This window comes from Sander lucioperca, chromosome 1 (genome assembly GCF_008315115.2).
Source record: "Sander lucioperca isolate FBNREF2018 chromosome 1, SLUC_FBN_1.2, whole genome shotgun sequence".
Classification (NCBI taxonomy): Eukaryota; Metazoa; Chordata; class Actinopteri; order Perciformes; family Percidae; genus Sander; species Sander lucioperca.
This window is the reverse complement of record NC_050173.1, coordinates 11,293,849-11,509,655: the sequence shown is the minus strand read 5'-3', so window position 1 is coordinate 11,509,655 and position 215,807 is coordinate 11,293,849. Positions and strand designations below refer to the sequence as shown.

General features: G+C 39.4%; 14 protein-coding genes and 3 long non-coding RNA genes across 29 annotated transcripts; 6 read left to right on the top strand and 11 right to left on the bottom strand.

The window, feature by feature from the left end:
* Window positions 1-207: 207 nt before the first annotated feature.
* On the bottom strand, window positions 208-15,133 carry si:ch211-282j22.3 (ER degradation-enhancing alpha-mannosidase-like protein 3). 2 transcript variants are annotated; one of them, XR_004896264.1, is made up of 21 exons: window positions 14,242-15,133; window positions 14,045-14,090; window positions 12,940-13,040; window positions 12,235-12,274; window positions 11,965-12,077; window positions 11,561-11,714; window positions 11,155-11,289; window positions 10,803-10,908; window positions 10,558-10,655; window positions 10,241-10,366; window positions 10,053-10,136; window positions 9,329-9,412; window positions 8,458-8,582; window positions 8,118-8,283; window positions 5,545-5,702; window positions 5,340-5,457; window positions 4,071-4,244; window positions 3,597-3,762; window positions 3,252-3,443; window positions 1,893-2,266; window positions 208-1,832 (listed from the first exon to the last, which is right to left on the bottom strand). XR_004896264.1 is itself a non-coding variant. In XM_031277818.2 (21 exons), exons 2-21 carry the CDS (start codon window positions 14,382-14,384, stop codon window positions 1,992-1,994), a joined length of 2,604 nt encoding a protein of 867 aa, XP_031133678.1. In that variant the 5' UTR covers window positions 14,385-14,667; window positions 14,771-15,133; the 3' UTR covers window positions 208-1,991. The 2 variants fall into 2 exon arrangements, 1 of the variants encoding a protein (XP_031133678.1); XM_031277818.2 differs by having other exon boundaries at window positions 208-2,266; window positions 14,242-14,667; window positions 14,771-15,133.
* On the top strand, window positions 12,003-32,095 carry LOC116034985. The gene is made up of 2 exons (XR_004896323.1): window positions 12,003-12,112; window positions 31,909-32,095. It is a non-coding gene; the product is annotated as an uncharacterized LOC116034985 (long non-coding RNA).
* Window positions 16,381-18,504, top strand: LOC116034984. Its single transcript, XR_004101249.1, has 2 exons — window positions 16,381-16,521; window positions 18,324-18,504. It is a non-coding gene; the product is annotated as an uncharacterized LOC116034984 (long non-coding RNA).
* Window positions 19,946-23,603, top strand: LOC116034978 (tubulin beta-1 chain-like). The gene is made up of 4 exons (XM_031277819.2): window positions 19,946-20,206; window positions 21,708-21,816; window positions 21,892-22,002; window positions 22,089-23,603. Exons 1-4 carry the CDS (start codon window positions 20,150-20,152, stop codon window positions 23,147-23,149), a joined length of 1,338 nt encoding a protein of 445 aa, XP_031133679.1. The 5' UTR covers window positions 19,946-20,149; the 3' UTR covers window positions 23,150-23,603.
* Window positions 25,746-30,984, top strand: anxa3b (annexin A3b). The gene is made up of 14 exons (XM_031277825.2): window positions 25,746-25,927; window positions 26,340-26,379; window positions 26,470-26,517; window positions 26,784-26,871; window positions 27,078-27,172; window positions 27,261-27,374; window positions 27,646-27,736; window positions 27,876-27,955; window positions 28,313-28,369; window positions 28,785-28,878; window positions 29,624-29,719; window positions 29,882-29,940; window positions 30,300-30,422; window positions 30,638-30,984. Exons 2-14 carry the CDS (start codon window positions 26,368-26,370, stop codon window positions 30,695-30,697), a joined length of 1,017 nt encoding a protein of 338 aa, XP_031133685.1. The 5' UTR covers window positions 25,746-25,927; window positions 26,340-26,367; the 3' UTR covers window positions 30,698-30,984.
* rcl1 (RNA terminal phosphate cyclase-like 1) lies at window positions 31,143-40,810 on the bottom strand. The gene is made up of 9 exons (XM_031277820.2): window positions 40,538-40,810; window positions 40,005-40,076; window positions 39,493-39,668; window positions 38,685-38,759; window positions 38,427-38,551; window positions 37,433-37,558; window positions 37,065-37,221; window positions 32,375-32,478; window positions 31,143-31,319 (listed from the first exon to the last, which is right to left on the bottom strand). Exons 1-9 carry the CDS (start codon window positions 40,665-40,667, stop codon window positions 31,166-31,168), a joined length of 1,119 nt encoding a protein of 372 aa, XP_031133680.2. The 5' UTR covers window positions 40,668-40,810; the 3' UTR covers window positions 31,143-31,165.
* A 390-nt stretch (window positions 40,811-41,200) lies between these two features.
* ak3 (adenylate kinase 3) lies at window positions 41,201-48,839 on the top strand. Its single transcript, XM_031277826.2, has 5 exons — window positions 41,201-41,776; window positions 43,657-43,776; window positions 43,982-44,154; window positions 46,982-47,100; window positions 47,863-48,839. Exons 1-5 carry the CDS (start codon window positions 41,629-41,631, stop codon window positions 47,972-47,974), a joined length of 672 nt encoding a protein of 223 aa, XP_031133686.1. The 5' UTR covers window positions 41,201-41,628; the 3' UTR covers window positions 47,975-48,839.
* Window positions 48,840-50,818: 1,979 nt separating this feature from the next.
* cdc37l1 (cell division cycle 37-like 1) lies at window positions 50,819-63,578 on the bottom strand. 4 transcript variants are annotated; one of them, XR_004896288.1, is made up of 8 exons: window positions 63,210-63,577; window positions 61,689-61,991; window positions 61,332-61,425; window positions 59,050-59,165; window positions 57,830-57,952; window positions 57,432-57,605; window positions 51,702-54,309; window positions 50,819-51,397 (listed from the first exon to the last, which is right to left on the bottom strand). XR_004896288.1 is itself a non-coding variant. In XM_031277822.2 (8 exons), exons 1-7 carry the CDS (start codon window positions 63,312-63,314, stop codon window positions 55,312-55,314), a joined length of 954 nt encoding a protein of 317 aa, XP_031133682.1. In that variant the 5' UTR covers window positions 63,315-63,578; the 3' UTR covers window positions 54,191-54,309; window positions 55,292-55,311. The 4 variants fall into 4 exon arrangements, 3 of the variants coding, with proteins under 3 accessions (XP_031133681.1, XP_031133684.1, XP_031133682.1); XM_031277822.2 differs by lacking the exon at window positions 50,819-51,397 and adding an exon at window positions 55,292-55,350 and having other exon boundaries at window positions 54,191-54,309; window positions 63,210-63,578; XM_031277821.2 differs by having other exon boundaries at window positions 50,819-54,309.
* A 12,235-nt stretch (window positions 63,579-75,813) lies between these two features.
* Window positions 75,814-80,575, bottom strand: nrarpa (NOTCH regulated ankyrin repeat protein a). Its single transcript, XM_031278009.2, has 2 exons — window positions 80,098-80,575; window positions 75,814-79,917 (listed from the first exon to the last, which is right to left on the bottom strand). Exon 2 carries the CDS (start codon window positions 79,422-79,424, stop codon window positions 79,086-79,088), a length of 339 nt encoding a protein of 112 aa, XP_031133869.1. The 5' UTR covers window positions 79,425-79,917; window positions 80,098-80,575; the 3' UTR covers window positions 75,814-79,085.
* A 6,264-nt stretch (window positions 80,576-86,839) lies between these two features.
* exd3 (exonuclease 3'-5' domain containing 3) lies at window positions 86,840-129,444 on the bottom strand. Of its 3 annotated transcripts, XM_035996895.1 has the most exons (22): window positions 129,114-129,444; window positions 127,850-127,898; window positions 124,817-124,881; window positions 123,762-123,923; window positions 122,791-122,976; window positions 122,640-122,693; window positions 122,331-122,470; window positions 122,128-122,234; window positions 121,969-122,042; window positions 120,813-120,851; window positions 120,518-120,684; window positions 120,131-120,284; window positions 119,414-119,612; window positions 119,209-119,318; window positions 118,061-118,244; window positions 117,656-117,828; window positions 116,672-116,890; window positions 116,451-116,504; window positions 116,127-116,258; window positions 88,203-88,269; window positions 87,619-87,995; window positions 86,840-87,534 (listed from the first exon to the last, which is right to left on the bottom strand). In XM_035996895.1, exons 1-21 carry the CDS (start codon window positions 129,114-129,116, stop codon window positions 87,646-87,648), a joined length of 2,688 nt encoding a protein of 895 aa, XP_035852788.1. In that variant the 5' UTR covers window positions 129,117-129,444; the 3' UTR covers window positions 86,840-87,534; window positions 87,619-87,645. The 3 variants fall into 3 exon arrangements, with proteins under 3 accessions (XP_035852788.1, XP_031133903.1, XP_035852823.1); XM_031278043.2 differs by having other exon boundaries at window positions 86,840-87,995; XM_035996930.1 differs by having other exon boundaries at window positions 86,840-87,995; window positions 129,174-129,444.
* Window positions 129,445-130,737: 1,293 nt separating this feature from the next.
* LOC116035098 (papilin-like) lies at window positions 130,738-159,110 on the bottom strand. Its single transcript, XM_035996972.1, is given in 18 exon segments — window positions 130,738-130,965; window positions 131,489-131,662; window positions 132,115-132,282; window positions 132,664-132,831; window positions 137,810-137,983; window positions 138,436-138,603; window positions 138,985-139,152; window positions 144,753-144,920; window positions 145,137-145,220; window positions 145,302-145,469; window positions 151,068-151,235; window positions 151,452-151,535; window positions 151,617-151,784; window positions 156,762-156,935; window positions 157,388-157,555; window positions 157,937-158,104; window positions 158,311-158,383; window positions 158,938-159,110. Coding segments are annotated over 18 exon segments (2,529 nt in total). The 5' UTR covers window positions 159,022-159,110; the 3' UTR covers window positions 130,738-130,963.
* A 7,416-nt stretch (window positions 159,111-166,526) lies between these two features.
* On the bottom strand, window positions 166,527-172,427 carry LOC116035099 (protein AMBP-like). Its single transcript, XM_031278042.2, has 10 exons — window positions 172,159-172,427; window positions 170,992-171,134; window positions 170,271-170,347; window positions 170,060-170,176; window positions 169,638-169,739; window positions 169,318-169,364; window positions 167,671-167,755; window positions 167,323-167,490; window positions 166,803-166,976; window positions 166,527-166,714 (listed from the first exon to the last, which is right to left on the bottom strand). The coding sequence occupies exons 1-10, from the start codon at window positions 172,276-172,278 to the stop codon at window positions 166,689-166,691; spliced, it is 1,059 nt and encodes a 352-aa protein (XP_031133902.1). The 5' UTR covers window positions 172,279-172,427; the 3' UTR covers window positions 166,527-166,688.
* A 1,259-nt stretch (window positions 172,428-173,686) lies between these two features.
* LOC116035164 (protein AMBP-like) lies at window positions 173,687-176,149 on the bottom strand. 7 transcript variants are annotated; one of them, XM_031278139.2, is made up of 8 exons: window positions 175,898-176,149; window positions 175,608-175,753; window positions 175,433-175,509; window positions 175,168-175,287; window positions 174,901-175,053; window positions 174,753-174,805; window positions 174,559-174,643; window positions 173,687-173,988 (listed from the first exon to the last, which is right to left on the bottom strand). In XM_031278139.2, the coding sequence occupies exons 1-7, from the start codon at window positions 176,009-176,011 to the stop codon at window positions 174,563-174,565; spliced, it is 744 nt and encodes a 247-aa protein (XP_031133999.1). In that variant the 5' UTR covers window positions 176,012-176,149; the 3' UTR covers window positions 173,687-173,988; window positions 174,559-174,562. The 7 variants fall into 7 exon arrangements, with proteins under 7 accessions (XP_031133999.1, XP_031134001.1, XP_031134000.1 ...); XM_031278141.2 differs by having other exon boundaries at window positions 174,559-174,628; XM_031278140.2 differs by having other exon boundaries at window positions 174,753-174,850; window positions 174,952-175,053.
* A 1,458-nt stretch (window positions 176,150-177,607) lies between these two features.
* On the bottom strand, window positions 177,608-180,254 carry ptgdsa (prostaglandin D2 synthase a). The gene is made up of 7 exons (XM_031277859.2): window positions 179,986-180,254; window positions 179,701-179,840; window positions 179,464-179,540; window positions 178,402-178,512; window positions 178,183-178,284; window positions 178,031-178,056; window positions 177,608-177,817 (listed from the first exon to the last, which is right to left on the bottom strand). The coding sequence occupies exons 1-6, from the start codon at window positions 180,079-180,081 to the stop codon at window positions 178,031-178,033; spliced, it is 552 nt and encodes a 183-aa protein (XP_031133719.1). The 5' UTR covers window positions 180,082-180,254; the 3' UTR covers window positions 177,608-177,817.
* A 5,380-nt stretch (window positions 180,255-185,634) lies between these two features.
* On the bottom strand, window positions 185,635-205,462 carry slc27a4 (solute carrier family 27 member 4). The gene is made up of 14 exons (XM_031277858.2): window positions 205,035-205,462; window positions 203,457-203,618; window positions 199,509-199,719; window positions 199,082-199,265; window positions 197,022-197,180; window positions 195,121-195,190; window positions 194,854-194,945; window positions 194,413-194,522; window positions 193,937-194,146; window positions 193,446-193,572; window positions 191,637-191,774; window positions 189,473-189,637; window positions 188,607-188,753; window positions 185,635-187,174 (listed from the first exon to the last, which is right to left on the bottom strand). Exons 2-14 carry the CDS (start codon window positions 203,615-203,617, stop codon window positions 187,017-187,019), a joined length of 1,932 nt encoding a protein of 643 aa, XP_031133718.1. The 5' UTR covers window position 203,618; window positions 205,035-205,462; the 3' UTR covers window positions 185,635-187,016.
* Window positions 192,998-199,967, top strand: LOC118494123. Its single transcript, XR_004896200.1, has 3 exons — window positions 192,998-193,128; window positions 195,803-195,804; window positions 199,956-199,967. It is a non-coding gene; the product is annotated as an uncharacterized LOC118494123 (long non-coding RNA).
* A 1,327-nt stretch (window positions 205,463-206,789) lies between the features above and the next one.
* swi5 (SWI5 homologous recombination repair protein) lies at window positions 206,790-212,767 on the bottom strand. Its single transcript, XM_031278115.2, has 5 exons — window positions 212,499-212,767; window positions 211,649-211,697; window positions 211,355-211,458; window positions 210,868-210,962; window positions 206,790-207,710 (listed from the first exon to the last, which is right to left on the bottom strand). The coding sequence occupies exons 1-5, from the start codon at window positions 212,594-212,596 to the stop codon at window positions 207,646-207,648; spliced, it is 411 nt and encodes a 136-aa protein (XP_031133975.1). The 5' UTR covers window positions 212,597-212,767; the 3' UTR covers window positions 206,790-207,645.
* Window positions 212,768-215,807: the final 3,040 nt, after the last annotated feature.

The window sequence follows — 215,807 nt, the reverse complement described above, 5'->3', positions numbered from 1 at the left end:
GGTCGGGCTCATCTCCTCCTGACAAAAAAAACAAAGAGGTCTTCAGACAACACATTCAGCATATTTACCAATACATAACTTGCTAGTTTAAGGACAGAGGCATTATGGACACAATTAATCCTCAGGATTCCTCTTTGAATACTTGACAGGAAAGACATGGTGTTGCTGCATTAAATATAATTTTTAGAGAAGAAATACGTAAACAAATTATGGTGTTATTGCTCCATCTTTTATATGTAAAGCTCAAACTACAAAGACTACCTTTCTTACTGAACATACAGTGAAATAGAACATTCTACAGTCAAATTCCACTCAAGCACGGAATAAAAAAATATTCCTGAGCAGATATATTCCACAGCTGCTGAAAATGCAGTGACGCAATTCTAGAATGCAGGAAAAAAAGCTAAAAGGTTTGATAATTGCGATTTCAAATTTATTTACGAGACTGCCTCAGCTCACAGTCTGAAACTAAAAACAGAGAAGATGTGAAACAGAAACAGGAGCCATTTTATGCATATCTTTTGGCACTTGACTTTCAGCCACTGATCAACAGAAACCTTAGAAAACAGCTGAAAAAAATTAAATTGCATGAAAAATGATTAAAAAAAAGAATCCCCTACTTCTTGTCCACAGTCCTTTTCTAGGTGTGAACTGTTACAGTCCTGAGGTATACGGGTTGGCAAAGCCTCATTCAGGCTAAACAAAAAACTAAAAAATGTCATGTTGGATTAAGACTGTAACTCAGCAGCATCAGGAACAGGTCCATTGTAAAAACATAAAATAAAACATACTCTGGCATTAAAAGTGTTTTCCCCCGCGCAAACATAAACTCACATTTAATGTACCACAAAACACAAAAATTATGCAACAAATAAGTACTGAGTAATAAAGTGAATATGAAGAAACTGATCGAAGAGTTATGCATCTCCCGAATTGATCCATAAAGTGATTACACATAAGAATGCCCAGAACATGGTTTAGTTTGTGTAGAAAGTATGACAAAAGATAACTGTATCTATCATATTTTGGAAACAATGTAAAGAATTCAATTGGCCTTTCCAGTTTGACTGTTGCAGTTTTAGATGATTTTCTGTTTTTAAACGAAACCCCATAGAGTCTTCCTTATTTAAGGTGGCTATAACACTGCATCATTGTACAATGTAAATGGGACGATAAATAACTGCAATTACTTTTTGCAACACACACAAACAAATGAATCTGCCATGGACGATCATACCCGTGTTTCAAAGTGCATAGCAGTCTGGGACTGCAGGCCAGCCTGTGATGCTCAAATGGGTCATCCTAGCAAACTGCATTCACTCTTGAAATTCCCTGAAGTTGCTTACCAGTACAAAATAAAATAAACTTCCCAAATTGGCCCCAGCTCATCTCCTTCATCTACTAAGATTGTATTACTAACACCACCTACTGGCCAAGTAATATTCCATTCACCATCACTGAATATTTAACAGTAGTTGTTCAAGTGAAAAGGTGCACTCTATATTAAACAAACTGCATTGCATAAAAAACCTAGCTGAGTACATTTTTGCCTTATCTATGTTTTCCTCTAGGGTGAGGTAATTTAAAATTCTAGTAAATGATCTAAATCCTTATCATCACAATCATCTTGTGTGAGCCTACAATAGCAACACTACAGGCTAGGTGTGGGCAGCACCAGCCCAGCCATCTTAACCTACAGCTTTTGGCCTTTAACTACCTAGTTTAGTCTCAGGATATTCCTCATTTCAGAGACACCTGCCCCGTACAGAATAAAAGCCCCACTTCGACTCGAAGAAATGTAGAACCATTTTTAGGTTTCAAAATCAAGACAGGAATGCCAATGTGTCACACTGTTTTGCTCTCCTCCGTTGGTTGTAAACATGCAGGCTGGGTCAGTTAGGGCTCTATGTCAGGCAGTGAGGGGCTCTGAGGCACACGCCATTCAGAAACTGACGAGAGGTCATAGTTGGCTGCTTTGGGATCAGCAGTGGTTAGGGGTTTGCGTCTGGTCCACTGTTAGAGTTTGCGTTTTGAGAGGAATCTGCTGAACACGGTTCAGTCCTGTCATTCTCTGCTGCCTCTGAGCAGAACTGCTGCTGCGTTTGTTGTTGTCCTCTGAGCTCTTCTTCCTCCTCTTCCTTCAGAAGCATCTCCTGTTTCTCCAAGACAAACTCCAAGGTGGGCCTTCTGGATGATCCTTCCTCCAGCTCCCCCTCCTCTGCCAGGCGGAGTTTGATGTTAATGCCAACAGGTTTTTCTGTCTTATCTGGTCAATGAGGAGGAAAGCCAATGGTATATGGAATTAGAACAAGAACAGAGAGAGTAACTAAGACTTGACATTTGATGTAATTTTTGTTAGCTGTGATTGCAATTCCCCCACCCTGATTAATCAACGCAAGTTGTAAGTTAAAGTTAGAAGTAATGAAAAACAGCCCAAAGCACTGTTAGTTTTGGTCCATGGTTTATGGGATTTGTTGACAATAACAAAAATATAGAATATCGCCAGCCTTATCCTTTAAAGGAACACGTCGACTTATTGGGACTTTAGCTTATTCACCGTAACCCCCAGAGTTAGATAAGTCCATACATACCCTTCTCATCTCCGTGCGTGTTGTAACTCTGTCCGACAGCTCCACCGGTAGCTTAGCCTAGCACGGATCCTGAAGGTAATCGGTTCCAACTAGCCTACTGCTCCCAATAAATGACAAAATAACGCCAACATGTTCCTGTTTACATGTTATGACTTGTATAGTCACAGCGTGTACAAATAACAAGGTCACATGAGACACAGCCATCTTCTAACCGTATATAAACTGGGAACTATATTCTCAGAAAGGCGAAGCACTGCTCCTCGCCACGGGGCTTCTCAGGTGCTGTAAGCATATCACTCCGCCCAAGTAGCAGTGCTTCGCCTTTCTGAGAATATAGTTCCCAGTTTATATACGGTTAGAAGATGGCTGTGTCTCATGTGACCTTGTTATTTGTACACGCTGTGACTATACAAGTCATAACATGTAAATAGGAACATGTTGGCGTTATTTTGTCGATCGGAGCAGTAGGCTAGTTGGAACCGATTACCTTCAGGATCCGTGCTAGGCTAAGCTACCGGTGGAGCCGTCAGACAGAGTTACAACACGCACGGAGATGAGAAGGGTATGTATGGACTTATCTAACTCTGGGGGTTACGGTGAATAAGCTAAAGTCCCAATACGTCGGCATGTTCCTTTAATCTTCCTCCTTCTGCTCCTCACCATGTCCCAGCTGCCTCTCCTTGGGCAGCAGCAGCACATCCACATTGTGATGTTCCTCCAGAGCTGTTATGAGCATGGCACCCTCTTGGCTGAACAGGAAGACCAAAGGCAGGGTGATGTCTTCAGTGGAGTCGCCATCTCCAACCATCTGGAACAGGGGAGTTTCCTTGCTATTACTTCCCTCACGGTGGTCTGGGAAAGAGAATAAGGGAGTAATGATTGGAATGATTTAATTTCTTTGAGTTCCAGCCTTCAGTATTTGATAGTCAGTCTAATCTTTGAGCTTTGAGGTAGACTGTAAGAAGAAAAAAAAGTGGTATCAGCTTCTCTGGTAATCATCCTCACCTATAAAGATGACTCCAATGGCTCCTGCTTCCTGCAGCCAACGAGCCTTTACAGCAAACATGCAGTCCCCACGCAGTGCCAGAGCGATGTGCCCTTTAAGCTCCACTGCATTATCTATTGGTCCACATGCAGTGTAGGGAGAGGCTTTCACTACGCTGCCCTTCACCTGCGGCACAAGCATTTAAGTGTGTTATTGTGTTGAGATAAAGAAAGAAGTGCAGGCAAAACTAAACTGGTAACTTTTTTTGGGGTCAGGGAAGATCTGTAATGTAATTGTAAGAGTAAATGTTTTGGCCTTGGTTTGTTAAGGTCCATCTTTATTAATCAATTTGCTTAAAGGTTAGTGATTTCATAACTTTTTAAATGTTTGGTCATGTTATTATCTTTAAACACGTATTTCTTATAAAAGCGACACGACTTGTTGGGAGCTTTGATGTCAATACTGTAAACCGTATTATCACATTGGAAGCTCACCCCGTGTTCCTGCTTGGTGAGGTCCATCCCAAACTTGGCAGGTCCCGCTGTGAGGACTGTCCTACCCAGAAATGGGGGTGATATGAGCTGAACAACATGGGGCACTACCTCCTCCTCCTCAGGTGTATGGCTCACCTCTGCCACAAGTTTTACCCGGTACACTCCTTTATGCTCCTAAAGGGATTTTATATTCAGAAAACCGTGTCATTTAAATTCATTGTTTTTTTCCATAATGTCAAATGTCATGTTTAAGTTAAGAAAGGGACGTTCAGTGACAATGTTGTGCTATCACCAGTTCAAACTGCCCCATGGTTTATCAGGGAATCTGTGGACATTGTGATACTGTATATCATAGTAACCTTAGCTTAGCCTATAGATAATGAAGAAATCTGTTTAAAAAAAAGCCCTGTCATTTGATTAAAGCAGCTTATCATTTTCTAACTCCATGCTGCTCAACACCCTGATATTTGCACAATTTGAAAGATATAATTGGTTCAACAGCAGGTTATATACTTAACCTGTTTTGACAGGTCCATTGAAGCATGCTCAAAGCATAAACATGCATGGTTCAACAGGTCGTTTAAGTGCATCATTGGAGCCAAATGGACAAAATCAGGACTTAAAACAGGAACTGAAAATGTGTTTAGCATGTTTTCAACTCAAAGAAAGCTGCAAACTGTGCCTTTAAAACCTACTAAAGTAGATTCTGGTGATCCTTGATTTTCTCTTGTTCTACCAGCTAGGATTCCCCTTCCAGTAACTTTGGAAAGCACATTAGCTTATTGCCACTACTGCCAAACAAAGAAAATCACAAAAATGTTGAAAACAATATTGGTGATATTTTTGACCCATTTTACCCACCCCTGTAGGGAGTTTAGCTAACAAAAAAGAGCCTTCAAAACAAGTATATATATTGGGCCACAATACTGTTTCTGAATTATTTGGCCATCTGCCTGCAACCTCGTGAAATAAAAGCCATTTTCTTTAATAATGCTATTCTTAAATATCTGCAACTACAGGAGACATTGAGAGCTACTTTATGCTTTTTTAAGAGAAACATCCTGCATTGCATAATGCTACACAATAATGTTAATGCTCAAAGTAAAATGAATAACGTAGCTCCTATAACTGTAAATATTGCGGTTTTAAAAGGGAATCAAAGGGACTCAATTTTCATAAGGACAATGTTGGGAACCTTTAACTTGCCTAAGGTTTTGGAGGTCTAGACAGACAGAACTTCATGTCATGAGTACAAATTCACTAAAATACCTTCCGACTTCTGGTGTCTCCTGCCATGACCTCATTCAGTGGAGTGAGAGAAATGCCCATGCTTTTCAAGAACTCTACTGGCTCCATCCCATTATCATGGAGCGGTAGTTCAATTTCCCTGTAAAGTTCAAACACAACAAGTTAAAACTCAAAGTAATCATAGCAAACCGGTTTCATCAGTGATTTCACTCTAAAATCAACACACCTGACAGGTAAAGGGTGGAAGGCTCGTCCCACCCCAGTGAGGTACTTGTAGCTGTCCCGGATGGTTTTGGCAAACGACGGGTTGTTGGGGAACAATGTCTCTATGCTGGGGCAGGAGTGTGTGAACAGATCTTCTTCTTGAGAAACAGGAACAGTCTCCTGAAGCACAGGACCACACTTTTTAGTTTCTACGCTCATATGTCAATTCACATATTAAAAGGTCCCATATTGTGAAAAGTGAGATTTCCATGTTTTTTTTATTATTATAAAGCAGGTCAAAGTGCTACATAAATACTGTGAAAGTATCAAAACGCTCAATCCAGAGAAATGCATACAGCCTGTATTCAGAAACTGTGCCTTTAAACGAGCCGTCAAGACTTCCGTACAGTTGTGATGTCACAACTACACTTTATATAGGTAGAAAGGTACATTCATTTAGGTACAGTAAGACAGACAGAATGACAAATTCACTGTGTTTTCTTGAACATTAAAGCATGTAAACGTGTTGTAGTAGAAACCCAAAAGACACGTATGAATCTGAAAATGAGCATAATATGGGACCTTTCAAGAACCAGCAAGAACCAGTTAGCATTTTAAGTAAGTCATAAACGGCTCCAAAATATAATAACACAGAATGCCAATATGTCCCATTCTTACACAACAATATATACACTATAAATGATGGCAATAAATAAGAATTACCATTACATTAAGTAAAAACACTAGTGTCAATATTCATGTTACACTCAATATCAGCTTGTATCAATCAGGGATTTAAAATGATTAATGGCATTATAATGTGTGAATATGTGTTTGAGTGAGTGAGAGTATGGAGCTAAATCAGGGCCAAATGTTTTGTTAATTTGAAAAAAATATATATAGTTGAAAAACTAAAGCTAGAAATTGAAAATTTAAGTTTTGGTCTAAAACTTGAAAAATTAAACCATGTATTCAAACTAAAAATAAGTGTACCAATTTTTCTTTCAGTTTGAATAAAAGTTAGATTAAATTCTGGAATTATTTTGAATAAATGATTCATTTTCATTTTTCACTTTTATATTTGTTTTCAGTTCCACATTTCATGTTTTCAGATTCAAAAAACTTATTTTTTTTACGGCTTCAAATCTTTTTTTCAGTTTCAGATCAGTTTTTTTCAGTTTCAGACTTTTGGCCCTGATTTTGCATAGGGGGCGTGGTTTCAACTCAGAGGGGCGTGGAATTATGAGTCACAGCCTAACAAAGAAGGCAGAAAACTCTCCTCAGTCATGTTGCCTTCAGGAAATTGTGTTACTGCGAGAACTATGACTGAATGCTTTCTATACACTATATACATGTGGTTTTTACTAAACAAACTGATGCCAGTGACAAAGAAAAAACTGTTTTGGACAACGCGTGGTACCAATTACACTATAAGAGCAATAAACTGTGCCAGATTGTGCAGTTCAGCAGGAACAATGACTTCTCCCACTTCCACGTACGACTTTGAATGTATGCACCACAGTATTCACTCGGCAGTCAGCATGGCGTCCGCTCCGCCAAGGCAACCCTGGCGCCAGCGCACAGGTAAGACATGTGAAAGATATTAGCATTTTTGAATAGATACTTTGGGACATTATCCCCACAGTGGCATTTTTTTTGTCATTAACACATAAAGGGAAAATAGGTGGACAGCTGGACAAAGCTGGAAATTAAGCATCGCTAGCACTAAAGTTAGCATTAACTAATGTTAGCTTCACACTAGCTGGTGTTTTTACACTAATTTCAGTGTCTAGCTCAAGTTTTTTTACTTTAACGTGTAGTGTCTTTGTTAACCTCTGTTTGTCAGAATGACCATAACTCTACAGTGGCTGCAATGCTTCATTTCCAGCTTTGTCCAGCTGTCCACCTATTTTCCCTTTATGTGTTAAGTCATTGTTCCTGCTGAACTGCACAATCTGGCAAAGTTTATTGCTCTTATAGTGTAATTGATACCACGCGTTGTCCAAAACAGTTTTTTCTTTGTCACTGGCATCCGTTTGTTTAGTAAAAATCACATGTATATAGTGGATAGAAAGCATTCAGTCATAGTTCTCACAGTAACACAATTTCCTGAAGGCAACATGACTGAGGAGAGTTTTCTGCCTTCTTTGTTAGGCTGTGACTCATAATTCCACGCCCCTCTGAGTTGAAGCCACGCCCCCTATGCAAAATCGGGGCCAAAAGTCTGAAACTGAAAAAAACTGATCTGAAACTGAAAAACAGATCTCAAACTGAAAAAAAAGATTTGAAGCCGTAAAAAAAATAAGTTTTGAATCTGAAAACATGAAATGTGGAACTGAAAACAAATATAAAAGTGAAAAATGAAAATTAATAATTTATTCAAAATAGAAATAATTCCAGAATTTAATCTAAATTTTATTCAAAGTGAAAGAAAAATTGGTATACTTTTTTTTAGTTTGAATACATGGCTTTATTTTTCAAGTTTTAGACCAAAACTTAAATTTTTAATTTCAAGCTTTAGTTTTTCAACTATATATATTTTTTCAAATTAACAAAACATTTGGCCCTGATTTAGCTCCATATGAGAACTCTTACCGTGTTGTTGCCTTGACAGGGCGGCTGGGTGGTGGAGAGAGATACAGGAAGGAGGTGAGCCTCCGTGGTGAAGATGTAGTCGTCAATATCGATGGGCAGCTGGCTCTTCTCGGAAAACAGCAGGTACAGGTATTTAAACATCTCAGCCAGAAAGAATGAGTCCATCCTGCACGCACATAAACATACATACGCAGAAACAAAAGATGTTGTCACACATTCATACGAGATATGTTGAGCTTCCATTACAACAGTTATTTCATCAACAGAACCATACCTTCTACAGTTCAATATGAGAAATCTAAAGAGAACCGGGCAAACGTGTGTAATGGCATTTGTATACCTGTCTTCATGCGTCCCAGTGCGGACATCTTGCACAGCAGCAAACCCGCAAGGCACCCTGGCGTAGGCATTGAGCTTTTCCACAATGGACTGTCCCACTCTGAGGTAGTAGGGGTCGGCAGTGGCCTGCAGAGATCAAAAAAGAATCTCAACTACACATCCAACACGGAACATTCAGTTTCTATAAATAAATAAAAATACTTTGTGTATATAGTACAAAAGTGGAGTAGTTTCATTAATTAGCTTACTTACAACAGACCTGAAGTAGAGGTGCAACGATGAATCAATTAATCGATTAGTTGTCAACTATTAAATTAATCGCCAACTATTTTTTTTTTTTTTGGGCTTTTCCACCTTTATTGACAGGACAGCTAGGTGAGAAAGGGGAGAGAGAGGGGGAAGACATGCAGGAAATTGTCACAGGTCGGATTCGAACCCTGGACCTCAGCGTCAAGGCATAAGCCTCTCAGTATACGTGTGCCTGCTCTACCCACTGAGCCAACTCGGCCACACAATCGCCAACTATTTTGATAATCGATTAATCGTTTGAGTCTCTGATTCCAGCTTGTTAAATGTGAATATTTTCTAGTTTCTTCTCTCCTTTGTGACAGTAAACTGAATATCTTTGAGTTTTGGACAAAACAAGACATTTGAGGACGTCATCTTAGGCTTTGGGAAACACTGATCCACATTTTTCACCATGTTTTGACATTTTTATAGATCAAACAACTAATCGATTAATCGAGAAAATAATCGACAGATTAATCGACTATGAAAATAATCGTTAGTTGCAGCCCTAACCTGAAGTTTCCAATTTTTAGAGAAAGGTTAATTATAATTTGTCTATAACACTGTCCTGCCAGGCTTTTCACCTTATAGAGGTAGTAGGTGCTTTCTGCAAACTCTGGTCTCAGTAGGTGTTGGCCCCAATGAACTCTAAACTCTGTAGTGAAAGCCTGCATGGAGAAAAAACCAAAGCGAAAGACATTATTGACACTGGCTTCTTCTTCTTTTACATTAATGAACAGATTTCATTAGGAATGTGACAAAAAAGTAGCCTGGCAACCAGACAAATCTGCTCAGGTTTTATTTGCTCTGGCAGATAATATATTCATTTTGTATTTGTGATTTGGTCTGGCAATGTCAGTCTAACAAAGAAGATTAGCCACGAGAAATTTTCAATTCCCACTATAATATATATCACAGCATCATATATCTCAAACCGTGATGGTTTGCTACAGCAGCTGCACACATCTTTTTTAATACATTACACATTAGCTTCAGTAGGAATATGTCATACTGTAAGTTGGCAATATTGGATTTTCACATCATTATAATGAAGTACTTTTATTTGTCATATTTAACGGATTGGCCAATAGTAGACATTTTCATCTGATTACTGAGTTCTCATTTGAATTTCCAGAAATGTTACAATATCACAATATAAGCCCTATTTATACTGTGATGTGAAATGTTATTTATATATATATATATATATAACCCACCTCTACTGAGTGCTATAAATACTTTATATTGCCTATCTATATTTGCCTACTATATTTCATAAAATAAACAAAAAGAGCAGAGATCCTTTACCTCTGGAAGGAATTTGTGTTGTTTGGTGACTTGGTAAAGCATTTCATGAGTCTCAATAGCTGGTTTCAGATCTCCTCTCAAAACCTGCGTGAAAAATAAACGTCACTCCAGAGACACGTGTGCAACAATTTCTACACCTTCTACTGTGTTTTAATGGTATTAAACGTGATTAGCAGATGATCCCTGACCTGTAAGCCAGGGAAGAATGCCAGGAGAGAATCCATCCAGCTGCGCACACTCACAGTGGGGTTGTGCATGTGTACGTTGAGCAGCAGGGGAGGCTGACTGATGTACTTCATAATGGCACTGTAGTGCTGTTACAGACAAACATCATGAAACATATACTGTATTAGCAAACACTTAAAAATGTCTTCAACCCAAAATCACAATAACAACAAAATGGCCAGCAGTGAGCCGATTATGTTGCCACAGGGAGTACAATACAGCAGGTGCCAAATGCTTGAATACAGATTTCCATGTAGGCGTACAGTGATGGAAGACTTACAATGTTGAACCTCTCCAGAAAAACATTGTCTCCGAGAAGAATGTAGGCCTTCATCAGATATTCATAGTATGAGTCAATACCAGCACCAACTCCACTGTCTGCAAACACACAAGTGACAAGATTACTATAATATGGTTCATGTATAGAGTTGTGGAATATGTATGGACGTACGTGTATTTCTGAATTCTCAATGTTCTGTGTGGTTCCATTTTCCATCTCTTGTCTATAGCAAAGTTCTCCCTCACCCCTCCGGACCCATTCTTCATTATGGATATTGATGACAGTCCCCACCAAGTCACTTCCCCTCTGTCTCCTCTGCCAGAGGACATCAAGAGCCTTCCTTGCATGTTCCTGTAAAACAATAATAAGTATTATATCCTTAAAATGTTTCTGGTAAAAAAAAAAAAAAAAAACAGTTACATCAATGATATATGATTTAATCTTTCAACAGCTAGCATCAGTTGCAGCCAGCTATAATTTCTAAGAAAATCACTGTACTCTTCTCTTATAGCTCAGTGATTTCACAATAAGGGCGCATTACAAAACAAAACAAAAGTAAAAAAGTCTGATCTCTACAGAGGCAGAGGGAGGCAATACCTCAAACACAGCCTCTCCTGACAGTCTGCTGAGAGCAGCAAACTCCAGGATCATTGTTCCAGCACATGCTGTGCAGGTGTCAGATTCAGTGCCTGTTCGTGAAAGTGGGTTTAGGACTCCATAACGCAGATTCACCTGGAAAACCAAGAAATGAAACATTTTTTCTATATTAGATTCTAGAAATAAACCCAACTCAAAACACTTCTAGTGACTTAACAAAATAAGTAATGTGTTGTTCCTTAGTTACTCTGTGGTGCACTGACTGCGAGGAGCTAATCTTTATCAGTGCATTGAGTCGAATTTCAGGGCGATCAATGATAAGATTTGACAGTAGGCTGTCTGCTCCATCTGCATATTATACATCTAAAATAAGACCTGTGTTATTTAACAATAAAGTAAAGAATACCTTAGGGTAGGGAAGGCCACTTGTGGTGTTAAAGGCAGGTAGTAATCGATGGCCCAGCTCTTTAGCCATGTGTAGGAGCTCATCGCGATACCACTGCATCCTCTCCCCACGCTGCCGTAGCAGATCGGCCATCACGTGGGCTCCCAAAAGCCCTCTGGAGAGAATTAAATGAAGGAAGAAAAGAAAGACTTTCTTTTAAAATAACAAAATTAAACAGAAAGGTTGGGTTAGAAAGGCTGAGATACTTAGTACGAATAATTGCGAAATGCTGTGCTGATAATAATTTGTAATTCAGAAGAATGCTTTATTATTATTAAAATGATTAAAGACTTATCTAATTTATTAAAAAGAGCAAAGTATATATACACACAGCACAAAAGTAAATAAATCAGACTTCTTCATACCCTAAAACTCTGATGTTAGTCTCAAACACAGACACCACCACATCGTTGTCCAGACGTACATCTGTCACGGCTTTTCTCACTGCGTCTTCAAACTCATCAAGCTTGTTTAACACCTGCTCACACACACACACACACACACACACACACAGTAGATCTACTGTCAGTAAAAAGGGGGAAAAGCCTGAAAACAAAAGCATGGTGAGGGAAAAAGACTCAGAAACAAAAGCTGATCAAACTACTTGTATGCTTGTAAACAGAGGCAATGCTCACCACCAGGGTATCAAGGGTGTCAATCAGTGTGAGAGAAAACCTACAGAAAAGGTGGAGGACATGTTATGATGAGAGCCTCTGGCACAGCACAGTGGAGCTGGTGTCCCACTTCGCCACTGATCCAGTTTTATTTTAATGAACCACAGACTGTGAAATGTCAAATCTGTTGAATTTGCTGTGAAATTACATTATGCAACATGTATGGTGCATACATGGATGTATTGTACTGCAAGTCCTTGACTTATTGCATTCTTGTAAATTTAATTGACTTAAATGAGCATCTAGTTCATGTATTCCTGAAAAACTGGGGCATCTACTCCATGTGGAATTAAATTCTGTTTGGAACAGCATAGTGTTATAAAAAGAAATGTACAGTCGCATTTTTCTTCTTTGACTCTATTGCTATCATTAACATTGTCAGTAAAGAGTGAATTTTAAAAAGCAGGCAAAGGATAGTGTAGGGACAGATATAACAAACTGGAATGAAACAAATCGATTTTGATAATGTGTAATTACATTTTTACAATCAGCAACTTATGAGCTTAAAAAGCAACTGAGGCACAGCTCTATGAAGGAATGCTATAAAGAGACATATAACTCCAAGCCAGTTACTGAACATATTAACAGTGTGTATATAGCTTTGGTCTAAAACGATAAATTAAAAATAAATGGTTTATTTGTTTGAGGAAACTTAACTGAACTTACTTCCCCAAGGAGTCATCTATGTCCCCTCTATTGGGCTCCTGGCCACGGACTCTCCCCCTGCAGCTAAGAGGCATCAGCTCATCTGCTGGATAGGCATATTTCTGCACACAAACAACAGTAAGTGTCTTCAAGCTTTATTTAGCAGAAAGTGGGTCATGAAGAAAAAATGGATGGAGGGTTGAAACTTCTGTAGCATGAAATGAGAGCCATGAGATCATTATCAAAATGTTTGTTTTGTTATGTGTTTGTTAAAAAAAAAATTAAATATTGGCCCATATAGTGTTTTACAGATTTGTAAACTCATTAATGCCACTCTCCTCAATTTAAAACGTATAGTTGTTACCAGTGCTACAATCTGCCCCATCCCTTTTCCAAAAATCATCACAGCTCCACATAATAATTGTCTATGCAACCTACACTTTCATATCTTTTATATATATATATATATATATATATATATATATATATATATATATATATATATATATATAAAAATATATAAGATATGTATATATATATATATATATATATATATATATATATATATATATATATATATAAATAAATATATAAGAGAGATATATATATATATATATATATATATATATATATAAGAGATATATATATAAATAAATATATAAGAGAGATATATACATATACATATATATATATATATATATATATATATATATATATATATATATATATATATATAATATCCTGGAAGACATCTCTGTCATCACTGACAAAACCTGAATCAATACTATCAAGCAACCACAATAAATCATAAAATGTTCAGCTGGCCCCTGTTGCATCTGGCTGACACTGCAGTTGCATCAAAATCCTGCATGCTTGCTTTCTGCACACCCCCACCTAAATCAACTCCAACTGCACTGAGGACTCTTTCCAGCCACTGATTCAAGCTTGACTCAACTAGATGACCCTGATGAAGGCCAAATGCCAAAAAAAAAAACACGTTATTCTCACAATAAAGTAGATTTTTGCTACCACAAGTGTTGCTGGAGTTTTAACCCCTTCAGCTTTTCATAACTTGCCTCTCAGAATTATAAAAATGAAAATGATTACATCAAAGTGAGCACCTTACCATGTAACTGCCATAAGCATGATCAAACATCTCAATTATCTGGTCCCTGCAAAAAATAATAATATTGGTAGGTAAAATATACATGAATCAGAAATGGCACAAACACTTTTTAGTTTCACAATTTTGCATATACTTCCACAGGGATTCATTCACAAACACATCTACAGTAAACAGAATTAAGCCTAGGCATTCTTTACCTGATAACAATCTTCTCCTCTGGTGTCATGCTCTGGCTCTCTTGACATTTCGCCCAGCCAAGAACACTGGTGATCAGTAGGGTCTTCAGCAACATTCCAGTGCCAGAAGTGTGGACCAGTTTCCAGCACCGTTTATTTCCCATTCTCCTTGTGAAGTATTGCTTCAGGTTAAGCAACAACTCCTGTCCTGTGTCCAACGCCCACACAACGTCAAACAGTCCAACAGGGACAGCTGTTCTCCTTCAAAGCCCCATCTCCATATGTCCACTGTGGTTGTTCTGTAGCTGATCCAGTATTGTTACGCGTACGACCACCACATGCCCACAGTGCACTTCAGCCTAGCGTATCCATGTAAACAATAGAGGCAGCTACAGCTGAGCCTCGATAAACAATGCCTGTTGACGTTATCCTGTAAAGAAAACTAGACTGACCACGAAATACTGGCGGATTAGAGAAAAGGGCTAACAGCACACTTGATGTTTAATCAAGACATGTAAAAAAAAAAAGATAAAATAGTTAAGATAGTTACCAAATTGAGAATGAGACAGTGTGGCTATAGCTTGCTGGCTATTACAGTGCTGGGAGGATCCATGTTGCTAACGTTAGCTAGCTGGCTAACGTTAACAAGTTGCTAACGTTAGTTCGCTGTCAATGCTAGTTAGTTAGCTTACAAGCGTATTAGCTAAAGAAAGAAAGAAAGCTAAACATCATCTTGGTCTAAAACAAATGGTTCACTGGTATTTTAAACTAATTGTCATACAGTCAAATGGTCGACGACACGTCGCCAAGTATAACCACGGCCATACGGTACCCTGACGTCAAGTACCGAGCTGTCAAAGGATGGGCAGGCTGTTCAGCTACCCGGCTGCGAGTGCCGTATACAATAGCTGCTGTGCTGCATTTATGCCCTGAGTTTAACATCTCAGGCAAGCTTTTCACCCACGTAGGCCTACGCAAAGTCTCCCCTTCAGCAAATGTCACTCTTAATGGTTACATACATTTATGGAAGGTTTTCATAGGTTTATGCTTAGGCTTGCAGTCACAATGTAAAGGACGTTGGATTGTTTTCCAGGCAGGGAGGGAGATCCCCTGGCAGGCTTAATTTAGGGCTTCATCTTCAAAACCTTTTTTTTTTATTTTTTTTTTTTAAATTCAATTTACAAACATTCAGATATCTCAGTTCGTAAATATAAAACTGTATGGAAGTAATATATCTTCAACACTTTACGGGGCAGAGACCAGAGACACTCGTCACAAGCATAGACTAATAATCTAGTTTTTATAGGCTACTCACAAGCATAGACTAATAATCTAGTTTTTATACAGTGTGATAATAATACAAGCAGAGCGCCGTTTAATGCATATATATAAAGGTCTGGACTCACACAAAAATAGTTTTGGTCAATATATATAATAAGGTTAAAGAAGTTTAATTTAAAATCATTCATCGATATTACCAGGTTAGGTCCTTTTTGTCAAATTAAAAATATATATGTTTATTTGAGCTGTGCCTTATTTGATTCCTATATTAAAACTATTGTCCATCGGTTCTAGAAAAGTAAAACCTCACTTTAATGTTTTCTAGAAAGAAATGGTGCCATATTACAATTACAATAACTCCTGCAAAAACAAAGCTATAAAATATGTAAGATAGTTCTCCATATTTAATGTAATGTAATATTTAATTAACTTGTATTCTTTGCTGACCCCTGGCATGTTTTGTGTCACTTTATGTTGTTTCATTTATTGATTTAAAATAAAGAGAAAAAAGAAAAAGGTATATATATATATATATATATATATATATATATACACACACACACACACACACACACACACACACACACACACACACACACACACACACATATACATGTGCGTTTAATGAGAGTTGCGTCATCTCTGTTCACTCCAATGTGTCGATGCTAGATCGGATCCGCTAGACAGGACGTGCCTCACCCTGTTATTCTAACCAATCCCCACTCCTCTAGAGAGGATCTTTGACCTAACTACGTCGAGCAGATCTGATATAGCATTTACCCAATCAATGGGCCGTTTTTTCAGCAATGGCGTAGGCACATAGACTGTATACAGAACATGGATGTATTAAGAAAGCATAGGCCTCTCTCAATAGTTCCCGGAAGTGAGCAGCAAGTAGCTAGCTAGCTCAGTCATATGTATTATAGCTTTGGTTATATTGAGCGCAGTAATAGCGTGGATGTATGCGCAGTAACGTCAGAGTAGCAGCAGAATGGACCGTTTGCGATCCACTTTTAAAGGGTAAGACGTTTAAAGGGTCAGATTGCAGGCAATATTATGAGCTACAATCACCTCTATCAAATTGACGTGCATTAAAGCATGTTAGTGAATCGCCCCATACTAAATTAATAAATTTAGGGTAGCCTTTGTTAAATAGGCTATTAGTAAAATATAACATGGGACGTGTGATTGTAAGATATGAGATGAGGATATCCAGCTAGTTAAATATTATACTAGTATAACTAGTAGGCTATAAAATTAAAGTAACACATAGCCTAATCACTTATATATCAGAGTGCATACTTCTAAATAGTAGAACAAAAAGTTACTTATGAGCTGTTTTTAGGCTCTTTCACATCAGCCATTTTTACATATTATTGCAGGGCAAACACAGATAACATTAAAATGCTCATATTATGCTTTTTGGCTTTTTCCCTTTCCTGTATTGTGTTATATATCTTTTTTGTGCATGTTATAGGTTTACAAAGTGAAAAAGCCCAAAGTCCACCCCAAAGGGACTTACCATCTCCAACAGAAAACACTGTTCACCAACTGCTCCAAACAGCTCTATTGTAGTACGTCACTTTGTAACAGACGTTATAATGCTTGCCTAGTTGCTAGCGTGGCACGCCCTCATACTCTGCTTCTGACTGGCTAGTAGTCCTTATCTAGCTGCTGCGCATGTGACTCCCAACAAAGATGGAACAGAAGTAAGACGCCTCACTCAGTAGCTAAAACAGAGAGCTCAACACACAGGGTGAAAAGAGGAGCTGCAGCAATGTGCAGTACAACAAAAATATGGTGTTTTTTAAAAATTAAACCATGTAAACCTATTCTGATATAACCTCTATATACAAGTATGAACCTGAAAATGAGCATAATATGAGCACTTTAATTATGGCCCTGTTCCAGTTAGTTGGGCCAGGCCCCTGGTATGAGCATGCACTGGAATGGCTGTGAGACACAGAATAGAACGGGACCAACATTAATTGGATCAATAATTTCTCCTGTGTTGGCCCTGCAATGACATGTCAAAATGGCTGCTGTGAAAAGGGCCTACTGTATATTCTGTGGACAGTATTATGTTGCAGCGCAGCTGGTTTTGCATTGATTGCAAAGGGAGATGGAAGCTGGAGGACATAAGTGTCATGATTCTCTGAAGCAGGCTGGCCTAATGCAGCTCTTGGGAATGTGATGATTCAATCACTAAGTTAGATTGAAAACACAAGTTAAGTTTAAAAGGCCTGCAATTTTGAAAAATGAATCACACTAAGCTAAATGGGGAATCATACTAAGTATTATACTACTGTGTTATACAAGTAACCACAATTTTATTATATACTAGTAAACCAATGCTGCTTTATGGAGCATGATACTGCAGGTCAGGAGTGCTGAGTGGACAATGGTCAGTATGAAAACATAACGAGGTATGTTTCAAATAAGCCAACACTAAAGGGATTAAACTAAATGTGTATTATACTGCTAAATATATAAGGAATCATACTTATTTTTTTTATTAAAAAAAATTATATACAGTCAAGTAGTCATACATGTAATATATGTACTCAATTTAAGGAACATGAAACAACTTTATACAAATTCATATAACAACAGTAACTGATGTCACTTGTCATACTTTGTTAGCAGTAGATAGCTGTTGATGATCACAACTAGTGAAGTTCCATAATTTGGGGAACAAAGGCCACACCTCATCTCCCAACGCATTTTCCCATCCAAGCCTATATAGGTGTGTCTAACTTTTTAACTTGTGCATGCTCGTAGTACAAAGCTTTATCCTCTGTCTATTTATCCCTCTCTTTCAGCACAAGAACCACAGGGTGATTCAATGGAGCCTGAATACTTCCTGCAATGAGACAGCACCCTCACCCTGCACCTGCAATGAGACAGCACCCTCACTCTGCACCCTCAACTCTCAACCAACTGGGTTTTGCGAGCCTTTCCCTGTTCCTTATTTTTAATAAACCAAAACATTAAGCTTTTCAAGGTGTGGTCTGTTTGTGAAAAAGTGCAAATGCAGTGTTTGAATATGATAACCTCACATATATTTTGTTGTTGTAATCTTTAGTGATAGTAAGATTGCTCCTGCTAACGGAGAATAATAAACAAAATAAAAGGGTATATACAAGAGAGAAGTAAAACAAAAAAATAACTATATACGAGCAATTAAAGACAATGTTACGAGGTAAGTGACAAGGTAAAGTGAGTAGTTTCAAGGTAAAGTGACAAGGTAGATCAATAGCAGCAAGTCTAAAATATGTAAACAGTGTACACCAGAATAATATATACTGTGATGTAGGACTGGACAATATATTGATATTATAATCGATATTGATATATGAAACTATGTTGCCTTAGATTTTGGATATCTTAATATTGCACTATGGCATAAGTGTTGTCTTTTCCTGGTTTCAAAGGCTGCATTACAGTGAAATGATTTTCTGAATTTACCAGACTTACTACCTGTTCTATTATTTGCCTTTACCCACTTAGTCATTATATCCACATTATTGATGATTATTTATGTAAATCTCATTGTGAAAATATTTTGTAAAAGCACCAATTGTCAACCCTACAATATCGTCACAATGACAATGATGTACTAGGTCAAGTATATCGTGATATTTGATTTTCTCCATATGGCCCAGCCCTACTGTGATGATACATAGTGTTGTATGTATTAAAATAGCAAAAAAGAAATAAAATATATGAAAAAAGTATCACATTAACAGTACGCCTATAGTAAGAGGTATACAATATATAAGGTGCAATGCAATAACAGTATAACATAATATATATGGTAGGCCTAACAGCAGTATAGCAAAATAACAAAAGGAGTAGGCTATATTGTTATACATACAGTATATTATCAATCAATGTACCGGTATATATCAATAAGTGCAGGGGTGCATGCGAATTGTAAACTGATTAATTTCATTCTACTTATTTGCAATGGATTTCCGAAAACAACACATCATCATGCTCTACTGCAAGCCCATGTGCTAACACAGTCTATGGCTAACAGTTGGCAATCATGATAGTAACCTGTCATCGCCTTCTGTCCTATCTGAGAGTCATAAATATGGCATAAGTCATTAAATCATTAAGATTACTTAGGCACTCGGTTACGATGGATTACTGAGAGCACCATGAATTAAGGAAATAACGTTAGTGGAAAATTATCTGAAAAAACATCTGAATTTTGAAATATATACCCCTCTAGGTATATCAATAAACATTAATATATTAATTACTGTAGTGAACTAAGTTACATACACATGTTGTGTGCTATGTAAATATTCTAAATCAAGGAATTTATTGACTGTCGCAGTCCTGTCTCTCTATATACGCACATTCGTTTCATTCAAACGCCCCGCTAAGAACTTCCGGGATCTTTTCAACCGGGAACCTTCTGGGACATGACTGCGGATAAGCATTTTGAACAGTTGATTGGTTCAAATTTGTGTCTGTAGATGATGCTTTCAAAAATCAGCCAATGCACATTCGAGCTGATGCGTACAGGGCGGGTCTAGCTGTAGTATAAAAAGAGGTTTGAGCCAGCCATTGTGCACGCAGATAAAGAAAGGCAAAGTCATTCCACGAAAGGTCTACCATTCTTCCAGACAGAAAAATGAGGGAAATTGTGCATCTTCAAGCCGGACAGTGCGGAAACCAGATTGGCTCTAAGGTTAGTAAAATTATTTGCCTTTTGAGTTGTAAATTGAGTAATTTTATTCAAAAAAAAAAGGCCGTGTAATCTGCTCTCAGAGAAATTGCCGTTTTCTCTTTTAATATAAACGAATTATGTTTTGGGACGTCTTTAGGGCCGGAATTTGTCGAAGTATAGACCAATAAAAACAATTAAAACGAATTCCAGCCAGTGCTACTTCCTGTTTAACACCACAGAATCTCAATCTTAACAAGGCCGAACACTCACCAAAACGAGGCACCAAACTGCGTGTTATGAGGCGCGCCAAACTGCGTTGACGCCCATACTCCGACCTCGTTTAGATTTTGCAACGTCAAATGAAGATACAGCGACCAAAGCTGTTTTGTCTGCAGCCTCATTGCCTGTCTGGAGGGAGCTACTGTAATCGTGTGATCAACATCAAAATTATATTCATTTAACGTTACATTCAGGCGGATTAACTGCGCATTTCGCAAGCGATCCGGCGATTGCTACAGGTTTGTACGTCGGTACATGGGAGTGTCCCTTCAAATGGCCCATTGTATGACGTTGTGCTCTTTATATTTCACAAATATTGTTTTTTTCAGATCGCTCATAGATGTCGACATTTCCGAGCATACTTGAAGGCAGCTTAATTTCACGGAGGACGAGACAATGGACTGTGCTTTGTGCTCGAGTTTGTTGCAGGAAACAACCAGCTACGCTAACGTTAAACAAACTCCTGGGCAGTTGAGTGCGTGTTTTTTATTTTTTTTATTTAAAACGTTCTTGTGGCAGAGAAAGAATCAGGAAGACTGTTACATCGACTGTCGCGGTAGCATGATTGGCCACCGAATGATGACGTAGGGTTGCGTTTTTCCTAAAGTTAAATCGGTCCACTTTTCTCTGCAGGCCGCTGCGGGTTTTTTCGGCACACCCATGGGGTCCCCCCACCCCACCCCCATTAAAAATAAAAAGACTCTAGTCTTAAACGGACCGCCTGATGAGCGCCTGATGCTGTATGAACGCAGATAACTATTGCTCTCGCTGCACGCCCGCCCATCTCCTCTCTCCTCCATGGATTTATTAGAAGTGATACAGCTGTCGAGGCGGTGCCCCGTTCATTCCTATGAGAGTTGATCAGTGGCGCACTTATCCGTGGTGGCGCATGGAGCCCAAACCATGTAAATTACCCCGATGATCGCCACTGCTTCCACACTGTACCAAGGAAACAAGAAAGAACAGATATTACTCATCGCATAGCTACGTCACTGGCGTCTAAGTCTGTAGCTAGCTGTCCACATGTATTTGATAAAGGAGCATGTTTTTATCAACAACTAATCAAACTGTTTAATAATATTCATGTGGGCGGGGCCGCGTTTGTAAGCGTAGTGCGCTTCATGTGGATAATATATTTGCATAACGGATTTATATTTTTTTCCCCACAGTTTTACATTAAAACAGACTAGCATGACGAGTGTTTCTTTTTTTTGAGCTAAATAAGTTTGTATTTGTCTTATAGTTTTGGGAGGTGATCAGTGATGAGCACGGTATTGACCCAACTGGTTCCTACCATGGTGACAGTGACCTGCAGCTTGACAGGATCAATGTCTACTACAATGAAGCCTCAGGTATGTTTTTAAAGCAGCCCTGGGTTTTTTTTTTTTTTTTTTAAATTTTCCCTCACCTCTGACCTGCTTTTGTAGGTGGTAAATATGTGCCCCGGGCTGTGTTGGTCGATCTGGAGCCAGGCACCATGGACTCTGTGAGGTCTGGACCTTTCGGCCAGATCTTCCGACCAGACAACTTTGTGTTTGGTAAATTATAATTTTGCTCACTTGTCCAGAAAATGTCAGCTGCTACTCATTATGCACAAAGCTTAATCTTGATTCTTGTTTTACAGGCCAAAGTGGTGCTGGCAACAACTGGGCTAAGGGTCACTACACAGAGGGTGCAGAGCTGGTGGACTCCGTCATGGATGTGGTGAGGAAGGAGGCAGAGAGCTGTGACTGCCTTCAGGGCTTCCAGCTCACACACTCCCTGGGTGGTGGTACAGGCTCTGGTATGGGCACCCTGCTCATCAGCAAGATTAGGGAAGAGTACCCTGACCGCATCATGAACACCTTCAGCGTGGTGCCTTCCCCAAAAGTATCAGACACAGTTGTTGAGCCCTACAATGCCACACTATCAGTCCACCAGCTTGTAGAAAACACAGATGAGACCTTCTGCATCGACAATGAGGCCCTGTATGACATCTGTTTCCGCACCCTCAAACTCACAACCCCCACATACGGTGACCTCAACCACTTGGTCTCTGTTACCATGAGCGGTGTCACCACCTGCCTCAGGTTCCCTGGACAGCTCAATGCTGACCTGCGTAAGCTTGCTGTAAACATGGTGCCATTCCCCCGTCTGCACTTCTTCATGCCAGGCTTTGCTCCCCTCACAGCCAGAGGCAGTCAGCAGTACAGTTCACTCACTGTCCCAGAGCTCACGCAGCAGATGTTCGACGCAAAGAACATGATGGCTGCCTGCGACCCGCGTCACGGTCGCTACCTGACAGTGGCTGCCATCTTCCGTGGCCGCATGTCTATGAAGGAGGTGGATGAGCAGATGCTGAACGTGCAGAACAAGAACAGCAGCTACTTTGTTGAATGGATCCCCAACAACGTCAAGACCGCGGTTTGCGACATTCCTCCCCGTGGCCTCAAGATGTGCGCCACCTTCATTGGCAACAGCACGGCCATCCAGGAGCTGTTCAAGCGCATCTCTGAGCAGTTCACAGCTATGTTCAGGCGCAAAGCTTTCCTCCACTGGTACACCGGCGAGGGTATGGATGAGATGGAGTTCACAGAGGCAGAGAGCAACATGAATGACCTGGTGTCTGAGTACCAGCAGTACCAGGATGCCACTGCTGAAGAGGAGGGAGAGTTTGAGGAAGAGGGTGAGGAGGAGCTGGCCTAAATAAGGGTGAGAAGAAGCTGACCTAAATGTATCACTTTAGAAAGCGAAGTGAAATGTAATGTTCCAGTCCTTTCCAGTTTTCAGTGGTCTGTCTGCGGTTCCATTGTTGCATGTTAATAAATTCTTCTGCATATTTGAAGTCTACCATCCTGGTTTTAATGACTTAGTTTTTTTTTTTTTTGAGCAGATGCTCTACACTGTACATAAAGTGTAGCTGCATAACTGGTATTTTGCCAGAAGTGAGATTTGAGTACTACAAATGCAGGTTAGTAAATAGAAATTGCTTAAGTTATAACTTGCTAAGCTTGTCTTGTGCAATGTCTCTGAAATTAGTTTTTAAATTAACACTATTACTGTTGATTATTGTACTGAATGGTCTGAAAAGATCAACTGGCTAAATGAAAGTAATGCGGTTAATGACTCAAAGTGTCTAATAAAAGCATAAACCAAAAACACAGTACATGCTGTTCTGCTCTGTAATCCTGACTACATATACTTAGTCCACAGCAGACATGGAGCACAGAGCAGATTAGTTTATAATACTGATCAAAGTTCATCTACTGCTGCACAAACAAGATGTTAGCTCACAATTTTTGCTAATGTGCCTTGGAATGGCTTAAATGTTCCTTACATTGCAGGCTAACAAGTTTGTTATCAGAACACTAAGCAATGCAGTAGTTACTGCAGAATTAATAGGTACACTGTAAAATACCTCATTTTCATATAGTAGGTAGCTTACTCTGAATTTCGGGTTGTGGTCACTAGGTGGCAGTGTTGGCTACTCCATTCTTTTCAGAAAGGTGAGGATGCTTATGGACAAAGTGTCACTTTATGTAGCCTTCCAAGTCCTGCTTCTCTCCAAATTGTGACAAAATCACTGTCACTTTCAAATGAAATCGTGCATTATTTGGGGAGCGTATTCCTTACTCAATACAGTAAAAGACCATTCACATATTTAGGATTTAAAGAAGCGGGTAGTCCAAGAATGTGAGTTGGTTTGGTTTGAATTGTTAGTTTTAAGTTCAAATTCAGAATGTGGAAACCAATTAAGTATATTTGTTATGCAGAAATTAACACATTTTTTGTGGCCATTTGTACAATTGAAATGTGTTTAATAAGCATCCTTAAAGCACAATGAAAGAGATGACAGGAGCCTTAATTCAGCTATTTTTAAAGTTGTAACTATATCTTGAAGTCTCTTTAGTTTTATCAACTTTATTGTTGTGCTTAAATGATGCATTTTCCTTAATAAATGTATATTTTAGTCCAATTACCACTAACTCCCAGACAGAAAACAGAGGTAAGATAGTACCCCCAAATTCTGGGCAAATATAATGAAGCTGCAATGTGTAGTCTGCAGTGTGCAACAGAGTGCAAACTACGCAGTAAATCGAAGGCACTGGGGTCAACCTTAATCCAGCTCTGGCGACTTTACAAGGGAAAATACCCAAGTCCAAACTCCAACTGTGAGGGGATCTGACCAGAACAATTTCTGTGTGCAATCCTGAGCTTCGCTTTGTCAAATTCAAGTTACTATTTAAGAAGCACTACAGAGCCTGTGAAAACAGTAGTATCATGTGCTTTGAGACTTTGAGAAAATTACTAAAGCGACTGACATTACTTGAGTATTCTCTGCTTAGGCATGCAGACAACAAATAACCGATAGTCTGTGTTTAAACTTGGGCCATGGAGTTTAAAAGAAGTAAGCTTTAACCAGGCTCTGATGAAAGATGCTACCAAGTTGCATTATGGGATTATGTGTTTTTGGAGCTTGACCCATACTAGGGACTAAAAGGATATCTCCATCTTTGCCACTTCACTTTAAACCATTCTTTTTTTTTTTTTTTTTTTTTTTTAAATCTGTCTCACATGTCCCATATATTTATGGAAGTGCAATACTAAACCACTGCAGTGCCCCCTTAAGATAACTGGGGTTTCACTGTTTGACATGATGGAGGGTTGCAGGGGTTTGAGATAGCTATTTAAAAACATCTATAACATATAAAAGCATTATAGTTGCATATGTTTAAAGTAGGTGGATGCTTTATAAAGTTAAGGGAATCAGCTTGTTTTATTGTACCCTCTCCACATAACCCCCCCCACACTCCTACAGCTGTGGCAGGACCAATACCATGCCCCTCTCATAACCATATTGACTACACTTCTAGTTTTGCCTCAGGATGTTAAGTAGGGCTATCTATGAATTTTGCTGAATTCTAAACACTAAACAAGCTCTAATAGGTAACCTAATTATTGTGTATGATTAAAAAATAGCCACTAATTTGCTATTATTTACATCTAGAATAGATTTAGGATTTAAGGGCTAAATGAACTAGACTGACAGAGGGCAGGCCTATATCTAGATAAAAAATTGGGATCTCAACATGGAGTTACTGTAGGGATGATAAGAAATAAGGCCGCTTTCCTTCCTCCTCTCTGACTCATGTCCTCGCCCCTTCCCTGAAAGCAAATATGACTTTGGACCCACTGTCGGTCATTCCTGAAGTCTAATGGCATCTACGGTTTGAAAAATGGTGTTACAACAGCTTCTGTTACTTTTAGTGAAGTGTTAGTTCTGTGTCTGTATAACAAAGATGACAGGGCTGAACTGTGACTGCGTACAAGTGAGGAGGAGTTTATGAACAACCTCTCCATGACTCAACTTCCTCCGGCCAATAATGGGCGTTGCCTTCTCAACTTCTCTCTAAGGTGTGGCGATTTTGGTAAACTGTGAAATTCCTCCTCTGATATCAATCCTGTCCTCTCACTAAACCTAAGGTAAGAACACAAATCCAGTTGAATGACTTTTGATCACAGTATCCCAGATATGTACACGTCTTTATTCTCTGTTTGTGCTTTATTTTGCTCATCGGGAAAATTGTATTTTCCTCAGCTGTCGACATGACGATGTTAAGGTTTTCATTTTATGCAGCTCTAGTCGCGTACACGTGTTCTTGGCTTGGTCAACTGTCAAATGCGAGCACTTATAACGGATTCACACGAAGACATTAAGAATAATAATCCAGTGGATTTGTTAATGTCACCCGAAGTCCAGGCCGGACGTCCGCTCAGGCACTAAAAGTCAGAGGATGAAAACTGCAGAGCAAAACTAATCAGAGACTAGAGCTAAAGGAATAAACCATACGCTGATATCAATATGCTAATACTGTATGCTTTTTCTTTTTCCTAGTTTAAGACTTTTCTTTATAGCCACAACAATGTCTGCTTGGGTAAGTAGTTGTTTTAAAATGAGATTGTCGGCTTAAAATATGAGAAAATATAGTTGATCATTAAAGCATATTTCTTGACATGTATTGTAGGATGACTTGGAGCTGCTCTTAGACTCCCCCTCCTCACTGACCGTGACAGTAAGTTAAGCATACTCTCACCTTTTTAGTGCCCAGGCTGACGACGATGATGATGATGATGAATATTATATCTGGGTTGCTATTGCTTGAATGGATAGAGACAAATCCTGTATGAAAGCTTAGACTATAAAATATTAAACCGAAAACACTATACACTGTATAAACTAGTACATGTGTCTTTGTTTATTACATGTACAACGTGGTTACTTGTTGATCATTTTGTATTGTTATGTATGAGCCTGTGAGTGTGTTTCTGTGTTTATCAGTCCAGTGCAAGAGGAACTGTGAAGGACAAGGCAAACTTCAAAGTGGAAGAAGATGTGTCTGCACTGAGGAAGGCCATAGAGGGCATCGGTAAGTCGATCAGTCACCATTATTTAATACTTATCAGTATTCTTTTATATCAGACCAAGCTGTAAAGCACTTTGATCTTGTTTTACTAAATATTGCAAATCTGCCCGCTAGTAGAACACGTTCTATATCTGTTGCATACCCATGAACTCTCCAAGTGCAGTGTAAGTAAGTGGTGAGCCTGTTTTGTGTTCTCCTCTTCTCTATAGGTACGACAGAAAAGACACTAGTTGAGGTGTTGACCCAAAGAAGTAATGCTCAGCGCCAGCTTATCGCTAAAGCCTATGAGAAAGCCACAGGAAGGGTACATCAATTGACTTTTAAATAATAATTCAGAGTGTTATGACAAAGACAATGGACCAAAATGTGTGATACCAACGTTCCTCCATCAGAAATTAGTAGCTGACCTGGAGGGCGACACCCACGGAGACTTTGAGGACTTGTTAGTAGCCTTGGTAACACCCCCTGCTGTCTACGACTGCCACGAAGTCATCAGAGCCATCAAGGTGAGATTGTGTCAGATTAACTTCAAGATGCTTCAAAACAGAGTCTGCATTGGCCTGCTAATGCATCAGTGTTCAAAGAAACAAACAAAAATGAATTTAAAGGGAGCAGAGACACACAGTCTACATGTTTCATTTATTTAAACAGACTTAATTTACTTAAGATTAGTTTGGATTCATGACATTTTACTATACTTGCATTGTGTTGTAAGAACAGCTGAAACGCTGTCATCATTTACTGGTGCTTATCACATTTTGTGTGTATCGCATACAGGGAGCAGGGACCACTGAGAGTACGTTGACAGAAATCTTTGCCTCGAGATCCAACAGACAGATGCAGGCCTTGTCTGACGCGTACCTTGCAGGTTAGTATCTTCAACACTCAGTATTTCTAATTTCACCGATTAGATAGTAACTCGGATTATTGTGAAACAGTTGGCAAATGTTCATGATGTAATGTGTCTCGATTGTTATAATGCACCGTAATGTTCCGTTTCATTTAAGAAACTGGAAGATCGATGATTCATGATCTGCAGTCGGAGGTATCTGGAGATTACGGCAAAGCTCTGCTCATCTTGGCTGAGGTACTGTACGTTAAATGAATGATGTGCTCGCATTCCCAACAAACCGTCAGACCTAAAGCATTCAATTTATTGTGGTCTGAACATTTCCATCCTATCCCAAAAAAATGTGATGGAAGAAAAGAAAATAAATTCAACCTACACCTTGTTTCATATTTCTGTCTTCAGTTAGAGGCCTAAATTGTAGAGAAAAATAAAATGTGTTTTCTACAAGATCTGTAAATCTTGGGGAGTTTGTCATCTCTATCAAATTGTGACATAGTATATTAAAAATGGCATTCAAAAAGGCTCATCACTTAAATGAGCAAATGCCAAATATATTTTTCTATATTTACTATATTCTTCTGTTCATCCTCACAGGGAAAGAGAGACGAGAGCACCAATGTGGACACTGCCAAAGCTAAAGCCGATGCTAAGGTATATTCACTGCCATTTTTACTGCCGGTTTCTTAAATGCATTTAGAATACTTCTGTGTTTATCATTGACACAGTACAGCCACCAAGCTGGCGTGGCTACAGGTAGTTTGTAAACAATGTTTTGTAAAGAATAAAGGCAGTGGCGTTAAAAAAAAAAAAAAATACTACAAAGCAGTTTACTTTGTGTCAGATAGATTGGTTAAGTGTGGTGTTGGCACACTTCAATTGTTATTTTTACATTACTATCTTCACCGTACACATTTATGAGGCTTGAAAGCAGCACACACCTCAGTTACCACAGCTCTCTTGAAACACTCATTTGCTTAATATGTCAAATGAAAATCAGGAAGGACTAAAAACTAGAGCTGTGTGTATTTTCACACTCACTCTCATTTCACCTTTTCATTCCACCCAGGCCCTGTATGAAGCTGGGGAGAAGAAGTGGGGAACTGATGAGGGGAAGTTTATCGACATCTTGTGCCACAGGAGTATTCCCCAGCTTCGACAGAGTGGGTTCACCCTTACATATTTTTTTTTCTGTACATGCCTATGTAATACAAATACAAGATCATGAGTCTGCAGCCATGCTAGTGGCTTTTTGAGGTTGTACAAAAATTGGTTTGAGCTCAATGCTTACATCAGCATGTCAAAATGCTCAAAATGGCAATGCTAACAAGCTGGTTTTTAATTAGCAGTTATGTTGACCATGTTCACCATTTTAGCTGCACTCTGTGTTTAGGGCTCCTTAGCAAATGAAGCTGAGGCTGATGTCAATAGTATTGCAGGTATTTGGTCATAAACAGAAGTATTACAAATGAATAAGTTGGACTTGATGAAAAGTAAAGTGATCAGCAAAGTTATTAGGATTCATCCTCTGGGCAACATGAATGACTGTACCAAATGTAATGGCAATCCATCTAATAGTTCTCAAGCTAAAAAACTAAAAATGTCTACCTCATGGTGGTGCTACAGGTAAAAAGGAGGCCGGGTAATATATCAATATAATATCGATATCGTGATACGAGACTAGATATCATCTTGGGTATCATAATATAATATGGTGTTGGTAAAGTGTTGTCTGTTCTTGGTTTTACAGGCTGCATTACAGTAACGCAATGTCATTTTCTTAACTTACCAGACTGTTCCATTATTTGCCTTAGCCCACCGACCAACAGATCGACATTACCATCCTTAGCATCCACTAGCATGGCTAAAAAAAACAAATCTGTTTATTCCTCTGTTATGTTTTGGCAGCTCTGGTAGAGTACAAGGCTATTAGTAAGAAGACTCTGCAGGAGAGCATTGAGAGTGAGATGTCTGGTAACCTGGAGAAGCTACTTGTGGCTGTTGGTGAGAATGTTGTGTCATATTGTTTGCCTATTTTTGCCCCTTACATTGGCTAATTTTTTTATGTATTGCATCTTCATTTTCATGTTGGATAAATTAAATCACTGCACATTTGAGACGCAAGTTATTACAAAAAACTTTTCATTAATTAAATTCCTTGTCTAGTTAAGTGTGTGAAGACCACTCCTGCATACCTAGCTGAGAGGCTTTTCAAGAGCATGAAGGTAAGCTGCACAATATGTCCATCTGTATCACAAGGGTCTTTTTAACCCCCAAAGCCTGTGGCTCCCAATACAAAATCCACATATTGTGTGGTTCACTCTGTCCTTTTTAGCCACAGCAGATTGTATTTGTCCCCAGTGGTGTGGAAAGGAATGTTAAGCCACTGTTCTATTGCTGCTGCTTTGACTAAATGTGCACCACTGGTTGGAATGTGTCAACAGGCAGACCATAAACAAACACGTGAAACCACAGACATAAAAGCAGCCATTACTACGGGGTAATAAATGTAAACAAATGAGTATTTGATTTACCCAGGTCCAATTTGTGCCTTTGCCTCTTTCCCAACTTTTCCTTTGACCAGGGGGCGGGGACCACAGAGTCCACTCTGACCAGGATACTAGTCAGTCGCTCAGAGGTGGACCTGCTGGACATCAGAGCAGAGTATAAGAAGCTGTTTGGATGTTCCCTCTACTCCCAGTTAGAGGTCAGTGCACATGGCCAGAGAAATGTAATATGCTCATTACACCTCAACATAAATGTTCAATAAAATGTACACGTCTTGGTATCTTGTTTTAAGACGCTGGGCAATAATTTTGTTGGGTTAACGTCAGAAGATACCCCAATAGTTTTAGATGATGTGTTCATGTGACGATGTGAACACAATTTCCTGTTTTTCCCTCTATTCATGTTTGTGTGTAGTCTGAAGTGTCTGGTGATTATGGCGACGCCCTCAAACATCTATGTGGCCAAGATGACTAACTCCTCCAACTCCTGTGATGAGAAACATGTGGTGTGAAGCGCAGATGGGAAGAACCGCAGCTAATGGGAAGGAAAACCAGTCCTGACCTTTCCAATAACATCATACTGATACATTTGTTTGAACTTTGCTGGAACTAACCATCTGGAAATGCTTGAATGTGGAATTCCAGTAATGTTCAACCAGCCAGGGCTGTGCAGACTGAATGATTAACACACAGACTTAAGAAGTATGTACATGAAGATGCTATTGAATGTATTTTGAATTTATAAAATTGTATTCCATGTGACTGATGGCTGTCAATGCATGCATTTTTTTTTATCTTCTTGCATATTGTAACACAAATAGCCTTAAAGTTGGCACACAAATAACTGATTGAAATTTCACATTTAATAAAAATACTATATTCTACTACGTGATGTTAGTGAGCAAAGAGATACAAGATGCTGTTATATAAAAAAATACTTGTTTTATTTAATGGTTTTGTTTATGTTGCTGTAACCGACTCCTACACAGGTCATCAGGACCTTGTCCCCTCCTTTCCTTTCGTCTTCCGAAGGCTTCTGAACCTCGATCTTAAACATGAGTTGGAAGAAATCTCTAATGTGTCTGAGGAACTCGATCCTGGAGAGACAGTGAGGGAGGGGGAAGAAAGTTCAAAAAATGGGAGATGAAATTTCAGTTTCATTATTTTGAGAGGTGTAGACCCTACGTTGGATGAGAAATAGTCCAACTGTCAAAAAAATAATACACAGTGGGAGTTTCAAAACAGTGTCCCCGGTCTACTCCATGCTGTCTGCTTCAAATCAAGGTCTCATGCACATTACATAAAATTCTTAAAGCTGGGATAACTAAAATGTATAATGTAAAGCCAATTTATAGAAGAAAAACAAATACAGGTACAAACGTTTAAAACTTAATTTCATTGATCTTTTGGAAAAAAAACAAAAAACAGCATTACCTGAGTAAGGAGAGGAGTGCATTGTGATGGCACTGCCAATCTTCAGTTATCATAGTACTGTACTTGAGAGGGACACAGCACCGGTACCATGATAACTGAAAATGGACAGTTCATAGTTCACTCCTCATTCATGGTGATGATGTCCGAAATCATCTTTGCGTTCAATTGCTTTTTTATCAGCTCACAAGGAGTTATTCAAGTTAAAATGCATCTTAAACTGCAAATATATTAATTAATCACACATTCACCAAGCGCACACACACACTATGAACTGACACTGACCAAGTGAATACACAGCTGGCCAAGTCCCATGATAATGAATGCGTTCAAAAGCATGTGAAAAATTTGTGATTCAATGTCCATTGAATTTAACCAAAACTTGTTATTTTCTGCCTTTTGCATTTAAAAAAACAAATTCTCTTTTTTTTTTTTACTAACAAATATTCTGGTGCAAACATTTTCTCCCCATTCATTAGTAAAAAATAATTATAAACAAATAAGGCTTATGTACAACGCTAACAAGTGTAGTTATTGCCTCTATTGTTTATTTGTCCAGCATTTCGTGCTGATGTCAAGTGACGTTGGGTCGAGGATTTTGAAATACTGTCACTTTCCAAGATTGGACAAGTAGAATAACAAAGTGCATCTGTATAGTAACTTATAAATAAGCTAAGGCGGGAGCTTTGTGCATGTCTGTTATTGAGTGACATTGGCTTACGTGTATGGGGAGAGAGGTCCGAGCAGAACCTTCGACACGTCCTGTTGGCCAAGGGTCATCAAGAGCAGTGCCAGGCTTTGATTGGATGAATCCACGCAGCCACCCTAAAACAGAGAAAGAGGAGGGGCGATGGGTTTTAGCAACAAAAACAACACAGAAATACGTAATGGAGGTGGAGATGTTTAAAAGGACTCGGCAACCCCTGGACAGGGAAATGATTATCTCAGGTCCAAAACTGATAGCCATCTACACTCAAAACATAGCGAGCATCCAAGAGAGGTGTTCGTAGGCCAGATGCTTTTCAGCTCTGGGAACAAATTTAGGTTGATGTCTTTAAAAAAGTAAAAACATTTTGAAGCACATTTATTTACAGTTTTGTTGCGACAGGCTGGACAAGGCAGATTTGAATACCGTTTTCAAAATTGGCACGTGCATTCTGAAGTACTGTTAGTTATTTTTTTTATACTGTTATTTTTTTTATACTTTTCCTCAATGACAGTGAACACAGCAGACATGTCATCTCTCTACAACATATCTCTTCTTTTTCTTTAATAATGCTGTGTTTCCCTGCCCCCTCTGACCTACTTGCCCTGTGTCCTATTGCTCACTGTTTTCTTCGAAATACCAGATATTTAGAGGACAGAGGATCCACTCTCTCCATCCAAGTGATCACATGCTATCGGGATTACTCGACAACAACAGCTATGTGCTATTCCCCAGGCTGTATAAAGAGACCTATGCCAGACTGGACACACCCAGAGGCATTTTATAAACCAAATGAACATTACATGTTGTCCATTCCATCAGTTTATAGTAAGCTACACAAAATCAGTTTCTTGTACTGTGCATTCATTCTAATGCAGCATGCATGTGGCACAGTCACGCAGTATTATGGCATCCCGACAGCTTGTCAGCAGAAATACTATTCAATTACATAATCATATCACTGAAGCCACGGCGGAACTATAGTGACATTGTTTTTTTTATTATCAATGAGGCAGATTCCTTCTACAAGTGGATAATTGATCAAAACTAGGTTATGCTGTAAATATGAATTCAAACAAATACTTCATGACTATGCAACCTTATGAAGACCTGCACCTCGATCGCAACTGCATCGCAAATTATTTCCACCATTTTACTCCATTAACAAGCCTTAAGAGTAGCAGTATGAAGGATTGATGGAGATTCCATAGTCTGACATGGTTGGACCATAATTCACAAAACACTTCCATCTAAATGGTTATTACTTTTTATTACAAAAGTTTATTTTTTTAGTTTTCTGTGTACTTTCTACTGCATACATGAGGGATTTTTTTTTTTTTTACATTTTTAATTCCAAGACATTTTACCAATCACACTTTATTTGTCTCAACAGTGTTCATTAAGCGTAAGAAACTATCAATTTTAAAGTGAGGCTTTATCAAACCACATTTCACTAACATATTCCACAAAGTTGAGAGCACATTATGTTGACTACTGAAAAAAAGTGTTGTGCCTGAGCACCTTACCTTTGTGTGCTGCTGTTCTGGGCTTTAAAAGTTTAAACTTACAAACTTACATTTTCAGGTTCCCACGTTTTGTTTGGCATATCCTTTTCAACAAGCAGCCCCACTTCAGTAAAAAATAAGAAATATATAACGCAATAACACCATTTCTGACAGCTAGTATCAGGCCTTGCCTTCCAGAGAAAAAAAAACAAACCGCTGAGATCTCCCAAGAGGCCAGCAGCCACCAACCAGCCACGAGGCCATATGGAAAAGTCCCGTGAATCCTTCGAGTAAACGACAACCCCATTTCAACCAATCAAAGTGAAACAAGACATGGGTGCAGACAAACTCAAGCATTTGATGGAATAAAATGGAGGGGGGGGGGGGGGATGGGGGGGTGGGGGGGGGGTATTAAGGATAAATCCTTGTTTTGTATTTGATTTTAACCTAATTCGACACCATTCTTACTAAAGTAGAAAAACAAAGACATTACATGTTCTGAATTTAGTGAGAACACTAAAACAGAAATACTTAAAATTTAAAAGATTTTTTTAAAGATTTAAAAAAGGTAACATTTCATACCTGGGTAAACAGTAACTTTTTTCATAGGACCCTTGCCTCAAATTCTGAATGGCTTCAGGCTCATTGTGTAACCACTACTATGACCTTTCTTTTTACGTGTAGCTGGCACTGGCACAGTAACATTCTAACAAAACTCTTCACACAAGCATACACAGCCAAGTTAGTGACCTCTTTAAGAAAAATGTAAGATTGTTTAACATCAAAAACTCAACAAAACATGAACTACTTACATGAGCTCCTGTCCAGTGTTGATGTTGCTTCTAAAACCAAAATGTCCATCGTGTAGCTTTGGTTTACTACAAGAAGACTGTACTGATTAACCATTAAACAAACAAACGCACACGATACAGAGCGCCTATGCCCTTTAATGCGAATCCAGCCAATTTCTTTTCCTCAGTTTTCAAACAGGTAACTATTTCAGCACAAGTCACACATCCATTTTACTCTGGTGTCATCTTTTCTCTTCTGAGCTGTTGCAATCGCCCTGTTCTCCTGCTACAGTTAGGTATTAAAATCAGCAGTTATTCAAATGCTGTTCAGTTTCTGAACTGGTGAATCTACCCGTTCTACCAGCTGCCGTTTATGAAAAAAGAAGAAGGAACACTTTCTTTTTTTTTTTAGTCCACCACTCTCTGAGGCTGCTATAGAGAAAGGTTAGCTACCCACTCTGTTGCTCGGAGTTAAGAGGATGCATCCAACAATATTCCTGTTTCAGAGTTAATCAGCGCTACCCTGAACAGCTAACTGGACTCACATGGCTCCTATGAGTGAGGGCTGAGAGGCAGAACCATGTGGAGGCAAACTAAAGTCACACAATCACTGGATCTAATTGTACATATTCTGATGAAGTGGGCTCTTTTTTCTAACTATGTGAAATTATTTGTGCCTGTATGGTTTTAGTAACAGCCAATTTAGTTTGTGTTAAAACTACTACTGTAAGTCACACCTGGGAACATACTACATGGGTAGAAATATATGGAGAGATAAAAATGTGACTGTGAATTTTTTTCCTGAGGCCTCAAACATAACTAAATCGCCACCCAAGAAATCCTCACATTCATCAAGCCTGTTGTTTGAACAAACACTCTTCAGCTGACACGTCACCTTACCAACTAAAACAGGCAGTGACCTTTGACCTCAGCACAGACATATCTGCATGTTGGAAGTAGATAATATGTATTCAGAGTCCCAAGGTCTTCATTTTTATTTCATCATAGACATTTTTTGGTTTAAAAATGCATTTAATTCATAATGGCATTTTCCTCAAGGACATTATTTCATGTCACTTTTGATTTCATAATGAAATGTTGTGGGTTGTCGCCAACTGTGAGCTAGCCTCTGTTGGCTCAGCAAAACATCTTTACAAACGTCAACAAATGTGACATTAAACAAAAGTGTCACTGTGAAAAATAAATCAGACTTTTACTAAAACACACACACACACACACACACACACACACACACGAGAGGAGAAGGATCACAGCGCGTAGAAATACGCATCTGGTGTGAAAGGCCAGGCGCACAATCAGGCTCGTATCTACGCTACGCGACACTTACGTCTGCGGTGTGTTCCCAGTGTAAGACTCTAATGTGTCCTGACTGTCTATGTCAGGTATTCCCCAAGAATTTTCATTTGTCCAGCGAGCGGCCAAAAACCGATTCTCCAGCTGCTGTGTGCAGGGCAATTAACACATGATAGCAACCTCCAGTGATAAAGTAAGATTTTCTGACAAAAGGTTTAACTTAGCATAGTATCATAATAATACTACATTTTTTTACGGTGGAAAAGCCAAACAGTACAAGAGGTAAATAACCTTTCACTGTCAAATTTGTTTTCAACATAAAAGTGACGACTCTGCACACAAATCTTACAAAAATATATCCCTCCAAAAATATCCAATACTAAATTAGAGTTGGATGTATTCTCTAAACCATTATCAGACTTGTTGGAGATGAGTATGGACAGGTAACCATCATGCCTGCTTGAATTATGCAAATTAAACAGGACAGGCTCGGTATTATGAATGGCAGTTGCTTTGTAGATCAGTTAGGAGGTGGCTTGGCTCTCAGTTGGCTTAAGTATTAAAGCAACTGAAACACAAACGCCATGCACAATAATGTAGCAAAGCCTTGTGTTTGCCAATTCTTACTTGACTTTGTCTACAGCCTCTCTAAAACCAAAACAACACAGAGCACATTTTCACGGCAGGCTTAAAAATCAAATATAAATCAATATTGTGCCTTTCCTTGTCTAATTACAGATGCTGCTGTTGGATGTTTATGGGCACAAGGCCTGTTTGCGCAAAGGCTGAAAACAGAGGCCAGCTTCCTGAGTGTCTACTCCTGTTCACAATGAAACAAATCTTGTATACCCTCTTCCCAGCAGCCCAAGCCTGTTTAGGGAGTGCAGAAAAAGAAGGACAAAATGACAGATGGCGTGAACACTCAATGAACATTCAAAATTCATGTTAAAGACCAAAATAAATCTGATCCCAGGCAGAGACAACTGAAATCTGGATATTTTCTTTAACGAACGCCAAAAACCACAACACTGACATGAGTGTGTGTGTGTGTGGAATGAGTATGTACTGTATGTGAGTTTTTTTTGCAGTACTTACCCGATGTACCTCCTCCAAAAGTAGTTTAGCACAGTCCCTGCCAAGGTCTTCTGGTAGCTTGGGGTCTCCCTGACCCTGCGGCATGGACGACATCTCAGCACTGAGGAAGGAACCATTCAGCGTCTCTGCCACCAGGGTCAGACCAAAACCTGGAGACCTGCGGTTAACCAACAAGAATTACTTGGTGTCTTTCTCTGAATAATCTGGGATAATTGACACTGTTAGTAAATGCACGAATATTATACAGCATGAAGGTCTGAGGACTGAAATGTTGTGAATAAAGTGAGCACAAGTGATAAACAGTGAGCAGGATTTTTTTTAACCATCAAGTGATGGCCCTTTTATTACATTAATGTTGAGATACTCACTTGCCAGAGTTGGCTCCTTTCATGTGGTCGGTGTAGATGTAGATGTCTGGAATGAACTGGTTGAGGACGCCCCTGGCTGACTCCACTATCCTGTTAGCCATCTGAGGAGAAACTCGAACCGAATATCTGGGTTTAGACGGTCAAGGACCTGTGATGACTCATACGGCAGTGAGTTTAACTTAAAGCTGAAAGGTGCACAAACTTGAGAAATTGACAAAGTTTAGTTTCTGCCATTCATTATTGCCAAAAAAAAAACTTTTTCAAGCTTCTCCAATGTGAGGATTTGCTGCTTTTATCTGCTTCATAACATTGTAAACTGAATATCTTTGGCTTTTTGACGGTTGGTCAGATAAAACAAGACATCTGTAGCTGTCACATTGGGCTTTGGGAGATTATAAGCGTGACAAACTGTGATTATTTACTATTTTCTGACATTTTATAAACAAAAGGATTACTCAAGAAAAATGGTCATTAGATTAGACCAGGGGTCTTCAATGTTTTTTTTAGGCCAAAGACCCCTTAGCTAAAAGAGAGACAGAATAGGGACCCCCTACTACATGTACTGTATAAAATTAAGTTGCATTAAACTGGGCCGGATGGATGAAAATGAATGGCGGTGACTCCTTAAGCTACTGTATGGCTACCATAGTGGCTACCTTACCTACAGTAAGCTTATCTTCAATGTGTACATTACATGTTTGTTTGTTTTTCACAAATAGGCTAATTTATCTTTAATGTATCTTTTCAGACTTATCTTAATTTTTGAAAAAGAAACTTTCAAAACTTTTTTTTTTTAAACATAATTTGGAGGCCCCCCTGCACTAACTCTGAGGACCCCCTAGGGGTCACGGATCCCCTGTTGAATATCTCTGGATTAGACAACAAAATACAATAGGACTGAACTGTGAAAGAGGCTTTTAAATAACAATTTGTATCACATCAATTTTGTTTATAGATTAAAAAAAGGCCATGGCTGTGAGCCTGAGAAGGATACGCCACTCCTCTGATCCTCTTGATCTTTGCTGGGTCAGTCAGCTGCACTGGCCTGATGGTCCTGCGGACAGGACATGTGAAAACTACCTCTCCTCCCCCACCAGGGGCCATACCCCTCTTCACCACCTGAGGGAGCAGCAACAGAGAGAGAGAGAGAGAGTGAGAGAGAGAAGGATAGAACCGACTTGTTTTCGAGCAGCAGCACTACAACGTATAACATTACACCATGCTTATCAACAGACCACCATTGTGTCCTCACCTTGAGATCAAAGCCCTCTCCATCAATGCCAAATTTCTTCATCAGAGGGAGAGCTGTGGACTTCAGCATGTCAACCTACAGGAGACAGAGTGTTTACATCCTTAAAACATGCTTCTGTGTCTTCACAGGGTTGAAAATGTCTATGATGGACCATTTCTCATCACAGCAACACACTGTTTCCATGACAACACCTCTCTCCAGTGTCTCCAATGCTTTTGCTTTCTTGTCTGTGGTTTATACAAACATTTTTACATTTTATTTGAAACAATGCAGCTCAAAGCAAAAAAAAGGATGACTGAGACTGACCTGCTGTAACAACACGTCAAACATGCAAATAATCTCAGAGGCAAAATGGGTGTCACAACGAGAACAGACTGCATTTGCAAATTTATAATGTGAACCACAAACTGTGAACATTTTCACACTTTCTCAAGTCAATATACAAACTTCTGATTTGATGTAAAAACCTGACTAGGCCTCGGACCTATTATGTTAGTTTCAAAAACTCTCCACCTCAGATATCAAATATGCAGTTTGTAAAGACACCTACAGTGTTAATCTGAGCTGACATATAATTGCATGAAATGATGTGTGCACTAGAAGGCAGTGAACATTTGGATTTGGGAGGTGTGCCTTTTACCTAGAAATTCAATATAAGTGTTGACATGTTTTGCAGAAGAATGCTTACGCTCCACCCACCCAGTGTGATCATGAGCTACATAAGTCACAATTAAATCCAAAGGAACACAATTAATAAAGAAAAAGTAATAGTTAGAAGGTGATCAGATGCATGCATGCGTGTCCTCACCGTCGGGTCACTAGGGTCGTTGGTGACTCCCCTCAGTGTGGCCTTAAGAGAGGTCTTCATGAATGGAGCAAGCATGAGCAGGGCCTCCAGATAGTAGCCAACCGAGCGCTGCAAGTTACAGTCATGTTCTACAGAGCCACCATACAACAAGCCAGGCTGGTAGAATAACACAGTACCTTGTGAAGACAGACACATAGGGACAGTGAGTGAGTCCATAACGTAGTGGGTGGTGGTTTACGTCTTGTTATAACGGAGACACTGAATATCACTACAGTTGAACTTAACATCAACACCACACGCAAAAAGAGCAAAAACGAGATGTAAACAGAATGATAAGCGATCGAGAATACTGACAATAACTAAAATCATATAATTATATCTGGGTCCATCTACTGGTGTTGAACAACACTGAAATTACTCTGCTATCCTCTGACAGTAAACAGTAATTAGATAAACCACAAAGATTGTGACAAAGGTAAACACTATAGTCATATCCTAATTATACCACTCACCTGTTTGGTTAATCTCTATTATGGAGCCATTGGTCACTTTGTCTAGCAGTCTGATGAGGCTGGCCTCAAAATCTGGAGATGGCAAGCAGAAAAAATATTCAGTTAGTCCAACCAAACATCTTCCAACAGCAGAATCTATATCTATATAGAGCTATCTCAACAAGTATGTTGGGCAAACGAATGCCTTCTTTTTATATTTTGCACACAACACCAAAACATACGGAGTCAAAAAAGTGGCTTAAAGTATGCTAGCATCTACTGTGGGAACTTCTGAAGATCCTCACTCATGCCAAGATAGGTCCCTCTAATACTGTCAGAAAGAGCTCTGCAAAAACTGATTCAATGCTCTTGACCAGTACAACACCGACATAACTTTATACAGTGAGGTAACAATGTATTTATCTCACATTTACACTACTGTCCCATCGTTTCCACACTTCTGACGACCAGTGATAAAACACACTCCCAACTGCGTAACAGCTAGCACGTTAGCTACTGAGCTAACTGCGACGCCACATGCAGCTGCAACTCACCGCGGAGTCCCGGGTTGTCATCTTTAGACCGTATGTTTTTTATTTTAACACGCTTCCCGCTGAGTGTGGATAACACTAGCCGCTGTCTGAAGAAATTGCAGCCGTCGTAAGCGAGCCCGTGGCTTGCCATGTTATTGTTGTTTCTGCCTGGCGTCAGTGACAATCCACGTGTGTTTGTCCTGGAAAACGTTGATGGGAGGTGAAGATACGGCAAAACAGGAAGGCCAAAAAAGGTTTGTTTTTTTTAAGGGCACGTCGCCGCACTAAGCCACTAGGTGGCGTCAGATAGCCATTTATTACAAGCACAGTGGGCGTGGCTTAATAATATCTTTGCGTCTTAAAGGCACAAAACGTAATAAAAATGTAAACAAATAGGTTACCACTAGCTTATCTGTAAGGACTGTCTTTTATCTTTCTTCAATATAGTGTTCGCATACAATGAAGTGAATTTAAACCATATTTAAATACACAATGATTAAATCTAACCCCACAGACGTTTTCTGAATGTGCTATTTAATCAGTAATGTCTTCAAACAGTATTTCATTCCTTTAAAAAAACTCTTGTTTTAGAAGCTGAAAAGAGAGTGCAGATTGGTTGTTGTTCAACCCAGCCTGCCTGCCAATCTGCAGCTCTGTCCGCTGAGAGAATCTAGGCTGGGAAGGGATTAATCACCGAAACCTTGCCAACAAGCTTTTTCACTTCGTAGATCAATTACATAACCGTGTTATACAATGTATACAGTACATCTCCAGTAAACCGTAAACGGTGATATGGACGAGGAAGTTCGTCAACACGCCAGAGAAAAGCTAATTTCGCTAGTGCATTATCAGGGAGGTGTATTCTCCTTTTGGCCCCGCTGCCACTGTGCTGGCTGCTCATCTTCTTCTTCCTCCTCCTCCTCCTCGTTGTGTTTCTGCAGGGAAATACAAGGCAAGGTCCAGTGAGAGTCTCGACTGGCTGCATAAAGACGCGCCTACTCCTGGTCGCGCACTTCTTAAGAAAGTATACGTGTCCGAGTCTCGTCTGAGCATCCAGAGAGGGTTTCATGTGAAGGATTAAAATCTCAGTTTGAACAAATAATCGTCCAGAGATGGTTCTTCAGAGGATTTTTCGGGCTGTCATTATGGGACCTCCGGGGTCGGGGAAAGGAACAGTGTCTGCGCGCATAACTAAAACTTTTGGACTGAAACACATTTCTAGTGGGGACATTTTGAGAGCCAACATCAACGCCAAAACCGGTAAGATAGTGACGTCCTATAGCTCACACACATACCAAGGCAGATGTGATCTTAACTGAAATCTATGTCGACATGTTTTTAGAAGCCAAGAGCCTGCAACAAGATTATTTCAGGTGTGGTCTGTTTAACAAAAAGAGACCTTAGACATTTTTGTTTTCTGGACGTTATCACTGTTAGAAAAACAACTACACATTTTATTATCGTGCTGAAAACATAAGCAGATTATTATTACACACAAACAAGAACACTACAGGAAGTTATACTGTCGTGTAAAAAATACTCTCATTGAAGTTTGTTTTCTGGACTGCTGTGATAAGAGCACCACTCCTATACCAGTTTGATTTCTTATCTGGCTGACATACCACCGAGGTTGAATGGAATAATCGGTGTTCTTTTTAGCCAAAGTCAGTTGGTTTTCAGGGTTATGGAGCGTGCTGTTTTATGTTTATACTGGAAACACTTGAACTCAACATTACCTACTTCTCAATATCACCTTGGATATAATAAGGAGAGGTGTAAAGATAAGGAAGGCTGCACCTTTGTTCCTTTAGAGGAGGGCCTACAGATGAAGAGTGTTTGACTGCTGTTTGACAGAGGGTCGAAGTAATGCAAGGTTAAAGTGGATAGTTAGGTCTCCCGCAATGACTGTTGTGCATTACAATCAAACTTAAACCTTAAATTATGCACACATGCTCCCCCCTCTGTTATACTTACATAGGCCTACTGTACACATGTAGACATTTTCAAGCTCCACAGTTGAACCAAATGCTTGTATTGTCGACAGCTGAGCAGTCAAAGCAGTTCTTTTTGACTTCCCCAGCTCGAATATGCCCAAACAGTCCATGGATCTGAACCAGTGACCTTAAGATTCCTGAGACCGCCTCTCAAACCTTCTCACAAGACATACTGAACATTAACAATGTCTGTTTGGATGTATAACGCATTACATTGACACTTATCAGTAGCAAAATCCTCCTTAAGTTGCAATTACTAACTTTGCTAAACTGGTAACCATGCAACAACTTTGCTTTCTAGAGAACTTGTTCTGGGTTCAGGGTGCAGGTCCAAAGCATACTGGTGTGCCATCTTCATGTATTACATTTGTTATATCAGAGAAAACAGCAACTCATTTAGTCACATCAACATACTGTAGAATAGCGGTTGTTACTGTAATAATTTATCACATATTGTCATATGTATTTTACTGTCAATTTTACCCTTTTCTTTTTTTCTTATGGTAACATCACAGCAGTATTCAGCACATTCAGGTCATTTCTGCAAGGCTTGTCAGCAAATTCCTTTCTTCAGCTTCCTGCTTTCTTCTTAAAGTGGAAGTGATAGAAAAAAAGAAATTCTCATGCGGATTATCATGTAAAAATTTCCATTAGGTAGCTTTATAGCAGAACAATGTTGTTAAGTTATATATTAAGTTGTATTCAGACCCACAATGCCAAAACTGCACTGATGTATCAAATGGAAACTGGTAAGATTTTTTTGTGCAGTTCTCTGTAATTCAGCATGACATATTATATGTTTGGTTATTTTCCCCCGACAACAGTTCTGTGGTGTTATATAATTATTGGCTACAGGATGTATTTACAATGATGGACCCTTTGCAAAAACTGTCAGGGTGGAAGCGTTGAAGGTGGAAATGGCTGCAAACATACAAACGCTTAGGCTATTTATTTTTTACTGGAGAAAATTGATGTCATTGATGTGTTTGGTAAGCAGGTATAATTCATATTTTATGCTGTGGTTCAAGTAGCCTTTATAAAGTCAAGAGAGTGTTATAGACATTGTTATAAACAGCATCCCCCGTCTCTTTTTCTCTGTGTGTGTGTGTGTGTGTGTGTGTGTGTGTGTGTGTGTGTGTGTGTCAGAACTCGGTCTGTTGATGAAGTCCTGTATTGATCAGGGTCAGCTGGTACCTGATGACGTCATGTGTCGTCTCATCCTGAGTGACCTGAGAGCAATGGGCCAGAACAGCTGGCTGCTTGATGGTAGGGCCACTAACTTCTCCTGGGAAACGATTGTTAGCCAAAAAGTATTATCAGCATTGTTTGTTAAAGATCTTAATACAATTGTAAGATAATTCATGATCTTTTAAATGTATTTCTTATGCTATTAAGTTCAAATCGTGGTATAGTTATTTTAAACATCCTTCCTTCTTTCCTGTACCTTCGTCTGTCCATCCGTCTCTACCAGGTTTCCCTCGTACAGCATTCCAGGCTGAGGCTCTGGATGACGCCTACAGTGTGGATACAGTCATCAACCTCAATGTACCTTTCCACACGATCAAACAGAGACTCACCTCACGCTGGACTCACCTTTCCAGCGGCAGAGTCTACAACATAGATTTCAACCCTCCTAAAGTTCTCGTAAATACATCTCCTCTCACCTATTACTCCTTTCTTGTTTACGTTTCTGTTTTTCAGACATTATCAGTTAGAGCTGGGCAATATATCGATATTATATCGATATCGTGATATGATACTAGATATCGTCTTAGATTTTGGATATCGTAATATGGCATAAGTGTTGTCTTTTCCTGGTTTTAAAGGCTGCATTACAGTAGAGTGATGACATTTTCTTAACACACCAGACTGCTGTAACTGTTGTATTATTTTCCTTTACCCACTTAGTCATTATATCCACATTACTGATTATTATTTATCTAAAATCTCATTGTGTAAATATTTTGTGAAAGCACCAATAGTCAACACTACAATATTGTTGCGGTATCGATATCGAGGTATTTGGTCAAAAATATTGTGATATTTGATTTTCTCTATATCGCTCAGCCCTATTATCAGTACAGAAACAATAGAATTGTTTCATTTTTATGCATGATATTGGAACTCCGGTTTCTGACTGTTTTCCTACATACGTTTTTTGAAGATGTATCTCAGGTAAAATCATTTTTACTGAAGTTATTTTTATCAGCATCATTTTTATGCATGCTGCATCCTGTTTCCATGACTACAGACAGAGCTCTCTGACGCAGGCAAGTACTTTATGTAGAAAACAGTATCTGGCATCGACATTACCAAGTTCTCTTTTGCAGACTTTTTGTCCTTTTACATATTGCTTTTAACCTTCCAACATTATTTTTTACATTTATTAGAACATAACTAATGAAGCTAATATCTCCCTTGATTGGCTCAATTGATTGGTCTATCAGTAAGTATTATATATTATATATACATTTAGCCTATAACATACAGTTAGGTTGACAAAGTTTTTGAGCGCCTGTTTCTGTGAAACTGATGGATGATTCATAGCTAATGCGCCTGTAGTGTACGTGTTCTTTCTGTGGCAGTGATTTGCAGCATGTTTTCTGCTAGATTTCCTGCACAGTCTGGAGGAGTAACACATTCATAGTTAATCATTGGCTTCAGTCTACTCTCCACAGTCCTGTTTGAGAGAGAAGAATGTAAGAGAAACGTGTTACATTCACAAAAAATGGAATAGAACCAATCAGATTAAGGGTTTAAAATGCCAGTATTTCTTCTTTCTTTTAGTTCTTTACCTTCACCTTTGAAAACTAATAGTGAACACAGAGTTAATTTCATCAGTAACATCTTGTGCCAGAGCTCTGACATAAGCTTTCAGAACAACTTGAATTCAGGTGTTGCAAATGTGAATCATTCATTTCATGCAGATCTTTTGGGACAGCACATTCATGATGTTCCCTTGCAACCAAGAAGTGCTCTTTAGGGACTGTGCAAGCTCCCTGAGTAAACTGAAAACACTGTCAAATTCCTGAAACTGTCTATGCATGTTTCATAACAGCATCTCCTGCTGTAATATACAAGAGGGTAGACTGAAACGATGAAGGATTGTAGCTGGTCATAACATGAATGTTCCTCACACCATTTCCATGTGGTGCAGGTTTCTGTTTGGATTGTCTTGAGATAGTAGCAAGATATTTAGACACGCAGACTTTCAATTTTCCTTCTAGTCTAACTCAGTCAGTTCAAAACACCTGCTGCTGAATTTTAGTCATGCTAGCGTCTCCAGAGATGGCAATGTTTGTCTGTTGGTTGGTCGGCCCAACAAATATTGAATGGATTTCCATGAAGTTTTGTGAAGACATTCATGTTCCCCAGATGGTGAAACCTACTGACGTTTCCTCGAGCACTACCAAGTCAAACTCTTTATTTGTCCAATACTTTGATTTATGACCAAACACCTGCAAAACTAATGACATTCCCATCAGCCTCAGTGGTACTTTGTGTTTAGTGTTTATTAGCAAATGTTAGCGTGCTAAATTTAATTCAAATGATGAACATGTCAAACATTACCTGGTAAACATCAGCTCGTAAGCTTGTCACCCATGTGGTGTCAAAAAATGATATAGAAGACAGAAATCCACTTAGAGATGAGATGAAGACCTTTCTCCGTAACATGTCCCAGGTGGAAATAATAGCATTGATGATGGCTGAATTCCATTTAGCTGATTCAGTTTCAGTGTCCCTGTATTGTAAATGCTGGCTCACTGTTACACTGTCCTGACTTAACTTGAATAGAACCGAGTCATCGTTAATGTTATTAGTAACACCTGTGCTTTTCCTACTGTGACAAGTCAAAATGTCTGCTGTAAAACACAGGCCTGTAGTTTTGGTCAACATACTGTAAAAGATATAACGTTGTCATACTTTCTGCTACTGTTTCTGTTTGAGATCATTATTAGGGAAATGATCAATGCGCTATTCTGGCTTATGTTTAAACACTGCATGTATACAATGGCAACATAGAGATGCCATGTCACACAGAGTTGAAATGCAAGAAATGGTGTTATTACTAAGTCTGCCCACATAATGTCTTTCAACATTATTCAGCTTTGCTATTATCAGCATCGTGGCTCCTTTTAGCAAGTGGCTTTTTCTTGAGCAGTGTTTACATTCCAATTCCTGTGCAGTATCTGGGTTTGGGCTGGAAAAATCCTACGGTTATTGACTAGTACAATAGCTGGAAGTTACAGTGCCTCAAGCATTTCTTAAGCAACTCTGTCTCTTCTCACATTTTTTTTGGTAAACATGTATAATATGATAATTGCTATTATTATACAGCAGGAATGACAAAAAAAACCTCCATTTGCAGCTTGCCGAAAACATGCATTTAAAAGTACTATTACAGTATGTTGCAGAGTTGTAGTTTTTAACAAATTAAGTCGGCAACAACGTGTTTATGTGTTTTCTCCAGGGTTTGGATGATGTGACAGGGGAGCCTCTTGTCCAGAGGGACGATGACACACCAGAGACAGTCACACGGAGACTGAAGGCCTATGAAACCCAGACAGAGCCTGTCTTAGAGTATTACAGGTAGTACACATGAATCAAAATACTTCCACCTATGTATATGTAGAGGTGCTTATTACTGTTACGTTACAGTTATTTTGCAGCCCTACAAAGAGACCATGAGGAAAAATGGGCAGATGTTTGACTGCATTACAGCGCAATATCTCACTGAAGTGTACTCCACAGAAATGAACCACCTTAAGTCCTCCCTACACATTCCTCACAGTTGCTCGCATGACAAAAAATTGTGTAAGAGACACATTTCAAAATGACACACTGCTATTAAATGAATATAAAAAACATTTAAAAATATATTATCTTTACCAGTATCAATAAAATCCAAGAAAAAAATCCCCAAAGTACAAATACTAGACTTGTGAGGCTGTGGACCCAGTTTGCAAGTACATGCATCGTAGTTTCTATTTCTGGACTAATTAGGCAGTAAAACATTACTGTGTGTTCCCTCAAACCCCAGGGATGTGTTTAGCTAGCTAGCTAGTTTGTGAAGCGGTTTATCATTTAAAGGAAGTACAAACAAGTACAGACTGGGAATAGAAGTGGACAGAGTGTTCACTTTAGAGGATGAAAAATTACTTTGATAGCTGTTTTAATATGTTTTATTTGCTGTACAGCAAATATATAGCTAGTAGTCACAGTTCTCTGTACATTAAAAAACTGATGAAGTGATGCACATATTTTTCTAATTGCTGTGTCGGAATAGCAGTTTACATAGTAACTGTAAAAAAAAAAAAAAAAAAAGATTTCTGTGTTTCTTTTTCCTTGCAGGAGTAAAGGTGTACTACAGATCTTCTCTGGGACTGAAACCAACAAGATTTGGCCGCACGTCGAGGCTTTCCTTCACAGAAAACTTTCCTCCGTTAAACAGCAAGTTGCATAGAAAGCCTGAACAGAGCAAGAAGGGTTAAAGTTTACCGGCATAAACCACTCCGTAAGACTGCAGATATTGTTGGAAAAACTCCACAGTGTCTCTCAAGTTAGGTTGGGAAACTCTCAGGATGTGTGCATAAAATCCTTAACATTAATCCTTAGCATTTCCACAGATTGTCTCTTTATTTAATAATGTGCCTTTATGAAGCCAGTAGACGTTACTGAATCTAATCTTAAGGTAACGTTTACAAGAAATTGTAAATTTCAAAAAAATTACAAAAGTTACAAAAACGACACTGAAAACAAATGAGAGATTTTTCTGTTTTCTCCGTTAGAAATCCTTTATAACAATTACTAAAGGGAATTGTGCCATGTTCTACAAATGACTGTATATTAACTTTTGCACTCAAGTGCCTTTTGCTGCTTTTGGAATGTAACAGGTAGCTCAGTGAATTTAGTTTGTAAATATGTTTTATGAATATGGACCACAGATTGAATGATTTATGAACCACACTTGAATATTGAATATTTTTAATTAAACATTGTGTAGCAGCTTCTTTTAACCACCTTAAGTCTTAATTGTGTTGCCTCTGAAATCCACATTGTTTTATAGGCAATCCATGTTAAGATTGTAAAAGAAAAAGTTCTCTCAGGTCCAATTCAGTGGCTGGTTCAGATGAGTTTTATTCACTGCACAGTGGAGACAGAAGCTCACAAGAAGCTGTAAGATTCTCTCTGACCAGAATGAGTTTTCTGGTCAGGGTTTTATACAAAAGTTACAGAAAGCAACAGAATAACAAAAGCTGAGAAGGCATTGACTCACAAAACTATCTGAGTAGATTTGCATAGACCCAACACTGTCTGCTCAAACTACTGATAAGCAGTCCTTTGTTTAAACAAGGAATTAACTCCACTGGAGCTGGTTTAGATGGTCCTTAATTTGAATGGACTGTGAACCCGCTGGAGTTTGGCTCCGGCCCTTTAACAAAAGGTCTCACCAACAGTGACCCAAGAACAATGCATTGTTTTAACAAGCTATACAAAAGGCAGACCGACTTCATTAACACATAAGACACTAAAGTTTGTTGTTCAGAGTTAATCAGTGAGTAGGAAAGAGGATATAAAGATAAAATAAGACTAAAACTGTTAGGTAATTCATTTTCTTCTACAATGACCAAGTCTATAAATGTATACTGATATTTCCCATGTGATGTGACTTGACAACTAAAAACTGAATTACAAATGTATAACTTAAAACATTCAAAGCACAGTTTGCACAGGGCTATCATCTTGTTTGAAGATATCACAGTATTTAAGGTTGATCCACAGTTCTGCTTTGCATTTAAATCTGAAGAATGTTTCACCATGTTAATAGCCACATAAATGCTAGCTTGCCTTACAAATGTAGCCTACTGTAGCTTAATTTATGCAGTGAATGTTTCCTGAATTGTACTGTGTGCATTTCTAAAAGCATATCTCCTGTTCGTAGACAACTTACAACTGTGGCATTAAGCCTATTTATTATGAAACTCAATACACTTCTGATTCTAGTTACTGTATGTAGTATATTATTGAACACCAAAAATAAGCCAACTGGATAACTTCCCAGTCATTGTTTTATTTGACTAATTTTGATAGTAACACCCCTGCCCCTAAAACAGACAGTTTTCTAGAACACTCGAAATAATCACGGACAGGTTAAAAAAAAAAAAAAAACAAAGTTAAAAAATTGATGCAGCAGAAATAGTACTCCCTAAACTTGGTATTTCACCTGGATCGGCATGGTTTTGCAGGACGTGGCAGTGCAGGCTTCAGTGAGCTCTTAGACCGTCTCAGCCCGCTCTGAATGCAGAACAAAAATCCTATCTATCATCTGTGTAGATTTTTATTGGACATAAGTTAGTTTTTCTAAATGTATAAATAATATTTGAGAATGTATCAACAGTAAGGCAAAAGTTATTACAATATCTGCAGGAAAGTCTAGTCACAGTTTCAGCCCTGCCACTATCCCTTAGATATTATTTCACAGCATAGCTGCACATTCATTTTTCACTGTCTTGTAAAGCTGCCATACTGGTTCTTTATTGAAACAATGAATAACAGGTTTATGAAAATTAGTAGTACCCCGATAAAAAAAATCCTTAATTTAAATTTAAGGAAATGTATTTAGCCTAGGTATTATCAGAAAAACAAAGAAGTTCTCATACACAATAGCCCCATTAATATTGTGCAATGTTATAACAGCTGTCATTTATATATTTGTTTTAGACTTGGTGAACACTGAGAAATCTGAAAGTAGAATTTTAAATTTTGAAACTGATGTATGAAATTCTTAAAAATGTTATCTGTTTGAAGTTACAATGCGTGACATCTCCTGTAAATCTTGGGGTAAAGGCATAAACTTTATAAAAAGATAAAAGGTCAAAATTAGGTTGCTAATTCAAAAAGTGACGAGACGACCCAATGCAAGCCTACAAGAACGCCAGTCACACACTCGGAATTTGCAGTATGCAAGCCAGCATGCTTTTCTGGCTATTCTGACCCACAATCCTTTGCGTAGCATAAATGAGCATGAGGGTCAAAATTTAAATCGCAATGTTATGAAGGAGTATGTCCCATTTGTATGCAAACTGCATGCATCAGTAAGTACCTTGTAAGGGCAGCTGCAGTACATGCTTAAAATTAAAAAGAAAAAGTATGCAAAAAGGTTTTTCGGGAGTCCCCAGCAGTCCCCATTTTTATTGGTGCCTGGGTTACCCACAATGCAACTCAACTTCATCATGCCAGGTGAGCCCTTTGTATAATTACGGCAGGACTACAAAGAACTGTAGCAGTTGACAACAAGACACAAACATTGAGCATTAGTTTTATATTTGAGTTTTTACAGCGGCAAGAGAAACCAAATCTTACAGTAGCCTAGTGTGAATTGGAAGTATATACTTTTCCTAAAGCTCACGGCTAAGTGACTGAACTTCCTATACTAAGTCTCACAGTCACAAATTTGGTGATAGTCTTTAAATAATTTAGGATGTTGAGACACCATGGACACTGGCCACAGGTTTAGTACAACAGCGTAAGCCATACAATTGTTTTGCATAGTTGATAAGTCACTGTGGACAAAAAAAGGAAATGCATTTAAGACCACTACAGCACATTGTTTTAGCTTCACTGCTTACAATACGTCAGTTTGTGTGTATGGTATTTATTATTCTTCTTATATGTGCACTGCCCAACACCAGCACTGTGCAGAGAATACATAAATCTGTGAAATTACTGATAGTGAAATTACAGGTGCACTGCAGAATCAACGATGCATCACATGGTAGCTTTATGTGATAAACATGTGTATTGTACTTTAATGCATCATATGGTAACTTTGATTTCACAGTCTGCAGTAAAAATCTAACTGATTGTGTTGCTCAGCAGATTTCGTCTTGTTCGATAAAGATTATTATCAATGGGACAGTTAATTGGAAAAATCTGGCAAAAGCTCCCTTGAAAGCTTCGACAACAAAAAGTCAGCAAAAAGAATACAAAAAGTAAAACAAAATGTCATACAAGTCAAAACACAAGCTCATCTAAAGCCTGCTTGTAAAATAAAAATGTACAGAATTTCTGATTCAATTCTGGATGACTGGGAACACAGCAAAAAAAAAAAAAAAAAAAAAAGATGACAAAATCAAAATATGCTATGAGGAAGAATAATAAACGGCAGAGACATATAAAGTGCAGGACACATTCAGATGCAGAGTTCCTTTCTGCACACAAACATACAGCAATAGTGTCTTTGTGGATCACTCAAACCTTTTTTTCCCCCCTCCCCCCCATACCTGTGCTTTTGAGCTCCTTCTCAGCTGTAGTAGATCCCAGAATCGTGAACTTTTAACCAACACACCTCTGACTTCAGTCTGCACAGAAGACTTGGATAAAAGGAAACTTGCAGTTGTGATCTGGTTTTAGATGCTGGATGGCAAGCTGGTAAAGAAAATGTAAGCTAGTTGTACTCTTGCTCATCACTGAACCAGAAAAATAAATATACAAAGCCAATGCAGGCCTACTAAATGCTTTCATTACCATCACCTGTGTGCCATTTGAAATTTGAGGCTTTGATTATGTCAATGCCTGATTAAAAAAATTCATAAGAAGAACATAATTCAGGTGATGACTAACAACCAACCAAACTGGCAAAACTGAGTGTCCTCTTTACACATTACATCACCATGACTCTTGCACCCAGATAACATCAGGATATGGAAAAATCACATTTACACCAAGATTGTCTCAAATATCCTCATAAAATTGTGCTGACTTTGTCCCTCTATAAACGCCTTTCTGCATCAAAATCTGAGTGCTTTGTCATGTTATATATGCTGAGTTGTTATATTGTCTCACATTCCAAAAAGCATGCACTGTTGTCTTAAGCTCATTATTCGTCTATGTTAAGCCTGACTATTGTTCTGAAAGGCTGAATTATTTATGTCCACAAAGGACAGAGGAGGACAATATGAGCAAATGCAGCCAAGTGAAGAACAACTATTACTGTCATCTTCTGTTTTATATGGACTGGAAATTGAATTGATTAAATGTCAAAGATGCATGTAAATGGTAGATGTAAAAGAGGTAGTCTGATTACTTACGCAAATTACAGTAATTGCCTCTTTAAGCCTCCCCAGACAACACTCGGAATACTTTTTTTTAGGACAGGCCGTCTTTCAAGAAATGCATAAATTACAATAAACTCTCCCACTCCTGAAGTTGTAACATGCTCTGACCTTATGTGTTAAGTGTTCAAAGATAACCAAACATCAACTCTTATTATACTTTGAGCAACAAAAGAGGCAGCTCGTTATGGCTTTTCCAGCACAACAAGGAATGGCAACAATCAGGTAATGACACAATAATGTATGACAAAAGCCAAGTAAAATTTGAAACATTTGCACCAAAAGCTTCCATCTTGAAGCATCCCTGTTGTCCGCTCATTTTAGACAACACTGAGCCAGCTAACTGACTAGCCACCCACACATATTGCATTATTTATCCTCTCCTGATAATGAGCCTGTGACCTGTGCATTGTGTGCAACCCCATACTGTGTAACTGTGTAAATGCATATCAGCTCTGAGTCTAAAAGCTGCAAAAGCCAAGGCCTGTAGGGTGAATCTGACCCAAGACCTTTTAAACCAACCTTTTTTGCTTTCAGACTGTAATTTAATTCTAGCCCGACGAGTTAAATTCTGGAGAAAACACAAATCCAAGTAACCACAACTGAGGCACTCATTCTCTATATTCTTTTCCAGATTCACACATTACGCCATTAAACACACACAATAACTGCTCTTTACTCATTAGCATACAGCTAGCAGACTAACTTTTAGTAAACCAATGAAAAAATAATAAGATGTGAGGCCATTTATGTTATTACAAAATATAAAAAGGTATGACAAGTGACAAGAGTTAAGTCTTCCATACATAACACCACGGCCTCACCTTCAGGTAACTGTATCATATGAAAATTATTCAATAGATCACATCTACTGATCAACCACATTCTCTCTATTTTACAGTAGTTACTGTACACTAGCACATGATCAGGTAGTTTTAAATGTTACTTTAAGATACTTTGCATTACTAAATGTCAAGCACAATATAACAGACCATCTAGTCTAGTTGGCTGTTTCTATGAAATGTTCACCATTAACCAGAACCTAATACCACAGAGGATACAAAGCCATTGATTTGTCAGCCATGCTTCTCATGATTCATTTTAAGCAGCTATAACAATTACTCCGCAGATGTCTTCTGACCTGAGTCCTACTTTAGGCATTAGATTTGGTACCTAACTGCCCAAAGACTTTATTGGTTTAGTATTCTTTGTGTTGTCTGGATTTAATTTTGTCAGTTTGTTTTGCTTCCATTGTAAGGATGTTTCACTTTTTTTTTAGGAGAAATAAAAAGGAACACCAGCTTGAAGGATATTGTGAAACCAGGGTTATGGCATTTAGCTGACAAGAGACACTGCAGGGACCAACTCACCAGAGGCCAACACTGAGAAATGTTTGCCTTAAAAAACATTATTTTCCTGCAGCGTAAAAGACTCATCATGTCTCCTTTTGTTCCTGCTCTGCACTGGTGTTATTCAGCCTAGCCTGCTGTGTGAACAGGGCTTACAACTCAGGTTGTTCCTAAATGGGGAGGAGATGGAGGAAAAGCAGGGGTCAATCCTACAATCCCTAAGAAGTCTCCATCATGCGTATATCGTCCGTTTCTGTGGCGTCGTTCTTTGTCCACCTCACTGTGCTTGTCCACAGTCCAGCCTCCAAACAATGTTTCATAGGATACTCTGCCACCTAGTGGAAGGAGAGGAAGACAAGAGGCTCCAATGACAATCAAAAAACAGGTGAGGATTGTCGTGCACAAATTGAAATCAAGAATAGGATTAAATGGCGCAGGAGAGAGACTGTGGGATTAACCTACTGTTGCTTAGTTAGAGGATTATAATGGTTATGTGACTGCACCCAGCCTCTTTAACATCTCATGTCCTAATCTGAGCTGAAACTAGAAAGTTGATTGTGAATTCACAAATTCACCTCAAACGTGTGCTTTTATTTAGCAGTAGCTCAGTCAGTAGGGAGTTGGGTTGGGAACCGGAGGGTTGTTGGTTCAAGTCCCCATATGGACCAAAGTATAGTGGTGGACTGGTAACTGGAGAGGTGCCAATTCACCTCCTGGGCACTGCCAAGGTGCTCTTTAGCAAGGCACCGAACCCCCCCCCACTGCTCGTTGCGCCTTTCCATGGGCAGCTCCCTCACTCTGACATCTCTCCATTAGTGCATGTATAGGTACTGAGCATGTGTGTGTAATTCAGGATTGTGTGTAATAACAACAGAGTGAAAACACTGTAATTTCCCCTTGCGGGATTAATAAAGTATACATTATTATTATTAAAGAACAACTTCTCGTGTACGTATTTTCCTCCAATCACTCTTTAGACACTAACTGAGTTAAAACTGAGGCAAAGAGAAATGCTAAGAGAAAAAAAAAAACAGCACAAAGGAGGATCTGGGTTGCCATCTTTTCTCTCTGGGAGAAGGAGAGGATGGTTTTTTTTTCCCTGTGTAGATGTTTGGCAGCTAGTCAAGCTGTGGGGCCAACAGAGGGGAGGCCTCACTCCCTCTCACTTACAAAAGGCTTTCAATTACAAAGACCAAGTTAGTAGAAAAGAGTGACACATTTGTAATTCCTCTTTTCCTTTAAGATGGCAGAGATGGTAAATCTTCACTGATGTATCTAGAAAAAAATAATAATAAAAAATAATGCTGCAAAATAAACCTGAGCTGCTGACACGATGATTAGGTGGAAGAGACTGATGGCAGAGGTGAGGATATTATCTATTGTTTGGATTTGGAAAAGTAATGCAAACATGCATCATTAATAAATAGTCAATGAATTTATTTAACCATGTAATAAAAGAAGTTATTACATTCATTTATTTATTTATTATGTATGTTAAAGCCATAGTGCGTAATATCTGTTGTCCCCATGGGGAATTCTGAGTAATGAAAACAACACTGGCGAGGAATCCACATGATGCAAGCCTTCGGTCATTGCACCCCCACCCCTCCTCCACACAGTTGCTAAAACACGGAGGATTAAAAAAGCATGATGGACTCTTCAGAAGAGCTAATTATGTTGTAATTTGGATGTTCTGTCTGGAACGCTGCTGTTGTCCTTTCTCAGCGGTGACGTAAAATGCATCATTTGTGCTGCTGCGTGCAGATGTCACCGGACGACACCATTTTGTAAACATAGCCATACTGAGAGAAACACAGAGTGTTTTGTGGAGCTAATAGGCTTAATTGGCTTTGTCTCAACTCATTTGGCAATGGCTTGAATGTAACGGATGGTCATTCATATAAAATAGTTGCGCACTATAGCTTTAATCCCCCAGAGACTTTCTCCAGCTCCATTTAAACCTATTTTTGATTTGTGTACAACAGACTTAATACCTACACGTAGAGCAGGCCCTAGAAATCTAAGCTTATTTAACTCAAATGATTAACGATTTACCTCAGGTGACATTTTGACTTGATTTGCTTTGCTAGTGATGTAATCTTTTTTGAGACTCAAGGTTTTTTTTAGTACGGAAAAAAAGAGACAATATCCACTGTGGTGGAAATCATGATGCCTGACAAATTAGAGTTATTGTCCATTCCCTTTTGCACTACTGCTAGATTACCAAGTTTTAGCTTGAGGCATCACACTACCAGCAAGCACATTTGAGTCAGGGAAAACTAAAAGTGAGGATGTACTATCAAGTTTCTACTGTATGGCAGAAGTTGGAGTTTCAAATTAAGGAAGACAACAAAAAGGCTGTCTCACTGATAACATCAGCAGCATGAAGAAATCCAACTTTTGGCAGCGCAAGTGTCCAGAAGTGTTAACTTGTTTTTTACTCCAGGTTTTCCTAATTGCCACGGATCCTTACCTGTCACCATTTACAAAATAGCTATTTTCTTTTTTCTTTTTACAATATCACTAAGAAATAGAACATGAGTGCTGATGCTCCAGCATCGAACTGAAGATGAACCTTAGGAGTTCTACATAATCACAGGTAGGGATGTAACGATACACTCAACTCACGATTCGATTCACGATTTTAAGTTCACGATACGATATTCTCACAATTATTATTTTTTTAACAGAATGAAATGACTGAAAAATATTCCTTTTATTTGTATAAACTGTGCAAAACAGCAGATGTGTCCTATTAAAAGTGCAAGTGCAAATGAAATAGTATTTTATCTTAAATAACAAAATTAATAAAAAATTAAAGATGAAAGAAAAGCTTGTTTATTGCTAAGGCCAAATGGTTACATTTAAATGAGTTATTTAAAATGTAATTACAATAACTTAGAACAACTTTTTTCACCAGTCATTTGCTGTTAAACGACAAAAAGAAGTAACACTAGATGGCAGAAGGGTATTTCACAACAACTATGAACGCAACACAGGCTTACGGAGCCGTACTCAAATGCAACACCAAGTCCCTTCTGTTGTTTACAGTGCAGTGTTCATGCTGTCTCAACCTGCAGTCAGTCTTTAGCTGCAGATTGTTGTACGTTCCAGTGTTGGAATCCTTTCCAGTGAAATACATTCACACTTTACACTGTTTAGCGGTCAACATTGTAACCGTGTTTAAGCCAGCTAACGTTACTAGCTAATGGTAGGCTAACGTTACCTGCTGTGTGTTAGCTAGTGTCACGCCCTAGGCTGTTTAAAAATTGCATCGCGATACATTTTTTTTTAATCTCAACCGGTTGTAAACTTTACACATTTAAATTGATTTTTTAACCGATTCATGATGCATCGTTACATCCCTAATCACAGGACTAACATACAATAGCTCAATGGTGCAACCCTACAGCTGTGTGAGGTAACTGCAACAACCTATGAAAAAGAGAGAACTTACTGGAGGTAAAGAGTCCAGGGCTTCTTTGGGGTCGAGTGTGCAGTTTGTGCTAGTTTTCTGTTGATCGACGGTGTTGGGTGTATCGCCTCTAGACTTGAATGCGTTTTCTTTCACTCTGTCTTTAAAGGCCTCAAGCTCTGTATAGAAGACTTCTAAGTAGACATCTTGTCCCTCCTACACAGCAACCAAGGCAACAATATTAGGCAAAATATGTCACAAAACATAGCTTAAAGGAAACATTTTTCTGAGGGGGAATTTGTTTTTTAAATTTGAATCAGGCATAGAGCCTTGCCATATATATATATGCTCCTGCATACAACAGAATTAAAGCCACAGATAGGTACAAAGGAAGGTGCAGTGCATTCACACACAGTATTAATCAGATGCTTGCGTCTTACTTTGGCTTTGTGGAAGAACTGTCTAAAGCAGCCTCGAGGATCCTGCTGAGAGTTCGACGCCATCTCCAGGATGAACTGCATCACTACAGCTTGGTGCGCCACCTGCTCCATCAGTGCTTCTTTCTGCAGGACACAAAACCAAACACTGGTTTTGTGTGTCTCAATAAGCCATCTGTTTAACCTCTGCAACTGTCCACGAACCATAAACACTTTTTTCTCAACACACTATTTTAAAGTCATGTTTCATCACTTATGCTTTAAAATGATTGAATTCTAATACTAAGCACCGATGCAGTATGTGCTGTTGCATATGGTGTGTTTACAGCTACGTAGGAGTGTAAAATCACTGGATCATCAGTGTGCATGTAATCAGTGGCAAAGCACCTCACTTAAAAAAGTAATTCTACAGAGAGGTTAGCGCTGACTTACCTTGCACAGCAGCTGGACTCTCGCGATATCAGGCGATCACCCGAGAATCGCGGGACTACATATCACACACAAATCTTATTGAATCATCTTGTCAGGCTTCAAGTAATGCGTTTTTGTCTGAACTACCAGCTTACCGAACCAATCAACGTCCGGTGAGGAGCTAATGGCAGCTACGGGCGTAGTTTAGGTGTGTGCGACGGCCGCGACTGTAGACAGATGGTTCATCCAATCACCTGCCAAGCACCTGCCCTTTTCCAAACAGTTTCCAATGATGGCTTCTCAGATGGTTCTGTGTTAACGAACCATCTGGCTCATTAGGTTAAGCGCTGACGGCACAGTGGTAAATTCTGTACTTCCAACACCTTTATATTGTGTGGCACTGCGTAAAATTAGGACCCACTAACAAAGCAGGTAAGGCCATTTCTTTATTAGGAAGTGTAATACTGTGGTTGGCACTGAGGGAGTTTATGCTAAAACGACCCAACAACTGTATTTTCAATGTCAGAGTGAACATGTTCAGGCACGTGGTTCCACGTTTACACTACTTTTCTAGTTTGACAAGCTAAGAGGAACTACACTGGCCGTGTTCATCATCATAAAGCAATATGCCGCCCACTGTAATTAGATACCTCGTATGTGTTTTCTTTGTTTTTTGACAGAAACGTAGTTATCTGCCACAGAGGCATTAAGTATATCAGGTTGTGACTATACAGACTATAGGTTTTATTGTTGAGGTATTGTTGAAAATAAAAGGATGAAATAACACCGGCCTGATCCTTTCAGTACATTACCCCTTCTTGCTGTAGTCTCATGCACCACAGAATTAAGTAGTTGGCTGTTTCCTCACAGATGAGCTGAGGCGTGTCTGCGAGGAACCGCTGACTGTCGTCCCATCTCCGCAACATACCTGACAAACAGATAAAAAGCATATAGGCTATTGTTTTCAGAAGACATAAAAAAAGGACCATATGGGTGATTTTGCATGTTAAACTATTGTCAAAGAAAACTCTGTTACTTGCTACTGTTTTGCTACCATGTTAATAAAATAGAGGTCAGAAATATTTACAGCAAACGAGTATGAGAGTTTTGTACATAGTAGAATTACATTTTTTAACATTTTATCTATAATTGGAACACCTTATGAGAAGTGAGTAATTGGTGCCTGCTTTCTCATGGTGACATTTTAAACTATTTCCAAAAAGAAAGAATTTTGCATGTTTATTGAAATATGCAGATAAGCAAGAGCAAAAGATGGTGCATGTGTTTACATGGTTGCAGTGGTTTAAATGTAGAGCGATTGTGGAGCCCACTGATGTATTTTGCATGTTTATTAAATAGGGCTGGGTACTGAATTCAATACTTTTTAAAGCACTGACCGAATTTCCTCTTTAGTATCGAGTATCGAAAAATGCCTTGTCATTCAATACCCAATTTCAATACCTAAGGAGTAAATCTGATCAGCGTCAGTGAGCCAATAAGCATGCAGCATGCTTCTACCAAGATCTAATAATGTTTTTTGATTGGCTGTCTAACATAGCACGTCGTAGAGACACGCATGAAAAACTCTGCATTACACATAGACAGGGCTGACGTAGTAGGAGCTGAAAAATAAATAAAAAGATTTGTGCAATAATGCGTAATGTTGTAATTCCTTTTTGTTAAAATGGATTTTATGAAATTGGAATCGGAAAAAGTATCGTTCAGGAACCAGTATCAAAGTCTTGGTATCGAACATTTTTGAACAATACCAGCCCTATTATTAAAATATACAGAGTTAAGTTTCCTCTCTGTGTGTAATCACAGACACACCTCCAACACAGCTGTGGATCATCATGATTTGTATTTAAGCACTATGTCACTTTACTACTACGTGTCTTGAGAAAGGTCCTTGTGACCAAAACGTCGACATGGACCAAATAAACCAATGCAGAGGTGACAAGTGTGTGTGGGAATTTTCTGTCTTTTTGGAAATGGGAGAATTAATTCCCTGCAACACAAAGTGGTGTGCGTGTTGCTTTCTACTCAACATTTTAAACTATACAGCACTTCTGCTTCCACACTAAGAAAGCCTGTATTTTACATCCGTTCGGATAATTTCCCAAAGCATCCTGTATGTCTTCAGACAGATTTCCTTTCTGCCAGTACAGACACTTGATGCTTTTATTGAACATTTCACAATAAAAAATAATCTATAGTTTAAAAAAAAAGTTTAGATAGCTGGTATGGTAAAAGTTGAAAGTACAGACTGTGACATGGACTCACATGCAGTACAAACTGCCTTGCTGGCTAGAGGCACAAACATTTACATACAAAGTAAGGATAATTTAGATAAAACACCAACTGCGACTGGAGTTTGCTGTAAAACAGTAGGTGACTTGCCTTCTTCTCCCACAGTCGGGTGTAACGTGTTAAAATTCCTACATCAAATTTAATCATTCAGGTATGCACATGAAAACTAAATGTGATCTCTTCCAGTAAAGCTGGAGAAGAAATCCTGCCTAAACCTGCAACAATCTTCAAGCAAAAAGTGGAATAGCTCAGAATCAGAATCATATTTATTACCAAAAAAGTAAGTTTTCACTTGCAAGGAATTTGCCTTTGTGTATTTGGTGCATACAATAAACATATGAAAAGGGTATAACAATAAGGCAAAGTACTGCTACAGTCAAGAACATAAATACAGAATAGATATATTACAAATCAGGGGATGTTCACAGTATGTATATGTGCAATGGCCAGGGGTAACAGTTCAGGATATACGTTAATGTAACGTGTAGTGAATGAGGGTGTGGGGTTAAGAGACTGTCAGTGGGGGTCCCAGGCCTTGTTGACGAGGCCCACTGCAGTTGGGAAGAAACTGTTCTTGTGACCCATGAGGTTTTGGTCCTGGCGGACCGCAGCCTCCTGCCAGAGGGGAGTGTTTTCAAAAAGGTTAGTTAGGGTCCACCCTTACCCTAGCTACATGATGACATGAGTTTATTTAACTAAAAACATACCAGACCCAAACCTTTTTTACCATTAGTCTGAGGAAGACCATACTTATAAGAAACTTCAGATTTGGCATCTCACTTACCAAAATACCTGAGCTCTTGGTCGTACTTTTGGAGAAATGTCTTGCACTTGTCCTGATCCATTTCTACAGGTTGGTTATGGACATTGATGATACTCTGGAATAAAGAGAAGATGACTAACTGTTGATAATGTTATTAAATGGTTAGTAGACCGTAGGTACACACAGTCAAATAAGAGTAAGAAAATGTTAATAGACAATCAACGCAATATCATTATCATTATTACAATATTTGGCGAGTCCAATGGCCAAGTCCGAGTCCAAATACCAAGAACTCCAAGACAAGTCCAAGACAATAGAAAAATGTCTTGAGTCCACTCAAGTACTACAGCCCTGAAAAAAGCCAAACTGTTTGCTTACCTTATCAAAAACGTCCCAACTCCCAACAGCTCTGAGCACAGGGCTGCGGCTGGGTTCCTGACATCCCAGCATGCTCTCCTTGCGGCGCCACTCCTCCTCAGTGTGCGTGAGTTCAGTGGGGCAGGCCAGAGTCCGAGCACGTTCCTGTTCCAGGGACTCGGAGCTGTGGACGCCTAGAGAGCATAGCTGATCCTGGGCCTCAGCCAGTCTCCAGCTGGAGACGATAGAGGCCTTTAAACAGCGCTGCTGGCTCTGGCACAGTGACGCCATGGCACAATCACAAAGGTGCGATGACGGTGACTGCTGTAAAGTAAATGAAAGAAAAAGAGATCAGGACTACGAGAGAAACTGTCAGAGACTCATACACATTGTGCTTTAGAGCAGGCAACTAATATTTCTTGTCTACCTACAACAGTGTTTGGTACACCTCAAAACTACTACTACTACTTTCTGTTTCTTTACCAACCAAACCAGAGGTAAATTAGCTAACCTTAGATTTCCACCATGCCCAGATGGTAAATGCACTTTGTTGTTTTAATCTAAACTGATGGAGAGTTAGCACTGACCTGCCTGAGAACCCGAGGATGCTCTCTTTTGCAATGAAGACAAAGGGTATAAGCTTTATAAATAGAATAGAGAAAATATGCACATCTAACACAAAAGCTAATCAAAACATTTTCACACAAATGGGGGTCAAATTGACAACATCCTCCTGATAATCTTATCTCTGGGGGGGTTGATCTGAAGTTTTAATTATCATACATTTTTTTCCTCCTAAAGTTTTGTATACAGTATATAGTCAGAGAATGAGGAGTGAACAGCTGACACCTACAAACTTCCCACTCTGAATCACACCAGAGCCATGCTGTATTTAGTACAGGGAGGGGCAGGAGGGCTAAAAATAAAGCCTCGTTTCCATTTATCATGGCTAACAAAACAGCCAAACGCCTTTTTTAGTCAACAACAGACACCGCATACAGCTGTCAGTGTCTGAGAATACAGAGGACCTGGGAGAATAGTGAAAGTAAGCTGCTGCTCTGCTTGTTGTGGCTTCTAATCTCACCATCCCACACATGGATGATCTCCCTCTGGTGCTGATTTTAGCCATGTCCTGACAGGATAATGATACAGATCTGTTTTCTGTATAACCACGCTTTAAGTGGATATACGTTAGCTAGCTTAATTGCGCGACTCTGTGTTTGCATGAGGTCAGCATTCATTCACTTCAGCATGCAGACTGGACACACTGGTGTTGTGCACCATGCGGGTTATTGGCTAAATATGATAGCTAGCTGATAATGTAATGACAGAACATGTAGAAAACAGGTCAACGGAATACATTACTATTGGAAAAACAGATACGAGCCTGTACGTTGCTAACGTTAACTGCTCGAAGTTGGGATGAACTCACTTCACTTATCCCCAACCAGCTTTAGCTAGTTAGCATTCTTTTAATACCGTTAAGTTACCTCTGCGATGTATCTTCCGCCAACAACCCGGCCGCTAGCATGATCGAATTACCTGCTGGTGAGGATAAACACCACTAAAGCCATTGGCTGCTGAAGCTGGGTAAATGCTCGACTCTTCATCGTGGTACATTGAAGCCCCGTTACCCAGCCACTCCATCGCTGCTACGCAACTAGCTGGCTCTCTTTGCTGTGGGTTCCGCTAGCTAAAGCTAGCTGTGCTGGAAGAACCACAAACAGTATTTCTCTCTGTGGTCAGCTGCTTGCCAGAGATATGTATGATCTAAATCTCGGTCTGAAAAGTCAGCAAAGCCGACTGGGGAATATGACGCAGCAAGTCGTGGAGTTCAGCTCCTGTAAATAAGGTTAGCTACAGACAACAACAGTCACTGGCCGTCGTCTTCTTTTAGTGCGGTCAACAACCAGCGTATTAGGTGCATTACCGCCACCTTCTGTTTCGGACCGTGGATCGGCTGCGACTTTGAGGTGAAACGTTTTTCAGATAGCACTCTGGTTTGTTTTTTACTTATTTGATACTTTATTGCTTTGACTAATTTTATGAGGCTGTAAAAATAAATTAATTAATAAAAAGCTCGACGGATGCTCTATATATGTGATTGGTGTTGACAGTAGCCTGCTTTTTACGCAGCATAGGCTACCTTTTCCAAAATCCCCAAAAGGTCTATTTGGATTTATGTTAATTGGGTTTCATAGGTCTATCTCACCATGTAGGTAATACTGTATTCGTCTGTGAATTACTTTTTAGTCATCATCTGTTCATGCACAAACACGTGTGCATGTTGTTTATTTGTTGTAATATCAATGCTGTACGGTCATATTTAGAGTTTTGTTATTATTATTACTGTATTGTTATTAAGAAGAAGAAGAAGAAGAAGAAGACCAATCAACCAATCAATCAAACCAATCACAGAAAAACACTTGGATTGTGTGGGGTTTTGGGGTTTTGTCATCTACACGCTTTTCATTGAGTGCAAATAGCCAGAAGGGGGCGATATTGTTCCATTTACAGATGATCCACATGTATTTCATACAATCTCAATCAACACATTTAATACAGTAAAAGACAGTAGGCTAGGCTACACAACAGCACCGTCCTCATTCCTGTCATTAGCTCTAATACTTCAGTCTTCTATTTTAACTTTCTCCTCGCTGCTTATGTTTTTATTTTAAATATATTTTTTTTATAGAAAAGAAAATGAGTCATCCAATGCTGCAAAAATAACCTCTCTCTCTCTCTCTCTCTCTCTCTCTCTCTCTCTCTCTCTCTCTCTCTCTCTCTCTCTCTCTCTCTCTCTCTCTCTCTCTCTCTCTCTCTCTCTCTCTCGGAGCCAGGCTTCCTGCTCTTAGTTCCCAGAGTTCCCGGCTGCTGGCAGTAGAATGCTGGGAATATCCGGAGAGGAAGGGGAAGTGACATCACAGCGCTGACCTTCCGTACCAGGCCATATCACCTGGTGCTGGCTGGAGGAGAGCTACCACACACACACACACACACACACACACACACACACACACACACACACACACACACACACACACACACACACACACACAAATGCATTTACATTGACGGAGAAACTGTATTGACACACTTCAGTTTGCTATTCAGGAGAAGAGAAAGAGGAAAAATTGTGAGCAAGTTCCCATGAAGAGAGAAGGGAAGTGATAACTTCAAGTGCAGAAAACTTTGCATAGACAGGCTGCGCTAACCACATGTTTGACGGTAAAGTTCCCACCATACTTCAGCGCGGTTCCTCACATCAGCTCTGTCTGTCTTTCTGCCTATTTAGTCAGCTTGTACTGGCTGACCATATAAATTAATCAGAATCCGAAACTGGATATAATCACACACTATTCAGTCTGTCCCACGGTGTATGGTGATGTGCAAGTCTGCACTTAAAGTGTTTTCAATAAGATACAGAAAGTCAACATCTGTTAGTTTTCAACAAGTTAAAGGTTTAAGAAAGTAGGTAAGGAGAGTTAACATTCAAGACCATTGGAAGGATAAAACCAGACCTCCATCCTCCCCAACTGTACACAATACTCCCCCTACTGTCCATATAAAGCTGTAGACCTCCAGATTGTAAGCATGCTTCACCCCGCCAAGCCTTCACCAGTCCTTTTACTGTAACACCTCCTCAGGGTCCACACTGGCCAAATCATGATACAACTTGTCTTAGCAGTTGGAGATATGAAAAAATTAGTTTATGGGCATTTTTCTTTCTGGATGAATATTTTGACCATGTCCATTTACTAGGTAGGCTACTTACAGTTTGGAGGCACAGTTTTTTCACATTTCAGATGTTCATGAGTTGTTCCACCAAAAGTGATCCCCCCAAACTTTTTAGATGTTTAATTTAAATAATCGTTGTGTAGTAGTTATCCATCATTTCACAATAAAAGCAAAGACCATATAGCCTACACATGAACACATATTTGTGTAGCATAATTTATTTTTTTTCTTCTTCTTTTCTCCCCCAATTAAGCATCTCACAGCCTTGTGATCTTTTAGAGGATCATCAACAGTGTACAAAGTAGTTCACATTAGCAACATTAAAATGCTGCTTATACATAATGCATCAGTATTATCAGTGGAATAACATAATTTATAATACTCAATCAGTCAATTTGTTTGCAGAGATAGTACTTTGACTTTTGATATTTTAAGTACATTTTGTTGAATGTACTTGAATTTTGAATGCAGGGCTTATATTTGTACATTGTTGTATTTGTGCTTTTACTTTAGTAAAGGATCTGAATAACTTATTTGCAGTGCAAATAACTGAAATGAAAAATCCTCCACCAACCCAAAAAACTGATCTTAAATTCGACATGTAAAAACACTGCCAAACCTTTAAGTAAAGGGAAGGCCCTGCCCCCATGCTTAACAAAGTGAAAAAGACTTCAATACACATGTTGCACACAGATGGCCTGTAGTGGAGATATGTACTGATTGAGGAGAGTGTCTCTGAGGTTACATTCTTTAAGAGCAAAGTCTGGAAAACACATACATACAAACCTACACACTTGCACAAACACAGACATACAAAGACAATATATATATATATAAAAATATATAGAAAGAACATGTGTCTACGAAGAGCAGGATGGACAGAAGAAGACGTGGAAGTCTACAGGGGAGGTATGGTCAAAAGAAGAGAGAGGGGAGTAAGATGAAAGAGGGATGGGAGAGCGAAAGAAAGAGAACATGCAGAAGTCCCTTGATGCCAAATCAGGCAGAAAGGGAGGAGGGATGAGTAGTGATGGGGCAAAGAGGGAGGGAGGGGGAGGTAGAGACAGAGTGTGTGACGTCATTATACAGGATGACAAAAGAAGAAGGGATTCTCTGGTCAGCTGCTGCTGCTGCTGCAACTGTCTATTGTCCTGCTGACAGAGGACCCCTCCACACACACACACACACACACACAGGCCTAGGCCCTCTCTCTCTTCTTCAAGTTCAACTCTGATTACATGGCCGACCAACTGGCAGTTCCAGGCATTTAAAGACCCTGCTAACCCCCTCCCCTAAACCCCAGCTGTGTCATCTGAGTGTTTTCAGTATGTCTGAGATCCAACAGATGTTTGGTCCAAAAAGAACAGATCCAGAAAAAATTGCAAAGAAGTGCAGGCATGGAAAAAGAAGACGAACGAATGCAGCCTTTTTTTTTTAAAGTGAATATACATTTTCAAAGTAGGCCTATTAAAATGTTTTACTATTTAAAGTTGAAGTGCACGAAAAAGCTGCTCAATTAAACAAACAAGAGTGCTTGTAATGAGTTGTTTTCCACCCATGGAGAAGTTTATTGTTTTTAAAGAAGAGGCGATAAATTCAGCCAACTAATAGAAGCAGCTATGAATGAAGCTCCTTTCTTCCCTTTGTGTGTGTGGTGTGTATGTATGCGCCTCACGTAGTCCCTAAAGGTGCTGAGCTCTGCATTATCATTTATTTACCTCCCTGGTGTTTCAGGCATTGTGCAGTGGTGTTTGAGTGTGTATCATGTTGAGTAAAAATATCAGAACATGCCTGTGCTCGTATGCAGTCAGTATGAATTCATAAATGTTTACAAGTCTGATTTCTGCTTTCAAATCAATCCAGAGCAAATGACCCTTGCCCAACTGACCTTAACAATATTCAATCCTCCACTGTCTCTGCACAGTGTGTGACACTCTGGTCCATTCTGCTTTGATTAACCTCTCTTTGACACAAACACACACACAGAGAGGGTATATGACCACTCTGTGACACTCACAGACAGACACAATAGGGGATCCAACACATTCCTTTCCCCAGGTGGCATAAAAGACGCAGCCAGATCAATGGCCTAATGGGCTCCAAACCAATGGCTGACGATCATTAACCCCTGAGTTCCTTATACTCCAAGTCAGACTATTGTGTGACCACTGTGTGTTCGTATACAGACTATTGTGTGAGGTTTCTTTCTGCCGTGTGGAGCTGGTTAACTGCTGGACGAGGGGTCTAACTTAGGACATTAGATTGTGACGACATGTGTCGTCTTGACCTGAGAAACTGTGGAAAGCTGGACATTAACATGTGCCAAAATGTCCCAGAAGTGTTAGACAAACAGTGATGGCGACAGCACATTTAGTTCAATTTGGAGGTACTTTATGAGTTTTAGTTCTACTTTGTATTTCCATTTTAGGTTACTTTATACTTCTACTCTGCTACATTTCAGAGGAAAATATTGTGATTTTTTTTACCCCACTCCATTTATTTAACAGCTATACATAGTTCCTACTAGTTACTTCTCAGATTTCGTCATGTTGTAAATATTAAAATGCTGTTTATACATGTTAATGCATCAGCATGATAATCCAGTGATATACATGATAAATATAACTAATATAGTAAATACACATACTTTTGATGCTTATGTGCTTTTGAATGAATAAATGAATGGAATCTTTATTATGAACGATTGAAGCAATATTTTGAACACAGAACTGTTACTTATGATGGAATTTGTTTTATATTGTGGTGTTGCTACTTTTACCTGAGTAAAGAATCTAAATACTTCCCACCACAATGTCAATTATCACAGCAGCCCCTAAACATTTTGAATATCTGCAATGACACCACTCCTGGAAAACATGAACTTTCTGCAGTATAATTTTACCAACTAAGACTTGGACATTCATTTTCAGGTATACCTCTGCAGCACAATTTTATTTCCATCCCTGTACTACCACCCAGCGCTGTCGCCCCCTCCAACCGCTCTTAGATTCAGCAGGAGCTCACTCCATCCCTCTTTCTCCTCCAGGCCTCCACTCCAATTCCACTGAGTCCATGCAGCCGTGTGTGTGTGTGTGTGTGTGTGTGTGTGTGTGTGTGCGCATGTGTGTGCGTGTGTTTGTGGAGGGCTGGTGGTGGGAACACAATGGGCAGTAAGGGGGCTGGCTGAATGGGACTATTGAGTCTGCTCAGCCAAACAGAAAAGCATCCTCCATCTCACTTCAAACCCCACAGTTCCACTGTGTACAACCAGGCCTTTATTCTCCATAATTACTCCCCGACACACATGTATACACACATGCACGCACACACATATACATACATATTTATAAATATATATGAATGATTGTATGCAGTATGCACTAATCACAAACATTACACAGCCAGGCTGACTCTTGACAGTCTAAAAATGTGTCAAGTGTCAGTTTAATCACTAAGATGATACGTTTCAATATTTCAACACAACAATTGAACCTGAAGGTTCACTTACAGATAAATAATATATAGAATGTTTTTTAAAGGATATTTTAGCAGATTGCTATATGTCCACACAGCTTTTTTAAGTATGGATAGAATGACAACTGTTATGGTGTAGGTTAAGAGCAAATTAAATTAAATTAAGTAAAATATATATCATCATCGCAGACAAGCACAATATATACACTGATGAATGCTGGATTTTTTTTTTTTAAATGATTAAAATGTCTTGGGTCATCACATTATGTTTTCATAATGTTTAAAGATTCGATCCTATGTCAATAAAGTTTGGACTCTCTACTTTTCCCTTTCCCTTAATTTGCTGTTTACCTGCACCTGCCTTGTAAATATAGGATGGAATGTGCTCTCAATCACCCAGCTAAAAAGAAACAATTCAGCCAATGCATGTAGAGTTTAATTTCCAAAGCCATCTGAGCCTTATTTTCTTCACTGCAATAGAAAAAATAGCTGCAACAGCTGTGTCACAATATGTATTAACAACCTAATTCACTGTAAGCCCTTTAACAAGAGGTATTATCATAAACAGACTGTCAGACAAAAGCAGCAGGCCCTGACAGAGAACGTGCTGTCACAGAGTGCGGTATCACAGACAGTTTTTTGTCAGTGCTACACTGGGCAATTTAAACTCCACCAAGCTCGTTAGCCTAGATCCAGCCCTGCGGCCAGCCTGGTCATTGTACATATAGCACACTGAATCATTGTGTAGGAGGATAATCCATACAGGGTAATTGGTACACCCTATCATGCAACACATAAGGACAGCAGGATTTAGGTGTGGATGGATGGGTGGGTGGGTTTATCCATCTATCCAAATAAATGTGCATAGATACAGAGTAGTTGAACTTTGATCTATCTATCTGTCTGTCTATCTATCTATCTATCTATCTATCTATCTATCTATCTATCTATCTATCTATCTATCTATCTATCTATCTATCTATCTATCTATCTATCCATCTATCTATCCATCTATCTATCTATACAATCCTACTTCTCCCACCCAGCTTGCAGCAGGTCTGTGTGTTGGAATGACATCTCACACACACACACACACACACACACACACACACACACACACACACACACACACACACACACACACACAGAGAGGAACAAAGGGCGCAGGCAGTAGGAGATGTGGTGTTGTGTGTGTGTGTGTGTGTGTGTGTGTGTGTGTGTGAGGGACGGCTGAAGGCTGAGCCGGGTGGGGGTGGGGGGTGTGGGGAGGTGGAAGCTCCATATGGCCCCCCCCCTCCCCACCCCTTGTATCCCCTCCCTCCCTCCCTCCCCCTGCAAACAGGCAGATGTCAAATGGGACGTGCCTCTCTGATGGGGCACAGGGTCACACTGCACAGGGGTAAATAACAGAATAGGAGTGACAGAGAGAAAGATGCCTTCCTGCCAACACATCCCCCTCCCCAAAACACACCAAAAGAGATGTGTACACATGATACCAGGAAAAAGCTGCTAACACAAACATGCCAACACACAGCCATGGGCATTGAATTACAATCAGTCTAACATACTAAAATTGTATGAAGTAGCTTATTAAACATGACTTTTGATCAAATTGAGTCACTTTCAAATTGGCTTACATGCAGAAGAAATGTTAAAACATATGAGAAACATAAGGAATGTGAATAAAATGTATTTACAATACATCTGAGCCTCATTCTTAACTGCAATATAAAAACTGCTTATGCAACATCCATGCCTAATCATTCTTCAGATTATGTTTTGAAGGTTTTATCAAGTTCAATGATGCATTTTTTTATTGTAATCTTATTATATTGTATTTTTTATTGCACTGCCTTTTTTCTTTTATAAGAAAAGTATATCTAACGACAAGCAATGCAAATGAGTTTCAGCCATAAATGCTAATATATGCATTAGTTCATTCACTTGCCAACCACCATGATATAAATGGGTTGGACAAAATATTAGAAACACCTATCAGTATAACAATTGAAACTATAATGACTATAAAGTTGAATCAACAACTCTCTAAAACAGTTTCATTGAACATTCTAACTTCCATTAGGTTAGCATTTATTGCAGGGCTGTTGTATTAGAATTTTTGCTTGGGGTACCAAATAAATTGAAGACTGTACTTAAGTATAAATTACTCAATACCAGACAGTGATTGGTGTGTGTGCGTGTGTAAGAAGAATGCATGTCTCTAATGTGTCTAGCACAAGTTGAGTATGAAGGGAGATGCAACTAGACTCAAGGACAGGTGTCATTTGTGTGTGTATGTGGAGGTATGGGCTGCAGTCCTAAACAAAGCAGGGGAATGGAGATCACGCACGCACGTACTCACGCACGCACATACTCACTCACGCACGCACGCACGCACACACGCAGGCTGTTCTCTGTGTATTGAGCCCTGAATGGTTACGCCCGTAGGGCAGGAGTAAGGTTACTTTACATACTGCACTTACAGCTCCCTTTACCACTGGGGTATAAAATAGATTTGAATGAGAAAGAGGGGAACAGAGGGGTGGAAGGAGGGGGAAGAGGGGTGAGAAGGGGGAGGAGGGCCGGGGGACTCCCTTTGTGTAACAGGAGGCGAGCTGCTGCTCTGGCATGGCTATGGAGATGGAGGAGCGGGGTCACTCTCCCTGCTCTCCCTCCCTCTGTCTCTTTACTATAGGCTGGCTGCTCTGTCTTTCCTCTTCATCCCTCCCTCCATCCCTTCCTCCCTATTAGCATAGCAGCTGCCTGATACAGGGCGTAGGGTGGGGCATGGCCAGGTTGCTGTGTGCATATGTGTATGTGAGGGTGTTTGTTGGAGGGAGGGATGTTAGGGGGGAGGATGGGGGGTTCCAGTCAATGGTGGTCCGTCTGGCTGGTGAATAGCAGCTAAAGCAGGCCCCTGCAAGCTAGACAAAGGAGCCGGGATGGAGGGGATGGGGTGTGTGAGGGAGATGGAGGAAGGAGGGAGGGGTGGAAGAATGAGGCAGTGAATGGAGCGCCTTGTCACTAGCGCTATGGAGAGAAGCACAGAATGAACTGGAAGAATGAAAAAAAAAAAAAAGTTCAAAAAGGAGCGGAGGGCAAGGAAAAGACTGGCCCGACCACCTGTCTCTCTCTCTCTCGCTCACTTGATTTATTTTACTCCCCTTCTTATTCACAGGCAGACTTTTGGGGAGGGGGTGTTCACTGGTCGTGGTTAGCGACAGACATGTTTTTGTTTTTGGAGTGAAAGTGTTGTATCAGCAGGATTTCAAGCTCACTGTCACCCACCAGCATTGCTGACTCTGTGCTGACTTCACTGCACACTGGGCTGTGGTTTAAATGTTTGGTGGGCTCCATTCTGCAAAATGACAGCGAGCAAAAAAGTAGTCAACATAGTGCAAGACTGTCAAAAAGGATGAGTCCACAGAAAATGTGCTGATAAGTTAGGAAATGAGACAGTGGGGTATGATTATGGACACCAGGTGTTGCCAAGGTAACAACTATACAGGATCTAAATAAACTTCTGTCCCATCAATAGCACTTGTTAGAGATACATACCTGTCCTGATAGATGAATGGAGGAAAACTCAATCTCACTGTTTATTACTCCCTGTGAATTAAAGAAAGCAAGCCTATGTAACTTTTGAATTAAGAAGTGGAACATTAAATAAGTTTTATGCTTTTTCTACTCAGTCTCAGTCAGGTCACCTAAATATCACATCATTAGAGTAACTGAGTCCAGAGTTGAGTTGTGGGTAATGTTGGAAAATTCAATATGACATTATCGTAGCAGTGGCTGCTCTTTAGCAAAGTTTACATATACAGTCATTTGAAATTGTTTGAACTTTTTTGCAGTTATAAATGACACTGCTGATATCATGTAACTTTAGATATCAGATATAATCAGATATAGCTATCAGCTCGGATTTCACTACGTTGTGTTGGTTAAGAGTTTATGTGACAATAACATACAATCGTACGAGGTACAATTCTATTGAAATGTAATCCCATCAGCTCCTTCCTTGTGGCCGTCAGATCAGCACAGAAAAAGAGTCACCCGGTTGCCCCTGGTGCCAGGGCACTGGCACTCCCGGATCCAGTCAAGTCTTGACGAAAGGACACCACAGCTCCTGACATCGTGCTTGAGGCCATCCAGCTCACCAGCAGAGTCTGCCTAAAGATACAGATATTTCCCAGAGGAGTTGGTGGAGACCAAAACGGAGCTAAAAGGAGAAAGAATTTTGGATTTACATTCATCAGATGGACACAAATACAACTCTTGCCAACAGGTTCACCATATCAACTTAACAAGGTGATAATATGATAGTGTTGTCTACTTGTCTTTGCTGTGAAATGGCCAAACAAAATCAAATAATGCAGGTTTAAATTTGGTTGTATTCCAGCATATAACATTAATGTAGCAAATTACAGATGTATGTGGCTAAAAATAAATAAATTTCAGGTCTGTAAAATAACTTCACCGTTGTCGACCAAGCAGTTAAAGCACTGTAATGCTGGCCTTAGACACAAAGTTGTGTTTATGACTAAATGCAAGGTAAAATGACAGAATACCTTTTAAAAATAAAGAGATATATACAACCACGCAGGTATTTTCAGTTGCTCTCAGGTGGAACCTGGGTTGAGCTACCATGGGAAATAAGTGATGTCACAAAACTCGATGTACTAATAAGAATGATAAGAGCATACCTTGTCCTGCCTTAACAGGTGCAACAAAACTAAGATACTGGAAAGACTGTTTAACACTTCTCTAAATTCCTCTTTATGTGGCCAGACAGCAATCATGTCAATACCGAAGCACTTTGAGGAAGTCATACACAGGAGGATCTCATAATCAAAGCTTGCGCCATTGTACACATGTTGAACAGGAGCCGTTATAAAATGAGGAATTTAGTGTTGCAAAACCAATTAAACTGTGTTTTACACATATCACAAGATGTTCAGTTAATCTTGTGTCTTACAGATCAAGTGTAAGCCTTCAAATGAGGGGTGTAAGCATGCATATGAATATTTTATGAGCCACGGAACAATGGCCTTTTGAATGGAGATGAAAGATAATCACACAGACGCACTTGATTGCAGCTGCTGTAACATCGATGCACCAACAATAATTTACTCGATTTATGTGTGAAATACCAAAACAGACAATACATGCACATGCACAGGGCTGTAACCTATTATATATGCCAAAGTGGCCTGTTCACTTTTTTAATAAAGTCATTTTGATGCTGCTCTAAAGTAATTCCCCAAACAATTCTTTATCTGATTTTCTCTGCAAAATTCCTCCAGAAAATGTATTGTGTTTTTCTGGCTCACTAAAAGCAGGCTTCTCCATGCACAGGCCGGACCAAGACGAGCGAGGAAAGCCAAGGCACATGAAGAACCTATTAGGTGGCCTGGCAGCCAGCAGCAACCCTGGGAGGCCAGCCAGCTCAGTGTGTGAACAATAGGGAACCCAGCTCAACAAAAACATCCTGCAGAAGTGAGAGACTGGGAGGGAGAGGGGAAAGGACAAGCGAGCAGCAAGCCAGATAGCCCGTTCAGCCTGCCACGGCATCAAAACACAGAGGGGGCTGGTGTTTAGAGGAGCTAACTTTCCTGGTGCTGAGTTTGTATCTGACAAAGAAATGCATCAGATCGGCGCTTGGTGTGTCAGTTCAGAACATTTGAGGTCAAAGATGGTTCAGCTACAGCTCAGAATGCAAGTTTAACTGCTGCTCTAACAACCAAACTTTATCACTTAGAATTTAAATTCAGGATTTAAATTCTCTCAATATTCTCTCTATTCTACTCATATTTGTAACCCTCAACAGTTGACAGGTCGACACCCAGCACATGTTACAACATGAACAGGTCCGACATGCAGGAAGATGAATTGTCCCTTTTCCCACGACCCTCCCACAGCCACGCAATATCAGTTGCAACGCAGCATTTCCATGAAACGGTGAGAACATGACTCAATGAAAGGTTTCAGTTCAAGTAAACAGGTGTTGAGACTCATGAGCAAAATGTAACCACCACCGGTATATTGTGCTTTTATAAGTGCTACTAGTACAGTGAAGAAGAAGAAAATGTTCATTTAAAGGCTTCGCCTAAAAATCAACTTTTGTCGGCCAGCACAAAATACAATTCTTAACTGTTTTGGATGCAAATGAATCAGTGTGTTCCAGTTTTTTGACTCGTTATCGGTCCAAATTAAGTGAGAGTAGTTAGTTTAACCAACCATTTTTTTAGGGCCATTAAATGCACCATCACAGGAGGCTTCAAAGTAAATATTTCACAAGAAAAATCACAGAAATAGACATGAAAAAATGTTTCGTGCCCCTCCAACAAATCAGCTGATTGTGAATTGTGATTGTGTTTTTTAAGAAGTAGTGTTACACAGCATATGGGAAGGGGTTAGTGCAGTGAAAGGAACAAAGATAATTTTGAGTATAAGAGAATAGATGTTGAGTGAAAGACACACTTGAGTGTGTGTGCAAAAGCAGGTTGTTAGCAGAGAGCTGAAATGTAGCGCAAAGCTTGGGCCTTAATCGTCAGAAAGAGAGCACAAGAGAGGAGTGTGTGTTGGAAAGTTTTTGAGTGTGTGGGGGTAACATAAAACCAGCTCTCCCACAACACACACAGGGGAGGGGACCCTTCTTTAAACTGAGCCTACCCACAATGCACTGGGCTCTTTTATCCCGGCAGTGAAAGGATGAGGCCAGATGAATGACAAAAGGAGAGAATGGGGATCTGGGTTGGGCCTGGTTTGGAAGACAGGGAGGGAAAAGAGAGAGAAGAGGGGTGTGTTTCCCAAACCAATCTTTTCTATGAAAAATGCAGCAGGAGGGAGGGGGAGGGAAAAGGGAGAAGGGGGAGGAGAATGTAGCTTTTTGCTTGGTAGATGAGGAAGAAATGTATGCATACACAGAGAATTTGAGTTTAATGATTTCTTTACTGGCTTGTACACAAACGTACAAAAATAATACAGCACGCATCTCCACATGACATCACGTCATCATCACAGTGTTACAAACGTTCAAAAACAAAAGAATACAAACAGAATTAAACATGATGGAACATCTGCATCACTCATGAAAAAAATCAGCTGTTTCCTCTTGCTTGAAATTAAGCAAGACAAGAAACACAACTTGGTCCAAAGAAGTCAGCACTTTCTTTCTCTTAAAAAAAACATTTCACTCATGTACACCAATCCGGTGGCTGGCTCCTTACATCATAAATGTTATGACCCTGGTAAGCCAAACAACCACACAACCGTGCAATTTGTAATCATGTTACAATGATCTTACCATCAAATGTATTATTCCCCTTTCAAAAAAAACAGGAAGACAGCACTTCAAAAAAGAAAGTGCCCCAAGATATCATCATCATCGAGATATATATATATATATATCCATATGTATATATACATACACCCAATCACAGAGATACACACATCTTTGTTAAAAAAAATCATGTTTTTTCCACAAAGTAACACACACATTATCACCTGGAGCATATATTTATACAATAGTATTTTGTTGTGTTCGTTTTTTTTTTCTATTCAGAAAAAAAAAAAATGAAAATGTTGACACATAAAAGCCAACTTTTCAACAACAGTCATCAGTGCAATATTCAAACAAATAAAAGAAAGAAAAAAAACATCAAGTTTAAGACAAGCGATGCATATTTAATTTGTTGCCTGATGACAATCTAACCCTTGATGTAATGGATCTATCGCGTGGTTGTTCCAGGTTTCAAATGAGAAGTTCTCAGTCTTGATGACTGTTTCATCAACAGCACACAGGGCCCTCATGAGAAGCACACAATCATACAAACACACAACCATTAAAAAAACACACTCTCTTTCAACAGCTTCTCATGTGGTGAAACCAGCGTTGCTGTGAAGCCTTTTTTACAACTGTGGGCCATTTGAGCGGTAGGCTTTAAAAACAAAAAAAAGAAAAAGAAAAATACAAGCAGCATTGATACAAATGTTAGGGTGTCATGACTTTCAAAATGCAGCAGGCAAGTTTATGAAACCAATTTTCCTTTTCAGTGACATCCTGCAATAGTCATGTGTTGTTGTTGTTGTTGTTGTTGTTTTTAAAGTCTTCATCGTCCAACAGTATTAGGGTCCTGCTCAGTAGTAGTAACTATTCCAAAGCCTTGGCTCCTGCAGTTACCCCGTACAAACACTGGGGGCGCACAAGGCTCCGCATTTTTGTGCAATTAAACTCCCTGCATTTATTAGTCATGCGATACAATTCCATTTTTGTATAACTGGAAAAAAAAATTATATATATATATATATATATATATATATATATATATATATATATATATATATATATACACACACACAGGCTAATGAAGACAGACAAAGTAAGTGGAGGTTTATAGGGAACTCAATGGCAGTGTGTGGGGGTTTGTTTGAGAGAGAGAGAGAGAGAGAGAGAGAGAGAGAGAGAGAGAGAGACAGACAGACAGAGAGAGACAGACAGACAGAGAGACAGACAGACAGACAGAGAGAGAGAGAGATAGATAGATAGATAGATAGATAGATAGAGAGAGAGAGAGAGAGAGAGAGAGAACCACAGACTCCCTTGGTTTGGTTGTAGTGTAAAAATAAACTGTCCCGACTGATGATGCAGGAATTGGTTCATTGCATCTTCTGTTTTGAAGTCCATCTGTCTGTTAGGCTACAAAAAACATACTGGCATGTTGATGATCACAGACAAATTGTGACTCTCCTCAGACTCCAAACAACGTGGCAGAGTGGTGAGAGAGCTGAACAACTTGAGAATACTTTATAGTCGAGGTAGCTGGCAAAAGGCAACCAAACAAAGTCCTTTTAATGGGAGGATGGGGGAGAAAGTCCTCTTGAAGGTCAACAGGCTTTAACAGAGGGGGTTCTGGGTGGATGGGGGGGGGGGGGGGGTGTTGGGAGTGGCAGGTCTACCTCCACACGGGACAGTTTATACTACGAGTCTGAAGCAGCTTGAGTCACCCTAGATATTCTTACACTTATAGATTTAAAAAAAAAAAGAAGAAAAAAAGAAGAACCACAACATATTCAAAAAATGCATCTTCTCAATGTACCTTCATAAATAAAAAAAAAACCCAGCCTGCTTTCACAGTGATGACTAGGATGTTAATAAAATACTGAAAGGAGATTATAAAGTGAATTCCAAATGCGACTTTTTTTTTGATACAAAGCGAAAGCAGCGGTTTTTTTAATAACACAATGACCATCGGCAAAGTGGTCGCACATGGCCTGAAAAGTTGGACGCCAGCATGGCAAGATCTGCATGAAGTAGGCAGAGGCATTCAGCTACTGTCTCTTAAAAAAAAAGTAAAGCTATTGTGTACAGTACTTCACAACAATGATGGAGTCACTTGTTGTTAGATAATGATTACACATCTGAAAGCGTGTTGGATAGCCATGATGCCGCTCTTTGAGTAAAAAAAAAAAATCAAAATCAATGAATCTATTAGCCTGAAGAAAACAGGCCTGTGGTAGCCAACAGAGGGCAACCCTTCTTCTCTTGTTCATGTGTGTTCCCTTTTAGATATTCCAGCATGCAGCCATATAGCATCAAGTGCCGTGTTTCATATAAAATAACTTAAAAAGGGTTTTTACAAGTGAACAATGAGGAGCAACCCCCCCCCTTCCACAAATAAACTATTCAAAAGTATTCTGGGGATGGGAGGTCATGGATAGAAAGAAACTGGGCCATTTGCACTCTGGAGTCCAAACACACACACACACACACACACACACACACACACACACACACACACACACACACACACACACACATGGGATACACAGGTACACTAGCTCTTTTTTTTATAGTGGACGATACACATTCAAGAGGAAAGCTTTAGTACCAACAAACTCACCGAAATGGCGTTTCTTTTGTTAAAGATTCGTGTTGAAGCGCTGTGTATGAACCATGCGGTGCTTCACTCAGGAGTGCAGAGAGGGCCCCGTTTGGTTAACAATGAGGGAAGAGTATTGTGCAGGTCTATTTTTATTTCCTTTTTTTTTTTTTTTTTTTTTTTTTAAATTTGGCACAACTATGTAGATAATGGCAGTTTGTTTTTGCTTTTACAAGAGCCTGACTTTTCCGTGTATTGGAGTTTTATTTTCCACCTGTTGTTATTTTTTCATTTTCTTATTTTACCTGACAGCAGAGACAGATCACCGGGCGCCAGAGGAGTACTTGGCCTTGGTGATGAGGTATAGCACAATGTCTTGGTGGCCCCCGAAGGCGGCGATGTGTAAAGCGCTCCACCCTTCCCTGTTGGCCAGTCGGATATCTGCACCAAACTTCACCAGCAGTTTTACCAGCTCCAGGTTGCCGTCAATGACAGACTGATGGAGGGCCGTCTGTCCTTCTGGCCCAAAGGAGTTGACGTTGAACTCGCAGTTTGTCATGTTCTGCAGCAAAGAGTGCAGCTCCTTGGTGTTGCCCTTCTTCACCGCCTCCTGGAAAACCCTCTGTGGCGCGGAGCAAGTAGACACATCCGCCTGGCTCATGGTTGCAGCTCGCTGGAGGGTGGGGGACCAGTAATCCTGCCTGGGCTCTGAAGCTGATAATAATCGTCTTCTCCCTGTTGAGCGTCTCTGGTCTGGTGACAATGCCACACTTACACTGGATTATAACCAGTTATTAAGGCACATTAAAGTACTAGAACAGAAAAAAGATCACTGTATATATCCCAAAAAGGACAAAAGAGGAAATAACACACTTGGTGTGCAAAAATGTTAATATTTGAGAGATCCTAAAATCCCTAAAATATAAAAGGGTACTCTCAAGCGATCCAGGGGTCTCTAGACGTATTCCCCTCTGTAGCAGCAGCAGGTAGCCTATAGCAGGGGATGGAGAAGAGACAGCTCCGACTTCACTTGGGGAAATTGGAAGTATGACCACTATCTCCACAGGGCAGCCTCCGCAGGGTTTCCTTGAACGGTCCGACCTGATTCCTGGCTACACGTCCCGGCTATATGTCGCTGCTCGTGGCCAGGGTGTCTGGGAAAGACAAAAAAGACAAGAAGAGTCCGCATGAATCCCGATTCCTCAACAACAGACCCCACATTCCTCCACATCCAACAGTGAGAGAGGAGACCTCCGTGGGCTCACGTTTACATTGCTTGATTTTTGCTACTAAACATGTCAGGAAATATAATCCGCTGCGGATGTGTGACTTACCTGTGACAGATGGACGGGTCCGTAGCGACGAAAACGAAACAAATCCACCGTGTGGCCCGGTCTGTGTCCTCCGCGCGAGTCTCTGCCCTGCGCTGCGCTCTGGGGGAATATTTTACGCGTCCTTTATTTGCATGACAAAACCATCCTAAAGAATCAACTGCGGAGGAATGGGCGGAAACCCGGGTAGGTTATAGGCTGCCGGGTCGGTGAGGGGGAGGGATTAGGGCCCTGTGAATCTGCAGGGAGGAGGCGTGGTCTCTCGAGGAAGGAGCCAAACGTTGCTACAGAAATATTAAACAAGCCGTCCACAGCAATTTTATGGTGAGCTCTATATCCGATCTCCTGTAGCCGACCCCAGGAAGCGGACTGAAAGCCAGAGGCATGGTGCTGCCAGAGCTGTAAACTGCTGAGAAAGCGGCCACGTTGTAAAGGATCATCCACTGGATTAACATCAACAGGAACTCCAAACAAAACGTCAATCAGGCCTCTCCACGTCTCATTGACAGCGATGTTAATGGTGACTGAAGAGCATCGCAGAGGATTTTATTCATGCAAAGCAAAAAACTTTATTAAAAAAAACAACTTTATTCACATTTTTATTTTACGCAACATTAAACTGTGACATAGGGCCTATGCACCGCTTTCTTTCGACTCTCACAACAGGTGAAAGTTCAAGAAAAAACAGTATTGTATCATTTTACTTTAGATTGAGAAACGATTTCACTTCTTAAAAGGGAAACAAATAACCATTGGCTCGTGGACTACAAATAATATTAGTCAAAATAGTTTATTAAGATGTCTTTTTTAAGTATAGGAGTATCTGGACTCATTAACACCCTTTCCTGTTAAATGGGGGCAGAAAAGGTGCTGATAATGACATACTATCCAGGAGAGGGTGTGGTTTACAGCAACGTGCTGCTGTTGGTGATATACGTGGCCCAACTTTCTCTGCAGTGTCACGAATGACTGGAACATCCTAGTAAATATGTGCACAACTATGAAACAAAAATGAGCAAAAAGCTCCTGTGCGTAAAGTATTTTTCAAATCCAGAGGCTATCGGTGCATTTAAAGAGTTTTATTCTCCACATGGTCACGGCTTAAGGGAGACATAAAAGTACTTATAAGAGTGACTGTCTGAAGTGTGAACGCATCTAAAACCTGTTCTCTCCAGACAGTGATTACCTCCGAACCAAATGGTAGGGACAGTAAAGTACAACCCAAACGAGTCTCTCAGTCGTACCGCTCCATCTCAAAACACCCCTGAGGAGGTGATTATAGCTGGCTGTTTGAATCATAAACTGCGGATATATTCCAGTTGTTTTAGACTGTGGGACTTCGAATAACAAAAGCCCTCCGCTACTTCCTTTTTGCAAGTGAAAAGAGGTGACGCAGTGCGCAGATTGACACGCCGCTCAGTTCCCCCCACCACCGTGGGAACTGGGTGGCTGTGTGTGTGTGTGTGTGTGTGTGTGTGTGTGTGTGAGAAAGACAGGGTGAAAATGTTGGTAGATATTGATAGACAGGGTTTGACAGAAAGAATGCATGTGAAAATGACAGAGCTGGATTGATAGAATGAAAGATAGATAGAGAAAGAAATATGTGAAAACCACACCAGGTATATCTCAGCCTCCCTCGGGGCCGTTTGCTCCGTTTAGCGGCCCATACTTCATCTCATCTGTGTAACACTTTATAAACCGCTCTTCGCTCTGATGGTTTGGTGGCTTTCACACTGTCCTCGTTTTCCCACACTCTGAACTGTACATTTGGCGCACGTCTGTGGCTGCATCTGTCTACATGAGTGTGCGAGTGTGCATCTGTGCGTCAGCGTGGGAGAGACAGCAACATATATCCCTCATGAACGTCACAACCGGTTTTATTTAATCTAAGGAAATATGACATTTTAAAACGAGGTTCATTACATTTGGAGTGCATTATCATGGCCATGGATGATGTTTGTCTTAGACTTTGGCTGGCAGGTGTCATTAAAGTCATGCATTGTTGCAACTGAAACATTAGTTCAAGTAAACAGGTCAACCACAGTTCTAAATACGCACAAGTTGGTTACCACAGGTAAGCCTGGAGACAGTATTTAATAAGCATCAAGTTATCACAAAAACTAACCTGAATGACAAACAAACTAATTTAATATACAGTATGTAGTAATCTTTCCTTCTTTTTTGGTGGTCATGGTATAAGCGTGATGCAGCACTCTCAGTGTCCCAGTATAGAAAACAACACTATTTGCAGCAATCAGTGGTGGAGGAAGTATTCATATCCTTTACTTAAGTAAAAGTACTAATACCACACTGTAAAGAATACTCTGTTACAAGCAAAAGTCCTGCAATAAAAAAGTAAAAGTATGTACAGTAAGTATCATCAGGAAAATGTAGGCTACTTAAAATATTAAAAATAAAAGTACTTAATATAGAAAAATCCTCGCATTTTAGAAACTGGAAACGATCAAAAGATTTCTTTCAATCAACTAAGTGTTTAATCGGCTAATCACTTCAGCTGTACTTGTAGGCCTGTATATTGTTGGCTAGTTTAATTCATAATAAAACATGTGTTTTATAAACTACAAGTGTTTTGTGTGCACAAACCTTAATTTGTAAAGTAGTAACTAAAGCTGTCCGATTATGAAGTGGAGTAAAAAGTACAATATTTCTTTCTGAAATGTAGTGGAGTAGAAAGTGGCATGAAAAGAAAAGACTCAAGTAAAGTGCAAGTACCTCCAATTTGAACTTAAGTACAGTACTTGAGTAAATGTACTTAGTTACACTCCACCACTGGCAGCAAAGTCAGCTCCACCTTTTTCATTATTTATTTTTTTATCACACACTGTGCACTTACTTATTCTCTATACCTGGGCACCCTGGGGTGAATTATCATGGTTTAAAAGATAAGCATTACAGACTGTAACCCCTTTTAAGGCAAATCTTTGATTATGGGCAAAAAACCCAAAATGGACTAAACTTTAATCTATATGAGAGAACTGGTATTGTACCAGTATTGTTGCTATAGTTATGTGCAAGTTAACAAACCAACCACACTGATCTAGGACCAAGGTTTAACTGTTGTTTTGAAAGTGTCTATACAATGGAATCTAACCAGACACCTGAGTGTCAGCCACTCAACACGTATTTCTGTATAATCTTATGTTCTTCATAGGCCAAACAGTTTGTGTGGGAGACTGATTCATCTGTTTTGAACACTTGTAGGTGCATCTGCAGGTGACTGTGCATGTGTTGTTTGTTCCCACAAAAAAAGTGGCCCACAGCTGCAAATGCTCAAAAACAAAGACAACGGCTGTGACTCATTGAAATGTGTCTCTACAGGCTCCATTTGATATGACACAGCATTGACCTGCATGGGCATACTGGAGTTTGTACATTAGGAAATCCACAAAGATTATGGGTTATGGCCACTTCTTCAGATTTGATATTTTTAGGATCACTGAGTTTGTATTACGTTTGTTACATATAGTTTTTTTTTTTAGGGTTACTGAATGGTGCAGAACATCTGGAAAATCAGGAACATCTGTCCGCTATCAGAGCTTCATGGCTGCAGTGAGCCTGGACACTTGGAAAACATTTGCACAGACCGCAGGAGCCAAAAGTTTCTCCGATTGGATAAGTTTCTCACAACTGTGTAAAGGCTAAAATTCTGTTTAAAACGACCAACGACGGATTCCATGCGTGCGTAAAAGCGCACGCCAATTACAGACATACTTTGCAATAATCGATCTCCAAAAGTCTTTAAGTTAGCCTTTACTGATGATATTCAGGTTTTATGCAGTTAGTCTGAGGGGCCGCCCCGGCACAGAGGCTGCGCTGAGGCCAATTCTTCTCAAACTGGTCACACAGAGATAATACACGTCTATTCTGGTTCTATTTTTGCAGTCATATCTCTGTTTTATTGCTCTGTGTTGATAAACAAGACGTGTTCCCCACCCCAGCGACATAGAGAGAACACAGAGTCGTGCAGTGTTGTGTGGCTGTCTAGTAAACGGAGCGCCGGACAGATCGGTGCGCTGTGCCGAGTTTTGGCGCCGAGAACCGGGGCGGCCGGGGCCAGACAAGACGGGAGGAGCCTCCCGTCCCGTCGGGGATGCTGTGCGCATGCATGTCGCTGAAGAGGAGAGTCCAGATCGGAAAACTCACACTTCTGGGATACACGAAGCAAAAAACTGTCATGCAAAAATGTCGACTTTTTTTATTTTTTATAAATCATTACGCTTTGTAAATTCTGTTCTTTTACATTCATGCCAGAAAGCATGTTGAACGAGCGAGAGAGAGAGAGAGAGAGAGAGAGAGAGAGAGAGAGAGAGAGAGAGAGAGAGAGAGAGAGAGAGTGACGTTTTACCAGGAGGGAGGGCCTTCTGAATCCAATTCATTCCGGGCACCACGTGTCCTCAGAGCGTGGGAAAGAGGCGAGCTTTTCTTCCCAGCAAAGAAAGAGCAAGGATCAAATAACACGGTGCTGTAGCAGAAAGCTCGCGCTCTGCGCAGAGGCAGGGGCTGCGACCACCCGGACAAGGACGGGACGAGACACACAGAGAGGGGCTTATTTGGGAGCTAGGGTGTCGACTTCATTCATAGCAATACAAATACTTAAGGATAAATTAATGTTACTGTAGTTATTATACAGTGTGTTTAAAAAAAGAGCGCAAGGCAACGTGCCAAAAGTGCACGTTTGAGAGAAAAAATAGCTTATATAAAACAATATCATTATGCGTCTTGTTCAATCCTCACATTGCAGTTAGGGATTTTCTTCTTCTTCTATAATGTAATGTTCCGCCGATAAGAATTAGCCCTCCCCCAGATTGATCTCAACGGCCATCTTCTGCTGGAAAGATCACTCATGCATCCAGTTTGTCATCAACCTTTGTCCACACATGAAAGAGATGGAAATCAGTTTCCCTTATCTAAACGCATGAATGAACGAATGAAAAAGAAATGAAACAAAGAAAGAAATGGAACTAAATATTTTCACAACGACTGTAATTGCAACTGTAGTCAAAGACAAGTGTTTCTTTGGTAGGCTATTTCTTTGACCTTGGTGCCAATACTACATATAGTTGGTGAAAGACCAAATATCACAAAGTTCTAAAATTCACAACAGGATTATCTACACATCTTAAACTACAATGCTTAACGTTTAGAATAACTAATACATATATCATAACAGGATGCTCTGCTTGAGAACCTGTAAATCCTGTCTGAGACAGTAATCCACATGATCTCCTTTGTCCAGGACAGTTTCTTGTTGAAGCCTAGATGTTAAATATACCTACGACATATGAGCAGCAGATTCAGATCAGGCTCATTTAGCAATCACAACAATGAACAGTGAACTTCATGCACGGCCATAGACACCCACTTTTGTAACATTATTCTTCAAAAGTGACAATACTTAGAATGTCCTCAGAGATAACTGCATTATTGATGGTGTAACTTGCCTACATTTTGTGATGCACCTAAGGTTATGCAAATGGTAAATGGTATTACATTACTTACACGTGGAGGTCCACGATGTTGAAAAATGTCCATTTCTTTCCAATGACTTTGGAACGAAAAGACATCTGGTTAGATAACACCTCATTCCAAAGTCATTTCTATTTCCAATGCTCCCTGCAAACTGTCAAGCTTGTGAAGTTCCCTACACTTTCAGCTCACATTAAACTCTTAACATCTCAGTGTGGTTATTCATGATAGTACCATAATGGTAATCAGGTTATAGTAATCATGTTCTAGAGGAATGTTTTCACCTAAACAGTCTCAAGGAACTGTTATTCGTGGTCTAGTGTAGCTGAATCATCTGAAGGTTCAAATCTCTTCACTTCCTACTTCAGCTGCTGTGATATAAACACACTGAAAACACATTTACGACCCCTGTATGACCCCGTCTTTGGAAATTACTGTGGCTTTTTTGATGCAAGTGATCAATAAAATAAAGTGGACATCTGACTGTGATTAGTGTTTCTGAAGATTGTACGAGTGTAAAAAGATTTTAAGTCAGCCATCCAATGCAGTCTTGACCAAAACGAATGCATGTCCAGAACACACATCTTTTATAGCATAATTTTCCACATTAGATCTCTTAAAGTGCTCATATTATGCTTTTTGTTTTTTTCCCTTTCCTTTATTGTATTATATATCTTTTTTGTGCACGTTATAGGTTTACAAAGTGAAAAAAGCCCAAAGTCCACCCCAAAGGGACTTACCATCTCCAACAGAAAACACTGTTCACAAACTGCTCCAAACAGCTCTATTGTAGTCCAGCCTTTACTTCCGTGACGAACGTGCGTCACTTTGTAACACACGTTATAATGCTCGCCTAGCTGCTAGCGTGGCACGCCCTCATACTCTGCAACTGACTAGCTAGCAGTGCTTACCTAGGTACTGCGCATGTGCGACTCCGAACAAAGATCGACTCTTTTGGGCAATCTCATTTTCTGCAATCACACCAATCCAAAGTGGGGTTTGTGAACAGAGGAGTGAGACAAGTATGAGAAAATATGAAGGGATTCAGGCAGTGAGTGTGTTGGGTTACTCTGTGACCCTTCTGCACTTCAGCCTCGGGGCAGGAAACCCCCACACTGTTAGTGTTACACCTGACAGACATCAGTGAAGCTTAGATGATCTCTTCAATCTGTCCACTCTTAGTCCTGTACCATCTGCTTTGTGAATTCTGAAACACATCAAAAAATACCTGCACACTGAAAGAAACGATTGCGACTTCTCACAGATTAATAAAGGAAATGAAAATCACTTTATTATCACATATTTAGCTTCCAGCTAAATAAACAGTATACAAATGTAATCACAGAGAATGGAAATAGACAGTACCACAGGCTGCTAAAAAGGCCAAAGAACTGACATCCCGTCATCATTTAACTTTTAAATAAAAACAATAAAAAAGAACACTTCATAGTTTAACGATACAATTCCCTGGTGGGAGAAAGTGTTCTTGAGGGACATTTTTAATTATCTCGTTAGAATACCATAATAATTATGTCATTACAATAGCAGATCCAAACTATAAATCACCATAAATGTGCTAACAGTGAATACAATCAACAACAAAAATGGTAAAGTCAAAACGTGATCACAGCGTTACCCGTCTTTTGTTCAGAGTTTTAAACTCTTATAAACGCAATAGGTTTAAAACTGTTGAAACTATATACATCTAAAAAGAACTTAAAGCCTTAATGCAAATAAAACTTAAAATTATCTTTGTTTGTTTTTTGGTATAACTGTCATATTTCAATACCAGATGGTTAACAGGAGATCCGACCTCTGTTGATTCAGGTGTAATAAAAATATGATCTCACTTCTCGTAGGATGAGTGGCTCATTATTTACTTTTATCCAAATTATTCGTTATTTTAAGGGATTTGATGTTTGAAGTTATTATTTGTATCAAGTAGGAAAAATAAAACTAATATATATGGTGCAATTTAATTGAATTTAATGACAGCTAGGTTCTAAACGTGTAAAATATTATTTTTTGGGGTGTTTTTTAGGGTCAGGTAAAGTGCAGTCAGTTTTACTGTGCCGCTGCAGCGGATTCAGTGTCCTCGTCTGTTATGTGTAAGACGTCCTGAAACATTGCGAGAACACGGCCAAAGTGAGAGCCTTCCCAGAACACCTTGCCACATCTGGTGCAGACATAGAAGAGCGGTATCCTCTGCAGGAGGGCAGGAGGCACGGTGTGGAGCTGTACGGGTGCCCCCCCAGGAAAGGTCAGGGTGTCGGGGTCCAGCCCTGAAAGGGGGGCCCATTGACACTGAACATACCTGGGAATTTCAGGGGTCACACTGGGGGGCAGAATGTCACCAAGCTTCTCTTCTTCCTGTTGTTGCGTGTAGTTAGTGTTGTCCTGGTGCTGCAGAAATCCTACAAACAAAATACCAACATTTGATGACTTTATTCTTGAAAGTCAAAAATAAGTGAGGTTAGCCGTAGAAAGTTCAAACACTAAACAGAAGCGAAGACGTGAGAAGTAATGGCATGTAGATACATCCTTATATACATTCTACTCAGTATCATAAGGAGTTCACTAAAAGTGAACCCTCTTCCATGATGCTGTGTGGTTTGACTGACCTTTCTGTTTAAGCATCCTGACCATGTCCTTTCTGGGCACCGCCGCATACTGATCACTGTTACACGCCTGGACAAACAGATTAAAAAACAGTCCTTAACTGCGGGGTAAGAAGAAGTGTTTTCAAGAGCTTTCACTCATCAACAATGCCTTGAAGAGAAAAATATAAGGAAGAGGAATAAGAGGAAATATGTTACACATATTGAAGCCTACTGAGATATAAATTAATCTGATCACTTCACAGTAAGTGGCAGCTCCCATGTGCACATAAAACCCAGCATATAACACAGGATACTGAACACAAGTTAAGTAACCTATATTTGCATCCTGTCAATGGCAAATTACCTGGTTCTTCTAAGTGTTCATACAAAGCCAGCATTTGAAGCTACATATACTGTAAAGGCTGGGGTATGCTTGAAACAAACTAGTTGTATGAGGCCTGAAGGCAAAAGTGTGTATAGCTGTTCCAAACAGCTGCACCCTGAAGGCAAGGTGAAAATCCTGCTGTCACAGAGAGGCGGGAGTTGTGATAAAATCGCACAGACAATCTTTCCTCGAAGGCATTTATTGTGTTGCAACTTGTTTGTATATAGGAAAAGTGACAGAATTGGATGTGTGGGAAAAAAAGAAAGAAATTTAAACCCTGCCTACTGTCTCATTTCTGCACACCTCAAACCTTGGGCGTGCTTGGTTTTAGAAAATTACAATTTCTTACGCTGTTTGACAAAACATACTGAGCACTCTAACCTACTGGAGTATGTGGCGGCCTTTACCCCTAAGTCACAATGTGTGTGAAGCTGTAGGTATAATTTAGTAACAGAGACCTTTGAAAAAGATAAGCAGACAGACACCCAGCTGCTGTTGTGCAGTTAAATTCTGCATTTTATATGCTACTACTGCCTACATGAGAAAGAGGAAAGTTATTTATCAAGCGATTTGCGACAATTCCTGTTGAGTGCCGTTATCAGCCTTACGAGCACATGCGTGCCCAGTGTACATGAATGGTCTGTGCTATGCGTTTTCAGGCATGTTAGTATGGATGGAGATTAGTTCTGAAACAGTGCTAAAATGCTCGTGAAAACAGAAATAATTTTCGTTTTAAAATTTTGATTTAAAAATGGAAACGTAGTAGTGTTGATGTAGCCTTAGTATTTGCTTTGGTGTGAAAGGGGCTAAGTGTTACAGAAAGATCAAATCAGTGTGTGAGTGGGTGTCAAGACAGCATTCACGCCTCAGTAATGTTCACATGTCCATGCTGTCCTGGCTCTCCGTGGTAAAGGTCTCCCTGGTGGGACATTAGTGACCTCTTGTTTGCCGGCCCCTAACGTGCACACACACACTTGTCTGTAAGCCGCACTAACAGCATGTCAGTGCTAAAAGCCTTGTCAACACACCTGAGCTCCACCCAGCAAACAGCATTCCACTTAGAGGTGGGCTATAAATCAAACCACACTCACAGACCTCACAAAGCAAGATCCTGGACCGGCTCACTTAAAGCCAGTTTGTCTCTCTTTATCCAGGAAAAGTTTAATGAAGACGGCAAATCAGGAGCATACCCCCACACAACGTAACAGTATGTCCTCTCCTCTGTGTGAACATGCAGAGCGGTGTTTGTCTCTGTGGTAACTGAGGTCGGGACAGGAGAAAGCGGCTAGACAGTGGAGGTGTGGGAGAGCAGAGGTGTCATCTCCTGTCTTGTCTGTGGGAATGAAGCTCATCTCTCCCTCAGTACACTCTGTATTCTCCTCTTTGTATTCTGTCTTACAGACACACATGCATGCACGCAAACACACACACACACTCAAATTGACCACACAGACGAAAAAACACAATTCGCACAGGGTACACTCCAGTGTGCATAAACCACATGCATTCAATTGCTCACAGTGCACACACATGGCTCACACATACAAGTGTGGCGTCAGCCAGGGAAACAGACCCAGCTATTTGCTCAGTTTAAAGTTTCCCAGAGTAGAGCAAGCCAGAACCTGCTCTGAACTCTCAAGGCTAAGCCACAGACAGGCACACACGCAACCTGGATGGAAGTAATTTTATCTTTAATTTATTAAAAACTCAGCCCGTTACAAATGCAAAGTCCCTGCAGATGTTTATAAGACAAGTAAATAGAGTAAAGAACTTAGGAAGTGAAATTACGTACATTTAGAAAATACATAACGACAAAGGTCAGAGTGATATTAACAGATATGCAGATAAAACATATTTGTGAGCAGTCAGTGAGTTCTCATGGAAATGGACATGACTGAACCAGCTTGGTCAAAGTGGTGAGGTCTTGTGGTGCCATATATTTTAATGAACACAGATGGTAGCTCTGAGCCTTTATTTAAGATTTGAAGCCGGGTTGGACTGGCTAATTTCACCAACATTTTTTTCCTGTTTTTGGCTTGCTGCAGGACACGAGACTTGATTTTTCCACAGCAGACTAATGGAGGTTTCAGACACGCAGTTGTCACAGAGAGGGGTGCCTTCTCTGCAGCTCCTGCATGTCTAGCGACACAGAAAGCATTAGACTGACAGTGCTGTCAAACCAATTATAGTTGGGCATGTTTGCACAGGAAAAAAAATCATGCTTGTGATCATCAAGAAGGACTACATGTGGCTTTAGTCACTGCAGTCTGTGCAGGTTGGTCGGCTGGACTTTTGGAAGATTTTATAGAACTGATGCATGCAACCGGTCCATACTACACTCTTTCAGGAGCATGTCTTCTCTACTCACAAGCTTCTCCGTATGGCTTAATGTACCAACAAAATTGCAGTGAGAAAATGTATCATATATATTTCTTAATACTGGCTTTAAGTCAGTGTTCTCACCGGGCTTATTCTTGCAAGTTAAAACGAGAATACGGTAAATCTTAAAAGTGGCGCTTCCATCCTAAATATGCTTTTCAAAAAAGTTTGACTCGGGTACATTCACAAAAAGACCCTAGGTTGCATTTTGGCGAGAGTTACGCTTTAAGGCCAAAGAAGGGCCTTCAAAAATGAAATCAGCCAACATAAATAAAACAGTTTTTCTTATTTTTATTGAACTCTGTAAAGTTTAAGGCAGTTACTACATTGCTGCATTTTCTTACTCCGTCTGTCTTTTGTTCTGTCTGTGTTTTTCAGGGAATGTCCTGCATTCTCACACTCCGTGTGGCCGCGCCAGAGAAAGAATGCTCCTTGCCGTGACAACAAAGGCTATCTAAAGTGTGATACTGTGTTTCAAAGGATGGGAGGTGGTGGAAAAAAAAGAGGAGAAAGGGGGATAGTGGAGAGGAGGTAGGAAAGAGAGGGAGGGAGGGGGGGTGGGAGATTTTCCTCTAACGTTCTCAAACACGCACATACCCTGCACTGGCTCTGTAGGCAGCTCCCATGGGAAAATCCTAGACCAATCTTAAAAGGCGGTGCTTTTGGGGCCGATTCATGTCACATGGCCAGGGCAGCCAATTGGGGAGTTGTGATTTGATTCAAATTGTGGTAAGTCAGGTAAGGGGAACGTGGGAACTGGAGGGAAGAGCGAGAGGGGAGAAAGAATTGCACCATCGTTTCCCTGTTTCAATGTGAATTTCATGTCCAAGTTAAGGTAAAAAATACCTAATTCCAATGTCCATGGTTGATGTGGTATAAAACATGTACACAGAATATAACAAAAAGGACACTTTTTTTCTAGAAACTACACTTCCAAGGATGGAAAAATAAAACATTGTTTACTCCCATCATTCCATGTCTGGGACATTGGGCCATATTTGGTTCTCTGTCATTCTGTTAGGCAGATATAAAATTTTGTAGCCGCTGTGAAATTATGTAGGTCCATTGTAAGTGGGATGGCACGCTAAACTGGAAAAAACAGCCTCATACTAATGTAAAACGATGAGTAAGGAGAAGCTAACTGGCCAAAAGCATTGACCTTTTTTCTGCTTTCCCACACAGTTCCAGGTCATACTAGGTGATTTGGATACCTTCCAACAGCGATCAACAATCTCACACAACGATTTTTACTGACAGATGCAAAAGTGACCTGTTTTCATTTTCTTTGGCTGGGCAGAAGGAGGGAGAGCGTGTGGAAAGAGTGGAAACATCTTGCTCTATTTAGCACTCTCTTACTGAAAAGCTGACATCATTTCAGTGTTAATCATTAAATCAAGTTATCTTTGAGTGGAGAGTAAAGCCTGAATACCAGTCGTCAGTCTGCAATGGAATACCGGTGGACAAAGAGGGGAGAGCGAGTCACAAACTGTTAACAGTTATGTTACAGGTAGACATAAATATGTTGATTTTAAAAAGACAGAGATACTCTTGGGTTTCGGTAGCTGCAACATCCTACTATGAGTTTTAACTATGTCTAATATTTTGTGCCCTAATGTTTTTTTAGCCCTAATGGCAAAACAATGTTTTTTTTTTATTACTTACACTTGCTGCAAGACATCATTAGATTTTGAAGTTAGTTAGACAATTGCAACCACTCTTCTCATGTTGAAAAAAACTAAATGATGAAATGAGGTTGCATGGGTAAATGATTTAGTAAATTCCAAAGGGCTGTATGGCCATATTCATCTGAATTTACTCAAAACTTGGGTTACTTAAAAGTGAAATAATAAAGTGCACTATTTGTAATGAACAGAGAGACGATACCACAAAAAAAATAGAAAATACGCATTAAATCAACAATACAATATGATTAACACCGATTTAAAGAAAGAACCAAGCATGTCTGGTGCGAGTTAAAAACCTTCTTATAACTCTCCTATCATTTGGCCACAATCCTTGTACTGCATTTTTGAAATTTTTAAAGTCCGGGTAAATCATTCTATATGTTGTAAACCTGTAAAAAGACTGTAAACTGTGTAGTACTGAATTGTGGAGTTTATAGGCGGCCTAAAAAAACATGGTGCAACGATGCACTGGAGTCATCCTTAACATAAGCCATACTCTGTAAAAACGACATTACTACTAACGTTAAAGCACATATCATCCATGTCGTTCACTCCCCGTGCGCCTCCAACGTCTCAGAGTAGGGAATACAGCTTATTTGTTCACAATTTGGAAACCTAATTTTTTATATACAGTATATTATATATTTGGCTTGGTGGTTAATAACACATTTTCAGACTCAGAACATATACAGTATATATATATATATACACTGTAGCTTAACACCTAGAGTAGGGGGTCACTTTTCTGTTGCAGCAAGTGCGTGAGGAAAATACTTGGTGACCTACTAAATGTACTTTCCCACAGTATCCTGAGGGTATCTGGCCAGTGTCTCATTCCGACAGTCTGAGGTAATTACCAGCTCTGTTAACTAACCATTACCACCAGACAGCAACCTGAACTTGGACCACAGCAGAGCCTGTCTGGGCTTGACATCACACACACCTTCCTCTGACTCACTTCACTCACACACATGTACATACATACACACTCGCACATACATCGCAGGCATGCAGAAGATAAAAAACTCACACGCAACTCTCTCACACATGCGCACACCCTTCCCTGACTCACATTGCAACCACTCATTTCACCTGCAAGTCACATTATTTCCTTCACGACTTTCCCAGGAATGCATCCAGTTGTGTTAAATAGAATGAGAGCGAAAGTCTGCTGTTCATTTCATTTTGTGCATACATACTGCGTATGTAAACAATATGAAAAAATTGGCATGCATTAGGGATGATACTAACAGTGAACTTGTTTCCAAAGCACCCAAGACAGATGTGCTATGGTTTCTATGTCAAGTTGCTTTATTATTTCAACACTGCTTAATTGCTCCTTGTGTTCTACTCAGTCAATTCTCTAAAGGGTCGAGACGGTGTGACCCCATCCGCCAATGCCCATTTTTGTTGGCAAATATGTCCAGTAATACATCTTAGCTTACAGAGAAATTTCTTTAGTTTTGTATTTATTTGACAGCTAAAAAACCCAACATGTAATATATTGTAGTTACTACATTAGGTTATGAATATATTATACTGAGAGTTTCATTCTTACCATACCATCAAAATGATATATTAGGAGTTGTCATCAGTAGCAACACAAGATGAGGCACAACCATGAATTCATGCCTCTGCCCTTAAAAATATGTAGAAAAACTCTAGTTAAACATTGTCCATTTAGTCCCACTCCCTCAGTCTGTTTAAATCTTGCTCAATCCCTTTTTGTTTCTTTCCCTTGTCAAATCTGTTTTCCACTTTTGACCATTTTCTTACCCTCCACTTGGCCTCAACATTTCTGCTTTTTCTTCCCTCTCTTAGTCCCTCTTTATTGGAGCTCACTAAAAGGGGTAATGAAGAAGATAATAGTCTAGAGTCTAGCAGATAACAGTCTAGCCGTCACACAAATAGCACTAATGCTTCCCCTTGGCTTGGCACAGTCAGTTCATTCTGTTTTTTACCCACTCAACCTTCAACCTCAACCTCTATCTCTTCCTCTCTCCAACTGAACCTATGTCTTGTCTCTTGTTCTATGTCTTGCTTGAAACTCCATCTACCCCCTTCCAGTGCCCCCTTCAATCTCACTCTCTTCTTCTCTCTAGTTGTCTCTCACCTCTAACCTCTTTCTTTCTCTCCATCTCCAAGCACTCTTTTTTTCCTCTCTTCAGACGCCAGATAGCTGGGGCCGGTCTAAGCCAAACAGCTGAGGAAAACAACGTACTGAAAAGGTCCGTAGACTATTCTGCTCACTGGGCAGTGGGTTTTGAAGAGGGACAACAACAGCTCATCTCAAAAACATAAAAAGTTGGATTAAACGGCCAGCCAACCTCTATTTATGTGTTGCGTTTTTTGTATTATGGGATAAAATTAAAACTGCCAGACTACAGACTAAACATTCTAAATTGGCGAGGCAATGCGATAGGTGGCACATGACATTCAACACTTGCCTACTGTGCTTTTCATTTGTAGTAGTTAAATACCATGTCAGTGTTGGGTTGGGTCACAAGGGGAAATTGCTCTGTGCTTCAGACGGAGCAGATCGGCTGAAGGTGAAACAATTAGTCAAAAAAGTGATACAACAGAAAAAGAATCTGCAACTATGTTCACTCCATTTGTCTAGACAGAAATAGACTATTTTCTTTTTAAGCAACTGAATGGGTAGACGTTTTTTTTTTAGAAAGCAGAGAACTTTTCATCACTTATTCAATAAATCGCCGTTTTTGTCAACATCGCTAAGGGTTCAAATCCTAACAACACATGCTGTAGTAGATAGTAATTTAGCTTGGAATATGGACAGTAAATGCCAGAATAGTAGAACGGCAATCGAAACAAACATTTCGACTTTGGCTCAATATTAATTGTGACAGCAAGTGTTGCAACTGTAAAAAGAAGCTCCACTTAAGCACACTCCTTGAGAATTCATACATTATTTTTAGTGTAGATTTATACATGAAACAAAACAGTACTCTGAATTGTTGTCACAACCTATTGAAGAAAGTTAAACTGAGAGAAAACTCCACATGCTCAACTGCATAAGGTTGGAAAACCCTGGGATCCTTCACTGCCTGTTTTTATTTGGAAAACCCGATTGTTGAGGAGACAGATGGTGGGTTTTGTGGTGCTGTTATTTGTGCGATAAAGACAACTGGTTCTCTCAAATATAAAGCATTCATGCAACTGTCAGTTAACATTTGTCTCTTTAAGACAGACATTGTACTCCAAATGTCCCCCCCCCCGTTTGCCTATGCAGTGTGACGTTTACACGTGCTTACACACTAAAATTCTCTAAAAATGCTTTCACTGCTTTTCACTAAACGTGCCTTCACTGCACCCATTCTACCTGATATTGTTACGACATCCACAGCTCTCCTCGACATGCGCTAACAGTTCTCAAACTGTCACTACACCCACACGCACATCAAACTGAAATTCCACCCACTCAACCTGAATCCATCAACCTAAACTACATTTGCACATGCACATACACACCCCCCGACATACACACCCCCCGACATGGGAGAGCCACCGGCAGATTCCTTGCTCAACGTTTATAGCTGCTGGTGCATATTTCACCCTCCAGCCCCCCTCTTTACCACTTCTCTCCCTTTTCCTTTTTTTCTCATCTCTTCTTGATGTAAAGGCACGCAGGCACACAGGGAATGTTATTGTAATACAGATTGGTTCATTCAGGACTGTAAATATTGAGAGTGGTGTCGGTGGTGGCTGGTCTGGTCGGTTCACTCCTGAAGAGCTTTGAGGGAACGGAGAGGAAACAACTCTCTCACATGGCTTTTTGACAGACAAGGTGTCAGTGTCAGGGTAGAGTACCAGCAAGTCTTTTTACATACAGGTTGGCCTTCTAACTGGCAAATTCTGTGGCTTGAGGCATACACTGCTGGCCAGATTCACACAGGTGTGGGCTATTTTATTTTTTGATGTCACACCCAAGCAGGATCCCAATGATACAACTATGGTTTCTCATTTTGTTGCAATCTGAGGAGTAAGTGGGCAGAGTTTATCCTTTTGCGTGGGCACATGTGAACACATGCCTGTATGCAAACACCCCATGTCTGTATAAACAGAACTGTGCGTCCACTGTCCGTGTCACTTTTTGGACAATATCCAATCGCAATTATATATTCCATCAGCCTTAGTTGTAGTAAACTGTGGTTTGGACTAAACCAAAAGTGGGGGAGTTTGACATATTTACAATTAACAGTTAGAAAGGTCAAGGAAGCCATCCACATGCAAAGCCAAAGACCATCCTTGACCAGCAGTTACGATCTCCCCTCCTTATATGACCACCTGTTATCCCGTGACTAAGGCTACATCCACACTAATATGTTTCAAAAACAATCTCCGTCCACACGAGCGTTTTAGCACCATTAGTTGAGCAAAATAACTAAAGAGGTCACTAAGAATGAGTAATAGTTCCAAATATACAACTAACACCCCCCCACAAACCCACCACCATAAATTTAGATCAATACCTCAGCTGAAGAAAACATCCAACTGTGCCCATGAAAAAAGCTTGTGTTTATCACACAAAAAAAGGATAGCGGTGTTAGATTAGGGTTGGGTCCCGAATCGTGGTGCCAATATGACACCAGTATATAGCAACACAGATTTCCGTGCCACTTAAATGCCTGCGCTGCTGTCTGGTGTTCTGAAATGGATGTTAAAGGCAAAAGAAGTGTGGTTCTTCTTTTTGTTGTTCAACAGCCATTGAATGATGAAATAAGTTATTGCTACTACATTTTAAATAAATTATTTAATATGACCATATGGCCTTAGCAATACACAAATCGTTCTTTAATGTCGCCGACTGCCGTTATATATATTATATATATTTATAGATTCAGGGACCGGCACCATTTTAAAAGTATCGTTTTAGCACCGGTATGATGTGATTTTACAGGGACCACAAATGACTGACTGGTCCACAACACAATGGAGACAGATGCTGAGAAAGATAGTAACATCATTACTGCTTCAAACAACTGCTGAGCTTGTGGACCTACACAGACGCTTCATCCACACACATTCATGTCTGTGTCAGAGTCATCAGAGATAATTTCAGGACACATACACACACACACGCACGCACGCACGCTATGGGAGGGTGAGATAAGGCAAATAAAAGAGGAAAAGGGCTTGGGGTTAAGTGGCAATAATGATGCAGAATCAGCGTGTGTGTGTGTGTGTGTTTGAACTCACATCAAAGTGTCTCTGGGAACCTTGTTCATGTCAACAGGAGACAGGGCAGAGGAACCCAGCATTAAACGCAAAGAGGTAGAAGGGGAAGGTAAAAAAAAAAAGAAAAGAAGAGGGGGTGTGGGGGTAAAAAGGAAACAGTACACGATGGTGAACAAAGGCTAAAGGGAAAGAGAGGACTGAGGTGGAGGAGGGTAAGAGAGGGTTAAGGAGAAGTGGGTCGGAGGTGAGAGGTTGGAGTATTAGGGCAGAGGAGGGGAGGGGACTCGCGGTAAAGGGGTTCACCTCTAGTGTGAATGCAATGAGGTAAAACCAATAGAAAGGAGGATGGAGAGAGTTCCTGTGTCATACACCCTCTTTAATTCCACCCTTCCTTCCCTCCCTCCCTCCTCCGCTGCTCCCTCTCTGCGACCGGCCCCAGCAAATTCCCTAGGGCCAGGGGCAGTCCCCTTTCAGTCTCCAGTGACACAGTAATTAGAAGTGTGGGAACTGAATCCGTCCCTCTTTCTAAGCCCCGCACTCCCACCCTCCCCCTCCCTCCCTCCTTTCGTTGGCCCTCGTCCCCCCTTACCAGGTCCCGGCTACTACCCTTCCCCTCCACTTCCTTTGCCACCTCTCTTTTTGCACCCCACCTCAGCTCTCAATCTCAGGAAGTAGCATCTACCCTCATAAAGAAGTCTCACATGAGGTTAGAAAGACATATTTTGACATCTGAGGCTGATATTGACCTCATAATAAAAACAAAGTATCTGCAAGTCTGCATCATCTACATCTAATGTGATGGATGCCTTCAAATACATAAAATGTGTTTTTAATTGACTATTTCAAGGACATTGAAGATGTGAATATCATCTACTAGCATATTCAATTAAAAATTGTATACCTAATGAGAACCCATATTGGCTTAATCCTCATGGGCCACCTGTGATGGTCATGGGAGCTACATATCACACACACTCACACACACACACACACACACACACACACAACCCCATACCCTTCATTCACCCCCCCAATCCACCCTACCTCACCCCCGCCTTCTCTAGAGCCACAGAGTTCCCTATCTCTTCGAACAGAGCAACGCTGTCTCTCCCGCTCTCTGTCAAGCCCACCACCACCCCAACCCCCATTCACTATCTCCGCGGCGATAACCATGGGAACAGCAGCACTGTGGGAACGGGCCACCAGTTGACCAAAATAGACAGCAGGAAAATGGAGGGAAAGAAAGAAAGAAAGGGCTCCCTGCATCCAAGGAGGCATGTGTGTGTCTGTGTGTGTGTGTGTGTGTAGGAGGTCCATGGGATCATCCAGACAGACAGGTACTCAGGCACTCCAGTCACCTCTGGTTTCCACCGGCAACAAAGGGGACGTTAGGTGGCTTGAGTTGCTACATTAATTAATTCATGGTTATGTGGCTTTGGTTTGAGTTGGTGGGACATACCAAGAGCTTTCCTTCTCACACACACTTTACACGGTCCTACAGTTACTAGATAGCAGTGTCCCATGCAAAAAGGCTAAACCCTTAACCACAAACACTCACACCCTAACAGCACACTAATACTACACTATCACACACCCAGTCACACCCGCAACCACACACCTCTAAAAGCACACGTGAAAACTCAAGCATTAAGTCTAAAAGTTTACATAAGGAATGAGATGAATGGAATGACTGGCATTCAAACATTTTAAATAGTGGTGCGTATATAAAAAATACCAAAGATGCTCTTTTCAATAATAATAATACATCTTGACTGTGACATGTCAGAATATTCAGTGTTTCCTCTGGGATTGTTTTTCCAGCAGTAGTGCTAAAGTGCTTGAGTTTTATTTTGCGCCGTCTGAAGAAATTTAGCACGTTCGCTGACACAAGGAGGACTTTAAGACACTTATTTGTACAGTCGTAGATGTTGAATTATGTTGAATAAAATGCTTCAAGACTTCTTGCCTCTTTCCTCTCCCTCCTGTCACCTCTCTCTCCATACTTTCCTGTCTCACCTGTACTAGCTGTCATCCTGTCTAATAATGGAATACATGAAGTAAAGTAGGCTACTTGATTAAGCAACCTACAAGAATAAAATCAAATAACTACTGACAGGCATTTTCAGATTTCACATACAGGAGACAAAATATGCGTCTCCCTTTATCCAACTAAGCCCATCTTCATCATTACCATCATCAGCCTCTCTTTTCCTTACCAAAAAGTTTACCAAACTCATCTGACAAATCAAAAATATATCATTAGAATAACAAGCACAGAGATTTACAGGGAACAGTTTGGTTGAAAACTATTTGAATTTCTGTTAGCTGTTTAATGAGCATGTGCTGAAAAGGAAATAGGTTAAGATTATTGATGTCCCTAATATTAAGTAATTTCGAACATTATTAGGTTTTGTCACATTACAAACAAGCTTAGTTAAGCTAATCAAATCATAACAGAAAACATATTGCCTCGTAAAAACTCACACCATCTAAGCATAGGCCTAATGTTACATTCATTAATAAACCGTAATTTGATCCGAAATTTGCTACTGACGATTCTACCTCGGGGGGCCCCCAACATGCGTCATGTTCAGCGTCGTCTCTACGTCTTAGCTGAACTTCGTTGTAATAGGTAGGCAGTAAGATCGGCAGCAGAGCCTTCATTGCGGCCAACTGCTCTTTCAAACGGCAATAACCATTAACAGACTGCTAAACGGTGGCAATGTCTAGGGGTGTTCGATTTATAATCCTCGCCCATCCCTATCCCGAGTCTATGGTTACATAAAGTAGAGATAGCGAGTTGATTGCGTTTGGGGCGATTTTTATATAGCAGCGGCAGTAATTTAGCAGCGGCACTGCACATACAGGGGAAACAATGATATTATATTAGTTTTTCCCTTTTCTTTTAATCATGGTTGCTCTTCATCTTCATCATTATCTCATTTATATTTGCAATTGGTGCAGTCTTCATTTCCTTTTATTAAAAGGCACATGGCAACTTTGTTTTATTAATTAAGGTTATTAACATTATAATTTCATTATCTGACTTTGGATACTATAGGATTTTTTATTTTGTATGTACCAGAGCCTTACTGGGCCCTTAGTCATAGGAAAATATAATTGGATATCAGAGATGTGATTCCTGTGGAGGAAGGTCTGGCTAGTCCACACAGCATTCCGGGATGGGAGAAAAACATGCTCTGGTTTATTGGCATTTCTTTAAACCAATCACAATCATCACGGGCGGCGCTAAGCTCTGGGAAGAGCAACGGTGCCGCTGCAAAACAGCCTCTGGAAGGAACTTGTTTTGATGGAACGTGTACTTTCAAAAGTTGTTTTAGTCGTGCAACAGAAAACTCAGATTGGACAGATAGTCTAGCTAGCTGTCTGGATTTACCCTGCAGAGATCTGAGGAGCAGTTAACCACAGCCCTCAGAAATTGTCCAGAGTTTTAAAATTCCAACAAAAAGAAAGCGTAAGGTAACAGACATCCGGCCGAAAAGAGTGAAATCCGGCGGAATTTCCGGCGGCAAAGGGAGCAATCCAAGAAGTGAAACGTGGATAACGACTACTCCAATAATAACCTCACAACTTGAATACACACTTCTGTAGATATCAGGATAAAACAAAACTGGCATAGCTGAACTATGCATCAAAGCTGCTCATACTTATTGTTTGGTATGTTTTCATTGGTGCATAGGCAATGCTGCTGGTATCCAGAGAGTACAAACAAGAATACATGCATGCAAACACACTTCTCAGACATCATGGCATTAGTTAAAATGCTGGGCTGCAGTTCCTATGAGAAACATTAGACACTGGTTTTCCTTGGCCTGAAAGAGGAGGAGGAGGAAATAGGGAAAAGACGCAAGTTGTGCATCATCATTTTTTTTTTTTTTTTTTTTTTTTTTTACCTACTGCGGGCCTAATTTTCCATCCCATTTATATCCTGTGTCTCTCAGTAGTTTAGAAGTCCCAGACATGTAAGGTCTTCCGCTTTTATTTTATCTCCCATTTTCACTCACCCAAATTTACAGTATTTATCTACATTCAGTCTATCTCCTTCTTTCCCTCTGTTGCATTTTATATACCTCTTCTCTGAACTCTCTCTTTGCTCTTTTCCCTTCTGATTTCTATCAATCCATCTACCCTCTCTATCTATTTACACTGCCCCCCTTTGCTCTTTCAGGCCTTTCCCAGGCCAAGGAGCCTAGAGCCTTCTACCTCTTTGCTGCATGGGGGAGAGGGGTTTGTCTGCCTGACATTCTCTCATTCCCATCCTGCGAGGACTTTCACTTTAATCTGACTCTGTGAGTAAGTGAGGAGAAAGAGAGAACAAAACACATAAAATATGTGTGAGTGTGTGCCTGCAGCTCCCAAAGAAAACAGACTTCTCATCTCCTGATAGCATCACATCACGCAAACTGCAGGCTTTGGGAAGACCCACGGCAAGACTTAGTTTCAGAGCTGGCCTCACATTCCCGAGACTTACACATGCACATACAAGCAGTACAACATGACGAGAACGCAGGTCAGACATTCAAAGAATGTTCACAGAATGTACAGACCTACACCCAGAACATAAACTGTGAAAACACACAGTCGCAATGATGATGTACACAGTTTCACACATCAGAGACAAGTGAAGAAAACAGCGATATATCACAGGAGCATCAACTATGGAACGCAACACACACAGTGGTACAGAACAGTGGTTGAGTTCACAAACCACAGACTATGTGGGGGGGGGGTTACCATCTTTTATCTCTGTCTCCATGAGGTTTAAATTTAATTGTTGACACAACTCATTCTCGGAAAACACACACACACACACACACACACACACACACACACACACACACACACACACACACACACACACACACACACACACACACACACACACACACACGTATAAAAAATATACTCACAATGGATTGGATTATTGTTGTAAAGCTACATAGGTCAGAGGTTCCCAATCTTTCTGGGTTTCTATCCCATCATTTGCATTAACCACATTCACGTGACACTGAAGGTTTAAATCAGTTCTTGATTGATGCTAGAAGAAAAACCTACAAGGCCCTGGTTCCTCCGGGCCAGTCTGAGTTGCCTTTCAGAAAGTCTTGCAAGTCTTGCACAAGCACTATAAGATTCTACAGAAACTGGGAATCATGGAGCATCCACCTTTTACTCAGACTTCTGTCAGAGATTTTTTTTTTTTATCTTAGCAGTCTGAAACTCTATAAATATTAGACAGGAAGACACATACAATCACAGAATTTCAGTACCCCTACTCTTGTGTGACTCTAAGCGCAAACACAACAGACCACACACATTCGTCATGTTGAGAAGCAACAATCATGAGCTAAAAGGTAGCTAAAATTACGCAGTTAATAACCTAACATTATCAAAACACAGCAGGGAAGGATAACATGACTTGCTTCCGACTCCTTCATGCCATAGGGGATGTTTTTATTGTACCTGCCTCTGGCTAGGCATCTTTTCTTTTCAAATATTGTTTTTTATAACTGTCTACCAGAGTTTATACTGGTGTCCTAAACACATGAAAAACATTCCACAACATATCCAACGATAAACTTTTAGTTTTGCATTCTAGAGCTGGGTGCTATGAGGCAATTTGCCCATGTAATTAAACTACAAAAACTAAATCCTACAAACTTTAAATTTAATAGAACTAGTACAGTGCCCGTACAAAATGTGCCTGTTTGGAACGGGCTGCTTGCTTGGCCTATGGTATTGCTCCTTGTAGCATTCTCCAGAACCAAATTGTACCCCCCAATTACTTTCAGAAGGACCCCAAACCACTTAATATGGAACTCCACTGTATAGCCTACTACTGACTTACAGTGTACTTCTACATCAGAGGAAGACATTGTACTACTACATTTACCTGACAGAGAATGTTGCAGATTCAGAATTTAATCACACAATATCACAATTAAAATGTGGAGTAATCAGACATTTTCCTCATGGCAGTGCGCTACCCATCCGGCCTGTTATGAGAGCCAATCAGCAAAAAAGAAATTCCTCAACCGTTATTGTTTGGCCATTTAGTTTTATTCACAGTTTTTGAATATTCAATATCCAATGCTGTCCAACCCGCTCCAAAATCCAAACCCCAAGTTCATTGGGTACCCAGAAAACCAAGTGTGAAGTAGATTGGATTAACGGTTCATGAGATATTTCAGAGACAGACCACACACACACACAACACACACCACACACAACACACACACCACATACAACACACACACACACACACACACACACACACACACACACACACACACACACACACGAGAAAGACTGGCTCCATGTTAGCCTGTTAAGTTGTTTGCCTCCAGACAAACTGATGTAACCCTCATATTCTTGGCTTAAACCTACAATCAAGTTATTCTCTCTCCTGGAAGTCACAGCAATCAGCTCACAGTCCCAAAAAAAAAAAAACTTCAAATAGTGGGTAATAAAAAAATAATTGGGGTTCTGCCAAAAGGACCCATTTGTAATGTCACATGTGAGCAAGCATGGCTGCCTCCAAAGCTTGACTGGAAGTGGACGAGTTACACAAGCTACTAAAGTGGGCCCGTGTGCCACAGGGTTGTGATAATAACGACCCTAAACCTCTCAGCTATTTCTCACTGGCAGGTATTAGCATGGTTGACAAGAGTTATTTATCATGCAGGCAGAATGCAGTTCAGATGGTTTGCTATGTTGCACTGCGTGTTGAGTGTAGGAGAATGAGCTATCATTCACTAAGCTGCAAAGACTGAAGATCACATTTCACTATCGCAAGGGAAACCATTATACCATGACCACAGACACAAAGACAGTCATACCAGCAGTATCTGGGAGAGGAAAACATGATTGCTGGGACTAGTTCTCACAACATTTTTCTAATGTTACCTGCTTGATTTCCATTTCATTGGTGAAAGAAAAAATTGTGGGTAACCTTTAAGTAAATTTAGACAAGATAGTTGCATGGTACACACAATTAGTGCTTTAATTGTTCACAAATATTTTCAAATTTCTAATCAGAAATTTTTGACCTACTTTTGCAATTGGTTTTTATATGGTCTGGACATGCCCTAATTGAGTTATTTAGCCTGACTTATACACCTGAAAGATACACACATTTTCAGGTTATTCAACACTGTGAACAATAATGCATTTAACGGCTTCATTATCTGTTTTCTGTGTGGTACTGTTGTCGTTTGCTGACCCAGGCTTTGTAATTATATTGCAAATAATTCTGCCTCCCTTAGGAGACTATTTAGACGCAGAGGGCAATCACTCACAGCAGCACAGTCTGGCTATGCAGCTACTGTACTCTAAAAAACATGAGAAACTTCCTCTTTCTGTGTGCATGTTTGAGAGGAAGGCATCGGTAAGTGGTTCCCTCTCCCTGAGCGGCAGGGGAAAGTAGACCCTCTTGAGTGCCTCTCGGCTTCCCCACCTCCCCCATGAGCCAATAGCGCGCGCGCATACACACACACACACACACACACACACACACACACACACACACACACACACACACACACACACACACACACACACACACACACACACACAGACACAGACACAGACACACAGACACACAGTGTGGTTTCTCCTCTGGAGGGGAACATAAACAGGGCTGTCTGTCTGCGAGCGGAGAGCTAGTTCTCATGACATCACCACCCGGCAGGAATGCTCTGCCCCGTCAAAACCCCTCCACTGGCCAGCAACTCGCACACACACACAAACACATACATACACAAAAACACATGTTGAATGATTTATGCACGTCCACATTTTCACAGGGAAATGTACCACATACGCAACATGCACCCAACTGGCATTTTGAGCTATTATCTCACCTCTGGACTTTTCTTACTTTGCAACTGTTTTTCATTTCTCACTGCACACAGAAATCGTATTCCTCTGCATCTCTTCCCTTAGCTTTATCACACTGTTTTGCTCATTCTACCCCATCATTTCTCATCCTCTCTGTATCTGTATTGGCTGTACACAGTGTCAGACCACACACAGACCACAGAAACAGAGAGCAAGCATGAGCGAGCAATGAAAAACACTCAAGTATAACTGCCTGATTATAGAAAATAAAGATATAACACCTATGAGAAACTTTGTGTGTGTGTGTTTGTGTGTGTGGGTGTGGGGGACATGGGAAATTACGCACTACTTCATTGTATTGGTGTTTGGAGGAAAAGCCCTATTGAAGCTCTCCCTCCTTCCTTCTCACCTCTCTTCCTCCCTCTCTAACGCTCTCCTCTGTTTTCCATCCCTCCATCACTTCCTACCTCATCTTTCTCTTCCTAGACATCTCCCCTTTCTATTTTCGCCTTCTTATTTCCAGCTTCTTGCTCCTCTCTCTCAATCTCAACCTGTCACTGCAATGTTTTCTCGCAATTTCTGTCCCTTCTCGTTTTCCGCCTCTCTGTTTCTCTCAGGCTCAAGCAGGGACAGGAAGCAGCTTGGCTCTCAGACAATGGAACACATCAAAAAGCAGCACCAGCCTCACCAACTTCTCACACACACACACACACACACACACACACACACACACACACACACACACACACACACAAAGACAAACAGGACATTCCAGCTGCCGGCTGCACCGGATTCCTCGCCTTGGCTAATCTGAAACGGAGGAGAGTGAGACTGGGAGTGGAGCGGAGCAGGGAGGCAGGGTGAGAACAGGGAGAGCAGGGGAGATGGAGAGAGACAGGGCCAAGCAGAGGGTGAGAAGGAGAAATAGATACAGGGAGGGAGAAATGTTGGGGTACAAAAAAGGGGGTAATTGGAAAGGAGGGATTAGGGAAGGTGAAGCATGACTGAAAAGGGATTTGTGAATGTTGCTGTTACAATGTGTTACTGTAAAATCTATGTTTGCATACAATTGTGTTCTCTTGTTGTCTAAAAAGGCATATGATTGTGGTATGCATACCCATTATGATACATTATACTGTAAGTACCTGCCAAGAGACAGTAGATGAAAGTCTATTATCTCTAATCTATATTAATGTTGATTTGTACATCATCACTGATACATTTGATTCTTAAAAGGATGTTTGAATTTGTTGTCATCAGTGATTCAAATATGAATGTGTGTGTAATTTAAATCATCAAGTAGGCACAAATGTGTTGGCATGAATGCTGTGTAAAAACTAAAAAAGGACAGAAACCAAAGAGAGGAGAAACAATGTGTTATAACAATGTGGGAAGATGAAATAAGGTATTGAGAATAAGAGACAGAACAAGAGAAACTGGGAGTGGAAGCAGAGAGAAATACTATGGCCATGTTTACAGTGCTGCAGGTACATTTTAAACACACCATTTACAGTATATTTAAAAAATAATATTTTTTCTTAGGTTTCCGTACTGAAAGGCCTTCGTCCAGCTTGACTTTTAGGCAGTAGTCAAACAAACCAGTATAAAGAGATTGTTTTAAACATGTAGACCGTTTTGCAAACAAGGGCGGATACGCACTCTGACAGAGCTTTGTTCCTTAGACTCTCTCTGTGTTTACTTGCTTTCGGTTCCAATATACAGATTGAAAAACACAGGTGCTGGCATTGATACGTCTCTGGTTTACAACTGCTCAACTGTAAAAGAATTACATTATTGACAGTCATACATGCTACATGCTTATCTAGGCTGATCAACTTGTGTGACCGACTATGGACTCAATCACAATGTTTGTTTACAATAACTTTCGGGTAGTAAACCCCTGCGTCCTGCACTGTACATACAATTTAACAGCTCTGAGTAAAACAGGACAATGAACTGGATACTCTCTCATCTCATTCATCTAAAATGCATTATGCTGATGCTTTCATATGTCAACACTTTTACTAACATTAGGTTGAGGACCTATTTTACCTGTTGGGCCACAGATTAAAAGAAAATGACACCACCCCAAACTAGCAGTTAGCCCGATTGACAGTCAGACGCTGCTGTTCGTAACGCTACATTTGGTTTATTAAAGACGTGACCAAAGCAACACAGTACAGAAAATAAGCACAGCAGAAACGTCAGATAGGTCAGACCTCCATGTTTAACTATATATCTTTAAATGTTACACTTACGGCTGAAAATGACAACAGAAATAAAGAAATTTGCTGATTTCACATTTTCCCCGGAATTCAACTGGTATTTGTCTACAAGGAAGTGATTTTGTGTTAGCACAAAGTCATGGTGATTCAGTCTAAACACAAATACAAAATAAGTCATCACAGAGAAAGCTGGAAGCAGCAGGAAGCTGGCTTCTTAACAAATGATTACCTTTCGAATGATTAGCTCTTTAATTTAATATCCTTAAAAAACAAACAACCATAAGAGAAAATTCAGTGGTGCCTGAGTAACTATAAATTCACACACAAGCATGCACACACAGATACATATCATGCATGCAATCGCACACGCACACACAGGGGCCAACTAGACTGTGGGAAAATAAGCAGGCATGATTTCTTAAAGACCAGATGCTTGGTGAGTGATGGCTCATCTTCTTCCTTATCTATCTGTGTGTGTGTGTGTGTGTGTGTGTGTGTCTGCTATTGTGTCTGCTCAAACAGCCATGAGAATCAACTTCAAAATGAGTCAGGAACACTAAAGACACATTTCACAGGTTACAGGCTGCCGTATTTTTATGTGGGATTTTTCAAACCTCTTCCCAAAAAAACTGCCTACTTCTTACAATTTCAACATTTAACTGCTACAGCAGACTAATTATATGTTGCAGCCATCTACTGCAGCTCAAATGAGGATATCTATACTTTTAGCTGAACCGGGATTCTTAACCATTAAAATACAGTGTGACCTCAAGCATTTCACATACTAACTAGGCCTGTCACAAATGATTACTCAATCCTCTGATAGCAATTATTTGAGGTGAGTGCGATCATTTTGCATAATCGATTGATTCCGCAATAAAGGAAATTTAAAGCCAATGTTACTAATGTGGCAACACATAGAAAGTGAATAAGGTGTTTTTTTACCAGCTGGAAAAACGTGGAGAAAGAGAACTTTGCTATCTAGATCTTACTGCTGTTGGACTGTTTCAGCTCATATGAGACCATATTTGTTCCTCGATTCATAGAGTCTCCCCGACGGGTGCAGCAGTGTGTTTGACAGCTCTAGGGGAAGTTAGGCTGGAGTTAGCTTACATCCAGCTTTTCTAATTACATAATTCACAGACAAATGTTTGGATGGAAACATGGTGTTATAAGAGTAGCATGGGTTCTTTTAGGAGTAGTTCAGTGTGTAGTGCAAGCGTAGCGAGTGTGTGGTCGAGTGAGAGTGACGGTGGGTGCGTTCAGAGGAGCAGGTGTTGGCGATTGGAGCAGAGAAGAAAATAGCAGTAAAGTTGTCAAGTGGTAGTAAATGTACAGTGTAACACCAAAGTGAGCCTCAACTTCGGCCCTAGAGGCAAAACAAAGTCTTCCCTGTGCCTCCCGACCACAGTCTGGAAGCTGAAGCAGGAACGGTTAACACTGGCTTTGTGTTTCCCCGTTGCTTTTGAAAATAAAATCAAGCCTCTTTTTACATTAATTGTCTTGAACCACGTTTTCGTTACATCAGGTCCACCTACACAACAGTTTTAGAACAAGCTTTTTAAAAATAAATCTGTGCAGCAGAGCGAGAGGTGAAACATTGTTTTTTGAAGATTATTTGACACTGCTTTGCCAATGATCGCATCATTTCGATGAGCAGCCATTGACATTTACAACATGGATTCAGGTCTAGTTGCAAAGCCACACAACAGCACTGCTGTGTAGCATAAAATGAAAATAGACAATTAAATTGTTAATCGCAATTATTTGTAGGACAATTAATCGTCAACTAAATTTTATGATCGACAGCCCTAATTCTAACTATATTTTTCCTCAAAGATGAACTAAATTGAATTCTTCAGATTAGGGCTGCAACTAACGATTATTTTCATAGTTGATTAATCTGTTGATTATTTTCTCAATTAATCGATTAGTTGTTTGATCTATAAAAATGTCAAAACATGGTGAAAAATCTGGCTCAGTGTTTCCCAAAGCCTAAGATGACGTCCTCAAGTGTCTTGTTTTGTCCAAAACTCAAAGATATTCAGTTTACTGTCACAAAGGAGAGAAGAAACTAGAAGATATTCACATTTAACAAGCTAGAATCAGAGAAATCTTATTTTTTTTAATAAAAAAATGACTCAAACAATTAATCGATTATCAAATAGTTGGCGATTAATTTAATAATTGACAACTAATCGATTAATCGATTCATCGTTGCACCTCTACTTCAGATAAGTACAACAATATTAACATGTGTAAAAACTATGCAGAACTTGTTTTAATCCTGTTTACATTTTTAGGTCCAGACTGATTACCATTTATCAACTATCAGCAAAATCCGGATTTTGCATTTATTTGCTATATCATGCTATATCTCTATCGGAAGAAATATCCTTATCCTAATATCAGTGATAGTGATTTCAACCACATCACCTATTATTAATCCAATAACTGTACTGTACATACATACACTTATATTTACCCTTGCATACCCTCTTCATTAGTGTGAGCCACCGGTTCCCCTTTCAATGACTTGTTTATGAATTTCAGTGAAGCACACAGGAATACTTTCATATTTCTGATGAATGATCACTCAATGAGTCAGCATCTCATTCCAGGAAAGAAGTCATCTCCATAGAAAACGTAGCAGCTAAGTGAAAGTTAAATATTTGTGGTCATGTCTTAATTGCTCACTTATTCATAAACTCACACATTGGGGTTACACAACAATCACAATGGCCTTTCCTAAATTTAGCTGCCCTACAGACAGACAGAAAGACAGACGCAGCGACAGCACGTCCCCCTCCAGACAAAAACACACAAAGGAGACGGACATACAGGCTGCCAATCAGTCACTCATAACTACACCCACTAACTAACTACATGTGTGTATGCCAGAAAGAGTGAATGTGAGGGTGACCTGTGTTATGTGTGAGCTTTCTCCCAATGTGTGTGTAATCGCTTTTAGCACTTTCTCAAACCGTATGTGTGTAACAGGAGACGTGAAGCCCTCGCCACACACAGTGGGAAATATTTGGAATGGTTTCCCTCGGAATGTCTTGGCGTGCCTATGGAATGCCCCCCTCCTCACCACTGCCTCCTCCCCTTTCTCCCCGTCGCTCCCCTGAGAGGGGAGGGAGAGTGGAAAAACAGTGGGACACATAAAAACCTATTCTGTCACCACGAAAAACAGTACATGCACAGAGACAGAACCCGAATGGAGACGAAGCCACAGAGCTCAAATGCACTTACAAACACACTTTGTATAGGTTTGTGAAAATGCGTGTTTGTGTTTTTTGTTTTGTTTTTTTTACAGTCTATGGTTTGGGTATATAGCTTGTTTGTGACCAAAGTGTGACCCTGTGCATATGTGTGGTTATCTACAAACTCTGTGTGCATTTAAAAATAACAGTGAAATATGAATTAAGGTGTGTGAGAATATACGAGTCTATAAAAAAAAGTGTCTTCTGTTTTCTACTGCATTTTAACGCATATGTACATCCTGATACCGTCTACTTCTATTTCACTCACATGCACAAATATACACACACATGCACACACACAGCCAGTGAAGGGTAACTTTAAACGTGTCTCAACCTCTCACATTCCTCCTGTTTCTTAGCCCGCGGCTCTCTTTGTAGATCAAAAGGACAGACAAGTCTTTCTATCCCCTCGCCCTCCTCCACCTCTTCTCTTCCTTCAATGCCACCTTTCTCAGACACTCTCTCTTCCTCTCGCTCTTCCTCACTCAACAAACACTCATCTCGCTTGCACACATGCACTGATAATTTCTGACTTTCTCACACAATCTCTCTGTAATTCCGTCTCAATGACTCCATGTTATTTTTGTCTTTCTCCCGAACTTACTCACTACTCCTCAGTTGCTTTTGCCATCACCTCTGTTCTCACTTCTCTCCCTCCCTCCCTTTTTCCTCTCCCTAACCCCATCTCTCTCCCACCCCTCCCTCTCACGGTGTGGCGGTTCCTGTTGCTCTTGTTTTCACTTCCCCAGTAGTCTGGTGCGTGGGAACCAGTGATTCTGCTGCAATAGTGTCTATGACTGATTCTGAGTGTGTGTGCATGTGTAAAGTTGCTGAGGTGACTGTGTGTGTATGAAGGTGTCTGTATGTGTTTATCAGTTTTGAAAGTGTATGCTTATTACCGTGTGTGTGTGTGTGTGTGTGTTTCAATGGCTTCATGTCTATCAGGATATCTTTGCTATCTCAACACGTCTATCAAAGGCCAGTAAGGGACATCTGATAGAACTGCACAGCCCAACGGAAAGGTGTGTGCTTGTGTGTATGTAAAATATAGATGCAGCAGGCATCAGTGGTAATGATATAACTGAATAAGGAAACTGTAATGGACCAATAGCCAACTCCACCCTCTTACCCAACCCATTGCAGGAATCCACACAGATGAAATTTAAGGATTACAGACTAAGTTAATACAGTGACACTCATCAACATTTTTACATAGTAAAGATGTATCTCTCTTAATATATTTTTGGGGCTCAAAATACACTTTCTTTTTCACAAATTAATATACTGTGAATAAACTATCACTAAATGTTTATTACTTAAGAAACATTTTAACAGTATATTTGTTCCAATAAGTTCAATATCAATATTCAAACACATTTACAGTATAGTATACTGTATAGTATGAATAGTTTTTACATCCTGTAGTTTTCATTTGTGCCAGAGTGGAGGGACAAAGCTATATTCTTCTGAGTTGAAAAATGATATGTTAGCCATGGGAAACTATTTTGAACAACAATGGTTTTAACATGTTACTGACTTTAGGAGGAACCAAACATTTTCTTTCAACTGAAAATGTTATCAATGTGGCTACAAAGCAGAAACAGCTGCATTTGGATGCTTGATTGGCATACAGAATATGGATGAAAATAAAAATGTATCTTGTTTATAACAATTCAAAGGCTTTGTCAACAACTAGGAGGAACCACGTGGAATTTAATCTTTAATTTCTCCTGCATGTCTTTTTTTATTTTTTATATAACAATAAATGTTTCTTTCTGGGCTATCCAGTTCATCCTGTGTGGTAGGTCTCTGCCATGTTTATTTATTTTTATATGGGCAAGTACAGTACATGGCACAGACCAATGCCATATACCACAGCACTTATAGCCTAAGCTAGTTTATTTACAATGCGGTCCCTAGATGGGCATTTAAATACATGACCGAATCCAGTTTTACTACAGGGAGACATTACTTTAAAGTTAGCATGATTCTTCCTTCATTTTAGATTGAATACACCAATACATATATCTTTAAAGTTAGTTAACATAACTTCTAAAAGAACCACTCTCACTTTTCTGGAGTTGGGTTTTCTCAGAGCCACACCGATGATAAATCAATTGCAGATAAATCCATCAAACACAATAAATGAAGATTACATAATTGAGTGAATCATAAAAACCACAGTGTTTCTTTTGTTTTTACCACTTCATTGTATGCAAGTACACGTAAGAATGCAGACAAGGACACACTTGCACAGGAGGCCCTTCTCCATCTCCCTTTCCCTCTTGGGGTCTCCATAGTGGACACACATTCCAATGCCTCTGTTGGGCCTATTGATACACAGAGACAAACATTAACCCTTTCCCTGCACAATCTTTACACACACGCACACGTCTGTGGTTAATCTTCTCTTCTGACTTTTTTTTTTACTTCTCTTTCCTCAGGACATTGATCAGTGGTGTATGTGCATGAGGGAGAAACACTGAGAAACAAAGGGAGAGAAACTAACCCATCCATTGCTAATCAGAGAGCTTTACAATCAGATAACAAAGGGGTTAACTTTGCCTGGGTGGGCCAAAGACCAGCCCCCAGGATGAAACTCTCTCTCTAACCACACACACACACACACACACACACACACACACACAAAATTTGCATATCGTATTTTATAACCTGTGTCTTTAAGGTAATAAATGAGCGTATTCAACTCATTTACTGTTGGTCTTCAATTTTAGATCATCTTCAAAAAATAAATTCCATTAAATTATCAAGGATTAATTAAAAAAGCAAAGGTAGTTTTTTTTCAGTTAGCTATCATTTCATGTTAATTTAATTTAACATATTTTAAATTAGAATATATAGTTATGACCTGAATGAGGTTATAAAAGATTACCCCAAAGATTACCAAAGGACAAAAGTTGTCTCACGTTTGCTGAGGCAGTGCTGTTAATGGTGGTGTGTAACAACAAAGTCACATTTGGCCCTTCTTTAGCCATAATATATCAAAGTGACATTGACTTGAAGTGGCATCAGGAGTGACCAATAAATAGGAAAAGTAGGCGGATGACCATTTGGCCACTGTGCATGTGTTTTATCGTGGTATCATCAAGACAGGAGGTAGGTGGTCCAGGTGTTTTACATCTTGGGTCTGAAAGAAATGCACCCAGTGGTGTATCTTGACACATTTAGGGCCTCCCACCAGGAGCAGGCCAGAACACCCAAGTTTAGAAACTTTGTCCTGCAAAGATACCCCTCCCAATCACAACCGCCGCCACAGACACACAAACACAGTCGCAGCACACACAGGTTTCCCTTAACAGCCACCCATGGAGATATCTACAGGTCATGTACCATAAATCCGACAATGATTGGTAGCAACAAGCTGACTGACAAACATCTTTTCCAGGCTCCACAAACATGATTGAATAGGAATTAGAATAATGCAGTGCATTGCACACTTATGTGTATCTGTATCCAAGTAAGCAATGTTTCTGTAATTGAGGAAAGAAGAATATGATACTGAAAGGTTTTTATCCAGTTTCATTTCTCCTCTAGGTTCAACTTGTTTCCATCCTGGTTCCCTTTTGGTTAAATTAGAAAAATATCTCGTGTTTAATTCATACCACTGAATGATTCTATTTATTTTCTCATACATCCATCTAACCCTCCTTTTGATACCACTTACACAAGTCCAGGTTGTGGTGGCAGCAGGCTAAACAAGTAACCCAGTTACCCTAGTAACCCATCCTTCTCTTCAGCCACATCCTCCAGCTCCTACTGGTGTCCCCGAGGCATTCAAAGGCCATATGGGATAACTAATCCTTTTCAGTGTCTCCTGGGTCAGCCCCAGGTTCTGGAACAAGAATAGCTCACAGCCTCAACTGGCCACCTTAAAGGAACACGCCGACTTATTGGGACTTTTCACCGTAACCCCCAGAGTTAGATAAGTCCATACATACCCTTCTCATCTCTGTGCGTGTTGTAACTCTGTCCGACGACTCCACCGGTAGCTTAGCCTAGCACAGATCCTGGAGGTAATCGGTTCCAACTAGCCTACTGCTCCGAATAAGTGACAAAATAACGCCAACATTTTCCTATTTACATGTTGTAATTTGTATAGTCACAGCGTGTACAAATAACAAGGTCACATGAGACACAGCATCTTCTAACCGTATTTAACTGGGAACTATATTCTCAGAAAGGCGAAGCATTGCTACTCTCTGCTCAGGGCTTCTCAGGTGCTGCAAGCATATCACTCCGCCCAAGTAGCAGAAGTAGCAGTGCTTTGACTTTCTGAGAATATAGTTCCCATTTTATATACGGTTAACCGTGAATAAGCTAAAGCCCCAATAAGTCGGCATGTTCCTTTAAACGTGAAGGTGCAACGGTTCAACTTCAAGCTCCTTCCTCATTCCTTTCAGTAAAGGTGAGCCCATTTTGGCCACTTGTATAAAAAATCTCATTCTCACTTTTACCACAATAATCCAGTACAACACCTACATTACTTACATTTTCTCAAAAAAAATTTTTTTTTAACTAGTGTTTTATAAAGACCCTCTTCTTCATTTTCCCTTATCGTACATTTCTTTCTTTCTCTTTCTCTCAGTACTATGCAAAACACCACAGCCACCATATTCTTTGTTCTCAGAATTCAGGAAGTTTAGCATTGTTTTATAACCACAGAAACAGCCAGGGTATTTATATTGCTTGTACGTTTTGCTGATATAGGAACTGAAGCTTTTTCTCTCTCTCATTGAAAGCTGTTGCATGTATGTACTGTTTAGTCTTGGACCTCAACTGGTGAACTTATGACTGTGCCCATAGTACTCACTATTTCCCAATATGTATGTATTGATAATTACTGGCATTATATTAATTAGTAAAACAATACAGACATTTTTTTTAAATTAATTTAATAAAAACACACTCTGAACCAGCGTGGATTTCCCTACCTGGCAGCGGCTGAATATGTCACTGGGAGTGAGCTGGACATTGAAGTGTCTGAGGACTCGAACAGCCTGGTCTCTGGCCTTTTCTGAACAGTCTAGGGACAGACAGCGACCCTCACCCACCTGGGACCGCAACTATGTGGGGAGACAGAGGCAACATGTGTATACAAGCAAACAACCTGGAACCAAGGCAAGCCCACTAGCAGCCTCAACATAAACAGCAAGGCTGTGGAACACCCTAGACGTATCATCCTAAACACACACACACACACACACACACACACACACACACACACACACCAAGAGTTTACATATGTTAGTACTTACACTTTGGAACGGTTGTCCACATGTGAGTATGAAACGGCCTTCAGCTTGTGCTAACTGACACACAACAAATACACATCAGAACAAAACAAAAAGCATAAATGCAGTAATGTTATTATTGGTTATCTAAAATATGTAACATTTTGGCTTTGTGAGTTCTTTTGTTTGTGTTTATTGTGTATAAAAAGGTATGTGTGTGTCTTCTGCTCGGACTGCTAACTAACCTTTGCCGCTACTCTGTGATCATCGGTATTCTCCAACATGACCACATCGACTCCTAAACAGCGCAGGTACCTCCCGAGTCCCTGTAGCATGTTGTCACACACCACCCGCAACTGCTGGGGGGGCAGAGCAGGGGTGTCTTCTGAGGGCTTCTCGCCACACAGGAGGCCTTTCTCTGTGTCGGAGCGAGGGGGACTGATCCTTTGAGCCCCCTGACATTCCTAAATAGACAGAGACAATAATGTGATACTTAACTGATCCCCACAGGGGGATTTTCTTTTCACTTGCACCACAGTACAGGGAGGTCAAAGCACAGGGTGAGCTATACAACTGCACCCCTGGAGCTGATAGGAACTGCTGAAGTGTCTTGGTCAAACACATGCTCAAACCCAGGTTCTTCCGTTTAACTGTATTTATTGTGTCATTTGGAAGCTCAAAGCTCTAAGAATTGTTATATGTATCAGCACAATAGTTATGAAAATAAATAAAAATGGGTTGGATCTAATTTATTGCAGTCTGGGAAGTTAAACAAACATCAGAAATAACCCAAGTTCTAAATAAAAGTCCAGAAAAATGCTAAAATTTGAAAAATTTGAAAAATCTCATACACACTGTCCTTCTGATTCAAAGACCCTCCTAAAGTTACCTGCTTTTTTCCCTCATGTTCCTTGTTTATTCATAGCAAAGTAACAGGAAAGTGTACAGAAATGTGAAAAGACCACCATATTACACTTATTCAGAGTCAATTGCTAACATGTCAAGGAGGGTCAAGAACAGGCCAAGTAGGTAATGGATTCTGGCTTCCACAATCCCATTAATGAAATTTTCAAACTATCTGTAAAAGTCTTCATTTTGTCCTCCTTGCAAAATGAATGTATTCTAACATCCTAGACCAAAAGACACGTGGTATCAATTGAAACCTCATAAAAAAATAAAAACACTATCAATAACAGCAATTGCTGGTGAAATGGTAATTGACTCCAGACCTCTTTGCCATGGGCCTGTTTCATCTGCTTGGCATGTTTCTCCTTCTGTTTATTGTCTGCACTCTTCTCTGATTGGCTTGATGAGATGCTGCGCAGGTCAGCTGGTAGCCCAAAGTAAGCTGGGTTTCTGGAGAGGACAGAGTATACATCCAGCAAACAGTAGGCATCTGCCACTAGAAGGAGGTTAAGAAACAAGAGAGAGAGAGAGAGAGAGAGAGAGAGAGAGAGAGAGAGAGAGAGAGAGAGAGAGAGAGAGAGAGAGAGAGAGAGAGAGAGAAAGGGGGAGGAGGTATTGGTTTGCAGTAGTCAGGGGATAACAAAATAATCTGTGATATTCTTTAGTGAAAAGAACAGCGACCATCTGTCTTCCTGTCATTGTCTGTGTGTGCATGCATAATACCTTACCTGCATATCTAATTTGGCTGATGCGCAGTGGCCGTTTCTCCCAGTTGGACATCTGCTCCGTCTTGTCTAGGGGCTTTCCCAGGACCTGTTGTACCAGCAGACTGAGGCCTTTCTCTGCAGAGTCCTCTCCTACCAGCACCTCCTTAGGTCCATTTTGAGTCCTATTGACCTTTCGACGCTGGATCTGGAAAAGGCATTATAGACATTAAAGTCAGAATTTAATGTGTTGAATTTTCCTCCAATAAAGACCTGTTTCCATGGTTGCAATTACAGCAACTTTATTTATTTGAAATCATCTAGAATTTGTGACCACGCAAGGCTCCAGGCAATTTAAAAAAAATCCCCTACCATTTAATGTCCTGCCACATCATCCTCTTTCAACCAGACATTCTTCGTTATTTTCAAAAACATTTCTTGGATTCCTCACATCCTGCAACATGCAGCCTACTCCAGCAGATGGTGAAGCAACCTCATCAGTTACAGAGCCATGTTGCCATTTCCACATTCCTATCCACCTCAGAGAACAAGAGCTTAGCTACATACTGTATATCTCAGGCAAACTACTGGGCCACAGCTGCAGTATGTACCTGAGTTATGACCATGCAATAAAACACAGACCCAAATGTTAGAATCCTCTGGCCCTTTCACCCCGGTTAAATGGGGTACAGTGGACAAGTGGCAATGCCAACACTGATGCTTGCTGAGCTGAACCAGGGCAATGCCGCATTTCCACTGCATGTTATGGCTCGGCTTGACTCGACTGTCACCGCCGGCATGTTCCAAGCGAGCTGAGCCGATACTAAAAGGTGGAGTTTAAACACTGCAGACCACTGATTGGTCAGAGAAAACAGTTATAGAATAAGTCACTTGTGCAACACGGGACATCCTGCACAAACCCGCCATTTTGAAATAGTGTTTTGAATTTCAATTATCAGGCACCAAATCTTCTGTATTGAAAATGTATTTGAATTATGACAGCACTGTAATGTAATGAATCTAAGCCTGAATTTAGTAAAACATTACACTCCTACTAATTAAAGAAGCATGATGTTCTAATAGCGTATTTTCTATTGGCACTCTAAGAATAACTGCAGGATTAATTTTAGAAGTCAGTTGTATGAAGTTATTTGAATGACGGATAATGTTACCTTTTGGTGTACATTAAGAAGATCAAGCATCCCCTCCATCCTCAATGGCTCCTCTAAAAGCTGGTGCCAGGTGGCCAAGAGACACTTGAGATCCCCTGACATACCATAGCCTGAATGGGAAGAAAGGAGAAATGTTAGAGACAGAATAATAGTATAAACAGCCTCAGATGAATTTGATTTAACCTTTGTCAAGCCTGTTTCTTACCCAGTTTAAGGATGTTTCTTTCGGAGAACAAGCTCCTGATGAAACTAATAGTATCTGGGTGTTGACAGAATCCGTTTGCACAAAGGTCTAATAAGAAAACCTGGTCCAAAACTGAAAGCTGTATTAGGGCAACTTGCTGAGTTGAGATACAGCCAAACGTGGGCTGCCACTCCATGTCAATGCCTACTATATCACATTCCTAAGAAAGGATAAAGACAGGGGTGGATAAGACAGCAGCACTTTTTTTTTTTTTTAAATGATTCACAATAAATACTTTCATTAGTAACCCCATTTGCCTACCTATTACATATAGAGACTATCATTAATGGTTGATTTAGAGACACAAAACATTTTCAATCAAAAGCTGCAGTTGGTAACTTTTATATTATCATATTTGCTCAACCCTAACCCTAACTGTCACTATATTCTTACAGTACTTCATGAGACAGATAATCTATGATCTCTGCCTAGTTTGACAGTTTGATTATAGGTTATGAGCAGTCAGTGACACTGCATTAGGAGCCTCCTCGACTCTGATTGGTTGTATTCCTTTGCGGTGGAAACTTGCAAACGCCATTACGAGCACTATGGGCAGGCAGGAACAGGATTTTTTTCACAGAATCTGTCTCACGTGTCAGGATATAGTTAACAGCTTTAGCAAATATGAGAAAAAAAGTTATCTACCTACTGAACCTTTAAGCATTTAGTTCTCTGTACCTTCAGCACAATGTTTCGACATCTCTGAAGAGATTCCGGCGAGTCCACAAAGTGAACCTTGTCTTTGGTGAGTGGCACTTGATAGAACTTCTGACAGTGAGACCGAGACGGTATCCACTGCTCAGTTTGTGCTGAACCACTCCAACCTATCTGTCTGAGCAGAGGTGACAAATGTGTGTATTTTTGTGATTGTGCATTTTAAAAGGAGAAAAGTGTGTGTGTGTGTGTGTGTGTGTGTGTGTGTGTGTGTGTGTGTGTGTGGGAATGAGAGTGGATAGATAACATTAGAGATGCTGCAACTATTCCTCTTTGTATAAAAGAAGTACTGCCTGTGATTACCACAAGTTGCATAATAGGATATGTTTATACATATTCTGGCCAACTCACTGTAGACCAGGCGGTAGACTCTGCTGCGTTTCCCATACCCCAGAGGGAAGTCGATTTCTGGGGATGTTGTACCTCAGTGACCACTGAGCGGCTTTCTGAAGACCACAGTACCTCACCAACATCTCCACCAAATGGATCTGCAGCTCAAGGTCATCTGCCACAACGTACTATACATACATAATACACATATGCACTTTAAAAAAAAAATCACCATACATCCTAAATAACATATTTGACACTAAGATATATACAGTAGAGTTTATTTCTCCACACTGGTGTATGCATACACACCTACCTGTACATGGTCACTCCAGTTCTCCTCTGTCATGCTTTTCTAAAAGAGTACAAAATACTAATAAATACTCACAGAGTGTGATTAACTTATTATTTTTGTAACAATTCCAATATTGCCCTTTTACATATTGTGGCAAAATAAAAACCACATTTACAAACAAACCAAAATTGCCATTTTTCTTTCCAGCAGTTGTGTCATCATGGGTAAATTGGGTCATTTTTAGTGTCCGTTTCCACTAGTCCTTGCTCCACTTGTATGACGGTGACAGTAAGACTTTTATTAAATCATCTTATTTGATAGCGGCCTTTTATGAAAGTACCTGCAATATGTATTTACTGATAAAGTAAGGTTAGTAAATACTTTGTTACAATACTTTTGCTTTTCTCTGGCACCCACAAACCTGGGCCAAAAAAGTAATTCTTTAGAAAACATCTAATGCCGCCATCTGCTCATGTTTTCAGGAGCGGAAACTATCCTTCACCCCGAAATCAACCGAGATTCCACTGAGATCTGTTACCAGCTTTTATTGGCTAAAAAGGCACAATTACGATTTGATCAGTGATTAAAGATGACGTGTAACTAAAACATAAGATCTGAGCAGAAAAATATAACATTTGGAATAAATACTTCAGACACAAAGGGTCTACATAGATCAGATTTATGTATGTATGATAGATGTATTCAATGAAATTACATTGACCTAATAAAATAAATAACTACTATTGTTTTAGTGCATTAAAAACATTGCATTCATCAATGTGTCAAATTTCAAAATGCAGCTAATTTAATGTCCAAATAACTTAAATAAATAACCCATGGGCTTTACATATTTCAAAGCACTGTATATGAGCCAGCTAGGCTTGCCTTAACCCTTGATTTAAAAATATTTCTGAGAAAGTCTTCTCTTTTTTTCTCATATGCATATCAATATTCTTCCCAAGGAATTAAAGGCTTAAGAGTAAAATCTTGTAATTAAATTAAAAAGGCATGTAGGTGTAGGCTTAAAAAAAAAAAGGTCTTCCGTCCTAAAAGCATTACCATTATTGCCATTAATTAATACTAGCTATAAAAAAAGCAAGTCACTGATGAGTAGCCTGCGTGATTACATGGTATAAATTATGATTTGATGAAATAAAATGCCTGCTGCATCACTTACATCCACAAACCTCTTGTACATGAGGAAACGCAAAGAGTCCAATCTCCTCTTGTGCAGAGCATTGGGACACAGTCCTGAGTCAAAAAGACAAGATCACAATCATTTCTGCCTGAGATGTACACCCATACATGAACAACTACACACGTGCCAGTCACACACCTTGGTCAATGTTGAATTTCTCCAAGAGTCGGAAGACTTGTTTGGTGAGCAATTTGGGCTGGATCTGGCTCATGCATTGTTTGGTCAGAGAGATGCGAGGGAATCGCCTGTGGAAAAACACACACGCACACAAGATCTTACAGCGACACACTGATGCCTACATACATACTATAGGTTCCCATATGTTCACACATGTTCCATACATGCTTATCTCTTCCACACTGAAGCTGGGATGGCACCACAAGTCTAGCAGTGTGACCAGTCGCTGTTCTAGATGATTGTGGCCTATGACGAAGGACTCTGCCAATGGCAACTTATTTTGCAAGATTAGTGGTACACACATCTGCAGAAGAAGATTGTAAAGGACAATGTTGGAAATTGGTTAGATATTTTAGAGGCCATTTTGAAAAGTCAGATCTAACACATTTTAAGTAGAGTATGCTAATGTATTCACTGCTTACAGTATGAATAAAGGTTGCACAGGCATGTCTGTTGAAAATGTTTTGTCTCACCTCCTCCATATCCAGCTCTTTCTGTAACTTCAGCTTTATGGCGAGTACTGCTGCCTGTGAAAAACCAAAGTATAAAACGGTGTCAAATTATTTTGTCTGAAATCATTCTTGCATAAAAAATAATAATGCTAACATCAAATGAGGAACTCACCTCTTTGTAGCAGTGAAGAGCCTGCAACCTTTTAATGTGCAGTCGGAGTATGGCTGGATCCAGGGAATTGAGTTGGTAGATGTTTATGAGACTTTCTACAAAGTTGGGCTGGGTATCTGTTAGTAAGCCCAGAGCCCGCTGTTGAAGCGCCATTGCTTGTTGCTCTGAGAGTGAACTCAGGGTCACCTGATGGAGGGACGGACACAAATGACAAGTAGCCAAAAATATATGTACAACAATATCTCAAAAAATTAAGAAGAAAAAAATCTTTACTGAGATTGACAACATGAAGAATAGATCAAAAAAGAAGAGCCTGGAACATAAAGTAATAATTGTCGCCAATACTGAATTTTGCAACAAGGTCACTCATGAGACACCACTGAAGTATTGGAGCTAATCTCGCTGTCGTAGAGGAACTGGAAACACGTGTGTGGCATGACGTTGGATCATCAGGAGTTCAGTGATAAAAAATATACAATATACAGGACCACTTTAGATGATCCATGTGCTCTAGTATTCTCTTTTTAGATGCAAGGCACCTCATTAAACATGACCTTTAGCTCACTCACTTTACTCCACAAATGCACTGGCTACTAAACATGTTGAAAAAAACTAAAATTTGCTTTTCTGTAAATGTGGTTCAGGCAATCTCCCAACTATGATGCATGTCTTCTACCAGTTTACAAAGATGGCAGTGTAATACATTTTATATTTAGCTAGTTATTCAATATGCACACACAAACATGCATATGCTCATTTAGATATTAATTAAAAAAAGATACCTGTATAAATCATTACCTACATGTGGCACAAGTGTATTTTTTTGCCTAGAGATTGGCACGAGGACTAACTGCTAAAGACGAAGCCGGTTGCACTGTGGAAACAGTTGAAGTGCTGAAGCAGGTCTTAAACTTAAACTCTGGAGTACATTTCTTTAGTTTAAAAGGGTTTGTTTCATGAGTCTCTTCTACCTGAGGACTTTCTTTCATCCATGACTGGAATTCCATGAGGATGTGCTGGCCGAGGGTGTGGCTCCGACCCCGCTGTTTGCCTGGACAGGCCTCCAGGATTGTTAGTAAAGCCTCCAGAGGCTCAGACAACTTTGAAAATCCCTGGAGGGCTGTCCAATGTAGCTGTAGGGGGAGAAAAGAGAGGGAGCAGTGTGAATTAAAACTAAAATGTTGAGGAAAGGGTAAATGTATAAAACATTACAGCTTATTCGTCTTTGTAATCTTGTTTTTAGGTGGATTCATTCAAACCTGAATATGTGGGTCATTCATATTACAGCCACACAATTATACACAACCTTTGCAGCCTGTTGGTCATGTTAAAGGGAATCTCTTCCATTTGTTTGCAAAACACAGTTGTTTTAGTTTGGAACTTAAGAGTGCTTGTTCACCATCATTTACAAATACAGTATGTTTTGTGTGTCAATTGGTAATTTATCAAAAGATTTGAGTGATTATAGAGGGGTGAGTTAACCCTTTTGAAATACCAGTGTTAAACTAGACTAGAAATTTGCAATACATATTAAATAAGTCAAAGTTGTTGGTAAAATAAGTGACTTTTTTTTAGAATAGCTGCACCACAGTAGCCAGTGGAGACAGCTAACTACCCTCCCTGTGGCCAGCAGACACAGAGGCTTGTGACACATTTTAGGTCTCAGCTAAAGAATGCAAACTCTGGCATTATAACATTTCTAAACAAGAAAATAATATCTCTGTGAGAAAGGCTTGCGCTGTGTCTTAATTTGCAAAACAGATGTCATCCACTCAATATCCTCCTCACACAGATCTCAAGTTCATTCAGTGCAATGCGAATTCCTTCCTTCCTACTGACAGACACTCTGGTTTCCACATTAACACACACACTGGTGAGCTTCATTTAAACATGCTGGTATCCAAGCTCTCTCTCTTGTGTTCCTTCCTGTGCAAGTGCTTCTCGCAGAAACACAGATTCCACCCCTCCCCACACACACACACACACACACACACACACACACACACGCTGTGAAAGTGACTCTCACCGTCTGCAGATCTTTCCGGTTCCATAGCTCGAAGAGTTGGTCTCTCAGCACGGCAGGGTCAAGACCTGAGGGGATTACACACACGCATAGATGAGGTGGGGTTTCACTCTGACCTTTGACCTCTATAACCTGTCAAGGAATCCCAACCTATCAGCCTTTATAGTTTTTTGTTGTTGTTTTTACCATATGAGGCACCTGATGGCTTTCTATTCAGCTCTTTTGGGCCTTAAAGTAAAGAGTTCTGATTTGGGAAAATGGAACTTTTGCAAGATGCAAATCCTCTAGATCTAATTCTCAAAGCTGTAATTCTATAAAAATATGCAAAGGCTATGCAAGTGTGTCATTTTGCCAACAATGAAAACCCATTCATTTTTCTACTGAAGCCTCCAGTTACCACAATTCCCTGCTTGAACAAATGTTTATCAACTTTTCCAAACAATGTTGCCTGGCTATAATGGCGATTAACTTGCTATGCAAATATACGTTTGCGTACTGTATACGTTTGCATGCCCTTGCTCTTGAGTGCCGGTCATATTAATAAAAGGTCAAATTTGTCTTGAAATACCTTGTTTTGTGTCCAACCTAAATCTTAGCTTACAGGTAATGTGATATACTGGAAATATTGTTAGTTAAAACAGGCATAGCAGAGCAGCCATAACATCGGATTAACAGCTGAGGCTGGTTGGACAGTAGAGGAACCCAGCATTAGCTCTGCATTCCAGCTGAATCTGCAGCCAAAATACTCTCAGAGCACATTTTTTGAAAGACCATGGGGAGTAAAAGAGCTCAGAAACAAGAAGGGATGTAAGCATGCATGCATGCACGTTTTGTGTCTATGTGCCTGTGTGTGTGTTCCACTTAGACTTCCCAAAAGCTCCAGCTCTTTTTCTGTCGCTGATGCTGTGTGGGCTTTACCATACCTGCCCCCCCTACCTCCTTCCCAGGGCTAGTTTTCCTGTTCTCCTCTCCCTCCCTTGCAACAGCCTCTCTCAATTTTGTCTCGGATTTCCCCAGGAAAGGGCTATGCGGTGGTCACGGTGTAAAACAGACAACCTTCCTGATGCATAGCCTGGGAAAGCAGACCAAAAGGCCTCTCCCTCTCTCTGTGTTGGTCTCTCTCTTTACTACATCGCTCCTGGCCTGACACCTTTTGTCTCTTTCATGTTGTCTCTTAAACAGGAACTTTACCTGCCTTAGAATCTTTATATATACTGTGTGTGTGTGTGTGTGTGTGTGTGTGTGTGTGTGTATATATATATATATATATATATATATATATATATATATATATATATATATATATATATATATATGACAATCAGTGTTCTTAAAAAATTCTACTTGATATGAAAATCTAATTCCAGTTACTTAGAAGATGCTTGATACGTTGCTATGTAATCCATCGTATTGACTACAATATCTGCTTTTACTTTTGTAAATGATGCTTAACTGTTGCATGGTAATGCAGCACATACTTTTAAATGAACCTTCCCTTCTGCTATCTCACCATTGGGCCACAGCTTTGACCGCAACATGACAGTAGCGTGCTATAGAAAATGGTCAACAGCAAAGTAGCCTGTGTATATAGTAAATGGGCTGAGCCGTACAGAAACACTGCAATGGTCCACTGAAAGGTCATTTAATTTGAACAGCTACAGTTTCCTTTAATGCTCTCTGTGGTTCTCTGCTGTTATACAACCCGCTCCAGCCCATTCATCCCACTGACGAACATGCGTACGTGCACAGGGACTCACACAAACACAAACAGCACAACCCGCTTCACTTCAGTCCCACTGTTTGTGTGAGGAGAGGAGAGGAATGTGGAGCATGTAGCTTCTTCAGAGATTTGGCTGGTGGATGAATGACAGAGCTGGAGGCTCCCCATTCATTGCGACATAATAACCTCCATCACCACGTACAAATACACGGACACACATACAGTACATGCACTCATTCACCTTTCGGAGGGTGTTTTTTTTTTTTTTTTTACAGATCCTTTGAAATATGAGAAAACACTGTATTTACAACAAGTGGATTTTAAAGTACTGAGACACTATCCTAACCTCCCACTCTTTCAAAACAATAAAAGTCCCACTTAAATTTCAGTAAAATTAGACAGAGATTAAATCTACAGGCAGGTCTAACTGCCTGTTGCCAGGCAGCTGCCAAAATAAAGGAAACACAGAGATCAAGTGTCTAAATGGGGCATGTGGTGTCACTAGAGCCACCAGAAGAGCTTTCAGTGTGACTTGGCAGAGGTTGTGCAAGTGGCTCAACTGCACTAGAACACAACATTCTTCTACAAGTAGCCTACTTCTCTCCTTTTGTATTTTGCCGTAGGAGATGGAAAGATCTTTCAACAGATGCTATGACAGAATCTTCAAAATGAGGAGAGTACAAGCACTTGCAGAATTTGATTCGTGTTAAAGCAGTGTTTGCATGTCAATTACCTCTCCAGAACTGACTACAACTTGGTTTCAATCCAAATGTGGTCTGACACATACCTACAGTGAAAAAAGAGTGACAATGCCGACTGAGATCATTGAACACCCCATGAGCTCCTTGTGTTCAGCAAACTAATGTTGCTATGAGACATTTGTTAACAAAGCAAATCACAGTGGCAACAAGTCTACACTACAATAGAGAATACCTTGTGCTGAAAAATAGCTGGTTTGAATTTAAAAAGTAATCTATCAAAAAGACGATGAAGTACATTTGTATTGACTGTATGAATAATACAGTCCACAGGAGTGATGACATAGTAACATAGTGGTTTCAGCACAACAATCTGCTGGACAAAACCTTATTTAACCTGAGCATCTGATATGCTTATCGTGTGCTTTATTAATTGTTTAGGTTGTTCGGATAAATGTATGTGAACACATGTTCCTTATACAGTATAACCACTGTACAAAAGCTATGTTACCTATGGAGTCTGTATACCCATCACAACTTTACATTAAACCCTCATGTGTGTTGTTTCCTTACTACATTTTGTAAGAGAACTGTGTGTTGTAAAACTGTGATACATACCCACTGCCTCTGGAGTAGTATAGTTCATTTTGGGTGTGCTGCTGTCACTCTGTTGAGGAAGGAACACAAAGCAACACTGCTATTAACAAGACCACCACAATTGCTCAATTCAGTATATTACTATCACAACATGAAAGCAAAAGATCATTTTGTTATGTACAACATACAGTAATATGGTAAAGCAACTGAGCTGGTAGGCCAAGATACGATTACGATACCCTACATACAGCTTGTTAGCTAATGCATCTGCCTTCAATTAATGTTGGGCAACAACTTTGCAGTGTCTTGAATGATTCTGGGCGCAAAATTAACTTTTTTGTCCACCAGCCAAATGACTAGTGAATGTTTAAATTGTCCCAGCCACTCAATAGATTACCAGTTTTGACTGTTAAATGAAGAAAATCGACCTGCATATTTTACCAGTCTGGATGTCATGTCACTGGACCAAAAACAAAACAAAAAACTAAAGTGGAAATCAAACCAAAAGAAAATGAGAATCATGTCATACAACAGCAGTTAAAAAAGACCAACATCAAGGAAAACTGTTCAGCATAAATGATTACATACACGCACGCACGCACGCACGCGCACGCACGCGCGCACACACACACACACACACACACACACACACACACACACACACACACACACACACACACACACACACACACACACGAAAAGCAGCCTGCGAAAGGGCAAGATGCCAGCTGGCTATGAGACTTAATTTCAAGCTAAGGATGATTTTTTTATTAGGCTTGAAGTCTGGTTGTATCTCCCTGTCTGAATGCCTGCAGGCTTTAGCGGCCGGTTTTAGCATGCAACAGTGTCCAGGCAACAGAACGTTTTTCAGAGGATGGAGGAGGAAGAGAAGAGAGCACCTTTTTTATCTTCTATCCCCGCCTAGTGGTAATTGAAAATATTACACTTCCTCGGTGATTGACTTCACACTCTGTTAGCAAACATTAGCTTGTCTGGCACAGACAAATCAAGCACTCAATCAACTTCTGATGACATCCGTGCGTGTTCTTGCTCTTGTGTTTCAGATGCAAGAGCTAATTAAAAGCCAAAACAGTTTGTAGTTTTGCCAAGTACGTTGTAACGTTACCATGACTTACGTTAGGCTAACGTTAGCTCAAACCTCAGTGCTAGGTAGTCATATTGCTCTCCAAAACACAGTCGACATTATTTTTCAGAGTGTTGACAAGCGATATACATACATTGTTACGCTAATGTAACGTTACGTTATCGATGCTAATGGACTCACCATGTGCTACTTTACTTTCTTCCAGTTAGCTATCGTCAGGTAAACAAACGTTAACGTTACCTTGCGTCAGTTGAGTTTGTGTGGGGCAGTGGACCAGTTTGTATATTTTTTGTTTGCCCTGCATTTAACATTCCAGGCAGCCCTTTCCCTCACACTGTACAAAAATCCAGATTTATTAGTCAGAATTCACAGGCTATGACCCCTGAATCATGTCATAAAACAGCAAACATATTTATAAATACACACTGTCAGATATTTTATTGATAGAGTTTATCAGGAGCGGTAAACACACTGTAGATAAAGCTGCCTGTAGTGCTACACTTAGGGAAAAATAATCCTGCTGTCAGTTCTTGATCCACTACTTGGTTTTCAGTGGAGGCTGTCAATGCAGGCACAAAGTGCACTACCGCCATCATCTGGTCAAGGAACGCGGAGCAGACAACTTTTTTAAACAATGTAAAAACACACAATTACTTACTTTAAACCAGATTTATTAATGAGCAGTCTTGTATAAAGTACCTGAAAACAATACTTGAGTAAAAGTACAAGTATCTTACCAGAAAATGACTTTGGTAAAAGTTAAAGTCTCATTTTCGAATATTACTTGAGTATCTGATATTTACTGTACTTAAGTATCAGTTTCTGATATAAAATTTACCTAAGTATTAGAAGTAAAAGTAAAAGTAAAAAAAACTTTATTATGAATTTTATGGCCAAAGGTGTGTAACGTTATTTTCATCACCACTGTCGTCGGGGTGGTCATTGTCTGTTACCATGGTGGCAGAGCCTGCAGCAGGTGCTTCCATGACAATGTCATTATGCTTCCTCCTCTTGACCTCTTCTTCTTTAGTTTTGGCCTATGTTTTTTTTTTTTTTTTTGCCGCTTGGCAAAAAAAACAGGCATCAGGTCACCAACTGGAATGGAGGGTGCATTGTCTTGGCAATTTAGGAGAAATGATTCGCCAAACCTGCTTTATCCAGTATAACAAATTTCTTCTGATTTTATTTTGTAGTAACGAGTAACTAAGATGCTTAGGGGAAATGTAGTGGAGTAAAAGTATACATTTTATTTAGGAAATGTAGTGGAGTAAAAGTAAAAGTTTCTGGAAATATAAAAAACAAAGTAAAGTACAGATATGTGAAAATTCTACTTAAGTACACTAGTGAAGTATTTGTACTTTGTTACATTACAACACTGTTAATGAGCCATACACTGTAAATTCATATTGATTTAACATAGATTATTTTTAAAACCACTGTACACCATGGTCTACCCATCATTTTCCATGTTAATGCAATAACTTTATTGCTAGGAGAAATTACGGTGTTCTTTTGCAACAGTGTGTTTCATGTGAAAACCACCTGTTCTACCATCAAAGTTATAGTCATCACCCCAAATAGTTAGTAGATAAGTTAGGGTTTAGGGCTGTTAAGCTAAAATATGAATACAATACTTAGTTGCATTACTCAATTAATTTAACCTAACCAATTAACCTTCTCAAGCTCCCTTCCTCCATATTATGATTTTATTGTGTGGAATTTCAGAGTGCTCCACCCCTGTAATATCACTAGATATTATTAATTTGAGTTTATCCTATAAACAACAAACATAAAAAAAACAGAGTATTGAGATAGTTGTTTTATTGGTAATCTGTTATGATATAACTGAACATATACATTTTAAGTGAGTGCTGAAAGAGCATCTGTAAGGTAAGTTCAGATGAGCAGCGTTGTTTCTTCATCCCACCCAGTTTTCCTCCAGGAAACATGTTCTCCTGGACTGAATTTCAGTTTGTATGCCTCAAAAATGAACTTGAACAGTCCAAACACTTTGGCTCTGGGAGCTTTTCTTCTGGAAAAGAGCAAAAATACATTAAGTGCTTTGATCATATCTGTGTGGGGATTTGCATGAACAGATATGTATGTACTGTACAGTTGACACCAGAATCTAAATCACAGTTGTGTTACAAAGATCATGTTATGTTGACTTATAATCAGCAGCGTTTGTCGTCTGTAGTCAAAACTTTGATATGTGAGTTTTAAAAGCAACATGGGACACCTATAGTGGCCAAAGAGGCTTAACAGAGCTGCATCAGTAAAAAAAGATAAATTATTAACCATCAAGAACAACAGTGTTCTTAATGGTTACATTTTTGATAACATAAGTGTCATTATATATGTATAAGATGTGTTTCACTATAAATATTTAAGCTGCACAGTACTTTTTAATGTTTATTTGAATATAATGAAAACATATCATCGTGTGCCTCATTTCTCGGGACCTCTTTACAAACTGGAGAAGAAAAGAATAAAGAATTGCACTGTACTGCGTTCAGATATGTGAAACATGTTGTGTTTTGTATTTCATTCCTCACATTCAGTGTGACATCTCTGCATACACTCTTTCTCAGTTTCAAAGTTGTTAAAGTTGCCCCCACACCCTCCATAGGTGAAAAGCTGGCAGCTCGTTGAGGAGGAGTTGTAGAAGTAACGTGGGAAATTCCCCAAACACGTTGGGCCGTCTGTTGGTGGTATTTGTTTACAGACCTCTACACGGAGAGATACAGGAAGAAGCAGAGAGAGACAACCAATAGTTAGTTATTGACTCTAAAATACATCAACTGTTGTGTATGGTTTGTACTTTTAGTTCCTGTGATCAATATCAGAACCAGGATCTCTCTTCCATTCAGCACACATTTATTATCAGCACTGCTCAATTAGTGTACCATGTTAATCAATTGAGTACATGTAAGTTGATCTCTACCCTGTTGCTATGAGTTGCATTAAAGTTCTTATTGATATAAGTGTCTATGGCTAAACATCTTTAAGCTGCACAGTACTTTTTTGTTAATCTGAATCTAATTTTTAAAAAAATATGATCATGTGCATCATTTCTGGGCACCTCATTACAAACTAGGACAATACAAGAATAACAAAGCAAAAATAAGCATAACACTCTACTGTGTGTGAAACATGTTGTATTTTGTATTTCACGCCTCACCTTCAGTGTGACAATTCTGCATACACTCTTTCTCAGTTTTAAAGTTGTTCTGGTTGCCCTTACACCCTCCATAGATGAAAAGCTCGCAGCTCATTGAGGAGGAGTTGTAGAAGTAACGTGGAATGTGCGCCTTACATGGACCTGTTTTTGGTCTTTGTTTACAGACCTCTAAAGAGGAGAGAGATAACGCAAGTAACACAGAGACAACTATTAGTTAGAACTTGACTCTAAAAGACGTCACATGTACAGTAAGGTATGGTTTGGATTTTTAGTTCCTGTGATCAACATCAGAACCAGGATCTCTCTTCCATTCAGCACAGATTCATTATCAGCACTGCTCAATAACTGTACCATGTTAACCAACTGAGTAAGTTGATCTCTTACTTGTTGCATTAAAAATAAATTTATTGGGCAGATTCAGCAGAGTTGTATTCAGCAGAGTGGTATTGGACAGAGGATCCTCCACGTCTGCAAAGAATAAAAAAGCAAAAATAAGCATTGAACTCTACTGTGTGTGAAACATGTTGTATTTTGTATTTCACTCCTCACCTTCAGTGTGACAATTCTGCATACACTCTTTCTCAGTGTTAAAGTTGTTCTGGTTGCCATTACACCCTCCATAGATGAAAAGCTGGCAGCTCATTGAGGAGGAGTTGTAGAAGTAACGTGGAATGTAAGCATCACATAGACCTGGTTCTGGTGGTTGATCACAGACTTCTACAAGAAGAGAGAGATACAGGAAGTAACACAGAGAGACAACTATTAGAACTTGACTCTAAAACACGTTACATGTACAGTAGTGTATTGTTTGTACTTTTAGTTCCTGTGATCAACATCAGAACCAGGATCTCTTTTCCATTCAACACATATTCATTATCAGCACAGCTTAATAAGTGCACCACATTAGTAAGTTGATCTCGTACCTGTAGCACTGAACAGAGGAGCTTTGAGCAGAGTTGCATCCTCCACGTCCTCAGAAGCCACAGAGGGCTCCACCTGTATCACAGCCACAGACAGACACGGTCAGAGATACATGACATTTAAATCCTCTTGTAGAAATGTTCCACATAACATTCTTTCAACTTGTTTCAAGATTATCTTAAACACTTTCTCTGTAATTTGGTTGACAACATCACATATTCTGTAATGTCTTATTAAAGCATTTCACTGAAGCTAGCATTACAAAAAGTGAGACATACCTATCCAATATATATATATTTTTTTAAATATCTACAGCATTAAATCAAAGATAGTTATGGTTGTCCTGTGTTCTGTTTTACTGGTTCTACTGGTTTACTATTTATTATTATTATTATTGAGCCAGGATCAGCGACAACATTAAAATGCTGCACAGATGTTTCAGTATTAAAACAGTCATATGGCTTAAAATAATAAACCTTTCATTCACTGTTGGTATAAAGAACCAGTATGACAGCATTACAAGAGACAGTGAATACAAGAATATAATAATCCACAAAAAGTATAAGAATGGCCATAAAGAAAGAATAGATAATCCTTTATAAAAACAGCTGCGGAGCTCAGCCACTCACCTCATCCCCATCAACAGGGACCCCCTGGAGGGTCCAGGTCCACCCCAGGAGCAGCACAGAAACCAGAATCATTGCTTTCTCCATCTTAACACTTCTGTCCTGATGTGTCTGAAGTTCTGAGAGCCTGAATTGATGGAAATATAGCTATCTACTTGCTTCTTGTATTCTTATATTACTCCCCAGCCCAGTACATTGACCTATAGACTTATTTGTGCTGTGTTGCCCCATATGTATTTACTCCCACGGCCAAACAAATAAATGAGTAAAACATCATCTAATGTGGTTGAGCAACTTAGACATTGGACATTAACATCACAAATCAAAGTGTTTGTTTCATTCACTGTAATCCCACACAGTGCTACTAAATGAAAGGCAATATGGTATGGCAATCAAAACCAGGTATTTTAACCCAACAATAAACTATTGTTTACTCAACAAGTAATGTTTTAATTTTATGTGGACAAAACGTTTCACATTTATGTGAAATTAAAGTTCAACTAAAATATATTAGATTTAAAGGAAAGAAAATAGAAAGAAAGAAAAAGAAGATATGTGTATGTATAGATTTCAATGGGATCATGTGTGTCTCTTGATATAAACTAACATTGTAAGTATTGGTAAGGGCTATCTTCACAGTTCACAATACAAAAGAATGAAGGGAGATGGATGTTTTAAAATTCAATGTAAATGGTAAAACTCTGTTCTGTCACTATGGAGATAAATGTCAAAGTCAAGAAAACTGTCTTGCGCACAAGTTTGAGGGTGTATTGAGAAGTTTAACATTAGTAGGCTATTGCTGTGGGTGATTTCAACATATTGATCCAGGGAAATACAGATTGAACATTTAACCCATGAAAAAAGAATTCTAACAACATTAAACCAAAAAAAAACTTTTGTGTTAGAGTTTGTTATTCTAAAATTCGACACAGAATCTTTTTTAATGCAAATGTATAATTGATTTCAGATACTGTTCTTCTTGATTACTGGTCTCCTTACTAATAATCAGTATCGGCCCTGAAAAAACATTTCAGTCGACCCCTATGTGCAATAAAAGAGTAATTGGTGGCTGCAATCATTCCTCCTTTCCATACTAAACATGAAGAAATCCCTTCATGACCCAACGGTAAAAATTCTGGACAAAAAAACCACACTCGTTTCATACAAAGATTTATTCTTTTTTTTAAAGATTATTTTTTGGTGGCTTTTTCCCTTTATTACATAGTGACAGTGGATAGACAGGAAAGGGGGGAGAGAGATGGGGGATAACAAGCAGCAAAGGGCAGCAGATCTGATTCGAACCCACGCCGCTGCAAAGGACTCAGCCTACATGGGGCCCACGCTCTTACTGGGTGAGCTTGAGGCCGCCCCTATGCAAAGATTTATTCTAAAGTTAAGTTGAAGCTAATATGAGGCCTCTGTGTGTAGGTTTACTGTTGGTGTTTTGTCCCAGCAACAAACCATGTGATTACCAGAAGGTACCCGCACGCTGCAGCTCAGCAAGAAAACACTGTCTGCAGAAACACAAACAGGGAGAAAATCTGACTTTGAAAATACCTACATGACTCATGAAGCTTCCACTCAACATTAGAATGTATTTTTACACAGAATCAGGACAGTGAATTTTGTCCTCCATCTCTAACAGTGGAGTCACGTTAGGAAGGGATGACACAGCCAGTATAGACAGAAGAAATCATTACATCCACCAGTAACTCTCAACATATTGCCATGTAAGTGCTGTATCAAGACAAACTTGGAAAAATTGCTGCGAATGGAATAATATATGCATAGTAACATTTTCGAAAGGCATGCTGTTTTATTACTTTAAAAAAACTTGAATTGTAACAATGGAGTTGCATTCATATTTTTGACCATTACTAACTGAAAATCAGGCAACTTGTAAATTCATTAGTTGTAATTTTGTTAAAAGGTACAATATGTAACATTTCTGCATTAAAAACTCTAAAAATGACTATACCTATGTTATATATTTTGTTGAGTTGTGTACTTACACTATCCCAAATGTTTCAACAATTTTCAAACCCAGAGAAATCTCTAATTTTATTTTTGACATGGGACGTTTTGTTAAGTCGCCTGTCAGTGGCGTCATATAACCTTTGACCCCTCTATTTACTCTAACTTCGGTCAAAACACGGGAACTCAGATGATACGTTTGAGAGTAATTTTAAATCATACAATGTCACAGAAAGAGTTATACTCAGTAACCATAATACTGTTTTTTTCTGCCACATGGCATCATTTTGTCATTGATTACATGTCACTTTGCAACAGTTATACAGCAGAGACCTTATTTATTGATATTGATTGATTTCAATACAACAAACCTCTTTTGCCCCAGTGACATATGAAATATACTGTCATAGTTTGGTTCTAGCAGCTGGCTAATGTTAGCTTGCTTGCTCACTAGCTTGCAAACTGGCCAGCTAGCTACCAATACAAATCGAATCAAGAAAAACGTAATTATGTTGGGGAAACTGCAGCTATTTTATTAGAATAACATGAATAAACGTTACTAAATGTAACGTGAATAAACTTAGTTCAGTTCAGTTCAGTCACCTTATTATCCCAAATGGGAAACTTGATATGCAGTCAGAAGTGAAATGGGTAAACTTCCGTGAACAGATGCATTCTAATCGGCGATGCTGTTTAACAATGAAAACTACAACTCCCATAGTTCCACATAACTTCACAACGGCATTAAAGCAACACTAGGTAATTTTTTCCCGCTTCAGTCCCCCTACAGGTCGGAAGCGGAATTGTCCATTACATTACATTATGCAAGTTTGCCAGATCGGGTAGCGGATCTGTAGTTCGAATGAACTGGACAATGTAATGTAATGGACAATTCTGCTTCCAACCTGTAGGAGGACCAAGCGGGAAAAGTTACCTAGTGAAAATTCTACTTAAGTACACTAGTGAAGTATTTGTACTTTGTTACATTACAACACTGTTAATGAGCCATACACTGTAAATTCATATTGATTTAACATAGATTATTTTTAAAACCACTGTACACCATGGTCTACCCATCATTTTCCATGTTAATGCAATAACTTTATTGCTAGGAGAAATTACGGTGTTCTTTTGCAACAGTGTGTTTCATGTGAAAACCACCTGTTCTACCATCAAAGTTATAGTCATCACCCCAAATAGTTAGTAGATAAGTTAGGGTTTAGGGCTGTTAAGCTAAAATATGAATACAATACTTAGTTGCATTACTCAATTAATTTAACCAAACCAATTAACCTTCTCAAGCTCCCTTCCTCCATATTATGATTTTATTGTGTGGAATTTCAGAGTGCTCCACCCCTGTAATATCACTAGATATTATTAATTTGAGTTTATCCTATAAACAACAAACATAAAAAAAACAGAGTATTGAGATAGTTGTTTTATTGGTAATCTGTTATGATATAACTGAACATATACATTTTAAGTGAGTGCTGAAAGAGCATCTGTAAGGTAAGTTCAGATGAGCAGCGTTGTTTCTTCATCCCACCCAGTTTTCCTCCAGGAAACATGTTCTCCTGGACTGAATTTCAGTTTGTATGCCTCAAAAATGAACTTGAACAGTCCAAACACTTTGGCTCTGGGAGCTTTTCTTCTGGAAAAGAGCAAAAATACATTAAGTGCTTTGATCATATCTGTGTGGGGATTTGCATGAACAGATATGTATGTACTGTACAGTTGACACCAGAATCTAAATCACAGTTGTGTTACAAAGATCATGTTATGTTGACTTATAATCAGCAGCGTTTGTCGTCTGTAGTCAAAACTTTGATATGTGAGTTTTAAAAGCAACATGGGACACCTATAGTGGCCAAAGAGGCTTAACAGAGCTGCATCAGTAAAAAAAGATAAATTATTAACCATCAAGAACAACAGTGTTCTTAATGGTTACATTTTTGATAACATAAGTGTCATTATATATGTATAAGATGTGTTTCACTATAAATATTTAAGCTGCACAGTACTTTTTAATGTTTATTTGAATATAATGAAAACATATCATCGTGTGCCTCATTTCTGGGGACCTCTTTACAAACTGGAGAAGAAAAGAATAAAGAATTGCACTGTACTGCGTTCAGATATGTGAAACATGTTGTGTTTTGTATTTCATTCCTCACATTCAGTGTGACATCTCTGCATACACTCTTTCTCAGTTTCAAAGTTGTTAAAGTTGCCCCCACACCCTCCATAGGTGAAAAGCTGGCAGCTCGTTGAGGAGGAGTTGTAGAAGTAACGTGGGAAATTCCCCAAACACGTTGGGCCGTCTGTTGGTGGTATTTGTTTACAGACCTCTACACGGAGAGATACAGGAAGAAGCAGAGAGAGACAACCAATAGTTAGTTATTGACTCTAAAATACATCAACTGTTGTGTATGGTTTGTACTTTTAGTTCCTGTGATCAATATCAGAACCAGGGTCTCTCTTCCATTCAGCACACATTTATTATCAGCACTGCTCAATTAGTGTACCATGTTAATCAATTGAGTACATGTAAGTTGATCTCTACCCTGTTGCTATGAGTTGCATTAAAGTTCTTATTGATATAAGTGTCTATGGCTAAACATCTTTAAGCTGCACAGTACTTTTTTGTTAATCTGAATCTAATTTAAAAAAAAATATGATCATGTGCATCATTTCTGGGCACCTCATTACAAACTAGGACAATACAAGAATAACAAAGCAAAAATAAGCATAACACTCTACTGTGTGTGAAACATGTTGTATTTTGTATTTCACGCCTCACCTTCAGTGTGACAATTCTGCATACACTCTTTCTCAGTTTTAAAGTTGTTCTGGTTGCCCTTACACCCTCCATAGATGAAAAGCTCGCAGCTCATTGAGGAGGAGTTGTAGAAGTAACGTGGAATGTGCGCCATACATGGACCTGTTTTTGGTCTTTGTTTACAGACCTCTACAGAGGAGAGAGATAACGCAAGTAACACAGAGACAACTATTAGTTAGAACTTGACTCTAAAAGACGTCACATGTACAGTAAGGTATGGTTTGGATTTTTAGTTCCTGTGATCAACATCAGAACCAGGATCTCTCTTCCATTCAGCACAGATTCATTATCAGCACTGCTCAATAACTGTACCATGTTAACCAACTGAGTAAGTTGATCTCTTACTTGTTGCATTAAAAATAAATTTATTGGGCAGATTCAGCAGAGTTGTATTCAGCAGAGTGGTATTGGACAGAGGATCCTCCACGTCTGCAAAGAATAAAAAAGCAAAAATAAGCATTGAACTCTACTGTGTGTGAAAGATGTTGTATTTTGTATTTCACTCCTCACCTTCAGTGTGACAATTCTGCATACACTCTTTCTCAGTTTTAAAGTTGTTCTGGTTGCCCGTACACCCTCCATAGATGAAAAGCTGGCAGCTCATTGAGGAGGAGTTGTAGAAGTAACGTGGAATGTAAGCACCACATAGACCTGGTTCTGGTGGTTGATCACAGACTTCTACAAGAAGAGAGAGATACAGGAAGTAACACAGAGAGACAACTATTAGAACTTGACTCTAAAACACGTTACATGTACAGTAGTGTATTGTTTGTACTTTTAGTTCCTGTGATCAACATCAGAACCAGGATCTCTTTTCCATTCAACACATATTCATTATCAGCACAGCTTAATAAGTGCACCACATTAGTAAGTTGATCTCGTACCTGTAGCACTGAACAGAGGAGCTTTGAGCAGAGTTGCATCCTCCACGTCCTCAGAAGCCACAGAGGGCTCCACCTGTATCACAGCCACAGACAGACACGGTCAGAGATACATGACATTTAAATCCTCTTGTAGAAATGTTCCACATAACATTCTTTCAACTTGTTTCAAGATTATCTTAAACACTTTCTCTGTAATTTGGTTGACAACATCACATATTCTGTAATGTCTTATTAAAGCATTTCACTGAAGCTAGCATTACAAAAAGTGAGACATACCTATCCAATATATATATTTTTTAAATATCTACAGCATTAAATCAAAGATAGTTATGATTGTCCTGTGTTCTGTTTTACTGGTTCTACTGGTTTACTATTTATTATTATTATTATTGAGCCAGGATCAGCGACAACATTAAAATGCTGCACAGATGTTTCAGTATTAAAACAGTCATATGGCTTAAAATAATAAACCTTTCATTCACTGTTGGTATAAAGAACCAGTACGACAGCATTACAAGAGACAGTGAATACAAGAATATAATAATCCACAAAAAGTATAAGAATGGCCATAAAGAAAGAATAGATAATCCTTTATAAAAACAGCTGCGGAGCTCAGCCACTCACCTCATCCCCATCAACAGGGACCCCCTGGAGGGTCCAGGTCCACCCCAGGAGCAGCACAGAAACCAGAATCATTGCTTTCTCCATCTTAACACTTCTGTCCTGATGTGTCTGAAGTTCTGAGAGCCTGAATTGATGGAAATATAGCTATCTACTTGCTTCTTGTATTCTTATATTACTCCCCAGCCCAGTACATTGACCTATAGACTTATTTGTGCTGTGTTGCCCCATATGTATTTACTCCCACGGCCAAACAAATAAATGAGTAAAACATCATCTAATGTGGTTGAGCAACTTAGACATTGGACATTAACATCACAAATCAAAGTGTTTGTTTCATTCACTGTAATCCCACACAGTGCTACTAAATGAAAGGCAATATGGTATGGCAATCAAAACCAGGTATTTTAACCCAACAATAAACTATTGTTTACTCAACAAGTAATGTTTTAATTTTATGTGGACAAAACGTTTCACATTTATGTGAAATTAAAGTTCAACTAAAATATATTAGATTTAAAGGAAAGAAAATAGAAAGAAAGAAAAAGAAGATATGTGTATGTATAGATTTCAATGGGATCATGTGTGTCTCTTGATATAAACTAACATTGTAAGTATTGGTAAGGGCTATCTTCACAGTTCACAATACAAAAGAATGAAGGGAGATGGATGTTTTAAAATTCAATGTAAATGGTAAAACTCTGTTCTGTCACTATGGAGATAAATGTCAAAGTCAAGAAAACTGTCTTGCGCACAAGTTTGAGGGTGTATTGAGAAGTTTAACATTAGTAGGCTATTGCTGTGGGTGATTTCAACATATTGATCCAGGGAAATACAGATTGAACATTTAACCCATGAAAAAAGAATTCTAACAACATTAAACCAAAAAAAAACTTTTGTGTTAGAGTTTGTTATTCTAAAATTCGACACAGAATCTTTTTTAATGCAAATGTATAATTGATTTCAGATATTGTTCTTCTTGATTACTGGTCTCCTTACTAATAATCAGTATCGGCCCTGAAAAAACATTTCAGTTGACCCCTATGTGCAATAAAAGAGTAATTGGTGGCTGCAATCATTCCTCCTTTCCATACTAAACATGAAGAAATCCCTTCATGACCCAACGGTAATAATTCTGGACAAAAAAACCACACTCGTTTCATACAAAGATTTATTCTTTTTTTCAAAGATTATTTTTTGGTGGCTTTTTCCCTTTATTACATAGTGACAGTGGATAGACAGGAAAGGGGGGAGAGAGATGGGGGATAACACGCAGCAAAGGGCAGCAGATCTGATTCGAACCCACGCCGCTGCAAAGGACTCAGCCTACATGGGGCCCACGCTCTTACTGGGTGAGCTTGAGGCCGCCCCTATGCAAAGATTTATTCTAAAGTTAAGTTGAAGCTAATATGAGGCCTCTGTGTGTAGGTTTACTGTTGGTGTTTTGTCTCAGCAACAAACCATGTGATTACCAGAAGGTACCCGCACGCTGCAGCTCAGCAAGAAAACACTGTCTGCAGAAACACAAACAGGGAGAAAATCTGACTTTGAAAATACCTACATGACTCATGAAGCTTCCACTCAACATTAGAATGTATTTTTACACAGAATCAGGACAGTGAATTTTGTCCTCCATCTCTAACAGTGGAGTCACGTTAGGAAGGGATGACACAGCCAGTATAGACAGAAGAAATCATTACATCCACCAGTAACTCTCAACATATTGCCATGTAAGTGCTGTATCAAGACAAACTTGGAAAAATTGCTGCGAATGGAATAATATATGCATAGTAACATTTTCGAAAGGCATGCTGTTTTATTACTTTAAAAAAACTTGAATTGTAACAATGGAGTTGCATTCATATTTTTGACCATTACTAACTGAAAATCAGGCAACTTGTAAATTCATTAGTTGTAATTTTGTTAAAAGGTACAATATGTAACATTTCTGCATTAAAAACTCTAAAAATGACTATACCTATGTTATATATTTTGTTGAGTTGTGTACTTACACTATCCCAAATGTTTCAACAATTTTCAAACCCAGAGAAATCTCTAATTTTATTTTTGACATGGGACGTTTTGTTAAGTCGCCTGTCAGTGGCGTCATATAACCTTTGACCCCTCTATTTACTCTAACTTCGGTCAAAACACGGGAACTCAGATGATACGTTTGAGAGTAATTTTAAATCATACAATGTCACAGAAAGAGTTATACTCAGTAACCATAATACTGTTTTTTTCTGCCACATGGCATCATTTTGTCATTGATTACATGTCACTTTGCAACAGTTATACAGCAGAGACCTTATTTATTGATATTGATTGATTTCAATACAACAAACCTCTTTTGCCCCAGTGACATATGAAATATACTGTCATAGTTTGGTTCTAGCAGCTGGCTAATGTTAGCTTGCTTGCTCACTAGCTTGCAAACTGGCCAGCTAGCTACCAATACAAATCGAATCAAGAAAAACGTAATTATGTTGGGGAAACTGCAGCTATTTTATTAGAATAACATGAATAAACGTTACTAAATGTAACGTGAATAAACTTAGTTCAGTTCAGTTCAGTCACCTTATTATCCCAAATGGGAAACTTGATATGCAGTCAGAAGTGAAATGGGTAAACTTCCGTGAACAGATGCATTCTAATCGGCGATGCTGTTTAACAATGAAAACTACAACTCCCATAGTTCCACATAACTTCACAACGGCATTAAAGCAACACTAGGTAATTTTTTCCCGCTTCAGTCCCCCTACAGGTCGGAAGCGGAATTGTCCATTACATTACATTATGCAAGTTTGCCAGATCGGGTAGCGGATCTGTAGTTCGAATGAACTGGACAATGTAATGTAATGGACAATTCTGCTTCCAACCTGTAGGAGGACCAAGCGGGAAAAGTTACCTAGTGAAAATTCTACTTAAGTACACTAGTGAAGTATTTGTACTTTGTTACATTACAACACTGTTAATGAGCCATACACTGTAAATTCATATTGATTTAACATAGATTATTTTTAAAACCACTGTACACCATGGTCTACCCATCATTTTCCATGTTAATGCAATAACTTTATTGCTAGGAGAAATTACGGTGTTCTTTTGCAACAGTGTGTTTCATGTGAAAACCACCTGTTCTACCATCAAAGTTATAGTCATCACCCCAAATAGTTAGTAGATAAGTTAGGGTTTAGGGCTGTTAAGCTAAAATATGAATACAATACTTAGTTGCATTACTCAATTAATTTAACCAAACCAATTAACCTTCTCAAGCTCCCTTCCTCCATATTATGATTTTATTGTGTGGAATTTCAGAGTGCTCCACCCCTGTAATATCACTAGATATTATTAATTTGAGTTTATCCTATAAACAACAAACATAAAAAAACAGAGTATTGAGATAGTTGTTTTATTGGTAATCTGTTATGATATAACTGAACATATACATTTTAAGTGAGTGCTGAAAGAGCATCTGTAAGGTAAGTTCAGATGAGCAGCGTTGTTTCTTCATCCCACCCAGTTTTCCTCCAGGAAACATGTTCTCCTGGACTGAATTTCAGTTTGTATGCCTCAAAAATGAACTTGAACAGTCCAAACACTTTGGCTCTGGGAGCTTTTCTTCTGGAAAAGAGCAAAAATACATTAAGTGCTTTGATCATATCTGTGTGGGGATTTGCATGAACAGATATGTATGTACTGTACAGTTGACACCAGAATCTAAATCACAGTTGTGTTACAAAGATCATGTTATGTTGACTTATAATCAGCAGCGTTTGTCGTCTGTAGTCAAAACTTTGATATGTGAGTTTTAAAAGCAACATGGGACACCTATAGTGGCCAAAGAGGCTTAACAGAGCTGCATCAGTAAAAAAAGATAAATTATTAACCATCAAGAACAACAGTGTTCTTAATGGTTACATTTTTGATAACATAAGTGTCATTATATATGTATAAGATGTGTTTCACTATAAATATTTAAGCTGCACAGTACTTTTTAATGTTTATTTGAATATAATGAAAACATATCATCGTGTGCCTCATTTCTGGGGACCTCTTTACAAACTGGAGAAGAAAAGAATAAAGAATTGCACTGTACTGCGTTCAGATATGTGAAACATGTTGTGTTTTGCATTTCATTCCTCACATTCAGTGTGACATCTCTGCATACACTCTTTCTCAGTTTCAAAGTTGTTAAAGTTGCCCCCACACCCTCCATAGGTGAAAAGCTGGCAGCTCGTTGAGGAGGAGTTGTAGAAGTAACGTGGGAAATTCCCCAAACACGTTGGGCCGTCTGTTGGTGGTATTTGTTTACAGACCTCTACACGGAGAGATACAGGAAGAAGCAGAGAGAGACAACCAATAGTTAGTTATTGACTCTAAAATACATCAACTGTTGTGTATGGTTTGTACTTTTAGTTCCTGTGATCAATATCAGAACCAGGATCTCTCTTCCATTCAGCACACATTTATTATCAGCACTGCTCAATTAGTGTACCATGTTAATCAATTGAGTACATGTAAGTTGATCTCTACCCTGTTGCTATGAGTTGCATTAAAGTTCTTATTGATATAAGTGTCTATGGCTAAACATCTTTAAGCTGCACAGTACTTTTTTGTTAATCTGAATCTAATTTTAAAAAAAATATGATCATGTGCATCATTTCTGGGCACCTCATTACAAACTAGGACAATACAAGAATAACAAAGCAAAAATAAGCATAACACTCTACTGTGTGTGAAACATGTTGTATTTTGTATTTCACGCCTCACCTTCAGTGTGACAATTCTGCATACACTCTTTCTCAGTTTTAAAGTTGTTCTGGTTGCCCTTACACCCTCCATAGATGAAAAGCTCGCAGCTCATTGAGGAGGAGTTGTAGAAGTAACGTGGAATGTGCGCCTTACATGGACCTGTTTTTGGTCTTTGTTTACAGACCTCTAAAGAGGAGAGAGATAACGCAAGTAACACAGAGACAACTATTAGTTAGAACTTGACTCTAAAAGACGTCACATGTACAGTAAGGTATGGTTTGGATTTTTAGTTCCTGTGATCAACATCAGAACCAGGATCTCTCTTCCATTCAGCACAGATTCATTATCAGCACTGCTCAATAACTGTACCATGTTAACCAACTGAGTAAGTTGATCTCTTACTTGTTGCATTAAAAATAAATTTATTGGGCAGATTCAGCAGAGTTGTATTCAGCAGAGTGGTATTGGACAGAGGATCCTCCACGTCTGCAAAGAATAAAAAAGCAAAAATAAGCATTGAACTCTACTGTGTGTGAAACATGTTGTATTTTGTATTTCACTCCTCACCTTCAGTGTGACAATTCTGCATACACTCTTTCTCAGTGTTAAAGTTGTTCTGGTTGCCATTACACCCTCCATAGATGAAAAGCTGGCAGCTCATTGAGGAGGAGTTGTAGAAGTAACGTGGAATGTAAGCATCACATAGACCTGGTTCTGGTGGTTGATCACAGACTTCTACAAGAAGAGAGAGATACAGGAAGTAACACAGAGAGACAACTATTAGAACTTGACTCTAAAACACGTTACATGTACAGTAGTGTATTGTTTGTACTTTTAGTTCCTGTGATCAACATCAGAACCAGGATCTCTTTTCCATTCAACACATATTCATTATCAGCACAGCTTAATAAGTGCACCACATTAGTAAGTTGATCTCGTACCTGTAGCACTGAACAGAGGAGCTTTGAGCAGAGTTGCATCCTCCACGTCCTCAGAAGCCACAGAGGGCTCCACCTGTATCACAGCCACAGACAGACACGGTCAGAGATACATGACATTTAAATCCTCTTGTAGAAATGTTCCACATAACATTCTTTCAACTTGTTTCAAGATTATCTTAAACACTTTCTCTAATTTGGTTGACAACATCACATATTCTGTAATGTCTTATTAAAGCATTTCACTGAAGCTAGCATTACAAAAAGTGAGACATACCTATCCAATATATATATTTTTTTAAATATCTACAGCATTAAATCAAAGATAGTTATGATTGTCCTGTGTTCTGTTTTACTGGTTCTACTGGTTTACTATTTATTATTATTATTATTGAGCCAGGATCAGCGACAACATTAAAAAGCTGCACAGATGTTTCAGTATTAAAACAGTCATATGGCTTAAAATAATAAACCTTTCATTCACTGTTGGTATAAAGAACCAGTACGACAGCATTACAAGAGACAGTGAATACAAGAATATAATAATCCACAAAAAGTATAAGAATGGCCATAAAGAAAGAATAGATAATCCTTTATAAAAACAGCTGCGGAGCTCAGCCACTCACCTCATCCCCATCAACAGGGACCCCCTGGAGGGTCCAGGTCCACCCCAGGAGCAGCACAGAAACCAGAATCATTGCTTTCTCCATCTTAACACTTCTGTCCTGATGTGTCTGAAGTTCTGAGAGCCTGAATTGATGGAAATATAGCTATCTACTTGCTTCTTGTATTCTTATATTACTCCCCAGCCCAGTACATTGACCTATAGACTTATTTGTGCTGTGTTGCCCCATATGTATTTACTCCCACGGCCAAACAAATAAATGAGTAAAACATCATCTAATGTGGTTGAGCAACTTAGACATTGGACATTAACATCACAAATCAAAGTGTTTGTTTCATTCACTGTAATCCCACACAGTGCTACTAAATGAAAGGCAATATGGTATGGCAATCAAAACCAGGTATTTTAACCCAACAATAAACTATTGTTTACTCAACAAGTAATGTTTTAATTTTATGTGGACAAAACGTTTCACATTTATGTGAAATTAAAGTTCAACTAAAATATATTAGATTTAAAGGAAAGAAAATAGAAAGAAAGAAAAAGAAGATATGTGTATGTATAGATTTCAATGGGATCATGTGTGTCTCTTGATATAAACTAACATTGTAAGTATTGGTAAGGGCTATCTTCACAGTTCACAATACAAAAGAATGAAGGGAGATGGATGTTTTAAAATTCAATGTAAATGGTAAAACTCTGTTCTGTCACTATGGAGATAAATGTCAAAGTCAAGAAAACTGTCTTGCGCACAAGTTTGAGGGTGTATTGAGAAGTTTAACATTAGTAGGCTATTGCTGTGGGTGATTTCAACATATTGATCCAGGGAAATACAGATTGAACATTTAACCCATGAAAAAAGAATTCTAACAACATTAAACCAAAAAAAAACTTTTGTGTTAGAGTTTGTTATTCTAAAATTCGACACAGAATCTTTTTTAATGCAAATGTATAATTGATTTCAGATACTGTTCTTCTTGATTACTGGTCTCCTTACTAATAATCAGTATCGGCCCTGAAAAAACATTTCAGTCGACCCCTATGTGCAATAAAAGAGTAATTGGTGGCTGCAATCATTCCTCCTTTCCATACTAAACATGAAGAAATCCCTTCATGACCCAACGGTAAAAATTCTGGACAAAAAAACCACACTCGTTTCATACAAAGATTTATTCTTTTTTTAAAGATTATTTTTTGGTGGCTTTTTCCCTTTATTACATAGTGACAGTGGATAGACAGGAAAGGGGGGAGAGAGATGGGGGATAACAAGCAGCAAAGGGCAGCAGATCTGATTCGAACCCACGCCGCTGCAAAGGACTCAGCCTACATGGGGCCCACGCTCTTACTGGGTGAGCTTGAGGCCGCCCCTATGCAAAGATTTATTCTAAAGTTAAGTTGAAGCTAATATGAGGCCTCTGTGTGTAGGTTTACTGTTGGTGTTTTGTCCCAGCAACAAACCATGTGATTACCAGAAGGTACCCGCACGCTGCAGCTCAGCAAGAAAACACTGTCTGCAGAAACACAAACAGGGAGAAAATCTGACTTTGAAAATACCTACATGACTCATGAAGCTTCCACTCAACATTAGAATGTATTTTTACACAGAATCAGGACAGTGAATTTTGTCCTCCATCTCTAACAGTGGAGTCACGTTAGGAAGGGATGACACAGCCAGTATAGACAGAAGAAATCATTACATCCACCAGTAACTCTCAACATATTGCCATGTAAGTGCTGTATCAAGACAAACTTGGAAAAATTGCTGCGAATGGAATAATATATGCATAGTAACATTTTCGAAAGGCATGCTGTTTTATTACTTTAAAAAAACTTGAATTGTAACAATGGAGTTGCATTCATATTTTTGACCATTACTAACTGAAAATCAGGCAACTTGTAAATTCATTAGTTGTAATTTTGTTAAAAGGTACAATATGTAACATTTCTGCATTAAAAACTCTAAAAATGACTATACCTATGTTATATATTTTGTTGAGTTGTGTACTTACACTATCCCAAATGTTTCAACAATTTTCAAACCCAGAGAAATCTCTAATTTTATTTTTGACATGGGACGTTTTGTTAAGTCGCCTGTCAGTGGCGTCATATAACCTTTGACCCCTCTATTTACTCTAACTTCGGTCAAAACACGGGAACTCAGATGATACGTTTGAGAGTAATTTTAAATCATACAATGTCACAGAAAGAGTTATACTCAGTAACCATAATACTGTTTTTTTCTGCCACATGGCATCATTTTGTCATTGATTACATGTCACTTTGCAACAGTTATACAGCAGAGACCTTATTTATTGATATTGATTGATTTCAATACAACAAACCTCTTTTGCCCCAGTGACATATGAAATATACTGTCATAGTTTGGTTCTAGCAGCTGGCTAATGTTAGCTTGCTTGCTCACTAGCTTGCAAACTGGCCAGCTAGCTACCAATACAAATCGAATCAAGAAAAACGTAATTATGTTGGGGAAACTGCAGCTATTTTATTAGAATAACATGAATAAACGTTACTAAATGTAACGTGAATAAACTTAGTTCAGTTCAGTTCAGTCACCTTATTATCCCAAATGGGAAACTTGATATGCAGTCAGAAGTGAAATGGGTAAACTTCCGTGAACAGATGCATTCTAATCGGCGATGCTGTTTAACAATGAAAACTACAACTCCCATAGTTCCACATAACTTCACAACGGCATTAAAGCAACACTAGGTAATTTTTTCCCGCTTCAGTCCCCCTACAGGTCGGAAGCGGAATTGTCCATTACATTACATTATGCAAGTTTGCCAGATCGGGTAGCGGATCTGTAGTTCGAATGAACTGGACAATGTAATGTAATGGACAATTCTGCTTCCAACCTGTAGGAGGACCAAGCGGGAAAAGTTACCTAGTGAAAATTCTACTTAAGTACACTAGTGAAGTATTTGTACTTTGTTACATTACAACACTGTTAATGAGCCATACACTGTAAATTCATATTGATTTAACATAGATTATTTTTAAAACCACTGTACACCATGGTCTACCCATCATTTTCCATGTTAATGCAATAACTTTATTGCTAGGAGAAATTACGGTGTTCTTTTGCAACAGTGTGTTTCATGTGAAAACCACCTGTTCTACCATCAAAGTTATAGTCATCACCCCAAATAGTTAGTAGATAAGTTAGGGTTTAGGGCTGTTAAGCTAAAATATGAATACAATACTTAGTTGCATTACTCAATTAATTTAACCAAACCAATTAACCTTCTCAAGCTCCCTTCCTCCATATTATGATTTTATTGTGTGGAATTTCAGAGTGCTCCACCCCTGTAATATCACTAGATATTATTAATTTGAGTTTATCCTATAAACAACAAACATAAAAAAACAGAGTATTGAGATAGTTGTTTTATTGGTAATCTGTTATGATATAACTGAACATATACATTTTAAGTGAGTGCTGAAAGAGCATCTGTAAGGTAAGTTCAGATGAGCAGCGTTGTTTCTTCATCCCACCCAGTTTTCCTCCAGGAAACATGTTCTCCTGGACTGAATTTCAGTTTGTATGCCTCAAAAATGAACTTGAACAGTCCAAACACTTTGGCTCTGGGAGCTTTTCTTCTGGAAAAGAGCAAAAATACATTAAGTGCTTTGATCATATCTGTGTGGGGATTTGCATGAACAGATATGTATGTACTGTACAGTTGACACCAGAATCTAAATCACAGTTGTGTTACAAAGATCATGTTATGTTGACTTATAATCAGCAGCGTTTGTCGTCTGTAGTCAAAACTTTGATATGTGAGTTTTAAAAGCAACATGGGACACCTATAGTGGCCAAAGAGGCTTAACAGAGCTGCATCAGTAAAAAAAGATAAATTATTAACCATCAAGAACAACAGTGTTCTTAATGGTTACATTTTTGATAACATAAGTGTCATTATATATGTATAAGATGTGTTTCACTATAAATATTTAAGCTGCACAGTACTTTTTAATGTTTATTTGAATATAATGAAAACATATCATCGTGTGCCTCATTTCTGGGGACCTCTTTACAAACTGGAGAAGAAAAGAATAAAGAATTGCACTGTACTGCGTTCAGATATGTGAAACATGTTGTGTTTTGTATTTCATTCCTCACATTCAGTGTGACATCTCTGCATACACTCTTTCTCAGTTTCAAAGTTGTTAAAGTTGCCCCCACACCCTCCATAGGTGAAAAGCTGGCAGCTCGTTGAGGAGGAGTTGTAGAAGTAACGTGGGAAATTCCCCAAACACGTTGGGCCGTCTGTTGGTGGTATTTGTTTACAGACCTCTACACGGAGAGATACAGGAAGAAGCAGAGAGAGACAACCAATAGTTAGTTATTGACTCTAAAATACATCAACTGTTGTGTATGGTTTGTACTTTTAGTTCCTGTGATCAATATCAGAACCAGGGTCTCTCTTCCATTCAGCACACATTTATTATCAGCACTGCTCAATTAGTGTACCATGTTAATCAATTGAGTACATGTAAGTTGATCTCTACCCTGTTGCTATGAGTTGCATTAAAGTTCTTATTGATATAAGTGTCTATGGCTAAACATCTTTAAGCTGCACAGTACTTTTTTGTTAATCTGAATCTAATTTTAAAAAAAATATGATCATGTGCATCATTTCTGGGCACCTCATTACAAACTAGGACAATACAAGAATAACAAAGCAAAAATAAGCATAACACTCTACTGTGTGTGAAACATGTTGTATTTTGTATTTCACGCCTCACCTTCAGTGTGACAATTCTGCATACACTCTTTCTCAGTTTTAAAGTTGTTCTGGTTGCCCTTACACCCTCCATAGATGAAAAGCTCGCAGCTCATTGAGGAGGAGTTGTAGAAGTAACGTGGAATGTGCGCCTTACATGGACCTGTTTTTGGTCTTTGTTTACAGACCTCTACAGAGGAGAGAGATAACGCAAGTAACACAGAGACAACTATTAGTTAGAACTTGACTCTAAAAGACGTCACATGTACAGTAAGGTATGGTTTGGATTTTTAGTTCCTGTGATCAACATCAGAACCAGGATCTCTCTTCCATTCAGCACAGATTCATTATCAGCACTGCTCAATAACTGTACCATGTTAACCAACTGAGTAAGTTGATCTCTTACTTGTTGCATTAAAAATAAATTTATTGGGCAGATTCAGCAGAGTTGTATTCAGCAGAGTGGTATTGGACAGAGGATCCTCCACGTCTGCAAAGAATAAAAAAGCAAAAATAAGCATTGAACTCTACTGTGTGTGAAACATGTTGTATTTTGTATTTCACTCCTCACCTTCAGTGTGACAATTCTGCATACACTCTTTCTCAGTGTTAAAGTTGTTCTGGTTGCCATTACACCCTCCATAGATGAAAAGCTGGCAGCTCATTGAGGAGGAGTTGTAGAAGTAACGTGGAATGTAAGCATCACATAGACCTGGTTCTGGTGGTTGATCACAGACTTCTACAAGAAGAGAGAGATACAGGAAGTAACACAGAGAGACAACTATTAGAACTTGACTCTAAAACACGTTACATGTACAGTAGTGTATTGTTTGTACTTTTAGTTCCTGTGATCAACATCAGAACCAGGATCTCTTTTCCATTCAACACATATTCATTATCAGCACAGCTTAATAAGTGCACCACATTAGTAAGTTGATCTCGTACCTGTAGCACTGAACAGAGGAGCTTTGAGCAGAGTTGCATCCTCCACGTCCTCAGAAGCCACAGAGGGCTCCACCTGTATCACAGCCACAGACAGACACGGTCAGAGATACATGACATTTAAATCCTCTTGTAGAAATGTTCCACATAACATTCTTTCAACTTGTTTCAAGATTATCTTAAACACTTTCTCTGTAATTTGGTTGACAACATCACATATTCTGTAATGTCTTATTAAAGCATTTCACTGAAGCTAGCATTACAAAAAGTGAGACATACCTATCCAATATATATATATTTTTTAAATATCTACAGCATTAAATCAAAGATAGTTATGGTTGTCCTGTGTTCTGTTTTACTGGTTCTACTGGTTTACTATTTATTATTATTATTATTGAGCCAGGATCAGCGACAACATTAAAATGCTGCACAGATGTTTCAGTATTAAAACAGTCATATGGCTTAAAATAATAAACCTTTCATTCACTGTTGGTATAAAGAACCAGTATGACAGCATTACAAGAGACAGTGAATACAAGAATATAATAATCCACAAAAAGTATAAGAATGGCCATAAAGAAAGAATAGATAATCCTTTATAAAAACAGCTGCGGAGCTCAGCCACTCACCTCATCCCCATCAACAGGGACCCCCTGGAGGGTCCAGGTCCACCCCAGGAGCAGCACAGAAACCAGAATCATTGCTTTCTCCATCTTAACACTTCTGTCCTGATGTGTCTGAAGTTCTGAGAGCCTGAATTGATGGAAATATAGCTATCTACTTGCTTCTTGTATTCTTATATTACTCCCCAGCCCAGTACATTGACCTATAGACTTATTTGTGCTGTGTTGCCCCATATGTATTTACTCCCACGGCCAAACAAATAAATGAGTAAAACATCATCTAATGTGGTTGAGCAACTTAGACATTGGACATTAACATCACAAATCAAAGTGTTTGTTTCATTCACTGTAATCCCACACAGTGCTACTAAATGAAAGGCAATATGGTATGGCAATCAAAACCAGGTATTTTAACCCAACAATAAACTATTGTTTACTCAACAAGTAATGTTTTAATTTTATGTGGACAAAACGTTTCACATTTATGTGAAATTAAAGTTCAACTAAAATATATTAGATTTAAAGGAAAGAAAATAGAAAGAAAGAAAAAGAAGATATGTGTATGTATAGATTTCAATGGGATCATGTGTGTCTCTTGATATAAACTAACATTGTAAGTATTGGTAAGGGCTATCTTCACAGTTCACAATACAAAAGAATGAAGGGAGATGGATGTTTTAAAATTCAATGTAAATGGTAAAACTCTGTTCTGTCACTATGGAGATAAATGTCAAAGTCAAGAAAACTGTCTTGCGCACAAGTTTGAGGGTGTATTGAGAAGTTTAACATTAGTAGGCTATTGCTGTGGGTGATTTCAACATATTGATCCAGGGAAATACAGATTGAACATTTAACCCATGAAAAAAGAATTCTAACAACATTAAACCAAAAAAAAACTTTTGTGTTAGAGTTTGTTATTCTAAAATTCGACACAGAATCTTTTTTAATGCAAATGTATAATTGATTTCAGATACTGTTCTTCTTGATTACTGGTCTCCTTACTAATAATCAGTATCGGCCCTGAAAAAACATTTCAGTCGACCCCTATGTGCAATAAAAGAGTAATTGGTGGCTGCAATCATTCCTCCTTTCCATACTAAACATGAAGAAATCCCTTCATGACCCAACGGTAATAATTCTGGACAAAAAAACCACACTCGTTTCATACAAAGATTTATTCTTTTTTTTAAAGATTATTTTTTGGTGGCTTTTTCCCTTTATTACATAGTGACAGTGGATAGACAGGAAAGGGGGGAGAGAGATGGGGGATAACAAGCAGCAAAGGGCAGCAGATCTGATTCGAACCCACGCCGCTGCAAAGGACTCAGCCTACATGGGGCCCACGCTCTTACTGGGTGAGCTAGAGGCCGCCCCTATGCAAAGATTTATTCTAAAGTTAAGTTGAAGCTAATATGAGGCCTCTGTGTGTAGGTTTACTGTTGGTGTTTTGTCCCAGCAACAAACCATGTGATTACCAGAAGGTACCCGCACGCTGCAGCTCAGCAAGAAAACACTGTCTGCAGAAACACAAACAGGGAGAAAATCTGACTTTGAAAATACCTACATGACTCATGAAGCTTCCACTCAACATTAGAATGTATTTTTACACAGAATCAGGACAGTGAATTTTGTCCTCCATCTCTAACAGTGGAGTCACGTTAGGAAGGGATGACACAGCCAGTATAGACAGAAGAAATCATTACATCCACCAGTAACTCTCAACATATTGCCATGTAAGTGCTGTATCAAGACAAACTTGGAAAAATTGCTGCGAATGGAATAATATATGCATAGTAACATTTTCGAAAGGCATGCTGTTTTATTACTTTAAAAAAACTTGAATTGTAACAATGGAGTTGCATTCATATTTTTGACCATTACTAACTGAAAATCAGGCAACTTGTAAATTCATTAGTTGTAATTTTGTTAAAAGGTACAATATGTAACATTTCTGCATTAAAAACTCTAAAAATGACTATACCTATGTTATATATTTTGTTGAGTTGTGTACTTACACTATCCCAAATGTTTCAACAATTTTCAAACCCAGAGAAATCTCTAATTTTATTTTTGACATGGGACGTTTTGTTAAGTCGCCTGTCAGTGGCGTCATATAACCTTTGACCCCTCTATTTACTCTAACTTCGGTCAAAACACGGGAACTCAGATGATACGTTTGAGAGTAATTTTAAATCATACAATGTCACAGAAAGAGTTATACTCAGTAACCATAATACTGTTTTTTTCTGCCACATGGCATCATTTTGTCATTGATTACATGTCACTTTGCAACAGTTATACAGCAGAGACCTTATTTATTGATATTGATTGATTTCAATACAACAAACCTCTTTTGCCCCAGTGACATATGAAATATACTGTCATAGTTTGGTTCTAGCAGCTGGCTAATGTTAGCTTGCTTGCTCACTAGCTTGCAAACTGGCCAGCTAGCTACCAATACAAATCGAATCAAGAAAAACGTAATTATGTTGGGGAAACTGCAGCTATTTTATTAGAATAACATGAATAAACGTTACTAAATGTAACGTGAATAAACTTAGTTCAGTTCAGTTCAGTCACCTTATTATCCCAAATGGGAAACTTGATATGCAGTCAGAAGTGAAATGGGTAAACTTCCGTGAACAGATGCATTCTAATCGGCGATGCTGTTTAACAATGAAAACTACAACTCCCATAGTTCCACATAACTTCACAACGGCATTAAAGCAACACTAGGTAATTTTTTCCCGCTTCAGTCCCCCTACAGGTCGGAAGCGGAATTGTCCATTACATTACATTATGCAAGTTTGCCAGATCGGGTAGCGGATCTGTAGTTCGAATGAACTGGACAATGTAATGTAATGGACAATTCTGCTTCCAACCTGTAGGAGGACCAAGCGGGAAAAGTTACCTAGTGAAAATTCTACTTAAGTACACTAGTGAAGTATTTGTACTTTGTTACATTACAACACTGTTAATGAGCCATACACTGTAAATTCATATTGATTTAACATAGATTATTTTTAAAACCACTGTACACCATGGTCTACCCATCATTTTCCATGTTAATGCAATAACTTTATTGCTAGGAGAAATTACGGTGTTCTTTTGCAACAGTGTGTTTCATGTGAAAACCACCTGTTCTACCATCAAAGTTATAGTCATCACCCCAAATAGTTAGTAGATAAGTTAGGGTTTAGGGCTGTTAAGCTAAAATATGAATACAATACTTAGTTGCATTACTCAATTAATTTAACCAAACCAATTAACCTTCTCAAGCTCCCTTCCTCCATATTATGATTTTATTGTGTGGAATTTCAGAGTGCTCCACCCCTGTAATATCACTAGATATTATTAATTTGAGTTTATCCTATAAACAACAAACATAAAAAAAACAGAGTATTGAGATAGTTGTTTTATTGGTAATCTGTTATGATATAACTGAACATATACATTTTAAGTGAGTGCTGAAAGAGCATCTGTAAGGTAAGTTCAGATGAGCAGCGTTGTTTCTTCATCCCACCCAGTTTTCCTCCAGGAAACATGTTCTCCTGGACTGAATTTCAGTTTGTATGCCTCAAAAATGAACTTGAACAGTCCAAACACTTTGGCTCTGGGAGCTTTTCTTCTGGAAAAGAGCAAAAATACATTAAGTGCTTTGATCATATCTGTGTGGGGATTTGCATGAACAGATATGTATGTACTGTACAGTTGACACCAGAATCTAAATCACAGTTGTGTTACAAAGATCATGTTATGTTGACTTATAATCAGCAGCGTTTGTCGTCTGTAGTCAAAACTTTGATATGTGAGTTTTAAAAGCAACATGGGACACCTATAGTGGCCAAAGAGGCTTAACAGAGCTGCATCAGTAAAAAAAGATAAATTATTAACCATCAAGAACAACAGTGTTCTTAATGGTTACATTTTTGATAACATAAGTGTCATTATATATGTATAAGATGTGTTTCACTATAAATATTTAAGCTGCACAGTACTTTTTAATGTTTATTTGAATATAATGAAAACATATCATCGTGTGCCTCATTTCTGGGGACCTCTTTACAAACTGGAGAAGAAAAGAATAAAGAATTGCACTGTACTGCGTTCAGATATGTGAAACATGTTGTGTTTTGTATTTCATTCCTCACATTCAGTGTGACATCTCTGCATACACTCTTTCTCAGTTTCAAAGTTGTTAAAGTTGCCCCCACACCCTCCATAGGTGAAAAGCTGGCAGCTCGTTGAGGAGGAGTTGTAGAAGTAACGTGGGAAATTCCCCAAACACGTTGGGCCGTCTGTTGGTGGTATTTGTTTACAGACCTCTACACGGAGAGATACAGGAAGAAGCAGAGAGAGACAACCAATAGTTAGTTATTGACTCTAAAATACATCAACTGTTGTGTATGGTTTGTACTTTTAGTTCCTGTGATCAATATCAGAACCAGGGTCTCTCTTCCATTCAGCACACATTTATTATCAGCACTGCTCAATTAGTGTACCATGTTAATCAATTGAGTACATGTAAGTTGATCTCTACCCTGTTGCTATGAGTTGCATTAAAGTTCTTATTGATATAAGTGTCTATGGCTAAACATCTTTAAGCTGCACAGTACTTTTTTGTTAATCTGAATCTAATTTTTAAAAAAATATGATCATGTGCATCATTTCTGGGCACCTCATTACAAACTAGGACAATACAAGAATAACAAAGCAAAAATAAGCATAACACTCTACTGTGTGTGAAACATGTTGTATTTTGTATTTCACGCCTCACCTTCAGTGTGACAATTCTGCATACACTCTTTCTCAGTTTTAAAGTTGTTCTGGTTGCCCTTACACCCTCCATAGATGAAAAGCTCGCAGCTCATTGAGGAGGAGTTGTAGAAGTAACGTGGATTGTGCGCCTTACATGGACCTGTTTTTGGTCTTTGTTTACAGACCTCTACAGAGGAGAGAGATAACGCAAGTAACACAGAGACAACTATTAGTTAGAACTTGACTCTAAAAGACGTCACATGTACAGTAAGGTATGGTTTGGATTTTTAGTTCCTGTGATCAACATCAGAACCAGGATCTCTCTTCCATTCAGCACAGATTCATTATCAGCACTGCTCAATAACTGTACCATGTTAATCAACTGAGTAAGTTGATCTCTTACCTGTTGCATTAAAAATAAATTTATTGGGCAGATTCAGCAGAGTTGTATTCAGCAGAGTGGTATTGGACAGAGGATCCTCCACGTCTGCAAAGAATAAAAAAGCAAAAATAAGCATTGAACTCTACTGTGTGTGAAAGATGTTGTATTTTGTATTTCACTCCTCACCTTCAGTGTGACAATTCTGCATACACTCTTTCTCAGTTTTAAAGTTGTTCTGGTTGCCCGTACACCCTCCATAGATGAAAAGCTGGCAGCTCATTGAGGAGGAGTTGTAGAAGTAACGTGGAATGTAAGCACCACATAGACCTGGTTCTGGTGGTTGATCACAGACTTCTACAAGAAGAGAGAGATACAGGAAGTAACACAGAGAGACAACTATTAGAACTTGACTCTAAAACACGTTACATGTACAGTAGTGTATTGTTTGTACTTTTAGTTCCTGTGATCAACATCAGAACCAGGATCTCTTTTCCATTCAACACATATTCATTATCAGCACAGCTTAATAAGTGCACCACATTAGTAAGTTGATCTCGTACCTGTAGCACTGAACAGAGGAGCTTTGAGCAGAGTTGCATCCTCCACGTCCTCAGAAGCCACAGAGGGCTCCACCTGTATCACAGCCACAGACAGACACGGTCAGAGATACATGACATTTAAATCCTCTTGTAGAAATGTTCCACATAACATTCTTTCAACTTGTTTCAAGATTATCTTAAACACTTTCTCTGTAATTTGGTTGACAACATCACATATTCTGTAATGTCTTATTAAAGCATTTCACTGAAGCTAGCATTACAAAAAGTGAGACATACCTATCCAATATATATATTTTTTAAATATCTACAGCATTAAATCAAAGATAGTTATGGTTGTCCTGTGTTCTGTTTTACTGGTTCTACTGGTTTACTATTTATTATTATTATTATTATTGAGCCAGGATCAGCGACAACATTAAAATGCTGCACAGATGTTTCAGTATTAAAACAGTCATATGGCTTAAAATAATAAACCTTTCATTCACTGTTGGTATAAAGAACCAGTATGACAGCATTACAAGAGACAGTGAATACAAGAATATAATAATCCACAAAAAGTATAAGAATGGCCATAAAGAAAGAATAGATAATCCTTTATAAAAACAGCTGCGGAGCTCAGCCACTCACCTCATCCCCATCAACAGGGACCCCCTGGAGGGTCCAGGTCCACCCCAGGAGCAGCACAGAAACCAGAATCATTGCTTTCTCCATCTTAACACTTCTGTCCTGCTGTGTCTGAAGTTCTGAGAGCCTGAATTGATGGAAATATAGCTATCTACTTGCTTCTTGTATTCTTATATTACTCCCCAGCCCAGTACATTGACCTATAGACTTATTTGTGCTGTGTTGCCCCATATGTATTTACTCCCACGGCCAAACAAATAAATGAGTAAAACATCATCTAATGTGGTTGAGCAACTTAGACATTGGACATTAACATCACAAATCAAAGTGTTTGTTTCATTCACTGTAATCCCACACAGTGCTACTAAATGAAAGGCAATATGGTATGGCAATCAAAACCAGGTATTTTAACCCAACAATAAACTATTGTTTACTCAACAAGTAATGTTTTAATTTTATGTGGACAAAACGTTTCACATTTATGTGAAATTAAAGTTCAACTAAAATATATTAGATTTAAAGGAAAGAAAATAGAAAGAAAGAAAAAGAAGATATGTGTATGTATAGATTTCAATGGGATCATGTGTGTCTCTTGATATAAACTAACATTGTAAGTATTGGTAAGGGCTATCTTCACAGTTCACAATACAAAAGAATGAAGGGAGATGGATGTTTTAAAATTCAATGTAAATGGTAAAACTCTGTTCTGTCACTATGGAGATAAATGTCAAAGTCAAGAAAACTGTCTTGCGCACAAGTTTGAGGGTGTATTGAGAAGTTTAACATTAGTAGGCTATTGCTGTGGGTGATTTCAACATATTGATCCAGGGAAATACAGATTGAACATTTAACCCATGAAAAAAGAATTCTAACAACATTAAACCAAAAAAAAACTTTTGTGTTAGAGTTTGTTATTCTAAAATTCGACACAGAATCTTTTTTAATGCAAATGTATAATTGATTTCAGATATTGTTCTTCTTGATTACTGGTCTCCTTACTAATAATCAGTATCGGCCCTGAAAAAACATTTCAGTTGACCCCTATGTGCAATAAAAGAGTAATTGGTGGCTGCAATCATTCCTCCTTTCCATACTAAACATGAAGAAATCCCTTCATGACCCAACGGTAATAATTCTGGACAAAAAAACCACACTCGTTTCATACAAAGATTTATTCTTTTTTTCAAAGATTATTTTTTGGTGGCTTTTTCCCTTTATTACATAGTGACAGTGGATAGACAGGAAAGGGGGGAGAGAGATGGGGGATAACACGCAGCAAAGGGCAGCAGATCTGATTCGAACCCACGCCGCTGCAAAGGACTCAGCCTACATGGGGCCCACGCTCTTACTGGGTGAGCTAGAGGCCGCCCCTATGCAAAGATTTATTCTAAAGTTAAGTTGAAGCTAATATGAGGCCTCTGTGTGTAGGTTTACTGTTGGTGTTTTGTCCCAGCAACAAACCATGTGATTACCAGATGGTACCCGCACGCTGCAGCTCAGCAAGAAAACACTGTCTGCAGAAACACAAACAGGGAGAAAATCTGACTTTGAAAATAGTTCCACATAACTTCACAACGGCATTAAAGCAACACTAGGTAACTTTTTCCCGCTTCAGTTCCCCTACAGGTCGGAAGCAGAATTGTCCATTACATTACATTATGCAAGTTTGCCAGATCGGGTAGCGGATCTGTAGTTCGAATGAACTGGACAATGTAATGTAATGGACAATTCTGCTTCCAACCTGTAGGAGGACCAAGCGGGAAAAGTTACCTAGTGTTGCTTTAAAAGTCTGTGATTACCATCCATTGTTTTGATTGAGAGACCTCTAGCGGCAGAAAATTACATATTGAACGTTTAAGTCCATCAGTGTTAGAGTGGTTTTAAATTTCAAATAACTACTTTTTCACTATGTTTTTGCTACAGATTACTATTTCACATCATGACAATTATTCATCTCAGCCCACACATAACCGGTGACTTACAATATGTGTTCAGCGCTGCCCCCACATTAACACTCCTACGGCAAAGTAAAACACAAAAGAGTAAACAGAACAAAGTTCGGCTTGTTGCAACATCAACAAATGAATAAATGTCATGATGTTAAGAGTTAATCTGTAACATGCATTACCGTATATTTTGTCCTGCATTATTGTGTCTTATATAAACATTTACAGTGAAAAGGTACTTTATTGGAACTTAAAAACCAGACTATAGAGAACAAGCGAGTAACAATTGGAGGAAAGGAAAAATAAATAACAGTTTAAGTGTTTTTACAAATACTGGTTACTTACGGGGTACAGTACGAAAAACAAAACATTACATTTTACAAATCCATTTTCTAATATATTTTTTTTTACTAATGAAATAGCATGCCTTTTGAAAATGTCACCATGCATATATTATTCCATTAGCAACAGTTACTTTCTGAAAAAAAAAAGGTTTTTAAAAGTGCAAATAAAAGAAAATATATAAATTAAATACAAAATGCATTACAAAATTCAACATCTAAGAATTAAAGACAAATAATGTTCAAAAATGTGCAAATTGATAGGTGAGGTGTGAGACAATGCCATATTAATATGAAAAAGTACAATTTGGTGTGCCTGGGTGCCTAGTGGTAAAACGTGCGCCCATATAAAGAGCTCAGTCCTCTGCGCAGAGGCAGCAGGTTCATTTCTGACCTGTGGCACTTTGCTGCATGTCATTCCCCTTCTCTCTCCCCTTTAATGTCTAAGCTGTCACAATAAAGGCCTAAATGCCAACAAAAACCTCCATATCATTTCACATTCAGTAGGCATGGTTTCATCAAGACACCTCAGTATTTTCTGAACAAAGGTGAATGTGTGAATTTAGCAGAACAACAGTACAAACACGTCAGACACCCTGGGGGAGATCAAAACTATTTTATCTTACAACATGTTACTACAACAAAAATGTTGCCGCCATTTTGATGCTACAAAGCGATCACCCGACGTTAGCATTCCATTGACTGCCATTCATTTTGACGTCACTTTGACAGCGAATAACTCACATCTGACGGGTTTAAAGACTTTATTTGTCCATTGTTTATTTCTAAAGAAACACGACAATGTATAAAAGGCTCCATTACCTTGTACCTCACGTTATGGCTCCGTAGTATACGTTTTTGTAAAAATAGGCTAACGATTGTGTCATAACCACGCGACTTACTGTCGCATAGTAGAGGAATTACCGTATAGTACAGGAGAAGCTTGCAGGCAGTTTCGACTTACAGTAGCTGTTTAAGTTGAATTACTAATGTTAACTATCATTTTAGTGATCAATAATTAGCCTGTGCCTATGTTATTTCCTAACATATACCTATGCTCTCCGTCTCTGCAAGATTGGGAATGATTGAGATTTCTCTTGGCACAGCTACCAGAAGACTTACAACTTTCAGACAGGTTGCTCACGTCGCATTTACGTCGTTTCTCTCAGTTGGAGTCTGCGCAGTAATGCTCAGCGCTCACCGGAAAAGTGCTTCTAAGGGTCTTCACTGGTCTCCATCCAGAGCAACGGGGTCTGTTGGTCCATTCTTATATACAGTCTATGTTACTCCCCCGTCATGTAGTGGGCCGGCGCCTTGCAGCTCCACCATTATCGTGTATGTGAATTGGTGAAGGACAGGCAAATTGTAAAAGTGCTATGTCTGGTAAGGTAGAAAGGCGCTAAATAAATGCATACATTCACCATTTACCATGGGATGAGTGGTTCCTGCTTCGAACGGGCACCGACAACGCTGCAAGCAGCATGTTACGAGAGTAGCATAAAGCCGCCTGCACACTGCCTGCGTGGCGTGAGCGTGTTAGCTGCGTGGTGTGTCCGTTTTTATTTTGGCTCTCATGTTAACAGGTTAGAGCCATAGACAGTGTATAAGAATGGACCAACAGATCCCGTTGCTGTGGACGGAGACCAGTGAAGGATATTAGCAAGGGGGTAAGCGTCTCCTCACAACCTGAACCTCCTATGGCGCCATTTTGATGCTAATAAGCACTCACCTCCCCGTTAACATTCCATTGACTGCCATTCATTTTGACGTCACTTTGACAGCGAATAACTTTACATCTGAAGTGTTTAAAGACTCTATTTGTCCATTGTTTATTTCTAAAGAAACACGACAATGTATAAAAGGCTCCATTACCTTGTACCTCACGTTATGGCTCCATAGCAGACGATTTTGTAAAAATAGGCTAACGATTGTGTCATAACCATGGGACTTACTGTCGCATAGTAGAGGAATTACCGTATAGTACAGGAGAAGCTTGCAGACAGTTTTTCGACTTACATTAGCTGTTTAAGTTTAATTACTAATGTTAACTAGCATTTTAGTTAGCAATAATTAGCCTGTGTCCATGTTTTCGCCTTACATATACCTACGCTCTCCGTCTCTGTAAGATTGGGAATGATTGAGATTTCTCTTGGTACAGCTACCAGAAGACTTACAACTTTCAGACAGGTTGCTCATGTCACATTTACGTTGTCTCTCTCAGTTGGAGGTAGGGCTGAACGATTTTTGAAAATAATCTAATTGCGATTTTTTTCCCAAATATTGCGATTTCGATTCGATTATTTTTTTAAGCTCTTTGTCTTCTGTATTATTCAACAAAGAATAATATAATGTATAGTATGAACACACAATTACACACTAGACAGTTAAATAAGTAAAAATATAGTATATATCTACACACACACACACACACACACACACACACACACACACACACACACACACACACACATGTAATTTTTTACAGTGCACAGAGAGGAGCTGCCTCCAGCCCCTCCCCCTCGTGAAGTTGCGTGCTGCCGAGTGCACTTGTTCAGAGAGGCTATCGTTGCGTTAGCTAGTTGCTGGTGTTCTTGCCATGGGATTAACTGTACTAATAAAACCATTGAAACACCGCGGCCACGCTGCTGTGAAAGCTCCCCGAACGTCATTTATCAGTCTGATTGTTACCCCTCTCAGTGGCAGCTCCTCCACTCCATATCTTTATAACGGAGCTAACCGCTAACCGGAGCTAACTGCTAATCAGAGCTAACCGCTAATCAGAGCTAATCGTTGCCAACCGAGCCTTGAGTTCTGTGTATCTGTATCCATTAACTGCATGTATAGACTCAAGCCCGAATAAAACCCTTCATTTTATTAAAATGGCTGTAAAAGTTTTAAACTACAACTCAGAGTTGTTTGAATGACAGAAATCAGCTCAAGGTACAGTGTAGCGTTAGCATGCTAGTTGATGCTTTCTCTATGGAGTGCAGACTGATTGCTCTCGCGAGTCATGTGACCAAATCACAGCCTTTGCAATTAGGAAATCGCGTTTTAACATATTGCGATATTATCGAAAATGCAATTAATCGTAATCACCGGAAAAGTGCTTCTAATGGCCTTCACTGGTCTCTGTCCAGAGCAATGGAATCTGTTGGTCCATTATATGTATGTCAATGGATACTAGAAGCACTTTTCCGGTGAGAGCCGAGCGTTACTGCGCAGTAAATAAGAGAGAAATCTCAATCATTCCCAATCTTGCAGAGACGGAGAGCGTAGGTATATGTAAGGAGATAACATGGACACAGGCTAATTATTGCTAACTAAAATGCTAGTTAACATTATTAATTAAACTTAAACAGCTAATGTAAGTCAAAACTGTCTGCAAGCTTCTCCTGTACTATACGGTAATTCCTCTACCGTGCGACAGTAAGTCGCGTGGTTATGACACAATCGTTAGCCTATTTTTACAAAAATGTCTACTACGGAGCCATAATGTGAGGTACAAGGTAATGGAGCCTTTTATACATTGTTGTGTTTCTTTAGAAATAAACAATGGACAAATAAAGTCTTTAAACGCTTTAGATGTAAAGTTATTCGCTGTCAAAGTGACGTCAAAATGAATGGCAGTCAATGGAATGGTAACCTGTTCTGCAGGTACTCCACGGAAAGTTGGAAGTGCGCCCTCATTTAGAAGAAGTCTCCCGGCTAATCCTGCCTTGTACAGACTGAAGTTAGAGAAATAGCTAGCTAGCTGATGTGATCCTTACCTAGCTACTGTGCATGTGCGAATCCCAGCAAAGATGGTACAGAAGTAGGATGTCTCAATATGGGCACTTTAAAGTGCTCATATTATGCTCATTTTCAGGTTCATAATTGTATTTAGAGGTTGTACCAGAATAGGTTTATGTGGTTTAATTTTTAGAAAACACCAGATATTTGTTGTACTGCACATTGCTGCAGCTCCTCTTTTCACCCTGTGTGTTGAGCTCTCTGTTTTAGCTACAGAGTGAGGCATCTCACTTCTGTACTATCTTTATTGGGAGTCGCACATGCGCAGTAAGCACTGCTAGCTTGTCAGTTGCAGAGCATAAGGGTGTGCCATGCTAGCAGCTAGGCGAACATTATAACGTGTGTTACAAAGTGACGCACGTTCGTCACGGAAGTAAAGGCTGGACTACAATAGCTGTTTGGAGCAGTTTGTTAACAGTGTTTTCTGTTGGAGATGATAAATCCCTTTGGGGTAGACTTTGGGCTTTTTGACTTTGTAAACCTATAACGTGCACAAAAAGATATATAGCACAATAAAGGAAAGTAGAAAAGCCAAAAAGCATAATATGAGCACTTTAATAAAATAAATAGTAATTGACAGGGTCTGTTAAAATGTCTCTCATTATGTTCTGTCTGTTGTAGCCTTATTTTTTTAGGAATGGAAGACCTCAAATCTTAGGGCTACAACACAGACACATATGTTTACCAAACACACGAATAAACAGTAATATGAGAGACTCATACCTGACGCAAACCTTCCTCAATCGTGTGTAATGACTGGAGGGAGAAAGTGAGGTGTCCCTTAAAGTAGCTCAACAGCGCTACTCCCCCCTGCTGGATCCCTCTAGTACTACTACTCTTACAACAGAACACATAAAACAGAAGAAAACATGAAAATACTGTAATACAACGGCTACAGCAGACAACATTATAACCATAAAAATGATAAGCTAAATGATAAACTGAAATGCTTTAATGTCAGAATATATAAAACACAAAATATGAGGCCATTAAATGTTACTACTACTACTACTTGATCTGACTTGCTGGTAATGCACATTATCTGTCACGCCACCACACAGCAAACATTCACAGGGTCAGAAAAGTGTTCCTATTAGATGAATAACTCCTGATCTAAGAGAGTGCAGACGTTGAGAAATGGAAACATTATCACTCGGCACATAATATACAGCAGAGACATGCAACTAGTTTACTGTGATGAAGATCTTTAAACTAGTGGTTCGTCATCTGGACTCTAGGAGTAACTTATCTATAAGCATGGCCAGAGCAAGTTATCAGTTGGTTGTCAAAATCTATAATAGATGTCCTTCCAATTATCATTGCTGAAACATTTGTGCTCATGGCTGTACAATATACTACTTTGTATCTGTGATGGTATAACTGATATCTTAAATGAGGAGCTGAAAAAGGAGCATTTCCATGATTTTTGTCTTTTTTTATGTATTTATGGACGCCAGGAAGAAACTGCAGCCGCAGAAATAGGTTAATAAGAGTAACAAACAAGAGGCACCAGAGAAACAGAGTCATGACTTGTTTTATTACTGATCTGTTGTAGTATAACTTCACATATTCTGTGAGTGCCAAGACAAAATCATGTTATTTTATTGTGCGCCTTATGTGATGCTGGTTCATGTTGCATCTCTGTATCATGATGAGCAGCAATGTTTCCTCATCTCACTTAGTTTGCCTTCAGGAGCTCTCCCTCTGTAAAAGAGCAAAAAAACAAAAATAAATGTTGTCATCATATGTGGATGGAGATTTAATGTGTTATGCATCTCCTTTATCATCTCACCATCATTCACCACCCCGCAGTACTCGTCACACTCAGCCTTGCTGTAGAACTTGTTGGCGTTGCCCTGGCAGAAGCCCTGTTTGTAGGGCACGCACAGTCCAACGGTGGAGTCAAAGGCCCAGATGGGTGGCTGGCCTGTGCAGGGTTGGGCCACCATGGGCAGACGGCACACAGCTGTGAAGACAGAACAAAGGAGCATTGATATTTTCATGTATTTCCAGGGTTTTATTGTTTTTTTTCACTACATCATAACAGGCAGTATTACTTAATTCTGGCCTACAGATGGAAAACCTAGCAAAGGGAGCCTCATCAAACACAATCAACAGTATTTGTGGGTGGGTTTGCTACTGTAGTCTAGTCCCATTTCAAATTTTAAAAAGAAAAATGGTTAAAAATACAAACAAAACAAAATACTGCACTTACATAGAATAAACTGGCAATGGGCCAAACTATTAATGATGCATGTATTGTATAATCTTCCCATACAGGTATGCAGTTTTATTTTGTATTTCACTCCTACCCTCAGTGCGACATCTCTGCAGGCACTCTCTCTCATTTTCAAAGTTGTTCTGGTTGCCCAAACACCCTCCGTACTTGAAGAGTTCACAGCTCATTAGGGAGGAGTTGTAGTAGTAACGCTGGTGCATCCCAAAACATGGTCCTGTATCTGGTGTTGCTTTACAGGCCTCTACGAGGAGAGAGAGAGGGAGAGAATAGCAGGAGGAAGGATATATGCCCATTAGTTGCAACATCAGAATCAGGATCTCTTATCTTCCATTCAACACACATCCATTTTCATGAATGCGCTATGCTGTAGGATATATCTAAGCGTATCAGGGTTAATCAACTGAGTAAGCTGATCACTTACCGGTTCCATTGAAAAGAGGTGTATCATCACCAGAACCCTCAACGTCTGCAGGAGCCAAAGAAGGTACCACATTTCTTTTCATCCGCTGTATCACAGCCGCAGACAGACTTAGTTAGAGATACAAAGACACCTGAACCCCAAATATACTGTTTAAATGTCACAATCACAATCAACAGATGTCTTGTAAACCAACTGCATTAAACGCGCTGTCCACATTAGCACACTCTAAAAGAGACAATTTTTACAAGTACTTTATTTTATATTAAATATATATATTAATAAATATTTATTAAATGTAGAATATTTAGATTATGTTGCTAATACAGCTGAAGTTTTACTTGATTCTGAACTTCATACTCCAACTAATGCTGGAAGGGATTTATTTTATATATATAAAAAAAGAAATTCCACACTCGCCCCATCCTGGGCGGTCCTCTTCCTTCAAGCTTGGGTCCTCTACCTGAGTGCAGTCTCTTAGCTATTCCTAAGACTGTGCTCCTCTGGACAGAGATCTCAGATGTTGTTCCTGGAATTTGCTGGGGCCACTGTCCCAGTCTGGGGGTTACAGCCCTGAGTGCTCCGATTACCACTGGAACCACTGTTACCTTCACTTTCCACATCTCCTCTAGCTCCTTTGTAAGCCTTTGGTATTTTTCAAGCTTCTCGTGTTCCTTCTTCTTGATGTTGCTGTCTATCTATCACAACTACCTTCTTCTGCTGTTAGTCGACCACCACGATGTCCGGTTGGTTACCCATCGCCATTTTATCAGTCTGGAAGTCCCACAGGATCTTAGCTCTGTCATTCTCCCCATACTCGGCACAGATGTTCCTGTACACTATGCCAACCACTTGGTTATGGCGTTCCAGGTATGCCGTACCTGCCTGCATTTTACACCCCGCTGTTATGTACTGGACTGTCTCAGGGGCATCTTTACACAGCCTGCACCTGGGGTCTGGTATGGTAGACCCCGGCCTCTATTGATCTTGTGCTCATAGCGTGTTCTTGTGCTGCCATGATTAGTGCCTCTGTGCTATCTTTCAGACCAGCCTTTTCCAGCCTTTGGTATGTTTTCTTGATATCAGCTACTTCTTCTATCTGTCGGAGGTACATGCCATGCAGGGGCTTGTCCTTCCATGATGGTTCCTCCTCTCCCCTGCCTCCTCATCACCAGGTATCTGCTGCCTTAGATATTTACTTAGCAGGTCATGGCTCTGATGCTAACTAGTCCTCGGCCACCCTCCTTCCGCTTGGTGTTTAGTTTCACGGTGCTGGACTTGGGGTGAAACCATCCTTTTCCTGAGGAGCTTTCTTGTCTTGATCTCAGTGGCTTCTATCTATTCCTTTGGCCAGGTTATTATACCAGCTGGGTATCTAATGACTGGCAGTGCATATGTGTTGATGGCTCGGACCTTGTTCTTACCATTCAACTGGCTCTTCAGGAGCTGCCTTACCCTGTGTAGGTACATGCCTTGCAGCCTTCGCATGGTTTCCATTTGCCTCATGGTTTCCATTTGCCTGTGGTATATACCACAGGCAAATATATATATATATATTGAATTTGTTAAATTGTGTTTAAATGAAAATATAAAATATACATTTATGGTAAGACTATTTAGTTAGATTAAATAAATGTAAATTTTGAGTACCTGAGGCTCGGGCTGAGCTGACGGCTGCTCTCCAGGAACACAGTCACCTGCAAGGTTTTAAATGAAAAGGTATCATTTAGACACCCATGCACATTATAGCCAAACAATGTACTCTTTTAGTGTCTGATTGTATTTTGATTGTGCTGGTGGTTTATGTTTGTATGCTGCAAAAAAACTTCCTCTTGTAGGACAATAAATCTGAACTGTTTCATGAAGAGTGCTGGTAACATCTCTGTAAACCTTCATCGCTCATTCAAATATCATCTGAATGTTTCATATTTAGAGGTCTGTGAAATTGTGTGTGATAATCTGTGTTGTACCTTTGTTCTGCTTAATGATAATAGTGTTATCACTCATTCCCTGTTGTCTGACCAGTGTTTTGAAGTCATCCAGCACAGTGTCTCTCACAGCCATAGTTCGACCTGAAGAGGACAGAGTAAGTCAGATGAAGCAGATGTCAACAAATACTTTAACATGGTGTAAAGCGTTTGAATATAATATATCAATGTCATAAGATGGTCTATCTTAACATAAATGAGGGAGGAAATCTTAATACTTGATTTAAATAAATGGTATACAATACATGGTGTTTAAAATTATACAGGCCACTGAAAAAGCAAAAAAATAATAATACATGGTTTGGTTTACTGTCTAGGTTTATTCAACAGCATTAAAGCTGAACTAGAATGAATAATATAGTGAAATGTTCCAGTGCATGCATCTATGAAGATTGTCCACTCACTGTAAAGCTTAACTGAGGTGCTCTTAACCCCTGATGATTTCTGTTTGCTCATTATCACTATCGCATACTCATTGTAGTTTGTGTGAACCACGTAGGCATCCACGTCTGCCCCCCACCCTGTGGAAAGGACAGAAGAGATACCTTTAAAAACGGACAGCATGAACTGAAAAGAGAGCTGTATCACTGCAGGATTATACAGAGGGAGACGTACTGGCAACATGGTAGGAGAATCGTCCTGGAGTAGTAGTCAACTCATAGTCCCCAGACATCTCCTTACATGTTCCTTGTCTGCACAAACACCAAAAATAAAAGTTCTCCTGTGTGTGTAAATTTTTTCAGAATTATATATATATATATATATATATATATATATATATATATATATATATATATATATATAATTAATGTGTAAGCATTACTATTGTTGAGGCTGGTAGAATTTTAACCACTTTATATACTGTCTAGTAGCTTAATCTATATTACATCATAATTTATTATATTTTGTATCAATAATCTGATCTACCTAGTGGAGTAAAAAGTACATGTTACCTCCTGAACTATAGTGGAGTAGAAGTATAAAGTGACAGAAACTGTACTTAGTTACTTTCCACCATTGGATTTTACACTGGATAATTTACTGAATGCTGTTGGACCAAAATACTATCAGGATTAGCCAATGTGTGTGCATAATATGATTTACATAATATATAATATATGCATTTGTTAACATATTCATGTATTTTTTCAAACATGTCATATTTCCTAAAATGTTTTAAGGACTAAAGTGTTTAGAGAGAGTCAAAGTGTAAAAAGGGTTTGAATTTGAATAAAAAATGCATACCAGTAAATTTTAATTTATCTAAAAGTATTTTCTTATTTTTTCCAACTCTCAAAAACATGCTTTTTGATTAGTGTGTGCACTTCTTACCAACCTGAGTACAGTTCGAGTCATTTTGAGTTTGCCTTGAGTGGTGCCTCTCTGCAGTACCAATTTACCGATGGCTGCATCTCTCCTATGACTTTGCACATGGGGACATGTACTTGCCACAGCAACATCATGCCATGTTCCCAAAAACTGTTAGAAAGAGGAACCGTTATATATTTACATTTTACTAACTTAATACTCATACAACCTATAACTGACATAGGTATTGTTGGTTCAGTATACCAGATCAAAAACCTAAAAAGTTTATCTTACTTTATTAAATAAACACAAAGTGCTATAAAAATAAAAATGCTACAAAATGAAAATATTGAATACAATTATTTGTTTTAACTGCTAGTTTTAACTTCTCGCTACACTTTAAGTCCTCCAGATACAAATACGTAGCTACACCTGGCTTATCCTCTGATACCCCTTGTTTTGCCAGTGCGCTGGTTTTGCCATAGCGTTATGCTAATAATATGGAAAGCCCCACCCTGCAAGTTAACAGGATTGGTTCTGTAGGTATGTGAGGTATGAAACCCTGGCTGTTTGAATCCATGTTTTTGAGACTGTCAATGGTACACTGCAGCTCCAAGGAGGAAATGCTCAGTCATGGCATTTGTTTTGCTCATGATATGTCTTGTAGTATATAAAAACACTATGGACATGATAATAAGATTAAATACTTTGTTTTTAAATGGAAGGGGTCTTTAACACTCCAGAGACACACTAATTTAGGGCACCTACTCAGTCGTCTGTAATTTACTAGAGATATCAAGCCCTTTAAAGAGCTCATTAGAATAGATCTCACAATAAAAATCTTCAGGACACAAGATATCACTATATGCAGACAATGTACTTATATGCTCTTAATTTAGCCTACTTGACTTTTCCTGTGTGTAATTGAAACTAGCCCGAAATGCTTTAACATTTTTCTACATTTCACACATAAAGATCATAGGAGGTTTTATCTTCTATTCAAGATTTTAGGTCATTAATTAATGAAGATTTCAATTGCAGGGTGAAACATTCCATACCCTTAAATATTAAGTAAAGAGTATTACTCTAATAACAGACAGAAAAGGGTGGAAAAGAGAACACACCAACTACTGTGCTTCTGCCTTTTTTTTTTTTACCTCATAACAAAAATAACATGAAAGTCTGCCGAACTCACCCGGGCCAGATCAAAGTTCTCCTGCGTGGTGTAGAGAGGATCTGGGAGTACAGGGACCCCCTGAAGGGCCCACGACCACCCCAGGACCAGCAGGGAAACCAGAATCACTGTTTTCTGCATCCTATCAGCCTGTCTGTCCACTCGTCTCGGAGAGGACTGATGTCTGAGTCACTGAATCCCAGGAAAGGGCCACCTCCTCACCGTTTCTTACACCCCCTCTCAACCCTTCAAATGAGGACAGGGCATTGACCAATGTTTTGTATGCACTCACTCCCACAGCCAAGTAAAGAACAAACAAGCAAAAGAGCAAAGTTCTGCCTCTGTCTCTAACATTTTGCTCTGACTTGCCTGGACAGCTTAAATATTGGACTTCAGAGTTTTGGCAACACCAACAAGTCAATATTGTGTCTGTAATCTAGATTTTGTTTTTTGATTTTACTTGCAGGAAAGAACATTCATTCTCTTAACTACTGAGCGATGGGGATTTTACAGTTTCAATGCTAATTATGAAAAGCTATATATTCCTTAATGGTTGGCTGGTGGGAACAGAGATCTACCAAGTCAAGTTTGTATTTATTTCTTTGTTTCTTCCTTTCTTACTTTTATTGTCTTTGGTTTATTTTACTGTATTTTTGAAAGTTCTAACAAACATGTCTCAACAGTATTTTTAAACGTTGCAGTATAAGATTATAGTATGGGTTTCAGTACTCTGAAAGATCCAATGCACTCAGACAAAGACTTAATCACTTTATTTGCAAAGCGTGTATACATTACAAATGAATTTTGCATACCAAGCATTTATGTATAGAAAATACAATACAATAGTGATATAGTAACATAGGTATCCATACAGTGCTGTATCCATATGAAGTCAGTACTAACAAAACCATGTTGTGGGCGTCTTCAATGTTTTTTAAGCCAAAGACCCCTTATCTGAGATAGGGACGGAGCAGGGACCCCCTACCACGTATATTATAAAATTAAGTTACATGATAAACTGGGCCTACAACAAAATCCTAAAGCCTTTATACACACTTTCTTAGTGCATAGAAAACTAAGCTATAAAAATAATTGTTGGTATGATTTTATAAATCATGTTTTAATGTTAAACATTGAGTGAGACAGTGAATCGTTAGGATTAACTGTATCTGTGGATTTTTGTGATTTTACCTAGAGGTCAGTAGGCCTATCATCAATGTCTTTTTTTCACAAATAGGCTGATTTATATTTGCTAATAATTTGTTGGATTCATGTTAAAGCTTTAGTGCATAACTTTTAATGAACATCCGTTACATTCAAGCCATTGCCAAATGAGTTGTTACAAAGCTAATTAAGACTATCAACTTCACAAAACACTCTCTGTATTTGTGTGTGTCGTCTGTCGACTTTCGCGTGCAGAAACTTGAGTGAAGATAACTACCTCTTCTGAAGAGTCCATCATGTTTTTTTAATCCTCTGTGTCTTCCTTGGCTACTGGCAACTGCGTGGAGTGTCATTACTTAGCAAAGAAACTCCCTTCATTCATCCATGCAAGTTAGGCAGTGTGCGGGAGTTTCTTTGCAACGTTTGACCTACTTATCCCCCTCCGACGCACCAGTCTCACGTTATACAGTAGATCTGCAAAGTATTTTTCTGTACTGAAAAAACTTAACTTAAAAATTAACAATAATTTGGCGGCCCCCCTGCAGTAACTCTGAGGACCCCCTGTTGAAGAGCTCTGGTTTAATCAATTGAGAACAATGTTTTTTACACTCTGCATTAGTGTGACCACATGATAGTCTGGTTTGTGCAATAATCCTCCTCTTCAGTTATTCCACATGATCTCTCACCCTGTAACAGTAAACAAACATTTATGCCAAAGTTGGACAGACTTATAATATATGTCATATGGTTTTAACATTTTAATATTTGTAGTAGGTAAGTAAGTAAAGTTTATTTCTAGAGCACAATTAAACAGTTTCAGCTGACCAAAGTGCTGTACAGAAAAGAAAATGTTAGCAGGGTCTTGGGGTGATGTGCTCACACGTTTTCTCACAAGTCAACATCATTGCATCTCCATTTTGGACCATTTATAGATGAGTTCATGAAGACTGGGGAAGACTTGCAATAGTCCAGTCTTGATGTACTGAAGGCGAGAATTACTTTTTTCCATATTGTGGAAGGACAGAATTGGCTTGAGTTTGGAAATAAATATGCCCTGTCATCTCTCTATTGTACACTGTCTAACAAAGGCAACGCAATACAGAAAACAAATAACTAAAATAGCAGTGACATTGAATATATGTGGAAATACCCTTGATAGTTTACAATTGTACACTGTTTCCATGGGCTACCATATGTGATCTGTGGGAACATTGATTAGTGTCTAATTACTGTAATCTTTAAACATTGTCCTCTCACCTGGTTAAACATTACCAGTGTACTTCTCTTGTGGAGAAACCGCAGGTGGCACTGTGTTTTTTTCCCACCTCTTGGGAACAAAAACCTGAATGATAGACATGCAAAGTAACCACAACCGGTGACTGATTTATACAAATACAGATTTGTGGTATCAGTTTGCAAATGTCATTTCAGCACATCTGAGAAGCACGTACCTGAGGCTCAGTAGTGACAGGCATTGTCATCTGCTCACCAGGAACACACTCACCTGGGAAGACAGTAAGATGGAGAGAGAGAGGGGGGGGGTCTGTTTCTGTGTGTCAATAAAAGCCATAGGAAATGAAATTCATGTTTCAAACGTAAGGGATGGTTTTAGGGAGGACCAGGTAACATCAGCATAAGTGTGTGTGTCACCTTTATTCTGATTCATGACGATAGCATCATCAGTCACTCCATATTGTCTGACCACCGTTTTGAATTCATCCAGCACAGCGGTCCTCACACTCATAGTTCGACCTGAAGAGGACATAGATAACATTACACAGACTGATTCATATATTGAATTAAAAAAACACATTTATACAAAAAGTACAACAAATTAACATATTGATAGATTCAATTGTCACCCACCATAAAGCTTGACTGTGGTGGTTTTAATCCCTGAGGGTTTCTCTGTGCTCAGCAGAAGCATCATTGCATACTCATCATAATTGGAATGAACCACGAAGGAATCAACGTCTGCTCCGAACCCTGCAGACAGGAAAGTGTTCACAATAAATTGCACGACAGAGTTAGTTTAGCATGACTAAAACCTTGTCAATGTGGCATGGAAGGTTTGGACAAAATATACAATTAGATAAAAAAGGATGGGGAGTGGAAAGCTGGAGAAATATACTTGCAACATGGTGGAAGAATCGTCCTGGAGTCTTGGTCAAACCATAATCTGTGGACGTCTGCTTACATGAGCTATTCCTACATACAGGGCACACAGACATGCAAACACAGCACAGGTTACACTCTGAATGGGATATACTTTAAACTACTAGAATGCATACAGTATAAGTCTTTACCTGAAAGTAGCGGCTGTCATTGTGAAGTTGCCCTCAGTAGCAACATGTTGCAGCTCCAGTGCAACAATGACGGGGTTTCCCCTCTTGCGCTGCATGTAGTGAGGACAAGTAGAAACCACTGCTAACTCATACCACTTCCCCATGAACTGCACGGGACACAGAAATATTTACTGTACAGCAAAGCATAGCACATGACAAAAATATGCAGGTGAAGGGGAAAATTATAACAACAGATTTTTTTAGCCATCTATAAATTAAATAATAAAATCTGTATTTCAGCCTATACTCACCCGGCCAAGATCAAAGTTCTCCTGTATGAGAGGTTCTGACAGCACGTGGACCGCTTGCAGGATCCAGGCCGCACTCAGGACCAGCAGAGACACCAGACTCGCCGCTCTCTGCATCCTCTCAGCCCCTCTGGGTCCAACTGATTTACTTTGTTTGGGTTTTGTAAATTCCCTCCCACAACACTGCAAAACCCCCACAAAACTAAAGAGCAAAGTCCTGATTGTCTCTTTATCTTGTTGTGTGTCTTTGTGTAAGTGTGTTCAATCCATATAATCAGCGTTTAATCATTGGACTTCAGAATTTGAAGCTAAAACAAACAACCAATCAATACATGTCAGAATTAAACAGTTGATAATTACTAGAGAAAGGCTGGATAGTCTGCCACAGTGTTTTCTTTGAAACTACTACAGGGTGCACCAAAGTCAATATTTTCCTGATTCTACACATAGAGGCTTGAGCTTTATTTCGCACTGTGAGCTGTTTGATATATAGTTATATAGCTAGCTTTAGCATTATCTAGCATTAAGTAGCATATCAGAGGGCTATGCAAGGGGGTAAGCTTCGCTTCAGAGCTCGAACCTCCTATGGCGCCATTTTGATGCTACAAAACGATCACCCGCCGTTAGCATTCCATTGACTGCCATTCATTTTGATGTCACTTTGACAGCGAATAACTTTACATCTGAAGCGTTTAAAGACTCTGTTTGTCCATTGTTTATTTCTAAAGAAACACGACAATGTATAAAAGGCTCCATTACCTTGTACCTTGTAACCACGCGACTTACTGTCGCATAGTAGAGGAATTACTGTATAGTACAGGAGAAGCTTGCAGGCAGTTTCGACTTACATTAGCTGTTTAAGTTTAATTATTAATGTTAACTAGCATTTTAGTTAGCAATAATTAGCCTGTGCCTATGTTATCTCCTTACATATACCTACGCTCTCCGTCTCTGTAAGATTGGGAATGATTGAGATTTCTCTTGGCACAGCTACCAGAAGACTAACAACTTTCAGACAGGTTGCTCACGTCACATTTACGTCGTCTCTCTCAGTTGGAGGCTGCGCAGTAACGCTCAGCGCTCACCGGAAAAGTGCTGCTAATGGCCTTCACTGGTCTCCGTCCAGAGCAACAACATGAAACTTTGCTTGAAGTATCACCAGGGGCTCTACACATGAACTCAAGCATTGAGAACATTGTTTGTGTACACAGACACTTTTTGACTCAAAAAACAACTGCTAAAGTGAGTTGTTCAAAACCTTTCTTTTTAGTAAACTCTGTGTACACAAACAATGTTCTCAATGCTCGAGTTCATGTGTAGAGCCCCTGGTGATACTTCAAGCAAAGTTTCATGTTGTGTCGAGCCTTCTTAGTGTTTTAAAAATAGCGATTTTGATGCGATCATAGTAGTGCCCCTAGCACTCCCATTCAAAGGGCCATTTGACCAAAAACGAAAATACGGTCAATCTTAAAAGTGGCGCTTCCGTCCTAATTATGCTTTTAAACAAAAGTTTGACTCGGGTACATTCACAAAAAGACCCTAGGTTGCATTTTGGCGAGAGTTACGCTTTAATATTGCATATTTAACTGGGTCAGCACTTGAAAATTGCACAACTGATTATAGTCAGGAGGTTAACATTAACATCTCAGAATATAATTCAATTAAACTGCCTGATCATAGTAAAAACAAGGGAAAAAATAAATGATTCAAATATAGCCTGGAGGTTTATATTGTTTATTCAACTATGTCAGCGCAGCAGAGCTATGCAAATAATGTAAAACACTACATGACAGAGAATGATGTATACATGTCATCAGCAATGTTAGCTATTTATCATCTTTTTAGCCAGAATGAGAGAGAGAGAGAGTTATATTGTAAGTGAACACAGAACATCGGAATATGATCTCAGGCACATCAGGGAACCTACAGGGAGTAACATAAATTAATTAACACTGAAGAATTGTTGCACAGAAGTCACACACACACACACACACACACACACACACACACACACACACACACACACACACACACACACACACACACAGAGACACACACACATACATACATCTGAATGTACAACAATCCTGTTGTTGTTTTTTTTAAAAAGATTTAAAAGAAAGAAAAAATACTCACCTAACCAGATCTTGATGAGCAATTTTCTGTTGGCCAGAAAACAGGAAACTTCAGCATCAATTAACTCCCCATTGGGCTATCTGTGTGTGTGTGTGTGTGTGTGTGTGTATATATTGTATATGTGTAGATATGTGTGTATTCCTCTACTTTACCTGCTGGAGGTGGAGTCAGAATAGAACCTCTGGAGAACCCCTGGGACAAGGCAAAGGCTTTAAACTTGTTAATAACTTCATTTCTGACCGTTTGAGTGCGACCTGCAAACAAGAGACACATAAGATAGTGTTGACTCTGTAGCTCACACGTTTATATGTCATGCAAAAATGTGTGTGTGTGTGTGTGTGTGTGTGTGTGTGTGTGTATGTGTGTCTCACCGTAAAGAGCCACCTGTGTGTACTCTCTGTTGAAAACCTTGTGTTTGAGAACCACAGCGTATTCAGTGTAGTTTGTGTCCATCACTGTGATGTCCTTCACCATGTTATGGCCTGACAGAAAACATAAAACAGAAGTGAGGGACAAAAACTTTGTTAATTAGTGTTAAATATTAAATTAACCAGAGCAATATGAGGATGAATGGAAATCCATGTGAGTGGCATTGTAATCTACTCTGAAGAATTTAAATGACTTGATTTGTGTTATTTAGGATGACATTGTCAGGCATAAATTAAAAGAGATTTCAAACAAAGAAGGTCTATATATACAACTGGATAAAGGCACCCAATGAATAAAAATATCTAAAAAAATTGCAGAATGAACACAGTAAGAAAATAAGGAATAAAACAAATAAGAATGCATGTAGTGTAGAAATATATGAATATTTTAAATATATTACACATTTACAGAACAATACAGGACTTATAATTACATCAATAGCTCTATACAATGCTAGATACAACACAAATAATTAATAAAAATATTCAACAATTTTAATAAATGTTATTTGTAACAAAATCTTTTTAACAAGGAAAATATCAAAGTGCACCAGATTTGTATTTTTAAAAGGTATAAAAAAAAACATTAAAATGTATACAACGCATCACAAAAACAAAACCAACATTCTAAAAACATACTTGGGACAAGCCAAAAATGTTACATTTCTGCTTTGCTTTTATTTCTGTTAATGCACTCTATATTATATAAATTAATTATTTTTAGGGCACTCAGGAATGGAGCCTCACACTTATTCAGTCTGCATACAACCACGCTGAGCTCTGCATCCTTGCTGCTAAATGTATGGTTTATAAGCTCAGGGACAGTCTGTGGAATGTTTGCTCAGATTTGTTACAGAGCATCACAGGAACAGAGACACACAGCCAAATTTAAATGCACATTGATTGAAATATTTGTCACGTCTTGCACTGTGGCTTTTATCTGTGTGCTCGTTGTGCTTGTTTGCTCCTACGGTTGCAGATTCGTGAGAAGATTCAGAGACTTACGTGTGCTGAAGTAGGTGAACTGTCCAGGTACGTTGGTCTTCTCATAGTTGTACACCATAACCTGACAACCTAAAGGTCTGAATCACACAGAGGAAACACATTGTCTTTATCTTTTTCAAACTTCACTCCATACGTCTCTCCGTTTCCTCTCTTCTATGACTAGCACATACACTTTTGTGGCCACCCATTTACACAGACATGTATTGTGTTGTAAATGCCCCGTGCACACAGACTTACGTGGCGTCCCACATTGTGAGGTTAACGTCGCCGTTTGGCAGTGCTGTAACAATGCCCATGGAGGCCTTCAGTTTGTCTCTGAAGGGGACAAACGATGCAGAGTCATAGGCCAGGCCCACCCGGTACCATTTCCCTGCAAACTAAACAGACACACACACACACACACACACACACACACACACACACACACACACACACACACATTACAAATTAAACTGATTTAACCATATTAATCCTTAAAACAAACATTGTAAAAAGCTGGATGTGTGTGTCTGTCTATCTTACCCTCTGCAGGTTGAAATCCCTCTGGGGCTTCACGTCTGCATCCGCCATCATCACGCAGAAGATCACCATGACAACGGCGACCACAGTGGTCCTCATGGCTGTGCGGAGAAAGGAAGCGGCGAGGTGGATGGGCTGAAAGGTTGAAAGAGGGTCTCTGACCAGAGCCAAAAGTAAACTGTAGGCAGTCGACAGGCAGGTACAGAGTGGCAAAGCCTGTGGCAATGTTTGTTTTTCTCCTGATCCACCCACCTGGTTGTCAGCCAATCATCGCTGGGGATCAGGGAACAGTGGCCAAGTGTTGAGGATGTGTGGTTCCAAAACAACCCCGAGTTAGACTTCACTTCCCATATGCACAGCAATGTATCGTGCTTGTGGTCTCTTAATATCAGCTGAAGCTCATGTGCTGCACTCACAACCAGACACATTAGTTTCATGAGACTTTAACCCACATTGACAAAAGAAAGAAGAAACTTAGAGGGATCAGTAAATTCTGCATCTAAGCCCTAACTGGTGTTAATCTTTTAAAGAGACTAATAGATAGTGGAAGATGTCTTTAAATCATTCACTTAAGTTAAAATAGCAAAACCACACCATTAAAATAGTCAATTACAAGTAAACATTCTAAATTCAGTAGTTTATTTATAGTAAAAGTGCAGATGTATTAGCAACAAAAAGGAACTTCGAGTATTAAAAGTAAAAATAGTTTTCTGTCAGTGTTATAGCCTGTTTTTACATTATTGGATCATTATCATAATTAATTAATTAATATGCAAGTGGTACTTTAATGTTCCAATGTCAAAGTGGAACTATTTTATATGCTGTTGGGTAGTTAAATCTATATCAATATATCATATTTTAGAAGTTGATCATGTTTTCTATGTAAAATCTTTAACTATAGCCAATGTGGTGGAGTAAAAAGTACAATGTTTCCAGTGGTACAAAGTGGCAGAAAATAGAAATACTTTTCTACTTAAGTGCGGTACTTTTGAATTGAAGTCGAGATTGAAGAGATTTGCATATAGAACAGGATATAACAATTTTGTACAACTACAATATGAAATGCTACTGATAATTATTACTCATGTCACGACAAGAGAAAGTAGTCATACCTTTCCGTAGAAGAGGTTCACAGGTTCATTTTGAAACTTATTTTCAAGCTTCAGTTTTACTTTCCTTCATTTCAGTGTTTTTGTCTTGACAGGTTCCCAAAACGTATAAATGAGTTAAGATAAATGACTCAAAATGGCAAGTTCAAGGTAATCTATAAAACGTAAGTAACGTAGAAGCTCTAAGATCTCACTTGTTTTTCCGAGGTCAGCTTGAGTAGTTTGACATAGCTAAAATTAGGACTGTAATGGATGTTGTGGGTGAGTAAATGAATGTACAGATTGAACATACAATGTTGAAAGTGGGTTTGGAGGGAGGTGTGTTTGTGGGACACAAGAGCTCACTGTTGAGTCCTTTAGCGGTGTCTTGGGTCTAATTCAATTTCTGTTTCCTCTAGAGGGAAGTTTTTCGGATAGGGTAGTAAATGATCGGTTACACTTTACTTGAAGGTATCTATGTAAGAGTGACATGACACTGTCATGAACGTGTCATAAACATTATAAACAAGTCATAAATGTTTATGACATAACGCTTCTTTTAATAAGTGTCATTCGGTTTTTGTCATGACAAGTTAGGGTTAGGGTTAGGGCTCATGTGTCATGTGTTCATGACAGTGTCATGTCACTCTTATGTAGATACCTTCAAGTAAAGTGTTATCAAATGATCTTGTAAAGTATGATTTGATTCATTAAATGTCTTGGATTCAACAGCAGGGTGCAGAAATCTCTGCTTTTTTTTCACTAGCTATTGAGCTCCTCTCTGATGCACCTGCATAAGAAATATTGGATGGGCACGACTATTCCTTCCCCCTGATTTGATACAGTAGTAATTTAAATGTATATGAAAACTAGTATAGTACTATATGTAAATTTGAAGGAATAGTTTGGTTGTTAGACTGCTTAAAAAGGGGCCATTTAGTTTTGTCCAATTAGATAGTTGGGAGTCCATAATTTACTTAAAAAACACAAATGCATAAATGGCATAAACTTTACCTGGAAGTAATTTTACAGGAAACCATCTGAGCGTGACCCAAAGTGAACTGCTTAACCCAATGTTTGGGACATTGATCACAGCGTTTTTAGGGTAAAAGGCTGTGCTATTAGTGTTGAAAGTGTTGGGATATTGCCAACATGTTTTAGGTTTTTAATAGTCAAAATCTGTATTAGCAAAACGCAGCAGTCAGGCATCAATACAACTATGAAATCCATACTACTACTACTACTACTACTACTACAACAATCAGAGCCCAAGTGAACAATTTAAATAGTTTTTTTTTATTAATGATTTTCCATTTGCAGCACTGCTTTTGTCTTATTTTCTTGAAATGCATGTATACAGAAAGCCTTCAGTGGACAAGAGGACATCAGTATGTGTGTGTGTCTCTCTCACACACACACACACAGCACACCTCACAGACCTCCCCTACACACACTGCACAAGCTGAGAGCTGCTGCATGTGCAATGAGATAACATAAAATAATAAAAAAAAAAAAAAAACAACACATAGGCAGACGTGTCCAAACTTGTTTCCTTCTCGAGCAATGTTTGATGTTCCTGAGAACCAAGACAGGGAAAAGCAGACAAACAAAAAGTGCAAAAAGCAGTGTGAGAAAAAATGTTGATCAGAGGCATGAGGGACATCAAGACCAGCGACACAGAAATGTCAAAAACACAATTCTTCAACCAGGGTTTTCTGGATCGCAGTATGGCCCGTCTGGTGTGTAATGATCTCCACATAACTGTGACCTTAGATCACCAGTCACTTGATACAGTGCTTTACACAATCAGAGACTCAGATTATGTTGACTGCTCTCAGTATATGCCGGGAAGACTGGTGACAGTTCGAAGCCTCTGAGGCTTTCTCACAAGATTGTTCACTTTGGAGCTAGAGGAATAAACTTATAGTTACATCAATCAACAGAGACTAAATGTTTGGTCCAAATGTATTAGGGGGCTGGCATTAAATAGTTTTTATCGGTCACATGATACCTGGAAAAATATGCAGAGGACCTGGAAAATGATTATTTGTCTTTCAGATGAAAAAATGTGAAAGAAACAGGGTCAAAGGATTTTAACCGATAATATCCACATGCCAGTTTAAACATTTAAATCGGTTTTAAATTTGGTTTACAAATATGTCCTGTATGGTTTCATTTTCGCCAATACATTACTATATACAGTAATTTAAGTTGCAGTCATTAGGACCTTTCCTGCTTAATAAAATGATGGCATGGAAACTTGTATCTTTCACCCCCTCTTTTCTGAGAAAGGACACAGCGCCCCCCTCTGGCCAAACAGGTGTCTCAAAATGTGAATACGCCCTGTCCCACAGATGTGTCACTCCCTGCAGGCCTTCAGCTGACTTGCCTGGTTTGCCATCTACTTTTCAACACAATATTTATTAGCTGCGAAATGGCAAATTGGCTTCTAGTCAACATAAATTACTACACCAACTGAATCCAGAAAAGGTTGCTCCCTGGCTGGTTCCTAGTGTCTTTTATAAAAAGGTAGAGAAAAAAATAACTGCCATTCGATTGTCTTACACTCATGCATGAATCCCGTTTTTTTTTTTCATACCAAAATCACAAAGCTATGATTTCATGCAAAGAAAACAAACGCAAACACATAAAGCAGTGAAACAATCAAATTATAATTAACTTGATTAAATTCCTTCAAAAAAATAATTTAAACTCATACAAAAAAAATGAAAAAAAGTGTAAAATGGAAACACCTTATTCAGATTGCTCTGCTGTGGAACTGTTTGGTCAGGGTTGGCAACCCTCAGCCACAAGCATCATAACAGCCAAACTGTGTTCCCGTAGTTACGTTAATCACACTTTACTTTATAATACCCTCATCATCATCATCGGTCATTCATTTGCTTTTTTAGACATTCAGAACATTTCACACTCATCATTAAAGAATAAATACATTCCCCCAAACAGGGAAATGATAGGTGAGAGCGACGTTGACGATCACTGTCGGCAGACTGCAGCCGTCAAGGTGAACTTTGTCAGTCAGTGCAAAGTATGTACTAAGAAAAGCCGTTTAAACATCAAGAACCAGTCTGCAGAGAACAAAGTAGCCTAAGCATTGCTGCCATAAAACTCATGAAGACTAATAAGTTCTCTACACTGCAGCCAGTTACACACACTGTTGGCAATGGCAAGCCCGGCTGTACTGTAGATGATTTGGGATGCGGTCAGTTGCAAAAGCAAGACAAAATGTCACAGGGTAATGGCAGACTACGCAAAAACATCGGCAAAAGATATTTGAGAACAGTTTTGAGTGTGTAGTTGGAGCTTTATGTCAACAGACCTCTTAAAGAATCTAAAACAAATCCCCCCATCAAACACTAAACAAACTCCTATTAGGAAATATCGGAAATGTATTCAACTGCTGTTTATACCATTGACTGAACATGAGCCCAGCAACATGAAGCAGACATGGTGGAGAACAGAGACCTGACAAAGACAGCAAGGATCAAACAAAGGTGCCAGCCCGAAAGGATGAAACGCCAGGGAGAAGAAAGCGGAGAGAGATTAAGAGATGAATGAATGGAAAGGATTGTGGTGGTTGGCAGACAGATGATAACGGCGTAAAGTAAAAGGTGCTGAGCAAATGGAAACTTGGGCGAACAATATCTATAAGGTAAACCGAGAAACAAACACATAACATATAGGAAATCTAGAAGACAAATTAAGGTTACAGTTTGGAATAAAGACCGGAAGAGACTCAAAAGAAAAGGAAGTGAGGAGGATAGAGTCCAAGACAAAATGCTATGACTCTTGTCCATCGAGACATCAACAAAACCTCTTCCAGCACCTGGCAGGATGAAGGCGCCAGTCTCTGGAATGCAATGGATTCTTAGCAGATCATTTTCAGAATAAAAGTATGAGCTGCCATGATTTAGGCCAGCTAAATAATCATAGAGGCTACTATGACAGGGAACTTGAAGACAGACAAATAAGATTATGGTAGATAGAAGCTAAATGGAACAGGTCCAACATAGGGAAGCATATGAGATACGATGTGTGTGCCAGGGCCTGTGAATCTGGGAGGGGAACTCACAGTAAGGCACAGTGCTCTGCTTGTGTGGTTGATGATGCTCATTCATGCTACTACAACCTCTGATGACAGCTAATGCAAACAACATTTTCTCTTCCTCTATCGTTGTACTTCGACGCATCCTATCCACCCCTTTTTGAATCTTTGGGCTCTCTTGAACTTGACAGGACATCCCTCTTTAGCACCAGCATGTTGTTGAAAAGTCCTCGCTGATCAGGCGATTTGGTGCTTCGGTATCTTCAGTCAAGTCCTCTTCATGTGTTTTAGAAGAATACACACACACACACACACACACACACACACACACACACACACACACACACACACACACACACACACACACACACACACACACACACACACACACACACACACACACACACACACACACACACACACACACACACTAGTTTACCTTTTAGGACAAAACCTGCACAATACAGCCACACAAACATACCCAGCTCAGTCAGCTCAGTATGTGAACAAGTCCTGTTTATGGAAATAGCCCCATGTATTTAGCCCAGGGTTGAATCAGTCAGATCACTTGACTTTGTGTTCCAGCTGCTGATATAAAATGCATACTGCAACTTCCTTTTTGAGGACTCCAAGAGTTACTGAAGGACAGATTTCGATAAAGCAAAAACAACCGGATACATTTGCACTATGACAAAAGAGAATTCTTTTACAACAACTTAAATTGCTAAAACTTATATATATCATTTAAATATGTAAACAAAGACTACAACTTAAATATATTTGGTGTGATGCAGACATATTTAAATAAAAAGCTTTGTTTTATATCAGCTCTCATGTGGTGCGGCTGTTTATTTCACTGCACACACTGGAGGCTTTGCACTTTAGTAGATCTTTCGGCTTCAACCACTGGTCCAATTTAACTTCCGTAACCGTGGGTTACATGTCAAAGGCTTTCCAAAATCCCTAAGATCCTTATTCTTTTCCCTTTAAAAAAATAAAAAAAACTTTTGTCATTTCCTCATTTTCATCTCAAGCTCTGTAGAGTGAGGGTGGAAATGAAGACAATGAGACCAGAGAGGTGAAAGAAATACTTTCACGTTAACCTCAGATAGAGGAAAGCTGTAGTTATCACACAGGTTTGTCACTGCTGGCTAATTGTGCAGGTGAAGTCGACGGTAGAGCCTCCAGTCTTTTACAAAACAATCTCGCTGATGAAACAACGAACCGAGAGACAGTTTATGTCCTCATAGGTCCCTCACACACTTTATCCATATTCCTTCTCAGCATCCTTTAGGTCTGTGGATATCTGTAGTTTAAAGTTTTTGCATTCTGGATGGCAGGCCGCCTGTACTCTGCATCCCCTTCCTGTTGTGTCCCCCAGCAACATGTGGTTTGATGGACCAGGATGGACAGGCATGGCTGTTTGAGGCCTGTGTGGGCAGGGATACTGTGGCTATGAAGGGTGGTTTCAGGTTACCAAATAGACCTGGTTACTAGTTTTGTGCCTCTCTCTGCGTTTGCTGAGGTAGCGAGAGGAGTTGCCGGTGAAGGATGGATGGAGTGGTGCTGTGTGTGTGTGTGTGTGTGTGTGTGTGTGTGTGTGTGTGTGTGTGTGTGTGTGTGGCGTGCATAAGTCTGCTTTTAGGGATTTTAAAGAGCAAAGTGGTTTTGAGAATACAATGTGTGTGTGTGTGTGTATGTGTAGATATATGTTGCCGTTTGAGTGTGGGTGTAAGGAGTGTGTATGGCTATCACTTTATATGTATTTTTGTATATGGAGACAAGGCCCTGCATTCTGGTCACATAATAATGTCTTCTCTTCTATATCTGTATGTGTGTATTTATGTGTACATGTGTAGATGTAGTGGTCAGCCTGCTAATCACAATTTGTGTTTCCCAGACAGTATGGAACGGTAAAGGTCCTCGTCCAGCTGCACATAACACCCTCTTCTGGAATCCATGAAGTACAGTCTGTCTGACACCGCGCTGGGGTTGAAGCTGTCCCGACGTAAGTCCGTCTTCTGAAACTTAAACGTTCCTGAGAAAGAGACAGAGATTATCTAGGTATTTAATTTTGCCAATTAAGCTGTGCTAGTATTACTGTACTTCACTGTCTCACTGCTTTAAGAAAAAAATAAAAACACACCACTATTCAATCAAATGTTTATTCTTAATAAGCTGTATTTTATACACATATAATTTAAATGTATTCCCTTACAAAGCAGTGCAGTTCTAACATTACAGAGCTGCAACATTAAGTCAGTGAATCATTTAGTTGATTGGCAGAAAATGTATTCAAATATATTAACTACTTTGATAATCGATTAATCATTTAATTAATTAAATCAGCTTCTTAAAAGGTCCTATGACATGCTGCTTTTTGGATGCTTTTATTTAGGCCTTAGTGGTCCCCTAATACTGTATCTGAAGTCTCTTTCCCGAAATTCAGCCTTGGTGCAGAATTACAGCCACTAGAGCCAGTCCCACAATGAGCTTTCCTTAGGATGTGCCATTTCTGTGTCTGTAGCTTTAAATGCTATTGAGGAGGAAAGAGGGGGGGGCAAGGTGGAGGGTGGGGGTGTAGCCTTGACCAACTGCCATGCATGCTTGTTTTCAAGCCATCATGTCTCTCTCTTTCTCATGGGTGGGCCAAATTCTCTGGCGGGCAAAGCAGAGAAAGGGGAGGTAACCTTGCTCCTTATGACCTCATAAGAAGGAGATTCCAGATCGGCCCATCTGAGCTTTCATTTTCTCAAAGGCAGAGCAGAATACCCAGGGCTCAGTTTACACCTATCGCCATTTCTAGCCACTGGGGGACCATAGGCAGGCTGGGGGAACTCATATTAATGTTAAAAAACCTCATAAAGTGAAATGTTCATGCCATGGGACCTTTAATTTTAAGGAGTTGCTGCTTTTCTCTAAAAAAATATATTATCATTTATATTATTATATGATGGTATTACAAATATTTGTTGTTTTTTTTGGACTCATGGCCTGATAATACTGATCCGGATGCCTCCTGGGCGCCTTCCTTCGGAGGTTTTCTGGCTGGTAGAAGACCACAGGGTAGACCCAAAACACGCCACTGAGATTATACATCTCATCTGGCTTGGGGAATGCCTCGAGAAACGTTGCTGGGGGGAGAGACATCTGCACTACCTTGCTTAGTCCCAGATAAGCGGCAGAAAATGGATGGATGGATGGACATTGTACTTTGACTCCTCATTGGAACAGTTCTAAATAATTTGAGAATAAGAGTCCCAAATAGTGGCTGAGATCATTGTCTCGTATACAGTATTATTAGAAAAATAAATAAAATTAGGGCACTTTAGCCAGCTATGAAGGTTTGAGGTCTAATTCAGAAACCCTTCGAAACGAGTTGTAATTTTTTTTCAAATTGCACAGAAATAAAGCTTTTGAAAATCTCATGATTTTTTTTAACACAAACGGCAGTGAAAAGAGCATTTCACCTGTCTTGTTGACCTCCAGAAGGAAGCGGAGGAATACAGGCCTGGCGTACGGCGGGAGAGCTTTCTCCATGTCTTTCACAAGCTTCTCCAGGTCAGTGGAGTGAGACGGATCAGCGATGGCTGCCATTCCAGCTTTTCCCTCTGCTCCTGTACACACAGAAAGGGGCATGTCAGAGGATGAATTCCACCATTTGGGGTTTAAAGTCAAACAGATGCTTGTGTTTGTGCATCGAGGCCTTGAATGCTGCGGAGTACTTGTACACTCCCCCTTAAAATACTGCTAGTACTGAAAGAGACACTTCTAGAGACCTCAATACATCATTGATTGTATTAGTATAGTTTTTTAATTTAGTGTCTAGGTGGTCTCCTGTGCAACACTAATGCTTTCTTGGGATATCTGTTAATTTGTGTGTTACTGCTATTACTGTTGTGGCAGTCTTTCATATGTTGTCTGCTTGTGTATCTTTTGTTATTCGTCACTGTGCATGCCAAACTAGTTTTGCGGATTAATAAAGTTAAAGTGACATCTGTGATTTGCCTCTGCAGAGTCTCAACTTCAGTTCAGCTTAATATGTAATGACATTTCAAATTGGTATAATTAATTTCATGTCACAATAAGTCAAGAGTAAGCCAAGATACTGCAGCTGTGATAACTATAGTATTTAACACAGTATGGTTCTTGTTAAATATCTGTTCAGTATTCATCTCTCTATACACATTGCAGTGACCTATTTTCAAGAAGACATGCACAGAGAGCAGACATGCTGTTTGTTGCACAGCTCTAAACCAAAACCTTCTTTGGACACATATTGAGGAAAACCAGAAATAAGAACAAATAATCAAGCCTGTATATTGACAGATTTTACCTGGTACTTCCACTCCATAGACAACTACATCTTTCATGTCTAGCAGCCTGCTGAGAGTTCCCTCCACTTCGGTTGTTGAGACGTTCTCTCCTTTCCAACGGAACGTGTCTCCTGTGCGGTCCTTGAAGAACATGTGGCCGCACTCATCCATGATCAACACATCACCTGGTGAGAGGAGGGGGGGGGGCGAAAAATCATATTAATTAAAAGTACTTTAACACATGAGCAATTTTAACCGAACCCTGGACCTTCCGGTTAGTTTGGGGTGTTGGGAACTCTGGTGAGGACCAAACCAACTAGACTCAGGGGTCTCGGTTCGCTTTCAAGTGCACTAGAGTTCGGTTCCCTTTAAATGAGAACGCAATCCGACCCAAACATAGGAAGTGAACCGAAAAACAATGCATTTACTAGCCTGCAATTTAAATGAATTCAACCCTGTACACAATTTACAGACTTATATATGATTTAACAGATGATAACTTTTAAACTTACTATGACCATACATCGCTCGTCGTAACAACCCACTATCTGTCTCTCATCAGGGCCCGCCCTCTCCTTAACAGCTGCTCATACAACCGGTGTTGCTCCTTTATTTCTAAGACCAGGGAGTGTCAGCAAGTTTTACTCGACCGTTTCCACCACATGAGATTTGTTTACAATATTTGGTGCACTTGACAATTGTACAGTGTGAACTGCCAACGTCCATCTTCTTGCTCGACTCTATCGGCTATCAAGACATCCTGGACTGAGGTGGTTTACGGCCAAAAGAGAGCCACGAGTAGGGCTCCATCACCTCCTGCCCTCACCCTCTCCAACCGTTTCAATGCCTTGCCAGAGTCGGAACCGGTAGCGGCCGATGCGGTTCGCCGGGCTCCCCCCCTTCAACGCCGACTGACCAGCCGTCGTCACAGAAGAGAATTGCTACCGCGCGGCAAAAGCTTCGGAGGGATGCGGTAGGCAGACGGTCTGGTGGCCTACACTGCCTGAATCGGCCAAATGACAACGTTCCTCAAAAACAATCTCCCCAACTGAACGGTAAGCAATCTTCCTCTTCTCTTCCTTGTCCATCTGAAACCGACACTGACTGTTTTCACATTTAAGAATAAACCCTCCTTTTTGATAAAGCTTATAGTTAGGGAGTGAGGAGTCGCAGCGTATGCCTAGACCGGCGGGGCAAGGTGTATAGCTACAGACACAGCACCCCAGCTTCTCTCTGTTTCTCCTCATAGTCATCAGATCTACCTATCATATAATCAATAATATAGTGAGAGTAGAGGGAGGCAGGCCAGTACAGCCCGATCCGGCAGGGGAGAGTTCAAGCCCGACCCGGCACCTCTCTTTAGCCTGCCTCTCTTAGTTATGCTATTATAATTCTAGACTGCTGGGGAAGTTCCTTCCTTCCTATGACACAATGAGCTGCTCTTTCATCTCTCTTTTCATTTGTTCCTTTTATCCTTCTCCCAGAAATGCCTGTTACTAACCTAGCTCTGGGGAGTTTACTCCCCGGAGTCCTTATGTTTCTTCTTCACCCAGAATATCGCCACCAAGACCTGGGTCTTTGGTGCAGCTGTCGCTATGGACCTGCTACACCCTGCTACGCTCTGCGATTCCCTGCAGTGACTGGCTGCGTCCACCCATGCTCTGCTGTGCCACATTACACCCCGTAACGCCCTGCTGTGCCCTACTATGACATGAACTACTACGACTACCATTGTAGTCACTGTTCCATTATCTTTATTGTGACTATTACTGCCACTGTTCATCACACCCCCAACCGGCACCGTCAGACACCGCCTACCAAGAGTCTGGGTCTGCCGAGGTTTGTTCCCGAAAGGGAGTTTTTCCTCGCCACTGTTGCAATAGCTACTACTAATGCTTGCTCTTGAGGGAATTACTGTAATGGTTGGGGCTTTGTAAGTTATAGAGTGTGGTCTAGACCTACTCTATCTGTAAAGTGTCTCGAGATAACTCTTGTTATGATTTGATACTATAAATAAAACTGAATTGAATTGAATGCTAACCTAACCAAATGAAAAATGCAAAAATGTTGCAACTTCACCCCTGAATTGCACCGAGTCTCCCAAGCTATAGGTGTGAAAGTTACTTAGTCAGTATGTAATACAGTGAATAAGTAAATGTGTGTGTGTGTGTGTGTGTGTCTAACCAGAGAGATAGGCAGTGTCTCCCTTCTTGAAGACACTATGAGCAATCTTCTTGCTGGTTGCGGATTGGTTGACATAACCATCAAACCTCCGAAGAGGGTCATTCTGAATGATCCTGCCGACTAGCTGCCCAGGCTCACCTAGAGAGAGAGAGAGAGAGAGAGAGAGAGAGAGAGAATTATTTATGTATAACTGGCAATTATGGCAAATCAAACCATTTTCACACACAAAGTGGATAGTTCAAGCTCCATCAGGAGTTACAGAAAGGACTACGCCTGTCAGTGCATGACTGTCTACAACACTTACATGATAAAAACAATGCAACACAATCATTTTGAGGTAGCTTGTTGAAGCCTCGTTGTGAGTAGGGCTGGGCGATATATCGATATTAACAATTATATTGATATATTTTTAAACGTGACATGGAATTAGACCATATCGCATATATCGATATAGTTCAAATTTGCGCTGTGATCCTTGCTCCAAGCAAGCTGCTGACCTGGAGCTCTCTGCACTGCTCCCCGCGCCCCGCCCCTTCTCTTTCATGCACAGAGGGGGGGAGGGGCAGGAACAGACACTCAGCCACTCTTCAACAAACATAGAGGAAGCAACAACGTCTGCGGAGCGTGCGGAGGAGATTGGAGATTGGAGGAATTGGTTAGTTAAAGAAAAAGCAGTGGCTCAGTAATTTGGAGATGGTTCGGATTCAAAGTATCAAATGAGCAACAAAATCATGTTATATGTAGGCAGTGCCATAAACAAGTTACAGCCAGGGGTGGAAGCACTACAAATCTTTTTCACTACCTAAAACAGTGGCAAACTGCGCGCTGCAGAAGCCCCAGCCGCAAGCCATCGACAACCCGAAAAAGCTCCAGCCCCGAAACAAAGCTCACTGCAAACTTAATTTTCCTTAACTTAAATGTGCCGTATGAAAAGAAAAGTGACAAGTGGCGTAGCTACTATAATGGTGTCACGGACTAGCGCTGAAAACTACTCGACAAAAGTCTGGAGTTGACGGAAATATTGCGTGGTCAAGCCCCCGGCTGTGAACGGTTTCATTTCCTCTAAGTTCTTCACAATAAAAGTCCTCAGTTATTTTGGTATTTGAATGTTTTTATTATGAAGCAGCAACATCCGGAAATGTTGGGCATTCATTAGCAGTAACGTAACGTGACTCCTATAAGCATTGTGCATTGTTACTTAGCAACAGCATTCTTTAACAAAAGCTGTCCAATCCGTTACAAGGAATGTTTTACAATCCACCCGCCACTGTGGCTGGTATACAAGGCAAAGTCACCCGCCACTTTGAAAAAATACCCACCATTGGCTGGTGGCTGGTGCTAATTTCCCACCCTGTACATGTCATATTTGGCTTTGACTTTGACTGAACATTTGCTCTCACTTTGTGGAAAAAATATCGGGATATATATCGTGTATCGATATTCAGCCTAAATATATCGGGATATGACTTTTGGTCCATATCGCCCAGCCCTCGTTGTGAGCCAATTAACCTATGAGCTGAGTTTTCATTTGCTCAGCCAGAAACTTTTGATGTTAAAATTTCCAAAAAACAACTGCAGTATGCCCAGAATAGTGCTTTGAGATAAAGAGTCTTTAGTTTTAACATATAGGGCTATTTCCTTTCCTTTTATTTTCTTTATTAAAAAGGACAAGCACATTAATCGACATCTCTGTACATGTGCCTTAGCTCTTAGCTAGTTGGCTAATTTTATTATTGCCAGTGAGTTGAAAATGATTTAAGCCTACCAAGTGTAAAGTTGATGTTTAATATGTGTATAGAGTAAACCTACCAGGTTTACATGGAATACAGACACCATCAGGTCCCCTCATGAGCTCCATGGTCTCCTCATCCACCCTCACTAGTCTGATGGGGTAGATGAAGGGTAGAATCCGACTGTTAAAGCCACACGCTCCAATCTAGAGCATAGAAGAAAAGAAAAAAATCAACAAGGCTGACCAGTTCCAAACTGCAGCTGCAGCGCTGTGTGTTGTGTTGTTTTGTGTTGATAAGAAGCCACCAAAACTGAGAAAACATTTTTAGAATAACAGAGCGCTTAACATGAGGAGGATTTTAGAGCAATACAGAAAAGAAAAGCCAATGAACATAATGTAAAACTCTCAGGTGAAAGAACTTGAGTGGGTGGTGGTAGTCTAGGATTTCTAAAGAGAGTATTTCACTACAGGGATGCCAATTAAAACACTTGGGCTGACAAAAGAAAATCTAGGCAGAAAAACAACAACCTACAGGCTGTTTGGTCACCACTTTGTTGCACATTCCCACCTTGTTATCAAAGTTGCCGAGGCTGCAGTTGCACTCTGTTGCTCCGTAGAACTCTGCGATCTGTGGGATATTGAAGCGCTTCATGAACTCCTCCCATATGGACTGCCGCAGGCCGTTGCCCATTGCCATGCGCACCCGATGTTGTTTCTCCATGTCCCGAACCGGCTGGTTCAGCAGGTATCGACAGATCTCACCAATGTACTGCACAATCTGGAGGAGAGTGGAGCAGGACGGTAGTGAGAAAAATAGTTCAGTGATGACATGGAACAGAAATAAGAATAGACTAATTACTGATTTAATACCAAACTTACAATAACGAAAAAGGGATTCAAAGTGATTAACTGGGGAATAACATTAAATCTTGAGATTATTTTTAAAGAAAGTGACAGGAAAGACATCTTTTGAGCAACTGATTGTGGTGTGCTACTCAGCCCACCAAATCTGTGGCATTGACTTGTAATCTTTATTATGCTTACAGTGCAGTTGTATTTGGCACAGTCGTCCCAGAAACGTGACGCAGAGAACTTCTTTCTGATGACTACAGTCATGCCATGTATTATACACTGGCCCACTCCCACAATGTTACCTGTAGACAAAGAAATATGAGTTGTCCTCAACACGGGAACATATAAGGACATAGAATTTAAAGCAACAATTTGTACGCCATTTTTCTGTAGGCACAAGTCAAAAACACTGAGACTAAATGTGTGCCATTCAAAAACACAGGTAAACATTAGCAACGCTTTTTCTTGCCAATTGACGTTAACCACTATATAAGGCCGGATGCTGTTTTAAGCTATGTTCACCAAGATGAATGTTTTAAAAAAAACAAAATAGCTGACTAAAACAAAAGTTGTAACTTTAACTTTTGTAAATATCAACTTTAAAATCACACACAAATCAAGTTATGATTTTACCTGCAGAGTGGTAGAGCGGAAGGCAATCATACAACACATCATCTGAAGTCATCCTAAAGCCATAATATACCAAGGCTGCCATGCGGTAGTACCTGAAAACCAGAATGGCAAGAGAAGAAAGTAAAACAAAGTCAAAACAAAACCAACAAGTTTTAAGTATTTCTCCTCCACTCTCTTAGAACAGTATTTATACTACACATGAAAGCATGGGTCAGAGCAGCTGCAGTCCCTTTGTGTCTGTTAGTTAGCTGCACGGCTCCTTCCTACCTGCTGTGCACAACAATAGCAGCTTTAGGCATCCCAGTGGTTCCTGACGTGTAGATGTAAAACAGGCGATCTGAAACAGACAGCAGGGTGAGAGTGATATCAACAACTTAAATGCATTGTGACTGGCTCTGGCATGTGCTTAAGAGCGTAAACATGAATGCTCTGTCATGTTTAAATATGTTACTCATTTTGAAATAAACATTTTCCTGAATGCTCACTTCTGATTAGCAGTGCAGGAGTATAAATGCTGGGATTTGATGAACCTTAATTACAGGCCAATTCAGCTCATTTTGACTAAGTTACAGCACTGAAGGACCATTAGACCATTAAGTCCCTTTTTCTCAGGGGATACAGTGCAGTATGTAAGCAAAGTGGTCTAGTGGTTACACCGAGAAATCCTGTTCTGACCAAAAATCCTGCATTCAGATGTACATATACAAATTGGCTCTAGATCCAGTTGAGAGGTCTCTGGCATCACAATTAACCACTTGTGTTTGGATTTTGCTTTCCTGCTCACAACTGATTGCATATGTAATAAACTCCAACCACTGCTCAACAGACGATATACACTTTATAGGTCCGATTAACAGCTAAAGAACTGGATTATAGTGGCTATATGCTACCTCAATTCACATACAAACTTCAAACCCTTTCACAGAGTTGTTTGGCATAAGCAAATCAGCTGTGTGGGCGCCAGGTTTAGTGACCTTTGTCATAGGTTTTATTGCTGAAACAGATGGTGTGGCTGTCAGTTATTTCATATAGTGTTCAAGAACAAAGGTGAGTGAGCAGGTGGGACTCGACCCATTGAATAAGAGATCACTGATTAGCTCTGTAATAGAATAGAAAGTATGAAATGCTAAATATTATTAATAATATATTATTAAATATATTATTAAAAAAAATACAAAGTATGGTGTGCAGATTGTAAAGTCCTGAGAGGCAAATGTGTGATGTTGGGCTATATAAATAAATGGACATGACTTGATTATTAATATTGTGGATTCAATTTGTTCTCTCTTTAATCCATGTACTGTATTCAGGTTGCCTTAGAAACAAGTAACCCATATAACTCTGGTGATGAATCATCCCAATAACTATAACAGTAAAACGAGTAGAGGATTCTTGTTTGATAACCATTTCTCTCATTAGCTCAATCAGCATCATATTTGTAGTTTTTACTTCATAAAAATATGAATTAAAGTTTCTGTCCAGCCTCTGTATTTATTTGCAGTCATAAATAAACTTAGCACAAAAAGTAAGGAAATTTGTGTTTAGTAGATTATTTCTCTGTGGTAACAATGCTTTTTGGCAATAAATCTTATACCGTTGGAAACCCTGTTTAGTTTTCTTTCAAATGGTGCCCCATTTGCGCAACCCACATACTCAGCGCTGCTGCTCGTCCCACAAATGCATGTTCCTTACAAATGGGGCACCATTTGTAAGAAAACTAAACCGGCTTTCCAACGGTATAAGATTTATTGCCAAAAAGCATTGTTACCACAGAGAAATAATCTACTAAACACAAATTTCCTTACTTTTTGTGCTAATCTTATATTAAATAGCATTGAAACAATAATATTTAAAATAATGAACACTGACACTTTTTTATATACCGACTTCTTAACATTTTCGTTCAGTATAGGGGTTTCATTTTTCAGTATGATTAAATGATGTGATTTATTTGACTGCTAGTCACTGCTTGGTGCCAAAAGTATTACTTAGCACTTGTCTGTGCTGTCATACTATCAGAAAATGGAAACAAATGACTTTTTAAAATTGCTGTGTTGCTTTGGTTAGAGTTAGTGCTGACATTTTGACATGTTTTATTCCTGATGACCAGGACATCCGTTGTTGGTTGCTGAATTAATATGACACCAGTCAGTTCACGGTGTTCTCACCTGTGAAGCAGCGTTGCGGCCGGCTTGGCAGGTGAGACGGGGCAGCATCCAGCAGGGGCTCTAGGCTCTCGGTTCCCCGCGGGACTCGTTTGGGGTCCCAGTCTCCTGAGCAAAACATCTGCACCTCCTTTCCCATTAAACTGTGGACCTCAGACACCGCTATAAGAGTAAGAAAAACACAAAGTATGTCAATCCACTATTCCAAATTACAAGTGGACTTTATGTGGCACAACATTTAAGCATTATTAGAGACAGAGAGAAGAAGGAAAGATGGGAAGGGAAAAAAGAAGGGAAGGGAAACAGGGGACAGGGTAGGTTAACTTGGAGTTTCAGGTAGGGGATACCTTGACATAAAAGGTGCAGTTTGACAAAAAGGCAAGAAAGTATCAATATGTTACTGTGAGGGACAGAAGAAGGGAGACAACACATTGAAACAGCTCTGATACTTTCCCCTGAAAAAAAGACAGTGTATCTTAATTTAAAAGCCTTATGTCATGCTGGCTCAGTACTAATGCTACTGGCTTGAAAGTGACCTGCTCTGTAGCAAAGAGGCTGCTTTTTCAATTACTTAAAGGCATATATCACTTGACATCTCCAGGATCCAACACAAACACTGTTCAATCCCAGGATGAACAGCTCAAAACTCATTCAGCCTTTAGAACAGTTGAGATCAGGCCTTTCAGATTGGGCAGGGACCCAAAAGTACGGTTGGACATGGTTTGGATTTTAACAATTCTGATTCCAATTCTAATTCTTCCTTTTGATTCTGGTTCTTATCAATTTTTGATTCCGATTCTTTGAGGGGTGGAGTTGAAACGGGTCACATGCTTATTTCACAAATAAGAGGAAAGTTTTATTTTGATTCAATTGTGGTTTGCAGTTTTTTCAACTGCAAACCGCTTTTTCAACGTAAAATAAAGCCACACTAGAGCGCCGCATACTGTGCTCCATGACTGCAACATAACAAGCGCCTGGCCGCTACGGAAACCAAAACTTGCGCATGTTAAATTTGGAACCGATGATTGGATTTGAATCCAAATCCTCAAACGATTCCAAATGATTCCAATAAAGAAATGATTCCGATGGAATCATAATTTTTGGAACGATTCCAAGTAGGAATCGGTTCTCGATGCCCAATCCTACCCAAAAGAGGGTCATGAAGAGATTGAAATAGATAATAATTTAACCATTTTACTGATTTTACTTAATAACACACTGTAGATTAGTAGATTAGACATTAGAACAGGGATTAAGTTCTGTTTGGGCATTCAAAAATAGTGATAGTAGTAGTTGATTTAAATCTAATTTGTTTAACAGATATAAGGTCAAGACCAGAAGTAAGTTGGAGGAAAACAGAGATATTTATAGAATTTATATGATGTAATTATTATCCATTAAAACAAGAGATTTAATTAACAATATTCCTAATTTATGTGACTCAACAGCGCTGGTTTTACATCAGCTATGTGGTTGTTTCAGTTTCTTCCGTATACACCTCAGATCTGTTTTAGTTAGAATAGAATAGAATAGAATAAATCTTTATTGTCCACCAGGGCGGAAATTTTTCTTTGGCTCACCAGACATACAAGACATGTACATGTACATATATCAGGATAAAAACAGAATAAATATGCTTAAATTCATTAAAATAGCAGTTTTAGTTTATCATTTATCAGTTCTCTCTGACCAACTCAGTCCTTAAACACTGCAGATTGATGATGGAGACATTTCTCCACTTCTCTCTACATTACTTCTTCCCATCTTTCCGTTCATCAGCCATTCCATTGACTGATATTGATGGGACACCTTCTCTGAAAGCCATCTATCTTTTATGACCTCGGTTGCTTTCTCCTTGCACCACTCACCTCTCTCATCACAGCGGAAACATAACAGCGACACTCATCAGAAGGCAGTGCTGTACAGATTGTATAGCCCTCCTTTGGCTATAAATGTGACAATGTATACAACTATAACAAACAAAATCTGCCCCACATATCTTTCAGATGCTTCTCTAATTGCTAATGCTACACATCCACCTCCTCCATCCTCTCTGCTCTTACCATCATTCAGCTCTGAGCCAAACATTACAGCCTTGGCATTGGAGATGGTGACACAGTGGACCAAGGCCTCTAGTCTCAAATTGAAGTTGATTAGAGCGGCCTCTACTCCGATCTTGGCCATGCCCAGCCAGAGGCCCACGTACTGGGACCTGTTCTCCATGAAAAGGGCCACCACGTCACCATCCTGAAGAGGAAAACAACAAAAGGAGGGGTCATCAACTGATTGACTGAAGTTTATTTTTATTTAACGTAAGTTTCTATAAAAAGTTCATGCCTCCTTCTGGATGGAAACAACATCTGAGAGAGTTTTAACAATTAAGAGAAATCAGTATAGCAAAAGGGTTTGTGGACCAAGATGTGTAAAATTTGCCACAGACGTCTTTTTTTCCCTAATTCTTTCTAGGATATTTTGTTTTGTAGGCCCTACCTTAAAACCCCGTTCCAGCAGCATGTTGGCCACTCTGTTGGAGTACTCATCCAACTGATGGAAGGTCCACCTCTCCCCAGTCCCCTCAAAGATAAGTGCCGTTTTGTCCCCGTGGCGGTGCACAGTTTCAGCAAAGATCTTGGGAATGGTGTTCTTTTCTCTGAGGTGGCGTCTGACATTCATCTTCACCCGCAATAGCACTCCTGCCGCACTGAAGGAGCAAGAGAGAATATTATTAAAAAGGAGAAAACAGCCAGTTAAAAGAACTCTTCCTGGCATAATTCCAAAAGGCAATTTGCCCTTTGCTTTAAAAGCCAATCCAGCTCACCTAAAAATGCGTTGGTTTTGCACGTTTTGGCTCATTAACTACAAATTGCATATATCTTCAATACTGAAAGCCTTTTTACAAGGAACACACATTTTTAGACTGACTTCCTAGTTCTTGAGATAAATGTTTTTGTTTGGTAGCATTTTCAAAACAGACAATATTTGCAAATGTTTAACATGCAACAACATGACTTTTACAAAAATATAAAGGTAACTAAATGTTCTTTGTCGTAATTGCAGCACAGTCACTTCCTGGGCACAGTGAATGCATGAATGGCGAGAAATCAAACAAAAAACTTAGGATCTTCTAGTGCTAGTATTGTTATGCAGTAGTAATTAGATATTTATTAATTTCATCTACATTTATAGTTGTATACTGTGCGTACATTATGACAGAGATGGCTGGGTGGGTCCCTGGGGCAAAGTCTGCTTACGTGAAAGGATATCACTCAATACCTTATATTCATGGTGCAAAGGTACAGATAGTGGGCACTGTACAGAAACATCATAAAAAACATACTGTGCCTAGTTACTTCACGGCTACATTGTGGTGGTGGTGATATGTTTTATCTAGGGCTGTCAGCATTAACACGTTAATCGCGATGCGATTAAAGGCCGAGCATAACGCGTTAATTTTTTTTAATCGCATGCCGCCATTTATTAAATTATTTTACACTTCACTCGGCTTCGCGTGGTGCCTAACAGGCTACTATTTTGACCCTTTGCCGCACCTTTACTTATCATCAAGCTGCCATACTTCCTCGTAACACATCCTACTGCTGCAGGCATGATGGAGAAAGACAGCAGCAACGAAATTTTGAATAGCGCTTTTTATTTTCCAAAACGGCTCAGAAGTCGAAAGCCATGTGCACATTGTGTAAAGCTGAATTAAAATATCACCGAAGCACGTCAAGCTTGAGCTACCACCTACGAGCTAAGCATAGTAGTACAGTTAACGTGACTGGAGAGTGCTACTAGTTGCCGATCTGTGGATGAAACCAAATCCAAAAAAATGACTACAGCTCTTGCGAAATGGGTGGCAACTAACTGCAGACCTGTCAGCATCGAAGAAGACTCAGGTCTTAAAGACGTACTACGGTTGGCATGTTCTGACCCGTCTTATACGTTGCCGTCGAGGGGGACAGTAGTTTCACGCAAACATAGCCTGTACGACACGGAGAAAGCAGCCCAACTGGAACTGCTGCAAAGTGCAAACACTGTCTCATTAACCGGTGATCACTGGACGTCAGTGAGTAATCAAAATTATTTAGGAGTTACTGCACACTATATAGACTCTAGATTCAAATGTGTGACTAAGATTCATACAATTTCTTTTGTTTATAGTAAATGAATAAATACATAAATAAATAATAAACAAATACAAATCTTAAAGTCAACTTCATAAAGTAACTTTCTTTGCATTCATTTGATTCCCAATCAAGATACACTGGTAAGAATTGCTTTTGATTGTTAATATGTACTTAAAAAGAGTTCTGAAATGCAAAATAATAGAATTTTAATCATGTGATAAAACATGCGATTAATCGCGATTAACTATAGAAATTCAGCGATTAATTGCGATTAAGAAAAAATGAATCGTTTGACAGCCCTAGTTTTATCATTACAGTGGATATTGGCTTCATGATGGTCCAGATAACCATAATCTATTGTTGCACAGTTGTTTTAGTTATTTCATTACTACACTTGGCTGCAAAAAAAGCTGTTTGAAGCTCATTCTGTTGCAACAGAGGAGCTACATGAACTCTACACCAGTGGTTCCCAATCTGTTTGGTCCGAGTATGGATATTGGATAGTGAAACTACTACTCGGAGTGAAGCGGAATGTTTCAACCATTTATCCATTACTTTTATTTAATCATTTGAATAATTAGTCATTACTTTTAGCTATTTATTTCTACCATTTATTCATTACTTTTAGCAACCTTCTTCTTTACCAAACTTCTGTGCTCTCTTGCTAACTAGGTCCATTATATACTCTTACATAACTGCAACATATAGTGTTCAGGTGTTACAGTTGATGTAATGTTAAGTGTAATTACCTAAGCCTTGTCACAGTACATTACAATACAGACATTTCTGAGTCACTGTGGGAGGGCATGCTTTGACAGGGTCAGATATAGTGCATTTTTAACCTTGGGGCTTAAGCCATTATCAGCACATAACTACAACGTTATCAGAACTGCATTTATAGTATGGGGTATTTGCATGTGAGCAGGTGCACACAACTCGGTAGCTGAGGTAGTATCAGGTCTAAAGAAGAAGAAAAATTGGTTTCAGCAAAATGTCTTTAAAATATAGATTTGGGAACTGTTATTTTTTATCTCTAACCAATAAGAGAGTAGAGGCCTTTTTGTACACAATGGGTCACAGAAAAGCGTTCATTACTACTGGTTTGGTTACATTGGCTTAATATGTCATGGAGAGGTCATAAAAGCTTTTACAATTTCCTGTTTTACCATTATTGGAGCTATTAAGGGAAAAGAAGGAAGTTAATCACAAACCAATTACCATGGTAACTCTAACTGTAAATATTGGCTTTAGGCAAGACAGTTAAAAGATCTGCTACTCCCTGATCCTCTCTATTGTTCTTTGTCGAAAAATATTTCAGGCTACCTTCCCTGTCAAGTTTTGAAACATGAATAACAGGAATGTGTCGCTAACACTCGCTGTAAAACCAGGCCTGTGGAGGAAGAGCCACAGGAGTTTTTCAAATCTGCTTTCAAAGATTTCTGCTACATTTTTTTTTGCAAAGCTAAAGATGAGAGAACAACAATACTTGCAAATGTTTCTCCTATGAAAAAACATATTACAAAAAGCATAAAGCAAAATCATATGTCCAATGTGCATGATGTCCTTCTAAAGCGAAAAGGGACTCAAATGTTTATGTTTATTTATTCTGACTGCAGTCTGTGTGAATCGTAAGCATGTGCAAAAACTACAGTGTGTTGTACAGTTGTATTACTGTATGTGCAAGGTATTGTTTGGCTTACTAATTCTCTTCAGGAACTTTAATTGTTGGGATGCCTGCAAGTGTTAGGCTACATACATAGGACACATTTACTATTGATTTAGTGGTGTATCCAGTGCATTAGATTTGATAGTGGGGCTGCTTTTAGCTGCTCTCCCATCCATATTGAATGAACACTGTAGGAATACCCAATTGTATATATAAAAAGAGCTACAATTTCCCCAATTCTTTTTTAACAGTGCAGTGAGACAATGATAGGGCTTCAGTTCTAAAACTGTTTACCCAATATGGATGTTAACATGCTCAAATTGAAGCTGAAGGTCATAACTTTACCCTCATAGTCATTGTTTCACTTCAGGTCCAATGTTCTGGAGTGTAGAACCAAAACAACAGATAATTTGTCACTGTCAAAATTCTTACAGAGAGCATTATATTTGGGATGTGGCTCCCTTTGACAGCAGTCAGGCAGTAAGAAAGACCTACAAAAAAATAGCAAATGGGAAAAAATAACAATAGCAATAATTTGTCCAAGCTTGAAACGGCATTAAAACATGCAAATTCCATGACTTTTTTAGGTTTAAATTAACAAACACTGTGAGCATGCCAACACATACACAAAATCCTCATGCTTACTGTAAGTCTCTGCCAATTGTTTTGGCAAAGATCTGCAGGAAGCTCCATCCTCCACTTCCCAGGTAGAAGATTAGGATGGCCGGAAGAACCTGGAACCAAGGCAAGCCCACTAGCAGCCTCAACACAAACAGCAGGGCTGTGGAACACCCTAGACGCATCATCCTAAAAGAACACACACACACACACACACACACACACACACACACACACACACACACACACACACACACACACACACACACACACACACACACACACACACACACCACCAGTTAGAATGTACTCTAGAATGATTTTGTTTAAACATCCTGTGCCCATTTTAATTAACTGTGGTACACTTACAATAAATGAGGAAGAGGCTGCTACACGTAACCAGTAATGTATGTTTTCATCTTGTATGAAATCTGTAAGTGGTCATAAACATGTAAACAGAAATACACAAACATTTTTGAGTGCACTATATTGTCTCACATGGGCAGCAGAATAAAACTGACAAAATCCTTGAGTTTTTTTTCTCTTGCAGTTGAATAAAACTCAAGGCTACAGAAACCTTGAGTCAGAAAGGGAAATCCTAATGCAAAGCAAATTGTCTATAGTGACAGCTGAGAGCAGCAGAGGACAGTGTTGACATTGGTGTTCAGTGCCACCTGATAGTTTGGAAGATGATCCTAAAGCAGTAAACGATAGGTTTACATGACTGCTTATTATCTATTCATTAACCTATGTAGAAAAACACTGCATGACGGCAGTATAGCTTTTTCAGAAGCCAAGATGCTGACTGGGTATGTATTGCTTTCTCTCCCTGCATGTGGCTATAACGATGATGATGGCTATAGCAATCCAATAAGTCTGCTGTTATTTCAAAACACAGACAGCCGCTCTGTGTTACAAAACAAGTACTCTGAATGTCTGATGGATAAGACATGATGGGATTGTTCACACGTCAAGGAAAGGAAATGCATTAAGGGTGCAGGAGCCACTTCACAGTAACAAAAAAGCGTCATCATCCGCTGCACCCGGAAATCTAAATAGCGCGTAGCATCATATTGCGGTAGTGAATGGGGAAATGATTGCGAGGCTCAACCCACCGTTGGTTAGACTACGCCTCGCTAATCATGCCATGTGCGCTTTGAGCCAGGGCCTTCAATCGTTACCCGGTTGGACAATATATCTGTTTGCTCGGACTAACATGATGTATGGTTGATGATGTAGGTTATCATGGTAACAAGCGCGCCTAGGAAGCAGGATGCGCAGCGTATTGCGCGCATCGGCTTAGCAAGGAAGCGGATGGACAGTGTGAAAGCAGCCTATTTTATGAAGAGGCATGCTGAATATGCAGTCCATGTTCACATAAATTGCATTTCGTGGACCGAGAGCTGCCTGTAATTAAAGTGTCGAGAGACACCTCTCGAGTCCCGTCAGCGGGTCGCTCGCATACAAGGTTGACAGAGGACAATAGAGTGATAGCCAAAATATTTCCCTTTCTCCTAGTAAATAATAACCAGAGCCATTCGTGAAGTTGAACACCGCGGGGGCGCACACTCAGATCGGACTGATCAGTTTTTTTTGCATACATACCTTGCACCTCGTTCACACCGTCACAGCATGTAGGTGCGCAGAAATCCCAGAAGTGAAACTCGTTGTGTGCGATTCCGCTTTGATCGGCTTAAAGGCTAGCCTGGTCGCCCTCTCCGCCGCTCGCTTGGCTTGACAGAGGCTCACAAAACGCACACAGACACACGCAGCAGGATCCCCTCTTGTTGTAATGCCCCTCTTGTTGTAATGCCACAAAGAGCTGATGTTTCTCCTCTGGTGGAGTCAAATTCGCCTGACTGCGCGCGTCGACGTTGACCCCGTGATCATCATCCGTTCATTGTCACAATCATTGATATCATTTATGGGTTCATTGTAGCCGATAAGCTCGCTAGCAGGCGTAATTCAAATGACCTTATAATTTTCTTAGCTGCGCCCGCCCACCGCCGTCAGCGTCCCATCAGTGTATCAGGAATAAGCGTTGACGGACAGGTGCCTGGGCCAATCGGGAATGGCGGTTCTTTACACATCCCATCCGGCAGGGGCGGGGTTTGCGGCACTGGTGAAGAGGAAATGCGGCGCGGCGCGGCCCTGCCTGCCTGTTCGCCGAAAAGAAGCGAGGCCAGCACGTATAGCGGTTTCCACACATTAATGACAAGACGCTGATGCGGTGTGGCGTAAAATGAGCCCTGCCTCTGCATGTAGAGTCCGCCTCACTACGTCCATTTATCACTCCGCGCCCAGCCACAAGATGTGCTTTAAATACGCATCTGTCAACTGAAGGGACCCGTGAAGGAGCGTATGAGGAAGGACAGGGTGTCAAACAAAAGCCGGGACTCTATATGTACCACCACGGTGGGCCAAGATCTACAATGAAACCCACCAGTCTGCAGTTTTTTCTATACTGCAACCAAACGCTACATCAGCTGATTGCTTGGATTGAAAAGCAATGGCATATCGGTTTAATTGAAAACATGCAGGAAATACAGTAGAGGTAGCTTACATGTAACCAACATAAATATGCTGACTGCAGGGCCAGACAAAGATTTGTGTGCCATGTAATATGCTAACTGTCAGTAGCTGTATAAACATTTGGTCATTTTTGCCAAATGATTGACAATTTTCTGTCCTGCTGATTACGGCAACTTTAATCTATGAGGAGCCTTGCAGTTCACAATGACAACAGAATAATGTATGCCTACTTTTGAATGACACAAGGAGGCTCACATTTTACAGTGTTCATTACAGCAATGTGACATGTCATGAAAGGCATTGCATTATCAGGGAAGATTGCAATATACACTATGACAAAGTGCTGTAGCTCACTGCTGCAGGTTAACAGAGGTTACTATCCCAGAGCCCAAATTAATGGGGATATGTGTTACATGTCACCCATTTTCAAATAGTTGACAGCATCTGCAACAATACTAAAGACTTAACAGATAAGTAACTTTGACAGTCAGCGTTTACAGTATCTTTGGTGTCAACTGATACGAACAAACTGTTTAACACACTAATCCCAGTATATGTGAGATGTAAATGAATGATATGCAATTCAAAGATTAGGATAAGAAAATAGTGATGAGCTTTGACCTGCAAATGAGATTAAAGTGCATACATACTTTCACCATTTGCTCTGACAATGTTACGCGAGGAAACAGACAACTATTGACAGACACACACACACACATTATCAGTGGTTCTCAGACAGATAAGGGCACGCCCGGTTTATTATGCTGCTAGTCTGCTAGTGCTCAGTACATACTGAACACTAAGGCAAGCAGAGCAGCATTGCTTTTTTAAATACCCTCTTTTCAGTTCAACTTTTAGACGGCACAGTGGAAACAGACTGTAAATGAATGTAACAGTTGTTTAATATCCTTTTTCCTTCACTAGAATTTTTTTTATAAGTGTGTGGCAATTAACAGGAGGATGTTAGCAAACCAATGTGTCACATAATGTGTTATAAGAGTAGAGTATATCAAAATAAACTAAATATATCCATTTAAATCTTTCGCTTAAATTGTTGAAGGAATGAATATCAAAAATTGTCAGTGTATTGTGATACCTTCTGACATAGATCATAGCTTAAGTATTTCATTCCACAAAATGAATGCTATAACTATGATACATCTGTAAGAGTTTCCATAGTGGACAATGAGGGGATAATGCAAAGGACACACTGTCTGTGGTGGTCTGAGTCCCTATTTATTACATGTCATGTCAGCATACAAAGCATATTATACTAGGAGCTAGTACATTTTATTTTACACTTCAAGTTAACACTCCAGAAAAGTAATTAACATGCATGCAGCCATCCTGCATACCCTATCCAAACTCCATTTACACAGGCTCAAATGTCAAAGCAAAGTTAATGGTTTGAGTAGATGGCCTCTTACATATAATGTCTGTTGCAGGACCAGCGTCATTCTCCTCTTATCATGCTCATTCCCACTGTTGAAATCTGTCTTGGTAAAGAGGTGAACACAAAATCACCAAGAAAATGGGCAGACCTTTGTCTGTCGGTTGAGGTCAACACAGTTCCTCCAGTCACATCTTAAGTCCAAATCCAAACTCTATTCAAAAGGTCACTTTAAGCCCCTCTCCCCTTGGTCTGAAAACCCATTTTCACCACTCTAATTTCAAACTTTTTTTTTCAGTCATCCAGTTCCAGACCAAAATGGCTGTAGAGATCTCGAGTGGTGGTCCCCCTCACAGCAGCTGCAAGACATAGCAAAGTAGGGGTAAGGCCCCTTCAGCAGGTTACAGGGTCAACTCCCTCTAGTCTACTTTTCAAACAATCCTCAAAACACTGAACAGACCGAGATCACAGTACCAAACAAATGACTAACTTTGAACACGAGGCTTGTACTTTGTGAAAAGATTGTATCATAGCTTTAAAATGCTACTGAAAGATAAAACAAACCTCTTATCTTAGCCCAGCGTCATTTTAATTGCTAAAATATTTAAAAGTTGCTTTTAAAACGTTTTATTTCGACACATATTGTACTAAATAATTAACCCTGCTTAAGCACCACTAATTAGATCTCTGCCTCTTTTACATTATACAGAACAAAGCTATGCTGACTTGTGCCAGGCTGACCAATTGGACTGTACTGTTTTTTATTATTTACAGTACTAGCTGTAGCATTTGTTGCTACAGCATGCTAATGTGCTCTACTAGTAGGATCTTATCGTCAGTTAATGCATGGACTTTTTGTGCAATGATGTTGATTCAGTTATTATTTATAAACATTAGAATCTATCAGGAATAACTTTTAGCAAAAACTAAGAATTTAAAATCAATTAATCCACTTAGCCACAAAAAGCAACCTTGAGGTAAGTGTAATTTTTATGTTTTATTTAATCAATAAGAGATCATATAACATGAATGACAATGGCAGGTTTCTCAAGGAAACTCCTGGATTATATAAATAGCTCAAAACATGAAAATGTGTATATTTTTAAGATTATATAGGTAAAAAGACATATCTTTGCAGATGTAACAATGGCAGATTTCTCAGGGAAACTCCTGGATTACATTAATAGCTCAAAACGTGAAAATGTGTATATTTTTAAGATTATATAGGCAAAAAGACATTTCTTGGCAGATATGACAATGACCTTAATGGCCAACCGACAGACGGACAGGGTAAGAGACAAAGGGACAGTTGTCTTTAGAGGGTACTGCAGGGCATCTCCTCGTGTCTCCTCTCTTACGCTTCAGCCTACCCATCTCCTCCCTCTCAGAATAACAGCATACAACAGCAACTCAGTGTTTAAGTGTAGACCATTTCTGAAAGTGTGTGAGAAAGTTAGAGAGAGAGAGAGAGAGAGAGAGAGAGAGAGAGAGAGAGAGAGAGAGAGAGAGAGAGAGAGAGAGAGAGAGAGAGAGCAGGAAGGGGGGAAGAGGATGATAGCATGTGTTTGTATTTGTGAAAGTGTATGCATGTGCCTGGGTGACAGACAGAGATTGTAATTGTGTGTGTGTGTGTGTGTGTGTGTGTGTGTGTGTGTGTGAAAGACTGCCATTGTGTCAGAGGGGAAACGCCACCTCCATTCACTAAGAGAGGTCATTATCATCCTGACTGTCCACTGTATAGTACTGACAGAGAACTTAAAGAGATAGCAAGCTTTTAACTCACAGTATCAATTTAAATAGATAGCCCAGTTTTTCTACACAGACAACCACAGAAGTGGGGAAATAAGTGACATTAGAGCATTTGAGGAATGTATAACTATCTGTGTTATTCCTTTGTACATATTCCACAAAGATCAGTAGACTAAATCGGGACATCCAGATTTGATTTGACACCACGCACATAAGCATGTGCATGTAAAAGTAGGTAAAAAGTCATGTTTGTTATGATAAACACACAGACCATAATATGACTTGGCTGTAATTCACCAAAACACTTGCTAACAGTGTGAAAGGTGTGAACTTCTCTACACTTTCTCAACCTCATGCTGTTGCAGCACATGCACACAAATATATTTTGAAGACACACAGACACCCGTAGCCTATTTCCTTATACTAGTGTGTGCCCAGACATACATATTTACACAGTATTATGCAGTCACAGGATTTATGACAAAAGTTGTAGGGAGAAGGTGAAGAGTCAATACAACTTTCTGATCTCTCTAATGATGGGTCTACAGCCTGCAAATGTTGTACCAGCTACTATCCAATCAGTGATTTGAATGAGGTGATTATTAAATGTAGCACCAAAGGTATTGCTATTTAAACAAAATGTATTTATTTAAATTATAAATTTAAGCTGGATAAGATGGTAACCTAAGTATAATCAAGCTAACTGAATTAAGAGGCACTTGAACCAATGCCATTTTTCAGGAAAGTGTCAATCTAATGGAATGAAGGTTTTATAGTATAGTAAATACTGTTTGAAGTTTAGACTGTTTTGATTCAGGCCTCAAGAGGGAAACAGAGACACTGCTCTGCTGCCCTCTGGTGGCTGGTTGTACAACAAATTAAATCCCAACCAATCTCAACATTTTTAGTTTATACTTTTACAGACATCATTCTAAAGCTGTATTTTATTGGTGTTTGTTTTCTTTGGTCAAAAATCAAACCAGAAAAAGACATAGGGTATGCCTCATCTAGTCTGTTCGGGGTTCACACTGCCTTATCATAAATGAGCCAAGAGGTGTAAACATGAGAAAAACAACTCATTCAACTGACAGTCTTGTTTAGCTGTCATCTCGCAGCACTCTTTTGGTGCAGAGAGCCCGCAAAGAAAAAGTTGAAAATGACTCACAAGTCATAACTGCAACTGGACTTCATCTGTTATGGATACAAATGAAGGCCACTACTATGAGAAGGAGGAGAGGATTCATCCTATAAATGGCTGCTACAATCAGCAGACAAGTTGGGTATTATATGTATACTGTGGGTGGTTCATATTGCTGTCATACTATACATTTTCCACACCTCAGTTCACTTGAAAGAAAATGTAGACCCTTTCCTACAGTCTCAATGTGACCAGAATTAGGATGGCATTGTGCTGATTTGATCAAAAGAACTGAGCTAAAGTAATGAAAGCGCACAGTGGGGTTGAATAAATCAAACCATAAAAGATAAGCACAAAAGTGTATTACAAAACACTCCATATGAGTGCATTATTTAGAATTACTGTCCAGAATTCATTTCTGAATTTGTTTCTTATTTTACTGCTGGTCAGTTCAGTTTAAATTTAAATTATGTAGGCCTTAACATTCAAATGTGTATACATTTATCTGGAAGTGTAATCCACAATATTCAATTATAAACATTATAAATTGGATCTTGGTCTCATAAATTCTGCTATTATGCATGTTTAAATGCTACTACTGTGGATTCAAATACAAGCATTTCTCTTACCAATACGGCCCAGGAGTGACTGTCCAATGTCTTTAATGTCATTGTATTCATGCAGCATATCAATATGATGCTCCAGCTCATCTACTCTGCATCCCCTGGAGAAACACACACACACACACACACACACACACACACACAATTACAATCTCTGTCTGTCACCCAGGCACATGCATACACTTGCATAAACTGGTCTAACACAAAAGCAGATATGTGCAAATCCTCATACACAGGCACACACAAAAATATCTATCTATATCTAAAAAAAGCAAATCAGATTAACAAAACTATGTGCAGGCAAGAGGAACACACATGGAAACACATATGCATCATGGGTATATCATAGTATTATTAGTGAGGTTCAACACTATTGATTCCCTGCCCCCTAAAATATATAAGACTAAACTGAATCATTAGCACAACATGCTTAACCTCAACCCATACCATTGAAGTTGGACCTCAAAGACAGAATACACACAGCTGTACTCACTCAGCCTCCAGCTGTGCTATCTCTGTGTCCAGCTGCTCTCCTCTCCTCTTCAGCTCTGCTACCTCCTCTGCAGGGCTAACTTTAGCACTCTCAGTTACTTGAAGCTGTCAGGTGTATACAGACAACCATGATACTGGATGCACATGTGGCACTACATAGAGGATTTGTATTTGTGTGTGTGTGTGTGTGTGTGTGTGTGTGTGTGTGTGTGTGTGTGTGTGTGTGTGTGCGCCTGTGTGTGTGTGTGTGTGTGTGCCTGTGTGTGTGTGCCTGACAGAGAGGGGGTTTACTTACAGGTGATTTGAAGTTGGAGTGTACCCTCTTAAACTTTGAGAAGGGAGTTCTAGGGAGAGACGAGGAAAACTATTGTTAAAAAAAAAGATGGACAATAATAGCAATACAAGCTGTATTGTCTGTGTGCATACCAGTGGTGTAGCTAGTCTAATGCAGAGTGATAGAGAAAGACATGGCTTTGGTCTAATGTATTGTAGTGGGTATACTGTACTGTATAGAAATATACTGGCCTATATATATATATATATATATATATATATATATATATATATATATATATATATATATATTGGGGGAGGTGAGCATATCATAGTGGGGGGTCTGGGTGTCCTCCCCCAGGGTTATTTTGAGCGTCAAAGACTTCATTTCCTGCATTCGGATAACTTTTATTCACCAATTTACGGTGTAAATACCTTTTATTTAGCCTATGCGAAGAAGAAAAACACAGATGACAATTCAAAATATATAAAAAAAATACAATGGAAAGTACGTTGTTGCGTGTCATTGGTCGTTTTTAAGCGGGTATATGGAAACCCTGGAGCTTTCTTAGTGAGTATACTGCGTATCACGTAGACTACACTACTGGTACATACAAAGAAAACAACAGGTTTACAGCAAAATGCAAACCTCACACAACACTGAGCGATTTTCCAACTTGTCACACACAAACATATTCAACAAACACATAATATGTAGTTAATTTAATTCTAGCCCCTGTAAGATTTAAAGTGCTCACAACAAATCAGCAATGCCTGACAATAATGTTATCCGACGATATACCAGCTAACTGTTAAATGTTAACGTTAGCTAGCGTTAGGGCTAGCTAGCTAGCTAACTGTTAACAAGTTACCTTTTCAGTGCTCCTTCCTTCAAGTCGCCCCCCTCCGGTGTCGAAACTGGACATTTATTTGCACTACAGTGGGTTTCAGCAGACTGCTCCGTGTTCATACTGCCTTAATGTTATGAAAACATGCGTGTTATGGTTGATTTAATGCAGTAGGATCAGCATATTAACAAAAAGGAGGAAATTCGCAATTCGCGGCCGATGACGAACAGATTCATACTAAAACCGGATTGGTTCCTGAAACCGAGAGGCGGGACTTGTATAAATGTGGTTACCCTGGTAACAACCGTGAGCAAATGGCGGTTGTCACGTTCTCTTAATACATCCATGGGTTGTCACTCTTCACATGGGATAGTTTTGGGCTAGTATGGGCGCCTGGGTAGCTCACCAGCCTCTTAATACATCCATGGGTTGAGCACGCAGAGGCACAGAGATTTACTCCTCGACACAGAGGCCGCGGGTTAGACTCTAACCTGTGGCCCTTTGCTGCATGTCATCCCCCCCCACCCCCTTCCCTTTCATGTCTTCAGCTGTCCTATAAATAAAGGTTTTGGACTAGTTTTTGCATATAAACGCTAGTTCGTTCTCAGTAGTTTTAAACACTGTTACCAGAACCAACCTAAAATTGTATGTTGGTTTTATTTATGATACTCAGCACTCAGTCTAAAATATTAGTGTTTGCAATCCATTTGCTTTGGGTCTTCTAGCTACGTAAAAGACGACTAACGTTAATCAACAAATATAGCTATAATTAGCCTATAAATCAAGCTATACAGTCTATGGTAAGTACACGCCGTCTTCGTAAACATTCATATATACCTTTGTATATTAGACTATTTAGTTATTCTTGAGCATGATCGACGAATCATTAAAAAATTATTGTCAAGATAAATGATACAAACTGTAAACAAGGGTAAATGGTTCCAGTTAACGTTACCACTAAATCATCACAACATGGGTTGTCTGCCCAATTTTTGCGTTTACTTCAACAACTAGACCCAATGCTTGGCTGGCATGTGTCAACCATAGACTGTATATAAGAAGGTTTTAGCCATAGACTGTATATAAGAAGGTGTCAACCAGTGACTGTAAAGGTGTCAACAAAGCCAATATCATTATTGGACCACCAGATGGCGACAAAGTACAATTTAAGTTGACTGTTTTATTTCTGCCTTTATCACATTTCTGTTGATTCCCTCATACAACATAGCATACAGATTCTCCCTTCTCTCTCTGTCTGAAAGAACTCACTCACTTGTTGACTGCGAAAAAAATATTGCATAGTCTGAGAGCAATTTTGTGGGTTAGCGATATTCATTTGCTAACTTTAACTACTTACTAAATCGTGGTGATGGTGGGTAAAAATGCAAAAGGTCACCTTCAATCCACAAACACAGATACACACACGTACACACACACGTACACACACACACACACACACACACACACACACACACACACACACACACACACACACACACACACACACACACACACACTTTTTCTACCACATAGGTTCAGTACAGTTCACTGGGCAAGTAACAAAAAGAGGAACACAGCAAAAGAGAGAGAGGTGTGTGTGTATGTGTGTGTGTGTGTGTGTGTGTGTGTGTGTGTGTGTGTGGGTTCAGAGACAAGAAGAGAGTGAGACAGAAAGGCAGACAAAATGTGTATCCAGGGGGGGTGGTGTTGGGGGTGTGGAGGACATAACGTTGAATCCCTTCTGTATTGTGTCCTCAGGATTCATTGCTTATTTATCAGATGTTATACAAAGACAGAGAGGGTCTGGAATGAAAAATTCAAACAGGAGGCATGGCCTTTTCTCCTTTTAGAAATCACAAGATTACACACACTGGGTGGTAATGGCTCCTGCACACAGTCATGCGCGCGTGTGTGTGTGTATGTGTGTGAGACACAGAGAGATTTGTGGAGGATGGCTATTTCGATACATCTCTGACACAGCAATAAGTGTCTGTTACTCTATCACATTTTCTGAATGGCTGCTATACATCCCTGAGTTTTGTTAATTAAGGACACAAAGTCATATGTTTTATTTGTGGGTGCAGCGATGACAGGGACATTTTTGTCTCAGCAAATATAACATCTGCTGTTGTTGTTAATGTCAGCAAATGTCTATTTGTGATGTTGGTTGTAGTTTGGTTTATAGTCGGAGGAAAGTACTCTTTCCTAATGTGCTACCAACCTCTCAAAGCTTGGACTGCCTGTGTCTGGGTAATGTCCATATTGGTGGTGAGGGGTCTCGGGAATGCCAAGATAAAGGGCTAAAGTATTGGCAAGGAATGTTCTGTAATAGGACAGCATCATTATAAAAATATATGATGTATTTACCATGCTCCTCCTCTGTCCTGCATCTAAATTTCACTGCTGGGGAATTACAATATCACCAGGGAACATAAAATAGACACACACACACACACACACACACACACACACACACACACACACACACACATACACCATGTAATAAGGCGTAAGGGAAAGATAGCAGAGGAACAAGAAGAAGAAGAAAGAGTGCACAAGAGATGCAGTAGACAGACAGGGTGAAAGAGAGTGAGCACACTGCTGCAGGATGAGGGGTAGATGAGGGGCATGATTCAAAGCATGTCATAAAACATCGATACACCTCTAAAGGCCGCGCTACGAGCTCTGCTTACACTGGAGGCGATTATACCTCTAAATAATTCACAAAGCCTGTACAAGCGCTTATTCACACTATAGGCTACAGTACAAACCTTTTTGCAAACAAATACAGAAATGGATACAAAACAAACACATTTCCCAAAAACCTACACACAAATGTATACCCCACCATACCAATACAAATCAGTGTTTTCAGTGAAAAGGTTTTGCTGGAGTAAAGCTTAGAAGGAAAATTGGTGTTTATATTTAGCTTTTCAGACTAGTATCCAGAGCATTGATGAATGACTCTTTGATAGAAAGCAGCCAATGGATTGTTGCTGCTGTTTTAGTAAGGAGGCAGACTCTTGCTGAGCTCGACAATGTCAACCGTGATGGAAGGATACCGCCACAAACCTCCAAGCTCACTTTCACAACATCTCAATCAAAACAGTATTGAATCCCTCATCAGGTTTTTAACTGAATGTTACGGATACCTTTACTTTGACAGGCTGGCAGTTGTCTCTGAGCCAAGAATGTTAAACATGATCTATACCTCAAACTGAGATGCAATGTTACCAGACAAGTAATCCTAGTATCATCGCATGTAAATTATGATGACTGTAAAGGGAATAAATACATACATTTCCATCCATTTTTCCTTGCCTGTGGAATTCT

What these genes read in the sequence shown, in the direction of transcription:
- si:ch211-282j22.3 (XM_031277818.2), bottom strand. Translation starts at nt 14,384, where the DNA reads ATGGGAAATAAACGGTGCTGGAAACTGGTCCACACTTCTGGCACTGGA. An exon ending in TTCTGGAGAGGTTCAACATT is followed by an intron (nt 10,367 to 10,557) that starts GTAAGTCTTCCA and finishes TGTCTGTAACAG; the next exon opens with CACTACAGTGCCATTATGAA. An exon ending in TTCCACCCTTTACCTGTCAG is followed by an intron (nt 5,458 to 5,544) that starts GTGTGTTGATTT and finishes TGAACTTTACAG; the next exon opens with GGAAATTGAACTACCGCTCC.
- LOC116034978 (XM_031277819.2), top strand. Translation starts at nt 20,150, where the DNA reads ATGAGGGAAATTGTGCATCTTCAAGCCGGACAGTGCGGAAACCAGATT. An exon ending in GAAACCAGATTGGCTCTAAG is followed by an intron (nt 20,207 to 21,707) that starts GTTAGTAAAATT and finishes TTTGTCTTATAG; the next exon opens with TTTTGGGAGGTGATCAGTGA. An exon ending in ACCAGACAACTTTGTGTTTG is followed by an intron (nt 22,003 to 22,088) that starts GTAAATTATAAT and finishes CTTGTTTTACAG; the next exon opens with GCCAAAGTGGTGCTGGCAAC.
- anxa3b (XM_031277825.2), top strand. An exon ending in AAGCTAAAGCCGATGCTAAG is followed by an intron (nt 28,370 to 28,784) that starts GTATATTCACTG and finishes CATTCCACCCAG; the next exon opens with GCCCTGTATGAAGCTGGGGA. An exon ending in GGCTTTTCAAGAGCATGAAG is followed by an intron (nt 29,941 to 30,299) that starts GTAAGCTGCACA and finishes TCCTTTGACCAG; the next exon opens with GGGGCGGGGACCACAGAGTC.
- rcl1 (XM_031277820.2), bottom strand. Translation starts at nt 40,667, where the DNA reads ATGGCAAGCCACGGGCTCGCTTACGACGGCTGCAATTTCTTCAGACAG. An exon ending in GAGAGGGCTTTGATCTCAAG is followed by an intron (nt 38,552 to 38,684) that starts GTGAGGACACAA and finishes CTGCTCCCTCAG; the next exon opens with GTGGTGAAGAGGGGTATGGC. An exon ending in AAGAGGATCAGAGGAGTGGC is followed by an intron (nt 37,559 to 38,426) that starts GTATCCTTCTCA and finishes GTCTAAACCCAG; the next exon opens with ATATTCGGTTCGAGTTTCTC.
- ak3 (XM_031277826.2), top strand. Translation starts at nt 41,629, where the DNA reads ATGGTTCTTCAGAGGATTTTTCGGGCTGTCATTATGGGACCTCCGGGG. An exon ending in TCAACCCTCCTAAAGTTCTC is followed by an intron (nt 44,155 to 46,981) that starts GTAAATACATCT and finishes TGTTTTCTCCAG; the next exon opens with GGTTTGGATGATGTGACAGG. An exon ending in CCTGTCTTAGAGTATTACAG is followed by an intron (nt 47,101 to 47,862) that starts GTAGTACACATG and finishes TTTTCCTTGCAG; the next exon opens with GAGTAAAGGTGTACTACAGA.
- cdc37l1 (XM_031277821.2), bottom strand. Translation starts at nt 63,314, where the DNA reads ATGGAGTGGCTGGGTAACGGGGCTTCAATGTACCACGATGAAGAGTCG. An exon ending in GTTGGGACGTTTTTGATAAG is followed by an intron (nt 61,426 to 61,688) that starts GTAAGCAAACAG and finishes TCTTTATTCCAG; the next exon opens with AGTATCATCAATGTCCATAA. An exon ending in AGTTCTTCCACAAAGCCAAA is followed by an intron (nt 57,606 to 57,829) that starts GTAAGACGCAAG and finishes GTTGCTGTGTAG; the next exon opens with GAGGGACAAGATGTCTACTT.
- nrarpa (XM_031278009.2), bottom strand. Translation starts at nt 79,424, where the DNA reads ATGAGCCAGGCGGATGTGTCTACTTGCTCCGCGCCACAGAGGGTTTTC.
- exd3 (XM_031278043.2), bottom strand. An exon ending in ACTGGAGTGACCATGTACAG is followed by an intron (nt 120,685 to 120,812) that starts GTAGGTGTGTAT and finishes ATGTATGTATAG; the next exon opens with TACGTTGTGGCAGATGACCT. An exon ending in TTCTTAATGTACACCAAAAG is followed by an intron (nt 118,245 to 119,208) that starts GTAACATTATCC and finishes TGCCTTTTCCAG; the next exon opens with ATCCAGCGTCGAAAGGTCAA.
- LOC116035099 (XM_031278042.2), bottom strand. Translation starts at nt 172,278, where the DNA reads ATGCAGAAAACAGTGATTCTGGTTTCCCTGCTGGTCCTGGGGTGGTCG. An exon ending in AGAACTTTGATCTGGCCCGG is followed by an intron (nt 171,135 to 172,158) that starts GTGAGTTCGGCA and finishes TCTTTCTAACAG; the next exon opens with TTTTTGGGAACATGGCATGA. An exon ending in CTGCGGGGTGGTGAATGATG is followed by an intron (nt 166,715 to 166,802) that starts GTGAGATGATAA and finishes GCTCTTTTACAG; the next exon opens with AGGGAGAGCTCCTGAAGGCA.
- LOC116035164 (XM_031278139.2), bottom strand. Translation starts at nt 176,011, where the DNA reads ATGCAGAGAGCGGCGAGTCTGGTGTCTCTGCTGGTCCTGAGTGCGGCC. An exon ending in ATGACAGCCGCTACTTTCAG is followed by an intron (nt 175,510 to 175,607) that starts GTAAAGACTTAT and finishes CCCTGTATGTAG; the next exon opens with GAATAGCTCATGTAAGCAGA. An exon ending in ATTCTTCCACCATGTTGCAA is followed by an intron (nt 175,288 to 175,432) that starts GTATATTTCTCC and finishes TCCTGTCTGCAG; the next exon opens with GGTTCGGAGCAGACGTTGAT.
- ptgdsa (XM_031277859.2), bottom strand. Translation starts at nt 180,081, where the DNA reads ATGAGGACCACTGTGGTCGCCGTTGTCATGGTGATCTTCTGCGTGATG. An exon ending in GTTCACCTACTTCAGCACAC is followed by an intron (nt 178,513 to 179,463) that starts GTAAGTCTCTGA and finishes GTTTTCTGTCAG; the next exon opens with GCCATAACATGGTGAAGGAC. An exon ending in CACACAGGTGGCTCTTTACG is followed by an intron (nt 178,285 to 178,401) that starts GTGAGACACACA and finishes TCTTGTTTGCAG; the next exon opens with GTCGCACTCAAACGGTCAGA.
- slc27a4 (XM_031277858.2), bottom strand. Translation starts at nt 203,617, where the DNA reads ATGATGCGTCTAGGGTGTTCCACAGCCCTGCTGTTTGTGTTGAGGCTG. An exon ending in TGGCTCAGAGCTGAATGATG is followed by an intron (nt 197,181 to 199,081) that starts GTAAGAGCAGAG and finishes TTACTCTTATAG; the next exon opens with CGGTGTCTGAGGTCCACAGT. An exon ending in AGACACTGCCTATCTCTCTG is followed by an intron (nt 189,638 to 191,636) that starts GTTAGACACACA and finishes TCCTCTCACCAG; the next exon opens with GTGATGTGTTGATCATGGAT.
- swi5 (XM_031278115.2), bottom strand. Translation starts at nt 212,596, where the DNA reads ATGAACACGGAGCAGTCTGCTGAAACCCACTGTAGTGCAAATAAATGT. An exon ending in AAGGAAGGAGCACTGAAAAG is followed by an intron (nt 211,698 to 212,498) that starts GTAACTTGTTAA and finishes GTCTCTCCCTAG; the next exon opens with AACTCCCTTCTCAAAGTTTA. An exon ending in ACTCCAACTTCAAATCACCT is followed by an intron (nt 211,459 to 211,648) that starts GTAAGTAAACCC and finishes TACACCTGACAG; the next exon opens with CTTCAAGTAACTGAGAGTGC.